The sequence below is a fragment of the Ranitomeya variabilis genome, chromosome 6, assembly GCF_051348905.1.
Source record: "Ranitomeya variabilis isolate aRanVar5 chromosome 6, aRanVar5.hap1, whole genome shotgun sequence".
Taxonomy (NCBI): domain Eukaryota; kingdom Metazoa; phylum Chordata; class Amphibia; order Anura; family Dendrobatidae; genus Ranitomeya; species Ranitomeya variabilis.
Genome location: NC_135237.1, coordinates 471,401,248 through 471,689,605, shown reverse-complemented (window position 1 = coordinate 471,689,605; position 288,358 = coordinate 471,401,248). Strand labels below are relative to the sequence as shown.

Here is a 288,358-nt window from a genome sequence, read left to right as displayed (position 1 = left end):
AATGATTCTATATAATATATGAGTTTCACTTTTTGTATTGAACTGAAAAAATTCACTTTCTGATGATATTCTAATTTTGTGAGAAGCACCTGTAATTCAGGTCAATTTTGGTATGACCACCTTTTGTATTCAAAACGGCATCAGTTCTTCTAAGTACACTTGCACAGAGGTTTTGAAGGATCTCGGTATGGCAATTGTTCCAATCATCTTGGAGAACTAAGCACAGATGTGGATTGATCAAATTCTCCTCTCTCTTTATGTAATCCCAGACAGACTCAATAATTTTGAGACCAGGGCTCGGATTGGGCCATATCATCTCTTCTAGGACTCCATGTTCTTCTTTAAGCTGAAGGTAATTCTTAATGACATTGGCTGTATGTCTGGGGTCATTGTCCTGCTGCAGAATTAATTTGGAGCTAATCAGACACCTCCCTGTTGGCATTGCATTATGGATAAGCACCTGTCTGTTTTTCTTTGATACTTTGATGTTTTGAAGGTGATCGATGGACACACCAAATATTGATTTGATCTCTTTTGTTTACTCACTTTGCATTTTGTTAATTAAGAAAAAACTATTAACACTTCTATTTTTTTAAAGTATTTGTTTCAGCATTTTTCCACACTTGCCTAAAGGTACCTTCACACGAAACGACTTTGTAACGATATCGCTAGCGATCCGTGACGTTGCAGCGTCCTCGCTAGCGATATCGTTTAGTTTGACACGCAGCAGCGATCAGGATCCTGCTGTGATGTCGCTGGTCGCTGAATAAAGTCCAGAACTTTATTTGGTCGTCCGATCGCCGTGTATCGTTGTGTTTGAAAGCAAAAGCAACGATACCAGCGATGTTTTACACTGGTAACCAGGGTAAACATCAGGTTACCAAGCGCAGGGCCGCGCTTAGTAACCCGATGTTTACCCTGGTTACCAGCGTAAAAGTAAAAAAAACAAACAGTACATACTCACCTGCGCGTCCCCCAGCGTCTGCTTCCTGACACTTACTGAGCGCCAGCCCTAAAGTGAAAGTGAAAGCACAGCGGTGACGTCACCGCTCTGCTGTTAGGGCCGGAGCTCAGTCAGTGTCAGGAAGCAGACGCTGGGGGACGTGCAGGTGAGTATGTACTGTTTGCTTTTTTTACTTTTACGCTGGTAACCAGGGTAAACATCGGGTTACTAAGCGCGGCCCTGCGCTTAGCAACCCGATGTTTACCCTGGTTACCCGGGGACCTCGGCATCGTTGGTCGCTGGAGAGCGGTCTGTGTGATAGCTCCCCAGCGATCAAACAGCGACGCTGCAGCGATCGGCATTGTTGTCGCTATCGCTGCAGCGTCGCTTCGTGTGAAGGTACCTTTAGGCTATGTGCCCACGTTGCGGACGGATTCGTGTGTGGATTTTTCCGCACCGTTTTTTAAACATCCGCAGGTAAAATGCACTGCGATTTACCTGGGGATTACCAGCAGATTTACCACAGATTTCCTGCGTTTTTTGTGCGTATTTCACCTGCGGTTTTACCACCTGCAGATTCCTATTGAGGAACAGGTGTAAAACGCTGCAGAATCCACACAAAGAATTGACATGCTGCGGAAAATACAACACAGCATTTCCGCGCGGTATTTTCCGCACCATGGGCACTGCAGATTTGGTTTTCCATAGGTTTACATGGTACTGTAAACCTGATGGAAAACTGCTGCGAATCCGCAGCGGCCAATCCGCTGCGGATCTGCAGGCAAAACCGCAACGTGTGCACATAGCATTAAACATTTGGTAGTGGGGAGACAAGCAAAATGTATTTCATACAGTATACATCTCTCCGTGGAGTTGTCATAATTAAACAGGTCACTACAGTATAACGGAAGAATGGATCTTAATAACATCAGACCTTGCAATTTGCCACATTGGTTCAATTAGTTTTTAATTTAATTAAGTAGCATCAAAAATTGATGTAAAACGTATATCCATGGGACACAATAAAAATACCTGAAATGTAGGAAAATGTACTTTTGGGCCCTATTTTTGGCTATGCTACATCACGTAATCGGACCTCCAAGAATAAAACAAAGTCCCAGATTGATTAATTTCTCTCACGTTAGGTAATATTGCATTTTCTTTTTTTTCTTTTTCTCCTATTCTTTATCACTGGGTAAGTAGTTGATTACCAACACTAGCCCATGGTATTGGTTTTACGTCTACTATTGATCATGATGACCTGGTGCCTTTTTGGTTAAAGTTTACATCTTGACATATTTTAGTCAAGCTAGACTTGTTAGAACCACCTATGGTTGGACATGTCTTATCCCTGTATATACAAGTCCAAAAAGTTAGACTGTAGATCAAAGCAACTCTTCCAGACTGTCCACTGAACAAAAGCTGAGCAAAGCTTGTTAGTTAAAGCTGAGCCAACAGCTGGACAAAATTCCCTGAGGAGCAAAGCAATCAATATTGTACAGTAATGTACATGAATATTCCAGCTCTATTGAGCAGAGGAAGCCCCTGCTTTAATGTAAGTGACCATACAAATTTACAGGAAACCTTTTGGGAGTGTGCCAGATTACAGGTCTAAGGACCCTCGATGCTGCCCAAATAAGCAAAATCCTATTGACTGACAAAGCAAACAGGGCAGCCCTCTGGCTTCAATGGCCCTGATGCATATCCCTTCCAGAATGAACATCTAACAATAGGAAGCTGTGAATGTGGCTTTTGTGCACTTTACAATGCATCCAATGTATGCGAGTGCCAATGTTGTACTTTTAATAGCCCAATATTTGTTTTTACTAGCCAATATGAATAAACTTTAAGACAATGCACTCAAAACCAACATCAGTAGTTTCCATAGAATGCTTTCTTTTCAATAACAGCATTCTAGTATACTGCTATCCCAATCAGAAGCCATTGGCATAGGGACACAGCTAATAATGATTCCTAACATTAATATTACACTATAAAACAAATGAGAAAAATAGAATACAACTATTTTGCTTACATTGCTTCAAAATTGACTAAAATTTGGTAATATTAACTCCTTAAAAACACAGCCAACTTACATTTTTGCATTTTCCCTCTCCTTCTTCCAAGAGCCATAACTTTTTTTTTATTTGTCCTTCGAAATAGCTGTTTGAGAGTTAAATTTTTTTTTGCTGGACAAGTTGTAGTTTTGAGTGACACAATTAATTTTACCATTCAATGTAATGGAAAATAGGAAAAAAAACAAGTTGTATGAAATGTTGAAAAAAAATTCAAATTTCACCTTGGTTTTGGGGCTTTGATTTTACAGTGTATATTGTGTGTGGTAAAGCTGGAATGAAAATACTTCAGGTCAGTACATTTATGACAATACCAAACGTGAATAGATTTTCTTTTGTTGCGGTGAAAAATTTTCAGACGTTAGAAAAAAAATTAGGTTTGTGTCTCCATTTTTCCATTTTTATCTTTCTGTTGATTGTGCTGTGTGATGTAGTTTTATTGACTCCAGATTGGAGTGTATAGAACATTTTAATGCCTTTTTATTGAATTTTTTTAAGGAGTAATGACCAAAAATCTGCAATACTGGAGTTTTGATTTCTTTTTAGTTACTTTCTTTAATGGTATGTGCACACGTATTTTTGAGGATTTACCGTGGTTTTTATGCGGAATTTGTGCGGATTCCACCTGCGGTTTTACACCTGCGGATTCCTATTATGGAGCAGGTGTAAACCGCTGCGGAATCCGCACAAAGAATTGACATGCTGCGGAATGTAAACCACAGCGTTTCCGTGCGTTTTTTTCCACAGCATGGGCACTGCGGATTGTGTTTTCCATAGGTTTACATTGTACTGCAGCAAAATCCGCAACGTGTGCACATACCCTTACCGTTATGTGCAAATTTAAAATTTTAATAAAATAGACTTTTACAGACATAATATCAAACATGTTTACTTTTTATATTTCATAGATTTCAATTAGTTCAAGACCTGGCTAGTTTTCTCCTGTTCCTGACCAGGCACTGTCTTAGATTTTCTTTTTCTACATGAGATTCAGAGCTGTAAACATTTTTGTCGTTCAGATACTCTAATGATTTTTAATCTTATTTCATAATAAGGGAATCATGTTTATGTTATTTCTTTTTTTGTGTATATTGGGCACTATCAGTGGGAAATTAAAGGAAATGTGTATCTGTTTTTCCCATTTTTTATTTTTGTTAACAACCACAATAGACCACTGAAATATAAATTAAAAATCTTTCCCCATTTTATATTTTTACATATTGGACACTTTTTGTTTTCTTTTACAAAGTCTAGGCTAGGAACAGGAATTTGGAATAATCTGCGCTTATTTATTTTCCCTGCTTTTTATATATTTATTTATTAGTAATTTATTTCGCATTTTTTACACCACCTAAAGTCATAGAACACCTTTGCAGCCCATTTTAATATTGAACAGAACACAAATGTTTATTGTCTATTAATACTGATGAGCGAATATACTCGTTACTCAAGATTTCCTGAGCACGCTCGGGTGTCCTCCGAGTAGTTGTAAGTACTCGGAGATTTAGTTTTTATTGCCACAGCTGAATGCTTTACATCTGTTAGCCAGCATAAGTACATGTGGGGGTTGCCTGGTTGCTAGGGAATCCCCACATGTAATCAAGCTGTCTAAGAGATGTAAATCATTCAGCTGTGGCAATAAAAACTAAATCTCCGAGTACTTACAAATACTCGAAGTACCCCCGAGCGTGCTCTGGAAATCTCGAGTAACGAGTATATTCGCTCATCACTATTTATTAACCACTTGGATGTAGTTCATGGAGACAAAGGGGATGATATGAATTTTTGAAAACTTTTTTATTTTTTTGGCATATTTACTTCCCTTAGGGGACTTGAACCTGTGATCGTAAGATTGCTTATATTAAATACTTCAACTTTGGCCTGAAAGTGAAGCTGTCCAAATGCCACCTGTTGAAGCCCAAGGTGCCGTACCTAGGTCGCATAGTAAGCACAGAAGGCATGGCACCAGACCCTGACAAAGTCACCGTTATCCGGGACTGGCAGAGACATACTATTCATGAAGTACGGCAGTTCCTCGGGTTGGTAGGCTACTATCGGAGATTCATCAGTATCACAGTATTGTAGCATATAGTGATAATTGTGGTCTCCTTTAGAGTAGTACCAAGATGGCAGCAATGGAGTCCTTCAGCAAGCTGCTGGCTGCCTTAGTAACTCTTTGGTGGCCCATGACCATATTGCGGAGGCTGATGGAAGCTACAAGTGAAATTGATGCTGTGGGTGCATCCGATGATCAGATTACATGCACCTACATAAGTCTGTGAAACATTGGACTGCACTCGGATGTCATTCGATTGAAGTCCAATTACCGTGGACACAAAGAATGGAGAAGAAATTAAGTTCTCTGTCTTCTTCACGTCTGTGATCGCTGCTATGTAGCAGAGCCGATCAGGTTATGCCAGCTTCTAGCCTCCCATGGAGGCTATTAAAGCATGGCAAAAGTTAAAAGTTTTTTAAAACTCTGAAAAAAATAAAAAATATATAAAAGTTTAAATCACCCCCCTTTTGCCCCATCCAAAATACTGTAAAACAATAAAAAAAATCAAACCTACACATATTTGGTATCGCCGCGTTCAGAATCGCCCGATCTATCAATAAAAAAAAGCATTAACCTGATCACTAAACGGCGTAGCGAGAAAAAAATTTGTTGGTCGCCGCGACATTGCATTAAAATGCAATAACGGGCGATCAAAAGAACGTATCTGCACAAAAGTGGTATCATTAAAAACGTCAGCTTGGCATGCAAAAAATAAGCTCTCACCCGACCCCAGATCACGAAAAATGGAGACGCTACGGGTATCGGAAATAGGCGCTTTTTTTTTAAGCAAAGTTTGAATTTTTTTTCACCACTTAGATAAAAAAATAACCTAACACCTGTTAGGTGTCTATGAACTCATAATGACCTGGAGAATCATAATGGCAGCTCAGTTTTAGCATTTAGTGAAGCTAGCAAAAATCCAATCAAAAAACAAGTGTGGGATTGCACTTTTTTGCAATTTCACCACACTTGGAATTTTTCCCGTTTTCTAGTACAAGACATGGTAAAACCAATGATGTCGTTCAAAAGTACAACTCGTCCCGCAAAAAATAATCCCTCACATGACCATATTGATGGAAAAATAAAAAAGTTATGGCTCTGGGAAGGAGGGGAGCAAAAAATGAAAACACAAAAACTAAAAAGGGCTGCAGCGGGAAGGGGTTAAAGTGCTCAAAGTCCAGCTCAGGGTTTTTTAGAGCCATGATGCGCAGCTGTGTCCTGTGGGTGTTGGACAGGAGTCCCTCAATAAACTGCTCTTTTAGCAATCTATCCTCATCTTGCACGCTGTCGGGGTCAACCTGCTTAATGACCCACAGTGCCTCCTGAAGATTAAGGGCATAGTCCTGTATACTGTCCTGAACCCTAAGAATCTCATTTTTATATCTGCTGCCGTGCGGGTGTCAAAAGTGGCCAAGATTTGCTTAAGGCCGGTTTCACACGTCAGTGGCTCCGATACGTCTGGTGACAGTTTCCTCACGTACCGGAGACACTGACTCACGTACACACATTAAAGTAAATGTGTCTCTGCACATGTCAGAGTGTTTTCATGGACCGTGTGTCCGTGTGCAAAACACGGAGACATGTCCGCTTTTCTCCGGCAGCACGGCCTGCAAAGCGTCCCGCACACGTGCACACAGAGAACAGTGTGCACTCTCCTCCGTGTGCACGTACCACCGCAGGAGAAACAGCGCTACAGTTAAGCGCTGTCCCCTGCTTTTGGTGCTGAAGTCGGCATTCATTCCTTCTCCCCAGCAGCGTTCGCTGGAGAGAAGGAATGAAAAATCAAGGTTTTTTTTATTTTTTTTATTTAAAATAAAGTTTGGGGTCACCTCCCGCCTCCCACCCCCGTGCGCTCACCCGCTTGCAGAGAAATACTTACCCAGCACCCGCGATGCCTCCTCTCAGCGCCGACAGCTTGTCCTGTGTGAGCGGTCACGTTGTACCGCTCATTACAGTGATGAATATGCAGCTCCACCCCTATGGGAGGTGACCCCAAACTTTATTTTAAACAAAAAAAATTAGAAAAAACCTTGATTTTTCATTCCTTCTCTCCAGTGAAAGCTGCTGGGGAGAAGGAATGAATGCTGGCTTCAGCACCAAAAGCAGGGGACAGCGCTTAATTGTAGCGCTGTCTCCTGCATGGTCCGTGTGGTCCTCAGTAGGCACACAGGCGGCACACGGCTGCCGCACGTGTGTCACACTGATGTGCTGTGCCACGTGAGCACACGGACACGGATAACTCCGGTACCGATTTCTCCGGTACCGGAATTATCTGGATGTGTGAGACTGGCCTCACAGTTCTTTTATCAGTGTCTGGGCAGGACTTTACCTCCCTCTGGGCTGCACCAGTTAACTGGCCAGTAAGGATGCTGACATTTTGATTCTCAGACAGGGGGTACACTTCAAACAAACTACATAGTCTCTCTATGAAATCGCTCAGGGTGTGCGACTCCCCTGAGTATTGTGGTAACCAGGCCGCTCCCGGTATGTACGGCATTGATAGTGGCATTATGGGGGCTGCGGCTGCGGCCACCGTGGGATCTCCACCCAGGTTGGACACTTTCCTCCCCCCTAGTGAACCTCAACCAGGCTCTGGGTATCGTTACCGTATTAGGCGGCTGTTCTACAGGCTGGATGGATTGAGTTCTTGAGGGTGTCCAAGTCAGGGCCTCCTGCTTCTCGCCGGCTCATGTCCGATCACGCAGCAGGGCTTCTCTTTGTGCCCTTTCTTTGCCTCCACCCACGACAACACACCCCTTCAGCTTCTCGCTCGCCGTGCGGCATGATAATGTCAGTTACCAAACAGTTCAATTAAGTTTATGCACACAGGACCCGGTGGTACCAGGCTACGAAATCCTGTTTGTGATGCCAGAATATGACGCCTGCTAGGGCCGCAGGGTACTCGGTCCGGGTCGGCAGTTCTTCAGGCAGTTGTCACGGCAGCAGTGACCCGGGCCGTGGCCCTGGGTGTGCAATAAAAATGATGAGGGAAAGTTTGTAGTCGGCTTAACTTGACGCCACCTGAGATGTTCGGCAATGAGTGGCCGACGCTGCTTAAGGAGATTCCTGGGACCGATGTTGACGCAGCTGGGATGGTTCTGCACCCCACAGGTAGAGCAGGGCCCCAGGGCTACCGGTATAGTTTTGTAAGGGATCGTGGACGTTGGGGTGCAGGACTGAGTGTGCAGGAAATGACTAAAGGACACAAGGACTGTAGATTTCTTTACCTTTACTTGGTAGCTGTAGGTGCAGTCCGGGGCATGGGTAACAGGTGATGATGGGGGTCCGGGCAGCCTTGAATCAACTTAGGATCCACCTAGACAGGTGGGATCGGAGGCCTTCCTGCTGCGCTGTCTTAGGTCCTTGCTGCTAAAAGCTCTGCTCAAGTTCCTCTCCTGCATGTTGCTTCTTACCTGTATGGCAGACAGCATGAGCCTATCACAAGTGCTGCCTTCTCACTTTCAGCCCGGGCTCTTGGTCTGCTGTGTTGACTCTGGGAGTTCGGTGTGGCCAGGGAGCTTGCAGTCCCCTGCCCTCGAGATTCGGCTGTTGGGCCGTACAGCACCCACACAGCCAAGGACTCTGGCATCCTCTTTGTCAGAACTCTGTTCTGGGGTGAGCTTGGCTACAGCTCCACTCCCCAGGTTCTCCTCGTCTGCTCTCTTCTCACTCTCAGACTCGACTCAGACTAACTAACTCCGCCTCCAGGCCAGAACTTATAGGGAAGCTCCCCTGAAACCGGATGTTATAGTTCCCCCTTCTGGTCTGGAGTAGGAAAAGTGTTGGATGCTGGTGTTACCTAGTAAGGGAACCCCTCCTTGCTTCCAGGCATGACATCATCCCCTGTGAGGGAGGCAATGCCACTGTGGCAACCGGACTCCTGGGGTGCCACAAACTCCTACTCATTTCAATAGGAAAGGTCATCAGTACATTAGTCCTGGATAACCTCAATATTAGAGGGGATAATACCATTACAAATCATACGATTAAAGCTTTTTTGTTTTTAGTTACATTCAGATTACTTCAGGTGGGGTCACCAAGTTAACTAAATACATAAAGGGACTTAAAAAGTCTTCACTTGATGTTCATTAAACATGTATTTTATTTGTTTTAGAATTACAAAGAAAGCAATGAGATAGTCTAAGAGACTTCAGTAACAGCTGCACAATATGAATACAGCCCAAAAATAAAAAAGGTTTTTAGAATTAAATCTTGATATGAGAAATTAATATATAGATCTCAAAATATTACACGAAAGATCTAATACTTGAAAAATTTAGTAGTTGCTCTATTGCAGTGAGGCATCCACTAACAATTTCAGAAGGTCATCCATAATTAAAAAAAAAAAAAATACAGTCATAAAACGACCCAAGACTATCCAAACATCCTGGGCAGGTCACGTCTTGTCTGCTTTGTTATGTGATATAAATTAACTTTTATGTGCCCTCAATAAAATGCAGAGCAGCATCAAAGTTGAGAGCTGGGTAAGTTGCAGCTACTTGTCCTATCAAGGGCAAGTGATGTTTAAAGACTTGTTGCATCAAGAAAGACATCCTACTATATAATTGTCTAAGGGGTACTTCCGTCTGTCTGTCCCAGATATTCATTGCTCGTGGCATCTGTCTGTCATGGAATCCAAGTCGCTGATTGGTCTCGCCAGCTGCCTGTCATGGCTGCCGCGACCAATCAGCGACGGCCACAGTCCGATTAATCCCGCCCTACTCCCCTGCAGTCAGTGCCCGGCGCCCGCTCCATACTCCCCGCAGTCAGTGCCCGCTCCATACTCCCCGCAGTCACCGCTCACACAGGGTTAATGCCAGCGGTAACGGACCGTGTTATGCAGCGGGTAACTCACTCCGTTACCACCGCTATTAACCCTGTGTGACCACGTTTTTACTATTGATGCTGCCTATGCAGCGTCAATAGTAAAAACATCTAATGTTAAAAATAATAAAAAATAAAAAATCATTATATACTCACCATCCGCCGCCTTTCCCGCTCCTCACGACGCTCCGGTGACCGCTCCATGCAAGCGGCAGGTTCCGGTGGCAAGGATGGTCTGCGAGAAGGACCTGCCATGACGTCACGGTCATGTGACCGCGACATCATCACAGGTCCTGCGCGCCTGCGCGAGAAGGACCTGCCGTGACGTAACGCTCATGTGACCCTGGGGCCGGAAGCTGCCGCCTGCACCGCACACAGCCGACAGAACTACTACAAGGCGCCCTTGGAAGGTGAGTATATGTTTATTTTTTATTTTTAACCTGTGACATACGTGGCTGGGCAATACACTACGTGGCTGAGCAATATACTACGTCACTGGGCAATATACTACATAACTGGGCAATATACTATGTAACTGGGAAATATACTACGTGGCTGGGCAATATACTACGTAACTGGGCAATATACTACGTGGCTGGGCAATATACTACGTGGCTGGGCAATATACTACGTGGGCTTGCAGTGTACTACGTGGGCTGTGCAATATACTACGTGGACATGCATATTCTAGAATACCCGATGCGTTAGAATCGGGCCACCATCTAGTGTACACCATATGTATATATATATACTAGACTGCGGCCCGATTCTAACGCATCGGGTATTCTAGAATATGCATGTCCCCGTAGTATATGGACAATGATGATTCCAGAATTCGCGACAGACTGTGCCCGTCGCTGATTGGTCGAGGCAACCTTTATGACATCATCGTTGCCATGGCAACCATTATGACATCTACGTCGATACTGTGCCCGTCTCTGATTGGTCGAGGCCGCCAGGCCAGGATTTCCAGGACAGACAGACAGACAGACAGAAAGACAGACAGACAGACAGACAGACAGAAAGACAGACAGACAGACGGAAAAACCCTTAGACAATTATATATATATATATATATATATATATATATACTAGACTGTGGCCCGATTCTAACGCATCGGGTATTCTAGAATATGCATGTCCCCGTAGTATATGGACAATGATGATTCCAGAATTTGCGGCAGACTGTGCCCGTCGCTGATTGGTCGAGGCAACCTTTATGACATCATCGTCGCCATGGCAACCATTATGACATCTACGTCGATACTGTGCCCGTTGCTGATTGGTCGAGGCCTGGCTGCCTCGACCAATCAGACGCGGGATTTCCATTATGACATCATCGTCGCCATGCTGTGCCCGTACCTGATTGGTCGAGGCCTGGCGGCCTCGACCAATCAGAGAGGCGGGATTTCCAGGACAGACAGACAGACAGACAGACAGACAGACAGACGGAAAAACCCTTAGACAATTATATATATAGATATATATACAAATTCACCAAACTCACACTGAGCTGTGACATATGAGATGTATCGGATCTGGGGGGGTGCTCTTATGCCTCAGCTCTTCAATCTCATCAATACAATCTGATCTATACAAGAAGGGGGTCCACACAATAATGTACATAATAGGGCATAGACGAGGAGTTTCCTAATGGGACACCACATTGAAATATCTCTTTCAATATTGAAATATGAATTGTTATAATATTAAAATATCTATTGTTGAAATTAACTTACTATTAGGTCCTTAAATTGGGCTCTACTTTACATAACACCCTGGTGATCCCATAAGAAAATCAGTCCTCTGATGCAATGATACTATCATTATTATTTAGAAATGGATTATTTCAATGATAACTTGCAGGTCAGCAGGCAGAGGCTGTGTATGACCCCGTGTCTGTAGACCATTGTTTGCAGCCTACAATTTGCTGATGGAGTCCCAAAATCCTTAGGGAATGTAAAACTTAAGACTTTACATGAGATTTGAAGAGTTAAATAGCCCAAATTGTTGTCCACATCTACTATAAAGGGGCCCGATTTGTAATATACGTTCCATAAGAGAGCCAATGCTATATTTTTACTTGCGGTTTGTTGCATACATCCATAGAATTTTATACAATTATGCTAGGTATTGACCAATTTTGTAATTCTCATATTTGTATTCACAATAGACTTGATATAACACAAGGCAAACTGGAATAACCAAGTTCTCGAAAGGACCCTCTTTTTGCCCTATTTTGGACCTTCACAACTACAAGTATATCTAGTGTCGGACAGGGGTGCCAAGGGCCGACCAGTAACATTGCCTTTGGGGGGCCCACTTTTCACCTGCATACAAATATCACACTACCCTCATTCACAAATTTACGTATTAATAAACTGGGTAGTTTGGTTAATGAATGATGAGATGCTGCGTTTTTTCTGTACAAAGTGAATTATGCCAAGTACTGCCCATACAGTGGGGTTGGCGGACCAGATCGGCACAGGGGCCCACCGGGGGATTCCCCTGTTCCTCTATAGGCCAGTCCGAGCCTGAGTGCATCTCCTGGGCAGGCTTTTGTAGGCACAGACACTTACCGTGGCCCGTTCTCAGTACTGTGGTCTGAAACAATAATAGAATGACAGACATTGTTTTGCATCATGTTGTTAAAGCAACTTAATATTGTCATCAGTAGATAATGGTGAAGCTTTTTATTACAATGAGCTGAAAGGCCGTGCAGTATTACAGCACAGGACACAAGATCAATGAGCGTCAGAGCTCTGATGCTAATAAAAAAAGACAAACTGGGTAAGTTTGATCTCTCAGAAAATAAGTGTCCGGATATAATCACAGAGCTCCCTGATTACTCTTCTCCTGGGATCAGCTGAACATTTACAGTGGAGTTTGCCTGATATTGGACATAAGCCATCTCCTGCATTAGAGGCCATTTGTATATGCCCCTTACCAAGAGACCCATCCCCAAAGAAGCTTCATTTTGTCATTTATGTACACGTGACAGTAGGAAGCGGTTGGCTCTGGTATTAGTGAAGATTAAGAATATAATTATTTTTCCTAATATCTGAGAGCATCTATAGGATCAAACCATCACCTGATCGTGACCAAGTCCATGTAGCACTGCCAATTTGCGAAAAACAAGTCAATTTTTCCATCCCTCTTAACAGCCTGTAGCACAAAAATTGTCAATATTGTTTTCCATTTGGCCAACGTCATTTTTCTTACTAAAGCAATAAAACAGTAGTAAACAATAGTTTATAGGGTGGGAGAGAGCGTGTTAGAGGCCACGGGACAGATCCACGTCAACACAACAAGTGGCTGCTTTGTGAATAATTAAATTTGCATTGTTAATATATGGACATCGCTAACTTATATGCGTTGTACTTTGCAGGTGAAGAATCAGCTCTTAAAGGAGTTGTCCGGGACTTCAGCATTGATGGCCTATCCTTAAGTCGTATCTGATCGGTGGGGGTGGGACACCCATCAGTCCCACCAATCAGCTATATTTCCCGGTGTCAATAGGGGGCTGTTTTGCAGTCGCTGGCCACAAACACCATTCTGTTGACAGAGTAGTGCTGTACAGCTTTGCAACTGAGTAGTTCTAGCAGCCACCGGGAGCAGTGAATGTGTCAGGTGTCACACCCCCACCAATCAGGCATTAATTACCTATCCTAGAGGTAGGCCACAAATGTAAGGCCCCAGACAACCCCATTAAATATATGCTGCTTTCAAAATTTAGGTTCTGTGCAATACAAGATGAAAGACTTACATAAAGGCTATGACTGTATAAAAGACAGTCAAGTTTGAGGTTTTGCCGTTTCGCCTCATCTGGTGTCAGAAGGACCACTTTTAGGGTTACAGGTTGAGCTAAGATGCCTACTGATCTGAGTTTGGCAGCTACATACAGAGTCACTGAACGGTGGCAACATCAGGGCCATATTAATCAGAAATTGAGTCTATCATGGACTTTTTTTTACATATAATTGATTTGAGTGTGGTCAGTCATTAGTTGCAATAATGCAGCCTGTACAACATCTTTAATATCAGCTCATTATACATTTTAGTGGAAAATGACTTACCCAATAACTTTATGGATTGAAACATATAATACTTTAAATGAAAATCAATATAATCTGTATATAGTTATCAAACATAATTATGCACAAGATATTGTCCTCATCAAAATGCATAGGTTAGAGAATAATAAATAAAAGCATCTACTTCTTCAGCCAGACTGGGTCAATGAAAAGTAATGTCAATTACATAGTGTATTATACATCATATACATCTGAATAATCATAAGTTATAATATAAATATTATTATTATTATTATTATTATTATTATTAACCCCTTATGAACCGGGCAACTTCTAATTTATGTCTATTTTTTTTCCTTTCCTTTATTCAAGAGCTATAACTTTGAAATGGTGATTAAAAAAAAAGTAATTACACCTTTGTTTTTTGAGTTTTATTGTTAAAGAGTTCGGTATATATGACCTAGCAACATGATTCTTCAGGTCAGAAAGATTACAGTAAATACAAAAAAACATATACTTTTCAATATTGCAGTAGTTTTAAAAAATACTAATAATTTTTTGGGGAAAAATTGGCTTGTCACCATTTTCTGAGATTTGTCATTTTAATTTTTCCACAAATGGGGCGGTGCAAGGGCTTGTCATATGTTGTGATCACTTTTTAGTGCTAGCTCCGACTGCATCAGTTACTGTTGGGTGCAGGATCCGCTCCATATATTGAAGGTGCACAGCTCCCTTAAAGAAGCGTTCATTAAATGTTCGATGCCCATCATTAAGGGGTTAATCACAATAAGGAAATTAAATAGAATTGGGACAGGCTAAATGATCCGGTGATGAGTGGGAGCAGACGCTCAGAGGGCAGAGTGAACCCGCATGTGATATCGTAACTGCTCCGTCTCCATGAAGTTTTGTCCGCATGTCGTACAGCTGTAGCCTTTCTCCTTTACGTGTGTGCGGCGTACGTGGCTGTCATGTGCAGCATGCGAAGCAAAGGCCTTGCCGCAATGTTTGCACTTAAAGGGCTTTTCTCCAGAATGTTGACGTATGTGGGTGCGGAGGATACTGGAAGCTGTAAATGCCTAATTCAAAGAAAAATTAAAGAGAAGATGTGTTGATCCAAGATATATCAGGAAACAATGTAAAAGCTGTTTTTACAGCAGCTGGAAACTATTTTGAGATATTAATGATGAATAATGCATTACATCACAATATATAGAATTAAAGGGAATTTAAAAAAATAATTAAAAGAAAATATATAACTAAAGGAAATGTCATTATAAATAAATTAATCAATATCTTCCATTAATAAATAACAATTGTTTTATATATGGGAGTAATCACTATATTAAATTAACTTTTTATATTGATTATCTCCATAGAATTTACAAACATATTTCTAATTATACTTCCTTTAGCATTTTTTTTCATTCCCTTAAAACCCTTTAAAAAGGGGGAGTCCAGCTCAAGAAGACATATTTGTACATGTGAAATATTGATAATCATTACTGGTATATATCGATGCCCCAATCTGAAAATATGAGCAATTATCCTTGGTCCCGGCAGTTCCCCGTATGGTTTATAAATACATATAAGTTTTGGTCCCAGTTATCCAGCAGCCCGGCCTTGTTTCCTTCCATAGCAAACTACTGGATCCATTCTCACTCCAGCGCATTCATCCGGCACATCAGTTGTTGCACTGGACCCTCCAAAAGGCTGAATCCTGAAAACACTACACGTTACGGTTTTCTATTGATTCACAAATTTTGGACTAGAAACTGGTGAAAAAGCCTCCTGACGGCCAGTAGTGTTCTGACATCACTTATCATGAGTAGAAGCACAAGAAAGCTGATGGGACAGATAATTGGAAATCTGATCTCAGGCCTTTCTGCTTCAGTTTGTATCAGTTGTGCCAAGTAATGACAACCAATGTCCAAACAGCGTCATTTGTCACCAGTCTAGTGCACTACTGCTGAACCAGATCAAAATATGAAACGTAGCTTGGTTCCTTGAAGGGGCCAGTACAACTGATGAGTGGGATAAATATAAACGATCCCACAGCAAACAATGCAACGCCAGAGGAAAAAAAATGGATGGCTAGATAGGAGGTTACGAGGCCATCTACAAATCGGAAGTTGCTCAGCAATCGGTTGCAGTGCTATCAATGTGATGTCACCACTGCAGCCGATCAAAACCACTGATACAGCGGCATCCATTCAATATCAATTTGTTTTTTTGTTTTTACACATCAATAGGATGAAGTTAATTGAAAAGGGACAACAGAATATAAAAAATGATAGGCCCTACACTCAGCACTACAGTAATAGGGAAGTGCCGTTACCTTGTTGCAGTAGACACACTTGTACGGTCTTTCTCCAGAGTGGACCCTCATGTGCTTGTTAAGACTGGATGACTGGGAGAAGCTCTTCCCACACACCGTGCACTGTAACAGAACAGACAGGCGTCAATCACACAATCACATTTTTACATTGCTGATGTCGCAGGGTTGAGATTGTTGTAGGAAGTAAAGTTCTGAGGGGTTTGCCATTTGGCACAGTTCGTCTTGATACAATCGTGTATTATCTTTCCTTTTACATAGGACTCCAGATAGATTGATGAACTGGCTTAATACACAGTCAGTACGGATAATTTTAAAGGGACACTAACCCTAACGTATCCCAATTTCTTGCACAATTGAATGCAGTTTTGTATTGGGGAGAACAGAGACTATTTGGATTGCAAGTATCTGCATTAATTTCCATATAACTCCAGCTTATAATTAGGATTTAGCGCCCCTTTAATGAATGTAACTCAGATCTCATTTCAATATATTAGAAACATCTTCGATAACTGTCAGTTCGCATCTACCATCCAGGGAGAATGGAGACCCACCACCCCAGTTACATTAGTTGGTCGGCTAGTCTCGACAAAATCAGGGGGTTTACCAAATCTTTTTCTGATGTGTGTAGTCACCTTTATACAACTGGAAAAACATGGACAACAAGGCAGTCATAGATAACTATGCGGGCAGGTATTTAGGACTCATTTATGGGCCTGTTTATAATGTGCACCCAGGTACCAAGGTCTTATGTCAGGGAGGCAAAAACCTTGCAGTGACCCTAGATACATCTCTAATATTACACACAATGCATTAGTTCCAAATATGTGTAAAACACTCAAGAAAATCATCGCAGCCAACTGAACTGTTAAATAATGTAAGCCGGCCCGTGAAATGGAAGTGTGTCTCATTGAGCCAGGCCTGGATCTATTCCAGTTTACAAGCCTTTCAGATCTAAATAAGGGGCCTCCAGCCAAACCCTACTGAGATAATGGCAGCCACCCGTGACTTCACTTAACGCTTCCTCTGCTGGAGAGAAAAGACCATTTATCACTGGATTCTGCTGGATGCAGGCTCAGACTGGCACACCGGGAAACAGGTGAATCCTGGTGGGCCTCTGTTCAGGTGCTGGCCCATCCCTGCTATATTAGCACAATATACATGATTCACTATGTACAGAAAAAAGGCAATATCTCCTCATTAATTTAACACACTACCAAGTATATTCTTATTATATAGAGGTATAGCTAAATGAGTGAACCAGGGTAATATAGTTTCAGAACAGTGTGCCCCCAGGGTCAATGTTACTGGTGGGCCCTTGGCACCTCAGTCCGATACTGGCAGGATGAATATATAAGGCAATGCTTGGACTGTTGATCTGAAGAAAATGAATAACTGTGACTTTTAGATATGTAAAATTAAGCAAAAAGGGCATCCCTCGTGTAAAACCTTGACAGATTAGTATAAAGAGCAGAGGTTTCCAACAGGGGAATGATCATCTCTTTGATGTTGTGTACAAGCGGATCACACCCTGTCACCGGGTAGGAAGTGCTGTAGTGCCTGCTAACACTTGGCATCTCCTGGAGTGCCCTTCTTTCTGTAGAGGTGTTTTGGAGGGTTCACCAAGCAAGAGTAGGAAAGTATAAAAGATACTAAATTGGTGCCGTCATTCCACCACAATGTAGCGTCAGTCCAGAGGTAAGGAAAGTGAGGATATTTGTACATTGTCTTACTAATAAAATAACAGTTCTCTCCACTGGACTGAGGCTACCTTACTTTGGAGTTATAGCTACAAATTATCGTCCTTATTCTACAATATACTCGAATAGTGGGAAAAAAGTGGTTGATCTATGCTGCTGGGTTTGGATCCACAATAAAGACCCTATATGCCGTATGAAAATGTCTATTCGATTTCATTCTCAACATGTTTCGAAGTTCGAAAGCTTCTTCAAGAGAACCAATGTGAGAATACATTGCTGAAATAAAGCATTAATCTAGGTTTATTTGCTGCTAATTAACAAGTAAAGTCTGTGAAATTCCCTGCCATTGCCATAATAAACCATCAGCAGAATACAGACTCTCCCTAGTAAGAGCCCATATTCTGTTCTGGTGAAGCGGACACTGCCTGCCCTCATCGGACTGACATAGTATAGTAATACAAAACACTAGGTTCAGGATATTACAGCCTCTGCTCTGAAATAAATGATCTACTGCCGGACGCACAGATAGAATTCAGAATGATTAGAATTTACATTAAACAGAAAGCAAAAGTAGATAATACCTACTTTAGTGTCCAACTGAGAAATAAAAAAAATAAGAAAATATAGGCAGACATACAGAATTGTCAATCAACTACCATCTTCTAGAACCAATTCTTAACATTCACATTCAGCTGCCATCGGCTACAGAGCCACATGCAATGGGCCCAAGAGATAAATGTGACCCCAAGCTGCTGGTCGGAGAGAACGGTGGAGAAATAATGGCAGCACTTACTTTGTGGGGTCTGTGCTTCTCATGAACATGTAAGATGTGAATCCTCAGTCTGTCCCTCTTCTCAAAAGACCTCTTACACAGATTGCAGGGAAATTTTCTGTCCCCTTGGTCCACACAGCGGGTGTATTTAAGGTGCTTATCCCGGTAATATTTGTAGGCGAAGACTTTACCACATCTGTCACATTTGTAACCCTCTCCAGACTCTATAGGGGTAAGCAACAAATACAGCATGACATTGCAAAAAAGCCAACACAGGAGATTAAAAGAAAGTAAAATGTTCAATAAGTTGAAATCATTCAAGGTACCTGTACTAGTGGGTGTATACACTGTGTTCCAAGTTATTATGCAAATTGGATTTAAGTGTCAAAACGATTTAATTGTTTTGTTTTTCAAATAAACTGATGGATGGTATTGTGTCTCAGGGCTCAATGGATCACTGAAATCAATCTTAAACACATGTGATAGTTAGTTTTCCAGGTGATTCTAATTAAAGGAAAACTACTTAAAAATGATGTTCCACATTATTAAGCAGGCCACAGATTTCAAGTAACATGGGAAAGAAAAAGGATCTCTCTGCTGCCGAAAAGCATCAAATAGTGCAATGCCTTGGTCAAAGGATGAAAACATTAGATATTTCTTGAAAATTTAAGCGTGATCATCTTACTGTTAAGAGATTTGTGGCTGAATCTGAGCGCAGTCGTGTTCGTGCTGATAAAGGCATAATGAGGAAGGTTTCTGCCAGGCAAGTTCTTCGGATAAAGAGAGCAGCTGCTAAAAAGCCATTACAAAACAGCAAACAGATATTTGAAGCCGCTGATGCCTCTGGAGTCCCTCGAACCTCAAGGTGTAGGATCCTTCAAAGGCTTGCTTTGGTTCATAAACCTACTATTCTGCCACCCCTAAACAGTGTTCACAAGCAGAAACGGTTGTAGTGGGCCCAGACATACATGAAGACTAATTTTCAAACAGTCTTGTTTACTGATGAGTGTCGAGCAACCCTGGATGGTCCAGATGGATGGAGTAGTGGATGATTGGTGGATGGTCACCATGTCCCAACAAGGCTGCAACGTCAGCAATGATGTGGAGGAGTCATGTTTTGGGATGGAATCATGGGGAAACAGCTGATAGGGCCCTTTAAGGTTCCTGAAGATGTGAAAATGACCTCTGCAAAATATATGGAGTTTCTGACTAACAACTTTCTTCCACGGTATAAAAAGCAGAAATGTGCCTTGAGGAGCAAAATCATCTTCATGCTGACAATGCACCATCTCATGCTGCAAAGAATACCTCTGAGTCATTGGCTGCTATAGGCATAAAAGGAGATAAACTCATGGTGCGGCCACCATATTACCCTGACCTCAACCCTATAGAGAAGCTTTGGAGTATCATCAAGCAAAAGATCTATGAGGGTGGGAGGCAGATCACATCAAAACAGCAGCTCTGGGAGGCTATTCTGACTTCATGCAAAGAAATACAAGCAGAAACTCTCCAAAAACTCACAAGTTCAATGGATGCAAGAATTGTGAAGGTGATATCAAAGAAGGGTCCTATGTTAACATGCATGTAACTTGGCCTGTTAGGATGTTTTGGAGTTAAATAGCTTTTTTGTTCAGTGAATGTGACCTCCTAATGCTGCAAATTCCACAAATGAGCATTTTCAGTTCTTTAAAACATATCAAATGTCTAGAAATTCTACTGTGCCTAATAATTTGGAACAGTGCATTTTGAGGTTTTATTCATTTTGGAGATTATGCCGTTATCATTGGGAAGTTTCTTCAATAAAATTTGATGTATACTCTAAAGGGTGATGACTTTTATTAGACTGACTGTCATTTGCACCAACCCTTTTGCATAATAATTTGGAACATAGTGTATAGTGGCATGTAAAAGTTTGAGCACCCATGGACAAAATTACTGTTATTGTGAACAGTTAAGCAAGTTGAAGAAGAAATGATCTCTAAAAGGCCTAAAGTTAAAGATTACACATTTCCTTTGTATTTTAGGCAAAAAAAATAAGACACACCAGATGATAAGACACAGCCCAAAGTTTGGGGTTGAAAACAGGAAAAAAAATTTAATAAAATGGTGGTGCATGATAGTTATTTTTTAACGGTAGTTTACATGGGGGGTGGAGGAGGTTGAGTGGGGTCACCTGAGCCAGTATCGTTGCTTCAGGAGGCTGGCGGTGGCAGGTGGTGGACTTTGGAGAAATGGCGGCTGAAGGTGAGTCATGCTCAGATTGAGATCTCAGGAGAAGAGATCTTGACTCCGCAAAATTTCGTCTTTCGAAATCTTAATCTGCTCATGCACGGCTATTTTCCTGAAGTCCGCTGCAGGGAAATCATTGGAAAAGGAGACTCAAAAATATCTTATGAGAGCCCAGGGCCCGCAGCATTGCTCCAAACCTGGCACAGACGCCGGCCTTCAGAGGCAGTGACCCTATCTCCTGTGAACCCACTCCACCACCACCAGTACCCCCCAGTAAACTCACTTCGTATTATAAGACGTACCCCCATTTTCCTCCAAAATTTTAAGGAAACTGGAGGAAAAAAGTGCGTCTTATAATCCGAAAATACTGTAAATTTTCATCTTTTACATTTTAGAAATTACAAAAAGGAAAATGCAGCGACGCAAAAGTTGGGCATTCTGAAATCTAGTAGCACCTCCTTTTGCAAATATACAGCTTGTAAACACTTTTTGTAGCCAGCCAAGAGTCTTTCAATTCTTGTTTGAGGAAGTCTATTGTGAATTTTGACTTGTGTTTAGGATCATTTTCTATTTGTAGAAGCCATCAGTTTTGCAACTTCAACTTTTTTGCAGATGGTGTTATGTTTGCCTCAAGATTTTGTTGAAATTTCATTCATGCTTCACTCTACCCAGCAATATTCCCCGTGCCATTGGCTGCAACACAACTCCAAAGCATGATTGATCCACCCCCATGCTTAATGGTTGGTGAGAAGATCTTTTTTGGAAATTATGTGCCCTGTTTTCTCCACACATACCTTTGATCATTGGTCCACAGGACTTGTTTCCAAAATGCATCAGGTTCGTTTAGATGTTCATTTGCATACTTCTGAAGCTGAATTTAATGGTGAGGATGCAGAAGAGGTTTTCTTCTCATGACTGTTCTTTGAAGACCATATTTGGTATATCTTGACTTCCACTGTTCCTGCTAACTGCCATTTCTTAATTATATTTCAAACTGAGCAAAGGGCAACTTGAAAACATTTTTCTATCTTCTTATAGCCTTCTCCTGTTTTGTGGGCCACCATCATTTTCCTTTTGCTGTGCTAGGCAGTTGCTTAGAAGAACCCATGGCTGCTGTTTTTGGCACAAGGTTAGAGGAGGCTGGGTTTTTATAAAGCTGGGAAAATTTACATCACCTGGCCTTTCCTAACGATGATAGTGAACAAACCATAATGCTAACAGGCTAATTAAGGTTTGTAACCATGGTCAAAGTTAACTGAGCACACAAATCTCGAAGGGTGCCCAAACCTTTGCATAGACCAATTTTCCTTTTTGTATTTTTTAATATGTAAAAAATTAAATTTTTTTTGTCTAAAATACAAAGGAAATGTCTCTTCTTTAACTTTAAGCCTTTTAGAGATCATTTCATCTTCAACTTAACTGTTCACAATAACAGTAATTTTGACCAGGGGTGCCCAAACTATTACATGCCACTGTAAATCGAAGGATAATGCACGTTGTACTTTACAATAGTTGAATCACTAGCAGTTAATGACTGAGCAAATAATCCTGCTCATCAGAATATGCTAATGTCAATACCAATTACTGAGCCGGCTTTATCTGCAAGTCGTCAGCTCAGCACTGGATTCTCCTAGTAAGGATTACAGCACACGTTTATACACACTTATTCACCTGTCAATAACAGATCGCACCCCGTGCACAGTAACAAGCAGGTAATGAATTCTAGTGCTGCACACAATCATATTACACTATATTGTGTGTGATTATTATATGTTACTAATCTGGATTATTCTACTGTTATAGAGGAATTTTGCAGAAAAAAATGTAGTTAAAGTAATAATATTCAATTTTATAATATACATTAGTAATATTAGTAGTAAAAATAATTAACAATATAATGTGCTAATTTCAGCTTGATTTTATGATAATATATTGTTATATGCACATCCTACCAAGGACACCATCTGTATGGAGTTTATACATCCTCCCCGTGATTGTGTGGGTTTCTTCCGGGTTTTCTGGTTTCCTCCCACACTCCAAGGACATGATGATAGAGAATCTAGATTGTGGGCCCCAATGGGAACAGTGCTGATAATGTCTGAAAAGTGCTGTGGAATATGATGGCACTATGTAAGAAACGCATAATAATAAATAATAATATTGCAAATCATAGAATGTTAGAGTTGGAAGGGACCTCCAGGGTCATTTGGGTCCAGCCCCCTGCACGATGCAGGATTCACTAGACCATCTCAGACAGATGTCTGTCCAGCCTCTGTGTGAAGACTTCCATTGAAGGAGAACTCACCACATCTCGTGGCAGCCTGTTCCACTCATTGATCACCCTCACTTTCAAATTTTTTTTTTTCTAATATCTAATTTGTATCTTCTCCCTTTCAGTTTCATTCCATTGCTTCTTGTGTTTACATGTGCAAATGAGAATAAGGATGATCCCTCTACACTGTGACATCCCTTCTGATATTTGTAGACAGCTATTAAGTCTCCTCTTAGTCTTCTTTTTTGTAAGCTAAACATTCCCAGATCCTTTACCTGTTCCTCGAAGGACATACTTTGCAGTCCGCTCACCATCCTGGTAGCTCTTCTCTGAACCTTCTCCAGTTTTTCGATGTTTATTTTAAATGTGGTGCCCAGAAGTGGACAAAGTATTCCAGATGAGAACTGACCAAGAAGGAGTAGAGGGGGATAATTACTTCACGTGATCTAGACTCTATGCTTCTCTTCATACATCCTAGAACTGTGTTTGCCTTTTCTGTTGCTGCATCACACTGTTGACTCATGTGCAGTCTGTCATCTTTTAGTATACCTAAGTCTTTTTCACAAGTGCTGTTGATCAGTTCTGTTCCTCCCATTCTGTAGACGTCATTTTTATTTTTCTTGCCCAGATGTAGAATCTTGCATTTCTCACTGTTAAATATCATTATATAAGTCATTGCCCGTTGTTCAAGCTTATTTAGATCCTTCTGAATCTTTTCTCTGTCTTCTCTATTGTTAGCTGTCCCTCCTAACTTTGCATCATCTGCAAATATGATTAGTTCACCTTCAGATCCCTTATTTAGGTAATTTATAAAAATGTTGAACAACACTGGGACCAGGACAGAGGCTTGTGGTACCCCACTTGAAACACTCTTCCTATGTGCAACCATTTATTGCCACTCCTTGAGTACGATCACTGAGCCAGGTACGAATCCACCTAACCATAGCCTTGTCAATCCCATACTTGGTTGGTCATTATAAGATTTTATGTGCTCATGTATTATAATGCATGTGTCACTATATTTTATTAATAAGATGTATCTGGAATTTATTTCTTTAGTCTGCGAAATAAAGTCTATTGCTTTTTGTGTATCTGTGTATAATAATAATAATATTTTTATATAGCGCTAACATATTTCTCAGCGCTTTACAGTTTGCAGACATTATCATCACTGTCCCGATGGGGCTCACAATCTAAATTCCCTATCAGTATGTCTTTGGAGTGTGGGAGGAAACCGGAGAACCCGGAGGAAACCCACGCAAACACGGGGAAAACATACAAACTCCTTGCAGATGTTGTCCTTAGTGGGGTTTGAACCCAGGATTCCAGAGCTGCAATGCTATCCACTGAGCCACCATGCTGCCCTGTGTCAGATAGATAGATAGATAGATTATATATTCATATATTTGTGTGTATGAGCATAATATACATATATACACAGATATATGTTATATATATTTATTGATTTTGTATATGTGTGTATAAATTAGATAGATAGATAGATAGATAGATAGATAGATAGATAGATATTGTAAAAAAAAAGTGGAACAGCACAATACCTCAGGCCTCCTCAGCAAAGCATCCAATACTTGCACCAATCCAGACAAAAAAAAATTAAAAAATGTGGATATATTCAGACCCACATGGCATGGCCAACTTGAAATTGGGTCTGAATAAAATCCACATTTCTTCAACTTAAAAGTCTATGGAGTGCTGCCTTCCCTTTTACTTTTTTCTTTTTTGTATAGATAGATAGATAGATAGATAGATAGATAGATAGATAGATAGATAGATCGATAGATAGATATGGGATACATAGTTACATAGATAGATAGATAGATAGAAATGAGATAGATAGATAGATAATAGATAAATGGATAGATACATAGATAGATAGATAGATGATAGATATGGGATAGATAGATAGATAGATAGATAGATAGATAGATAGATAGATAGATAGATATTAGATAGATAGATAGATAGATAGATAGATAGATAGATAGATAGAAAGCAGAGACTAAAGAAATAGATTCCAGATACACGTTATCAATACAATATTGTACCATATGCATTATGATACATTTGCACTTCATTTGTAGGTTGTGAGCCCTCGCAGGCAGGGTCCTTTCTCCTCCTGTTCCAGTTATGACTTTTATTGTTCAAGATTATTGTACCTGTTTTTATTATGTATACGCCTCCTCACATGTAAAGCGCCATGGAAAAAATGGCGCTATAATAATAAATAATAATAATAGTATCTTATTTGCAATATTATTATATATAAATATTATCTATATAAAAATAACATTTTATCCATGATATGAACATCGATTGGAATAAATTAGATGTTATAATGTTTCATCACATAGGCAATTGTTATTAGATTTCATTGCATTAATAATAACTGGTATATAATGGCACAGAGAGCCTGCATTAACCCGAGCATTACCTTCCTCCTGCTGACAGGGGGCTTTGCCCTCCTCTGTGCCCCTCAGGGTGACCGGGATGCCCTGGTGCAGCTCGTAGCAGCCTCCGTACCAGACCAGCAGCTCCTGTCTGGGGCCGATCTCCCGGGAGGTCTCATAGTAAATGTCGTTCTCGCACTGAATCGCCACCAGGTTTTGTTCCTGCGGGAATCGGGCACAATTCACCAGCGCCATCCAGTTCCCGCCTGCGCCTTTCCCGTCTATGAAGTGGCTGAGCCTGCCATCCTCAAAGATCTGAGGGACACAGGGGACAGAGTCACATCTCTACATCGTGTGTCACCATTCAGACTGTACCAGGAATAATGCGATCATTATATTATTACCAGCACATCTGCTTCATATATATTTGTAATCGAATAGAATCAGGATTCAAAGCAAAATTATTACTTTTATATCGTTTGATAACTATTTTGGATAAATGATAAAAATGTAATATATTAAGATTTTAATGTAGTTTTGTGTGACGATAATGTAAATATAAATATTGGTATGAAGTTATTAATATCGAACATTTGATTAAATGATAAGAAATTACTGCGACAATACAATCAGAGTAATTAGAAGAATGTTGTATAACAATTATGGTTATATTACACACATCATAATTAGAATTAAAAAAGAATCATGTTAAAGATAACAGAAAAACGAAATAGAGATTATCTACATTGTTGCCATGTATTAAGAATAAGAAGGAAAACGTTCTCTCCCGTGTAGCCAAGAAATGGTAAAAGAAGACAGACAGGGTGAGAAGATGGGAGCAGAGAGGGGTCCTCACCTCCCACATCACTGAGTTGTCATCATAGGTCTTGATCTCACTGGTGTTCACCACTCTCCCCTGGAAGGGACCGTACTTCACTCCTTTGGGGATGACACTTGCACTGAACACCCCAGATTTGGGTAAATCTCCATACTTCATTTTCAATATTGTCAGTCCTGAAATACACATATTCTGATTGGCATCTAATCCTGATCACAGCAGAGAACAATGGAAAGTAATCATAGGAATGGAGAAATGTACCTTCTGGTAACTGCAGGGCTTCTCTGTCCAGAATCTGAGGCTCCAGTCCTAAATTATAAGATTAACAGATGGATAAATAGGAGATCTAAATACATAAAAAATAGATAGATAGATAGATAGATAGATAGATAGATAGATAGATAGATAGATAGATAGATAGATAGATAGAAGATAGATAACAGATAGATAGATAGATAGATAGATAATAGTCAGATAGATAGAAGATAGATAACAGATAGATAGATAGATAGATAGATAGATAGATAGATAGATAGATAGATAGATAGATAATAGATAGATAGATAGATAGAAAGAGAGATAGATAGATAGATAGATAGATAGATAGATAGATAGATAGATAATAGTCAGATAAATAGATAGATAGATAGATAGATAGATAGATAGATAGATAGATAGATAGATAGATAATAGATGATAGATAGACAGATAGATAATAGATAGATATGGGATAGATAGATAGATAGATAGATAGATAGATAGATAGATAGATAGATAGATAGATAGATAGATAATAGACGCTTGTACCTGTGCAGGTGTTGGGGATGCGCAGCCCGGAGATGGCATGTGCGCACTGCTGGGCTCTGTGGTCCCCGTGGCTGCTGTTGTACCCGTACAGGACAGTGTTCAGCTCCTCCTGTGTGAATTGGTACATGGGGCCCGTCCCCTCCAGCCCGGGGGACATTCTGGCAGCCCCTCTGCACCTCCTGGGTTTGGGGCTGGGCGGGGGGCGATGCGGGGCCGCTGAGTGCCCCATAGTGACATTACCGCAGGCCGCCTCCTTCCTGTTCACACCAGTCGGGGGGCTCCCAAACCCGGGGTAGGCAGCGGGGGGCTGGGGGAAGCAGGGCTCCAGCGGCGGAGGGCTGTGTGTCAGCATGGACGCGATGTCCCGAAAATTGATGGGCCCCAGGGGCGAAGATTTGGTGACAAAACTTCCCAGAGACTTCAGAGGATTCAACAAGTAATGCGGGTGATTGGCGAGGACGCCCAGGTACGGGTTACCGGGGGGCAGAAAGGCCGGGAAATAGGAGGCCATGTGTAGGGGCAGGCGGGGAATGTTTGGGGGGGTGAGGCCGCTGCTGGGCACAGACACTGCCATCAGCTCTGCTCTCCGCCTGCAACCAAGCACAAATGATCGTCAGCGGCGGCGGATAGAAACTTCCCACAGTGCAGACAGGAGCCGCCATTCCCCCAAATCCGCGACACACGACGGATGGCGTAAATATAAGATCTGGAGTCCGCTCCGATATTAGGTGACTTTCCAGAGTGTAGCGCTGTAACCACATTATTGGGTACTTTGTTCTTGTTATTATTTTTTCTAGAAATAATCCCGACTGATTCATTAACGAAAGTTATATTGGATTTTCAATTATTTCTGCAAATCCTCTAAATGCAATTATGTTCTTGTTAATTCATGTACTAACGAAATATACAGAATGGTGGTTTGTGTTTAGTTTGTTTTGCTTTTCTTTGTTGCTTTATATATAATTTCAATTATTGGGCAAATAAAAAAAATAGATATATAAATCCGGTTTTTAAGAATCTTGACTGCCCGATCAGTTGTATATTTTTTAATGTTTCACAAACATAGCATAAAACAATGGATGAATCTCAGATTCTGTGATATCAGGATGTTCAGGGCTGTATCAGTGTATTACAATGAAAACATTACATCCAATATACATATATATATATATATATATATATATATATATATATATATATATATATATATATATATATATTGTACATGCCTATTTTTTTCTTGTTTCTGTCTTTATTTTTGCCTATTTTTATGACATCGTCAATACTATTTTTTTCATTCACATTTATCTAAAGTGCCACAACTATACCCTAATAACCCAGCAACAAATGTTAAGGTCAATCATCATACATAATAATCATATGTAGTAAATAGACCATAGGATAAAAAATGATTATATATATATATATATATATATATATATATATATATATATATATATATATATATATATATATATATATATATATATATATATATATATATTCATATATGATATTATATATACATTTCTATAATATTATATAATATATAATAAATTCTAGCCAAAATATAAAAGAGAAAAAAACGACATCGGTGAATGATAAATATAAGTGCCTACAATACAACTCAGCCTACATCATGAGAATAGAAAGATAGATAATCGATAGTTAGATATTTCTATACATTCAGAAATATTCATTCATATCAGTAATTTAAGTGCATTTAAAACATTTGCACCATTAGGTTTGTATCTACATCACTGATCTAAAACATACACTTATATTACAATTAACCTGACAAATTACAATCATACAAGCATTAATAAACCATAATTATGTGCTGCCTCCTGGATCCCAATTTGCCCCAGAAGACAAAAGTATTCTAGGACTGATACTGTTATTGTCTGAGCAGCAGAATGATACTTGCAGCTTTCAGAGCTCAGCTCTCCTCCATCAGGCTGATTACAGGTGAATGACTGAGATGTGACATGATGACACCTGGAGCCTCTGTGCTCTGACAAATAAATGTGTGGCTCTTAGAATACTTCTGTCTTTTGGGGTATAACAGTACTTGCATAGATTTTTCTGGCTGACAGATCCCACAGTATAATTTATTATTATTACTCATTGTCCTTTCCAGGCACAAGTGTGATGTTTCTCCAGCAGATCTCCGCACTGGCTCCTGTAGACACATGGAGGGATCTGTGCTCTGGGGTTAACCAGTCTATTAATAAAACCTCCTGCCAGTGATCGGGGAACAATGCTGAGCACAGGGAGCTTACATCTCCATGATTCTGAGAGATTGGCCAGATCAATGGCAGCCAATGGGTCAGACAAAACAGGGTCGTGACACTCGCATGCAGGAACATGGGGTCAGGGGAAAGGTCACAATAATGAACACATCTCTTCACATTAAGGAGGCAGCAATGACACCCTGAGCCAGCAGCAGCACCTATGGGATGAGCCAGCAGCAGTAGCACCCATGGGATGAGCCAGCAGCAGTAGCACCCATGGGATGAGCCAGCAGCAGCAGCACCCATGGGATGAGCCAGCAGCAGTAGCACCCATGGGATGAGCCAGCAGCAGCAGCACCCATGGGATGAGCCAGCAGCAGGAGCACCCATGGGATGAGCCAGCAGCAGCAGCACCCATGGGATGAGCCAGCAGCAGCAGCAGCACCCATGGGATGAGCCAGCAGCAGTAGCACCCATGGGATGAGCCAGCTCTGGATCCCAGTAGTACTTGAGCCCCATCTACACTGGGGGTATCTCCTAGCAGTTTCTCTTACTTACTGTGATAGCACAGATCCTTAGAACTGCTGAGTACACTTCAGGTCTCCACACTCCAGAGCACAGTGCTGGGTGCTAGTGAGGTGAGGAGGCTCCTGGGCTTCTGTCCATCTCCTTGGAGCCAGGGTCCTTACTTGTATGCAAAGGCAAATGAAGGCAGATGGGTTAAAAAGCAAGAAAGGGAGGGGGATAGAAACCAGAGTGGACCACAAGTCCTTCCTCAACACCAGGCAGCCCCTGCCCCTCCTCCCACCCTCTGACTGTGACCATTGGCTGCTCGTCTCCCCTGACCACCCTACTTACAGGTTGTCAGTACCCAGAGCCCAGCCTCACCCTCAGCCAGACTCATGTCCACCCCCTGCACTTACTGTATACATCCCACGGCCAAATCACCCATCACGGGACACTCTATGGGTAAATCTCTTACTGCCCAAACTGAGCAGCTGTAACACGGCACAACCAGTCAGGTTACATGGAGGCCCCTCAGCCCACTCCACCAGTGTCACCTCTAAGCAGACTGGATGGACAAACCCTGGTGAGCACGAAACAGGCTGCTAGGCAGCAGCAAGGGGGTTAATGCTGATGGATCATCTACACTGCAGACACACAATGATCCGACCATAAAATACACCTATGCGATCACAGACCATCGATCGTGCTGCAAATGAAAGGAGCAGAGCGACATAGATCACATCCCAAATATATACAGTAACACCGCAAACCCTCATATAACAGCATGGGGAGTAACAGGACAGGGCACAGTGAGCGCAGGGGAGCAGGACACACAGGACTCACATCTATATATACACATCTATGGGGCTGATTCATATAATAGAGGGTGCAGAATTCAATCAATTATAGTACAGACAACTGCGCTATAGGAATTATTCGTGCTCCAGGTGATTGTGCTGTGTGGATTAGGAGTTAGATCTGTTACTGACATGTAGCCTGTGTACATATACTATGTGTCATACCTGTTCTTTTTGTAAGAAGTACCTGTGTTATATGTATTATGTTTGATTGAGATATATATATATATATATATATATATATATATATATATATATATATATATATATATATATATTTAATCAAGCATAACTATTTGTGTGCAACATATTCTTTGGATAATATGCAGCAGTAGTATGTGTATTTACTGTATTAACACATATGTGCATTATATTTAGTGATATCATGTCATTGTTAGTTTGCCTTCTGCAAGTGATATCTGTGCAAGTGATATTTGTATGTAACCCCTTCTCATGTACAGCACCATGGAGTCAATGGTGCTATATAAATAATAATAATAATATCATAAATTATACACACATCAGTTATGTATTTCGTTTGTCATTTATTGTGTGTTCTATTCGTTAATTATATAGATTAATAAATACATTGAACACACACACACACACACACACACACACACACACACACACACACACACACACACACACACACACACACACACACACACACACACACACACACACACACACACATATATTGACGGCACACCAGTATGAAAAAAGTAGAAAATTGTTTAATGGCTGATTGTTTTGGTCGATATCAGGTTGTTTTTTTTTTCACTTGAGAAAGTTCCGCATATGAGCCGAAGCGTCCCCATTATGGGCAATTACGCAGTTTTCTATTTCTTCCTATTACTGTGCTGCTTCAATGTTTTTGGATATATTATTAGAGGACTGGTCCTAACTAAGAGGCTTTGCGCCTGATTATTAATATATTACTGGTGCTGCCCCTATGTTTCTACTATACTATGATGTCCAAAGGTATTATAATGCATATTGTACTATATTCTATTAATAAGATGTATTTTAAATTCATGTCTCTAGTCTGTGCTATTAGATAGCTAAATAGATCTATATCTGCAGAGAATATGTATATATATATATATATATATATATATATATATATATATATATATATATATATATATATGGAAGCTCTTTTCCCTTGTGCATCTTTTGTGAGCCGCTCTGCAGTTAGACAATCATAGTGTAAAGCCCAGCCCCCTCAGGCTGTATATGGTGCTGGTGGATGATGGTGTTACTGGTACTGTGGGTGACAGTTCTCACTGGTCGGGGCTGATGTCGGATTCTTGCTGCTGTGATGAGGGGGCTGCAGAATTATTCCTATTACTGCTGACATAGTCGTAGTAAAATAGACAATATTTATTGGATCATGGTCTTATTTCTCCCTTTTTGCATTCACTCCAGAGCTTCCGACCTTTCCCTCCAATCACCACATTATTGTTGAGGTTTTCATAGAGCCCCAGTGTGGATGAGCCCTAGGAGCTTACAAGCCGCTTAGCAGGTTTCTAAGTCCTACAATGGTAGAACAAGCAGTGATGAGCAGAAGTTGTCCTATAAACGGCTCATTAGCATTTGTGGGGGTGGGGTGGGATCTGGACTTTTCTGCTAGTTTTTCTCTTGCTTGGGTTAGCAATGCTGCTGTAATGAAGACAATCTGTACTTATCATCTGCAGAGGGGCACACCCTGCACAGCACACCCCGGAGCAGCAGGGGGCACACTTCACTGGACACAAACCTCAGGTTGCTCTCATCACTGGGCATTAGCACATGCGCAGCAGAGGGCAGCACACTCCTCCTGTACAAAGCTGTACTTGTGATGTCACCTCAGGACACACTACATTCTCATGATGAGCATTTGGTGAGATTTTGATTATGTAGATTTTCTGCACCCATTAAGTAAAATAGGTTATTTACATAAAAAAAAAAACCATGCAGAGTAAAAAAAGCAAAAACACATATACTCATTGTGTGAACATAGCCTTGGGCTATGAGCAGCGTTTTCTATTGTTTTTATTTTAGAGCATCCGCTGAAAAAAAGCCACAAAAACCTCCTGTAATATAAGGTGTAGGAAAGACTCTTCCTATTAAGTTCAATGTTAATCCTCTTTGCTGCACATACGAGGGTTTTTTTTTCTTTAGTATTTGTTTCCATTTGAGGTTTTGAAAAACAACTTGCGTAAAAAAAAAAAAATTTGCTTTACAACTGTCCAAACTAGGCACTGTGGAATCAAAAGGCTGAAAAAAACAACAACAACAACAACAAAAAACAGCTCCAGGGCATAATTAAAAAACATATCTTCCAAAATGCTTCAAAATGGCTTCCAAAAATGGAGAATTTCTACTTTTCAAACTTGTTGTTTTGTGAATGTCTGATTCTAAATCCGAATACCACACGAAAAGCTGTGAAGCCAGCACAGACGTAGAACAAATACATGGGAAATTCACAGCGAGACGCGGAGTTAATCATTTAGAGATGTCATCATTGCGTACATTTTCCGCACATAAATTGCCCTGCGGTGCCAATTTTATTTTCTTAAACCTATAAAAAAAAGACTACACATAGCATAAATAGTTTAGAAGCATACAGCCTTACTATTATTATTATTATTATTATATGTCTAAAAATATACATGTATTGTATGTGCAATGTGGATGGAGACACGATCTTACAAATATCAACCAATAAAGTCTGCTTAGCTTGTCATTATTCCTATGAATCAAAATATATCTAAAAAAAAAATGGCTCCAAAATACAGCAACTAATGTGGAGTTGCAGGAAGAAAAAAATAATATTAGAATTGGGAGAGGATTGAATTTCCTAAAACTAAAGCGGATGTTCCTGATATGTAGATTCTATTCTACAGCGCTAGATATGTCAGGAATAAAGTGCTGAGAGCATAAAAATATGTAATAAAAAGTAAAACACTATATACAGATATCAAATAAACCGGCGGATGTTGGCAGCTTATTGGATGAATAGTGTTATATTCTTTTATTATAAATGTTATGCATTAAACACTTTACTCCTTACATATCTATCACTGTCATTGCATTATTGCATGTAAAAAGTGACTGCAAAGTTCTATATATTATATGCTGCATACTAAGCCATAAGTGACTGTCTCCCCATAAGTATATAGTCCTGATTTGTGCACATAAGGAACCACACTGACCAGAGACAAATAAATGGGATTCCTTGCTGTACCCCTTTGGCTAGCACTGGTATTATGACTTCCTATGTAATGCTACTTTTCTGACACTGTATACTTGATAATCATATATTAAATATACTTCATTTGCCCGATGCATTTATCATGGAGTGATTATGCCCAGCACCGTGTGACTGGCTATGTAGCTGTTCACATTTCACTTTTGGACTTTGTATAAATAAAGGGCACGTGCGTAGGTTAACAAACCGCACTTTAGGAATACTGAGCTACCTCTCTATCTATTAAGTATTTATACAGTAGCATAAAGGAGCTTGATCTGATGTGATATGAGTGGATTGTATAACTGTGAACATTTATTCTCATTTATTTATGATTGTACAAGTCCCCTCTAAAATGTTAAGTTCTGAGGAATATGTTGGCGCTATAGAAATAAAATTATTATTATTGATTGTTGTACTCATTTTAGTTGTACTATAGGATGTAACTATTCTTTCCTACAACACTTACCTGGTGTATTGTAAAGCTCTTTTATCATGTTGGTTTTCTGATACAATAAAGATGATACCAAATTTTAAATAGTATCCCTTTATTATAGGATTACAGTAAAAATAAACTGGATCAAACAAACCACTGCACCTCATGAGTTTGCATCACACGCACGTTTCGCCATTGCTTCATCATGGGACACATACAGATTCGGTAAGATATTGCAACTTATCTGCAGTTTAGCTGACTTTTAAAGCAAAACTGCAGTTGTAAAATAGTCAGCAAGTCACTAGCAAATTGCATACATTTTTTGGGTGACATATGACTTGTCTTGAACATATGTCGCTGTGTAGCCCAGGTCTTAAAAGATGCAACGAACAACAAAATTGTGAATTATCATCTGCCGTTCAGTCGCTTGGCATGTTCACATTGCGCAATGAATATGAAGATCTGATGGGCTCGTGCACATGACTGTATTTTTTGGCCCGAGTATTATCTGAAAAATATACGCATCGTACTCGGACCAAAGATATTCAATGGGACAGTGCAGATGAACGATTTTGCTCACTGACTGTATCTGCATGTGGGAAAAAAGCAAAAATAAAAATCTCCCCACTTTTCAGATGAAAATTGGACGGATTTTTTATACTGTCATGTGACCTATAGTCTATGGCCCATGATTCAGATCATGATCTCCCAGTGTAAAAGGCATTTTTAAGCAAAGTTCCTACAGTGAGTATTTGGTGCATTTTTTGTGCTGTGAATTTTCATGCAGAAAAAAAATCATTTACACTTCCAGGAAAGTGAATGGGTTTTATATAAATCTCATGCCCACTGTGCTTTTTTTTTCTGCTGCTGCAAAAACTGACCCATGATGCAATTTTGAAACCCTGCAACATGTCAGTTTCTCTTGTGGCAATGCATGTCATTTTTGGATTTTTATCATAGACTTGAATGAGATGAGAAAAATCTGCAGATACAAAAAACAAACTCATGCCTTGTTATTGCATTTCAATCGAAAACATGTAATCCACATATGATTTTATCAAATAAGTTTTATCAAAGCCAAATACCAGCAGTATCCAAAACAAAGCAGTCTTATTTATAACCGGAAATACCAAAAAGACGAAAACTGCGGCTCAAAAAAGGTGATGTGAGAAAACGAAAAGAAGCTAATTTACCGAACTGGTGCGGAAATGCGGCAGAAAATCTGCACAAAATTCTTATTGTTAGAATTTAGCTTCAATATCCTGTAAGAAGGGGAAAGAGGCATCGCATGTCCCAAAGATCTGCAGCCATTTTCCAAATTTTAGCAATAGCCGAGAAACATCCTGCATCTGTAGGATATAAAAATAATTACTAGAACTTTTTAATTTTTTTAAATAAAACGGTCGTTCTTAGATCTACAACATGGTCACAAATGAACCCACAATCCGCCGCACCTCAATCTTTGCCATGTAAAGGACGACTGCAGTCATTACATCACCTTGCACTGATAAAACCTCCACAAGTTACTGTGATAAGGGTAGATGAGCGCAGAATGGCAAATGATACATTCACTTTTGGTTATTTTCCTCAGATCACATGATCCCAGTGTGAAGTGTGCATGTTATTACAATCTTTTTTTTTCTAAGAGCCACATTGTCAAACTAAACCAATCCAGGGACCACACTAAAAATTAAAGGTTTATTATCTTCTGTGACATTTATTGCATATTAAAAGTATATACAATAAATATCTGATAGGTACAGATTCTACTTACAGGACTCTTACCTCCAAAAATCAGCACTCTAATGGCGGGTGTCCATGATCCGGAACTAGCAGCGCTTTTACGCAGTGTATTTTTGCCACGTCCAAAGTGCTGCCGTCTATTGAACGCAGGTAGATCTGCTTGTGTTCACTGAACCGTGTGGATTTACCGCATCCAATATTGGTGAAATGTTTGTTGCAGAGATGCTAGATAAATTCACATGCTGCGGTCTGGAGAGATGTGATGCATGTCAGTGTCCACGGGTGATCCGCACCGCAGGCGTCTATGGACGCATAGTGGACATGGGGGAGCTACAATGCCTCTCTTAATCACTCTTACTAGGGGTGTTTGCATACTAGGTCTATTCATTGCTTCTCATACTTGCTTTTTTTCTTTAGCAGGCTGCTATTTAAAATTTCTACAGCCGGAGTCTAATTTCCTTGCAATTATTACATTCTTTGTCTCTAGGTAAATATGTATATTGCTGCACTACTTTCTGCATCCTTTTGTACAGGTGTGTGTACCTGACTTGTGTCCTCCATTTCCGTTTTGCTTTGTTTATTATTTTTTCTTAGTTATTGTTTGTCAGGCTGTGTCTAATATTCATGTATAAAATTCTTGTTCTTTCAGGCTATATGTGAAAGGTCGATTAGACCGAAATCTCAAACTGTTATACACTATTTCATGATTTGCTGTTGACAGCAGCTTCTTCTCTTCTGCTCTGTTGACAGGGCGTGACTTCTGATGTCATGCTGATTGACAGTCAACTCCCTGCTGCATAACTGTGGAGAGCAAGCTGTCAATCCGCATGACATTGGCAGTGACACCTGTCCACAAAGCAGACCGGAAGAGGAAGAGCTGCTACCTTTATGTGAAGCAGCAGAATCACCAGCAGGAGCGGTCAGTGATCATTCTGAGTTGGCGTCAGGCAGAACAGGCAGGTAGTGAGCAACTATGGCCGGTGTCCCACTTGCAACTGCAATGCAAGTCTTTTGCCTCAATACCCGGCAGCACTGGGTCTCTTGCCTCAATACCCAGCAGCACTGGGTCTCTTGCCTCAATACCCGGCAGCACTGGGTCTCTTGCCTCAATACCGGGCAGCACTGTGTTATGATCCGGTGACCTTGGAGCCGCATGAGAGACTTTCTCAGGAGTAGGTGGTACCTGTACTAACCGCAAACCCTAAACTAACACCGCAACTAGAAGTAGCTGTGGGATGTACCTAACACGTCCTAGACACCTCGACACAGCCGGAGGATTAAATACCCCTATAGATGGAAATGGAATTCTATCTTGCCTCAGAGCAGAGCCCCAAAGGATAGGCAGCCCCCCACAAATATTGACTGTGAGTATAAGAGGAAAGACACACGCAGGCAGAAAAACAGGATTTAGCAAAAGAGGCACTTCTAGCTAAATAGAAAAGGATAGGACAGAATTCTAAGCGGTCAGTATTAAAATCCTAAAAATATCCACAGCAGATGATACAAATATTCTACATCTAACTAAAGACATAGAAAGTATATTATTATTATTATTATTTATTGTTATAGCGCCATTTATTCCATGGCGCTTTACAAGTGAGATCTGCATCTCTGGAGAATCCAGCATGACTGAAAAATCCAAACAAAGTCTAAGCTGGACAAAAACACAATGAATTGCACTGAATTGCAAAGCACACTGCATGTGTGCACAGAGACAAAAAAACAGACATTTATCTTAGCTGAATTGGCAGCAGGGCATGAGGAACCAGAGAGAGATGCAATCCCTCCATGAACCATGGACAACTGGCAAGGACTAATGGATCCTGCACACCTAAATACCTAATAGAGCTGCAATCAGCAGAAACACCTGCCCTGGATTACAACCCCAAGACAACTGCACTACCACCAACAACCACCGGAGGGAGCCCAAGAGCAGAATTCACAACAGCACTGGGTCTCTTGCCTTAATACCCGGCAGCACTGGGTCTCTTGCCTCAATACCCGGCAGCACTGGGTCTCTTGCCTCAATACCCGGCAGCACTGGGTCTCTTGCCTCAATACCCTGCACTGCCGCCGGCGGTTTGAACTGGAGCGTTCAGCTACATAGAAATATATGCAGCCGCACACTCCGGTCCCGAGTAGTGCCGGGTATTGATGTGAGACACTTGCGCGAGTTTCTCGCAATGCAGTTGCAAGTGGGACACCGGCCTAATTCTTAGTTCCAAGAAAAAAAATAAAATAGTCCCAGAAAACCCCTTTAAGGAGATGGATCAGAAAATGCTTCATTTTTTTAGCAGTAGAAGCTGTTATAAAAGAAAAAGCTGTCACATCGAATGCATTTGTGACAGCAGTTGTCATCAACTGAGGCAAAAGAAAACCAAAGAAAGCTTTTCCTGAAGAATTGGATAATTGGAAACCTAGCCTTACCCATTTTTGCATTGAATCCATAGTATGCTCCTGCACATGGGCCATATTTTTGGTCTGTGTGTGATCCAACAAAACATGGTATAGCGCTTGGACCAATGTTATTCTATGGGGCAGTGCACAAAATAAACATCAAAAATAAAATTTAAAAAAGTCAATGAGTCCATGGAGAATATCAGACTGCACTCGGATGATATCTGAGTGCCATCTGATTTCCAAGGACTGACAGAATGGAGAAGGTGTTGACTTTTTTTCTCCTGGAGAGAATCAGATCACACTACTCTATCTGTGGCCCCAGGCGTGGGACTGTTCCTTTCAGCACATGGAGTAGTAAGTGCAATGTGCCATCCTACCACAGCACACACTTTCATGATTAGCTTGGCACTGAGGCTTTGTACCTGGGACACATTGTAATTAGGGACAAAGGGGCACACAAGTGATAAGAGATAATCTGACAATTAAGAGCCTAAAAAGAGAAATAGGAAGGTGTTAATCTCCGACTACTTATCAGACGGAGATCTTATCACTCCTTAAATAGGACCTGTCAGTCTTTTGGGTCTGTATTTTATGACTGGGGGGCAATAAGAAGAATGCTATTCTTTTAGGCTAAATTTACACATCCAGTAATCATCCTTTAGTACTGATACAGCAGCAATTCACTGGTCAAAAAGGTATGTAGACACAAATTTTATTGTCCGCCTGCTAAAAACTGATTTCAACTGGATCCATTTTTTTTTTTTAACACTGAAGTCTATGGAAAATGGATCAGTTAAATAGTCACCTGTTTTTCTCCTATTTGAAAAGGATCCGTTTTTTGCTTACTAGAGGTGGAAAACTAAATATTTCACATACATCCCTAGATATGGGAACTTTCAAGTGATCATCTATTTGAAACTGATCCAGTAAGCAAAAAACGGATTCTTTTAAAGGAAAAATGGATGGCTATTTAATAGATCCGTTTCCATAGACTTCAGTGTTAAAAAAATGGATCCAGTTGAAATCAGTTTTTTTCAGGCAGACAAAAAAAGTTTGTCAACGGATTGCTACACTGGAACAGATGATTACTGGATGTGTGAACATAGCCTTAGGGTACCGTCTCACATAACGATTTACCAACGATCACGACCAGCGATACGACCTGGCCGTGATCGTTGGTAAGTGGTTGTGTGGTCGCTGGGGAGCTGTCACACAGTCAGCTCTCCAGCGACCAACGATGCCGAAGTCCCCGAGTAACCAGGGTAAACATCGGGTTACTAAGCGCAGGGCCGCGCTTAGTAACCCGATGTTTACCCTGGTTACCATTGTAAAAGTTAAAAAAAAAACCACATACTCACATTCCGGTGTCTGTCCCCCGGCGTTCTGCTTCTCTCCACTGTGTCTGTGCCAGCCGGAAAGCAGAGCGGTGACGTCACCGCTGTGCTCGCTTTCCGGCTGGCCGGCGCTCACAGTGCAGAGAAGCAGAACGCCGGGGGACAGACACCGGAATGTGAGTATGTACTGTTTGTTTTTTTTTACTTTTACGCTGGTAACCACGGTAAACATCGGGTTACTAAGCGCGGCCCTGCTCTTAGTAACCCGATGTTTACCCTGGTTACAAGCGAACGCATCGCTGGATCGCTGTCACACACAACGATCCAGCGATGACAGCGGGAGATCCAGCGACGAAAGAAAGTTCCAAACGATCTGCTACGACGTACGATTCTCAGCGGGGTCCCTGATCGCTGCTGCGTGTCAGACACAGCGATATCGTATGGATATCGCTGGAACGTCACGGATCGTACCGTCGTAGCGACCAAAGTGCCACTGTGAGACGGTACCCTTACTTACCTGTTTACATCATCCTGCTACAAAAAAAGTTAATATTTATTTTCAAATTCAATGTTACAAGTATTGCGAACATCCCGGTCACTAGATTATTGGTGTGGATTGCAATAGGTTCTAAAAATATTACAAATATGTCTAGAATTGATTGTACATAAATATATCCAAAATGTTTATTGTACTAATTTAAAAATATGCAAAGTAAAATAAATAAATAAATATAAAAATAAAGTTGAAAAAGAAAATAATCAAGTTATGATGAAGGTGAAACTAATAGGGTCAGAGTTAAGCAGTTCACATATGTTAAGAATAGCTCTTGTTCATAAAGAACCAATCCTGCAGAGTTGCCTATATTGTTACTGCTTCCCCATATTGTAGAATAGAGACCACCAAAGCCACATTGATGCGTGTTTTGAAAGAAATCCTTTCTCAAGGAGCATACACTCTGTAAGGCCAGTTTCACACGTCAGTGGCTCCGGTACGTGTAGTGATTGTTTTCTCACGTACCGGAGACACTGACACACGTAGAATGGGTCTATGCGGATGTCAGCGTGTTTTGACAGACTGTGTGTCCGTGTGCAAAACAAGCAGACATGTCCATTTTTATCCAGACACACGGCCCGTCAAACGTCCCGCACATGTGCACACGGAGAACAGTGTACATTGTCCTCCGAGCGCACGGACGGCCGTGAGGGAAGCAGCGATACTGTAAGCCGCTGTTCCCCTGTGTGTGGTGCTGAAGCTGGCTTTCATCCATTGTTCCCTGCTCTGGCGGCAGCAGCGCGAGTAGGGGACAATGAATGAAAGAAAAAACCGATGTGGGGTCCCCCCTATATTTTACAACCAACTCGGCAAAACTCACAGGTGTGGGCTGCTATTCTCAGGCTGGTAAGGGGCCATGGATCTGGCTCCCCCAGCCTAAAAAAAGCAGCCCGCAGCTACCCAGAAAAGGCACATCTATTAGATACGCCAATTTTGGAGATTTGCCCGGTTGGTCCCACTGCCCTGTAGTGGTGGCATATGGGGTAATGAGGGGTTAATGTCACCTTCCTATTGTAAGGTGACATTAAGCCGGCTTAGTGATGGAGAGGTGTCAATAAGACACCTCTCCATTACTAATCCTACAGTTGTTAAAGGGTTAATAAAGCACACACAGTAAGAAAAAAGTCTTTTAATGAAATAAAACAATATACACATTTTTTCTATCTTTATTACTCTGCCATTCCAAGCAAAGCCCTCGATCTCCTGTAATAAATCATAACATAAAAAAACAACAATATATCATACTGTCCGCTGTACAGTCAAGTCCCGTGCCGTAATCCATATCTAGGGGAATTTACAGTTTACAACCGGGAGCGCTGCTAATGGGACCGCTCCCGGCTGTAAATGACTGAGGGATGAATGAAATGCTGGGAGCGGAGCTTCGGTGAATAGTGGTGACGTAGCTTAATTTATGAGCTAAGTAAATGTTATAGCTATAGTCTAACGGCCCGATTCATCTAAACTTTTATGACAGTATTGTGGCAAAAAAAAGGCTTTGAAAAGTTGTAACATTTTGGCACAACTTGAAGCTGTGCTAAAATTTTGTGACTTTTGGTGTTCTTATGCAAGTATTGCCCAGCTCCAACAAAATGGATGGAGGTGGGACGGGGGCATGGCAGCCGCCACTCGTCAAATGCATGGAGTAAGATTTGTGGCGAGAAGCACCTCTCAATGAATCAGGAGCCTTGCACAATACCCTGCCCCCTCATCGAGAATGGCGTGATGATCACCGGTCTTGATGAATCAAGGCCTATATGTCAGTAATGCAGTATAACATTCATATATTCAGTGTTTGCATGTACTGTAGCTTGACACATGCGGTGTGGGGCTGCAATCTTTGCTATGGACACATTGCAGTTACTGCTGCCCACACCTGGCCACATTTCCTTCATTTTGTAAGGATTCGGCATGAGAAAACAATTGCACAAGTCTATGGGTGTGTGTGAAACATTGGACTGTACTCGCATGTCACCCGAATGCAGTCCGATTACCCAGTACACAGAGAATGGAGAAGATAGCGAAACTAATTCTCAGTCTTCTCCGCACTTGTGCTGCGATTCCCTCAGGCAAGAGAATCGGATCATGGTAAGATGACACTCGGCTCAATCGCTGACAAAGTTAGATCCAAGTGACATTAGCATGATAGGCCCGATCTCACACATGAGAGAATCGACAGCCGCGTCACCCCGGCTTTAAGGTTGGGTCCTGCTGTGATAACCACCTGAAAAAGCGCTCAAAAGAATGAAAATGAAATGCCCTGTAAAAACAGCTTGCTGTTCATATGTTCAGTCTTTGAGGGCTACATCCCCACAATGAGCTTTGGGTGAATTTTTGATGTTGCAGATTTTCTGCATGTATTAAGTAATTTAGGTCACTTGCATTTTTTCATCACTTTTTTGTGTGAATTTTTTTTACATGTGTTTTTATCACATTTTTGACCCTGAGCTTTTGTCTCTTGTTAGTACGTCATGTTATAAATAAAGCTGCTGTGTGTTTGACACTTCCTGGTATTTGGCTATGACAAAACTTTATTGATACAGTCATGTATGAATTACATGTGTTTTTGATGCATTTCCCGCTGTGGAAACATACTAAAAATGCAGGTGTGTTTTTTTACCTGTGGATTTTAATGCAAATCTATGTAGAAACATCTGCACATAAAACTCAGCAAACCTGCAAAAGAAGTGCTGCGAATTTGAAACCCGGACCGCAGGTAAGTTTACACTGCTTTAAAAAGAAGCACAGCGGGCAGGAGATCTCTATAAATCCCATCCACTTTGCTGGAACGGTAAGATGCTGCGGACACTTGGACCGGAGCATGCGGCTCCATAGAAATACATTCAGCCGCACGCTCCGCTCCGAGTGCCGGCGGCAGTGTCGGGTATTGACATTCGCAAGTGTGACCCCGGCCTAAGACGAGCCCTACTACGTGTCATACAACACTGAAATCGCAGGTCGCACTGCGTCTTGTTCTGTATGGTGTCACGTTGCGACCTCCTGCGGATCAGAGTCACAAATGTTTCCAGATTTGGATTTTTTGCCGCCGGTTGCAGGTTGTAGCGGCACAGTTGTCATAGACTTCAGTGCAAGTTGCAGGTGACATGCAACCCCTCTGTAACTTGGCGGTCACAGCCAAGTTGCACAAATGTTTTGCCCCAGCTTTAGATATAGCAGCATCATGTCGTCTATTCAGATTTGTTATTTTCTTTTTAATCTTTGATCATCTACTCAATGCTAAAAAAAGAAAGCCTTTATCTGGTCAATGAAAATGACTTAAACTAATTTCCCTCGTAATTGCCAAAGAAATCCTAATACCGTCAGTAATTAGGCTCTGCTCTTTCACATGCTCTCCTCTCAGCATTTGTAGACACCAGAGACACACTGGACAGTAACTTTACAAGCACTTAATGGTCTGCAGGGAGTGTGCCCCATATAAACAGATCCATAGTGGACCTGATGTCACTCTGCCGTCACTCACCAAGGATCCTCCAGGCAATGAGCTCAGTTACTGAATATTCAGAGGACGACTGGATGCAGACGATGGCTTTGTAGAACGTTAGAGGAAAAATTCCACCGGAGAACTACAAAAAAGTGCAAAATATTCTTAATTATTGGGCCTTTTTATTGTGAATGCACATATAGGAGGAGGTTTGTTAAGGCAAATGTGCCAGAATTCTGAAAAAAAACGGTCTTTCATGACTCCCCCCTTATTTACTACGTGAGTTAGACACTTTGTGATAATTCTGGTGTGAAACTGCTTTATATGTTCCAAATTAGTTGGGCAAAAATTTAGCAACTTTTAGGGTCATTATGGCAACTCCACCTACATACAGGGACATAACTGAGCGCCCCCAGCAAATTCATCATAATTAACATAGCAAAAGTGGTGTAAATGACAGAAATGGACGCCTGTGTCTGACAGCTCTTGTCCTGCACTGGACACGGCAGCTGATGTGTCGGACATGGACAGCTGCGTTTCTGCTGTGGAGACTATGTGCATTTTTTTTTACCTAGGGATTCTCTGCGCCTAATGTAAGTCTATGGGGACAATCCGCACAGAAAACTCAGCGTACCCGCAAAGTACAAGTAAATTGACATGTTGCAAATTTGAAACACAGACCACAGGTCGTTTTACCCTGAGTAAAAGTAAAGCCCAGTGGGCAGGAGGTATTTATAAATCCCATCCACTTTGCTGGAACTGGAAGATGCTGTGAAAATACGCAACCTCAAAAACCCACCAAAAGCTCATTGTGGGGGCACAGGGTCAAGACCAATTAAAATGTAAGATGTTGTGATTGTAGGATGTTCCCGACCTCAAGAACTTTCATTACAGAACATTTCTTTTGTCTTCAACTGTGGAAACTTTATATTATTTTGCTTAGACCCCTGAAATTTCAGGTTACTGTAGCCTGAAATGAAGTTTGGGATTATTGCTGGAGCAGGAGGTCTTCTACTACTTACCAGGATGGCAAAGAAGACACTACACAATATAGATTGCATGATAAATTAGATTTAATAATCAGAATAAAGATCAAATTGCAAATAGGATAAAAGGATATAATTAGTGATTTAAGAGAGGTTTCCATTTTTTAACTTTTACTAATGTTTTACAATAATTTTGCACAGAATAACAAACAGTACAGTGAAACTTTATTGTTTGTTTTTTTTAACCTAAAATGAGAATAGAGTGTTTACTTAGTAAATAAGAAGTAAAGTAAAAATGTATTTTACTAAGGCTGGTTTCACACTTGCGTTTTTATCTGCATGCGTTTTTTTAAAAAAACGCATGTGTGAAAAACGCATGTAAACGCGGTAAAACGCATGCGTTTTTTAGACGCATGCGTTTTTATAGAAAAACACAAGAAAACACAAGAAAACACAAGAAAAAACAAGAAAACCCTATCCCTAACCCTACCCCTAACCCTAACCCTAAACGTGACTGAAATACGTGGCACTGAAATACGTGCAACTGAAATACGTGGTACTTAAATACGTGGCACTTAAATACGTGGCACGTGGCACTTAAATACGTGGCACGTGGCACTTAAATACGTGGCACGTGGCACTTAAATATGTGGTACTTAAATACGTGGCACTTAAATACGTGGCACGTGGCACTTTAATACATGGCACGTGGCACTTAAATATGTGGCACGTGGCACTTAAATACGTGGCACGTGGCACTTAAATACGTGGCACGTGGCACTTAAATATGTGGCAATATGACTGTCAGAAAATGTTCATTAAACGGTTAGGGGTGAGGTTAGGGGTAGATTAGGGTTAGGGTTTGGATCCCTTTATCACCTTGATGGTGGTGGGTGGCTTTTCAGTGTGTTTTCTGTTTTTTTTCTATAAAAACGCATGCGTTTTTAGCGCAAACAAACGCATGTGCTTAAAAACGCATGCGTTTACATAGACAGCAATGCATTTTTTTGCCGCGAAAAAACGCATGCGTTTTTTCGCGGCAAAAAAACGCGCAAGAAAATACTGCAGGTAGCATTTTTGAAAATGAACGCATGCAGACAAAAAACGCATGCGTTTGAAAACGTGACCAAACGCATGTGCAAAAAAACGCATGCGTTTTCAATGTTAAATATAGGGGAAAAAACGCATGCGTTTTTTGTGCAAAAAACGCTGCAGACAAAAACGCAAGTGTGAAACCAGCCTTAGTCCTCATGCAGACGTCAGTGCTTGTTCTATGCCACATCACTAATCCACAGTGATTTTTCAGCCACCCATAGACTTGAAAGGGTCATTTTGGTAGTTGTCTCAGACAATTCTCCGTGAGTGTATTAAGATATTTCACCATCATTTCTCAAGCATAAAAATGGGATGAAAGGAAAATCAAAAGCCAAAAAGAAAGAAGTGGTCACACGAGTCCATGTAGTATATCGGTAGTCCAAGTATATTTCTGTTATGATAGTCCTATATGTCACATAATAATCCTGGTTACGGTAGTTATCTTTTTGCTTCTCTGTGACATGTTTCCTCCTAGAAAAAAAATGTGTTTTGGGGAATTATTTTGCTTAAGTGTCTAATTTCTTAATGACTGATAATGGTTGCATATGATATGACAATCAGCAATAAATGCAGGAAAACCAATAAAAATAGACGAACTTGATAGTATATTTTGAGTTTCTCTAGCAGAGCAGTTCCAACAGATGTCCACCAGGTGGCACTTTTTATGACAATCACATGAATGGTTTGATTAATAACGCGCAGCAATGTGGATCTATGTGAAGGTCAATTTTCTGACTTTTAATACAATAAAATATCTATTCAGCGCCATAATTATTCTTACAATAAATATCATTCTCGCAAAAGAAAATATTCATATTGCAGTATAAGAGCACAATATAGAAAATAATAAATCTGCAATTACATAAGAGAGTAATATAGAATAAAAAAAAAATCTGGAGATCTGAGTTTTGCCATTAGAGGCCAGCATTGGCCGGCTGTATTTCTATTCTGCAATCACTTTTATGGGACTGCGGACCACAATTATCCAAATTGCATACTAGCGATCCTGTGACCACCTGCTCGGGCAGACAGCAGAGCAGAATCTGGTCAGTGTGTACATTGCACACTGTCAGGACTCAGCAATCTGCCATCCCATAGAGTGACTGTAGAAATGTAACTTAAAGAGTAACTGTCATTTCAGTTTTTATTTCTTAAATCAATAGTGCACATGAAAATAGGCAACTTTGTAATATATATTATCAGAGAGATTTACTTCTTTCTCGGCCAGAATTGATCAGTTATTATCAATAGTCTCAATTCTGAGGTAAAATCTGTATTCAGTGAAGACTTTCCCATTACTGAGATAGGAGACGGCAGATTCTATATAGGAAGGAGAGGTGGGGCGGAGCTCTGTCTCTAGCTCCTCCTCCCATCTACATAGAAGTTTATCAGTAGCAGCCACCGTCTCCTATCTCAGTGATAGAGATATAATATAGTCTTCACTGAATACAGATTTTACCTCAGAATTGAGACTATTGATAATAACTGATCAATTCTGATAGAGAAAAAGTAAATCTCTCTGATAAGATATATTACAAAGTTACCTATTTTCATGTGTACCATCGATTTATGCTATAAAAATTAAAATGGAGGCTACTCTGTAAGCCTTTTTTTCAACTTGGAACTCCTAGACTTCAATACAAATTCTGTAATAGGGAAAGTAATATATAAATATTGGCAGATATGCAACAGATACAGACTTATTTGTGTGCAGGAGGAGTTTACACTTTTCTGACAGTAGATGTTGTTACTGTTATATGCTTACTTGAATGTAATGCATATACTTGTTGTACTTTGGTTTCACTTTCTCTCTGGTAAAAGGTCTTTTAGACTTCCTGTTATTCTGTATTAAGAAGCTGATGCATGTACCTCATGTTCTGTGTAGATAAAAGTTGAATTACCACATATAATCTACTTTCACAAGTCTCTTCTGCGACCAAACTGTGCAACAGGTTAAGGGCCCAGCATAGAAGAGAAAAAGAATACAAAAGAATACTTCAGAGCAATTCTCTCCAAATACGTAAGACAAATAACTTAACCCCTTCACCCCCAAGGGTGGTTTGCACGTTAATGACCGGGCCAATTTTTACAATTCTGACCACTGTCCCTTTATGAAGTTATAACTCTGGAACGCTTCAACGGATCCCAGTGATTCTGACATTGTTTTCTCGTGACATATTGTACTTCATGATAGTGGTAACATTTCTTTGATATTACCTGTGTTTATTTGTGAAAAAAATGGAAATTTGGTGAAACTTTTTAAAATTTCACAATTTTCCAACTTTGTATTTTTATGCAATTAAATCACAGAGATATGTCACACAAAATACTTACTAAGTAACATTTCCCACATGTCTACTTTACATCAGCACAATTTTGGAACCAACATTTTTTTTTTTAGGGAGTTATAAGGGTTAAAAGTTGACCAGCAATTTCTCATTTTTACAACACCATTTTTTTTTAGGGACCACATCTCATTTGAAGTCATTTTGAGGGGTCTATATAATAGAAAATACCCAAGTGTGACACCATTCTAAAAACTGCACCCTTCAAGGTGCTCAAAACCACATTCAAGAAGTTTATTAACCCTTCAGGTGTTTCACAGGAATTTTTGGAATGTTTAAATAAAAATGAACATTTAACTTTTTTTCACAAAAAATTTACTTCAGTTCCAATTTGTTTTATTTTACCAAGGGTAACAGGAGAAAATGGACCCCAAAACTTGTTGTACAATTTGTCCTGAGTACGCCGATACCCCATATGTGGGGGTAAACCACTGTTTGGGTGCATAACAGAGCTCGGAAGCGAAGGAGCGCCATTTGACTTTTCCATGCAAAATTGACTGGAATTCAGATGGGACGCCATGTTGCGTTTGGAGAGCCACTGATGTGCCTAAACATTGAAACCCCCCACAAGTGACACCATTTTGGAAAGTAGACCCCCTAAGGAACTTATCTAGGTGTGTGGTGAGCTCTTTGACCCACCAAGTGCTTCACAGAAGTTTATAATGCAGAACCGTAAAAATAAAAAATCATATTTTTTCACAAAAATTATCTTTTCGCCCCCAATTTTTTATTTTCCCAAGGGTAAGAGAAGAAATTGGACCCCAAAAGATGTTGTACAATTTGTCCTGAGTACGCTGATACCCCATATGTGGGGGTAAACCACTGTTTGTGCGCATGGGAGAGCTCGGAAGGGAAGGAGCGCCGTTTGACTTTTCAATGCAAAATTTACAGGAATTGAGATGGGACGCCATGTTGCGTTTGGAGAGCCCCTGATGTGCCTAAACATTGAAACCCCCCACAAGTGACACCATTTTGGAAAGTAGACCCCCTAAGGAACTTATCTAGAGGTGTGGTGAGCACTTTGACCCACCAAGTACTTCACAGAAGTTTATAATGCAGAACCGTAAAAATAAAAAATCATATTTTTTCACAAAAATTATCTTTTCGCCAGCAATTTTTTATTTTCCCAAGGGTAAGAGAAGAAATTGGACCCCAAAAGTTGTTGTACAATTTGTCCTGAGTACGCTGATACCACATATGTGGGGGTAAACCACTGTTTGGGCGCATGGGAGAGCTCGGAAGGGAAGGAGCGCCGTTTGGCTTTTCAATGCAAAATTTACAGGAATTGAGATGGGACGCCATGTTGCGTTTGGAGAGCCACTGATGTGCCTAAACATTGAAACCCCCCACAAGTGACACCATTTTGGAAAGTAGACCCCCTAGGGAACTTATCTAGAGGTGTGGTGAGCACTTTGACCCACCAAGGGCTTCACAGAAGTTTATAATGCAGAGCCGTAAAAATAAAACAAAAATTTTTTCCCACAAAAATTATTTTTTAGCCCCCAGTTTTGTATTTTCCCGAGGGTAACAGGAGAAATTGGACCCCAAAAGTTGTTGTCCAATTTGTCCTGAGTACTTTGATACCCCATATGTGGGGGGGGGAACCACCGTTTGGGTGCCTGGGAGGGCTCGGAAGGGAAGGAGCGCCATTTGTAATGCAGACTTAGATGGAATGGTCTGCAGGAGTCACACTGCGTTTGCAGAGCCCCTGATATACCTAAACAGTAGAAACCCCCCACAAGTGACACCATTTTGGAAAGTAAACTCCCTAAGGAACTCATCTAGATGTGCTGTGAGAGCTTTGAACCCCCAAGTGTTTCACTACAGTTTATAACGCAGAGCCATAAAAATAAAAAATCCTTTTTTTTCCCACAAAAATTATATTTTTGCCCCCAGTTTTGTATTTTCCCAAGGGTAACAGGAGAAATTGGACCCCAAAAGTTGTTGTCCAATTTGTCCTGAGTACGCTGATACCCCATATGTTGGGGAAAACCCCTGTTTGGGCACACGAGAGAGCTCGGAAAGGAGGGAGCACTGTTTTTCTTTTTCAACGCAGAATTGGCTGGAATTGAGATCGGACGCCATGTCGCGTTTGGAGAGCCCCTGATGTGCCTAAACAGTGGAAACCCCCCAATTATAACTGAAACCCTAATCCAAACACATCCCTAACCCTAATCCCAACGGTAACCCTAACCACACCTCTATCCCAGACACACCCCTAACGCTAATCCCAACCTTATTCCCAACTGTAAATGTAATCCAAACCCTGACTTTAGCCCCAACCCTAACTTTAGCCCCAACCCTAACTGTAGCCTTAACCCTAGCCCCAACCCTAACCCTAGCCCTAACCCTAGCCCTAACCCTAGCCCTAACCCTAACCCTAGCCCTAACCCTAGCCCTAACCCTAGCCCTAACCCTAGCCCTAACCCTAATGGGAAAATGGAAATAAATACATTTTTTTTAATTTTTTTATTTTTCCCTAACTAAGGGGGTGATGAAGGGGGGTTTGATTTACTTTTATAGCGGGTTTTTTTTAGCAGATTTTTATGATTGGCAGCCGTCACACACTGAAAGAAGCTTTTTATTGCAAAAAATATTTTTTGCGTTACCACAATTTTGAGAGCTATCATTTTTCCATATTTGAGTCCACAGAGTCATGTGAGGTCTTGTTTTTTGCAGGACGAGTTGACGTTTTTATTGGTAACGTTTTTGGGCACGCGAAATTTTTTGATCGCTTTTTATTCCGATTTTTGTGAGGCAGAATGACCAAAAACCAGCTATTCATGAATTTCTTTTGGGGGAGGCATTTATACCGTTCCGCGTTTGGTAAAATTTATAAAGCAGTTTTATTCTTTGGGTCAGTACGATTACAGCGATACCTCATTTGTATAATTTTTTTATGTTTTGGCGCTTTTATACGATAAAAACTATTTTATAGAAAAAATAATTATTTTTGCATCGCTTTATTCTGAGGACTATAACTTTTTTATTTTTTTGCTGATGATGCTGTGTGGCGGCTCGTTTTTTGCGGCACATGACGTTTTCAGCGGTACCATGGTTATTTATATTTGTCTTTTTGATCGCGTGTTATTCCACTTTTTGTTTGGCGGTATGAGAATAAAGCGTTTTTTTGCTCGTTTTTTTTTTTTTTTTTTTACGGTGTTCACTGAAGGGGTTAACTAGTGATATAGTTTTATAGGTGGGGTCGTTACGGACGCGGCGATACTAAATATGTGTACTTTTATTGTTTGATTTTTTTTATTTAGATAAAGAAATGTATTTATAGGAACAATATATTTTTTTTTTTTTGGGGGGGGAATTTTTTTAAAATGTTTTTTACACATTGGAATATATTTTTTTTTACACTATAACATTGGGGGGGGGGCATCATGTTATAGTGTAAGATCGGTGATCTGACACTTTGCTGTGCACGGTGTCAGATCACCAATCTGACGTGCACTTTTTCTATGCTTCTCGGCGCCTTCTCTGAGCAGGCGCAGTGAAGCCACCTCCCTGCAGGACCCGGATGCCGCGGCCATCTTGGATCCGGGCCTGCAAGGAGGAGGAGGAGGTAAGAGACCCTCGCAGCAACGCGATCACATCGCGTTGCTCCGGGGGTCTCAGGGAAGCCTGCAGGGAGCCCCCTCCCTGCGCGATGCTTCCCTATACCGCCGGCACATCGCGATCATGTTTGATCGCGGTGTGCCAGGGGTTAATGTGCCGGGGGCGGTCCGTGACCGCTCCTGGCACATAGTGCCGGATGTCAGCTACGATAGGCAGCTGACACCCGGCTGCGATCGGCCGCGCTCCCCCTGTGAGAGCGGCCGATCGCGCTGGACGTACTATCCCGTCGGTGGTCATACGGGCCCACCCCACCTCGACGGGATAGTACGTCGAATGTCAGAAAGGGGTTAAAGAAGTTGTCCACTACAATAAACTTTTGTTTTGTTTAATAAATCTTGCTATTATGTGCCCCTGAAAACATCTACTGTGCTTATTTTAGCAATATTACCTTTTATCATGCTGTAGCAGCACATCTTCAGTGCTGGATCCAGCTCTCATGGGGTTAATCGACAACTTCCTTTCTCCTGAGTTATTGTGCTCTAATACTACAAGTTCCATGATGCATTGCACTCGCCTGTAACTCTGCACCTGGCACACCCACTCCAAAACACACCCCAACCCCTCCCTCCTCTCCCCCCTCTATCTTCAAAAAGATTTGTGATGTCATTTCTGTCCAACCTCCTCTTTTACATTTGTCCAACCCACACTCCATTACACACAGATAGATGGATGGATGGATGGATGGATAGATAGATAGATAGATAGATAGATAGATAGATAGATAGATAGATAGATAGATAGATAGATAGATAGATAGATAGATAGATAGATAGATACAGATATATCTATGTCTATTTCCATAGATATGTTCATATCCATGTTTCTAAACCCCTTCACCCCTGGAGCTTTTTTTCGTTTATCGCTCCCCTTCTTTCCAGAGCCATAATTTTTCCGTCAATATGGCCATGTGGGGGCTTATCTTTTGCGGGACAAGTTCTACTTTTGAACGACACCATTGGTTTTACCATGTCGTGTAACAGAAAATGTGAAAAAAATTCAAAGTGCGATGAAATTGAAAAAAAGTGCAATCCCACACTTGTTTTTTGCTTGGCTTTTTTGCTAGGTTCACTAAATGCTAAGGCTGTGCACACGTTGCGGATTTGATTGCAGATCCGCAGCATTTTTTGCTGCACAGAATTGCATCAAATCCGCAGTGTAGTGCACAACCAATGTAAGTCTATGGGAGCCGCAGACTTGTTGTGCACATGCTGCGGAAAAAGCCGCACCGAAACGCAGCTTTTTTTTCCGCAGCATGTCACTTGTTTTGTGCCGAACTGCAGCATTTATGCACCAATAGATTTGCATTGAGTCGGGCACATCCGCAGCAAAACCGCAGATGTAAAAAAGATCTGCAGTTTAGATGCGGATGTGGGTCCGAGAAACACTGCAGTTCGGGAGGAGGGAAGTGTGTGGGCGGTGACGGTGTGCGTGTATGTGTGTGCGGACGGGGTCTGCGGGCTGTTCGGATGTGTGCGGCGCTGTGCGGGACTGTTCAGGTGTGTGCGGGGTCTGCGGGCTGTTCAGATGTGTGCGGGACTGTTTGGATGTGCGCGGCGCTGTGAGGGACTGTTCGGGTGTGTGCGGGACTGTTCAGGTGTGTGCGGGGCTGTGCAGGGGGTCTTTTGGGGTGTGTGTGCAGGCATCATCCGATGGGACTACAAGTACGCAGCATCCAATTTGCAGCTAATTCGGATGTAATCCGGACAGTGGACACACACCCTACACTATCCATACATCTATCAATAGATATATCTATCCAGACACATCTACAGATAGATATATGAATAGATAGATGTATGCATCTATAGATCTATCTATATGTAGATCTGTATATCCATTTCATCTATCATCTATATGTCTATCTCTCTGTGTGTAATTGAGTGTGGGTTGGACAATAATGACATCCCAAATCTTTTTTTTTATTCAATAATACATCTTTATTTAGCTTTCAAAAACGCATACAAAAACGCCCAAAAAACATGCAAAAACCGCACCAAAAACCGCACCAAGAACTGCATCAAAACCACACAAAAAACCCGCATCAAAACCACGCAAAAAAATGAAAAAAATGTGAAAAAAATGCATCCAAAACGCAGCGGCGTTTTCTGCAAGGAGATGCAGATTTTGTGCAGAAAATTCTGCACCCAAATCTGCAATGTGTGCACACAGCATAAAACTGACCTGCCATTATGATTCTCCAGGTCATTACGAGTTCGTAGACACCAAACACATCTAGGTTATTTTTTATCTAAGTGGTGAAAAAAAATTCCAAACTTTGCTAAAAAGAAATAAAATAATTGCGCCATTTTCTGATACCTGTAGCGTCTATATTTTCTGAGATATCGTGTCGGGTGACGGCTAATTTTTTGCGCGCCGAGCTGACGTTTTTAATGATACCACTTTTGTGCAGATAAGTTTTTTTCATCGCCCGTTATTGCATTTTAATGCAGTGTCGCGGCGACCAAAAAAACATAATTTTGGCTTTTGTTTTTTTTTTTCTCGCTACGCCGTTTAGCGATCATGTACATTTTTTTTTGTTGTATTGAAAACAGCTGACATGTTGCGGCTTTGAAGTGGGCTCACCGCTGAAGCCCACCTCAAAGAGGGGGATACTGCCAGCTGACGTACTATTCCGTCAGCTGGCAGAAAGGGGTTAATGAACAATATGTTTCAGTTAAAAAAAAATAAAATAAAAAAAATGGCGAAATTTTCTGCGCCAGAGGGGGAAAACCGACGGCCGGGGGCCAATATTTGTAGCCTGCTATGAATATCAGTCCGCAGCTGTCTGCGTAGCCTTTACTGGCTATTAAAATAGGGGGACCCCACAAAAAAAAATGAAGTGGGGTCCCCCTATATTTTATAGCCAGAAAGGCTACGCAGACAGCTGCGGGCTGATATTCATAGCCTAGAGAGGGGCCATGGATATTGGTCCCCCCCCCGGCTACAAATACCAGTCGGCAGCCGCCCCAGAAATGGCCCAATTCCGGCACTTAGCCCCTCTCTTCGCACTCCCGTGTAGCGGTGGGATATGGGGTAATGCCGCATGCTGCATGTCGTCGCATGCTGCATGTCGTCGCATGTTGTCACATGTAGCGTGCTGCATGTGGCATGTCGCATGATGTCGCATGGCGCATGTCGTCACACGGCGCATGTCATCGCATGCTGCATGTCGTCGCATGTTCTGTATGTGTGTTCTATGTATGTATGTACTGTATGTATATGTGTGGGTTTTTTTTTACATTCAACACATTAGCCAGATGATGGGACTACTACTGTCCCATCATTTGCTAATGTGTCACTCACTGTCACTGTAGCAGGCAGGGCCCGATGGGACTTGTAGTCCCATCGGACCATGCCTGCACACAGAGACAACGCCGCTGCCGCCACCACCACCGCACAGCCATGCTCCAGCACCTTGGGTTTCACCCTCGCCGTCGCACCGACCGCCACGGGACCGGCCGCCGCACCGGCCGCCGCCACGGCACCGACCGCCGCCACGGGACCGGTCGCCGCCGCGGCACCGGCGGCACCGGCCGCCGCCACGGCACCGGCCGCCGCCACGGCACTGGCTGCCGACGCACATCTCGGCCAGCAGATCCCAGCACAGATACCTGGCCTGCACACACAGCCCCGCCCCCCCAGCAAAGTCCCACCCGCCCCCAGCACAGCGCCGCAGGCAGCCCCCAGCCCCGCCCACAGCCCAGTCACTCTTGAGTGACTGCTGACTGTGCGGCTTGGACACGCCTGTTACTGACGTCACGTCAATTTCCAGAGTCTGGAAATTGACGTGACGTCGGCGGAAATTAGCGGTGGCTGCAGCCTGGGGGTCACGTGACCCGGACTCAGCCGCCACCATAGCGCCGCTCACAGGCGAAAATTCATTAGGGGCCTCGGGGGGATACATTGGGGGGTTAACTGAAAGTAGTGGACACCCCTTTAAGACAACACCTTAAAACAGTTCCTGTGAGGTTTGGTTTAAAGGGACTCGGTCAGTACAGAATGACTGTTCAAACCAGGTACAGACGCTTGGTGGTTCATGGTGGGGCCAATCATTTATATACACTGTCCCACCTGCTTGGTCTCCATCTCCTCCCTTCTCTGACTTTATGAAGCCAGAGTGGTCAATCAAATTAGGGGAAGGGAGGAGATAGAGGGAAAACAAGCAGGTGGGAAGCTATGTATAAATGATTGGCACTGCCATGAAGCACCGATCAGAGGGATTTAGTTTGAAAAGTTGTTCTGTGCTGAGTCCATTTAATCTCATTATCGTGTTCCTCCAACCATTCTAGGTCCGTTATCAGTTATTGCAGCAGGGTGAATTATTCTGCTAAAAGTGGCCAACTGCCGTTATGGAACATAATTGCCAGGAAGAGGTGTACTTTGTATGCAACAATGTTTAGATTGGCAGTATGTATCAAAATGACATCAACGTGACTGCCAAGACTGTAAATGTCCCTGCAGAACCTTGTGCAGAGCACCGTAGTGCCACCACTGGTGCACATTTTTTTCAAAGTGTGTCCTGATGCCAAACACACACACACCTGGCCACATAATGTAAAAGCGTGTTTTGTTTTTTTAAAATCAGACCTGTCTGCATTTTACCCATTGCTCCATGATCTCTATCTGATGCTCATGTGCCCATTGTTGTTGCTTCAGGCAGTAGAAAGTATAGACAAGGCACCATAAGCACAGCTGCAGGGTGCTGCTTAGCTGAGCAGGAACCCGCCGCAAACAGCAATTGGGACCAAAGAAATGGGAACTCGGGGAGCCAAGGCACAGGGAAAATGTAACACCCCAGGTAACCGGTTGTTACAGTGATGTTGCCTTCCTTTCGGGGAGGGCAATATCACGCTTGGAGGCAAGGAGGATTCTCTTTACCAGGTAATGCACCCACATTCAACACATTCCGAATCCAGGCCAGAAGGGGGAGCTCAGGACCCAGATTCAGGGGAGCTTCTCCAGCTTTAAGTGTTCTGGTCTGGAGGAGTTAGATCAGTCTGGAGCAGACAGTGAGAGGGAAAAGAGAGGAGAGCAGACAGCGGAGACGTGAAGCCAGGACTGAGCTGCAGCTCCAGGAAAGGAAGTGAACCCAAGGGGTTGAAAGTGGTGGAGCTACTGAGGAAAAGAGCACAGTGGAGAAGGAAAGGGGCTCAGAGGGGAACTGTGACCGGGCACCCTCAGAGCCGAAGCACTGGAACCGGACACCGGGAGCCCGAGGCTGTGGCGTACTCCAGGACACACGGCAGATCCAGAAAGAATAGAACTGTATGTGATTTGCCCACACCACACCTGAAGGTGAAGCACCTGAAGAGCCCAGGTCATGATAGAGACCCTATAAAACGGCTCAAGTTGCCCACCATAAAGGTAAATGTCCCACGACAGGAGAGGACTTTGCCAGCAGCTACAGGCAGCAGGGACCTCGCACACTAGCGCAAGTAGGAAGGCTTACAGACCTCACCTGGGAGAGGGATTCACTATTGCCTCCAAGCCAGCAGGGCCATACCATCACCTGTTCCTGGTACCCTGGACTATGGACTGCTACTGTCATTAAACCAGGTAAAGACTTTACAACTTTGTGTCCTCCACTTATTTGCCGGCATACACCATCCTTGCCCATACACATTGGGAGCCCTGGGGACCCCGCTTCACCTGTGGGAAGCGTCACCATTTTGCTGCAAAAACATCATCCCAGAGGACCCCTTTAAGTAGCGTCGCTCCCTACTGGCTGAGAACCACAGGTGGCGTCATGAATACAAACTTTAATATAAATCCCTTTAAAAGACCTTTCCCCTATTAATTGGACGCCCAGGGCCACAGACCGGGTCACAGCCACAGTGACATCCCCTTTAAGTGCGACCAGACCTGGTACCAAGTACCCCACTGCCCAGGCGGGCAACTTAAAAACAGTGAGGTGATTTTTACCAGATTTTGGGCCATTATTAAGACATTTTTATTCACTGGACAACCCCAATAATGGATTTAAAGACCAACAAAAATGATAATTTCTGAAATACTTAAAGGGGTTTTCCCACAAACAAAGCGCATTTGAATTAATAGTTCTTGGAATAATAATATTATTATTATTAGTAAAGGGCCACTGTCACCCCCTCCAGCCGTTATAAACTAAAAGAGCCACCTTGTGCAGCAGTAATGCTGCAGTCTAACAAGGTGGCTCTTTTAGTTTTTGATTCAGTTATTCCCTCAATAAAGCGTTTTAAAATTTGTACAAAATAACCTGTCCTTAGACCTGGAGGCGGTCCGAAGCTTCCTCGGTGAATCTCCCAACTGCCGTCACTCTTCTCTTCAGGGGCGATGGTCGCCGCCCCCTGAGCGCTGTTTCTTCTTAAATCCGGCGCCTGCGCTGTGCGTGCCTGCCTGGGGCAGGCGCAGTCTTCATTGTCCGTCATAGGTCAGATGCAGGGTGCCTGACTGCGCCTGTGCGGGCAGTGCGGCCACCCTGTTGCTGAATCCCCGCCCCGCACTGTGTTATTCATTATGCACAGTGCGGGGCTGGGGTTCCTGGGCATGCGCTCCCCCATCTCGGATGCTCCCCCAGCTCCCCCGCCTTCCAGCGTTGTTATTTGCGGCTGCTTCATTCCAAACGCTGGCAAGGAAACCTGTATATTACGGCAACGCTGGAAGGCGGGGGACCGGGGGAGCATCTGAACAGCGTGCCCAGGAACCCCAGCCCCGCACTGTGCATAATGAATAACACAGTGCGGGGCGGGGATTCAGCAACAGGGTGGCCGCACTGCCCGCACAGGCGCAGTCAGGCACCCTGCATCTGACCTATGACGGACAATGAAGACTGCGCCTGTCCCAGGCAGGCACGCACAGCGCAGGCGCCGGATTTAAGAAGAAACAGCGCTCAGGGGGCGGCGACCACATCCCCAGAAGAGAAGAGTGACGGCCGTTGGGAGATTCACAGAGGAGGCTTCGGACCGCCTCCAGGTCTAAGGACAGGTTATTTTGTACAAATTTTAAAACGCTTTATTGAGGGAATAACTGAATCAAAAACTAAAAGAGCCACCTTGTTAGACTGCAGCATTACTGCTGCACAAGGTGGCTCTTTTAGTTTATAACGGCTGGAGGGGGTGACAGTGGCCCTTTAATAAGTTTCATAATTTGATGTGTTGAAAATGTTTTTCTTGTGCTGAAATAATCTTATAAATGTGTCCCTGCTGTATACTTTTTAAACAGACAGGGAAATGTTTTACCTCACAGAAACCAGCAGTTGTGATCCTGTGCTGTAATGTCTATATACTCTCTCTTTCTTCGTCCTCTGACCAGGAGATGTGGTATGACCAGACCATGCTCCTGTACGGTCAGACACGGCCATTACACAGTGCACAGCAGGGGCACATGTATAAGATTATCTCAGCACAGGAACATTTTATTTAAACCCATCCAATTGTGGAAATTATTATTATTCCAAGATCTATTGGTTAAAATGAACTTTAAAATACCCCCTTAACTAGTCAAGGAGTATGATCACATTTCGTCTACATTGTATTCTTTGCATTGGAACTTTTAGACCACTGCCATGTTTTCTTCTTCCAATTACGGTGACATAATTGACTTCTGACATTATTATGTTCCATGTCACAAAATGGTCATATCCTCCTAAAATGTAGCCAAAATAAAGTTTTTATCTTTAAGGGTAATCTCCTTAACCCTAACAAAATAATAATGTAATAATTCTGCCCCCTTGAGCTCCTAGGACAGATGGAAACTCTGCATCCAGCTAATTGTGATTCACAAAGGGATGATGCGACTTCCAAATAAATGGATTACAAATTTAGTTAATACAAAGTACTGATCAAAAGTTTTTGGCAAGTGTGGAAAACAATGCTGCAAAGTTAGAATGCTTTTAAAAAATAGAAGTGTTAATTGCATTTTGTTCATGGATTACAATAAGTCAAATTAATGAACAAAAGATAAATCTAAATCAAATCAATATTCGGGGTGATTAACCTTTGCAAAATAAAAGCCAATATTCTTCTAGGTACTCTTGCAAACAGTTTTTGAAGGCACTCTGTAGGGAGGTTGTTCCAATCATCTTAGACTACTAAGCACAGAGATTCTGTGGATGTCGCTTGCCCAAATTCTTCTGTCTCTTCATCTAATCCCACACGGACTCAATGTGAGATCAGGGCTCTGTGGGGCCATATCACTACTTCCAAGACTCCTTGTTCTTCTTTACCCTGAAGATTGTTCTTAATGACATTGACTTTATGTTTGGGGTCGTTGTCCTACTGCAGAATAAATTTGGAGACACCTGCCTGATGGTATTGCATGCTGGATAATTATCTGCCTGTATTTCACAGCAATGAGGACACCATTAATTTTGATCAAATCCACAACTCCATTGGTTGAAATGTAGCCCAAAACTTGCAAGAACATCCACCCTTTTCACCTTTGCTTGCAGACACTCATTGCACCGCTCTCCAGTCCTTCTGCGAACAAGCTGTTACAGCCAAATATTTCACATTTTGCCTCATCAGAAGAGAGCATGAGCTGCCATTTTTCAAAATTCCATTTCCTATGTTGTTGCCGCTTTGTTTCTATGCCGAAGGCATGGCTTTTTAGCTGCAATTCTTCCATGAAGACCATTTTTAGTCAGACTTGTAGAATGGTGTAGCTCGGTTTCACTGGTTGCTGCAATTTCTGAGGTGACAGCATTGCTGGACATCTTCCCATTTAGAAGACGAGTAAGCATGATGTGTCTCTTACCTACTGCACAAAGTTACCATATACTGAATCCCCCATCCTCAATGTTACCCATTTCTTGGGACTTCTTTAAAAGAGCTTGAAAAGCACATCTTGAAATAACATTTTACTTTGAAATATTTGCCTAGGAGAGATCTCGCTCTTTTTTTTTTGTCATACAAAATGTAAAACTGGCTTAGCCTGCAGGACCAAGTAAGTCCAATGACTGTAATGGACTCCAGGATGGCAGATCTCATTCTGGTTTGTCTTTCAATAATCTCTTTATAAGAGGATCCCGAGGAAAAGCAAGATGGTCGCCATCTTTACTCAGGAAAACATTAACAAAACAGTTAGATTATAGATTATATTTTAAGGTTCTGTAGGGGGTTAGCCCTTGCTAAGCACTGAATGACACTGTGACTTTAAGAGAGCATGCTCCCCTATGATTTGTGTGCACTTGGACCAGTCCTTTCACTCCTGCAGTTTGCTGTGTGTTGCTTTTGGACAAGAAGCAGGAAAAGAAAAACAGCCTGGTGTCTGAGGGAGTGTGGCAGGACTGTTTTCTGTGTTCTAACATTGAAAGACTGACAAATGAATTAATGGCTTCAAAGGAGAAGATAGTGACCGGCTACTGTAGGATTGATCACCAGGACCATATCCAAAAGAAGAGTCACATCGTACAGTCAGGATAGTTCTCCCCGAACACCTCTAACTTGAGAAAGAAAATAACATTGTGGTACCAGTCATCTCTCAACATTGAAAGTGAGAAAGACACCATGCCTGGTGTCATGGTTAATGTTGTTGGCCTCCATTTCAAGATGGGAGGGGTATTTATACTCACTCCTAGCTGGGTTTCTCTGTTAGCTATACGTTCTGCTTTAGTCTGTGTGCTTGACCCCTGGAGTGTGTGCCCGGTTTGCATTGTTTATCTTGCTCTTTGTGCGTTACTCTGCTTGTTCTTCTGGAATACTGATCTCTGGCTTTGCTTCTGACTATCCCGTCTCTCCCTTTTGGTACCCCGTGATCTCCTGGCTCTGATCTTTGCTTGTTTGATAACTCTCTAGTGTTTATTCCTTCTCTGCACCCTGGTGTCTGGCTCCGACCCCCTGACCTCCTCCCACTCTGTCACATGTCTAAGGTCCTGTTGGTTAACAGGTTAGTAACCCGGCGTTTAGCTCAGCTCCTTTGCTGCTGTGTGCAGCTCTCCCGGCAGCATTAATACCCGGGAACAGTGACATTATAGCTTTTTCCCTGGTGGGGGGTGTTGGTATGCCATGGATCCAGTACAGGCTCTCACAGGGCAGATTAATGAGCTCTCCCAGCTTTTGCAGGTGTCCATGGAGCAGCAAGCCCTGGTCCACTCTCACCAACAGTTGCAGAGAGATGTGGCAGGTGCTTTACAGATGTCTGCTCTATTGGGTTTTGGGAGGGCGCCCCACTGATGTATCCCTAGCGGACTCCGAACCACCAGTAAAGTTACCCGATACTTTTATCTGGAGATAAAAAATTGTTCAGGGTCTTTAAGGAGGGATGCAAGTTGTTTTTTGAGTTGCGTCCCCAGGCTTCTGGAAATGAAAGGGAGAGGGTGTGGGTAGTAATGTCCTTGTTAAGGGGGGGCTCCACAGGCATGGGCTTTCTCTTTCCCTTCCTCTGCTCCTGAACGCATCTCTGTGAACCTGTTCTTTGAGGCTCTGGGGCACATTTGTGATGAGTCTGATAGAGTACATCTGGCGGAGGATATGGTGATGAGTGTGACACAGGGGAGGCACTCCGCTGAATGGTTCTACTCAGAGTTTAGGCATTGGGCAGCCAAAGTTTCTTGGAAAGACGCAGCCCTGAGCGGGTTGTTCTGAAAGGGTCTGTGACCATCTGAAGGACGCTCTGGCACTTCATCCTCCTCCTGATACCCTGGAGGACGCCATGACAGGTGGTCCAAATGGACCGGTGACTCCGTGCTAGAGTGAAGCAACAAGAGACTTCCTTGTTCTCCAAATTGTATGATGAAGTAACCTGTATCTGAGCCCATGGAGATTGGGTCAGTCTCAATTATGGAGAAAGAGAGAAGGCACCGCAGAGACAACCAACTGTGCTTTTACTGTGAAGCCTCTGGACATTGGAAAAGGAACTGCCCCTCCTGCCCTTCTTCTGGGAAACCGTCTGAGAAACGACTGAGTCTGGGCAACAATCGAGGAGGTTGTCCAGACTCCCAGGTACATTTTTTCTCGCTTGCAAAAATTGTGCTCCAAGTGGAATTGGAACTTGCTGGCGGTCCTGTGGTGACCACCACCTTTGTTGACTGCGGTTCTTCCATTAATTTGATTGATGCCCAAGTTGTGACTCGTAGTAAGATAGGGACAGTCAGGCTGAAAGACCCTATTAAAATTGTGGCTGTTGATTCGTCCCCTCTTACCCGGGATGGAATTTGTTTCAGGACTGATGTATTTTCTCTGAAAGTGGGTTCCACTCACGTGGAAAAATTAAGTTGTTTTGTGATGAATAATCTGCCTGCAGGACTGGTACTGGGAATGCCCTGGCTGCAATGCCACAACCCTGTCATTGATTGGGTGGTGGGGGGAGATCACTCAATGGGGATGTATGGGTAATGGTCCGTGTTGTAACCTGGGACCTTTTGTTAACCCGGTAAAGTCTGTATCTGTGTCATCTGTTGGTCTGGAGGGTATTCCGGAGTACCTGAAAGACTTCGAAGATGTGTTTTCCGAAAGCGACACTTCCACCACATCGACCCGGTGATTGTGCTATTAATTTAGTCCCAGGAGCCAAATTACCCAAGACTCGTCTGCACAATTTTTCTGAGCCTGAGCGCCAAGCCATGAAAGAATACATCACAGAGAGTCTCTGCAAGGGGCATATTCGGCCTTCTATCTCACCCGTGGCAGCGGGGTTTTTCTTTGTGAAGAAGAAAGATGGTTTGCGACCGTGCCTCGACTTTTAGGAACTGAATAAGATTACTGTAAAAAAACATGTATCCTCTTCCTCTGATTCCTGATTTATGTAATCAACTCACTGGGGCCAAGTGGTTTTCTAAACTTGACTTACGAGGGGCTTATAACCTTATAAGGATCCGTGAGGGGGATGAATGGAAAACAGCGTTACTGACGACCAAGGGTTTATTTGAAAATTTGGTTATGCCCTTCGGTCTCACTAACGCCCTTGCTGTTTTCCAGAATTTCATTAATGTTGTTTTTTCTGACCTGATTGGGCGCTATGTTGTCATTTACCTGGATGACATCTTGATATACTCAGAGGACAGTCAGTCACACTTACACCATCTATATACGGTTCTTGTCAGACTCAGGGAGAACCATTTATACTCTAAGCTGGATAAGTGTTCATTCTTTATGCAAGAACTGTCTTTTCTGGGTTTAATTTTATCTGGGGAGGGATTCCACATGGATCCGGGGAAGGTTCAGGCCATTTCTGATTGGGCGCAACCTTATGACCTGAAGGGGTTGCAAGGATTTCTTGGCTTCGCTAATTATTATAGGAAGTTCATTAAAGGGTTTTCGCAGGTGGTGAAACCCTTAACGGACCTCACACTCAAAGGGGCAGATGTAAAAAAAATTGGTCCGTGGCTGCAAAAAAATTCCTTCCAGACACTGAAGAAATGTTTCACCTCAGCCCCCGTGTTGATACAACCCAATCCGTCGAGACTTTTTATCGTTGAGGTCAACGCTTTGGAGGTAGGGGTGGGAGCAGTGTTGTCTCAGGGCCCGTCCACCCTTACTAACCTTAAACCCTGTGCCTTTTTCTCTAAAAAAAATTATCTTCGGCCGAGAGAAATTATGATGTCGGCAACAGGGAATTGCTGGCAATTAAATTGGCCTTTGAAGAATGGAGGCATTTTCTGGAGGGGGATATTCATCCCGTTACGGTCATCACTGATCATAAAAATTTGGCCTATATTGAGTCCGCTAAGAGATTGACCCCCCAGACAGGCTCGGTGGGCACTTTTTTTTCTCAGTTTCATTTTACCATTACGTTCCGACCAGGGTCTAAACATGTAAAGGCGGATGCCTTATCCCGAAGTTTTGAATCTATGTCGCCTCCAGAACCTCCATTCTTCAACCGGGAGTGGTTGTAGCAGAAGTCTCATCTGAGTTACAGAGAGAGATTTTGGAAACACGAAAGCATGAACTCCCAGGAATAAACCCTCAGGCAAATTGTTTGTACCCGATCATTTCCATCTCACACTTCTACAAGAATTTCATGATTTTGTGTTGAGTGCACACCCTGGGATTGCAGCTACCTGGGGGCAGTAGCTAGGAGTTTTTGGTAGCCCTCTATGGGTACTGATATCAAAAAGTTTTTGAATACTTGTTGGGTGTGTGCTTGTTCTGAGTGTTCTCTGGTCTGGCCAGGGAACTGGTACCTTTTGCCAATTCCAGATAAACCTTGGACACACCTGTCCATGGATTTTATCACTATTCTTCCGTCTTCCAAGGGCAACTCAGTAGTTTGGGTAGTGGTTGATAGGTTTTTGAAGCAAGCCCATTTTGTGCCGTTACCTGAGTTACCTTCTGAAACCTTAGCTCGCTTGTTTATTAAGCATATAGTTCAGTTGCATGGGGTCCCTGTGAATGTGGTGTCTGACGGGTGTGCAATTTGTGTCCAGGTTTTGCAGGGCTTTTGTAAGAAGTTGGGGGCTACGTTGTCATTCTCCTCTGCTTATCACCCGGAATCTAACGGACAGACTGAACGCACCAACCAGTCGTTGGAACAAATTTTGAGGTGTCTGGCCTCTTCCAGACAGGACGACTGGTGTGAGGTATTACCCATGACAGAATTTGCGTTCAAATGTCGTATTAATCAGTCTACTGGCAAATCTTTCTTTCAGGTCAATTATGGGTTTGTTGCGCAATTTGGAGAATTTTCCCGCATGGATTCTGGTTGCCCTGGCACCGAGGGTTTGGTGCAACAGTTAAGCACCCTTTGGAGGGAGGTTCAGGGGAAAATCTCCAAAGCCCAGAAGAGGTACAAACATTTTGCGGACAGGAGGAGGGGGTCAGCTCCTATACTGACTGTGGGGGAGGTGTGGTTGTCTACCCGTAACATCAAGCTTAAGATACCCTCTATGAAGTTAGGCCCCAGGTTTATAGGTCCATACGATTATAGAGGTGATCAACCCGGTGGCCTATAGATTAGTTGCCCACCTCCTTCAAAATATCTAATGTCTTCCGCAGGTCCCTATTAAAACCTGTGGGGACGGTTAGAGAAGATTCCTCATCCAATGTTCCGCCGGTATTGGTAGATGGTCAGTGTTAAATATTAATTATTAATTGAATTATTCTTATTCTCAATTCTGAACTGAGCACATTGTCTTTCGCTGACATTACAAAAGCTATTCCTGTATATATAGCTCAGAGTATAAGTTAACATCATATCGAGAGAACACGTGCTCTATGGGACATACAGGTCCTTCTCAAAAAATTAGCATATAGTGTTAAATTTCATTATTTACCATAATGTAATGGTTACAATTAAACTTTCATATATTATAGATTCATTATCCACCAACTGAAATTTGTCAGGTCTTTTATTGTTTTAATACTGATGATTTTGGCATACAACTCCTGATAACCCAAAAAACCTGTCTCAATAAATTAGCATATCAAGAAAAGGTTCTCTAAACGACCTATTACCCTAATCTTCTGAATCAACTAATTAACTCTAAACACATGCAAAAGATACCTGAGGCTTTTAAAAACTCCCTGCCTGGTTCATTACTCAAAACCCCCATCATGGGTAAGACTAGCGACCTGACAGATGTCAAGAAGGCCATCATTGACACCCTCAAGCAAGAGGGTAAGACCCAGAAAGAAATTTCTCAACAAATAGGCTGTTCCCAGAGTGCTGTATCAAGGCACCTCAATGGTAAGTCTGTTGGAAGGAAACAATGTGGCAGAAAACGCTGTACAACGAGAAGAGGTGACCGGACCCTGAGGAAGATTGTGGAGAAGGACCGATTCCAGACCTTGGGGAACCTGAGGAAGCAGTGGACTGAGTCTGGTGTGGAAACATCCAGAGCCACCGTGCACAGGCGTGTGCAGGAAATGGGCTACAGGTGCCGCATTCCCCAGGTAAAGCCACTTTTGAACCATAAACAGCGGCAGAAGCGCCTGACCTGGGCTACAGAGAAGCAGCACTGGACTGTTGCTAAGTGGTCCCAAGTACTTTTTTCTGATGAAAGCAAATTTTGCATGTCATTCGGAAATCAAGGTGCCAGAGTCTGGAGGAAGACTGGGGAGAAGGAAATGCCAAAATGCCTGAAGTCCAGTGTCAAGTACCCAGTCAGTGATGGTGTGGGGTGCCATGTCAGCTGCTGGTGTTGGTCCACTGTGTTTCATCAAGGGCAGGGTCAATGCAGCTAGCTATCAGGAGATTTTGGAGCACTTCATGCTTCCTGGCACCTGCTCACAGTGCCAAAACCACTGGTAAATGGTTTACTGACCATGGTATTACTGTGCTCAATTGGCCTGCCAACTCTCCTGACCTGAACCCCATAGAGAATCTGTGGGATATTGTGAAGAGAAAGTTGAGAGACGCAAGACCCAACACTCTGGATGAGCTTAAGGCCGCTATTGAAGCATCCTGGGCCTCCATAACATCTCAGCAGTGTCACAGGCTGATTGCCTCCATGCCACGCCGCATTGAAGCAGTCATTTCTGCCAAAGGATTCCCGACCAAGTATTGAGTGCATAACTGAACATTATTATTTGATGGGTTTTTTGTTTGTTATTAAAAAACACTTTTATTTGATTGGACGGTTGAAATATGCTAATTTATTGTGACAGGTTTTTTGGGTTATCAGGAGTTGTAGGCCAAAATCATCAGTATTAAAACAATAAAAGACCTGACAAATTTCAGTTGGTGGATAATGAATCTATAATATATGAAAGTTTAATTGTAATCATTACATTATGGTAAATAATGAAATTTAACACTATATGCTAATTTTTTGAGAAGGACCTGTATAACCAAAATTCACAGATGGGTGGGGGCTGTCACCTTCTGCCTTCTCCTTCATTCTCCATGGACTTCAGACTACTCACAGAAGGAATGAACAACTGGTAGCCATGATGAATTCAACTCCATGACAGACGCTTTTTACCATCTCAGGAAAGATGAGGAACAAATGGACAATCTGTTCGTAACTATTACACCTATTTTATGTTTTGCTGCAATGTGGTTTTTCTGTGGACAATCCAATAAACCACTACAATTTTTATGAAAATATCATGACATTTTTTTTTTAAGAGTATCGCATCTGGTAAAGAATCCTGATTAAATAAATGTGCGAAATAAGCATATTTAACAGTCAGCTGGAGTACGAGGTAGGGTGCATCATTGAAAATAGAAAAAACTGGAGTCCGGCTGAACAGGACAGGATTTTCCTTTTCGAAAGAAATTATAGTGCATACAAAGGAAAATTTACATGGTCGACATGACCCAGTCGACGCGTTTCGACTGCACTAGGCAGTCTTACTCATGAATCATGGTAGGGCGCATCATTGATTCACGGTGGGTGCGTCTAAGGCTTCAGTACTTAATACATTGGAAGGGATATTCTATTGAGGATAGGTCATGGGGTCCGGCCAGTTCTGTGCATGCTGAACGACTGGTGCAGGCTTTTCATGCCAGATACCCTGAGAAGCCTGGGGGCCCAGTGGCCCCCCGTTAAGGGGGGGGGGGGGGGGAGGTACGGTTATGGTTAATGCCCTGTTCTCTCAGGGTTAATGTTGTTGGCCTCTCTTTCAAGATGGGAAGGGTATTTATACTCACACCTAGCTGGGTTTCTCTGTCAGCTATACGTTCTGCTTTAGTCTGTATGCTTGACCCCTGGAGTGTGTGCCCGGTTTGCATTGTGTTTATCTTACCGTGCGTTACTCTGTTTGTTCTTCTGGATTACTTAACTCTGGCTTTGCTTCTGACTATCCCGTCTCTCCCTTTTGGTACCTCATGATCTCCTGGCTCCGATCTTTGCTTGTTTGATAACTCTCTAGTGTTTATTCCTTCTCTGTACCCCGGCGTCTGGCTCCGCACCCTGACCTCCTCCCACTCTGTCACATGTCTAAGGTCCTGTTGGTTACCAGGTTAGTAGCATTAATACCCAGGAGCCTTGACACCCGGATCTGGAAGAAGAGAGATCAGTTAATCTGAAGGAAGAGCTCAGCACAACAAACTCTGCTCTGCTATAACAGGACCAAGCAGCAGCTACCAGACTTTTCTCATGCGCAGAACTGTGAATCACCAGTGTTTAACTGTGTTAGGCCTGTCCCACACATCCAGATAATTCCGGTACCGGAAAAATCGGTACCGGAGTTATCCGTGTCCGTGAGCTCACGTGGCACATCAGTGTGGCACACGTGCGGCAGCCGTGTGCCGCTCGTATGCCGACTGGGACCAAAAGTAATTGGACAATTGACTCCAAGGCTATTTCATGGACAGGTATGGGCAATCCCTTTGTTATGTCATACTCAATTAAGCAGATAAAAGGCCTGGAGTTGATTTGAGATGTGGTGCTTGCATTTCGAAGGTTTTGCTGTGAAGTAAACATGCGGTAAAAGGAGCTCTCCATGCAGATGAAACAAGCCATCCTTAAGCTGCGAAAACAGAAAAAACCCATCCGAGAAATTGCTACAATATTTGGAGTGGCAAAATCTACAGTTTGGTACATCCTGAGAAAGAAAGAAAGCACTGTTGAACTCATCAATGCAAAAAGACCTGAGCGCCCACAGAAGACAACAGTGGTGGATGGTCGCAGAATAATCTCCATGGTGAAGAGAAACCCCTTCACAACAGCCAACCAAGTGACCAACACTCTCCAGGAGGTCGGCGTATCAATATACAAATATATCATAAAGAGAAGACTGCATGAAAGTAAATACAGAGGGTTCACTGCACGGTGCAAGCCACTCATAAGCATCAAGAATATAAAGGCTAGACTGGATTTTGCTAAAAAACATCTAATAAAGCCAGCACAGTTCTGGAAGAACATTCTTTGGACAGATGAAACCAAGATCAACCTCTACCAGAATGATGGAAAGAGAAAAGTATGGCAAAGGCGAGGTACAGCTCATGATCCAAAGCATACCACATCTGTAAAACACGGTGGAGGTAGTGTGATGGCTTGGGCATGCATGGCTGCCAGTGGCACTGGGTCACTAGTGTTTATTGATGATGTGACACAGGACAGAAGCAGCCGAATGAATTCTGAGGTATTCAGAGCCATACTGTGTGCTCAGATCCAGCCAAACGCAGCCAAACTTATTGGTCGTCGTTTCATACTACAGATGGACAATGACCCAAAACATAAAGCCAAAGCAACCCAGGAGTTTATTAAAGCAAAGAAGTGGAATATTCTTGAATGGCCAAGTCAGTCACCTGATCTCAACCCAATTGAGCAGCATTTCACTTGTTAAAGACTAAACTTCAGACAGAAAGGCCCACAAACAAACAGCAACTGAAAACCACCACAGTGAAGGCCTGGCAGAGCATCAAAAAGGAGGAAACACAGAGTCTGGTGATGTCCATGAGTTCAAGACTTCAGGCAGTCATTGCCAACAAAGGGTTTTCAACCAAGTACTAAAAATGAACATTTTATTTAAAATTATGGAGTCTGGCCAATTACTTTTGGTCCCTTTAAAAACAGGGTGGCACATGTTAAGGAGCTGAAACTCCTAAACCCTTCATCCAATTGTAATGTGGATACCCTCAAATGAAAGCTGAAAGTCTGAACTTCAACTGCATCTGAATTGTTTTGTTTAAAATTCATTATGGTAATGTCTATAACCAAAATTAGAAAAATTTTGTCTCTGTCCAAATATATATGGACTTAACTGTATATTCTGTTAAAAGTGTTCCCTTTATTTTTTTGAGCAGTGTATATATTTTGTCTATATATTTTGCCTAAAATACAAAAGGAAATGTGTCATCTTTAACTTTAGGCCTTTTAGAGCTCATTTCATCCTCAACTTGCTTAACCGTTCACAACAACAGTAATTTTGACCAGGGGTGCACAAACTTTTACATGCCACTGTAGGTGTCCCACTCGTTTTCTCCATATAGTTTATGTTCACATGAGCCAAACATGCACAATAGTGGTGGAATTTAATAAGTTTAGTTGACGAAGGTTTGATACAAAAAGAGGCCACGTACTATATAAACCCAAAAGGCATTAAAATTTATTAATTGATGCAGTAACAATTCTTTATTTACAGTAGCATTATTTGACATCAAATACGCCAATAAGCATCAGCAAAGCAATATTAACTTGCATAAGTGTATTTAAAATCTCTCTAAATAGATCTACCTTTGCATAAACTGCTCACACTATAGAAATAGACATCAATGCAGGTGAGACAAAGAGCGATTAAGAGGAAACTCAACTATCCAAAGGAAGCGAAGAAAGAGTCAAGACCTGCAATACTGTAAGCTTTCTCCTGAAGAACCATATTTTATATATTGCTTTATTTTTACCCTTGTATACGTCTTGTAAATGCACACACGCACACACACTATTTTTGTAGAGGACTTCAGCTGTACAAATAAAATTCACAACCAACAGGAAAATAGGTAGATGGCGAAGAATACAATTAAAAGGATTTTGGAAAGAGGTCCATCTTGACCGATTAAAACAAAAATCCCAGATGGAGTCGCTGTTCCAAAATGTACACTATATACTATACAAATATTATACATCAAACAGCTATGAAGGAATATACAATACTTATAAACAGATCTAAGGCATTATGCTATTTTATTAGCATTTTGAGGTTCTTGCACGTAGCTTTCTTTTTAGTTTTACTTTTTATTCACCTGTAGTAAACTTAAATAAATCAGTTTTAGTTTCTAAACAAATAACTGGCGGAAAAGAAGACACATAACAATTGTGGTACACTTTGTGAGTGCTGGGCAGCCTCGACCAGACTGATGGTTTAGAAAGTAGAAATTTATCGAAGATGTTTCAGCCCTGACAAAGTGTCGTAAAAAGGAGCAGGCAGCGCAAGGAAGGCCGGTCACACCAGAGATTGTGCAGGCCGAGTATGCTCTGTATATAGGCAGCAATCCACATTACAAAGGCTACAAAAACATCCAAATATTACTTACATTTCATGGATTCTGTTTAGTATCAGAACGGATTATGAATCTTTGGGATCTATAAAGTGGAGTTAAGCCACTGGTTTTAATTATAGAAAAATTAAAAAAAGCCATGTCCACACCCAAAACTGTATATTATACAAACTTACAAGTAATAAATTAAAATCTCCAAAATATTGGGGTCAATGAAGGGTGGCAAGGCTGTGTGTGTTCAAGAATGGAGAAAGTTAAAGGAGCCATTTCAGACTTCAGGAGGGAAGTACCAGAGCTCGACATGAGAGCGTCATTAGATCTGATTGAATGATGGGTGGTCTACTGCAAGAAGATTAATTACTGATTTTGTCTGAATTTCTGTATCACTCTTCCATAATGCAATGAGCAGCTGTGGGCAGAGTCAGCTAACAAATAGTAGTAGTCTTCAATATGATGAGTTCATAATGAGCAGGACAATAAAAAAGAATGGAGGTGATTAGTGATGAGCGGATGTGATCGGATAAGGTGTTATCTGCGCATGCTCGGGTGCTGAGTGACTGCGGCGTGCTCGAATACTATATTCGATTCTCCGCGGCTGTTAGACAGCCACAACACATGCAGGCCAACACCTTATCCAAGCACGTTCGCTCATCACTAGAGGTGATCTTTACGATAACACATAGATAACATTACTAGATTTTACAGTCATGGTTCCTTATATAAGGAACGGTGACCACAGAACAGCAGTATCCGGCAGTGGCCATTACAGGAGCTTAGAACAGCTGATCGGTACGGTGCTGGGTGTCGGACCCCACAGATCTCATACTGATGACCTAGCCTAGAAATGAGCTCATCAATATTATTGTATTGGATCAAGCTTTTACTTTTGTGTTGTGGTAAAAGCAGCATATAATACTGGGGACACAAGTTCTCGGAGCCGATACTTTTGTTGTGTGGGTTTGCCTTTCACTAGTAAATTAAAAAAAAGAAAAAAAAAGAACAATACCTATAAAGGGCTGCAAGCCGTGAATTTAGGGAGCAGTATCAGATATTGTCATTTTATAACTTTCTCTGAATGGGTAACAACTGATCAATTTGCAAAGGATAAACAGAATGTCACCTGAGCGCCACCCGCTCTGCATCTGTGATGGGCAATTATTTCTCTACATATAAAGGACCAATTCTAATACAAGGGATCCTCCCTGATTATATCAGCAAGGTAGTATTAGAATTCCAACCCAGACCACTATGTCTCATGCGGAGCCCCCTCCCTCAATGTCGCTGGTAGGTGTAATGCCGAGGCACCGCCAGCTTTATGTGAATGGGACAATGTTCGGGCCCGTTAGATAGGCTGGGTGTTTTGCTTGTTTGCCTGGTGTTTGCCAGGCTGCTCAGAGAGGTAAACAGTCAGGAATAGAACAATCGTTCTTTGATCAATCACTCGTCTAAATGGGCCCCAAGCAATATTAAAAATCATTATATATGGCCCAAAACGGTAAAGAGATTTCACATTATTTGCTTTTCACATTCATTGGTTAGCATCATATAAAAACAAAAGAAAAAGTCTCTATGCCTGGTGGACGCACATTATAGGTAGGAAGAAGAACTAAAGCACTGACTCATCAAGAGCGCCATTTTGTCTTAATGAAGACTCTGCTGGAGAAAGTTGCTCCAAATTAATTCATGATCAATTTTAGCTGCTGTGAGCCAGCGTAAAATATGGTGGAATAAAATACATTTTATTTCTGTGGTATAAATTATTCTGAACTAGTCTGGCTGAGCTCACGCCCGCCACCTTCCAGCCACTTTAGTAAAATTTAATGGTGCTTGCGGGAGCAAAAAAAAATCCTAAATATTTGTATAACTTATACAAAAACATTTGCAAAATTTCAAACAGTTTTTACAACCGATTCTGGCACAAATTGATGAATTAGGGCCACGGTCTCAATGCATGGTGGATGAAAAACAAATGTTGGGGGGGAAGAACCAAGAGTCACACTTCAGCCGGAATACACATTGAATGAAGACCACAAAATTCCAGAAAGATTTTAATTGAGTAACAAATGAATTCATTTGCATAATGGGAAAAGAACAGGCCTGTACAATAAACCTTTTGGATGTGGATTTACAGCTCTCCTTAAAATAGTATCATGGTGTGACACGTGATCTGCCGAGATCTGGCTAATAAGGGGAAATGTAAAAATGTATAATTTACGTTATATCTATGTCCAAAGTGCAATTCTTGCAGTTCCACGCGCCTGGACACACTGCGTTATCCAACTTCAGTACTCGGTGGTTCAGAACAGGAGCATGGTTCTCTTTGTGAATTAGCCAAGTGAGGTATACATGTGTGAAAGCATATGAACATGAGCAGGACTGGGAGATGCACAGCACCGTCAAACGGGGGGCAAGGGATGGCGGCCATGGGTACGGGACACAGTCATACACTGAGAGCAATGACAATTCTACCACAACACTGGAACTCAAGGGTATGGGGGGCAATTAACTTAAGATTGTGGGGTCATTTCTCTTTTCTGCCATTTTGCTTTTAGGTCCAAAATTCAGAGCGGAGAACATGTTAATCTATCATAGGAGTCTGATCTGCTGCAGAGCTACTAAGCCCCTTCTTGAGGAAGCTGCAAACCGCTGAAATGCAAGGATATAGATTTACGCATTTTCAGGAAATCTGAGAGTCTGCGCTAGAAAAACGACCTCTATGATATTATAAAACTTGAATCCACATAGAATATTGAACCAATGAGAGAAAATGGTTTTCAAGAATAGAAAGCCACCAACTAAAAAATGAAATATAAAACTTTTAAAACTATAGAATAGTCACTGGTTCCTAAGTCCATGAATTACCTTCCTTCTGGGTAGCAGGAACATTTGATACAAATTGAACAAGTCTGAAAACCACTGATCAATCCAGGATGTAAGAAATCTTATAGAATAAGTAAAAAATGACATCTAGGTAATATACTTTAACATTTGACTGTTCGGATATTGAGCAGAGGGGAATTCGGTCACGTTACAAGATGTCTATACATTTCATATAACATTAAAACCAGCATGTTGACCTACAAGTTCTGAAAGGTGTCTTCAGAGATGTAGGTTTTTATGGTGATGTGCTGCCCATTGATCAGAAGGTATCAGGTATTCGTGTTATTAGGCCGGCTGCCGACATTCGTGGTCTGAATACGGGTCGCGATGTTCAGATCGGCCGCAGGTCTCCTGACCTGAACTCCCCTGCTTTATTTTACGCCTAGGAGGCTGTTGAGTCAGGAGATCGGTGTCCAGTGTGGACATCACAGTCAGTACTCAGATGTGAACGCGGGAAGTGTAAAACTGGCCTTAGCCCCGTGTGAAACTGGCCTTAGTCCCAAAAGTCTAACACTGAAAATGAATCTCATGAATAGCACCTATCCTTGATACAATGGAGCAAATCCAGACAGTTCATTATTACGGACAATCCCAAATTAATTTTTAGTAGTTTTGGGCACAAACGTTAATTTTCATCAGTTTTCACTACCACTCCCAGAGTCTAGTCGCGGCAATCCAAATACCAATGCCACTGTGTGCAGGAGCCGAAGGGGTTTCTCATTAATGGTGTGCAAGTAAATGACAAGGTGATCTCCTCTAAAAACAGTTTTCCTTTTCTAGAGTTAAAAAAAACAAAACATTTTACAAAATTGTCTTGACGCTCTTTAAACTAGTACACCTCGGATTATACAGAAGTTCAAGCAAGACGTTGACTTTAGAAAGGGTTCTGCCTACAAACTAGTTCTATCAAAAGCGTTGTGATCCTGTAAGCCACGCGGCGGCCACAGTTCAGAAATTACCTATTTAATACTGAAGTACCTTTTTATTTTTTTATTATTTTTTTTCAAATCGACAACACAATTTTTTCTTGTCTTTTTTTTTTTTTTTCTACAAAACAAAAACGTTTACAAATAAAAACCTCTTTTTCAACTTAAATTATTGCTCGGTTACACAGAAGCTATTATTTATGTACCATAATAAAAATCCACCCTGTTCTAAGAAAATTAAACCTGAAGAGTTTGGGGAGGAGGGGAAATAAAAAGTCGGCTTTCATAAGGAATTCTTTGCAAGTTAATATTTCAGTAACGGAGGGGGGGAGTGAAGAATTACACAAGAGATGAGGAGGCTATCTGCAGATTAACCCCTTCTTGGCTGTAAAAAATTGATTAAAAACAACTAGTGTGTGTGGAAGTGGCGTCAATGAATGCAACCGTGACATGCTTATTTTCTGATGAATGGGGAAAAAAAGGAGGATTTGCAAACAAGTGTAAAAAGTATTTGCACCCCACAGTTTCAATTTAAGGAAATTCACATTCAGCTATACGCAATTATGATGCAAAGCAGAGCACTGATAGAAACAGCAGATGGCCGTCCCACAAATTACTCATAATCTAAATATTTTCCTTAATTGTACACTCTCTGTTACAATTGACTAGCCTCAGAAAAATAAACACCTAAAAGAGTAGTCGAAAATAAATCCTGCCTACTAAAACCATTCTCTTCTAGGAAATACCCAGTTTAGGTAGGTGCAGAACGTGACTCCACAGTGCCTTTGCGTTAGTCATGCTTTGCCGGGGTGCGTTTTACTAATAACCTGGCTTTCCCCCTTAAATTTATACCTTCCCACCCACAAATAAAAAACATACATTCCCAAAAACAAGGGTAAAGAGGGGAAAAAGCCTTCATCTGGTAGCAAAAAGTATCTTAATGGGCTAAAAGTCCAAGAAAAAGAAGGGTAGAAACCAGTGTCAAAAACTTGTGAAAAGAGGAAAATGAAAAACAAAAAAAAAAAAGCAGAGTTTTCCTTAAATACATACAATTAAATACATTCATTTCAAATAGTCCAATGAAATTTGCCTGTCCATAATGACTCCACAGCAGGTATCTAAGTCGCACTAAGGTGAATGCAGTGAACAGACGGCCACCTGTCTGCATTGTAGCTCCACACTGCCTGGTGAAGAGGCTGCATCACGGAAAACACAACTTCAGGTTTGTATCTGGAGACGGGTCCGGTCACCTCAACAAGGGCCTGCGAGCTGGCGTCCCCCACCAGTCTATAGGAACACAACCAAGGTGACAAGACTCTTCCAGTTCAGAGAAAGTTCCAGCTGGTCAGCAGAAAGACAACACATCCCTGCCATCTTCAGGGTCAGCAGTATTTCTGGAGCAAAAAGATAAAAATAAAAATTAGTAAAAAATATTGTAATCAAAGCAAACTGCCCTTACATTGCTACTGCCTTTATAGGATGCCTTTAGGCTTGGTTTCCAACACTCTACATGCCACAAATGGCGCCTATAGCTTGCCTCCCTTCTCAATATCTGACCAGTGTATTTAAGGGATTTGCAGGTTGCGCGTGACAGGTCAATGAAGTGCCAATCATTGGATTCACAGGTTGCGCGTGACAGGTCAATGAAGTGCCAATCATTGGATTCACAGGTTGCGTGTGATAGGGCAATGAAGTGCCAATCATTGGATTCACAGGTTGCGTGTGATAGGGCAATGAAGTGCCAATCATTGGATTCACAGGTTGCGTGTGATAGGGCAATGAAGTGCCAATCATTGGATTCACAGGTTGCGTGTGATAGGGCAATTCATAGGAGCTGAGCTGTAATATCAGACACAGCCCGTGGACAGGTGTGGTGCTATTCCTACAAGACAGCAGCCATGTTTATGTAGTCCTGGACAGCGCCTTTCATTTAGAACAGTTTGAAGATCTGAAAACTCTGCCTAACTCGCGGCACCTAAAGAAAAAACATTTGGAAAAAAACATTAATAAACAGAGGGAAAAGCTTAAAGGGTGGTCCATTGAAAACAAGTTATCATGTATTCCAGGATGGCCGATAACTTGTTCACGGGGGTCGGGGACCTGCACAGAAAGGCAGAACGGGTGCATTTAATCCTGGCGGCAGTGCGCATGCCCAACCTATACTTTCTTCATTCCCTATGGGGTTGGGAAGCACTACGCTCAACTTTTTTCCCGGCAGCCCCATAAAGATTGTGTTGTCCGACCTGCTGCGCAGTTTTGCAACAGGTGTAAAAGTTCTCCATCTGAAATATATATTCCCCGATCTACCAATCAGTGCAGGTCCAGGTAACATCTACCAATCAGCAAGTTATCACCTATGCTTTATCTTAGGATAGGTGACAATTTGTTTTAACCAGACAATATATCTCATCCCCTCCTGTGAAAATAAAAGCACTGTGTAAACAATCCGCAAGGTGGCGCTGGCAGCGGTGACATGTATGCACCATGTGACTGTAGCGGAAACCTGCAGCGTTTGTGCAGCTCCATGCAGCATCTCCAGCATCTGTGCAGGCGCTGGGTGCATTTTAGATCTCCTCTGTGCCCATTCAAATAGATGACGGCGTTATGTAATGACCGGTCAGTTACAGCAAAAGGGGAGAAGAACTTCGATCTGTTCAGGTGCGAGCCTTTATAGCTTCAATATGCCCCAACAGTGCACACAGAAAAGGGTCTTCGCTACACTATTGGCTTCACCAGTCAAAGGCCATAAGGTAAAGTGACAGACAACTGTATGTAATGACTGAATGTCTCATTACACCATGGCGGGAAGACAAAGCTATATAACCCACCGAATGTTACCAGCTCTTAAGAGGCGAACTCACGTTTAATGGGAACGAATATCGTTACGTATCAGAGAATGACTAATAGGGACAAGTTATACATTTTTAATTCGGCTCATTAAAGAGACAGGTTAGCACAATAAATCAGACCCAAAGTCTAATAAACTCTCTGTATAGGGTGATGGGTTAGAGAAATTAAACTATTACTTAAATAAAAAAATTAAATGTTTACTACAGACGTAATAAAAGTTAAGATCAGAATAGAGAAGGCAAACCCGAAAAGCCTGGTGGCCTTAAGAGGTTGTCCACTTTTGGGGGCAATATTTTTCTTACTTAAAATGGTTTGATTATTACTTTCCTTATGGGCTATCCTCAGGACAGGCCATCGATATGACTGATGGGGGTGCGACACTCTGCATTCCCACCGGCCGGAAGTTGTCAGATGCAGCAGGAACACAGCAGCGCCATCATTTCTATTGTGGTCACAGTTGCAGAATGACCCCTACTCACACCGCCACCAATCAGTCACCACCGCAGACACCCGATACAACTGATGGATAGCCCCTAACGGGACTCCTGCACCTTTCCAGGGATTTTTGCCCTCCTTTCAGCCTCTACTGCTATAAGTAAGGTTTGAGAAAGACCCAGTGGGTCGAAACGTTACCTTGCAACACTGCGGTGATATATCTATTTGGGTGATTTTTCAAAATAAAAAAAACACGTGTTTGGCTAACAATACTCTGAAGATTTATTTGAGTGCGACTGTTGATGTTCGTGACCAATCAGTTATTGACGGCATATGCAGAAGAAAGTTCATCTACAAAAGTAGTGCCAACCTCTTTAAAGGGAATCTGTCAGAGGAGCAGCAAGAAGTAGGGTCAGAGAGCCTGATGGCAGGGATGTATCACTAAGTGGACGGCCTGGCACAGTTTTCATAGAATCACTGTTTTCTCTGCTGTAGATGTAGCAGTGGTCAGAATGCAGAGCCGTGAATAACCCCATCCACACCAATGACTGATTCTTCCCCTTGAAAAAGCTAAAATGCGCGCCGAGGCAGCGTGGTGGGCTCATCCTATCCTCCCTCATTATTTGTAAGCAACTCTATATTAGTTACATATTTCACCTGTTCACCTGGAGTTTTCTGCCTGCTGAGTGTTGCCATTTATACTTTGGATTTTCTGATGCCCTGCCTCTAGGCTACGTGATAACGATCAGTAATAGCAATGTTTTGGAAGCAGCCCGTTTGTGCTGTGTCCTAGATGCTGCGTTCTACATTCCAAGTACAGTGGATGGGATTTACAGAAATCCCTTACCCACTGGGCTTCTATTTAACACTGCGTAAACTCACCCGTGGTGTGGGTTTACAAGCCGCAGAAGGTCAATTTCTTTAGCGGAGACGCTAGTCGCCGCTGTGTATTTTAAATAATAGAATGCCATTATATGCGTTAAATCTGTGAGTACCTAATATTTTTGCAGCAAAAAATGAAGTATTTTACTGTCCCAGCAAAGTGAATGAAATCTCGTGCACATTCTCCTTATTTTTTTCTTGAAGATTTGAAGCAGTTTGGCAAAAAAATGTATTATTTATTTCTTTGTTTTGCCAACACATCAGTATTTGCAGATTTTTCTGCGGCAAATACTGAACGTGTGCCCATACCCAAACACATCAGAACTTAGATGACTCTTTGTAAACTTGGGGTTGCAGCAGTAAGCAATGCATGATAGAGCTAGCAAATATACAACCTTACTATGGAGTCCAGGCATGCAGCCAAATCTTATAGTGAGAACCCTTTCAGAAACACAATTACTACTTAGTCCAGGTAGTAAATGACCTGTGTAAAGAACTTTATGAGTTATTAAGGTCCTGAGGTCTGAATTTCTTGCATTTAAATTAAAAGGTTATTCTGAATTCTTTGTTTCTGCTTACAAGGGTCAGTGAGCTCCCGATGACAGTTCGGTCCATTGTTACATTACAGACCCAAACTGTGCGCTCTCCGATGCTGAAAACAGAGGCAGCTTTGCCTGTGCAGCAATCCGGCCCAGCTTCGGAGCAGCGCTTGCTAGCTTTGTAGCACAGAGCTTGCATACATGTGCTCCTTACCTTAGAAACCAGCCACCACTGACAAACTGCAGCGGTGGCCAGTAACCTAGGCAACGAGTCGTAAATAGACTTGAAAAGTCACTTAATTTTTGAGAACAGTGAGGATTTTTAATAAGAGGTATACTGCAAAGTTGCTTCTTGTTTTTTTACGGGATTTTTGAAATTTTACCCACTTATAAATATTAAAAAAAAAAAAGGTAAGAGTCTGGCATCATGCAGCAGTGAAGCTGGCAGCCATAGGATTGGTGGTCTCTCCAGATGTAATGATGCATGTAGGTACGGCCTGGGGCTGGAATTCAGCCCTGGCATTTCAAACCACACAGGCCCATGTTGTCCCCGTCCCCAAGCACCAGATGGGATATATTAGTAATATTACCCTGGATGGAGAAAAGCAAGATTTACTACATGACCAATATTTCTAATGATACCTCCGTCACAACTCTTAACAGTATGCGTATCTTAAGAACACAGATTCTGTTAATAACAAAGTGGCCAATGACCAGACAGGCCCTTCTGGCGTTTGCCAGAATTGTCTGATGGCCAGTCTGGCCCTGGATGCATGGCACCTCAGTATAGTATGGCGGAGTTACTGCCGCAGACAAGAATGGTTTATTTTACATCTAGACGAGTAAGAGGAACACATGGTTTGCGCCCTGAAGGTTCTGTTCTTCGGGCCGCTGTCATACAAAGTGCACAATTCTGTATATGGCAACAAACATTGCCGTTTACCAGTATTCTGTTCCTATGAAATGCAGTTATTGCAGAAAGTGTGCTGTTAGGTGACGCCCAGGCTGACATCATAGAGTCTGAACCCCAGCAAACATGGCATTGCTTTTAGTACTAAGCCCAAGAGGAGAAAGCTACACAGACCAGCCATATACTTAAGGTTAATTGGTTGTAGTACAAGTGTAAAGCTTGTGAAGTCATCTCATGACTATTACTCTTTCCAGCAAAATATTCAATTATTCATAGGAGTCCTGCCATTCATTATATGGGCGCGTGGAGGACAAGGGTCCCTTTTTGCAGTTACAGGTTGAGGACACATGAATCAAGCACTCTGCACTGCCAAGAAGCAACATTACAGTCCCAAAGCAATTTACAACATGGCTGTCCCATAAAGTAAATGTATGAGCCAAGAACCTATGTAAGCAGCGATTGTACATTCATCTTATCACTTCTACGTGCCAATAATTCTGAACAGACATGAACTTGTCAAACAAACTGAACAATGCTTTGAAGGGTTAACAACAATCTTTTCTTGTGCCACTAAAGAGGGAATTATTAAAAAGGTGCAAAATCACTTTTCAACAGGTATGAATCGAAGTGATCACCCATCATCCCATCTCCATTACCGACATATGGCCATTCATTTGTCAGAGACTTTCAGAACTTTAATTCTTTCACAAAAACAATAAAGTGAACCTGTCACACTGAACATCCCATCCCATTTGTGGCTGGCATGTTTAGGAGCTTAGCGGACAGATAAACAGAGTACTGTGTAAACAATTTAGGCAAATGTGGAAAAATGGTGAAAAGTAAGGATGCTTTCAAAAACAGAAGTGTTAATAACTTATTTTTATCAATTAATACAATGACAAGTGAATGAATAAAAGAAAAATTTAATCAATTAATGTGACCGCCCTTTAATAAGAATAATAAATAATAATACATTTATTTATATAGCGCCAACATATTCCGCAGCGCTTTACAACTTATAGAGGGGACTTGTACAGACAATAGACATTACAGCATAACAGAAATCACAGTTCAAAACAGATACCAAGAGGAATGAGGGCCCTGCTCGCAAGCTTACAAACTTGCCTTCAAAACAACATAAATTCTTCTAGGAGCACTTACCCAAAGTTCAGGATTTTGTTGCAATTGGTAAAATGCTTTTGAAGAAGCACCAAGAACTGGGCGACAATGAGAACTGTAGATGCAGTGGTTAGCCACATTTCTTAATTTCTTCACGACATATGACGTATATTTACGTCATATGTCATGTCCTTGTATTAGATACGGGCACACATGCTGAGCCCGCATCTTCACCAGCACTTGGTGGCTGATTTCATGAGCCATCATGTGCCTTTAACAGCCACAGGTGGAGCAGTGCTCCGCCGCGGCTGTTAACCTGTTAAATCATGCTGTCAATCTCCGACAGCGGTATTTATCATGTGCCAACAGGGGCGTGCATCATTATACACACCCGTGACGTGATCGGAGGAGGGGATGGCGCAAATGTGCTGTCATGACAGCTAAGGGTCTGTTGATGACACTTGTGCCTGTCATTCTGATCCTCCTGTGAACGATAGCTTGGGGCCGGTGTTCATAGGAGATCATGACAACTGCTATGTTTAGCACAGGCGATTGGATGATTGCAGCTTCATTCCCTCTAAGAGAAGTATTAAATACAGTGAAAGGAAGTATTGAAAAATTTGAAATCTCGAAAATGAAAACGCTACAGGTTTCGGAAAATGGCAACAAATGGAACAACTCTTCTTATTGCACAATTCAAACACATTTTTAACTACTTAAAAAAAACAAAACTACCGTATATGCTCGAGTATAAGCCGAGAATTTCAGCCCATTTTTTAAGGCTGAAATTGCCCCTCTCGGCTTATTCTGGAGTCATACCCAGGGGTCGGCAGGGGAGGGGGAGCGGCAGCTGTGTAATAATACTCACCTGCTCCTGGCGCGGTGTCCCTGGTTCTCCGGCGCCGGCAGCTTCTTCCTGTAGTGAGCGGTCACATGGTACCGCTCATTACAGTAATGAATATGGACCCGATTCCACTTCCATAGGGGTGGAGCCGCATATTCATTACTGTAATGAGCGGTACCATGTGACCGCTCAATACAGGAAGCTGCCGGCGCCAGGGAACCAGGGACCGCGCCAAGAGCAGGTGAGTATAACAAGGGCAGTGCGCTATATTCACCTGCTCCACGTTCCACCGTCGGCGCCGCTCCGTCTTCTGCGTCCTCTACAGTGACGCTCAAGTAAGAGGGCGCGATGACGCGATTAGTGTGCGCGCCACCCTCTGTCTGAACAGTCAGTGCAGAGGACGGGGAAGACACAGCAGCGCTCAGCGGTGGAACACGGAGCAGGTGAATATAGCAAGTGCCAGGGACCTGAGAGACGAGAGGTGAGTATGTAATTTTTTGTTTTAAATAGCAGCAACAGCATATGGGGCAAATGTCTGTATGGAGCATTTTATGGGGCCATGTGCAGCGTTATATGGGGGCAAATATCTGTATGGAGCATCTTATGTGGCCATGTGCAGCATTATATGGGGCAAATATCTGTATGGGGCCATGTGCAGCATTATATGGGGCAAATATCTGTATGGAGCATCTTATGGGACCATGTGCAGCATTATATGGGGCAAATATCTGTATGGAGCATCTTATGGGGCCATGTGCAGCATTCTATGGGGCAAATTTCTGTATGGAGCATCCTATGGGGCCATGTGCAGCATTATATGGGGCAAATATCTGTATGGGGCCATGTGCAGCATTATATGGGGCAAATATCTGTATGGAGCATCTTATGGGGCCATGTGCAGCATTATATGGGGCAAATATGTGTATGGGCCATGTGCAGCATTATATGAGGCAAATGTGTCTATGGAGCATCTTATGGGGCAATAATCAGCATTTGTGCAGCATTATATGGTGCATATTTTTATATGGAGCATCTTATGGGGCCATCATGAACTATGGGGCTCCTGATTCAATATGAAAATTCATAAACACAACCTACTGATGTATCAATTAATTTTACTTTTATTGGTATCTATTTTTATTTTTAAAATTTACCAGTAGCTGCTGCATTTCCCACCCTAGGCTTATACTTGAGTCATTAACTTTTCCCAGTTTTTTGTGGCAAAATTAGGGGTCTCGGCTTATACTTGGGTCGGCTTATACTCGAGTATATACGGTATATGTTTGGTAGCTGTTTTCTCGTAATGACCTGGGGAATCATAATGGCAGGCTAGTTTCACGCTATAGTGAACGTGGTAAAAAAATAACCTCACAAAACAATTGTGGAATTGCAATTTTTTTTGCAATTTCACCACTCTTGGATTTTTTTCCTGTTTTCCAGTACACTATATGGTAAAATAAATGATGGCATTTAATAGTACAACTCGTCCTGCAAAAACAAGACCTTATATGGCCATACTGATGGAAAAAGTTATGACTCTTGGAAGAAGAAAAAGGAAACTGGCCTTGCTGGTGAAGTGGTTAATGTCCTGACTGCTGAAAAATACAGGCACATACTTATCCTTCATAGAATACTATCAGGGAGGCGGCTGAGCCCAAACATACAGCCAATCTCATTAAGAACTATCTACATTGTAAAGGATAAAGAAGTCATCTAAGTGATGACATGGCCCCACCGTGTCCTGATCTCACATCCAGTCTGTGTGGGAGTACATGAAGGGACAGAAGGATCTGTGGTTAGTTCTCTAAGATGTTTGGAATAACATCTCTGCTATATTCCTTCCAAAACAGTGTACAAGTGTACTGAGGAGAATCGATGATATTTTGAAGGAAAGGGCGGGCAGCTCATGCCAAATATTGATTTGATTTTGTTAATTCACTTTGCTAAATTGCTAAATATAAACTATTAATACCTACTGTATTTTTTTTTTACATTCTTACTTTTGCAGCATTTTTTTTTTCACACATCACTAAAGCTTTTGCACAGTACAGTATATTTATATGAATAAAGATTTAGTTGTGATATTTTGTTTTTGCTTTGATTTCTGCCCATTCTGGTCTTAGGAATCTAGGAACAAATGGTGTTTAGAGGTGGATCTATAAGAATAGGCGATCCCAACATGCTTTTCCTGTAAAAAATGAATGTATTGCGCTTACCTGCTCTGGACCCATAGAGGATAGGCCTGATGTAGGCACAGAGGTCACTGAAGTCATATTGATCTGTCCAGCCATCTGATTCATGCTATTCATGACATTGCCATTGGATGCCATGGACACGTTGATGTTCATATTGGTATTATACATGCCAGCACCAGCTTGTTGACTGAAGTGTGGTGGAGATGGTTGTGAAAACATACTAAAAGATAAAATAGCAATATGAAGCTACTAAAACTCTACAGTGTCACAGCCAATATCAAATCTAGATATCAGAATTAGCGATGAGCGAATGTGCTGGGATAAGGTGTTATCTGAGCATGCTCGGGTGCTAATAGAGCATCTGCGGTGTGCTCAAATAATATATTTGAGTCCACACCGCTATATGTCTCGCTGCTGTTCGACAGCCGAAACACATGCAGGGATTGCCTAACAAACAGGAAATCCCTGCATGTGTTGCAGCTGTCAAACAGCCACGGGGACTCGAACATATTTTTTGTGCACGCCGAAGACACTCTGTTTGCACCCGATCATGCCCAGATAATCAGAGCACTTTCACTCATCACTAATCAGAATCGGATAACACTACGATAGGAACACCTGGAAAGTAAATCTGAATCAAGTGTGCAAGTATCCCGACATCATACCTGTTTCCTCCATTATTTGTCTGTGCCCATCCATTCAGGTCAGAGGACTGGTACGCGGGGTTGGCTTGTGACTGCTGCATCATGGGACTCTGGCTATGGGCCATTCTGGGTGACATAATTGGGCTTTGAGGTGTAGTTGCCCCAGTGAATCCAGGGTCTGACTGCTGGCTCATTCCTAAAGAACACAGTCAGTTAGACTTCAGCGAGTTTCCACATGGCAGGCAACACGACAAACAGAAAGACAAGCACTGTACAGCACCCGCTAATGCAAACCACAGACACGCCAGACCCAAAGCGCAGCAGGGGAGATACTGCGAGAGATGGAGGAATGCATAGCCATAGTGAGCGGGAGAGGAGTAATGTCACCCTCAGGTCCTTCTGTAAACTAGAATAACTGACAGGGAGAGATTCAGATCCCACCAAACACAGAGCAGAGTCCTGTCAAGTATACCTAAAGAGAAATTGTCACCGAATACACACTGCTTACATTCTTGAATACATTACTTAGACCTGATGAGACTGGTGTACTTACTGAATTGTCAGAAAGACTGGACAATGCATGAATAAGATGGGCATTGCTATCACAGTACTGTATGCAGAGGTGTAATCCTTAGGTTATGTTCACATATTGTGTTTTTGCAGCTTACATAAAGCAGGTTTTGCTGCGCATTTATCAGGTACATATATCTCTTGTGCATGCCGATTAAGATTTGTGCATGACAAAAAAAACCATGATGCAACTTCCTGAGGATTTGTACTAAAACCAGCAAAACCTGATACCTGTGTTTTTTGCTGCGTTTTTCACTTACTCATTGCTTTCTATGGGTGAAAAAAAACACTGAATACAGTGACATTGTGAGGTTTTCAAAATCAGTCAGGAAAACCAAAAAAAAAATGTGCACATGAGATTTCTGAAATCTCACAGCTTTTGCTGATACTGTAAAATGAAGCTTTTAATTTGCATAAAAAGTACCAAAACACAACATGTGGACATAGCCTAATGGGGTATTCTCGAGCTTCAACCTTATACCCTATCCATGGAATAGAGGGGATAGCTTCCTGATCACTGGGGGTCTGACGGCTGGGACCCCCACTTATCTTGAACACTGGGACTCTGAAGAGTCCTGTATGAATGGAGCAGCGCTCGATCATGTGAACTGCAGCTTATTATAGGAGTGCCGAAGACCACCCAAACGCATCCTCTAACTTTGGTGGTCCTATTAGGAGTTATTGGAGCAGAGATGTGCATAATCGACAGCTCCATTCACACGGAGATTTTCAGAGCACTGGTTCTCGGGATCAGTGGAGTCCCAGGGGTTGGATCCCCAGCAATTGGGATGTAAACCCATATCCCATCGATACAGGATAACAAGAATACCTCTAAGTTCCTAGGCCCTAATCTCAAGTAGTTTCACTCCCTACAACCATCACATGTCCCTGGCATTGAATCCACCGATGAGGCAGAGGGGGCAATGTGCCGTGCACAGGTCACAGCCTGGCTACAATGGCAACCTATAGTTACATTGCCAGCTGTATGTAGCCCCCTCACAGTTACGTTGCCTGCAGTATGTAGCCCCCTCACAGTAACGTTGCCTGCAGTATGTAGCCCCCTCACAGTTACGTTGCCTGCAGTATGTAGCCTCCGCACAGTTGTTGCCTGCAGTATGTAGCCCCCTCAGTTACGTTGCCTGCAGTATGTAGCCCCCGCACAGTTACGTTGCCTGCAGTATGTAGCCCCCACACAGTTACGCTGCCTGCAGTATGTAGCCCCCGCAGTTACGTTGCCTGCAGTATGTAGCCCCCGCACAGTTACGTTGCCTGCAGTATGTAGTCCCCTCAGTTATGTTGCCTGCAGTATGTAGCCCCCTCAGTTATGTAGCCTGCAGTATGTAGCCCCCTCAGTTACGTTGCCTGCAGTGTGTAGCCCCCTCATAGTTACGTTGCCTGCAGTATGTAGTCTCCTCACAGTTATGTTGCCTGCAGTTTGTAGCCCCCTCACAGTACATTGCCAGCTGTATGCAGCCCCCTCAGTTGCGTTGCCTGCAGTGTGTAGCCCCCTCACAGTTACGTTGCCTGCAGTATGTAGCCCCCTCACAGTACATTGCCAGCTGTATGCAGCCCCCTCAGTTACGTTGCCTGCAGTGTGTAGCCCCCTCACAGTTACGTTGCCTGCAGTATGTAGCCCCCTGAGCTGTGGTGCTCCAGAATTATAAGCCATAAGCCAGATAGTCCTAATATGATAGGTGGTGACGGTATATCCCATAAAAACAACATGAAACATTCAGAATGGAAAATGAAGCCATAAAAAGACACGGAGGTAAAGTGTAAAAAGATGTAGACATGATCTAAGCACAGGACAGGCCAACACCAGAAACATTGCAGAGAAGCTTCATACAAGCACAGGAATGACAAAGCTACTTGATGTTTATAGGCTTGGCAAATTCGGTGTACTGGCCTAGAATTCACAGGTTAAAATAAATCTACGAGATGTATTAGATCGGCCAATGGATGTTAATGACATGTTAGTAATCACATGCAGATAAATAATTCAACATCTCAGATATTGGAACCGAACTTTAGCTGCAGGGATCAAGAAAATAATAAATGTTAAAAATAAAACTTTCACTCTTGTAAATGCTGAAAGTAAATCCACCGCCTACAAGTGGCTTATTCTGTAGGATAAAGTAATATAGCAGCAGATGGGACTCATCTACTGGGATCCAGAGGTATCGGAGCTTATAAAGCAGGTTTCCATCTGCAAGGACCAAAACCGATTCTAGCACATAGAAGAGTGAAAAGACGATTGAGCAAAGACTGGTTCTTTTGTTTGCCACCCAGTCACTTCCAAGAACTCGTCAAGCCTATGAAGACTGCAGATACTTGAACCCCCATGATAAGTAAGGGGCTGGACTGCAATGTACTGCTTTGCAATAGGTTGCAGGCCTAGCGACACTAAAGAGGTTAAGCAAAACCTGCACTTAAAAGTGGAAGGTGGTACCTGAGCTGGCAAACTGGAAGGCATTGTGCTGAATTGGGGGATTCAAGACAGGGCCATACTGTCCTCCCATACTCCCCATGATCCCTTGGTTAGCCAGATTCATCTGGGAGCCATGCAAAGAGCTGTGAGAGAGCGACTGTGACCCAGGGCTGGGGGGCACTGGGGAGAAAGGACTGGTGAAAGGTGGTGGGGATGGAATTCCAGTACCGTAGTTTGTAGGAAAAGGAAACTGTTGTGCATTGGCTTGTGGTATCCGAGGACTGCTTATTGATCCTGACATGGCTGCTGAGGCCACCATGTTTGGTGGCATAGACAGTCCTTGTCCTCTCATCATCATGGCCCTGTGCTGCACTTGCTGCTGCTGTTGCTGTTGTTGAAGTTGCCTTTGCCGTAGGTGTTGACTCAAGATCTCTCTTTGCCTTTGAGCCATCATTTGTGCATTGATGGGCCCCTGCAAATACATTAGGCAGAAATTACAAAACTGGATATTGTTAATGCACAAAAATTTTAATATTTACACTATTTAATATGAAAATATTAACAATAACATTGACATGCAAATACGTTATATTTACTCCATGTAACAAGTATAAAACTACGCTCCAAACAAGCCAAGAATATGAATCCTTTACAAGACTTACAACCCTCTCCTAATTAAGTACCATAAGAGATCGCCCATAGGGTGACACAGCGCACTGTAGGGTGTCATGAGTAACATTACAGCCTCACAACAGGCAGGAGATAAGGCTGTGAGCCTACAATGTGCCCCGCGCGTTACCTGCTCCCTCATCTGTGCTGGTACTCCTGGCCTCATAGACATGCTCATGGTGGACACATTATTCATAGGATTCATTAGTGGTTGCCGATTCTACGAGACAAAGAAATACTCACGTCAGGAACAATATCATGCACTTTACACAACACTTCTTTATGCATTGTCAGCTGATTCTACCATTATAGGGGATGTGCAGGGATTACCTTTCCAAACTGTAGAAAATACTTAAATATAACAAATTAACTACTCATCTAGTAAGTCACCTACTGATGAGGCTTTGGTGGTCCACGCTGGTCTAAGTCTACTTTGCTGCAGTGATCACGTGCCATACATCCATGCGATCTCTATAGCGTGGCCTTCAGTCATACATAAGGCATTATCACTGCGGCTAACGTGATAACTTCTGCCAGGTAAACATCAAGCCAAAGGGAACCACCAGAGCAGCAGGGAAGAACGGTGGGGGGTTTTGCTCTTTATTACGTCTAGGACAACCCCCTTAAAAGGAATCTGTCAGAAGGATCAAAATTGATGAGCTGTCTATATGGGCATGTAGGTTATATTAACGTGAATAAAATTATACTTTGATACCTGAAATATGATGTCTTATTCCAGAGTAATACATGTTTTCTTTAATATGTAAATGAGCTGTTAAGATCTATGGGCTGGACATAGATCTGCATGAGAATCTGTATCCAGAGTCTACTGTAAATGAAAGGTGGCATACCAGTGTGAGAAATGTAATGACTGACAGTCTGCTCTCCTGATCTACACGTCTCACACTGGTTACCCCACTTTCATTGAAAATAAGCCAAGGAGGCAGATTTTCAGGGAGATATGTGTCCCGCCCATAGATCTTAACAGCACATTTGCATATTTACAAGACAAACGTGGCTTTTTTGGGTAAAATGCCATCAGATCCCAGTTATCCAGATATCTTTTTATTCAGTTTCCTGTGGCCTACATGCCCACATAGACGGCTTAGGAGTGTTGATCCTACTGACAAGTTCCCATTACACTTACTGGCACACAAGACAAAAGAAAGTACAACATGTATTCCTAGTAAAATGTGAGCTAACAGGTACCTGCTGTGCCTGTTGGAGCCGATGCTGCAGCTGGAGCCTTAGCTGGTTTGGCTGGTTCTGTACCATTCCTGTGGGCCTCAGACCAGGCCGGGTTTGCATGCGCAGCATTCCATAGTTTGGACGCTGCCCCATAGGATGGAAGTTTGGATCCGGCATTTGACCATAGCTAGTCTGAGCCATCTGTCCTTGAGCAGTGTAAGCGTGGTTAAAGAGAGGCGCTTTTTGATCCATGATCAAATGTGAGTCTTGACTAACGAACGCCGATTCTGGATCAACGCTCTGACTCTGGAAACAAAAACACACGGTCTGTTAAACTACAATTAGCACTTAGACATATATATTGCATACATATAAGTAAATGATTGAAAAAATATGACATTGGTAACGAGGAAGGTACCTGACTGACTAATTCTGGTATTCCAAGTGCTCGGTCAATCTCCTCCAGACCATCGAAATTTCGCAAAGCCATATAAAGCTGATCCAGGAGGTTCCCCTCTTCGTTTGGAGACTCTGATGGAGGTGGTCGGCAAAGTAAGTCTTCCGATGAGCTGAACTGCTGCCTGGAAATGACAATACTGAAGGCATCACACGCCAAGTAGGAAAACAATGCCATGAGGATCTCACATTATGGCCACATATCAGACCGGACTTGTTAGAGGCTTTACCTGCTCTGATTGTTAAAACTTTGATCAATAGGCAAAATACTATCAGGCCATGGAGCGGTTTGGTTCGGAGGCGCCTGCTGCTGGGTATATGGTGCTCCAGTCAGGTTCATGTCCAGATCAGAAGTTCCTGAAGAGAATACATACATTTGTGTGGCGTTGTAACCGTGTGTTTTTGATAAATGTTGGATTTGCTATACAACATCAGCATGCAGTCTACCCCTACCAAACAATACAGTGTGTGGCTAAAGGACCTGGAATAATCAGTCTTTTTATCAAAAATATTAAAATACATGAATACTGCAACACAGCAGTGAGACTTACCCATACTCATAACCGGGGACTGCATCATGGGCCTGGGACATGCCTGGCTGGTGGGCCTCATTGGAATATTTGAGGTCGGACTGCGAATCATGCCCTGCATTGGCCTGCTCATGGCATTGCCACTTGGTGGACATGTTGCCCTCACAGCATTTGCTGTCTGTGAACCCCACTCAGGTGACTGTAAGGCCGGCCTGGAGCCATTTCCACCCATCATGCCTGAAAAATGTCCAAAACTTTTAGTAATGCTTACTTGTTATGTCTATCACAGAAATGTACACCATATTATAAGGCCCAAAAGTGGATAGTGTGACAATCATAGCTGCATGGTCACTATGGCCAGTGTTAGAGGGGCATTATCCTACGGAAACCCCAAATATCACACATGCTTTGTCCACTTAACACATTTCTGTCTGTCTTTACACACAGCAATAATTTGCTGGAGGGAACAACGTATAACTTGGTTACCATCTTTACCAATAAAAAGACACTTAGGTCAGAAGAGACATGCGGACTGTCAGCATGATGACCCGTGAATAGTGATCAGCGAGGATAAACTGCTATCCGAGCACGCTCCTGTCTTAATCGTGTATTTGACCTGCTCGAAAAAAAATGTCCCTGTGGCAGCAAGTTTTGTGCCTGTTCAACAGCCCCAAAACTTGCAGGGATTGCCTAAAACAGGTCGCTCATCACTACTGGTGGCTACTGCAAAATCAGCCAGCAATTACCCTCCATGCAGCCCCGACTGCTGCTGGTGAGGGGTGTAGTTCATGTATGGACAATAATGCATTCATATACTTTCTTATTTTCGGCATAAAGTTCACACATGCCCCGTTTTAAAGGTTTTTTTTTTTCTTGCTTCGATATGGATTACTTTTTAGGTCATCAATTTCAGACTGTTGGGGGTCCAAAATCACGAACCATGTTGTCCTTCATTTCAGCAGCGGCCACTAAGCAGTGTGATGGTTCGGTGGCGGTAGACTCCATACACTGCTTACATCCGGCCACTACTCATAACCCCCAATTAGTACTAGTGCCAAGTGTCAGACCCCCACCTGTGCAATGGTGACATATATTCCATGACATGGATTCCATGATAAACCATCATTAACATTGCAATAGAAACCCCCCAATACAAGCATACGAATAAGAAGCATATATATTACAGTCACAAAACAATGCAAATCTTTCTATTAAAAGAAGTAAAAAACTGAACCAAAAAAACAAAACAGCAAGTAGTAGGCACTTAACCAGCTGCCACACAGAGAAAGGATAGAGCCCCCTAGTGGAAGTTACTGACATTTACTAAATAAATTACATTTTTATTATTATCTTATTATTACATTTTAAACATTTCCTCACAAATAAAGTCATAGCGCAGTTTTATTTATTTTTTTATGTATTTTTGTTTTTGCACTTTGGATAAAGAATAGAGGTGGTCCGCTGATATCCTTCAATTTCATTTTGCAGGATTCACCTGGTTGTCATTAGAAACTCGTTATTGGGAAATATTTTATACAATATTTTAATGTCCGTTTTACTTTCTTTCTGCAGATCTGGCACTAAACGTGCCAACCATAGCCATCCCCGCCAATGCAGTGACTTTATATCATGTAATATCACGCACAATGGATTAAAGACATATATAGCTGCGGAGAGAACCAAAAGTGCCCCCCTAGGAATAAAAAGATGTAATGCACATAGATGCACCTACCAGGACTACTGGTGCCAACGCCACCCTGCCCTCCCATCATTCCCTGACTGCTGATCATTCCAGAAGGTGGCATGGCAGAGAAGGGGCTGGTATTCCTCATCGGCTGGAAGGATCCAGTGGGCGTCTGGTTTTGTAAACTGATATCCATTGGTACATTCTGGTTTGGTAAAAGTCTTCCAAGCTGAAGCTGTGCCGGATGGGGATTATTGAACACTGCGTGGATATAATGTGAAAAGAACGCTAGCACACATTTCATAGGAAGTCAATTGGGAACAACTACAATGGGTGCAAATATGCGTTTTTATTAACAAAACGTTTCCAATGGGAAAGAGATGTGAGAACAGCAACTCAAGACTTTTTTTTTTTACCATCACTAATTTTAGGCAGGATGGTGTTTCGTTCAGCCAACCATCGTCTCGTGTAAATGGGCCGTGCATTATGACACATGCAAGAAAAAGTGCACATTTCTTAGGTCCAGACTAGTGTTGAGCATTCCGGTACCGCAAGTATCGGGTATCGGCCGATACTTGCGGGTATCGGAATTCCGATACCGAGATCCGATACTTTTGTGGTATCGGTATCGAAACAACATATAATGTAAAAATGTGTAAAAGAGAGAATTAAAATAAAAAATATTGCTATACTCACCTCTCCGACGCAGCCTGCACCTTACCGAGGGAAGCGGCAGCGTTCTTTGTTTAAAATTCGCGCTTTTCTTTCCTTTACGTGAAGTCCCGGCTTGTGATTGGTTGCGTCGCAGTCACATGGGCGACGCAACCAATCACAGCAAGCCGTGACGTAATTTCAGGTCCTTAAGGATTTTAAAATTACGTCCCGGCTTTGTGATTGGTTGCGTCGCAGTCACATGGGCGACGCAACCAATCACAGCAAGCCGTGACGTAATTTCAGGCCCTTAAGGATTTTAAAATTACGTCCCGGCTTTGTGATTGGTTGCGTCGCAGTCACATGGGCGACGCAACCAATCACAAGCCGTGACGTCACGGGAGGCTGGACACGCGCGCATTTTAAAATGCGCGCTTGTCCAGCCTCCCGTGACGTCCCGGCTTGTGATTGGTTGCGTCGCGGTCAACCAATCACAAGCCGGGAGGCTGGACAAGCGCGCATTTTAAAATGCGCGCGTGTCCAGCCTCCCGTGACGTCACGGCTTGTGATTGGTTGCGTCGCCCATGTGACTGCGACGCAACCAATCACAAAGCCGGGACGTAATTTTAAAATCCTTAAGGACCTGAAATTACGTCACGGCTTGCTGTGATTGGTTGCGTCGCCCATGTGACTGCGACGCAACCAATCACAAAGCCGGGACTTCACGTAAGGAAAGAAAAGCGCGAATTTTAAGCAAACAACGCTGCCGGTTCCCTCGGAGAGGTGAGTATAGCAATATTTTTTATTTTAATTCTTTCTTTTACACATTAATATGGTTCCCAGGGCCTGAAGGAGAGTTTCCTCTCCTTCAGACCCTGGGAACCATCAGGAATACCGTCCGATACTTGAGTCCCATTGACTTGTATTGGTATCGGGTATCGGTATCGGATTGGATCCGATACTTTGCCGGTATCGGCCGATACTTTCCGATACCGATACTTTCAAGTATCGGACGGTATCGCTCAACACTAGTCCAGACATTATAGAGCTCACTGCTTAAATTTCCGGTAGTCAGCAGCAGGGGGCGCTGCTTGTTTACAAACACTATTTCTAAGGCAAAACAAAGAAAACAAGTGGCTGCTGCTCCCAGACAGAGGGGAACAGGAAATCCTAGGTCAGGGTGGGAGCCTTACTGTTCTGCTGCATCTGGAGGACCCTCTGCCGGTGCACGCTGGGAGGTAGGGCCGAGCTGTTATCACCGGCGATCTGCATCAGGTCATTGATGATCGCCTGTTTATCCACAGAGTTCCCATCAGCCCGAGAGTCCGTGTAAAGCTGGCTTTTCTGTAAATCGTCCAGGATTTCATCCAGGTTATCCAAATCAGAGCTGGTCGGTAAAAGCTTTGGATACGATAAGAAAAAAAGCAACAATTTGTTTAACATCACAGCAAGGGTTAATGCATCATGCAAGTTGAGTCCTTTGATCAGACATCCAATAGTGCAGAATTCTGGTAATCCAGAATACGGGATTTCATCAAACCACTGAGCAGAGAGATGACAGAGTCTGTGGTGTCTCCCGGGTGGCTACCTACATTTACAGCATTTTCTATGATTATGTGACAATTCAGAATCTGACAATCTGGTTCTTGACTCTACTAAAAAAAAATGCAGTTTTTTTTTTAAATTCAATTATGCCAAATAAAATTGAATAGAAGGCTAATCAACAAATCATAAGTGCCCCAAAATGATGGCATAGAAAACAGAACCAGTAGTGCAGGAAGAGCAGGCTGAATAGTAAGATGTCCACAATTCAATGTCTATGAAGGTCATGAAAATTAGTGTACTCGCACTTACAGAACCTGTCGGCACAATTTTGCAACGTATATTAACAAGTCTGTAATGGCGCTGTACTACTGATAGAATCAATACCTTTGGTGAATAAATCTGCTATTTTGTTCTGCTAATGAGATTTAGGTGCACAGGGGCCGGACTGTGCACGGGTCTTCCGCCCCATCTCCTCTGCCTGACTCCTGGTTGACATCTGGCACCATCACTGCTGTGGACGGCCTTCCTGGCTGGTCTATAATAAAGTGGCACAGAGTTCGGCACATGTACACCTTGGGATCTCGATTTGGTGATGTTTTAGAAAAGAGCGCACATGTGACACCCCCAACACCATTTTATTGGAGACCAGCCGGGAAACCGACCTGTGCATGTACAGTCTTCAGCAATGACAGACAAAAGTAGAAAAACCAGCTCACCTGTTAGGTATGTGTTATGGGGAAGCACGGATATCGTGTAGTCATCACGTGGAACAAATGTAGCAAGAAAAGGAAAAATCCAGCTTCCAAAAAATTCCAAATTTATTGTGAATAAAACAGAGTCCAGTTGGATGAATTCACATGATAACGAGAAGCTCTGAGAAAGAACAAGCTATTGCTCGAAGCGCGTTATCTGGTACTCATTGTCATGTGAATTCATCCGACTGTTTTATTCACAATAAATTTGGAATTTTTTGGAAGCTGGATTTTTCCTTTTCTTGCTACAATCAGCAATGACAGCACTGGCAGAAAATTTCAAAAGGGAGGTAGGTCATCAGGAAAAATAAAATAAAAAAAATGGTGACCTGTCATTCAAACACGGGAGGCAGACGGAGGGCTCGGGGCAGAAGGAGAATCCCTAGTGCACAGTCCAGCACCAGTGCACTAAAAATATCATTAGAAGAGAACGTCCCCAAATCAGCGCCATTACAGCCGGGTCTTTACATAACACAATCGCACAGACAGGTTCTCTGTAGAAGCAGACAAGAACTTCTACATCCAGGATAAAGTTCCTACCGATGTGGATGAGCGGGGACATGGCCGCTGTGGGGCAGAGATCAGCATTGTCTGCTCATTATGCCACACACTACAGTGCCAGGGCCGTCACTGACACTGTACATGGACTGGGCACAGTGACATCTTTTGTGTGCTACTACCAGCCCAGACCAAAGCTCATTCTCCTGGCTGTGATGTTTCCCCCATCAATCTGCAGACTAAGAAATGTCAAAAATGTCTCCCAGCTGTAACGTGCCAAGGAAATGGCAGCGAACACAGGCACGGACGTCATACACAGCTCCTCGTGAGAACACGCTCAGCATCTGTAGGACGGCAGAGCCGGGATGTGCGGCATCTGGGTCATCTAGGGACAGGTAACCAACCACCGGGTACAATGAATGAGCCGAGACATTCATAATGGAGAGGAATGTGAGCGCGCAGGCACCCGGCTGAAACGTAGCAGCACAGGAAGTGTTAACAGTGGCAATCTGCCTCCGTGTCAGCTTTTCTTGGCTCTGCCCTTGTACAAACACTGAACCTGCTACCCAGCAAGAAGCCTTTCTAAAGCATAAGCAGCTGTAATCTGGGCCGCCCCGTCCAAGTAATGGCTCTCAATTAAACAACAGACGCGCAAGTCCCAGAATACTTCACGAAAAGCCGAGAAACAGCCAAGCGGTCCAGATGGCATTGCTACCCCCGGATCACCCAAATAGTATTTTTGTCACATAAGGAGAGAGAATCATTACAGCTTAATCACACAAAACATCTTAAAATAACCACCATGCTCATAGCTAAAGGGGAGAAAATAAGAATGGATGATGCAAAGAACGGGGGCAAGGATCCCGGTGGAGAGAGACCATCCAGGATAATGCCAAATGCAAACCCGCCAAAAATTACTATTAGCTGCAAAAGGAAATTCTAGGATTGTCAATCTAGAATTGTGCAGCAAAAAAAAAAAAAAAAAATCCACAATTCTGTGTTGATAACAAAATCAGAGAGAGAAACAGAAATACAAACAAAAATATCAGAAGTGGGGGAAATTAAACCACACAGAAAGAAAGAGAGGTTTTCAAGGCTCGAGACCACAGGTTACTGAGGTGGCCCTGGACATCGATATCCAGCTCTACAATATCTGCATGGCAATCCCCGGACATGGAGCACATCAGCAGCACCTTTTCTGCCTGCTATGGTATGGGGCACACGTTGGGCTGTTTTCACTGATCACTAAGAAATGAGCACATGTGAGATATGTGAGCAAGGCCTGGAGGAATCGCCACTGCTCCATCACAAGAACGTTGGCAGATTGCTGGCGCCCGGGCCTGCACTGCTTAGGTTTTACTTCTATTTTCTAGGTGAAGTGCTGCCTAACTGTGGCAGGAAATTGTCACATCTGCAGGCGCAGGCTGGGCTGCATACATGCAGAGGCTTAGATTTGTCTGCACACTTATGTACCATAGTTGTCACACTACTTAGCTGGAATTTATTGGTATCTAGCATCTGAAGCCTCCATTTTCCCAGTTACCGGCAACTACCAAGACGTGCTCACTCCATAATTAGAGGGGAAGCAGAAGAGTCATTTAGCCTCATTAGAGAAATGTCAGCCATCCAGAAAGAAAAACACAGACACGCCGCTTCCTTCTTTTCTTTTGCATAAAAAGCCGAACAATTTGTATGCAGGTGACATGTACAAATTCTGGAGAAAGTCCTAAGTAATAAGTAAGTATTCAATGCCCCAAAATGGCACAAAATACATAAAGAAATGTGGCGCCAAGGTGGAGAAGTCCTCAGTTCTCTCTCATGTTGTAGAACTACATGTACCAGCTCTGCAGGACTGAAGGACTACATAAGGAGACTGGGCATAGAAAGCCTGATCTAACACGTCAACAGGAATAAGCTCAGCATGGAGATACGGTAGGGGCTCGTGCACCTCTATAACGGCCCCATTACAGCCATACACTGACATGATGTGACTGTGCCATACACTGACATGATGTGACGCTGCCATACACCGACATGATGTGACTGTGCCATACACCGACATGATGTAACGCTGCCATACACCGACATGATGTAACGCTGCCATACACAGACATGATGCAACGCTGCCATACACCGACATGATGCAACGCTGCCATACACCGACATGATGTAACGCTGCCATACACCGACATGATGTAACGCTGCCATACACCGACATGATGTAACGCTGCCATACACAGACATGATGTGACGGTGCCATACACCGACATGATGTAACGCTGCCATACACCGACATGATGTAACGCTGCCATACACAGACATGATGCAACGCTGCCATACACCGACATGATGTAACGCTGCCATACACCGACATGATGTAACGCTGCCATACACAGACATGATGCAACGCTGCCATACACCGACATGATGTAACGCTGCCATACACCGACATGATGTAACGCTGCCATACACAGACATGATGTGACGGTGCCATACACCGACATGATGTAACGCTGCCATACACAGACATGATGTAACGCTGCCATACGCAGACATGATGCAACGCTGCCATACGCAGACATGATGTAACGCTGCCATAAGCAGACATGATGCAACGCTGCCATACACAGACATGATGTAAACGCTGCCATAAGCAGACATGATGTAACGGTGCCATACACAGACATGATGTAACGGTGCCATACACAGACATGATGTGACGGTGCCATACACAGACATGATGTAACGGTGCCATACACAGACATGATGTGACGGTGCCATACACAGACATGATGTAACGGTGCCATACACAGACATGTTGTGACGGTGCCATACACAGACATGATGTGACGGTGCCATACACTGACACGATGCCATACACAGATATGATGCAACGCTGCCATACACAGACATGATGCATCGCTGCCATACACAGACATGATGTAACGCTGCCATAAGCAGACATGATGTAACGGTGCCATACACAGACATGATGTGATGGTGCCATACACAGACATGATGTGACGGTGCCATACACTGACACGATGCCATACACAGATATGATGCAACGCTGCCATACGCAGACATGATGCAACGCTGCCATACACAGACATGATGTAACGCTGCCATAAGCAGACATGATGTAACGGTGCCATACACAGACATGATGTGACGGTGCCATACACAGACATGATGTAACGGTGCCATACACAGACATGATGTAACAGTGCCATACACAGACATGATGTAACGGTGCCATACACAGACATGTTGTGACGGTGCCATACACAGACATGATGTGACGGTGCCATACACTGACACGATGCCATACACAGATATGATGCAACGCTGCCATACACAGACATGATGCAACGCTGCCATACACAGACATGATGTAACGCTGCCATAAGCAGTCATGATGTAACGGTGCCATACACAGACATGATGTGACGGTGCCATACACAGACATGATGTGACGGTGCCATACACTGACACGATGCCATACACAGATATGATGCAACGCTGCCATACGCAGACATGATGCAACGATGCCATACACAGACATGATGTAACGCTGCCATAAGCAGACATGATGTAACGGTGCCATACACAGACATGATGTGACGGTGCCATACACAGACATGATGTAACGGTGCCATACACAGATATGATGCAACGCTGCCATACACAGACATGATGCAACGCTGCCATACACAGACATGATGTAACGCCGCCATACACCGACACGATGTAACGCCGCCATACACCGACACGATGTAACGCCGCCATACACCGACACGATGTAACACCGCCATACACCGACACGATGTAACGCTGCCATACACAGACATGATGCGACGCTGCCATACACCGACATGATGCGACCGTGCCATACACAGACATGATGTGACGGTGCCATACACCGACATGATGTAACGCTGCCATACACTGACACGATGCAACGCTGCCATACACAGACATGATGCAACGCTGCCATACAGACATGATGTAACGCTGCCATACACCGACACGATGTAACGCTGCCATACACCGACACGATGTAACGCTGCTATACACCGACACGATGTAACGCTGCCATACACCTACACGATGTAACGCCGCCATACACCGACACGATGTAACGCTGCCATACACAGACATGATGCGACGCTGCCATACACCGACATGATGCGACCGTGCCATACACAGACATGATGTGATGGTGCCATACACAGACATGATGTGACTGTGCCATACACCGACATGATGCAACGCTGCCATACACAGATATGATGTAACGCTGCCATACACTGACACGATGCGACGCTGCCATACACAGATATGATGCAACGCTGCCATAGACAGACATGATGTAACGCTGCCATACACCGACACGATGTAACGCTGCCATACACCGACACGATGTAACGCTGTCATACACTGACACGATGTAATGCCGCCATACACCGACACGATGTGACGCTGCCATACACAGACATGATGTGACGGTACCATACACAGACATGATGTGACGGTACCATACACAGACATGATGTGACGGTGCCATACACTGACATGATTTAACAGTGCCATACACTGACGAACAAGGTGTGGGCAATGGCAAAAGTAAATATGTTTTTTATGCTCTGTCCATCATCAGGACTATTCCCTGATTTATACACCATGTGTTTCTACAGTGGTCGACTATAGAAAAGCACTACACTTATCATACAGTACAAACAATACCAGCTTATACCACAGCGATGGATGCAGAAAGGGCGCTCTGTGGGCTTTGACAGGTGAATGGGAGCTCACTGATACACTCAGGGTATGTGCCAGGAGTGTGAACATAGCCTTAATAGTGTAGACATTTCCCATTGTATCCTAGGTCAGCTAACTTTCTGTAGATCATGTACAGAAATGTCGGGAGCTCGGATTAACCTTGAGGAAGGACGAGACTCTAATGGTGAGAGACCGGCCTGGATCTGATTGTGCTGCTGTTATGTCTCTGGCCGCGCTGTTGAGTCTTGTCGGACTGTGGCGGAGAATGACACATATCAGCCGGCAGTATACAGACAATCTGTATACCTTGTGTACCAAGGAAGCGACAGTCTACTAACGTCACTAATCAAACATCCTACAAAAAATGAGTTCTAATCCAGGACCTGGCATAGGTAAGAAATGCTGCCGGTGACTGGGAGAAATAACAGAGATTGGTTGTTACTGTCCGAGAGGCTAAAGACCAGGGCAGATCCTGAACCAGCAGGGAGAGATGGGAGCTCTGCAGAAGTGTGGATACAATGGGCTATAATTACACCGTTCTCACCTCTTCTATAGAGTCACTCTATATTTAGCCTGGAATATGACAGGTGAACATACACCCATGGAGTACCGCTTACATCACCTAGAGTTCCTGCCTAAATTGCAGACCTTCCCACGTTAACCCTCTGAGGACTTCTCATACAGCAGAACAAGCATCCTCTGACAATGCTCCATGCCACGGGCCTTGTCAATTGAGAAAAATATTCAGGGGCGTCAGGTTTATAGCCAGGCCACAAATACAATCTTCTCTCCACACACAGCCAAATTTTATGCTACTGAAGTAACTGGAGAAAGGAAGAGGTTCGTGATCTTGAGTACAAATATTGCTCCATAAAGCACAGGGTCACCCCTAATCTTTGGCCCCACTCCTGGGAGACCCCCAATGCCATTACTGCCTCACAGACGCTCGGTGTACGGCTGACAGTATGATAAAGCTCTTGTTCAGCACAAGACAGGCGACAGGTTTAGTTTTTATTCCTGAGAAGCCTGGTGTATTGTTTTCTTACTGATCAGACAAAGTACATTCACTACATCAGAAAATGCGCAGTATTAACGATCCAAAGCCCTATGGGGCAGCTGGGCCTATACCAGTTATGGTGGTCTCACCAAGAGTTTGATGACAACCCACAGAGCACAAGATACATACTAGGATCATGTGGATGGGTTGCAGGGCACTAAAGAGCCGGCGCTATGGATGAGGGCAGGAAAGGGCATGAGAAGTGATCTGGTACTGAGCCGACAACACACAGGGTGGGGTAACACCCGCTGCTCGGCCGAAAGAGAAACTGCCAGGATGAGTAATAACAAGGTGATAACATGCCATAACCAAGGCACAAACAAAATGCACATCGTACATGTCACCCACTGAAAACGGACATTTAACCCTTGGCTGCTCATGGCGCTGAATCCAGGTATATAACGGCAGTAAGGGGGTTCTGTCTGCACTACGGTAATGACGCATCGCACACCGGACGCTTTCCACTCTGCTTACTCCATGGTGAGGATTTCTTCTCTTTGATTCATGACTGCAAACAGTTCACCAAACTGTATATGGATGACTACAAAGTAATCAAAGTTCTATATGGAAGAAATGTGTGAGAAAAAGAAGAAGCAAACTGTGCTAGCCCTTCACCAGTGAGACTGACATCAGCAGCTCGTCCACCTGACCCCACCAGAGCGGAGAGTGGCTTAAGGCTGCCTGTATACAATGGTCCAGAACGGGCAGAGGGTCTCCTGACCCAATCTCAATAGTCTCAGACATATATGAGGCCAGTGGGTTGGGTCAGGACCCTCAGTCAGTCGTGAAGTTGCAGTCCCTACTCAGACCGCGACATACAGACATCTGAATGTGGCCGTGGCTACTGCGCAGCTAATGCAGAACCTGACACCAAGGACCACGTGCTGATGTGAATAATGCACAGTGGCGCACCAGTGAAGATGACGGGACAGCTCATGGCCCTACTCTTCGCGTACAGTGAGGTTTAGACTAATTAATAATTCACTGACATTTCATTTGTTCTTACCTGATCAGATGGAAATCCGGGCTCCTCTTTTTCAACCTTTATAGATGTTAACTTGGTGCAATTTGAAGAGTCCATCTTGTTATCCAAGCGCTCCAGTTTGGGCGTGATGTCCGCTAGATTATCCTTACTATCGTCCTTATCTAACAAGTAACGAAGTAGTGCATTTTCTTTCTTTTTGGGGCTCACTGGTTCCTGCTTTATGGTAACATCAGAGCCGGGGCCTGTGCTATTGGACTCCTGATTCAGTTCTTTGCCAGTGGCCTCTGCTGTAAGCTTGGCCAGGTCAACCGGTGAGCTGCTGTCCTGAAGAAGTCTGTGCAAAATTTTATGCTTCTCTTTCAGTGAGGTTCCATGTGCTGAGGCAGACAAACTGTTGGCTGCAAAATGTCCCAAGGAGTCTTTGCTGTTTGTATCTCCTAAAGAGTTAAGTGGTGAGGGCTCCATCTGATCAGATTTGGTGGTAAGTAACTGCAATAGTTTAGTCTGGCCTTGCCTGTCCATCAGTCTGTTCTGACCATCTAGCTTGTCACCAGCAGGAGCCATACTATCAGTACAATCCTTCTGGTCCGATGAGCGGCAGTTAGTCTCTGCTGGCCCGCTCCCACCCTCAGACTGCTCCCCATAAAGCCCAAATGAATCTTTAGCATCCAAACTCCCCATTTTTCTCAGCTGGGGTGGGTTCATGCTACCAGGCGAATTTTGTACATTCCCACTTTTTAGGTCAGGTGATGCCATGGGTGGGGCAAGAGGGACCCCATGGCCCTCACTAAGAGCCTGAAGTGCATTCAGAGAGCTATTGGCAAAACTATGGCTATTTCCTGTGCTACTACAAACGGGAGAATGCAAGCTCCCTGCAGGGGAGAACTGACTGGGTGCAATACGAGGACTTCCCGCCACTCCGGGGCTTACACGATGCCTTGGAGAAAGCATAGAGTTAGGTGGACCCTGGACCATGCCAGGACTGCCCTGTGAAGGGCTATTCATTTTGAGTGCATAGTTATTACCCTGAGGAGTGGTAGCTTGCATGCTGGAGACATGGTTCATCCCTCCCGAGCCAACATATCTGCCAGCTGACAAGCCCATTTGTTCCTTTGGGCCATTTATGGCATAATTCATATTGCTACTTATGGTCATGTCCTGACCAGGGTTCCCGCCGCACACTGCTTGATGAGCCGGGCTGCTGGAAACTACTGGGTCTATCGTCTTGCCCATGTTTTGTCCAGTCATGTCCTGACTGTTTAATCCACATAGATTCTGCTCTCTGGAAGACAAAGGAAACCGTGTTAGCATAACAGTGAAAATAAATGAAGAGCACAAGTCTCTCTGATAGTTTGTTACAATGTGTCAGCATAGCCAAGCATTACGTAGACTGGACACAATTACAGTGCAGGACCAGCTGTGAAGTGTCTGCAATCACTTGGAGCAAAACATTACCTTGATGGTAAAATATTAAAGTAATCACACACAAAAGCGTGATTCATAAAAATTCTGGCGTTAAAGAGTTGTAAAATGTTGGCACAACTTTTAGATTTTGCGACTTCTGGTGTTCCCACATCATTTTTCCCCGAGCGCTGACAAAGTGGGAGGGACGGGTGCGTGGCATCCCTAGCTTGTCAAATTCATGTCAAGCTGCGGTGTTCTTCATGCCACCAATCTTACTCCAGTCCTAGACTAGAACAAAACTTGCGGTGAGGTGCACACAGAGGCAAAACGCGCCGGATGCCCTGGATCAGGAGTGTCAGACTCCAGCATGCCACCTCACCAAGGCTGGTGTGAAAGATGCCGGTCTGGAGGAATCAGGGCAAAAGTATCGTATATTGGAAAGTTGTAAAACGTGTCTATTTATATGGTAATTAAGCTTAGTGTACACAAAACTGGAGACTCAAATATTATATGTGCTGCATTTAGTGTGCATGTATGCCAAGGAGAAATCAGAAAATAACATAAAGGTGTTTTAACATCCATTTGGCCACAGAAAAACAAGTCACAGTGTAGAACAATAAGCCCACTAAAAAGTGTAATGGTCACGATGACAATGTGAGGCCGCCGGCTAACTATAGATTCTCAGCTACAACTTTGCACCTGTTTTGCAACTGCTGTAACTTAAGACCTCTGCGTAGTAATTCTTCACAGCCTCTCGAGCCCTAACAGCTTACATACATACATACACAGGGTGCTGTGGGCTGTACAACCCTACCCCATCTGTAACTCATGGCACACACAGTATCAGTAATAAGGGGCCGTTAGTATTCCTGCCACGCTGGTCATATGCCACAGCAATACGAGTGGTTGCCGGCTTCTGAGATCCCCATGACATGGGTCCTTACCTTTGAAGCATGTGTATGGATATTACAAGCTGAGGTTCATTTGTATTCTGAGAGCGGATGAGCTTGCTCCTCGTTTGGGCAGCAACAACTGTGCCATCAGACAATGAAAATCGGTATATAGGACTTAATGAAAGTCCTACCCTGAGAACTGCAGGAAGAAGAGATGAGGGCGATATTAACAGTCATTAAACCAAGCTAATGAGATGGATTAATTGGCATATTGCATATACATTTTCTCACGCTATTCAGTAATACAAAGGTAAAGCCAACGTGCTCTGGAAGGACTTAATTTGCACCATCAATGCTATAATTTGCTAAACAGTTATTAAAATTACAATAAGTGTAAAAATATTAAAACAAAACAGCAGAGACATGAAAAATAGATAAATCGCTGTGATAGTGGTTAATAAGTCAGAATGTACATCTAAAAGGGGGTTAACCACGTAATAAAAATGGGAGCTTCCTCTGCATTATCAGTGCTGGGTGTAAAGAATGCTGGGCTGGCTGAATGGTTCATTTTAATAGCCAAGCCAGCCCCCTTCTCTGTTACAGCATACAAAGACGAGGGTTGGATTAGCTACTGAAACGAGACGGCCAGCCCCCTGCACACACCGCTATAAAAATGTGACTACATAGGAAATACTCCCGTGTCGATCTGCCGGCACCCCCAGGACAGTTGTGGTTATCTGAAGATTGGGTCATGTTTGTAAATATAAGATTTCTAACACAGCAACACTTTTTTTTTTATGCGGATAACCCCTTCTAGGCCACCTGCATTTGTGTTTGTTGCTGGTGAAATTGAGAAGAGGGGATGAATACTCTAAGTATTTAACATGGGACAACAGCTAAAAATGTATCTCCATTTTCAGAAAACAATTGACTTGTCATAGTGATATATATCAGTTTTGGACGGTGAGCGTCTGGGTGCCAAGACACCCATCAATCATATCAGAAGCACTCATCTTTGCCAGTTTTCAGCTCTCCCTGGCTTCTGCACAGAGACGTAAGTGGAGCAGTACAGACTCCTGAATCTGAACACTTCTTACCATCTTTCCAAGAGCCAGCAGAGCAGAGCCCAACACAGTTAAAGGGGCTCAGTGCTCAGCGGACCACTTGTCACATCATTTCAGCAATCAGTCGGCATTCTCAGTATGCAGGCCCCACTCATGAAGATGCCAGACATGCCAACTTACCATAACAAAAGTTTTAGTAAACTGGAGGCACACTAAGGAAACAAGACTGAAATGTCCCATCATTTTCTAAGCTTTCATAATCACAGTGTTACCTTCTTGGTGATGTCTTTTGCTGAGAGATAATTCGCCATCATGTGAATGAAATTTCTGAATACACCGTCGCACTAAATCCTCCCAGCCTGGCCTCATCAGCGCCCTCATGGTGCTCGTGTCCAGAGAGGTGATTTTACCTGAAAGGACAGCATAAACATATGGCGTCGGTTAACACATTAAAACCTGAGGGAATATACTTTTGGGACTGCTATCAACTAGTTCAAGTATACATGAATGTATAGAATTGACTTGAAATGTACCATATGAGTGAATAGATCATATATCTCGCCCTTCGGTGTCTCAAGGATACCGAACTATAGTATGTATGAAATAACATGTTTTATAAACTCTTTAGAATGTGAAAATTCATTACATATGTATATATAACACACACAATATGACTGATAGCAATCTGGATCCACAATACATAACCTTATTGCAGTCCACATTGCTCCTTAACACTCCCCATGGAGGAAATACTTCTAGGGATATGTAATGTATGTAGTTTGCTGTATTACGTCGGGAGTGAGTGAGTGGGGACATAGGATATCATGGGCTGCGTGTTCGGGATCCATACAACGTACCCAGAATAGGTTGTGTGGATCAGCAATAATGCCGCTTTGTGTAAACCATGAACTCAACTACTCAAAGTGCTTGAACTTCTGCAGACTATCCAACAGGATCCGGTCCATTACTGATCATCTGTGGCACCTCTGCAGATAATTTCCTAAAACTCAGCACCATGCTTACTCTTCTGGGTGATAGACAGGCGATGACAGCATGGGGGACGATTACCTTGCAAGTCCTGACGAGTTGAGAATGTTTCGGATGAGGGAGGAGGAGGTCTTTCTTTCATTGGAACTCTTCTGGCCACACATATCAAGCAAGACTGTAAATCTTCAAAGGAGGGAAACAATTATTTCATACAAGAATGAAGCGTTCACACCGAACAATCAAATAAAAGGGATGATGGCTTTGTTTACAGGTGATCTACCCACTACAATGAGAAGGCGAACAATCCTAGTGAAGGTGAAGTCATAAGGACAGGTTTATGCACAGTACACCGAGAGGAGAACCTGCCAGCCCCTTATCTGGTTCTGCAATAATTGTACCTTCTCCTTCTTCCTTAATGGACTTTGGTTGGGATACGGCAAAGCACTGCATAGTTTCATATTTCTGGTGCGTTTCCCGGCTGTCATGAGTTTCCTCTTCACACTCTGCTGTTGGCTTCACCAGCATGCGGCAATTAAACGTATGGCTATTTCGTCTAGGTCCCCCATTTACTGTGGAGAAAACATATATAAAAAAAGACTATATAAGCCAGGTTCTAACAAGCAGTAAGTGAGAATTAGAACAAGATGGTGGATTTTACCTAAAGACTTTGGCAGCAGGTTTTTGATGAACTCTGTGTGATCTCCGACATGTAATATGTTATATACACTTGTATTCATGAGCTCTTCCTGGTTGTACCGGAGATACTGAGTCACATTCTCAGAGACAAACACTACATTCCCTTCACGGTTCACCACGAAAAAGAACCCATCCAAGGCCTACAGAAAGAAAGTAATGTTACTTGTATCAGCATGCAGCATTTATAGGCCTGGCTGTAATCAGTGTATATATAGAAGGGGCTGACACTTGCATCCCCCTGGACAAAGTGTGGTACATAGAAGTGAAGGTGCAGTAGACATTGATGTTCTCCCAGTACATTCAGCAGCTACTGCCATATACAATGCTCAGAGCGTGCACCACAATCACAACTGCTAATCGCTGGACCCTCACTGATCAGGACAGGCCCCTGATTGCATGGCGCGGCGGTCGAGCATGCATTGCCACTGCATTCAAAGTCAGCGACACATGAAGCACAATACACATTAAATAGACGCTCTACTGATCGCTGGGTGCTCAATGGTGGCAAGCCTAAGGATTCTGAGGATAGGTGAGAAGATGTACACCCCCATACAGCAGTTTACTTATACCCCCATACAGCAACTTGTACCCCCGCACGGCAGTTTACTTGTACCCCCACACGGCAGTTTACTTGTACCCCCACACGGCAGTTTACTTGTACCCCCATACGGCAGTTTACTTGTACCCCCATACGGCAGTTTACTTGTACCCCCATACGGCAGTTTACTTGTACCCCCGTACGGCAGTTTACTTGTACCCCCGTACGGCAGTTTACTTGTACCCCCGTACGGCAGTTTACTTGTACCCCCATACGGCAGTTTACTTGTACCCCCATACGGCAGTTTACTTGTACCCCCGTACGGCAGTTTACTTGTACCCCCATACGGCAGTTTACTTGTACCCCCATACGGCAGTTTACTTGTACCCCCATACGGCAGTTTACTTGTACCCCCATACAGCAGTTTACTTATACCCCATACGGCAGTTTACTTATACCCACATACAGCAACTTGTACCCCCGTACGGTAGTTTACTTGTACCCCCGTACGGCAGTTTGCTTATACCCCCATACGGCAGTTTACTTATATGCAGGTTTAGCTTCCGTTCATGGTAGTGTACCTTCTCGCAGTGTCTGAAATGTACTTTGGGATCATTGCCTGCTGTATACCTCCAATAATAGTCTCGGACTTTCTCCATTCTGTAGGCATACATCACCCATACGCTGCCAGGTAAAACTACACATACTCATCTAACGAAGACTAAAAGGACACTCCTGGACAGTATGGACATGTTTCATGTATGCACTGAACATACAAAATGATCACCCCTTTGGGCCATGATACACAGACATCTGAATCCGGCCTGAGTACACCGTGCAATGCACAGATCTATAGTCGTCAGTCTCAAACATATAGGAGCCTGTTGAGATCAGGTCAGGAGACCCGTGGTCAGTCTGAGATTTGTGGTCTGTACTCTGATCCCGATACATGGATATCAGAATTTGGCCCTACCGAGGCTCACCTGTCGCTATGTGCAGCTTTTCAGTCGCAGTGCACATATTTTTACCAATTAAAGGGACATTGGCTTTAAGTTAAGCAGCCATCTTTCTTTAGCTCCCAACTTTAGAAAACGAGCAATTAGTCATGAAAACAACTGCAGGCCAAACATAATACATGCATTACTTGCCAGGATGCACAAGTGGGTTTAGTTTCATGATTCATCTGTTTACTGATGTACACTGGCTTCATACACCGAGAGAAGGCATGAGACAGAGCGCACACCTACATAGGGTGAGTAACGCCGGGGGCCAGAGCGCCCGAGGGAGGCAAACATACAGCCGCACAAGCAGCAGGGTAATGCTGGGATTGTGAGGGGCCGACAGTCACGTAGAGAGCGTTAAACGTCATTTTCTAGTGTCATCCAACAGGGCAGACTTGATTTTGTGTCTTTTAGTCATACCCACGTTTACAGCAGCTTTGTGCCAACTAACATGCCCACAAGCACAGCTCTACAGCGCTTAGTCATCTTTCCTGGGACCAAGTCTTCCTTTATAATCAAGATGTGAGCAGGAGGCGTTCTTCCTTAGCTCTTCTCCACAGCAGACATATCCCGACATGTGATATTACTGAGTAACTAAGCAGAAGCCAGCGTGCCCTGCACAAGGCCGCCGAGGAGCGGGCATCTCGGCACCGTCACGTGATGTTTACTCCTCTGGAGGAAACTGCAATTCCTGCTCGGTTGCTTAGTGACGGCCATATACTTATGACATGCAAATACAGACATTTCAAGAAACAATAAGAAACAGATGCTTCCTTACTGAGAGTGCTCCTGACGTGCAGAAGAGGCGCATACAACGGCAGCAGCACAATACCGCAGACATGCTCACATGTAACGCTATGCCAGGCGCCTACAGAACCAGGAGAACATCTGTCTGCACAACCAGCCCATTCACCGCACAAGAAAAAACAATCAGGCGAGGGGGCACGGACATGAGAAATTCTAACGGGGATCTAGCAGGAAGGTGACCTGGTTATTACACAGAATCTCACAATAGAGCGGTGGACATAATGCAGGAAGCAGAAACTGCAGTCAGCTGCTACTGCGGGGCCGACAGCGGGCAGGAGGAAGAGCCATCACTGGGAAACTGCGGCTACCAGCACACGGCAAGCACCAGCACCAGCCACCAGCACCAGCCACCGAGCGTCTGCTACAGCCCTCACATAGCACCTAGGCCCAGCGGAGGGGTTCACACGAGGAGGTCACAATGAATATCTGACATAGGAGAGGCAATCATTGCCCACATGCTGAGACTATGTACACTCACCGGCCACTTTATTAGGTACACCATGCTAGTAACGGGTTGGACCCCCTTTTGCCTTCAGAACTGCCTCAATTCTTCATGGCATAGATTCAACAAGGTGCTGGAAGCATTCCTCAGAGATTTTGGTCCATATTGACATGATGGCATCACACAGTTGCCGCAGATTTGTCGGCTGCACATCCCAAAGATGCTCCATACAAGGCAGGATGGATCCATGCTTTCATGTTGTTTACGCCAAATTCTGACCCTACCATCCGAATGTCGCAGCAGAAATCGAGACTCATCAGACCAAGCAACATTTTTCCAATCTTCTACTGTCCAATTTCGATGAGCTTGTACAAATTGTAGCCTCAGTTTCCTGTTCTTAGCTGAAAGGAGTGGTACCCGGTGTGGTCTTCTGCTGCTGTAGCCCATCTGCCTCAAAGTTCAACGCACTGTGCGTTCAGAGATGCTCTTAGGCCTACCTTGGTTGTAACGGGTGGCGATTTGAGTCACTGTTGCCTTTCTATCAGCTCGAACCAGTCTGCCCATTCTCCTCTGACCTCTGGCATCAACAAGGCATTTCCGCCCACAGAACTGCCGCTCACTGGATTTTTTTTCTTTTTCGGACCATTCTCTGTAAACCCTAGAGATGGTTGTGCGTGAAAATCCCAGTAGATCAGCAGTTTCTGAAATACTCAGACCAGCCCTTCTGGCACCAACAACCATGCCACGTTCAAAGGCACTCAAATCACCTTTCTTCCCCATACTGATGCTCGGTTTGAACTGCAGGAGATTGTCTTGACCATGTCTACATGCCTAAATGCACTGAGTTGCCGCCATGTGATTGGCTGATTAGAAATTAAGTGTTAACAAGAAGTTGGACAGGTGTACCTAATAAAGTGGCCGGTGAGTGTATATACATAATAATAAATTATATATATATTTTTACACACACACTTATAAATATATACACATACACAAATATATACACATACACACACCCGCGCACTTCCTTAACAGACTTACCTATTCACACGTAAACATAAGCTATAATATATTTGACATGTAAAAATAATTTTTAATAATTGAGCCACTGAACAGTAATTGAGCCAGGCGAGGCTGCGGGTGTGACGTGTACCTCGAGCATCATCGGTCCGAGCGCATCCTTGTCTATGACACTTTGGCCTGTTGAGGATACATCCGCTTTCTGAACTTCATCCTCATTTGAAGCTGCTGCTTTTTCTGCATGAAAGAGAATGTTTAGGATCTCATAACTAAAATACACTGAATAGTTAACAGTGCACATAAATACAAATAACAATAGCGGTTTCCTTAGGCTGATCATACACAGTAGGGGGCAGACAGATGGCGTTATTTCTTGTGCGAGGATCGCATTGGACTCCTTGGACTGACTGGAGCACGACAGCTGCATAGAAATACATCACGCAGTCATGCTCAGGAGAGGTGCCGGCCCGTCTGTGCAGTGCAATGAGATCCCCACACAAGAATACGGCCGTCTATCTGCTCCTTAGATGGCTTATGTCGATGCTTCCGACTTTGCCAGTCTTTCGGCCTGGGGCTCCTGCGTTCTCTATGAGAAAGCTGCTGACCTACACGTCAGTCGGGTGCTGATCTCAGGGGAAATTATGCTATCAGCAGTCTAAAACTGGACACAAAGAAGCAACATCTCCCCTGACCATCAGTCGGCCAGTGCCCCACACACATTAGACCACATTAGGCAGAAGCCGCAGGACATTCTAGTGTGGTCTTAAAGAGATGATCTACTTTTAGACAAATTATGACATTTCAGTTCATCAAAAAAAACAAAAATGATGACAAAACTTACGATAACACTTAGGCTATGTGCACACTTTGTGTGTGACCTCTGCGGGTTCTCCCGCAGCGGATTTGATAAATCTGCAGGGCAAACCCGCTGCGGTTATCCCTGCAGATTTATCGCGGTTTGTTCCGCGGTTTCCGCTGCGGGTTTCCGCCTATACTATTGATGCTGCATATGCAGCATCAATAGTAATGTTAAAAATAATAAAAATTGGCTATACTCACCCTCTGACGTCGCGATCTCCTCGGCGCTGCACTCGGCGGTCTGGTTCCAAAGATGCTGTGCCGAGAAGGACCTTCGTGACGTCACGGTCATGTGACCGCGGCGTCATCACGGTCATGTGACCGTGACGTCACCGCAGGTCCTGTTCGCACAGCAACTGAGACCGAGGACGGCCGCGGGCAGCGCTGAGAGGTGAGTATAGTATCATTTTTTATTTTAATTCTTTTTTTTTTACACTATTTATGCTTCCCAGGGCCTGGAGGAGAGTCTCCTCTCCTCCACCCCGGGTAGCAACCGCGCATTATCCGCTTACTTCCCGCAACGTGGGCACAGCCCCATGCGGGAAGTAAGCGGATCAATGCATTCCTATGGGTGCAGAATCAAAGCGATTCTGCACAAAGAAGTGACATGCTGCGGGTTGTAAACCGCTGCGTTTCTGCGCGGTTTTTCCCGCAGCATGTGCACTGCGGTTTGCATAGGGTTTACATGTTAATGTAAACGCTATGGAAACTGCTGCGGACCCGCAGCATCAAAATCGCGAAGTGTGAACATGGCCTTAGGCTGCATTGTAGCAAAAACTATTTTTTTAACCAATGCCACCGAAATGTGTGAACACAGCCTTACTCTTAAAACATCAATTTGCATAATGAAGTCATGCAAGTAAATGCCCAGCAGGCAGTACATGTAAGCGTTCACCAAAAATCCCAGAGCAAGCGATATACAAAGCAAAACAATCTTCAAATTCACAGTACAACCCATGTGGAACGTGAGACCGTTTCTCGGCAGATATTTGAAGTTGAATTTCTGTCCCTTATAGACATACCCTAATACTGTGAAAAATCATCAATACTTTAGTTTGAGGGACGCCAGTTGTACATTTAGACTGATCTCCATATGCGAGGAATCCTTACACCATACTGAGCAAATAGACACAGTAGCCTCAGCTAAATTGGAAAGATCTCCAAATGGAGAGGTCCTGCCCATCTGCATTCCACAAAGCTCTTATTCCCCCCATCAATAGGAACTTTTTCTGGAAGGTAGAGGGAAGACCGACGCTCAGCTGGGTTCACAGCTCGCACATGAAAAATTCACTTTAATCTGGCAAATGTAGAAGCAAACAGATCTTTCCTCCCGCTCTCTAGTAAAATCGGCATCAGGGGATTTCTGGGGTTTAATTTGAATCTTGTCCCAGATTTAAAAATGAATCCGACCTTTTATAAAGAGAAGCGGCGGCGCTAACATAGTCATGGAGAGACGCACGTTTACATTGGGGCTTTGTAGCACCCTTCAGAAAGCCAAAGCAAATAGAGTAACTTCCAGGATGTGGCAAATCCATTTCAACTGGGCTTTCTTCACTGATCGTGATATGACGAAACAGTGGTGAGGTCCTTCTAGACGGGAACCTTTCACTCTCTTCCAACCAGTGTGAAGTGTTGGTACATTTATGGTTAATTCACCCCTACGATGGGTAGATATTAATTTCTCAATAATGCAAGAGGCCACTGGCCTAACTACTATTACCGGCTGTCCTTACAAATATCTTACGCCTCAGCGTTCCCACTAGAAGACTCAAAGGAAGAAATCACAAGTAGGCGACAAAAGCTGCAGCAGCACTCTGTTTTTCACAGCTTCTAAAAAATGCTATGAATTTCAAGTGCTACATCTTAAAGAATTTTTTTTTTTGTTGTACATTGGAAATTTTGCTCATTCATTTATTCTGACGCTTTTTTACGACCTATAGAATAGACTATGGGAGAAAAAGAAAAAAAAGTCATACCCATAGCAAGATGTACATGATACACACAAAGATCATGAAAAACATGGGTGTAAAAAAAAAAAAAGAAAAAAAAAAATGTGCACTTCACTACCTACTACCTGATTTCATGGTACAGAACGTGTGAACGTTTCCTATACTGTGACTATAATGAGATAATCTGGTCACAGCATTGTAATCTTGTAAAGGTGGGGTACCAAGCAGGGCTGTGGAGTCAGAGTCGGAGACTTGGAAATTGAGGAGTCAGAGGTTTGGCTTACCGACTCCACAGCCCTGGTACCAAGTTTGGACACAATCCTCTATCCATAGGGAAGGTGATAATTTCCCAATTGCTGGGAGCCCAAACGCTGGGAGCCCCACTGTATCCTGAGAGCCCCGTGTGCACGACGTTGTGTTTGATCATGTGCTCCGTGCCAGTCATTCTTTATAGGACCACTTAAGAACAGCGATCGGCAGCTCCTCGCCACTGCCATTAAGCATGAATGGAGCGGAGGTGCACATGATTGACCACGACTCCATTCAAGAGCCTCGGTTCGAGGAGGAGATTTGGATCCCAGCGATTGGACCCCCAGCGATCAGGAAGTTATCCCTTATAATTTGGAATAACTTTTAAATTTGTCAAATTCCTTTTAACACCAGACATATTTAGCTCCAGAGATGGAAAGGCTGGGCAGCAGTGAATCAGAACATGACTCCGATGTAGTAAAATGCACCGATCGGGGTTAGGACGGCAATAATGAAACATGTTGTTGTTTTGAATACATCTCATTGTGTTATGGAGGAAACACAGATCTTACTACTAAGCTCCAAACACCGGAGTCCTGTGTGTTACAGAACAGACTGACGGGGGAGTAAAGAAATTCATCCCAGGACAACAGATCTCTGCTGGGTCAGTAAAGCTATGTGCACACACTGCGGAAAGGGGTGCGGATTTTTCCGCACTGATTTTGGTAAATCCGCAGTTTTTTGTGCGGATTCCACCTGCGGATTCCTATTGAGGAGCAGGTGTAAACCGCTGCGGAATCCGCAAAGAATTGACATGCTGCGGAATATAAACCGCTGCGTTTCCCCGCGGCTTTTTCTGCAGCATGTGCACTGCGGATTTTGTTTTCCATAGGTTTACATGGTACTGTAAACGCATGGAAAACTGCTGCAAATGCGCAGCGACCAATCCGCAGCAAAATCCGCAGCGTGTGCACATTCCCTTATACAATTTCCAGATTATTAGACTGCTGAGTAAGAAGCTTGGGGAGACCACCAGCACCTATGAATGGGAGACCATTCGGAGATACAGCCAGCGATCATATGTCAGGGCTTTTCCCTTAGTACACACATGTAAGACAATGTAGGCCTCTCGGGAATTAAGGACATGTTGCTACTCAGGAAAGCTTTAGGAGGTAAGCAAGTGAGACAATTATACATCTGCACAATACTAAAATTAGAAAAGCTGCCATATGGCTTGGTGAAGCCGGCATCACATTCGTATTCATTAGGAAGCGTTCTGCCAGCAGAAAAACACAAGGCCCTTCCTGCGCTCTAGAATCTGTTTATCTTTTCACCAATAATGCCTCATGTATCATCCGGCTGCTGAAAACTCCCACAGTGACCGGAGGAAAAAATGCAATGGGCGCAGCTGCACGCGTTCTCACCAGGAGCAGCCTGCCGCAGACCAGACACTTCCCCTTTATCACAGATATACTTCACCCTCATTAGCACAATCACAGCTTCCCCAGAGAAGATATCACCGATACAGGCGCAATTCCGTTTTTCCCTTCTTAGCCGAGAAAGTGAGACTTTGAAGCGATGCCAGGAATTGTTTCGTGACGCGCGTGACAAGATGACTAAGCATACAGGGGACGACCACAGAGCCGACAACACTTTTGGTTTAAGTATTGTAAAGTTAACCCATACAATGACATTTCACCGGAGCTGTCACACACCTGCAAAACATACACTAGACCCCTCATGAAGAGTACACCGTGTACTGCTCAGTGACGCAGGAAGATCACGCACATAATGTGACTGGGCTTTCCCCAGGCTTACCCTTTTTGAAGCCTAAGGCCTTAGTATATGTGAATGTATATTAAAAGCGCCTTCTGCACCTCTCTGCGCGGGGTCTTTGGTGATAAGGCTGCAGATGTGCCAACATCAAACCAATAGACTCAAAAATGTGAAGATGGGAAACCCCACTAACATCATTATTATATAACACTAGTAGGAGGGAAAACGTCGTCTTACAGAAGCTCCATACTGCAGCTCCGCAAAACTAGAATTCTTGCTCCAAAACCAAGGAACTCTGCAAATATCACGGATGATACATTTTCTACTGTTTTCTGATAATGGCTCTTATGCAGACCGCAAATAATCCGATTCTATGGTCATAAATAATCCCTTTTATCTGTCCCTACTTCTTGTGAGGGGTAGCAAGTCATAGAGAACGGATGAAAGACCAGATTGCACAGAGTTCTGCATCTATTCTGTAATTATACATCGCAGACATACAACATGAAGGAAAGGTAGGTGAAGTTAACAATAATAAGTTATCATAATTAAAAAAAGAAGGCAAATTAAAGTAGAAGGTGCAATTAGAAGGCTATGGCACCACGATCAGGAATAGTAGCGCTTTGGATGCAACGTATTTTCGCTGTGTTCTAATTGCCGCACTTATTTCTTAGCACATGTGGAGTTACGGCATCTAATGACTGCAGATTGGTCAGAATCCACAGCAGAGACTAGCATCTCCGCTACAGCAATTGCCATGCTGAGAATTGTAAGGCTATGTGCACACGTTGCGGATTTGCCTGTGGAATTTTCCGTGCAAATTCTGCAACTCTTGGCAGAAAACGCAGGTCAAAATCTGCGCAATTTTATGTGGAATTTGTGCGTTTTTCCTGGGGATTTCATGCGTTTTTACCCCTGTGTTTTCCTATAATGGAATGGGTGCAGAAACGCACAAAGAATTGTCATGGTTTTTCTATGAATCTGCTGCGGTTTCAGTGCGGAATTTTCCGCACCATTAACACAGCATTTTTATTTTCCCTTTGATTTACATTGTACTGTAAATCACATGAGGTTCTGCAGCGTTTCTGGGAGGAAAAAAAAAGCTGCGTATCCGCAGTAAATCCGCAATGTGTGCACACAGCCTAAACCCGCACTGCGGATGGGTTTACATAGTGGTAAATAGATCCACAGTGGGCACAGGTTTTCTACAAATCCCATCCATTGTGCTTGTATTGTAGAACGCAGCGTCTTAGACGCAGTGCAAAAGTGCTGGATCCAAAACGATGCTATTCCTGAACGTGGGCACGCAGCCTAAGAGCCGGTATGCGTGTTACAATGTATTCACACAACCATGTATTGTGCCACATTTCAATAAAACGCACAAAAGTCTTAGGGACTGAATCAAAAAGAATGACGTTGTGCAGTGTGTGAAGTAAGGCGGGCCAAATTCATTAGGGAGCGTGTATCTCTGAATGGATTTAGTGTACCTCTTACCTGCCGTGTGCCCTCACAGGAGGCTGACTCCATTCTTACGGTGTAAATTATGATCAATTTGTTGTCTGGCCGTTTCCCCTTTCGACTAAACTCTGCCTATTTCTTAAAAAGTCACTGTCTTTTTTTTTAGCAACTACAAGCAGCGCAAAATATCTAGTTATTTTTACTAAAAAATTCCAGCAAAAATGTCTGCTGAATCGATTGCCAGTTGGCACAGTTTTTACAGGTGGAACACATGGTCGCTGTGAGCACACATAGCTTCACCATGTATCCCTTCAATCAAAACAGCAAACCACCCGCCGGTGTGATTACAGCTGAATGTCTAATTCAGAAGGCAATACCTCCCTCCAAACCAGATCTGTAATACAGGAACATCTCATGCAAGTTTCTGCCCTTTACGTGGCAGGGACGGTGCATTTTGTACACCGCGGTTCCTATGTAGGAGCTCATCCTAGGGCTGCGTTCACACATCTGTGTGCCACGCTTCACGCATCTCCTGATCCTCCATGTCCACAGCATCTCGGCATATATGAGGCTGGCGAGTGCGAGTCCGGAGACCTGTGGCCGCTCCATGCATCGTGGTCCGACACACGGATTTATGAATCCAGACTTTGTGACTCAGACAGTTCCTTGCAAAAACAATTCGGACTCATTTGATCATTACTGACTTGAGCTGTTCAGGGATTTTACTCAAAAATGAGTAAGATTTAAAAAATCTATATTTATTAAAAAACATGCTTGCTGATGGTTTCCATTATTTTCCCAGTCCTAAAATGCTGACTGAAGATAAAAAAAACATAGCTACTTTGTGGTTTACTTGAATGTCCGCTTTTTACACTGTCCTAAAAGCAAACTTATCTGCCATCATGCATTCAGTGCACAGTCTATTATAAATCATACATTTCTTTCAGTGAACGTTCACTAACCACAGCTAATGTATCTGAGCCCCGTTCACTTCAGTGTGGAAGAGCTGAATGCCAGAGGCAACCCAAAATTTTCAAAACCCGGACTACCCCTCTCAAATGTCATGTTCTGAGAAGCAGATTGTGGTCAATATGTAGCAAAAAAAGGTCCAGTGTGAGTGTATAATGGGCAGATTTGTGTGGTCACATTATGGATGCAAGTCCTGAGCAAGGACCCAAGCTGACTGTTTCATAGATCCGTAATACAGGCACACTCATGCACCCATAATACCCGCCTCTGAAACTGCTCCAATTCTACATTTCCGAGGACGTTATTGAATAATTGAATAAAGACTGTTTACGGGAAAGACTCCAGCGGTGAATATAAAAGTGAAACCAAAAATGCAGAAGTGAAATACATGAGAGAAATAAGGGGGATAAGGCTCACAAGCAATGCAAGCGAAACCACCGACAAAGACAAGGAGGCAGAAAGGAATGGATGACAAAATGATCAGAAACTTTCTATGTAATAGCAAAGGTCACCGTGTAAAGCATCCAGCTGTGCCATTACCCTGAGCAGCTCCAGGAGGCTGCAGCGTGGTTACATTTTAGCTGAAAAACCCACAGACTAGCCAAAGGGGGCGTCTCACGGTAAACTTGGCAAATTGTACAATTAAGAGATTTGATCATCATAGGGTGGTGTTCCCCACAAGGACCCCTGTATGTACTGATGTGCACCCGCTGCAAAGGTCTCAAACACTCCATACATTGGCGGCCATGCTTTTAGCTAAAGCTTTCCCCCCTTCCAGCAAAATCAGCTGTTTGATGACCTCTGACAAGACAACCCTAGAAGTGCCACCAGATTTTGCATTAAACTGCATCCATTGTTAATAATAATAAAATCTTTATTTTTATATAGCGCTAACATATTCCGCAGTGCTTTACAGTTTGCACACATTATCACCTGATGAGACTGATGTACTTACTTTAAAAATCCCTGCCAGAAACGATGTAATAGGCATTTTAATATCAGGCAGTAAAGTGGATTATACTGCCATTTTGACCTGCACTTTCTAATTAAGTACACCAGCCTCATCAGGTCTAAGATTATTTAAGAATTTACGTGGATTGTATTGGAAATTCTGGTCATAGACCGCCTTTAATGTTACAGAATATATTCTGAATTAGAGAAGTCCACACTTATTTTCATTTTTCCTGCACTTAGCTAATTAAAAAAAACAGTCATTCTGTATAGATGAACATGAACTTCTGACAGCCGACATGCCATGCAGAGCAAATGTCCAGGGACCAAGTGGGAAGATCCCGGACACCTCTGCATGGAGTTAATCATCCTCACAATTTTTACATGTGAGATACCTGCAAAAACTGTGAAGGCAACTACTGCGTCACAAATCACAAAAGCAGCAAATTGGTGTAAAAACCCAAGCACTTCCTCCGATGTGGATCTGATGAAATGTTAACAGCTAAGTATGATTACAATCCTACTAGAGAACATCTGCACCAATGTAGAAAGGGGCAGAAATGTAGAAACTCCAAATACACCTACAAAGCAAGTACCAGGACCCTGCAAGACAAACACATGCCTGTCAGATGAAGTGCCGAGTGATGTACGGCGTCTGTACAACACTGGTGGCTAACAGAATTCGTTATGACAGCCTAACAAGTGCCAGTAATTAATAAGATGGTGACATCATGGCGCCATCATACATCACTACAATCAGCGTCAGATTGCACATGCCCAGGTGCTATGAGAATGTGGCCCACAGATGCTACCTTCCCACAGCCCAGGAAATTTCTTGTGCGTAAGCGCCAGTCCTGACATTATACGATATCATCAAGTGTTGTCCTTTAAGTGATTACTTCGGATAGATTACTCACAGGATAGAGAGGCAGAGATGCTCCTGACAGGGACCTTGGGTGCCCACATACAAGTCATGTCAGACTGCACATGAAAAAGAATTGTGGCTTCAACGTATAAGATATGGCAACTAAAATTATTAAGGGGACAGATGATCTCCAGAACCCCATGTTATCAACCATAGGGTTACACGGTTTGGGAAAAAGATGGCTTCAAGAGGAACTGTCATCAGATTAAAGACCGCTTTTTTTCTCCCCACTGCTAAGTACTGATCTTGTTTTTTGGGGGAAGGGGAGGAAATTAGCTCTATGGTTCCTCAGATATGAGACTTTAGTTACTGTTAATTTTCAGGAGCCCCGATAAGTTTCTATATACACGCACACAGCAAGGCCTGTCAGTCTAGCAGACCATGACAGGACAGAAGCTGCTGGGGATCCTTCAACTTCAGTTTTTTTATTTGTCTTCTTATATCAAGTTGTTAAATGTTCTATTCAATTTATTTCAAATAATATTTATTGGGTTTTCCAGGATAAAATTTGTACTTCCCTCCTGCCATGCCAGCACTGCCCTCTCACTGCTGCGGCCAAGCATATGGCTCATCGATCGTGTGCCGGCTACATCACCAGATAGTGATGACCAATGAACCACCCATACAGCTCCTATATAGATCACCCCTAGCATCTCCAGACTTCAGGATGCTGGAAAAGCTGGATAGAAACCAGTTTAGAAGCTGGAAACTGTTTACAGATTTTGCCCTTTAATTGTACGCTTGCGGCACCTGAAAGGCCAAGAGATATTTTTTTCCTCATTCTGACAGATACTATTGTGGCTTAGCAAGCACTATGTTAAGTTTCATCCTAATAAGATGCTTGCTGAATAAAAACCTTGCATAATGTTATTCACGTCATACTAAATGGAGAAAATATTGTAATAAGACTGGGAAAGCTGGTTATACTGGAATGGTTTGCACAGAGCTAATGCTCCAATTGGCAGCGCATCTTTAAAGAATCCGGCTTCAGACAACACCTCCAACAGGACAGGTGCTCCTTCCCCATTGCTTCACGCTCTTCTCAAGTGTCTTACCTTGCTCTTTGATCTGCCGAATCTGCTTCACAGTTTCCTTCAAAATTGCACATTTATCGGGTTTAAAGTTGAAGTTGTCAATATCATTGAAATTAGCGAAAATCAGCTCTGCCAGCTCCTCGATGTATCTGTTCTCCTGCTCTCGGTTACGCTTCTCAGTGCTCCTCTTGGGGCTGCAAAACACATTGATAGAATGAATGGACAGCACAGGTAATTGGGACATTCCTCAGCTACACACCGTACAATACGTATCACGCAGGATCCAGTGTGTAGCACATAACAGCTTATTATTTTTTCTTTGTAAAGGACACTATGTTCCTTACACTACAGCGATGGGTGTGACAAGCTCACCGGTCTTATGCCGCTGGGCAATGTGTATTTGTACAGTACCCATCGGCTCTCCGATTTATTTCATACATATATAATTCTGGGACCCTTCGTCTTAGAACCTTGTGCCATTCCTCTATTACTCCCCCTGGAAATATAGGACTACACAGACAGCTGTGTGTTCCCATTACTCTTGTAAAAGAAGCCTCTGACAACATATACTCTGACGTTGTCTAATCAGTGCTGACAGTGTCAGATTGCAAAGACATGTCGTGCAGTGGCAGTAAACGTTACATTGGCTAGACACAATGCACAGCGTTCTTCCAAGACCTCCTGAACCACTGTACAGCCAAAAGCAATCCCCCCAGAGACCCTCAGGAGCACTTGGCCGAACGCTGCGGTCTCTTCTAGGAGTCAGGAGGCCCCGGACATACAATCTGTCGGACGATCCTGCTGATATCGGTGGGTGCAGCAGATTTAGTCTAATGTGTATAGGGGGCCATTATCTGTTAATAAACTGAAGATGTAAATGTAGACAAGTGTATCAAGAACAATTATCCAGATGCAGAAAACTGGGACCAACTATAAACTAAAGGAGACAAATTCTATATGTATCTATTAGAAAGGCTTAAAAATACAACACACAATGTTTATGTCATGTAAGAATCATTTTCAGTACTTTTATAGCATGCAAGGGATAAATCAGCCTTTTCATGATCAGACTCCAGGTGTCAGATAGGGACAGGCTCTGCTTCCAGTCCATTATCAGAACCGTACAACTTCCGGGAAGAGGGGCACAAAATGACAAAAACCTATCAACACAAAAGCTTCTGGAAACCATGCTACTGGACAGGCAATACAGATCTTCTGGGTGATCTACTGCACTCCACTACTACAGCTTAGTAGAAATGGAGACGTTTGCCATATAGAATCTGTTAGCCTAAAAATGGTAATGAAGAAACAGGCTGTTTAATGGCGCGTTTACTCTGAAAGATTAGCATGCAGGAGCGTTCTTAAGGGTACTGTCACACAGTGGCACTTTGATCGCTCCGACGGCACGATCCGTGACGTTGCAGCGTCGCTTGATTATCGCTCCAGCGTCGTAGACTGAGGTCACACTTTGCAATGCACGGCGCTGGAGCGATAATTTCATGACGTAGTTGCGATGTAGAAGTCATACGGGACATTGGGAATATCGTGCACACCTTTGTTACACGCTGCGATCATGCCGCCACAGCGGGACACTTGACGACGAAATAAAGTTTCAAACGATCTGCTACGACGTACGATTCTCAGCAGGGTCCCTGATCGCAGTAGCGTGTCAGACACTGCGATATCGTAACTATATCGCTGGAACGTCACGGATCTGTGTGACAGTACCCTAAGAATGCATTCTTCACCATAATCTTTCCGTGTAAACAGGCTGCTGATCACCCAATGAACAAACAAAACGCTCGCCCATCGGGTGAAAGGATCATCGTTCTCAACGACGCACCGTCCTGGGTAAGCCAGACTCACACTGTCGGGAGCAATGGAGGCCGAAGTGCACGGAGCGACCAATTAAGCTGCCGTCACACTATCAGTATTTGGTCAGTATTTTACATCCATATTTGTAAGCCAAAACCAGGAGTGGGTGATAAATACAGAAGTGGTGCATATGTTTCTGTTATACTTTTCCTCTATTTGTTCCACTCCTGGTTTTGGCTTACAAATATGGATGTAAAATACTGACAAAATACTGCTATAGTGACGGCAGCCTCATATATCGATAAGTGCACATCATTTACTGCGGCCTGCCAGTATAAAGAAGCTATTAAATGACTGTCCATCAGTAAAAGTTTACTGATCAGTGGCCGTTTAGAGCACCCCGTTGGTCCGTGCAAAACAACTTTTAGGGCTTGTTCACACTATCCTTTTTTTGCTGCGGATTATGCTGCGAATTTTTTGGAAAAACCGCAGTTCAAAACCGCGGTGATTTTCACTGCGGTTTTTTGTGCGTTTTCTACTGCGGATTCCACTGCGGGTTTCCAACTGCAGTTTCCTATTGGTGCAGGTGGAAACCCGCTGCGGAATCCGCAGAAAGAATTGACATGCTACTTCTTTTTTTCCGCAGAAAATCCGCGCTGATTTTCAAGCGGAAAAACGCAAAGTGGGCACAGCGGTTTTTGTTTTCCATAGGGTAACATTGTACTGTACCCTGCATGGAAAACGGCTGCGGATCCGCAGCTGCAAATCCGCTGCGGATCCGCAGCAAAAACCGCAGCGTGTGAACATAGCCTTACTGTCTAACCACACAGACACTGTTGTCATTATGGGGCTGATCGTGGTATATAAGGTGGTAAATATCTGGGATGGGAGTGCGTAAACCAACCCAGTGGTGCAAATTTATGGGGCCAACGACACAGCACCTGGTCTGAAAATATACAAGTGGCGCCAAAGGGTTAAAGTGGAACAAAAATGTCAACCACAAAGTAAATGCAAAGCAGTTTCAATCCTAAAAAGCCATTGTTAGCATTTCCCATACATATGATGAGCATAATAACATTTAATGGAAGTTATTGGGATATTCTAAAAATTACCAAAAGACTGGAAACACCTATCACAGGAACCTCTGTATCAACATATCCTATAGCCTCCTGCTATCAGTCACCACTGAGAAGGGTCTACAATAGGAGGCAGAAGTGGGGACACATCATCATTCTGTGCACCACAAAGTACCCGTAAAGTAAGGACTACGGCATGGAAATGATTAGCACTGCCGCCTTCCTTAGGGTCATGTGAGCAATTTGCCTTATTTGTGCCGGCTTAATAGGAATGTGAAAAATAATGAGACTCTGTGAGGGAATTAACAGTGTAACACCACATGCTGGATCTCAGCGAGAAAACAATAATTCTAGTCTTCAGTCCAGAGCAAAACATGGATCTCAATCACACAAGACAGTCACAAGAATCTATTAGTCACAGGGCTTGTCCCTGCTCCACCCCCATACGATGCAGCGCACATACGTGTGCATGTCTGTGTGCATGAACAACATGGGAGAATGTGTGTGCATGAACAACATGGAGAGCATGTCTGTGTGCATGAACAACATGGAGAGCATGTCTGTGTGCATGAACAACATGGAGAGCATGTCTGTGTGCATGAACAACATGGAGAGCATGTCTGTGTGCATGAACAACATGGAGAGCATGTCTGTGTGCATGAACAACATGGAGAGCATGTCTGTGTGCATGAACAACATGGAGAGCATGTCTGTGTGCATGAACAACATGGAGAGCATGTCTGTGTGCATGAACAACATGGAGAGCATGTCTGTGTGCATGAACAACATGGAGAGCATGTCTGTGTGCATGAACAACATGGAGAGCATGTCTGTGTGCATGAACAACATGGAGAGCATGTCTGTGTGCATGAACAACATGGAGAGCATGTCTGTGTGCATGAACAACATGGAGAGCATGTCTGTGTGCATGAACAACATGGAGAGCATGTCTGTGTGCATGAACAACATGGAGAGCATGTCTGTGTGCATGAACAACATGGAGAGCATGTCTGTGTGCATGAACAACATGGAGAGCATGTCTGTGTGCATGAACAACATGGAGAGCATGTCTGTGTGCATGAACAACATGGAGAGCATGTCTGTGTGCATGAACAACATGGAGAGCATGTCTGTGTGCATGAACAACATGGAGAGCATGTCTGTGTGCATGAACAACATGGAGAGCATGTCTGTGTGCATGAACAGCATGGAGAGCATGTCTGTGTGCATGAACAACATGGAGTATGTGTGTGCATGAACAACATGGAGTATGTGTGTGCATGAACAACATGGAGAGCATGTCTGTGTGCATGAACAACATGGAGAGCATGTGTGTGTGCATGAACAACATGGAGTATGTGTGTGCATGTACAACATGGAGAGCATGTCTGTGTGCATGAACAACATGGAGAGCATGTCTGTGTGCATGAACAACATGGAGAGCATGTCTGTGTGCATGAACAGCATGGAGAGCATGTCTGTGTGCATGAACAACATGGAGTATGTGTGTGCATGAACAACATGGAGTATGTGTGTGCATGAACAACATGGAGAGCATGTCTGTGTGCATGAACAACATGGAGAGCATGTCTGTGTGCATGAACAACATGGAGAGCATGTCTGTGTGCATGAACAGCATGGAGAGCATGTCTGTGTGCATGAACAACATGGAGTATGTGTGTGCATGAACAACAGAGTATGTGTGTGCATGAACAACATGGAGTGTGTGTGTGCATGAACAACATGGAGAGCATGTCTGTGCATGAATATGGAGTATGTCTGTGTGCATGAACAACATGGAGAGCATGTCTGTGTGCATGTACAACATGGAGAGCATGTGTGTGTACATGTACAAAATGGAGAGTATGTCTGTGTGCATGAACAACATGGAGTATGTGTGTGCATGAATATGGAGTATATCTGTGTGCGCATGTACAACACAGAGTATGTCTGTGTGCATGAACAACATGGAGAATGTCTGTGCATGAACAATATGGAGCATGTCTGTGTGCATGAACAACATGGAGAGCATGTCTGTGTGCAAGTACAACATGGAGAGCATGTCTGTGTGCATGTACAACATGGAGAGCATGTGTGTGTACATGTACAAAATGGAGAGTATGTCTGTGTGCATGAACAACATGGAGTATGTGTGTGCATGAATATGGAGTATATCTGTGTGCGCATGTACAACACAGAGTATGTCTGTGTGCATGAACAACATGGAGAATGTCTGTGCATGAACAACATGGAGAATGTCTGTGCATGAACAACATGGAGAATGTCTGTGCATGAACAACATGGAGAGCATGTCTGTGTGCATGAACAACATGGAGAGCATGTCTGTGTGCATGAACAACATGGAGAGCATGTGTGTGTGCATGAACAACATGGAGTATGTGTGTGTGCATGAATATGGAGTATGTCTGTGTGCGCATGTACAACACAGTATGCCTGTGTGCATGAACAACATGGAGAATGTCTGTGTGCATGAACAATATGGAGCATGTCTGTGTGCATGTACAACATGGAGAGCATGTGTGTGTGCATGAACAACATGGAGTATGTGTGTGCATGTACAACATGGAGAGCATGTCTGTGTGCATGAACAACATGGAGAGCATGTCTGTGTGCATGAACAACATGGAGAGCATGTCTGTGTGCATGAACAGCATGGAGAGCATGTCTGTGTGCATGAACAACATGGAGTATGTGTGTGCATGAACAACATGGAGTATGTGTGCATGAACAACATGGAGAGCATGTCTGTGTGCATGAACAACATGGAGAGCATGTGTGTGTGCATGAACAACATGGAGTATGTGTGTGCATGAACAACATGGAGTATGTGTGTGCATGAACAACATGGAGAGCATGTCTGTGTGCATGAACAACATGGAGAGCATGTGTGTGTGCATGAACAACATGGAGTGTGTGTGTGCATGAACAACATGGAGAGCATGTCTGTGCATGAATATGGAGTATGTCTGTGTGCATGAACAACATGGAGAGCATGTCTGTGTGCATGTACAACATGGAGAGCATGTGTGTGTACATGTACAAAATGGAGAGTATGTCTGTGTGCATGACCAACATGGATTATGTGTGTGCATGAATATGGAGTATATCTGTGTGCGCATGTACAACACAGAGTATGTCTGTGTGCATGAACAACATGGAGAATGTCTGTGCATGAACAATATGGAGCATGTCTGTGTGCATGAACAACATGGAGAGCATGTCTGTGTGCAAGTACAACATGGAGAGCATGTCTGTGTGCATGTACAACATGGAGAGCATGTGTGTGTACATGTACAAAATGGAGAGTATGTCTGTGTGCATGACCAACATGGATTATGTGTGTGCATGAATATGGAGTATATCTGTGTGCGCATGTACAACACAGAGTATGTCTGTGTGCATGAACAACATGGAGAATGTCTGTGCATGAACAACATGGAGAGCATGTCTGTGTGCATGAACAACATGGAGAGCATGTCTGTGTGCATGAACAACATGGAGAGCATGTGTGTGTGCATGAACAACATGGAGTATGTGTGTGTGCATGAATATGGAGTATGTCTGTGTGCGCATGTACAACACAGTATGCCTGTGTGCATGAACAACATGGAGAATGTCTGTGTGCATGAACAATATGGAGCATGTCTGTGTGCATGAACAACATGGAGAGCATGTCTGTGTGCATGTACAACATGGAGAGCATGTCTGTGTGCATGAACAACATGGAGAGCATGTCTGTGTGCATGTACAACATGGAGAGCATGTCTGTGTGCATGTACAACATGGACAGGTTTACATCACACCGACACAATTTCATCACAAAAACTTTCAACAGAATCTCATCATAAATGCCTGAGAATCATGGCCGCCATCTATAGGCATCAAGAACTGGAGGACGCCATCACATTTCCCACCCATACACATCAGATTATCAGGGGGACCAGATACCAAAAATCTAATGTGTGAGTCATGTACAATTACAAGCTGTACATTAGGAGGCCATCTCACCTTATTAATTGGGTACAATTGCAAAGTGCTCGTAAAAACACTCCGCTTTGCCATTTAACCCTTATTAAAATTTCTGTTCTCAATGAAGTAGGAATTATTATTTCTATAGTTTAGGATTCGTTCCCAGAGTTACCAGCCACCTCAGAGGTGGCCAGTTTCCTAGGCGAGGAGTACGATACGTGCCCGCAGAGTGTTTTCTAAACTGATCGCTGGTCAGACCCAGCCATCTTTAGAGCCCATGTGCTTCTCCGATGACCCTGCTAGCAGCATGGGAGAGGGCACATTTCTGGCCAGCGGCTGATCCATGCTGCTAGCCCAGCTGTCAATCTTTGCCCCCTGGAAAGCAGGAAACAGAGGCTGGGGATGGGTGCGCTCCTGCTGATAGGAACTTGAAATAGGCCCTTTAATCAGTTTTCATAGTTTGCTTGCAGTCAGTGAATGTAAGCTGAAAACCTGTCCTGTCCAAGGCATTTGTCCTCAAAGGCACATTGCTCCCAAAAAAATGTGTACAGTCCAGAATCCATTCTTTTTAGGCAACCATTTGTATAGGAAAGCTCAGCTTACTCTGTTATATACAGTTAAATCAAAAGTATAGCCGGCAGATGGAGACCAAAAGAACATGCATGTGGTGCAGTGCGGCATATGGGAACGTTAAATATATGTCAGGAGCTTTTTCTAGAGGATACTTTGAGCTATGTGCACATGGAATACGTACATTACAACTCTCCCTTAAAGGGATGTTGTCAGCACAGAACGATTGTTCGAACCAAGTCCAGGCGCTCAGTGCACCATGGTGGGGTCAATCATTTACATACACCTTCCCGCCTGCTTGGATTTCATCTATCTCTACCCTTCTCTGAGTGTATATAAATGTTTGGCCCCGCCGTGAAGCACCGAGCGGAGGGACTTGGTTTGAACAATCGCTCTGTGCGGACAGTCCCTTTAATAGGAGTCTTGAACCGCTTTAAGAGTATGTTCACACAAAGGGTTTTTTAAGTGTCAGAAAAAAAAACCCAAAACAAATCCTATTTGTAGAAGAGTCTACAGAAGAAATCCTTTTCTGACACAGATTTGCAGTTCAAACTGTCCTGGGTGATTTTCGAGCAGGATCTGCCTCAATGGGTAACAACATCTCACTTATTGTGGGAGTTTTCAAAACCTAAGAAGAGAAATGTGCGACCGTATGAATGGCACCTGGATTTCCAACTGTGCTATTTGTGAGAGCGCAACTTTGTGCGCACATACCCTTATAGTATAAAAACTCTGTATTCCAAAGAAACTTTCTGCACACTGCACCCCATTTGGCAGGACAGAAGGTTTTGTAAGATTTCTCGGCTCCTGGACTTCGCTGGTCTGTGAACTGAAGCAAAATCCTTTAGCTGCCCTATGATAACACAGCACAATTACCTTGGGCCAAGCTGATCGGGACTTTCTTTCCTCTTCCGCTGCTCCACCCTGGAAGGGTCTGAGGGATTATCTCCTATTCCACTCATCTTGTACACATATCAGCAACTAAAGAAAGGGGAAAAAAAGGAATGATGATCAGCAGAGATCCACATGTGATGCCAAGTGATAAAACACTGCTCAGTTTCCTCCTTATACTGTGTACACAAAGGTGAAATGTGCATACAGAAAATAGGGAATGGCAGAAATAACATTATGTTATCAGAAATGTTTCCTGTACTGGTGAAGTGACTACAGGAGAATTGATACAGGAAAGATATATATCTTGGTACCGTGTTAGCCAGTAGATAGAATATTTAGAATTGATTTTTTTTCTGTGCTATGTTGTGCATAAATATGTTCTTCAGAATTTCTTTTAGTCTTTGCCTGTTGAAGAGACCTGTGTAGTCTCGAAAGCTTGCAATTTGTTACCATCTTTTCAGTTAGCAATTAAAAGGTCTCAATTCTAAATATTTTACAGGAGTATTGGTGAGTGCAGACCTCCCCCACCTGCACACCTATCAGCGAGCTGCTGTTTTTGGCAGTCTGTGATCTGTCAGTGTGCAGCATAGCAGGCTGTCATTGAACAATCTGACTGCTGACAGGTCCACAGAGGCAACAGTGGGCTTGTGAGATTCCTAGAAGCCTGGCTGTTCATAATTTGTCCGCTCCTGTGGCCAAAGGAAGCTTCTGATTACATCATATTAGGGAATAGGGATGCTCTGCTGTTTTGCATCATGTTTCTAAAAGTGTCTGTAAAAGTGACGCTATAAAACATTAGAAGAATGGAAAGCTCATGACTGCTCGTATACAGCACGATCCGATATGCCAGTCATGAGAAATCCAGTGTAGAAGCCATAGGCAAATCAGTAGGAAAGTCCTGCTACCAACTACACTGATATGCCCCCAGTGAACGGCCAACCTGATTTTCATACGGCTTCTATGCTAGATTTCACACTGGATCACTGCTAAAAACGTATCAAGGTTTTAAAGGGAACAAGCACCTTTAAAAGAGGTTGTCAGGTGTAAGAGGCAAAGTCGTGACTGCAGACTGCCACACTGACAGTGCGCAATGTGCACACGGTCACTACTCCCTAGTATTCCCAGTGCAGGAGAGCGTTCATGTGATTTGCGCACTTGTCACGTGCAGAGTAGACTCTACTCCCCAATGTAATGTTTTATGTCATTTGGGCATGTCTGGTTTCGGACTGCAGATCGCATTGTTCTCCCGGAGATAAGCCACCGTCTTTCTTCTAGAGAACATGGGAGCGCTCGGCCAAACGAGTGCCCCTCTGTAGGGGAGATTTGGCTGAAATGACTGTCGGCCAAATGATTGGCAGAAGCATCGTTCAGCTGACAGCCACTTATCGTTTATGTCAGGCTTCAGATATCTGTCACCACAATGATGTGAAGCAGATAAGTGTTCAGCGTGTACGGACCCCAGCACATTGATATCTAAGGCAGCTGTCACTTCACAAGGGGTGATGAATGCATTTTACTCATGGTAATTGATAGAAAAAATGAAGGAAGAAAAAGTGGTTTTCTACCATAAAACATAAAAGACACGGCTCATTGTTATCTAGGTTATTGTACTTCCCTACCACTTGGTTCCTTTTTTATTTTTTTAAACACGTAGACAATTTACTAGTAAAATAAGATGGGCCTTCTGCTAGGTCCAGCAATATTCAGTAATCTTAGGGGAAATGAGGATGGACATTAGCCTGCCGGTAACACACCATAACCAACCTGCCCCAGGTCAGCTTCTAGAATGGGGGTGAGGGAATTATAAGGCTGTGTGCACACATTGCTGATTTTTTGTGTTTTTTCGCGTTTTTCCCCGGTAAAAACGCTATAAAACCGCAAAAAAAAGCATACAATATGCATCCCATCATTTAGAATGAATTCTGCATGTTTTGTGCACATGATGGGTTTTTTTCCGCGAAAAAAAACGCATCGCGGTAAAAAACGCAGCATGTTCATTAATTTTGTGGGTTTTTTTGCGGATTTCCCACTATAAAATGCATTGGGAAATGTCTGGAAAAAAACGCATCAAAAATGCACCAAAAACGCGGCAAAAAACTAATGCAGATTACTTGCAGAAAATTTCAGGTTTTTCTCAGGAATTTTCTGCAAGAATTCCTGAACGTGTGCACATAGCCTTACACCTCCATCATAAATGTTTAACAAATATGTGAGCAACAATTATACAACTCATTCACGGGATCTCAAAGTTGTGAATCACTGCTGCAGCCCATGATCCTCATCATCCAATGCATCCATATCAGTAGGCGCTACCCTCATATTCCTCTTACTCCATGCTGATGTTAATTAGTATAGAGTAATAAGAGAAAAAGACAGAAAGAGAAGTAAAGTGGAGGTTGCATAGAGGTCAGTGCTTCCTCAGCACAGTCTCTGCTGCTCACTGGGGGAAGCACAGGAGATAACCTCGCACTACGGCGGCGTTACCTCCCTGCAGGAGGCATACAGCACTTACACTTTCTTAACGCAATCGGTTTATTTTATTTTTTACAATGAACATTTATCTTGAAAATTTTATCAGTTCACATAAAGGCAATTAATCTGACGGCTCACGATCAGATGTGATCTGTTACCACTTAAGACCCCCCCATACATGTTACATAAAAGTTGGACAAACCGACCACCTAATGTACATGGGGGTCTCCCAACTATCCCCCCACAGGTTGGGTTGAGGGAAATGGAGATTGTGTGGTTGGATTTCAAATTCCCAATGCTTTTGTTCAGGTGGGAGATCTGCTCTCACAGACCACCCCGAGACACCAGGCTGAATTACAACACATGAATTGGACGCCAGAATCCCTTTACAGGGTCCTTCCCTATAGAGACCACCAAGTGAGGCCTTACAGGCTTGTGTATGTTTCACAAATGGACAGTACATAGATGTGGCCGCCTGAAACGAGGGTTCATTAGAATAGCCGCATTTTGACAAACGTAGGAAACAAATCCATTTTTGTGGACCTTAAGGTGATGATGTCTGTATAAGGCTTCATTCAGACGTCTATGTTTTTTCATGTACGCAAGAAAACAATACACGAGTCATCGGTATTTTGGATCCTAGTGTCAGAGTTTGGGCAGTGTGTTATGGATAAATGGATTACAGAGCTTCTCCTATCCCTCGGAGTTAACCTCGGGCTGTACACTGATGCCATCTGTGAGACGTCTGTGATTTGCTTGGATCCATAGACTTGCACTGGCATCTTATATCCATGACTCCAATAAAAAAAAATTAACAAGTCGCCATGATTTCTGCATGGACAGTGCCCACAAAGGACCATAGACATGTGAACAGCCCACCATAGACTTTAACGGGTGCGTGGCGTGTTCTATATGTGAAAACTGAATGTCTGAACGAGGCCTAAAATACAGATAACATGCCAGAGAATAATGTACAGGCAGATTAGGTCTATTAAAAGGAATCTGACACCGGGATTTTGCTACCCCATCTGAGAGCAGCATGATGTTGGGGCATAGACCCTGATTCCAGCAATGTGTCACTTACTGGGCTGCTCGGTGCAGTTTTGATAAAAATTACAGTTGTGTCTGCTGCAGATCTAGAAGCTCTCTAAATGCTGATCTCTGTATAACCCGACTGCACCTCTGACAGCTTGCTGTGTACACTGTGCATAGGCAGAAATCTACCAATCAGTGGTGAGGGGCGGGGTTATACAGAGATCATGAATATGGAGGACTACATTGCAGCAGGGTTAATAGTCCTCCTGTGATAATCTCCTGCTGATAAAACACTGATCTATGAAAACTACCCTAAGATCGATCAGTAAGTGACACATCGCTGCTATCAGAGTCTCGGTATGTAAATTATGCTACTCTGAAATTAAAGTTGCAAAATCCTGATGACAGATTCCATTTAACTAAAGATGATCACAATTTTTCCCTTGCTGGATCCCCCAGCGTAAAGTTACAATCCGCAGGGTGATTCGGCAGTAAATATTCAACTTTCCATTAGCAACACAGGGAAAATGAATCAATAGCCATTCGCATCAATAGGAAAGAAAAGATGAGAGCCACACTTGCAGAGGGACAGACTCTTACCGCTATCAACTTTGAATATAAGATGAGGATCCTGAATTGAGGCAGAATATGCCAACAACGTAACAATGGGTTTTCAACTACAATGCCTAAAGATGCTTTATATAATGTAATACACATTCTTTATCTATGGAACTTCAGGTTGGCCAATAGATTCCAGCATCTCACCACCCACTTGGCTAAGAACCCCCAGTAGGTGCAGCCGGGACTCATGTCACACCTCCGTCATGGCAGCAGAGCTGCAGTGCTCCTCGTCCAGTGGTCATTTGGTGCACACGTCTGACCGGAGGTCCCAGACCCCGTCATACAGTGATGTCAGAATGTCTTTCCAAGGTCATGAATGGAAAGTTAGTCCTGGTGATTTTTTGTTCCTGGTAGAAATGGCTCCTTCATTCACAGTCACTAATTTTACCGATTTCTTATTTAGTTGTTTCTTTGGTGTTCTCCAAAACGACAATGGTAAATGGTATCCATAACAGCTTCTAAAGGGGGTTGTTATTTTCTGTCCCGGGCTCCTGAATGGCAAATCTGAAGAGCAGGATTGCTAAGTTTTAGAAATGTCAGCAGCTCATTAATAGTTTAATTCATTTCACTGGAGTTCTATCAGAAGAATGGGACATTTTTTTACTTTTCTGCAACAGAACCAGCAGTCTGTGTTTTCAACCTTATTCACACGTTATAATAGCACATAGCTAGAAATAAGTGATCACTTTATGATTGGTGGGGGTGTGACCTCTGGGATCTCCTACAAATGCTGAGAATGAAGGGTCTGCAGAGCCAATTTGGCCCTTCCCCCAATATACAGGGAGATCCTCATTCTTAGGGCCACAGAAGTCGCAACCTCGCTGATTATACACTGATTATATATTTAAGTGACATGTCATTAAATACACCAACACCATGACAGGTATGAAACATCCATCCCAATGATTGCCGGCAAACCCTGCCAGCAGCCCCCTACAGCCACTATAGGGTCAGCCACGGTCCCAGACTCTGACCAGCGATACCAGTGCTGCACACTGCACTGATCTTTCTATCAAAAAAAAAAAAAAATAAATTTGTTAAAGGCCAAAATAAATCCTCAACAAAACAAAAGAAAGGCGAGAAAAGAAGAAAATAATCTAAACGTTACTCCAGGGACTGGTTTCCAATACAAGACCGCAAAATACGGTAATCTGGAGGCTCGCAGATCCAAAAATGGAAGGATGTGATTGTCGTCAAGTACCGGAGTGACGCTGTGCGGGGTTACAAGGCTGCACGTGTCTATGAACTCTTCATCACCTAGGAAGTGATCAGGCCGAGCAACGCCCCGTACACAGTATATACAACTGCACACACCACACACACTGTGCGCACACACTGTACACACCACACTCACACAGTATATACACACTGAACACACACTGTACACACCACACACACTGTAAACACACACACTGCACACACACACTGCACACACACATTGTACACACACTGTAATCACACACTGTAATCACACACTGTAATCACACACTGTAATCACACACTGTAATCACACACACACTGCACACACTACACATACACACACACTGTACACACACACGCTGTACACACACGCTGTACACACAGCGCTCACCTGACAGCGCAGCAGTCACATGTCGCTCACACTGCGCCCGGCCATCACTAATGACAGGTGCCTGATGCCCCAGCAGCTCCTGCATTCCTGTCCTGGAATCACTATGGAAGGTCAGAGGATGATAATCATTAAACTATGCCATTATTAATGGAGGAGGAGGGGAACTGGTTCTGCTGCTTTTACAAAGGGAAACCAGCTGAGTATCTGCCGGAGTGAACTCCACCTCAATAGTGAGGAATGCAGCAGCCAGCACAGGAGTAGCGCCATGTACACACCGCCATGGAGGGGCCGCAGCCAGGCCCCGTCACCACGGTAACAGGCGCAGGGTGGTCGGCTGATGGAGGCAGAGGGGAAAGTTGGAGCTCTCCTAGAGATGCTGCTGGTCACAAGGAGCAGATCAGCATCTCCACGGAATCCTCCTACTCACATGCAAAACAAGTGCACGGCCTGTGCCCACTGCGACTCCTAACAGCCCCAGCACACACCTGTGCCCATCAGCGACCCCCAAGGGTCAGGGGGCATGTGGGGACCAAGGTCAGAGGAGCCCCCACACTCGCAGCTCTCTGGCCTCCATGTTGTAGATCTGCTTACTCAGCAGCCAGCAAAAAAGTTTCCAAGTTACCTGCAGTCACATCCAGGGCAGCAGATCGCTGTCAGCCGAAGTCTGTGGTGGGGATCATCTCCCTGCGAGCAACATCCAGCGCCAGGCGGCACAACAACCCCCAGCGGGAGAGGAAGCGAGAAAACGTGATCAGCTGCTGCCGCCGGGGTGACAGCACACAGCACACAGCCCGCAGCTCCACCTCCCCCCTGCCCGGAGTGACAGCCCGCAGCTCCACCTCCCCCCTGCCCGGAGTGACAGCACACAGCTCCACCTCCCCCCTGCCCGGAGTGACAGCACACAGCCCGCAGCTCCACCTCCCCCCTGCCCGGAGTGACAGCACACAGCTCCACCTCCCCCCTGCCCGGAGTGACAGCACACAGCCCGCAGCTCCACCTCCCCCCTGCCCGGAGTGACAGCCCGCAGCTCCACCTCCCCCCTGCCCGGAGTGACAGCACACAGCTCCACCTCCCCCCTGCCCGGAGTGACAGCACACAGCCCGCAGCTCCACCTCCCCCCTGCCCGGAGTGACAGCCCGCAGCTCCACCTCCCCCCTGCCCGGAGTGACAGCACACAGCTCCACCTCCCCCCTGCCCGGAGTGACAGCACACAGCCCGCAGCTCCACCTCCCCCCTGCCCGGAGTGACAGCACACAGCTCCACCTCCCCCCTGCCCGGAGTGACAGCACACAGCCCGCAGCTCCACCTCCCCCCTGCCCGGAGTGACAGCCCGCAGCTCCACCTCCCCCCTGCCCGGAGTGACAGCCCGCAGCTCCACCTCCCCCCTGCCCGGAGTGACAGCCCGCAGCTCCACCTCCCCCCTGCCCGGAGTGACAGCACACAGTCCGCAGCTCCACCTCCCCCCTGCCCGGAGTGACAGCACACAGCTCCACCTCCCCCCTGCCCGGAGTGACAGCACACAGCCCGCAGCTCCACCTCCCCCCTGCCCGGAGTGACAGCCCGCAGCTCCACCTCCCCCCTGCCCGGAGTGACAGCCCGCAGCTCCACCTCCCCCCTGCCCGGAGTGACAGCCCGCAGCTCCACCTCCCCCCTGCCCGGAGTGACAGCACACAGCTCCACCTCCCCCCTGCCCGGAGTGACAGCACACAGCCCGCAGCTCCACCTCCCCCCTGCCCGGAGTGACAGCCCGCAGCTCCACCTCCCCCCTGCCCGGAGTGACAGCCCGCAGCTCCACCTCCCCCCTGCCTGGAGTGACAGCACACAGCCCGGCAGCTCCACCTCCCCCCTGCCCGGAGTGACAGCACACAGCCCGCAGCTCCACCTCCCCCCTGCCCGGAGTGACAGCCCGCAGCTCCACCTCCCCCCTGCCCGGAGTGACAGCCCGCAGCTCCACCTCCCCCCTGCCCGGAGTGACAGCACACAGCCCGGCAGCTCCACCTCCCCCCTGCCCGGAGTGACAGCACACAGCCCGCAGCTCCACCTCCCCCCTGCCCGGAGTGACAGCACACAGCCCGCAGCTCCACCTCCCCCCTGCCCGGAGTGACAGCACACAGCCCGGAGTGACAGCACACAGCCCGGAGCTCCACCTCCCCCCTGCCCGGAGTGACAGCCCGCAGCTCCACCTCCCCCCTGCCCGGAGTGACAGCACACAGCCCGGCAGCTCCACCTCCCCCCTGCCCGGAGTGACAGCACACAGCTCCACCTCCCCCCTGCCCGGAGTGACAGCACACAGCCCGCAGCTCCACCTCCCCCCTGCCCGGAGTGACAGCACACAGCCCGGAGCTCCACCTCCCCCCTGCCCGGAGTGACAGCACACAGCCCGGCAGCTCCACCTCCCCCCTGCCCGGAGTGACAGCACACAGCCCGGCAGCTCCACCTCCCCCCTGCCCGGAGTGACAGCACACAGCCCGGCAGCTCCACCTCCCCCCTGCCCGGAGTGACAGCCCGCAGCTCCACCTCCCCCCTGCCCAGAGTGACAGCACACAGCCCGGCAGCTCCACCTCCCCCCCTGCCCGGAGTGACAGCACACAGCTCCACCTCCCCCCTGCCCGGAGTGACAGCACACAGCCCGCAACTCCACCTCCCCCTGCCCGGAGTGACAGCACACAGCCCGGCAGCTCCACCTCCCCCTGCCCGGAGTGACAGCACACAGCCCGGCAGCTCCACCTCCCCCCTGCCCGGAGTGACAGCACACAGCCCGGCAGCTCCACCTCCCCCTGCCCGGAGTGACAGCACACAGCCCGGCAGCTCCACCTCCCCCCTGCCCGGAGTGACAGCCTGCAGCTCCACCTCCCCCTGCCCGGAGTGACAGCACACAGCCCGGCAGCTCCACCTCCCCCCTGCCCGGAGTGACAGCCTGCAGCTCCACCTCCCCCTGCCCGGAGTGACAGCACACAGCCCGGCAGCTCCACCTCCCCCCTGCCCGGAGTGACAGCCCGCAGCTCCACCTCCCCCCTGCCCGGAGTGACAGCCCGCAGCTCCACCTCCCCCCTGCCCGGAGTGACAGCACACAGCCCGGCAGCTCCACCTCCCCCCTGCCCGGAGTGACAGCACACAGCCCGCAGCTCCACCTCCCCCTGCCCGGAGTGACAGCCCGCAACTCCACCTCCCCCTGCCCGGAGTGACAGCACACAGCCCGGAAGCTCCACCTCCCCCCTGCCCGGAGTGACAGCACACAGCCCGGCAGCTCCACCTCCCCCCTGCCCGGAGTGACAGCCTGCAGCTCCACCTCCCCCTGCCCGGAGTGACAGCCTGCAGCTCCACCTCCCCCTGCCCGGAGTGACAGCACACAGCCCGGCAGCTCCACCTCCCCCCTGCCCGGAGTGACAGCCTGCAGCTCCACCTCCCCCCTGCCCGGAGTGACAGCCTGCAGCTCCACCTCCCCCCTGCCCGGAGTGACAGCACACAGCTCTACCTCCCCCCAGCCCAGTGCCCGGAGTGACAGCATAGCCAGGCAGGGCTGTGCAGGCAGTGTCCATTTTGGTGGAGTTCGGTATAAAATGGACCGACTACTACAATATATAATAAATTGAGTACAGTGCAGGATGTGCTGTAATTATTTTCATAAGAATTTGGAAAAATTCCGAAACGTCCTATAAATATCTGTTCTGTTCCTGATCTAAGGATCTGGACTTTTAGCTGAGATGAATCTGTGCTGCACTTTATGCACATGCTCAGTAGTGAGGCCGTGCTGTGGGGGTCGGAGTTGAAATTGAAAAGTCTGACAGAGGGCACAGGGCAGTGCAACTCTGGAGTGAGGGGGCGCAGGGCAGCTCTGGAGTGAGGGGGCGCAGGGCGGCTCTGGAGTGAGGGGGCGCAGGGCGGCTCTGGAGTGAGGGGGCGCAGGGGGCTCTGGAGTGAGGGGGCGCAGGGAGGCTCTGGAGTGAGGGGGCGCAGGGAGGCTCTGGAGTGAGGGGGCGCAGGGCGGCTCTGGAGTGAGGGGGCGCAGGGCGGCTCTGGAGTGAGAGGGGGTGCATGGAGGCTCTGGAGTGAGGGGGGGCGCAGGGAGGCTCTGGAGTGAGGGGGGGCGCAGGGAGGCTCTGGAGTGAGGGGGCGCAGGGCGGCTCTGGAGTGAGGGGGCGCAGGGGGCTCTGGAGTGAGGGGGAGCGGGGCGGCTCTGGAGTGAGGGGGAGCGGGGCGGCTCTGGCGTGAGGAGGCGCGGGGCGGCTCTGGCGTGAGGGGGCGCGGGGCGGCTCTGGCGTGAGGGGGCGCGGGGCGGCTCTGGCGTGAGGGGGCGCGGGGCGGCTCTGGCGTGAGGGGGCGCGGGGCGGCTCTGGCGTGAGGGGGCGCGGGGCGGCTCTGGCGTGAGGGGGCGCGGGGCGGCTCTGGCGTGAGGGGGCGCGGGGCGGCTCTGGCGTGAGGGGGCGCGGGGCGGCTCTGGCGTGAGGGGGCGCGGGGCGGCTCTGGCGTGAGGGGGCGCGGGGCGGCTCTGGCGTGAGGCGGCTCTGGCGTGAGGGGGCGCGGGGGGCTCTGGCGTGAGGGGGCGCGGGGGGCTCTGGCGTGAGGGGGCGCGGGGGGCTCTGGCGTGAGGGGGCGCGGGGGGCTCTGGCGTGAGGGGGCGCGGGGGGCTCTGGCGTGAGGGGGCGCAGGGCGGCTCTGGAGTGAGGGGGCGCAGGGCGGCTCTGGAGTGAGGGGGCGCAGGGCGGCTCTGGAGTGAGGGGGCGCAGGGCGGCTCTGGAGTGAGGGGGCGCAGGGCGGCTCTGGAGTGAGGGGGCGCAGGGCGGCTCTGGAGTGAGGGGGCGCAGGGCGGCTCTGGAGTGAGGGGGCGCAGGGCGGCTCTGGAGTGAGGGGGCGCAGGGCGGCTCTGGAGTGAGGGGGCGCAGGGCGGCTCTGGAGTGAGGGGGCGCAGGGCGGCTCTGGAGTGAGGGGGCGCAGGGCGGCTCTGGAGTGAGGGGGCGCAGGGCGGCTCTGGAGTGAGGGGGCGCAGGGCGGCTCTGGAGTGAGGGGGCGCAGGGCGGCTCTGGAGTGAGGGGGCGCAGGGCGGCTCTGGAGTGAGGGGGCGCAGGGCGGCTCTGGAGTGAGGGGGCGCAGGGCGGCTCTGGAGTGAGGGGGCGCAGGGCGGCTCTGGAGTGAGGGGGCGCAGGGCGGCTCTGGAGTGAGGGGGCGCAGGGCGGCTCTGGAGTGAGGGGGCGCAGGGCGGCTCTGGAGTGAGGGGGCGCAGGGCGGCTCTGGAGTGAGGGGGCGCAGGGCGGCTCTGGAGTGAGGGGGCGCAGGGCGGCTCTGGAGTGAGGGGGCGCAGGGCGGCTCTGGAGTGAGGGGGCGCAGGGCGGCTCTGGAGTGAGGGGGCGCAGGGCGGCTCTGGAGTGAGGGGGCGCAGGGCGGCTCTGGAGTGAGGGGGCGCAGGGCGGCTCTGGAGTGAGGGGGCGCAGGGCGGCTCTGGAGTGAGGGGGCGCAGGGCGGCTCTGGAGTGAGGGGGCGCAGGGCGGCTCTGGAGTGAGGGGGCGCAGGGCGGCTCTGGAGTGAGGGGGCGCAGGGAGGCTCTGGAGTGAGGGGGCGCAGGGCGGCTCTGGAGTGAGGGGGCGCAGGGAGGCTCTGGAGTGAGGAGGCGCAGGGGGCTCTGGAGTGAGGAGGCGCAGGGGGCTCTGGAGTGAGGAGGCGCAGGGGGCTCTGGAGTGAGGAGGCGCAGGGGGCTCTGGAGTGAGGAGGCGCAGGGGGCTCTGGAGTGAGGGGGCGCAGGGCGGCTCTGGCGTGAGGGGGCGCGGGGCGGCTCTGGAGTGAGGGGGCGCAGGGGGCTCTGGAGTGAGGGGGCGCAGGGGGCTCTGGAGTGAGGGGGCGCAGGGCGGCTCTGGAGTGAGGGGGCGCGGGGCGGCTCTGGAGTGAGGGGGCGCAGGGGGCTCTGGAGTGAGGGGGCGCAGGGGGCTCTGGAGTGAGGGGGCGCACGGCGGCTCTGGCGTGAGGGGGCGCGGGGGGCTCTGGCGTGAGGGGGCGCGGGGGGCTCTGGCGTGAGGGGGCGCGGGGGGCTCTGGCGTGAGGGGGCGCGGGGGGCTCTGGCGTGAGGGGGCGCGGGGGGCTCTGGCGTGAGGGGGCGCGGGGGGCTCTGGCGTGAGGGGGCGCGGGGGGCTCTGGCGTGAGGGGGCGCGGGCGGCTCTGGCGTGAGGGGGCGCGGGCGGCTCTGGAGTGAGGGGGCGCAGGGCGGCTCTGGAGTGAGGGGGCGCAGGGCGGCTCTGGAGTGAGGGGGCGCAGGGCGGCTCTGGAGTGAGGGGGCGCAGGGCGGCTCTGGAGTGAGGGGGCGCAGGGCGGCTCTGGAGTGAGGGGGCGCAGGGCGGCTCTAGAGTGAGGGGGCGCAGGGCGGCTCTGGAGTGAGGGGGCGCAGGGCGGCTCTGGAGTGAGGGGGAGCAGGGCGGCTCTGGAGTGAGGGGGCGCAGGGCGGCTCTGGAGTGAGGGGGCGCAGGGCGGCTCTGGAGTGAGGGGGCGCACGGCGGCTCTGGAGTGAGGGGGCGCAGGGCGGCTCTGGAGTGAGGGGGCGCACGGCGGCTCTGGAGTGAGGGGACGCAGGGAGGCTCTGGAGTGAGGGGGCGCAGGGAGGCTCTGGAGTGAGGGGGCGCAGGGAGGCTCTGGAGTGAGGGGGCGCAGGGCGGCTCTGGAGTGAGGGGGCGCAGGGCGGCTCTGGAGTGAGGGGGCGCAGGGGGCTCTGGAGTGAGGGGGCGCAGGGGGCTCTGGAGTGAGGGGGCGCACGGCGGCTCTGGAGTGAGGGGGCGCAGGGAGGCTCTGGAGTGAGGGGGCGCAGGGAGGCTCTGGAGTGAGGGGGCGCAGGGAGGCTCTGGAGTGAGGGGGCGCAGGGAGGCTCTGGAGTGAGGGGGCGCAGGGCGGCTCTGGAGTGAGGGGGCGCAGGGGGTTCTGGAGTGAGGGGGCGCAGGGGGTTCTGGAGTGAGGGGGAGCAGGGCGGCTCTGGAGTGAGGGGGCGCAGGGCGGCTCTGGAGTGAGGGGGCGCAGGGCGGCTCTGGAGTGAGGGGGCGCAGGGCGGCTCTGGAGTGAGGGGGCGCAGGGAGGCTCTGGAGTGAGGGGGCGCAGGGAGGCTCTGGAGTGAGGGGGCGCAGGGAGGCTCTGGAGTGAGGGGGCGCAGGGCGGCTCTGGAGTGAGGGGGCGCAGGGGGTTCTGGAGTGAGGGGGAGCAGGGCGGCTCTGGAGTGAGGGGGAGCAGGGCGGCTCTGGAGTGAGGGGGAGCAGGGCGGCTCTGGAGTGAGGGGGCGCGGGGCGGCTCTGGAGTGAGGGGGCGCGGGGCGGCTCTGGAGTGAGGGGGCGCACGGCGGCTCTGGAGTGAGGGGGCGCAGGGCGGCTCTGGAGTGAGGGGGCGCACGGCGGCTCTGGAGTGAGGGGGCGCAGGGAGGCTCTGGAGTGAGGGGGCGCAGGGAGGCTCTGGAGTGAGGGGGCGCAGGGAGGCTCTGGAGTGAGGGGGCGCAGGGCGGCTCTGGAGTGAGGGGGCGCAGGGCGGCTCTGGAGTGAGGGGGCGCAGGGCGGCTCTGGAGTGAGGGGGCGCAGGGGGCTCTGGAGTGAGGGGGCGCACGGCGGCTCTGGAGTGAGGGGGCGCAGGGAGGCTCTGGAGTGAGGGGGCGCAGGGAGGCTCTGGAGTGAGGGGGCGCAGGGAGGCTCTGGAGTGAGGGGGCGCAGGGAGGCTCTGGAGTGAGGGGGCGCAGGGCGGCTCTGGAGTGAGGGGGCGCAGGGGGTTCTGGAGTGAGGGGGCGCAGGGGGTTCTGGAGTGAGGGGGAGCAGGGCGGCTCTGGAGTGAGGGGGCGCAGGGCGGCTCTGGAGTGAGGGGGCGCAGGGCGGCTCTGGAGTGAGGGGGCGCACGGCGGCTCTGGAGTGAGGGGGCGCAGGGAGGCTCTGGAGTGAGGGGGCGCAGGGAGGCTCTGGAGTGAGGGGGCGCAGGGAGGCTCTGGAGTGAGGGGGCGCAGGGCGGCTCTGGAGTGAGGGGGCGCAGGGGGTTCTGGAGTGAGGGGGAGCAGGGCGGCTCTGGAGTGAGGGGGCGCGGGGCGGCTCTGGAGTGAGGGGACGCAGGGCGGCTCTGGAGTGAGGGGGCGCGGGGCGGCTCTGGAGTGAGGGGGCGCAGGGCGGCTCTGGAGTGAGGGGGCGCAGGGCGGCTCTGGAGTGACAGCTCCGCCTCCTCACATTGCTCACACTGTTTACTATGCGGCTCTGTGACTGGAGTTCGGTCCCGGCGGCCGCCACCAGTTTCTGTCAGTTTCCTCTCGCGCAGGGAGGAGCCAGTCCAATGGCTTCCTGCTACGCTTCACCCCGTCATAGCCTCCGTGCCTGCCACACGACTGGCGGCCCCTGGGGATGAGCCCGGCCCCGTCACGCTGCTCGCACCGCGCCTCACTGACACAGCGGGATGACCGCAATCATTTATTATCGCCTCCTAATAATATAGTCCGGGAAAGAAACAGCCCAATCAGCAGAGCTTTTATTCCATAGTGGACGCCGGGAAAGTGAACGCTGATTGGTTGCTATGGGTAACGGAGCCACTGGCCTATCTGTACACACAAGGCCTACAGCACTAGACCTGGTCCAGACATGGGGGCTGTTGTCCATAGCAACTAAGCTGCAGCCAGCAGAGACCATCTCTGAGCCATCTCTTGGCCTCCAACTAAAACACATCAACAAATAATAATAATAATAATAATAAATGCAGAATAGAGAACAGGGTCCCATGTCAGTAACCGCAATGGACCTGGGAGAACATCGCTTTTAACACATCCCTGTGTAATTGGCACGTTTGATCCGAGAAATGGTGGAGAGTAAGCGCACTGCGATATTTTACACAGGGACGCTCAGTACCCCAATGACCTGCAGGAGCCGGACGTAACATATGCTGGTCTGAACAAGCCCCGACTGATAGGGTCCAGTGTCCGGAAGAAGGGGGTCCAGTGTCCGGAAGAAGGGGGTCATGACGGCAGTAGCCACAGTCACACCAGTGATGGAGACCGGCGAAACCCCAGCACAGCGCAGCTGATGGCAGATCTCAGTGCGGGCCCTGCTGGGCACAGGGGAGACTTCATCCAACTTAATTTAAAAAAATCCCAAATAATCACAATCTTCCATTAAAAAAACTAAAAAAAAAAATCCAAGAATATTTTGTTTGCTATAAAACCTGTGTCTGAATCTTCACTAGATGGGTTTTCTGAGGACAGACCTTGATAAATATCAGTATTATAAGCCCCCTGCATTCAGGGGTCCCCGGCTGTGACCTCCCTTTATATACCATTAGTCAGCGCTGTATACCTGCGCTGGGGGACAGCAACTCTGTGGCTTAGCCGTACCCAAAAGCAGCGGCAATGGGCCTCTATACAGGCTGCCACTGAAGAGTTAACTGAGGAAAAGTCCAAAGAGCAGCCATATTGATAACCTGTGACCTGGAAACCTGAAGAAACACCACAACTAAGGATCTGTGCACACAGTGATGTATTCCCCAACATATAGCGCCCACACGACCCCCACAGACACCAGCACAAAATCTTCATTGTCATCCAGGTTCATCCCCTCCAACCAAAGGCCCCAAATCCCCAGAACAGTTGGTTTTCTTTATCAATGAGAAATGATATCTTTATTTTTATTTTACTCATTTATATAGCGCTATTAATTCTGCAGCGCTTTACAGACATTATTGGCACTGTCCCACATGGGGCTCAGTATCTACATTCCCCATACAGAAGAAAAAAAAAACACCAGCTAAAAAAGATGCTATAAAACCACTGTAAAAGAAAAAGCTGCTAGCAAAAAAATGCAAGGTGTGAACACAGCCTAATAGGAGCAAAACAAAACCAAAAACCACACTCCTGGCTGCTATGGGGCGACTGACCCCCAATGGACACTATGCTCTCCGTATACATCACCGAGCCCTCCCAGTGTACATGGAGGAGCGCTCACACAATACCGCTACGCTGCGTTCACATCTGTGCTGTGGTTTCTGTTATGAGCGGAAACCACAGGGCAGAGACTTGTCATAATGGACACAAGCAGCGCTGGCAAACCTGCCCGATTTATACAGGGCCTCACAGAAGAAGACATGGCATCATACTGTGTCACCATCACATGGAGGAGACCCGCTACATAGGAGAGCTCTTCTAACATCCAATGGATGGCGCCGCACTCCATTACTGAGAGCCAGAACCAGACAATAATGCCAACTATAAGCCATGCTCTAAAGTCCAGAGACACAAAGACCTGCTGCCGTGAACCGCTGGACATGTTGCAGACAATATTTTACGTGTAAAAACACAGCAAAGTGCAACATGACAAATAAAGGCACGGGCCACCGATGCAGCCACAGTATTCGGCACATATTTCCTTTAGGTTAGGAAGTTCTGAAAGGTCAAGGTTTTGCTTCATATTAAGGTTTGAGTCATTCTTACCATCTCTTACACTTCCTGCCTTCAGTAAGACCCCACGCTGACATGTAATATGACATTATGGGCTTGTAAAAGGTCATTCTGTTACACAGGAAAAGGGAAGTAAACAGAAAGTGAATTCTACCATGCACCATCAAGCTGGGTGTATTTCCCCACCGGCAGGACCTTCATGTGGAGTCTGTCACCAGCACATGGCCCCTTCAATAACAAGCAACTCTGCAATTTATCTTTTATCCATTCTCAAGAACAGAGGGGATTTTTAAATTTTATAGCTTACTGCTCGCTGCCTGGGTTACCAGCCACCTCTGCAATCTATCAGAGGTAGTCAGTTTCCTAGGCAAGGAGCGGAAGCAAGCACGGCTGTGATCTGGCTGGATCCGGCCAGCTTCTATACCCTCTCTTATGCTCCTCCATGCTGCTGGTCTGGACCGTCAATCATCAGGAGAGCACTGTCTCCTGGCAAGCAGTAAGTCTGGAGGCTGAGGAGACATATGCTCCTGAAGATAGAAGATGCAACAACCTCATTCATTTAGGAATCTGCTACATAGCCTAAAATTAAAAAAAACAAACCCATGTGACTAGGCCCATAGAATATAACAGGTACATGTTCTTTTATTGAACAAGATGGATAGAGCACGCACGACAAAAATAATCCAAGCAAATATTCCTAGAGAGCTGCAGCAGTATAAACCAGTGTGTATTATGTTACAAGCCATACAAGTAAAAGACTATGGAAAGAAACCCGTACGCTGCCCGAACATGATCTCCGCAGCCTACTCACCATGGAGCCAGCTTTACACCGGCAGCCACATCAGATAAGGGCTGCGGTGTACCCATCCTCATTATTGACCTCACCATGGGCCCTACACAAGGCCTGCGCCACGTAGCACGGCAGCTCGCTGCTCCCACTTAGCTTTCATAATGAGTAAGACATTAGAATATCACCAGCACAAGGCATCCTAATCTGATGATCGCATGTATTTCATCCCTTATCTCTGCAGGCCATCTTCCAAACAGCTTGTCATAGCAGGCTGTCCATTGTGAGTTTAACTAAAGCCTTAAAGAACAAATTAGCTGGCCTTCTTCTCACATCTTAATCATGCTCGCTGAGCCACCAGGTCAAGTTTAAGGAAATTAATATCTACTTCTCATCCATCAGAGTTAGTTGTTATGCGTTGTGGTAGATTTTCTTGCCCAGTGGGGTAGAAGTGACAGGTCTCACACCAGTGGGAGTAATTATAGGTTCTGACCCTGATGTCCACTACAAAGAATACAGCCATATTAGGCGTGACTAATATCCTCATAAATCACAGTGCGGAAGAACCAGAGCGGGGCAATGCTTTAGGCTAGGGCGACATAGTGCCATTCGACATGAAGACCTCACTAGCGCATATATGGAGTGTCAATAAAGTGGCATGGAGGACCACCGGTGTTTCACCTGTGTATGGATTGTAAGGGCCAGATTGACCACCGATCTCCTGATCTGCACAATCTTCATAGGACTGATGAGGTCGGGCCAGGAGACCCACAGCCATTACGGACATCGTAGTCCGAGTTCTGCCCATGAAACGTGTAAAACGGGCATGTAATCTTTATTTTTTTATATATAGCGCTACCAAATTCCGCAGCGCTTTACAGACATTATCATCGCTGTCCCCAATGGGGCTCACAATCTAGATTCCCTATCAGTATGTCTTTGGAATGTGGGAAGAAACCGGAGAACCTGGAGGAAACCACGGTAATAAGGGGAGAACATACAAACTCCTTGCAGATGTTGTCCTTGGTGGGATTTGAACACAGGGCTGCAAGGCTGCAGTGCTAACCACTGAGCCACCATGCTACATAATCATAATAGCACCATACTATATAATTGTCTAAGGGTCACTTCTGTCTTTCTGTCTTGTCTGTCTTTCTTTCTGTCACGGATATTCATTGGTCACGGCCTCTGTCTGTCATGGAACCCAAGTCGCTGATTGGTCTCGCTAGCTGCCTGTCATGGCTGCCGCGACCAATCGGCGACGGCCACAGTCCGATTAGTCCCTCCCTACTCCCCTGCAGTCAGTGCCCGGCGCCCGCTCCATACTCCCCGCAGTCACGGCTCACACAGGGTTAATGCCAGCGGTAACGGACCACGTTATGCCGCGGGTAACTCACTCCGTTACCGCCGCTATTAACCCTGTGTGACCAAGTTTTTACTATTGAGGCTGCCTATGCAGCCTCAATAGTAAAAACATGTAATGTTAAAAATAATAAAAAAAACAAAACAAATCATTATATACTCACCTTCCGCCGCCTTTCCCGCTCCTCGAGACGCTCCGGTGACCGGTCCATGCAAGCGGCAGGTTCCGGTGCTAAGGTTGGTTTGCGACAAGGACCTGCCATGACGTCACGGTCATGTGACCGCACACCCTGGGACCGGAAGCTGCCGCCTGAACCGAACACAGGCGACAGAACTACAAGGGGCCCCGCGGAAGGTGAGTATATGTTTATTTTTTAACCTGTGACATACGTGGCTGGGCAATATACTACGTGGCTGGGCAAATTACTACGTGGCTGGGCAATATACTACGTGGCTGGGCAATATACTACGTGGCTGGGCAATATACTACGTGGCTGGGCAATATACTACGTGGCTGGGCAATATACTACGTGGCTGGGCAATATACTACGTGGCTGGGCAATATACTACGTCGCTGTGCAATATACTACGTGGCTCTGTGCTGTATACTACGTCACTGGGCAATATACTACGTCGCTGGGCAATATACTACGTGGCTGGGAAATATACTACGTAACTGGGCAATATACTACGTAACTGGGCAATATACTACGTAACTGGGCAATATACTACGTAACTGGGCAATATACTACGTGGCTCTGTGCTGTATACTACGTAAATGGGCAATATACTACGTCGCTGGGCAATATACTACGTGGCTGGGCAATATTCTAAGTAACTGGGCAATATACTACGTGGCTGGGCAATATACTACGTAACTGGGCAATATACTACGTAACTGGGCAATATACTACGTAACTGGGCAATATACTACGTAACTGGGCAATATACTACGTAACTGGGCAATATACTACGTAACTGGGCAATATACTACGTAACTGGGCAATATACTACGTAACTGGGCAATATACTACGTAACTGGGCAATATACTACGTAACTGGGCAATATACTACGTGGCTCTGTGCTGTATACTACGTAAATGGGCAATTTACTACGTCACTGGGCAATATACTACGTCACTGGGCAATATACTACATCACTGGGCAATATACTACATCACTGGGCAATATACTACGTGGACATGCATATTCTAGAATACCCGATGCGTTAGAATCGGGCCACCATCTAGTAGATTATAATGAGTACATGCTGCATTGGTAAATAAAAACAGATACAACACAGATATCTGAATGAGGCCTAACAAAACGTACATCATTATCTCTCCAAAGGGTTTTTGTTCCCCCATATTCCCCTCTTATAAGCAGCTAATACACTACTCCCATCTGTTTTACTAATTTTTACAGAGGGAAGAAATGTTTAGTAGCTTATAATAAAAGGTACGGTATATTTACAGTGTGCAGTCTAAGGGGAAAATTACAGTACAGCCATGTTAATTAAAGAAGAATGATGACAAACGTAAAAGTACTTCATTTACCAGCCATTATGTTAACAAACCTAGCAATGAATCACTGCAAGGAAACTGGCCCCAGAAACCAATTACTATGTTACTAAAACCATCTTGGTGCCAACAGAAGTAATGCGGTGTTTGCGGGCACTGGAATGTTTCTGAAGCATGGCGGCGCTGGCCGCAGATCAGACAGGCCGCCATTACCTTAGTGACAGGCATGTTACACACAATAACGCCACAACATAACATTAGCTTTAGATTTTTGGCTATGCTTTAATATTAAAGAGGTTATGTCATTCACAAATGGAAAACAGCTGGAGCGATTGGGAACAAGGCTGTGTATTTCTATGTAGGTCCATAAAACCATGGTAACTGCTGAGCGCGGATATATAATGTTCTGTAGATCGCGTGGCACATACTATTATAGAAAGCAGGTGCTTTTATCTTTCATGGCCATGATAACAGCAGGTTCAGATCACATACAGCTTTTTTTTTTTCTAGCAACAGATTCCCTGGCAATAACACGGACTGGTAGGAGATATAGCAGATACATGGGAGTAGTAATGGGAGTAGTAGTAGTTTGCTCTATAAACAGGAAGCGTTGATGACAAACCCAGATCATCCACAATGCAAAGTCTATGGACAGCACGAACACTAATGTGACTGATGACAGAGTATGAAAGAGGAAGTAGCAGGGCTTCCTGACAAAGGCCGATAGAAGTGAAACGTGAAGGGCCATGTTGTGGAAGGTAACCTACAGAACCATACATTATAGAGACGCACGCTCACATAACGGATAGGCAAAACACAAAATGGGGAGAGTACACATTCAGAAGTCTGTCCGCAGAGTGCAGACATCTATACAAAGCCTGGATTATGTGAATGGTGACACGGTTGTCACAATTCTTCAGCATGTTACACAAGACCGACTGTGATAGTGAATATTTTGTCAGCAATTGCTTCTAGTGTGAATTTTCTACATCCTAGTCATGTGTAATGCCAAGGGTCAGAAGCACTGTTGGGCAAGTAGTCAGTCGTCTATTTCATGGCAGTCTACCCAGTGTCCATGGCCCACTTTAGGCCACGTACACACACGACCGGAGAGCCACGTCACCATGCCACTCGTGCACTTGTCCACATCACAGGTGGCTGCAAGAGCTGCGCGTCATTATATGCACTTTTCTCACTTGTAAAGAACACACGCTGTGGGGGTGGTTTCCCCTGTATGGAGAAGTTGGTATTATAGACAAGCGCAGGTTCTGCCAGTGCCCAACAAACAGCGCACGGACCTCTAGTAAATGTAATTAAAAAAAAAGAAGAAAAAACTTCAAAGCATAAACTTTTGTTGACCATGTTAAGGATGAGAGCAGTGTAAGGAATGGCAGAAGCTCCTGCAGCCATCAGCAACTCTGGGAAGATCCCCGAGCTCGGGACGTGACCGGCACAACAGCAAATAATCATCAGGACCTGTTCTTAGGTCTGTGAGAAAAATCACTCACGTTCACGTCACAGTGACAAACAATGGTCAATATGTTGTCCACGTGCAGGCCATCGTGCACACGGAAAGCACAAGGACTGAATATTGGTCTAATCCCAGTCCTTGGATTCAGGTAGTAATGTGACACGGACATAAAACGCAAAAAAACTCAAAGCAGATAAAAACAAGCTGTGTCAGTGACCAGAAATTCGATGAATGTGCTGCACATAACTTCACGATTGTTGATTGTGTGTCAGGAAGGCCGTGCAATGCTGAGGTGATTCACAACAGTTCAAACATGGCCGGCCCACCTCTCAAACTCAATGGAGACACTTCACTATGCAAATATTTAATCACCTTGTGGGTAACCAAGAATATACAGGTCTGTTAATGAGTCATTTATTTCACTACACATAGCTGCCAACATCACAAAAAAGTAGAATAATTCACTACTGGAGAGGAGCATCGTGGACCACGGCTAATACACTGCAGTGCGGAGCCATTCACTGACACAATGGATCCCGGACACACACCATTCACAACATATGATATAACTGTCCCATGAACAACCTGGCAATGTCACTATTTCTGCCAAACAAAGCTGTCATAGCTTATGAGAAGCAAAGAAAACAAAATATGTGCATCTAGTAAGAGCTGTCACCTGCACTGACATTTTCCTGATGTTGTGGACAATCATCGAGCTAAAGTCACTGCCATTCAGGTAGATGTTTGGCTCACCAAGAACACCCACAATAAGTATGCACAGCGAAGAGGGGAAGAAAATGCACGGGTGCAATATGTAATAAAGACCAGGTCCATCACCAATGGCAGTAACCTGTGGCTGCTGGACTGTAGCTGCAAGAACTGCATTCTACATCCTAGCATCGGAGACTTTTCTTTTAATTAGCATGATGTCACCAGGGCTGTGAGGTCGGTAAGCCAAACCTCCGACTCCTCAATTTCCCTGCCTCACTACGGAGCATGTACATAAAGTGCAGCACAGACTCAGCTCAACTAAAAGCCGAGATTCTTAGATCAGGAACAGGACATTTCATAACTTTCCCAAATTCTTATGAAGACATTTCCAGCACATCCTGCATTGTACTACTGTACTCAATTTATTATATATTTTAGGAGTCGTGATTTGTATACTGACTCAATCAAAATAGACACAGACTCTGTCTCCATGACTCAGATTCCACAGCCCTGGATGTCACGCCACAACAATGACGCTAATCTAAAGAAAAGCTGGAGAAGCTGTCAGTAACGGGTGGTTCTCAGGACTCCCGTCCAGCAACCGCAGGTTGAGGGCAAGATCAATGCACTGGGTCCTGTAAGTCGATTAGAATCATAGGATGTTAGAGTTGGGAAGGACCTCAAGGGTCATCGTGTCCAACCTGATTTGCACCAACTCTACGTCCAAACAGAGAAGAATAACATTAGCTGGTATTTCTAACTGAATAAGAACATATATGCCTTGATCACTCAAACTTTTTGCCAGAATTCAGGAGTCAAACTCCTTTTCTTTGCGCAACTCGTAGCTGGGCAGAGGAACATAACTGGCAGCCCCCTTGTACAACCATTGTAGATGTCGGCTTCCTTGAGACAAATGTAATTTTTCCCTCATACAGATGAAGGGGGAACGAACGATCCACTTATTTAGATGGTCAGAGAAAAGCTCATAAATGTTTTAGCGCAGACTCCTCAATGTGCAACTGAGAAGATGGTTTAATAAACACACATTACCCTGGAATTAATGGTAAATTACTACTTCCTCAGAGCATTAGAGACCTACTTTACTACGCTGATGCAATGCCTAATTTGCACTCCTCATGATTTACAAAAATCAGGAGTGGGGATGTCGACTTTTTCCTTCACAGTTAAACGTGCTCCCCAGACACTGAATACAGAAGTGGCCTTCATATTTAGAGACATGTCATTGCATGTTTACCCCACATCATTAAGAAAATCTAATAATAGTTGGAAATTACATGGGTCTCAACCATAGGCGCAGATTTTCTTTGGAGCCCAGAAATACACTTCTGAGTCTCCTCAAAAGTGTCAGACTGGAGAACATTGGGACCACTGGAGGATTAGATTCTGATGGCCCACATTTCTCCCCCTCTGAAGAGCCCCATAGCAACTGCAAGGCTTGCACTATGAACTCTTCTGAAGAAGCCAGGGCCCACCTGAGGATTCTCCAGTTCTCTGGTGGGCCAGTCCAACCTTGCTCCTCAACAGTGAGATATAAGGTGTTGACCAGGTTTTTGGGGTCATATGATGGTTGGCTGATAAATCAGCATAGCGATCAGTAGTTGAGTATGGATTCTGTATGGGAAGACAAGAGTAAGCTATGGCCACCTTTAAGAAGAAAAGGGCCAGGCATGTTGAAATCCAACAACATCCTTTCCTATCCCCAATATCTGCCACTGGAGGAAAGTTGGGAAACCTCACACATTACATGGATGGCCAGTCCCGTAAAAATTGGCATGCAAGGTGCCAAGACATCAGATATTACTTATTTTGCCTTGCTCCTATAAGTGTTAAACAGCTTTTCGACTGATACAGCCAACATACATGTGCTGAATACCATGCCAAAATTCCCTCCTTTCTACTAATCCCTGACATCAGACAACACCTGGAACTTTTCTTTCTCAAGTCCAGAATATCGAGCCTTTTATTATGAAACATGCATGATAAAATATTAATTTTCCTGAAACTAATAACTAAGATTAGTGCAAAAATTACCATTGTATAGGAGTTTAAGCCACATATACATATTACGGTAGGTTCTATGGAAATCAAAGTGCAAACTAGGCTAGGACATTCCTTTATAGGAGCTTATCTTGTGTCCTCTACTCCTAGTGACAGCTGGCAAACTAGCTATACAAATCCGCTGGTAAGTGCTGAGCTGAGAGATGTGACCCTACCCCTTTACCAACAGGGAGGGGCGCTCAAAATTTTCTCCTGCTTTCCTGCTGAGGCTGCTGCAGCAAGCAAAAAGTGAAAGGGACAAAGTTGTTGCTTTTTGCTTGGACAAAAGAATATTTTTGTTGACGTTCGAGAATTCACAAGCTCTCTGGTTAGGCTTCCCCCCATCTCAAGCCCTCTGGTTAGGCTTCCCCCCATCTCAAGCCGGGTGCAGACAGATCAAGATCTGATGGGATACCACACAACCTGATAATAAAGTCGTAGCCCTGCAGAATGCGAAAGCTGATTGTGCACAAACACTGAGTGTACAAAGCTCAGGATAACACTGTGGGCACCTCCAAGGATCTGGGTTCTAGGTTCATTCACAGTGGGCCACCATCCCAATTAACGTATCAATAAAAGTGTACTAAATTTACTCCTTGGAGGTATGTGCACATAACATAATTTTCAGGTGGATTCAGCCTCAAACAGTGCACTAAAAATGCTAAAAAGAATTAACATGTAAACTGCAATGTCAAAACGATTTGCTGTGCATATATTTAGGCTTTTTTTAAGCTTCTTCTAACCACTTCAGGCTTTGACTGTTGTTACGCAGCTAAAAGCAACCTGACCATTCTTCACCCGGCTTCCCCTCACTAGTTTATGTACGGTATGTAGTTTTAGAAGAAAAAAAAAATACAGTGACGGCACAGATGCAGTCAAAATGACCAAATACAAAAGCCAGAGAAGACGCTTCAGGAAAATGCTGGCGTTTTTCCTAAAGCACCTGCTGCTTAAAAAACATTGTGTGCACGTCCTTTAGAGTCATCTTTTTTTAAATGTGTAATGCAGCAGCAGTGCCCTGAAATGATACACCACCTCAGGACCATACGCCACCTCAGGGACCATACGCCACCTCAGGGACCATACGCCACCTCAGGGACAGTCGCCACCTCAGTGACCATACCACACCTCAGTGACCATACCACACCTCAGGACCATATGCCACCTCAGTACCAGTCACCACCTCAGGGCCATACAACACCTCAGAACCTGTCAGCAGAATAAGTGGTGCTGTAAAATAAAGGCACATTTCAAGGACTTTTTACAGAGACCAACGTAAATCACAAAGATTCCATATGGTCTCTTTTCACAAAGGAACGTGCTGCTGACAACATTTACGTGATCATTGGCTGAAGGCTGCCATAACATTTTTTTTTTAAAAACCCCACAAAATGTTTGTTCTTTGACACTTAATAGATTTATTATTTCAGATATGATAATGTACACAATTCGTTAGCGGTTGCATTTATTGGCTGCAATGTCTTTTTTCCGTTATTGAGATCGCTTGTGTGAATGAGTTTTCCTCCTCTCCTGCTATTTCTAATAAGTAGCAGATGCCCACTTTATAGAAGTAGATGTACAATAAAAAAACCATAATAAAAGACGCCATCAACAACAAGCAAGCAAATTCTTGCAGATTGTTCAAGCGCTGTACATGTTTACCCTCGACAATCACTGGCCATGTTTCCTGTGTAAAAGGCCCTTTACCATCCATGTCAATTTACGGCGGCTGTCACGCATCACCACTACAGCCGTATCAATAATGACTGGCAGCCACACAGGAGCAGTGTGAGGTAAGGAACGCTCATTTTGTTATTCTTATGCAGAAGATGCCTATAGACTACAACAATGTAAGTGCTGCCATTTCCAGCCTATGGGGCTGCTCATTCGACAGCTTTAAACCTAGGTCCCATGTTATCCGGTTACTCATAAATGCCCTTTAAAGCCGCCCACACAAATACATTGTCTCCGCCTGATCATGATATACTGCGTCTGTACTTCTTCAGGTTACCATCGCCATTACGTTCAGCTATGTTTTGGTGCTAAACAAGGTAATATAGAAATCCCCCTGAAGAAGGAAGGAACTTGTTGATTCACCACAACACAAGTACATTCTGTGGTGATTTACGTCTCTGGCCTTCCTGAGCGGACTCCATAACCAGAAGTACAAGCGAATGGCAGAAGATACTGTATATTCTGATAACAATAAAGACTTCTGGGTGAAATCTCAGCAGGACATGGACGATAACCACACGAGGCTTAGGACTCTGTGTGCCAGGCTTGCTGACATGAACAGGAAGATGGCAGATTGTAGAAACACTGCACCTTCATTTACATCTATGAACTTGTGTGATCATTACTGAAATTACCACACATCAAAGTGGAGAGAAATGACATCTTTATCTGTGAGGACATATGTGCTTACCACCTTAGTAATATATCACTTTTTTTTTATTAATCGCATTATCGGTATTGATGCCATGTAACACCCAGACTGCGCCAGCCCTCCTGGAGTTTCTGACCAACCAAGATGGCTCACGGTGGCCCAAGAAATTACGATTTGTTTAAATTTTGCACTTCAATGAGCAATTGAAAGGATGCATCATCTAACGTAGTTTTACAATTAGAGATTTTTTTTTCTTGGTGTAAAAACAGAAAATCTTTCAAGATGTCCGTTTCTTCTGCAAGTCACTGTCAAAAGTATCCGGCAGCAATTTTTCATTCTCGGTAGGATCCACTTTGGGATAAACGTAAAATTACAGTTTTCTTACAAATGATTGTGGAAACTCGCAATACAGTAGGACAGTCCTTGAGAATAAAGGCTTATACAGAAAAATAGAATTAGTCTTACCGGTAATTCGGTTTCTCGGAACCTTCCACAACAGCAGGATCGGAGGAGGTCTCCCCGCCCTAATAGGGGACAGGAAATCAGAGAGGTTAAATACCCTCCCCTTCCTGCAACCACCAGTGTTTTTTCTGGACACAGTAGCATGTATAGTTACCACTTAAGTGCAGGAATCATCCAATAAGAATATCAGATAGGGAGGGAAATTAGTGCTGTCGTGGAAGGTTCCTAGAAACCGAATTACCGGTAAGACTAATTTTATTTTCTCTAGTCACCTTCCACGACAGCAGGATCGAAGTGATACCAACAGCTAATTTCTTTAGGGAGGGACAACAGCCTGCAGAGCACGTCTGCCAAACGATAGATCCCTATTCAAATTTAGTCTGTAATGCCTGGTGAATGTATGGATTGACGACCAGGTGGCAGCTCTGCATATCTGCTCCGATGATGCGTTGCCTCTCTCTGCCCAGGATGTTGAGACTGAATGGGTGGAGTGAGCTTTCAGTGATGCCGGGGGAGCAATTTCCCGGGTTGAGTATGCAAGACAGATGGCCTGCTTGATCCAGTTAGCGATTGTACTTTTAGCCGCTTTTTTGCCTTTATTCCGTCCTGACCACTGGACGAAAAGGTTTTGGTCTATCCTCCAACCCTCCGTTTGTTGGAGGTAGAAGAGGACCACCCTGCGGACATCCAGGGTGTGAAAGGTCTCTTCCTTCGGATTAGAGGGATTTGGACAGAATGAAGGTAAGACAATATCTTGACTTCTGTGGAAGTCAGACTACTTTCGGCATAAAGGCAGGGTCCAGCTTAAAGATTATGCTATCCATGGTTATTGTTAGGTATGGCTCCTGTACTGACAAGGCCTGCAGCTCTCCTATACGCCTAGCGGTAGTGATTGCTACTAGGAAGACAGTCTTGAGGGTCAGGATTTTTAGACTAAAGGCTGATAAGGGCTCAAAGGGGTCCCTGGTCAAACTATTTAGTACGAAGTTCAGATCCCAAGGAGGGGTCTGGATCTGGAGCCTGGGACGAGTTCTAGCTGCGGATACCATGAAACGTTTAACCCATCGGTGGCCTGCTAAATCCTGATTAAAGAAGGAACTTCGTGCCGACACCTGAACTTTTATGGTGCTAGGTGAGAGACCTAGCTCCAGACCCTTCTGGAGAAATTCTAATATCTGAGCGATATTGGGATGGAATGGATCAGGTTTGTTTGGGGCACACCAAGAAGAAAATTTTTTCCAGACCTTGCCATAAATGGCATTAGTTATAGGTTTCCTACTTCTTTGTAGGGTTTTAATGACGTCATCTGAGAGACCTCTAGCTCTCAGAATCTCGGCCTCAGTAACCAGGCTGCAAGTTTCAGCCTGTGTAAGTCTGGGTGTAGCAGTGGTCCCTGTTGAAGAAGGTCTACTATCTGAGGTAGAGGTATCGGGCCTTCCAGAGCCATGTCTGTTAGTGTGCCGTACCAGCTTCTTCCTGGCCACATTGGTGCTACCAGAATTGTTGTGACTTGATCCGTCCGGATCTTCTGTAACGTCCTTGGCAACATGGGAATTGGTGGGAAGGCGTATGCCAGGGCAAACTTCCAAGGATGAGAGAAGGCGTCCAATCCCTGAGCCCCGTCTGAGGGGTTGAGGGAGAAGAAAATGCTCGACTTCGTGTTCTAGCTGTTGGCAAACAGATCCACGTTGGGATTTCCCCATCTCCGGACTAGGGATAGAAACACCTCCTGGTTCAGGGACCATTCTCCAGGATGGAAATTTTTCCGGCTTAGGAAGTCCGCCTGGGCATTGTCTGACCCCTTTATGTGTACTGCCGAGATGGACAGGAGATGTCTTTCTCCCCAGGAAAAAATCCTTGCAGCGGTTGATTTTAGGCTGGTGTATTTCGTGCCTCCCTGGTGACGGAGGTAGGCCACCGTAGTTGTGTTGTCGGACATAATTCGTACATGATGACCCTGGATGAGGGCAGATGCGGCTTTTAGCGCCTCCTCCACCGTTTTCAGTTCTTTCAGATTCAAGGATCTTGATCTGATGCTTGGGGGCCACAACCCCTGGAAGTGGGAACCCTCGATTATGGCACCCCAACCTCTCCGTCTCGCATCTGTTGTGAGTACCTTCAGAGGCCTTTGATCCCAGCTGACTCCTCTTTGAAGGTTCTGGGAGGTTCAGCCACCATGAAAGGGAGGATTTCTTGTGATTGGGAAGGGAAATCCTCCTGTTTAGAGCATTCTGGGGTCCTTCTGAATGTCTCAGGATGTGGGTTTGAAGGACTCGTGTGAGCCTGGGCCCAGGAGACTGCCTGGATGCAGGACGTCAACGAACCCAGGATTGACATTAAGTCCTTTAGAGTCGGGAAATTCTGGCTCCTGAACCTGGAGATCCTGTGTACGAGATCGTCCTGACGGTCCCTGGGTAAGAAGGACATTCTTTCCCTTGAGTCCAGAAGAACTCCTAGAAATTTGTTCCTTGGTGATGGATGGAGGTCCGACTTCTCCAAGTTCGGAATCCTTCCCAGTGACTTCAGGATATCCAGGACTTTCGTCACATCCTGATTTAAACGAGGGACAGATGGAGCGGTAAAAAGAAAGTCGTCCAGGTACGGGATGATACAGATCCCTTGATGCCGGATGAAGATCACTGCTTCTGACATGATCTTGGTAAAAACCCATGGAGCTGACGAGACCCTGAATGGGAGGACGTTGAACTGATAATGGCTGGTTCGATGGTTCTGGGTGACCGCGAATCTGAGGAACTTTCTGTGGTCGGGATGTATCGGCACATGATAGTAAGCGTCCCTCAGATCCTACGTAGCCATTACCCAGTCCTGGCCAATCAGCGGGATTGCTGATTTGATCGATTCCATTTTGAATCTGTGGTATTTGATTACTTGATTCAGGGGTTTCAGGTTTATGATAACTCGGTGTTTCCCAGAGGGTTTTTTCACCAAAAATAGGTGAGAATAGTGGCCTTCTCCTACTTCCTGAGGAGGTACCCGGGAGATTGCCCCTATCTGAAGCAGATCGAGAATGTCTGCATTGAGGCATCCCCGAAGGTGTGGAGATTGTAGGGATGTAATTGTTGGACGGTGAGGACAACGACTCTCGAATTCTAACCTTAATCCTTCCCGAATGGTACGCAGGACCCACTGATTTGTGGTGATGGTCTGCCATTGGGGAAGAAAACCTGAGAGTCGGCCTCCGACCGGAGAGCAGTCATTGTTTCTCAGGGGTCTGGCTGGGGTTGAGGAACAAGGATGTTCCTAGCTTTACCCCCTTTGGGGTAACTCCACCGACCCGTTTTACCTTTACCCCTGTAATCCCTCTGGGGGACCTGTTCACGGGGGTTGGGGCGAAAAAAGCGTTTCGAGCTTTTTTGCTCCGGAAGAGCTTTCTTTTTATCCGTAGCTTTGTCTAGGATGTCATCGAGAGCTGGCCCGAACATATAATGTCCTTGGAAGGGAAGACCACATAACTTGGATTTAGAAGTTAAATCACCTCCCCAGGACTTAAGCCATAGAGCTCTCCTAGCAGAGTTGGAGGGAACTGCGGACCTAGCAGCTACCCGTACAGACTCAGCGGAAGCATCCGCCAGGAACCCCGTTGCCTTCTGAAGTAATGGTAGGGAATTTAAAATTTCCTCCCTAGATGTCCCCTTAGAAAGGTGATTTTCTAAGGTACGTAACCAGAGAAATAGAGATCTGGCAACACATGTGGAGGCCATGTTTGTCTTCAGCAGATTAGTAGATGTGTCCCAGGATGACATGTTTGGAGGGTTAATACCTAGGACCCCGAAAGGTTTCCCCATCCACGAGAATATTGAGTACCCACTGTATCTGACCTCGGGTTCAGAGGACATTTGGGAGATTGAGTGTTCTACTTCCAACCCCAGAACGGACAATAAAAAATATCTCTTCCGAGGATATGAAAGAGCTGATCTCCATGGTGAGGGGCACTATGGGGGTGGAAGAGGAGGTAGCAAGTCATTCCGTTCAGGATTACATGTTTGGAGGGTTAAAACCTAGGACCCCGAAAGGTTTCCCCATCCACGTGACTATTGAGAACCTTATCCTTCATGAGTGGGGCCTACCTGAGAAAGCTTTGAGTGTCCCATCAGAATTGAAGAATCGTTTCCCTCTTGAGGGGGACTGTTCTTTATGGGAGTTGCCTAAGGTAGATGTACAGGTGTCCAGGGTGACCAAAAAAAACGGCTCTACCCTTCGAGGATTCCTCACAGCTCAAAGATCCTATGGATCGGAAAACTGAGAGCTTACTGAGGAAATCCTGAACGGAATGACTTGCTACCTCCTCTTCCACCCCCATAGTGCCCCTCACCATGGAGATCAGCTCTTCCATATCCTCGGGAGAGAAGAGATATTTTTTATTGTCCGTTCTGGGGTTGGAAGTAGAACCCTCAATCTCCCAAATGTCCTCTGAACCCGAGGTATGAATCAGATACAGTAGGAGCCATCTTCCTTTTCTTAGGAGGAGGAGGCTGTGGAGTTGGGGCCTGGGACAGGGCCGCCATAGAGGACTGAACCTCTTGTTTAATGAGGGTTCTGATGCTGTCCAGGAGGGAGGGCTGTTCACTACGCAGCACTTCATCCGTGCATGGTTGGCAAAGCTTTTTCTTATAAGCCAAGGGAAGCTTGGTCGCACATGTACCACACTTGCGGCTGGATTTTTTAGGGTCAGAGCCTTGTCTCCCTAGAAGAGAGAGAGAGGCTGACTAAGTCTTTTAATAACAAACAACTGGACAGCAAGGGACCTCATCCTCTACTTACAGTAGGAGGGGGAACGCTGGGCTCTGCAGAAGCAGAGTTCAGGGGTCTGTCGCCGTCCATAGGGTCAGTCAGTCACCGGTCAGCAGGGACACAGACAGAGGCCTTACCTGGAGGCTTCCCCCGACCAGGAATATATACTCATCGAGGTCGCCAGCTAATTTCATGCTCCTCCTCCTCCCAGGGTCCGTAGGGGGTGCGGTGATTGAACCGCCTGTCATGGCTGCCGCAGGCTTGGGACGCAGGCCGGCACGCGCGCGGGCTCGGGAGTATGGAGGCTTAAACCGGAAGTTCGGAAGCGTCACTTCCGGTGCGCGGCCTCCAGCAGCAGCGAGGAGGGAGGAGGAGAGCCGGGGAGCTACAGGAGGACCCCGGAGAGCTTCACCGCCCTGTTTTGCCCCACGAGGGAGGCGCAGGAAGGGCGGGATGGAGGGTCCCAAGTCACGCAGAGGCTGCAGAGATGGGAGCAGTCACCGAGGAGGAAAGCGGAGCCCCCCGACCTCAACTGCCCAGCTATTCAGGTAATAGTGCTCCGATCACCTGCCACGGCAGCACCATCTGAGAACCTCTTCATGCCCCATAGGGGACAGGAAAAACACTGGTGGTTGCAGGAAGGGTAGGGTATTTAACCTCTCTGATTTCCTGTCCCCTATTAGGGCAGGGAGACATCCTCCGATCCTGCGGTCATGGAAGGTGACTAGAGAAAAGGTCCCGAGTACCAGATTCTCCTAATAACACCTACTTACCCCAATAGGACATACGGACAAGGGTTGTGGTGAGAAAGCAAATCTCTACAAAGAGGTGCTCAAATGTAAAACTGTTTGCGCCCCCTCTGCTTCTCTCCATCTACGCCTCTCTCCCAAAGGGCTTTGTGACCTACACTATCCCATTTGCCCCTACCTACCTACTACCTTCACTGTTCTCTTAAGACCACCTGCCAGGTTTGGGGCTCTTCGCTGCCTCTACTCTCCAGTCTGATACCCCCTCATTCTTGGTAATAAAGAAGCTTGAAATTATGGCAAACAATTATGGCACCAAGTAAGCCAACCAAAAGCTGATGTAAACTTAGACTTGTGTCTAAAGATACCCAAAAATATCATCCAAGAAGAGCCACAGATAAATGTGGTGAGTTTTCCAGTCTTAAAGGGGGTTGTGCAGCGCCGCTGTTCTCGGAGTGTGACATGACTTGATGTGTCGTGTGCAAGGTGCAGTCAATGATCAGTCGCTCGTCAGCTGCAGCTCATCTCTACTTTGTCAGGTCAAACATCAGTTCTGACAAAATAGTAAAAGGCTGCAGCTGACGAGTGACCGCTCATTGGCTGCAGTGTGAGCACAACAAGTCACGTCACTCTTTGGGAACAGGAGCACCAACATCACTGGAGTTCTTATTCTCTGGAGTCCTGAATTGATTAAGCTGAGGCTGTCCTGTGGTGGAGAATATCTTTAAGGATGTATAATGGGTCTTAAGATTACACTGCAGAGGATTAGTAACTTGCCCCTGTGGTATATACATGCAGCAGTGGATTGCAGAAATTCCTATGCATCCTCCCAAGTGGCTTGTGACGGCGCTATTCCACAGTCATTGCCTGTACAGACTTCAGCACGGGTGTAGGGCGAGTAACGCCGCACGCCCCGTGGACCGGAGAGCGTCCGGAAGCCCCGCTGCCTCTCTCAGAGAGCACTGCAAGTTTCGATGGGAACCCGGTGCGAAATCATCAGTGGGAACATTTCCAGAAACAATTTAGGCCTCCAGATGAGGCCAGTTAAACCAGCTTGTGGAGTATCGTTTAACTATCCTAAAGGTGAATTTTTCCGTTTTTGCCCACAGATGCTATTGCCCACTAAACTTTACATGAATAACGCTAATTGTGATGAGACTTTATTTTATTATTTTAAATGTCCTTTACTTTTTTTTTTTAACTGTAAATTAAGGAATAGAAAGGAAGTGACAAAACAAAGAAGAGGGGAATACAATTAGGGGAAAAAAAAAAGATCTCTCTGCCGACAACAACAAGTAGCACATGTTTAGATAATACTATTCTTTCTCCAAAACATCATCCAAGATTCTGATCAACGTAAACAATAAATACTCTACTATACATGGCCACATGTATATGCAGTCACATATTATTTCTCATTATTAAATCAGATGTAGTTTTGTCCTTTTGCAAAGTGTACATGGCAAGAAACCAAAGCAATCAAGATGGAAAATCCTTGCTTACATTTTTACTCTTATTCCATCATGTAATACCTTAATTTCATTACGTAAAAAAGCTTAGATATGTGTTAAGATTTTAGATCAGGAATGTTCTCTTCTGCATTTTGTAGGACAAGATTCACTTCCACTAAATATCCTAAATGAAGAAAATGGGTTTTAATTTTTTGGGCTTGTTTGGGTGGGTTCCACTCAAACTAAGAATATATCATTACAGTACATTTGCTGCAAACATTTCTGCAATTGTCCCATTCATGTGAATGGACTTGCAGAAAAGAAAAAATGCACATGCTGGGTAAACAACACTGTTCAGATGTATGGAAATAATTTTTAATCACAGAAATGACTACAACAAATTGACCATGTGTGAGATTTACCTCCTAGCTGACTTAGTGGTGGATCGCTTCACAACAAAAGATAACCTGTGCCACTCCACAAGTCTCTCCAGCACCCTGCTTTTTGACTATTTCACATAGCATACTAATATTCCTGCAAGAGAATTAAAGGGGTCATCTAGATCCTCTCATTTTGGGAGCAAAGTGGTACTGCTGACATTGGAACAAGAGGTGCTTGCCAGGTCTGGCGCATGGTCAGCAGGTATAGTGGTGGTGGCCACTGCTGCCAGGTCAACAGTGCCTCCCCCATCCAAATGCGGACCTGACAGGTGATGGATAGCCCCTTTAAATGCCCATAGTCATATCAAGAGTAGGCACTGCCAGGCAGGATGGCTCAACTTTGTTGGTCTACACTGTACCTGCTTTCTATGGTTAGAATTTGATCTATGACCATCACAGACTCATCTTTTAAGAAAACAGGAGTTCCTGAATTGCTTGCAATGCAATATCATAAGAAGGGGATATAATAATAAGCAATGGTGGCTTCTGTGTTTCCAATTCCAAACAGATTATCAAAAGATGCTGCAAGTCTGACAAAGGCGAGAAGTAGATCTGCATAAGGACAAATAACCCACATAGCGTTCTGCATTTGCATCCTCTTGATGTATCGGAGCGTATATTCCTGTAGCGGACAGCCATTTACATTTCACGTACCTTTAGTTAGACTGGAACCATCTCCTGAAATGCGGGTCTAAAATCGTAGAAACTGCTAAATCTGGACATTATTTCCTAGAAAGAAAGAAAAAAAAAGTTAATGAAATACAATGTTGTAAACTTGTGACAATCTAGTAGTAAATGTAGTATGCATGGCCTCATTCAGGAGCCTATTTTTCACATATGTGCTAGATGTGTGGTCTTCACAGGTAGAACATGTATCCATTATATTCTATGGAACTGCTCACATGTCCATGTGTTTGGGGAATTTGAGTCAGAAAAAAATCCTGAAGTTTGCTATGAGATCAGTTCTGTGTCCAATGAGATGTAACGATAGAAGTCTCCTTGAGCAGGATGAAAAAAACATTACAACTTTTTACAGGACAATGAACCAGTACACAAAGTGCAAAATTCTGTAGCTAAGTATTAAAAGATAACCAGGTTTTTACCACCAGATTTGAGAGCAGCATAATGTAAACATGCTGCCATATAGTCCTCCATATTCATGATTTGTGTATAATCCCGCCCCCACTACTAATTGCTGGCTTTCTGCCTATGCACAGTGTACACCTCCAATCAGTGGTGGGGGTGGGTTTATAAAGAGCTCAGCATTCAGAGGACTGGTTAGCTCTTCAGTAGATAAAAGCTTAAGTCAAAACTGCAGCAAGCAGCCCAGTAAGGGTATGTGCACACGTATAATGGTCCACTGCGGATTTTTCCGCAGCGATCCGCAGGCCAAAAACACTGCGGTTTTCCTGCGGATTTACCAAGGTTTTTGTGCGGATTCCACTGCGGTTTTACCCCTGCGGTTTTCTATTATGGAGCAGGTGTAAAACCGCTGCGGATTCCGCACAAAGAATTGACATGCTGCGGAATGTAAACCGCTGCGTTTCCGCACGTTTTTTTTCCGCAGCATGGGCAGTGCGGATTGCGTTTCCCATAGGTTTACACTGTACTGTAAACGCATTGGAAACTGCTGCGGATCCGCAGCAAAATCCGCAGCATGTGCACATACCCTAAGTGTCCCTGCATCTACATTATGCTGCTCTCAGATGGGGCAGCAGAACCTGGCTTTTCATGAATTCAGCTTTTAACCTTCAGTTTGCTGTAAATAATAACATTAGCTATACTCCCCCACCACTACAATGATGCCTCTCTGCTGCTTCCTAGTTTTTATTGACAGGCTGCAGCGGTGACATCATGATCTCAACAAACATGACTGCTGCAGCCAATCACTATAAGTTCAACTGATGCCAAAGTAGTCAGCCAAGTGATATGCTGCAGCGGTCACATTCACTGCCATCAAAGAACCAGAATGGCGGCAGAGAGGCATTGCTGGAGCAATGGAGTGCAAGTAAAGCGGAATCAATTAGTTTTACCTAGAGAAAACCAATGGGGTTAAATACCATATTAATAGAAAACCTCTATATACCACTGGTTGGACACATACACGGCTAAATGTGAACCAAGCCTTAGAGACCTCAACTGATTGCCATACTATTCAGTAGTCTCCTGTAATTTGGACATCTACCATGTGCCTTATTTTATGTCTCATTAAAGGGGTATTCCCATCTTACCTGTTTATGGCAGAACGTCACGTATTAATATAACGAGTGCCCAGTGACGGCCATTTGCCAATTCTGGGCTAAGATAAACCCTATGCTCTAGATTTGTACAGGCCGCTGTACAGCAATGTGGGAATCTAGCTTTTTTTGGAAAATCTATTTGCGAAGTTCATTTTCACAAAACATAATGCAAAACGTAAGGCTGGATTCACACATAGCGGTGACATGGCTGCAGACTTTCACAATAGATTTGATTGTAATCAAATGTGCTAGCAAGTCTGGACCAAAATCCACAATTAAAATTCGCAAGTAAAATACAAAGATTTAGGCAGATTCCACCCTGTTATATTTTAAGGCCGTATAAATTGGAGCATGATCGTGACACAGTGCACGGACTGTCCGGCAGCCCTCCAGACCGGAGTGTGACCGCTTCATGTACTTCTATGTCACTGTCACACTCCGGTAGTAAGAGGCGACAGCCAGTCCGTGCCCTGTGTACCGATCTCGCTCCGATTTATACGGCTTCTGAGTGCGCCATTACTGCATGTAAATTTAGCCCAATCACTGGTCTTCTTTCGCCAAATGCTGAAAATCAATTCATTCATTCCTTGTGTCAGTCAATATAGCCTCCTCTATGGCTGAAATAATTTTTCCCATGCCGCCTGTCGAGAGTCCTGAGCGCCAAATCTTCTCTAGTTATCATTCTAGGACCACTCCATAGTCTAATCCCCGACAGGTCTGGAGAATTTATCTGCACTCTGATCGTCGAGTGCGCGGCGCTTGTCAATTATTCCACTGTAGTGTGGAGATAATAGACAAGTACATTAGGAGGGCAGGAAAAACAATCACTTCCCCGGAGAAGAAACGCACACTTTTTTCTTTATTCGGCAAACAGATGAAAATAAATATATTCAGCCGGCTGGAGGACAGAAATAGAACACAAACACTACACGAAAGCTCGGCATCCAGCAGAAGACGGCGAGCGCCACACTCCACTCACTCCCTGCATAGAAAAAGCAGGAGGATAAACAGAAAGTCAATATTGAAAGAAAAACATTTATGTGTAGATCCCCAGATAGCGATAATCGACGGGACAATGTACATAGGTTCACTTTATATGTATGTATTCTGCAGAGATAAAAATACTCGTAAATTATGTGCCAGGAGACGTTTCCCAGCGGCCAGGTTGTGAGAAAGAGGCAGCAGATCGGCATAGTCCATAATGGGGTTCTTCTCTCGTCACATCCTCCGGCACCTAGCCATGGCTTGTTTGGCACTGGCCACCATCTTGGTCAGATTAATTAGGTAAAAGATATTACTTAAAATATTCAGTCACTGCCCACATACTTGTGAGCCCACCTGTAGATAGAATTCCTGTATTCTTATCATCGCTGATTGTCAGTGGTGACAGTGATACCACAAGGATGGGACCATCATGTTTGTGCACACTAGTAGTGCCATCGTTTATGGCACATGTACAAGTTTATGTCTTCTTACAGACCTGTGTAAGGCTCTGTTCACACACAGTGCTTCCACTGAGTAATACCCTGGGGTTTCTGAAAAAACTGGATTACAATAGAAAACTCAGCCGACAAAGCCACTCACTATTCTGAGGCACAAGGAGTCAGTTTGGACACCGTCTGACAATGTCCGCCTTATTCAGACATGCAGAAAGAAAAAAAATCCTCCATGTTTTTCTGCACGTCTGAAAAAGATGAACAGTGCCAGGATGGAGGCCAGTGTCCGAAGTGGTTCCATCCCCCTCATAATAGTGACTGGCTCTATCGGGGGTCTCAATCGGAATTTCGTGGATTCTGATAAATCTTACATCGGAATCCATGAAAAAAAAAAAAAGGACTCTGACAAACCCCAAAGTAGCACTCAGTTTTTGCAGGGAAAAAAAAACAAAACAGCATGTTACTGTACCAGCAAAGTGACTGAGATTTCTAAACCTCAGGCATAGGCTGCAGATTTTTTTCTTTGCAGATGAGCAGCCATTCAAATGAATGAAAAACATGCATAAAAAAATGCACGTATTTTAAGCAGCATTTTTCCTGCCAAGAGAGGTTTTTTGCTTTTTTTTCCCCCCCCAGAAAAGTCTGCTACAAATTCTTACTGTGTGCAGGTACTCCAAGTGAAGGAGCCTAGCGTAAGGGTGACAATATACCTAACAAATGTGTGTAATAATGCACACTGCGCACGTGAGTTCATGTTCACACCCGCGAGTAGACATTCTGTTTGTCTGCAACTAAAAGAATTCATGTAAATAATAGATCCGTTACATAACTGAAGGAAGCAAAAGCAGAGGGGCCCCCGCTGATTATTATGGGGCCCATCATTGACCCCTTGCTTCCGTCTGCATCAGTTAAACAACTAATTTGCTCTTATAACAATACTCATGTCTATTCTTAAAAACAAGATGGCAGAGCGGCCCTAGGGCAAAACCAGACGCCGATTTCCTTTCACATACAAGGAAAACGGTTCTAGTTTTATCAGTGGATTTGGTTCACGTTTCAGGAGTTTTTTCGGATGAGGAAAAAAAAAAAAAAAAAAAAAAAGTTTCTCTACTTTCTCCAACCTAAAAGTAAAAAGTAGGGGGGAAACGTTCAGCACAAGGAGGGCACTCGGGTGTAGTCATTTTTTTTTTATTATTTTTTTTTTTTTTGGGGCCCATAGCCTTGAATTGCACTGCTCCATCCACAAAAAAAATATATCAATACATAATCGGTCAGGCAAAAAGCCCCAGAGCACACGAGTATAATCTGGTATAGTCTGTCTGTGAAAAACACGGATAGAAGTCGTACGTGAAAAAAAAGAATTGTGAATGAGCCCTTAGGCCAAGTTCACACAAACGGATTTTCAGGCGCTGTGATAAAAGGAGCGCCCCCGGACTAATAACTACAGTACGACATTTCCAGGCATTTTCTTCCCAGCCCTTAGGTTTGCACAGCTGATGGTGGAGTATATATGTTCTGGTGTTACACAGCAGATACATACAATGTATATGGTCAGGTCAGTGAGCGACAGCCATGCTTTACCAGCCGACATACAGACACAGAACAGGTAGCCAAGGTAACAGAATAAGAGCCGCGAGATAAACACTAGAACATTACGTAAGAGCCAGGATCCAAGTCGTGAGCGACGAGGACACAGGAAGAACCTTCACAACACAAGCCACAGCCATGCCTATAACGTGGCAACCAGACTAACAGGATTTACTCTGACAGATGAAGGGGGGAAACGACCATATGGCAGGAGGAGACTTCATTAAGCGTTTGTTAATTTTGCTCCCAAAGAAGCAATATCTAATTCCCTAGCTCCGGCATGAGAAGGCCACTTTACGTAATCATGTATCAATTGTGCTGGAAGCAAAAAATGAGATCATTGGTGGCTTTTAATATATGGCCAATTATCAGCTTCATGGCAGCCAAAAGATCGGATAAGGGATTGGTCACTCATTTTCACAACCAGAAAATACAAAAAAGTAGCATGTTTCTTCCTGAGGATTTTGATTGTGATACATATTTTTTTAAAAATGAAAATAAATGCACTATGTCAATTTCAACATTTTTACTGTAGTTTTTCCCTAGTGATCTAAAAGGTTTAGCATTAAGAAACACACGTAAAAGAAAACCTTAAAAATGCAACCAAAACGTGCCGCAATTTCTGGCCACAGCCTGCATGTACCGTGCATTAAAAAAAGCAACAAAAGTAGTATGTGAACAGGCTCTAAGCAAATGTAAATATATATATGTTATTCTGGGATTTATTCCCGGGACCACTGATCTGCGGTCCGGGGACTTGCACCCTCCTGCACATGGGACTAGTGCCGCTATATTTCCATTAATACATAGAAGTAACGTTCATCCCTTTATATACATATAGTACATCAAAAGTTGGGAAACAAAGTAGGCAAAATGTGACTAGGGCCTGATTCCCAGCTGTGGTGCCCACTGGGAGCACATTTCTCCCCTTTCTTGCCATACACTGCCCACATCCCTGCACTAGCATCTTCTCTCCAGTCTCCGGACCCCAAGCAAACATTTCTCTGGGTGAAATCCCCATAATAACACTTTCACGGTCGGCTTCCGTGCAGAGGCAGCAGCCGGGCCAGGATGATGCTTTCCCCAGCAGACCAGTCATTATACAGCCTGCAGGCCAGCACCAGCCTCATGGCTCCATCATATGCTGATGGGACGACAACCTACCTTTTATGACTGTTTGTCAGCCGGGGTCCACTTATGCCTTGCATGGGAGAAACGCTCCATCTTCATGGCTAGCATCTTTATTACAGACCCTGGCAGGGAGACTGAGCTAAGAAGCAGATTGAGGGGGAGAAGCTAAGAGGATTGGAGCAGAGTTGGGCTGAATGCAGCCACACACCGGTTACAGCCCCATAGGGATGTATTCACACACCACCCTGCTGCTGGCATGTTACATGGCGCAGCAGTGCTTCTGCCTCCCAGTGCACACATATATGCCTGCTCACTCTGGACACTGATTAATTAATGATACATAAAATAAAAGAAATGCTCTTTCCGCTCTGAGCTAATGTGCCAGTGTGCCTGAGCTGATTGGGAGGCATGGGCCCCACCTCCGACATCTGCCTCCAGATTCCCATTACAGGGTGCAGGCACTGGAGGAAGGGCTGGGGGTGGGGAGGAGGCACCACAGAGCTGCTGCTGTCTTATGTAATCAGGCCAGCCCCACAGCAAACAAGTTGGTAAACGCAGCTCACACACACCAAGGGGCTGGGAACACTTTACACCGTTTTCCGCCCATTAAATATGTTACAAAGGCTGGACTACAGAGCGGATGCCATGTACTGCAATCTTCTGCCAGGCGAAAGTGAAAATGTATCTATCGGTAGAATACTCTATGGGAAAAGAAGAAACAAATATATTATTTAGCAGAACATGTTCACACAGGGCAGAAATCTCCATCACCGTAAACGCACTGCTTACATTTGGAGGAGGCCGTATCGCCAGCAGGTGCACTGATTTCTGAGATATGAGTGAATCCACAAGCGGCGAATAAATTAACCCCAAGGTTACGTTCCCACGATGAGGTGTATGGTCGCTGCACAAGAACGCAGCATTTTACCATTCCAGCAACGTAGATGGGATTAATAGACTCGTGCCCACTATAGCAGAAACGGACCCGCAGTGCAATTCAGAAATACGCAGCAGAGACGGACCCGAAGTGCAATATAGAAATCCGCAGCAGAGACGGACCCGCAGTGCAATTCAGAAATCCGCAGCAGAAACGGACCCGAAGTGCAATATAGAAATCCGCAGCATAGACGGACCTGCAGTGCAATTCAGAAATCCGCAGCAGAAACGGACCCGAAGTGCAATATAGAAATCCGCAGCAGAGACGGACCCGCAGTGCAATTCAGAAATCCACAGCAGAGATGGACACACAGTGCAATTCAGAAATCCGCAGCAGAGACGGACCCGCAGTGCAATTCAGAAATCCACAGCAGAAAAGGACCCGCAGTGCAATTCAGAAATCCACAGCAGAAACTGACCAGCAGTGCAACTCAGAAATCCACAGCAGAGACGGACACCCAGTGCAATTCAGAAATCCACAGCAGAAACGGACCCGCAGTGCAATTCAGAAATCCACAGCAGAAACGGACCCGCAGTGCAATTCAGAAATCCGCAGCAGAGACGGACCCGCAGTGCAATTCAGAAATCTGCAGCAGAGACGGACCTGCAGTGCAATTCAGAAATCCACAGCAGAGACGGGCCCGCAGTGCAATTCAGAAATCCGCAGCAGAAACGGACCCACAGTGCAATTCAGATATCCGCAGCAGAGATGGACCCACAGTGCAATTCAGAAATCCGCAGCAGAGACGGACCCGCAGTGCAATTCAGAAATCCGCAGCAGAGACGGACCCGCAGTGCAATTCAGAAATCTGCAGCAGAGACGGACCTGCAGTGCAATTCAGAAATCCACAGCAGAGACGGACCCGCAGTGCAATTCAGAAATCTGCAGCAGAAACAGACCCGCAGTGCAATTCAGATATCCGCAGCAGAGATGGACCCACAGTGCAATTCAGAAATCCGCAGCAGAGACGGACCCGCAGTGCAATTCAGAAATCCGCAGCAGAGACGGACCCGCAGTGCAATTCAGAAATCTGCAGCAGAGACGGACCTGCAGTGCAATTCAGAAATCCGCAGCAGAGACGGACCCGCAGTGCAATTCAGAAATCTGCAGCAGAGACGGACCTGCAGTGCAATTGAGAAATCCACAGCAGAGACGGACCCGCAGTGCAATTCAGATATCCGCAGCAGAGATGGACCCACAGTGCAATTCAGAAATCCGCAGTGGAAACAAAAGCTGGCAAAAACCCACCAGCGAAACTGTCAGGAAAACAACCGCTGGCAAAGCTGCATCATGAAAACAACCGCTGGCGAAGCTGCATCATGAAAACAACCGCTGGCGAAGCTGTATCAGGAAAACAACCGCTGGCGAAGCTGCATCATGAAAACAACCGCTGGCGAAGCTGCGTCAGGAAAACAACCGCTGGCGAAGCTGCGTCAGGAAAACATGGCATTTTCCTTAAAGCGATAACGCCTGGGAAAACTTAGAGGCTGCATCGGCATCTAAAAGATGCCATGTGTTCAAAACCTACCCATGTATAAACACGGAGGATTCTGAAGATCCTCCTTGCAAACTATCAATGAACAGCAGTGAACAGAGCGTTTCAGGGGCTTTCATTAGTAAGTATCTTTTTTTCTTGCAAACTCTTGGTTTGCAAAAACACACATACGTGTGAACAGGTCCATAGTCGTATGATGAGTACATGTTTTATCCATGAAAACTACGAGCAAAAAACATGCGTTAAATATGGTGGTCTGAATCAGGTACATTTCTATGTTGAATTTTCACTGTGGACCAAATGTGGAAATCCTATACACACCACTACAATATCATTGCATGGTGGCTCAGTGGTTAGCACCGCTGTTATGCAGCATTGGAGTCCTGGGTTCAGATGGCTGCAAGGACAATATCTGCGTGGAGTTTGTATGTTCTCCCCACATTTGGTGGGTTTCCTCTGGATTCACTGGTTTCCTCCCACATTTCAAAGATATCCTGATAGGGAATTTAGATTGTGAGCCCCATTGGGAACAGTAACAATGTCCGTAAAGCGCTGAAGAATATGATGGCGCTAAATAAGCACAGCATAATATTAAATTGTAAAAATGACACTAGAAAACTGTACAGATAATCTGCAAATATTAAAAGGCTGACTGTCACTTCCAAACAGAAATCAGGTGTGAACAGGTGCTTACTAAGAGTAGCCATCTCTATATATATCCAACAAATAAAGTAGCACTCTGTAGCGCTATAGCATGTAAACATGAAAAATATGAAATCTGAATTGCATTACTGCTCTGGAAAATTAGAAAAATTGAGAATACTTCGTGCATAAATTGGCCAATTGATATGTACCCAGCAGCCACGATAAGGCTACTTTCACTAGCGTCGGGCTCGGCCTGTCGCGGTGCGTCGGGCCGAGGTTACCGGCGCTAGCGTTCTCTGCGCCACACAACGGGGGCAGCGGATGCATTTTTCCAGCGCATCCGCTGCCCCATTGTGAGGTGCGGGGAAGTGGGGGCGGAGTTCCGGCCGCGCATGCGCGGTCGGAAAAAGCGGACCGTCGGCGGCAAAAAAACATTACATGTAGCGTTTTTTGTGCCGACGGTCCGCCACAACACGGCGCAACCGTTGCACGACGGTTGCGACGTGTGTCAATCCGTCGCAATACGTCGCTTAATGTTAGTCTATGGGGGAAAAACACATCCTGCAAGCACTTTTGCAGGATGCGTTTTTTCTGCAAAACGACGCATTGTGACGGATTGCAGTTAACACTAGTGTGAAAGTAGCCTAAGGCGATTCTCGTTGTTGGGAACCTGCCTATGGGAATTCTCTCTTGGGCTAGAGCCTTCATTTATATGGGAACGTAGGATCAAATTTCATATACAGTATATCACGTTTGCATGCTATAGCGCTGCCGCATACTATTTTATTTGAGGATTTCAAATTAGTGACAGAACTTCCTCCATCCTACATTACACTAAATTCCATTTTTTTGCCCGTTGTATGCAGTAGTTGTGCTTAGCAAAACAATAGTTACCCATCTTTATCTGACGACCTAATCCAACACCCCCAAAGTGTCAAATTCATTGGATAGAAAGTGCAACGAGTGGTAATCCTTATCTGAAGGACACATAGTAACATAGTAACATAGTTAGTAAGGCCGAAAAAAGACATTTGTCCATCCAGTTCAGCCTATATTCCTATATTCCATCATAATAAATCCCCAGATCTACATCCTTCTACAGAACCTAATAATTGTATGATACAATATTGTTCTGCTCCAGGAAGACATCCAGGCCTCTCTTGAACCCCTCGACTGAGTTCGCCATCACCACCTCCTCAGGCAAGCAATTCCAGATTCTCACTGCCCTAACAGTAAAGAATCCTCTTCTATGTTGGTGGAAAAACCTTCTCTCCTCCAGACGCAAAGAATGCCCCCTTGTGCCCGTCACCTTCCTTGGTATAAACAGATCCTCAGCGAGATATTTGTATTGTCCCCTTATATACTTATACATGGTTATTAGATCGCCCCTCAGTCGTCTTTTTTCTAGACTAAATAATCCTAATTTCGCTAATCTATCTGGGTATTGTAGTTCTCCCATCCCCTTTATTAACTTTGTTGCCCTCCTTTGTACTCTCTCTAGTTCCATTATATCCTTCCTGAGCACCGGTGCCCAAAACTGGACACAGTACTCCATGTGCGGTCTAACTAGGGATTTGTACAGAGGCAGTATAATGCTCTCATCATGTGTATCCAGACCTCTTTTAATGCACCCCATGATCCTGTTTGCCTTGGCAGCTGCTGCCTGGCACTGGCTGCTCCAGGTAAGTTTATCATTAACTAGGATCCCCACGTGATAAAGCTTCAGAAAGAATGTAAAAAAGTTTTTCCAAAATGTAAAAACATGAAGATGGCAGTGGATAAGCCGTACGGATCCTGTGCACATAATGCAATTAATTCACACAGACTTGTTACTTTCATCATCCAGCTCATCATGGATAATTTCTTCCTCCTCCAAATTATGGCCGAGTGTGATCTAGTGAGACTGGTGCGAGTGACACTGCAGCCACGATGTGCTCTCGGCACCATTTATTCCCACTGACCTGTTACGTCATAAAGGTAAACACCCTGTATAATAATAATATGCATCAATTAGAAATTGGGTCATGACATCCTAAACGTAGACAAAAATATAGAAAATGTCCTTTACTATAATAAATAAAAAAATACTTGGGAATAAGATTGTTTTCGTGTGCGATTCCTTTATTTTATTGAACCATAATTTTTGTGGGTCGCAAACAAGGTGTGCAAGAAACTGCAGCCAGGAGAGTAATGTCTGCCAAAGTGCGCACTTGAGGGGAGTCCGCTGACGATTTAACAGTAAATCTTCTGGCCCAAATTTTCCACTAACTTATTTTTTTGCCTCATTTTCATATATTTTACTGTAAGTCTGTCAATGCACAAATGGCCATCCTTCCCATCATTACACAGGCCGTGCGACCATCTTGGGTGCGGATCACGGATGTGATCGCTCTGTCCCCTACAGTATCAGGTGATCGGCAGCACATTCTCTGTGTACACAATGCAATGTGCTGCCAATAGAGCAGGGTCTTTTCTTTATGCACCGTAAAGATCCGAATCACCAGCGTTTTTCTCGTTCTTCAGCTCATCACCGGCCGATTACCTACTTGTCTAAATGCACCGGAGGGGTCAATGGTCAGGGTGCATCCACACATCCGCATGAATGTCGATGTGCTGACCCATTTTTTTATCAGACAGCACAAGGACTCACTGAGAGCCTCCAATTCTAGTCCTAAAAATTGTGTCAGAGTAGAACATGCTCCACGTTTCATTCTCAGATTCACGGGTGTGTGGATAGATCTGTGCGGCTCTATGGGTCTGAGAAAACATTGTGTGTGAACGCACCCCAATGTGCTCCAGGGCAGTAACGCTATGGTAGCCGCTGGAGTCGTCAGTCAGTACACACTAAATCTCATCAGAACCTTAAAAAGAACCCGTCGGACCATTTGTTGGCATGAAGTAGTGACACACGCCCGATCACAGCGCTGTCACTCGTGTGTGAAGAGGTATCATTCGGTAAACCTTTAGATTATCCGTAGAGGAGCAGATCCAGGAGTCCAGCGTACCCATGAGAGGCAGGCTGACCCCGGCCCCACCACCGCTGATCGACAGCTTTCTTCCCATTCCTCTGTAGCCAGGCGACAGGAGCCAGCACCTCACAATACTCGGACTTCTAGGTCACAGGCCCGACATGGCGGAGAAACCTGTCAGTTTGACAAAACTAAAACATATATGCAGATCAGTGACAGAGTGCTGAAATCGTCTGTCACTACTTCACGCGGTCAGGGTTGTCAGACAGGGTCCCTTTAAGAGGATGCTGAGAATATATTTACTAGCTACAACAAACGACATCAAGAAATGACACACAAACACACCGGTCTACTTACCAGGAGAAAACAATGACTTTCTATCAACTCCGCAACCTCTCCCTGCTCCTTAACAAACAAATCAGAGGGTGTGAGCGTGGTATTCACACCCAAGGGATGCTACATTAAAACGGCCAGGTTATTACAAAGGTATCCAAATTGGAGGGTGTGCTCAGCGCCATGAATGTCTCACCCAATCCTCATATTAGTATCATAGAGAGTCACTCAGAAACCAGTCTAATTCACGGCTGACCACAGGAAGTCTGCTGAGCCTAGGGCAAGAAGAGGGAGAAGCCTGGAGCTGGGCCAAAACGGATAGCTTGTAATAAGCACATTAACCCATTGTGAAATAATGAAATATATAGCCAATATCTCCCGACCACAGGGATAAACAACGTATTACATGGCAGCCCTTCAGGTGATATGGACAGCCCAACACTGCCCTACAGCATCCCAACAAGGACCACCACGTGTCCTCCAGACGTGACCACCTTCCCAAGTCCTCTACTTATCTTCATAAACCACAACCCCAGTCAGATGGTGCAACAGATCTTCCGTTGCCACCACCGTGCGGAGTGCGAATACCCTGAGGGTATGTTCACCAACATCCAGCATCAACCTACTATATCACATAGGTACAATCGCCCGTAAGAACCCTTTTCACATGTTAAGGATTCTGTGCAGAGTTCTCGGTAGGAAATATCTGTGAATAGGGCATCTTCTATCATCCCACCCAAGCACACACTCCGGATGGCATCCGCGTGGAATAAAGAAGAGTTTAATCCCACTTATATTTGATGGTTTTTATAATACGAGACATAAAAAGTTTCCATCGATGCATAACTAATGCTCAATCATCATTTACCGACGACCACAAATGGAATTAGTGCTGCGGATTATGAGGTGTATGACGGCACCCAGGAGTGAAATGCTCTAGAACCGGCCCTGACAACCTACAGACCAATGGATGCCGCAGTAAAACGCTACGCAAAAAAGTCATAGAACTTATTAACGGCTCTTAAGTCACCAACTTCACTCACTGTCATGTACAAAAAATGTTTTAATTCACATCATAAAATCTGTGAGCCGGTTATTTTGCGCATTTTAAATCTTGTTAATATCAGGGCTAAACGGTAGCTCTGGTCACACGACAATCAGATCACAAGCTCATAGTATCAGTAATGCAGATATGGCCACATTACCGCACGGAACATGATGAGACATGACCGACACAAAACAATATGCAAATCTGCTGAATTGCTGGTTTTAAAACTGCAAGATACAAGGAACTACTACAGCGTGAAGTCAGGGATTTGTGGTAGCGTCTCATTTTGCAAGTCAGCAATTTTTTTTTTTCTATCAGTGTGTTGGGTGCTGTAAATGTTAAATTGCACGTGACTCACAAAAAAAAAAAAGCTGTGCAACATTAGGGCATGTGCACACGTTGCAGATTTGGTGCATTTTTGCCATGCAGATTTGCTAGCAAAACCTGTAGCAATCCTGATGCCAGCAAAGTGAATGAGAAATCTGATGTGTCATGCAGAGTGCACACGCAGAGTATTTTTGACTTGCAGAAGAATGAAGGCAGTGGAAGTACTACAGAAGGCAAGTAAGGTTGATTTATGTATTTATTTACAGGACAAACCTATGGAATAACCTATGGAAGGAAAAAAAAAAAAGAAAACTTTTAAAACATAGAATGTAAGAAAGTAAATCTTTGCTGGTGGAGAAGGAAAGCCTAGCAACCACCCTGGTTGGTGGTAAGTTCCATTAACTGTTTCTGTAAGGCCTCATTCAGACGCACACGTTTTTTCACGTACACAAAAATAATCAATGGGCTTTTCAGGGACCCATAGACTTGTATGGTCCTTTTCATTCATCGGGCCAATAAACAGACACGTCTCTGTGATTTTTTCACGGAATATACAATTCGCAATAAAAACACGAATAAGTGAACAGCCCCACGACGATAACGGGTACATGTTCTATCCGTGAAAATCACACATAAAACGTGTGCATGAAAACGGGCGTCTGAATGAGCCCAAGAACAAATGACATCAATAAAAAGTGAAGATTGTTTTGTGATGTTGCAAATGCCTCCTAAACCTACAGAACCATCACATGTAGAATACCGGATAATGTTATTTTAAATATACGATACTATCAAAGAAAAATAAAATCTCTGCATATTCCTCCGCACAGTGCCACTCGCTGAATCTGGCTGATAACACTGCCCTTTCACCCAGTGATCCATGGCACAAGTAGCCTAGAAAAGACAAGTTTCGTAATATCTGCCCAAAAAATACAGAGGAAGCAGAGATCCCTCGTCATGGTATTCCAGCAAGCTCCGCACAAGTGGGTGAAAGTATTCAGCGAGGTTACAGCAGCTGTACAGGCGGATCCACAACACGTCGGCCAATATAGTAATAGCCAAATATTAAGATCACTCACATCATCAAAAAACACACACTAAACATAAAAGAACTCTAAAGCTGTGCAACTATTTTATTTATAATAATAAAAAAGGAAGTACATTTGTAATAGATCACCAAAATGTTTTGTATGTGTAATAACAAACATTAGGCTATGTTCCCACAATGAGGTTTTGATGTTGTAGATTTTCAGCACCTATTAGGCCATGTTCACATGTTCAGTATTTGGTCAGTATTTTACATTAGTATTTGTAAGCCAAAACCAGGAGTGGGTGATAAATGCAGAAGTGGTGACGTGTTTCTATTATATTTTTCCTCCAATTGATCCTCTCGTGATTTTGGCTTGCAAATACTGATGTAACATACTGACAATATACTGAACGTGTGAATGTGGCCGTAAGTAAATTATGGTAAGTTACTTTTCACTGCATTTTTTGATGTGTTCTGTTACATGCATTCTATTGTTACATGTGTTTTTCGGAGAGGGAGAGGGAGAGAGATTAAGTAAATGTAAAAAATAATCCACATTGACCTGCATTGGGTTTCGTGTTCCGGTCCGGAAACCGACTTTACAGTAGAATCGACCGATTTCACGCAATCCGACTTTCGAGAAGGTCGGGTTTCACAAAACCCAACTCGATCCTAAAAAAGCAAAAGTCGCTCAACCCTACTCACGGCCTTAAGGGTGAGTTTTTTGTGAGTTGCTGACACTGTGTATTTTCACTGCATCAAAAACGCAGCATCTTACAGTTCCAGCAAACTGGATGGGATTTATAGAAATCTCCTGCCTGCTGTGTTTTTTTTTTTTTTTACTCAACATAAGCTGACCTGCCGTGCGTGTTTCCAATCCCCAACATGCCAATTTCTCTTCCAGGTGTGCTGAGATTTAATTGCAGATTTTTCCCATAGACTTACACTAGACGTGGAAAATCTGCAGGTAACCCAATTTACTGAATAGGTGCAGAAAATCTGCAACATCAAAATCTCATTGTGGGAACATAGCCCAAGTCCGTTCCTTCTTGAGTGAAGGCAGAATATAGGACTTCAGGATCAGACTATACAGGGTTAATTCACCTGTCACTATGGTGACACATAGGCTTGCATAAGAGCTGCAGAAAAAAAAGAAAAAATAGGACATTTTTATTAATAATTAAATTAATTTTTGATTCTTCAGCATGTCCCACCCATGTGTATGTATTGGGAAAAGAAATACGTAATTACCGTACTCATCAATAGAACATTAAAAAGATTTTTGAAAACAAAAATGCTCAGTAAAAAAACAAAACAAAAAAAAAGAAACAGACTTTTGAAGGGAGTGGCAAAAGTAAATTCCTTTATAGTGCACTATGCAATAAATACACAAGCTGGGATTCTAGGTGTCATATGTCAAATAGAAAATACTGGGAATTTAAGAGATAAGTGTCTAGATTATGAAGCCTCTTTCACACAAGTATCAGTCATAAAAAATTCCAGAAACATGATTATTAAATACCCTGCAGTAAATAAACTGCATAGTGCATGAAAACAATATTGGGTACTTGGTTAACATGTTTTTACCAGTGGTTAGTGTGAACGTGCGCTTGCACCAGTTTATATCCCAGTTCATTCCTTTGGGGTTGTTTTTTAGCACCAGTTATGCCATTCTCTAATAGTGAAATTGTGATTTGACCGTGGAGTGAACAAATGGACGGGCAGAGAGCTTTAGTGGAAGAAGCTTGACTATCATTTTAAAAACGCTTTAAAACCAGTAACACAGGCTCACAATATTCTACGCAGCCATTCCCAGTTTGGAGGACAGCGTATAAATCTGCAACGGCCCTTTCCCTGCCGCTGGGGACAATCCGGCCTCATGTCAGGGACACACTGGCCTCCATCTACAGGTGACCAAACAGAGGATTTGTTTTGAGGTCTGGAGTTTATTCCCCTTAGCTGGGTGCACTTGAGCCTATAACAAAATAGTCTTCCGCCTTTTACCTTGAAAACTCAGCAATTTTTCCCCCACTGGTCATCTGTGCACAATCTGCTTTTATATAACTTCAGCTATTAATAATGTATAAGACTAAATACAGTTTCCTAGGTTAATAATGACAATGTGTCTGTTAGAATCGGGTGCTGCGCTGTGGCGCCATATGGAACCGGATTTACTTTGCGCACCCATAGACTTGAATGGGAGAGTCTCATCCTTCACCCAGAAGAAACTAACACTGCTGCAATTTATTTCAAGTGCAGATTCGGTCTGTGAAAAAAATAAATAAATAAAAACTGCTCATGTGAACAGCCCTACTGAGTAGTGCGGTCCCTTTTTTCTCCTCGGACGGCAGATATGGTCGTGTGAACGAGCCCTTATAGTAGAGGATAGCTTGCCATAGTTTAGACAGAGTCAATAAATATTTCATTAAAATTCAGCAACAGCATGCGGACCACCAGCCTTGTCCCCAAGTCCCATGATGGGGGCAGCAAGAGTCACTAGGACTTGTCTCACAGCGCTCATTTTCAGATCAGGCAGGAAAGCTTTAAAAGGGGTATTCCCAGAACCAAGTTATCCCCTATTCACAGCATACACCACAACGTAAGGATTGCTGGGGGTTCGATCACTGGGACCCTCAGTGACCCCAAATCCTAAGAATGGGGCTCTATAGAGCTGGTGTGGAATGGAGCACAAGCTGGAACCCGGCTCCATACCTTGTCTATGTGACTGCCGGGAGAAAGCAGAGTCCAGTCCTCCACAGTACAGCCACAAGGACAATGGCGGTGGAGCACGCGCTCCATTCCAGACTGGGGGCTCCCGCAGTAGGACCCTTGTTATCAGTACTCATTGGCATATATGGCTGCTGTAAAGCACATCTCTAAATATGTTAAATAAAAACATTTAAAAAAACCCCGAAAAGCTAAGATAGTTGCTCCATAATTACCGTATATACAAATCATAGCATACATCCATCATAAAACAAAATACGAAAAGAAAAATTGATCAATATTATATTTTACTTCAAAAGTAAAAGGTGATACATTACCATTAGGGTGCCCAAACAAACAAGGGGAAAGTCTTCCGAACCAGCCAATATCCAGTATATGGGGGGTCCCAATGCCCCTTCATGACAGATGTTGGATGAAAGATTTGGTAATGGTCGATTTCCACATATCAGATCCACTGTATTGGGCAGGAGACTATTCCTCTCTACACACTGAATGGACTGGGCTGGGTGGGCTCATAGCACAGCTATCAGAGGACGAGCAGTGGGTGGGCTGCACTATAGAAGTCAACCAATGGCCAGGCTTCAAACAACAAAATACTGATTACATTACAAAGTGTTAATTATTCCAATAGTCCAGGATGCAGGAGCACTATCAATACAAAGGAGGGGAAACAATGCAAACAAACAAGCCTTACACAATGGCGCTATCTGTAGTTGGGGCACTGGTGTATTACTTCATAAGGGGATTAGAGACACAAGTACTGAACAGCTAAAACACCCCATTCCTGCAGGGCAGGAGGATTTCCAGAATTATTCTGATAGCTCAATCAAGTACACAGGTTACATGAATTTTGACATGTCGGGAAAACATTCCTGATCTTCAGGAGTCTGATTAGTTATGTTGTATCATCACCACACTACATCTCAAATACGCAGACAATCCCACCTAACTAATCATGGCCAATCAAAGCCCTGTTAAAAATTGCAGACATTTTAGGACACTATTTTTGAGGTTTTTAACCTCTTGTGAATCCAGACCCCGTTCCATAATCTCACGAGACACGCTTCACACTGCGCCGTTACAAATGTGGCCTGTGTCGGAAAGTACAGCAAATCTTTAGGAACAGCATGCTTTTCAGTGCGCACAATGAATTTTACACTTCTACAGCAAAGCTCGGCAAATTGCAGGAAGATTGGATAATGCCATCTCTTTGGGAATTTTTACTGTTGGGGATAATGTGTTCTTCCCAGGCAGCCTCATTGAAATAATACACGAGTCGTGATGACGGCTGCATAGTGCCAATATTGCATTTAATGTAAAGCGTATGCATTTATCTTCTCCTGCTGTCAACCTGATTACTTCACAATGCAAAAAGGCTCTTCTTTAAGATAAGGTGTTAAAGTAGAAAAAAACACAGCTTTGTGAATAACAAAGGCTGGGGAGGCTGGCATCCATCACTTAAAGGGACATTATACTTACTGAGAGGAAGGGGGGAATGAAGAAGATGGTGGCCTGGCAGCGTGGTGCCGGCGTTCCAGCATGTGTGCTCATTTACAGTCGTCTAGTTAAGGCTGGCACAGAAATGCAAGGAAGGTGCTAAACGTTCAGGATAAAACAATGTTCACTCCTGTTATTGGTGACTGCATGTTATCAAGGACATGTATTCTGAAAACTACTGGCTTCATATACTCCAAATTGTATGAATGGCAAAGGATCAAAATATGTAGATTACAGGATTCTTTCTAGCTGACAGCAGGTAAAGATGAGCACAACGATTGTCAATAGCCGGTTCCCACCTCTAGACTGGTCTGCCGTAGCGCTGGTCTTCATTGTAGCGGCTGGTCTTTCCTAGGTTCTGAGATGTCATCAGATGCGTTGTGCCACGGGCCCATGAGCCCAAGAAACAACAGCGATAGCCAGGCGGGGCTGAGGCAAGGAAGCCCACAGAGGTGAAGTCTGGCTGCAACAGAGGACCGAACTGGGTTCTGCAAATCATTCTGTCCACCTTTATCAAGAAGCATGCAATCAATGCTGGTCCCATGTCTGGTACTAGCACCCATCTCCAAAATGGAATCCTGTTCACCCATAAATACGGTCACTGTGAATGGAGGTGCACGCGTGCTCCACTACTTGTGGACCTTCCACAAAATGTGGACTGTGGCCTCACTGATACTATTCTTAGTCAGAATAGGGTCATACTAAGCCATCACTTCGGAAGGAATTATTCAGTCACGTAAAAAAAAAAAAAATAGTGCGGGAGTATAAAATGAGGGAATAATGGAGTGTGTGTAATGTGCTCACTGCTAGGATTCTGCCGTTTCACACTCCCCTCGCTCATATGCTATTTGCATACACAAGCCGACTGCCATCGCTTTCAATTCTCTCCTTGGTCTCAACTGTGAGAAGCGCAAGAGAATGTGTGTCAAAAATCGCTTCCATAGTAATAATTCAATATAGGACTATGAAGGACATGCACCTCCATAACCATTTTGTTGTATCAAAAACGTAAGGAGCCAAATAGTTGGTGCCAAAGACCAAATCAGATCCTGACACTGGAGAAGAAATGCCTTTTCCAACGCTCATCTACCCATCCTTTAACTAGTAAAAAAAAAAAATCCCACTAAAAAATTCTTAATGAGTAATATTAACACCCCACCCGAAATGTGATTAGGAGCAAGATGATCTCAAGGCAGCAATAAATATATGACGTCTGCGGGCGCAGTAATGCAGTTGTAAACACGAGCCCGTAGAGAAAATATTCCTACACATTAATATTACACCAACCATACAGAACAATTCATAGGAAAAAAAAATGACTACGAAAAAGGATTATTTGTGAAACATAAATGGAAAAGAATCGCAGTTCTTCCCATGGAAGAGCGGACTGAAGTAAAGAACTGGTCCCTGCTCTGCAAGGATGAAGCGGACACTTCTTTCTCTTACTCCATGTGCTTGATGATTGATGCAGCGTTACTAACCCCGCAGCAGCTGGATTGCAGGAATGCCGATGAAGAACGCTTATGGTGGAAGATTTAGGTCACACTCAGGCAATTTACATGGCAGTGAATGCAGGATACACCTAGATGTTAATAGACGCTTTCCTACATGATACATTGTGAGGTTCAGACCAGACTCTCCGGATGTAAAGGATGAGCAACTTGTGGCCCCAGAATATTACACCACACCTGCTGCAGCTGCAAGAGAGCGCGCAGCCATAGGCAACGGTTCATCCTTTGCATTCAAGCCATTTTTTGCTTTGTATTTTTGTGCTGGTGAATTTTGTGCCAAAGTCATAAAAATGGAGCACAAGGTTTTGAATTTGACACAAATGTAAAACATTTTTGGGCCCATTGTGCTTTTTTTTTTTTTAAAAAAAAAAAAAAGTCAATAATATTTAAAATGTCACAGTTTTCATCGATGCAAAAAAAAAGAAAACTACACAGATTTTGTACTTCACAACGATACTTGAAAAACTGCAAAATTTTGCAACATCAGGATTAGAGATGGGTGGACCCCTGGATGTTCGAGTCCGGTGGGTTCAGCAGAACAGAATAGTACCCGGACCCATTCACTTGAATAGGGGGGCCTGAACATTCAGTGCTTGCCATGCTGTCATGTGCATGACAGAGCGGCAAACACTGCTTCTGGACGGTGGCAAAATCATTACCGCCGGTCAGACAGCTGCAGTTCCCATTGGCGTCGGCTGATGGAACTACTATTCCCTGCCTGCTGCCGCTAATAACAGCAAGAGCAGGTGGCGGCTGATGGGAGTATTTATTAGACAGCACCTGCGCTCTAAATAAATAATTTAAAAAAACAATGTGGGTTCCCCTGTATTTCTGATAAACAGCCAGGCAAACTATAGGATTAGTAAAATCCATGGCCCCTTACCAGCCTGAGAATACCAGCCCCCAGTTGACTGCTTTAGTTTGGCTGGGACCCCAAACCGATTTTTTAAATTATTTATTTAAATAATAAAAAAAACCAGCATGTGGACCCTCTAATCTTGATAACCAACCATGCTAAAGCTGACAGCTGAGGGTTGCAGCCCCCAGCTGTCAGTTTTGCCTGGCTGGTTATCAAAAATACAGGGGAACCGACGCATTTTTTTTATTATTTATTTAGAGCACAGGCGCAGTTAGGAGCACTACTCCCATCAGCCAGTGCCTCCTCTTACCGTTATTAGAGGCAGCAGGAATAGGCTGATGGGAGCAGTAATCCCATTTATATCTCTGATCACAGCTGCTGGCTCAGGGTACTGACGGTAATGATTTTACAGCCGATCAGAAGCAGTGTTTGCCATGCTGTCACGCACATGACAACTCGAGAAATCCCCGCTGTTCGGAGAGGAGGGACGAACTCAAACAGTAACATAGACTTCCTGGTGAAGTCTGTGCCCAACAGTAGGTGTTCGGTACGGACGCCAAAGTTTACTGTTAGGGTTCACCCATCTCTAATCAGGATGATTTAGCTGAAAACATCTGGATAATGAAAACCGTACCTATATGGAGACTGGAAAAAAAAAAGCACAAAAGCCATAATGCCTAAAAAACACTTACTCTACACTAAGTGTAGAAAAACACTTTACTCTAAAACACTTTACTCTAAAAAAAAAAAAGGCACAAAGAATGATGAATCGAGGACATAGTTCCTAAATAAAAGGCCATGGAGAAGAATCCACTATGCTGTATTTTTGGTCTCTCCTTAACGTACTGTGGGAAAAACATCCAACATGTAGATGAAAAGGAGCAATGCTGTAAAGTTGCTTTCATCAGCCACAGACTCCAATATTAAAGATAATCTGTCATGACTCATGAGGTCTTTACAGCACCATCTGAGGACAGCAATAAGAAAAACATTATCAAAACTATACAAAATGTCCACTGGAATCGGAGCAGGATCTCTGTCCCTACTTTATGTTGCATCAGATTGGGATGCAAAAACCTGATGACAGATTCATATTAAATAAATTCCATGTGTTTTTAGTTTTTTTTTTAATGGACTGAAATATTGAATGATGATTTTTTACTACGCCTTTCCATAGTTTTTTCAGTAAACTGCCGCAAACTGCCTAGCTGGGGGTTATACACAAGAACTCTTTTTTAACCTGTTTCACAATAGATCCCTTTAGTGAGTGGATCAGGATCTTTTCTAGCATAGATCTGCCAAATCTGCATATTATGCAGCAATGTATCTAGTTTTATATATGAAGGGGGTTGGCTGGCTGATTTTAAAAGCTAAGCCAGTCCCCTTCCCAGTCTCTGAATCATCCATAACTAAAAACAAAGACGGCTTTGCTACTGAACTGAGCGCTGGTTAGTAGAACATTTTCACCTGTGTTGAAGCAAATACAAAAGTAGAACAGCTAGGAAGGGAGATGACAGCGGGATCTGTAAAGGGAATGTGTCATCAGAAAATTATCTATTGTTTAGTCTTTTTAAAATGTTTTGGCATGGCAGGTTTTTTTTTTTTTTTTTAAAGACTTTAATTTTCTATTGTTTCAGGTAGTAAACATATAAGTTAGCCACAATGGTCAGATCCAGGCCCCTTTCTATTGTATTGAAATGCCAAAAGACCCTGTGCACAGGGAGGGGAGCTGTGACATCACCTGCTGTGATTGGTGGATCCTGTGTCATCAGCTGTGTATAGGGGTGTTAGCTGTCCGTGTAATCCTGCCCCTGATGATTATGAGCGTGCTGAAAACTCTTCCTGAAAGCATGAGTCTAAAAAAAAAAAAAAAAAAAAAATACAGGTGCCAATATAAAATTGCAGGATTACTATTCTTTTTCTTTAAAAAGATCATAATATAAAACTGTTCACATGTAACACAAAAAAAAACAGATATAAACAATAAGCTATTTTCTGATGCATTCCCTCTAAAAATTAAAATAGGATGGCAAGTTGTATTAATTTTAAACACACGTAATGCGCTTTTTATCTAGTCGGACAGCTCCTTTATACCGGTAGCTCTTTTTACAGACTACTTCTGCTATGAATTTAGTAGACCTTTAACTAGAAGTCGGCCATAATTCCAAAGAGCATTGTGTACATTTCCCCACTACTAGTAATGTGAAGTACATGATGATTCTGAGACGGAAGAACAGATAACAGCTATTTACTTTATTGAGCGAGGGGACATTACATTGCATCTCTCGCTCTGCGTGTAACCTGACTTTACCTTTCGCTATGGTGCTGTGGGCACATTGCACAAGGCTGTAACAGTGACTGATTAGTACGCAGGGACACAGCTTGTGAAAGTGAACAATGGCAACCTCGGCTCCAGAGGATTTAACAACTCTCGCCGTGATATAACAGTACAACGCAACATGAATCATTATTTCACTTTAACAAGCTCTGGGTACCACATGCCCGATCCTGGATTCCTGTGTACACCTTGTGCCAAGTCATGTGCGGGGCACGAGAATCCGCAGCAGCCTTTCATCTGCATAATGACACATACAGACGCTTTCTAATTAGTACATCGGAGCCAGGAGAGAGGGTTTAAATAGACATACTGAAGAATAACAGTCGTCAGCTGATATTAAGGGGCTTCACATATTCAGGGGTGTACGCTTTTATGGAGGTGTACTGGGCAGGGCTTCAGGCCCGCAAAAACTTTAAATACAGAAAAACACCTTTGGGCCATGTGCACATGGTGAGATTTTTATTTTGATGTTGGTCAGCCAAAACCAGGAGTGGGTGATAAATACAGAAGTGGTGACATGTTTCTATTATACCATTTGTATGCGGACGACACTCAGATCTACCTCTCTGGCCCAGATGTCATCTCTCTGCTGTCCAGAATCCCGGAGTGTCTGTCAGCCATATCCTCCTTCACCTCTCGCTTTCCAAAACTCAATGTAGACAAAACCGAACTCATCATCTTTCCCCCATCTCGCGTATCCCCCCTACCTGATCTATCTATTATGGTAAATGGCATCACGCTCTCTCCAGCACCTGTATTCCGCTGCCTCGGGGTAACTCTCAACACTGCCCTGTCCTTCAAACCGCACATCCAAACTCTTGCCACCTCCTGTCGCCTCAAACTCAAAAATATTGCCAGAATCTGTCCCTTCCCCAGCCCTCAATCTACTAAAACTCTTGTGCATGCCCTCATCATCTCCTGCCTCGATTACTGCAACACCCTCCTCTGTGGCCTCCCCGCCAACTCTCTTGCATCGCTCCAGTCTGTCCTCAACTCTGCTGCTCAGCTAATCCACCTCTTTCCCCGCTACTCCCCTGCTTCTCCCCTCTGCAAATCCCTCCACTGACTCCCAATTCCCCAACGAATCCAGTTCAAACTACTAACACTGACCTACAAAGCCATCCACATTCTGTCCCCTCCCTATATCTCTGAACTAATCACCCAATATCTTCCCTCATGTAATCTTTGATCCTCCCAAGATCTCCTGCTCTCCTCCACACTTATTCGTTCCTCACACAACTGTCTTCAAAATTTCTCCTGAATATCCCCATCCTCTGGAATTCCATGCCTCTACATGTCCGATTATCCACCACCCTCGGATCCTTCAGACGGAACCTGAAAACCCATCTCTTCAGGAAAGCTTACAGCCTGCAATAACCATTCTGCCGCCTCACCACCACCCGAGCTGCCGCCTCACCACTACCCAAGCTGCTGCCTCACCACCACCCGAGCTGCTGCCTCACCACCACCAGAGCTGCTGCACCCCTGACCTTCTGTCTCTTCCCCAATATCCCGTAGAATGTAAGTCCGCAAGGACAGGGTCCTCTCCCCTCTGTACCAGTCTGTCATTGTAAATTCGTTTACTGTAAACGATATCTATAACTCTGTATGTAACCCCTTCTCATGTACAGCACCATGGAATTAATGGTGTTATATAAATAAGAATAATAATTTAATACCTTTCCTCTGATTGTTCCACTCTGGATTTTGGCTTCCAAATACTGATGTAAAAAACTCACCAAATACTCAACGTGGGCACGTGGCCTTAGTCTCCTGTCCAACGGGGAACAACAGGTAATATTATTATCATTATTAATAATAATAATGTATTGTGGGGGTTATTTTTTACTATGGATGTTTCATGTGACAAAAAAATATATATATATATTCTGGCTGATGAATTGCAAACAGTAGGCTGACTCTCCCTATTTTCAGCTAGTGCTGGGTATAATGGGGTAGGGTGGGCCGTGAGCGCATTAGCATTAGATTGGGGGGTTACAGTGACAGGTTGACAGCTCTGTTGTACTGCTAAACACTTAGATAATGCAGGACAACAATGCTGCGAATATCGACCGGGAAGACGAAGAAGTGATGGCACAAGCGCAGTACTATGGATGCAGAAACACTTTGTTTAAAAAAAATAAATCATAGTAAAAACAAATATGTTTTTCTCTTGCATTCCTCAGGTGCTATACCTTTTTTTTAGTCCAAGAAGACAAATTGGTGGCCATAATATAACTTAGACCCTATAATAGATATTAACTATTACCTGTGCACAGGATGAGTAATTAATTTCTGATCAATGAGGTTCTGACCGCTGAGTCTACCGCTGCTCTACAGAACCGGGTTTGGCTTTTTTGTATGAGTTACAGCTAAATTATTTCATTTTTAATAGTACAAACCTTATTAAACACCCTTGCAGAAGCTAAGAATAACCAAGTGACGACTTTCACGGAGATTTCAAGTATAAACAATATATATATATTTGATTTATACACTTCAAAAAGATGCTGGTTCTGGTGAAATGCACTATGAATATAGAAACCTTATTTCCCATAGTGTGAAGATTCCATTTATTCAGCAACGCAGCCAGTTTAATGCGATCTGTTTAGATCCAAGGAAAAAAAAAAAGTCTTATGTGTAGTCTAGGAAGATTTTTATAAAGTCAAGATATAAAAAAAGAATCATCATGACAGTGTGTTTTACCATAAGGACTTACGCATATGTGCGTATTTTCTGTCCAAACCTCCGACCCCACAGCACTGGTCACTACTGACATGTACATAAAGTGCAGCACAGATTCATCTCAGCTAAAAGCCGAGATCCTTAGATCAGGAGCAGAACAGACATTTATAGGACATTTCATAACTTTCCCAAATTCTTACGAGAATATTTACAGCACATCCTGCATTGTACTACTGTACAAATTTATTATATCTTTTAAGAGTTGGTATATTTCATATCGACTCCACCAAAACAGACACAGACACCAACTTCAACTCTGACTCTACAGCCCTGGCACTTGGGCCAATGTTGGTCTTTGAGGCTGTGCACATGTCTGATTTTTCCCTTGGACAGAGCCAGTCCAAAAAAAGAATTGTAGCAAGTTGATGTTGGATCCGATTATCGAATCGCATTCAGCAGAGCAAGTTAATGAGTCTATGGAAAACCTTCGGACTGCACTCAGATGACATCTGAGTGCAGCCCGATTTTCGCAGACTTACCGAATGGAGAAGACGGACACTTTTTTTTGCTTATTCTCCTCATCTGAGAAAATCGGCACATGCTTTCATCACACTCTGATCAGAGTGATTAGCATACTCAGCCGGATTCTCTTGAATGAGAGAATATGATCTTGTGTGACCCTAGCCTTAGATTGAGAATATTGTTTTACACTGATAGCCCAGGAGTACTAACCATCCTCCCCATTACCAATACTGAAATGTTCCGACACTCCAAGGCTTTAGGAAAGCCAATGAACCTTGGGCATAAGGACGCATTAACATTACCCTCAGTGTTGGGTTGCCATGTATAGTAGAATTCCTAGACACTTCGTAAAAATACACATTTCTTATTTCATTGTCTGCTAGAAAGAAAAAAGGTGCCTATCTGCGAGAAAAAAAATGTCAGTGATATTTCAGAAACCGAAGAGGACTGTGCATGTTCTTGCAGTTACTATTTTCACTTTTCAGTAGAATGCTGACTGTCATTGTCTGTGGAACAGGTGATCACTGGCAGATAGGCGTCCGTCTCCCGTCAGCCATTTGCTCTAGTGGCGGCTGGATGTAATCAATGTGAACAGCGTTGCTCTACGCAATGTGTAGCGGCGGCTGCCGGGTACTGCAGAGCAGCTCCAACAGGGTTATTTCTGTTATGCTGCCCAGAAAAAAATAATAAAAAATCAGATTGATTCATCTTTAAGTATGGGATGACGAACCATGGCCAGGTAAGGAGGGGTAATCTCCTGCCATCATAACTCACATGCACAAACACTGGATGAGCAGGGATGTAAAATCACACTGGGCATCTACATACCTGCCGTACACCGGCATCCCAATAATCTCCGCTTCCTGTGTGAGGGAAAACAAGTGGAGACTGACTCACTACAGGGAGCGGTTTAACATTCCTCTGACATAACACGTTGACAGACAGCCATTTTGCTGGAGAGCAGGCACACCGCCTGACACTATAAATAATGTGCAGGTCTTTTATTACATTGCGGAAGGAATGACTGGATGCTGCAGCACATCATCCGACAGCAGAAACGCACAGGTTAGCGCCCGGCACAGTCACCATCTCATGCTAAATATTTCTAAAATCAAACTTTTCTGTTAAAGTGTAACCGCAGCTATAGGGGGATTGTGTTACCCGGTGTATGGGTAGATCCGCTGCGGACCACCACGCTACTTTATACAACTCCCACCTCCTCCATTCAGGAAAAGTTATCCAAATCTTCATCATCCTCTCCGGATGAAGCAGACGTGAAGAGTTATGGCGCACTGCAAAATATCCGTAAGGGTCTCCGTGTCCAAATTCGGACCATAGACAAATATGACCCTATGGAGCACACATTAAGCTGGATTACAGGCTCCCTTATTACCAAAACATACTGCGGTATATGCGGATATTTCTTGATGATACTCCTCTTTTTCACAAGTCATTTGTAGTTTAGAATGATTCCAATTTTGAAATATTAAAATCTGTTTTGTGCGCAGATTTCATGGTGAACGTTTGCATCACACATCAGGAACACGAGCTGCAGTGTAAAGCATGGAGGAGGGGCACCGCCGTACTAGGAGGGGCACCGCCGCACTAGGAGGGGCACCGCCGCACTAGGAGGGGCACCGCCGCACTAGGAGGGACACCGCCGCACTAGGAGGGACACCGCCGCACTAGGAGGGACACCGCCGCACTAGGAGGGACACCGCCGCACTAGGAGGGACACCGCCGCACTAGGAGGGACACCGCCGCACTAGGAGGGACACCGCCGCACTAGGAGGGACACCGCCGCACTAGGAGGGACACCGCCGCACTAGGAGGGACACCGCCGCACTAGGAGGGACACCGCCGCACTAGGAGGGACACCGCCGCACTAGGAGGGACACCGCCGCACTAGGAGGGACACCGCCGCACTAGGAGGGACACCGCCGCACTAGGAGGGACACCGCCGCACTAGGAGGGACACCGCCGCACTAGGAGGGACACCGCCGCACTAGGAGGGACACCGCCGCACTAGGAGGGACACCGCCGCACTAGGAGGGACACCGCCGCACTAGGAGGGACACCGCCGCACTAGGAGGGACACCGCCGCACTAGGAGGGACACCGCCGCACTAGGAGGGACACCGCCGCACTAGGAGGGACACCGCCGCACTAGGAGGGACACCGCCGCACTAGGAGGGACACCGCCGCACTAGGAGGGACACCGCCGCACTAGGAGGGACACCGCCGCACTAGGAGGGACACCGCCGCACTAGGAGGGACACCGCCGCACTAGGAGGGACACCGCCGCACTAGGAGGGACACCGCCGCACTAGGAGGGACACCGCCGCACTAGGAGGGACACCGCCGCACTAGGAGGGACACCGCCGCACTAGGAGGGACACCGCCGCACTAGGAGGGACACCGCCGCACTAGGAGGGACACCGCCGCACTAGGAGGGACACCGCCGCACTAGGAGGGACACAGCCGCACTAGGAGGGACACAGCCGCACTAGGAGGGACACCGCCGCACTAGGAGGGACACCGCCGCACTAGGAGGGACACCGCCGCACTAGGAGGGACACCGCCGCACTAGGAGGGACACCGCCGCACTAGGAGGGACACCGCCGCACTAGGAGGGACACCGCCGCACTAGGAGGGACACCGCCGCACTAGGAGGGACACCGCCGCACTAGGAGGGACACCGCCGCACTAGGAGGGACACCGCCGCACTAGGAGGGACACCGCCGCACTAGGAGGGACACCGCCGCACTAGGAGGGACACCGCCGCACTAGGAGGGACACCGCCGCACTAGGAGGGACACCGCCGCACTAGGAGGGACACCGCCGCACTAGGAGGGACACAGCCGTACTAGGAGGGACACAGCCGTACTAGGAGGGACACAGCCGTACTAGGAGGGACACAGCAGTATTAGGAGCCACAGATGTGGCTGGCGATAAAACGGAGACTTGCTGATTAGTGATGAGCGAGTATACTCGTTGCTCGGGTTTTCCAGAGCATGCTCAGGTGGTCTCCGAGTATTTGTTAGTGTTTGGAGATTAAGTTTTCATCGCCACAGCTGAATGATTTACAGCTGCTAGCCAGCCTGAGTACATGTGGGGGTTGCCTGGTTGCTAGAAAATCCCCACATGTAATCAAGCAGGCTAATAGCTGTAAATCATTCAGCTGCGGTGATAAAAACTAAATCTCCAAAAACTAACAAATACTCAGAGACCACCTGAGCAACGAGTATACTCGCTCACCTCTATTGCTAATATTTCCATTAGAGCAAATTAGGACGTCTGTTTATCACGGTCCGGGCACAGACGTACCGCAGGACTCATGACCCAAACTTGACAGCCTCATAGGCATATGTGGGTGGTCTGGGACGGGAGACCTGCGGCCGTCCGTGCACTCACACTTAGACAGTAGAGCTAAATTACAGGCATGGATCATCTCTGTGTCCTGAGAAACACACCTAGAAAAGCAGCCAAAACGGAAGAAAATGGCAAATACCACAATAATGAAAACAAATATTTACAGAAATCAGTAATATGAACGTATCCATTATATCACTGAAAGCACTGACCGGGGAGGGGATAGCATGGATTATGAGGTGGGCTTTACTCCTCGGAGGGAGGCTGGGGTCCATAATCGTCTGCTCATTCACCTTTTATCCAGGCAGCTTTTTCCTTGTACTCTTTACCATACACTATGGGATGTGGCAGGTTTCCCCTTTATTACCCCCATACATTATGGGATGTGGCAGGTTTGTCCTTTACTACCCCCATACACTATGGGATGTGGCAGGTTTGTCCTTTACTACCCCCATACACTATGGGATGTGGCAGGTTTGCCCTTTATTACCCCCATACACTATGGGATGTGGCAGTTTGCCCTTTATTACCCCCATACATTATGGGATGTGGCAGGTTTGCCCTTTATTACCTCCATACACTATGGGATGTGGCAGGTTTCCCCTTTATTACCTCCATACACTATGGGATGTGGCAGGTTTGCCCTTTATTACCCCCATACACTATGGGATGTGGCAGGTTTCCCCTTTATTACCCCCATACACTATGGGATGTGGCAGGTTTCCCCTTTATTACCCCCATACACTATGGGATGTGGCAGGTTTGCCCTTTATTACCCCCAGACACTATGGGATGTGGCAGGTTTCCCCTTTATTACCCCCATACACTATGGGATGTGGCAGGTTTGCCCTTTATTACCCCCATACACTACGGGATGTGGAAAGTTTGCCCTTTATTACCCCCATACACTATGGGATGTGGCAGGTTTCCCCTTTATTACCTCCATACACTATGGGATGTAGCAGGTTTGCCCTTTATTACCCCCATACATTATGGGATGTGGCAGGTTTGCCCTTTATTACCCCCAGACACTATGGGATGTGGCAGGTTTGCCCTTTATTACCCCCATACATTATGGGATGTGGCAGGTTTGCCCTTTATTACCCCCATACACTATGGGATGTGGCAGGTTTGCCCTTTATTACCCCCATACACTATGGGGTGTGGCAGGTTTGCCCTTTATTACCCCCATACACTATGGAATGTGGCAGGTTTGCCCTTTATTACCCCCATACACTATGGGATGTGGCAGGTTTGACCTTTATTACCCCCATACACTATGGGATGTGGCAGGTTTGCCCTTTATTACCCCCATACACTATGGGATGTGGCAGGTTTGCCCTTTATTACCCCCATACACTTTGGGATGTGGCAGGTTTGCCCTTTATTACCCCCATACACTATGGGATGTGGCAGGTTTGTCCTTTATTACCCCCATACACTATGGGATGTGGCAGGTTTGCCCTTTATTACCCCCATACACTATGGGATGTGGCAGGTTTGCCCTTTATTACCCCCATACACTATGGGATGTGGCAGGTTTGCCCTTTATTACCCCCATACACTATGGGATGTGGCAGGTTTGCCCTTTATTACCCCCATACACTATGGGATGTGGCAGGTTTGCCCTTTACTACCCCCATACACTATGGGATGTGGCAGGTTTGCCCTTTATTACCCCCATACACTATGGGATGTGGCAGGTTTGCCCTTTATTACCCCCATACACTATGGGATGTGGCAGGTTTGCCCTTTATTACCCCCATACACTATGGGATGTGGCAGGTTTGCCCTTTATTACCCCCATACACTATGGGATGTGGCAGGTTTGCCCTTTATTACCTCCATACATTATGGGATGTGGCAGGTTTGACCTTTATTACCTCCATACATTATGGGATGTGGCAGGTTTGACCTTTATTACCCCTTCCTCATATTGTGTATTGAACCACTGGCCTATCATATACGCGCAAATTGCAAAATTAGTAGTGTTTTCGCTAGGGTGAAACAAGTAAAGATTTCTCCATTCATGGATGATATTCTGCTTTTCCCCCCTAATCATCACTCTTTATAGAGTCGACATTGGGCTCCCCCTCGGGTAATACAGATTAACACCGCAAAAACAAAGACTTTCCCATTAGATGTCCTCCCATTTTCAATGTGATTTCTTATGGATCCATTCCCTTTGACATGGACGTCGGTTAACAATAGTTATGTAGAACAAATAAATGGTTCTCCAGCAATGATGGAAAAACAGGTAAGTAATAAACTTCACATTTAAGCATATTAAAAGTTTAACATATTGACATAACAATGCAGCACTGCAGAAAAACCAACACGTTTCAGCTAGCGGGCCTTCGTCATGGTCATTAATTAATTAAACGCCCATTTATCGCAACCTTTTTAATTTATTTCTAAAAACAATTATTCCCTGGTATTTAACAAAACCTACCTGTATGCTCACCATTTGGGGAACTCTACCCCTTTACCTGCTTATGCACTTGACTACTACAATGACCGCCCTGACATAACTCCTTTTTCTTTTGGAAACCCTCCTTTTCCTAGTTCCACTAAGGGTGATGGAACATGTGTACAGATTATTATTCAAAGTTACACGCGGCGCCGTATTCCCAAATCTACTCTATTTGCGCATATTTCTCCAAGCGGCCGATCTGCACCCAACATAACTAAACACCAACACGTGGCGCTCGGAAGTATCCCGTGAAATAGAAAGGCTCTGGATTGCCCCCCCATTCACCCCCACTCCCTTCTGTGGTGGTCTCTGGTTCCCTATGGAGAGTACAAATCCCAATGTGGACACACTGCCAGGCCGGGTACTCCATGGCCTGCCCCAAGTCCAAGCTAGTAGTATTTTTCTTTTTTCCTTTAATGCCCTCTCCAACCATGACCAGCCCCCGGTTTAACGCATCGTTACTTAGATTATCTGATATTACTGAATCATTCTTTCACAGTTACTTTTAAAACCTTTGCGATCTTATTACAACCTTTAATTTCAGCGCAGGGAGGTCACTTACAAATTTCTGAAATGGTTTCCCCACTATTCAATCCACTACACTCTTCCTCCCTGCCCATTCTAGAGGCCTTTCTACAGGTATATGTAGACCTGGTGTCATTTCACAGCTACAAAATGTTTAAAAAAAGTCTTGATATGTTATACTTATATGCTCAAGTGGGGAAAGGACTTGGGAACCCCAATATCCACCACCCAAATCACCCATCGAGAGAACCAACTGGAGACTCTGATGCACTGGTATATCACACCCCGGAGGTTTCCTACAGGCTGATGCCTCTGTATCTAATATTTGATGGTGATCTGGAGCTTCTGATGCCTCGAATATTTGATCGAGATGTGGAGCTTCTGATGCCTCTGCAACTAGTATTTGATGGCGATTTGGAGCTTCTGATGCCTCTGTATCTAATATTTGACGGTGATCTGGAGCTTCTGATGCCTCTGTAATATTTGATCAAGATCTGGAGCTTCTGATGCATAACTAATATTGGATGGTGATCTGGAGCTTCTGATGCCTCTGTATCTAATGTTTGATGGTGATCTGGAGCTTCTGATGCCTCTGTATCTAATGTTTGATGGTGATCTGCAGCTTCTGATGCCTCTGTATCTAATGTTTGATGGTGATCTGGAGCTTCTGATGCCTTTGTATCTAATGTTTGATGGTGATCTGGAGCTTCTGATGCCTCTGTATCTAATGTTTGATGGTGATCTGGAGCTTCTGATGCCTCTGTATCTAATATTTGATGGTGATCTGGAGCTTCTGATGCCTCTATCTAATGTTTGATGGTGATCTGGAGCTTCTGATGCCTCTGTATCTAATGTTTGATGGTGATCTGGAGCTTCTGATGCCTCTGTATCTAATGTTTGATGGTGATCTGGAGCTTCTGATGCCTCTGTATCTAATGTTTGATGGTGATCTGGAGCTTCTGATGCCTCTGTATCTAATGTTTGATGGTGATCTGGAGCTTCTGATGCCTTTGTATCTAATGTTTGATGGTGATCTGGAGCTTCTGATGCCTCTGTATCTAATGTTTGATGGTGATTTGGAGCTTCTGATGCCTCTGTATCTAATGTTTGATGGTGATCTGGAGCTTCTGATGCCTCTGAATCTAATATTTGATGGTGATCTGGAGCTTCTGATGCCTCTATCTAATGTTTGATGGTGATCTGGAGCTTCTGATGCCTCTATCTAATGTTTGATGGTGATCTGGAGCTTCTGATGCCTCTGTATCTAATGTTTGATGGTGATCTGGAGCTTCTGATGCCTCTGTATCTAATATTTGATGGTGATCTGGAGCTTCTGATGCCTCTGTATCTAATGTTTGATGGTGATTTGGAGCTTCTGATGCCTCTGTATCTAATGTTTGATGGTGATCTGGAGCTTCTGATGCCTCTGTATCTAATATTTGGTGGTGATCTGGAGCTTCTGATGCCACTGTATCTAATATTTGATGGTGATCTGGAGCTTCTGATGCCTCTGTATCTAATATTTGGTGGTGATCTGGAGCTTCTGATGCCTCTGTATCTAATATTTGATGGTGATTTGGAGCTTCTGATGGCTCTAGATCGCATAGATTAAGGCCCTACAATTTGAGGAAACCTTATTGGTTGATGATCCAAGGCTGACTCCATCATATCTTAGTGGTCTTGCTCTCTCCCCTAAATGATTTCTTGCTCCTACACCTCCCCACTTACCAAAATGCTTGGTCTCTCTATACTGAAAACACACTTTCTCAAATAGATGTTCGATTTAAAGAATATCAGACTGCTAAAATCTACACTTGCGGCTTGTTCCACTTCATTTGGTCTCCATGGGATAAGCATTTTGATTAAACCCATTTGTAAAATATTGCCTTTTTAGCTTTATGTTTTTCTCTGATAGCCTTCAGTTGATTACCTTTTCTCTATTTGTCTTTCCTTCTTTTTTTTTTTTTTTTTTTTTTACATTTTTTGGCTCCAACTGAAAACCTTTTATCACACAAATGAATTAGTCTATGACCGGACCTTTTAAGCTCTAAACAATTTATTATCTTACTACAGATTTATTCTATACTAGATGGTGGCCCGATTCTAACACATCGGGTATTCTAGAATATGTATGCATGTATGTATGTATGTATGTATGTATGTATGTATGTATGTATGTATGTATGTATATATATATAGCAGCCACATAGTATATAGCACAGGCCACATAGTATATAGCAAATATTACGTGGCCTGTGCTATATACTATGTGGCTGCTATATACATACATATATTTTGTAGAATACCCGATGTGTTAATACAGGCCACGCAGTATATAACAGTGGCCACGCAGTATATAACACAGCCCAAACAGTATATAACACAGGCCACGCGGTATATAGCAGCCACAGTATATAACACAGGTCACGTAGTATATAACACAGGCCACGCAGTATATCACACAGCCCACGGAGTATATCACACAGCCCACGGAGTATATAACACAGCCCACGTACTATATAACACAGCCCACGTACTATATAACACAGGCCACGCACTATATAGCAGCCGCACAGTATATAACACAGGCCACGCAGTATATCACACAGCCCATGGAGTATATAACAGCCCATGTACTATATAACACAGCCCACGCAGTATATAGCAGCCACGCAGTATATAACACAGCCCATGCAGTATATAACACAGCCCATGTAGTATATAACACAGCCCACGCAGTATATAACACAGCCCACGTACTATATAACACAGCCCACGTACTATATAACACAGGCCACGCATTATATAACACAGGGCACGTAGTATATAACACTGCCCACGCAGTATATAACACTGCCCATGTAGTATATAGCAGCCACGCGGTGTATAACACAGCCCACGCAGTATTTAGCTGTGTGGGCACCATATCCCTGTTAAAAAAAAAAAATAATTAAAATAACAAATAGTTAGATACTCACCCCCTGAGATCCAGCGAAGCTGTGCCGATTAGTGCGGCTGCCGCTATCTTCCGTTCCCAGGATGCATTACAAAATTACCCAGATGACTTAGCGGTCTCGCAATGCATCTCTGGGAACGGCAGATGGCGGCCGGCGGGAGCGCATCGTCGGACTACGGAAGGTGAGAATAGCAGGTTTTGTTTTTTAATTATGTTTAACATTACATCTGTTTACTATTGAGGCTGCATAGGCAGCCTCAATAGTAAAAAGTCTTGCGGCAATGTCGCTGGTTGGTGGCGCCCAGCTGGCGCGACCAATCAGCGAAGCGGGATTTAAATCCCGCGCCAATGTCGCTGATTGGGCGCGCCGGCTGGGCGCTACAAATCAGCGAAGCGGGATTTAAATCCCGCGCCAATATCAGCTGGGCGCAACCAATCAGCTTAGCGGGATTTAAATCCCGCGCCAATATCAGCTGGGCGCGACCAATCAGCGAAGCAGGATTTAAATCCCACGCCAATGTCGCTGATTGGGCGCGCCGGCTGGGTGCTAGAAATCAGCGAAGCGGGATTTAAATCCCGCGCCAATGTCAGCTGGGCGCGACCAATCAGCGAAGCAGGATTTAAATCCCGCAGCAATGTCTCTGATTGGGCGCGCGGTGTATTGCGGTCTCGCGAGACCGCTACGTCATCATCTCGCGAGACCGCAATGCATGGACCGGTCACCGGAGCGTCGCAAGGAGCGGTAAAGGCCGGTTCTGGATGCGGGGGCCGACAGACGGTGAGTATAACACGATATTTTTTTTAAATTATTATTTTTAACATTAGATCTTTTTACTATTGAGGCTGCATAGGCAGCCTCAATAGTAAAAAGTTGGTCACACAGGGTTAATAGCAGCATTAAGGGAGTGTGTTACACCGCGGCATAACGCGGGCCGTTACCGCTGCAATTAACCCTGTGTGAGCGCTGACTGGAGGGGAGTATGGAGCGGGCACTGACTGCGGGGAGGAAGGAGCGACCGTTTTTCCGCCGGACTGTGTCCGTCGCTGATTGGTCGTGGCTGTTTTGCCGCGACCAATCAGCGACTTGGATTTCTGTGACAGACAGAGGCCACGACCAATGAATATCCGTGACAGACAGAAAGACGGAAGTGGCCTTTAGACAATTATATAGTAGATTCTCCACCTTCGTAGCAGAAATATTTCTATTTTAAAATTCCAATTGTACTAGGAAGTAATGTGAATTTTGCATTTATACGTTTATTAAAACGCTAATAAAAGTTACTATAAAAAAGTTGATGTTTTGGAAGCAAAAAAAAAAAAAAGAGCATGAATAAGTATCAGAGCAGCTTTCATGAGGACGGCTTGGCCACAGCATCTGCAAAACTGTAATAAAATTATGGAGCTATAGGCATTTTCCAAAAATGACTGGAAAGAACAGCAGCTAAAGAAATACTGCGTTTACAATGGGTTAAGAAAGACTAGAGAAACTAGTGTACAAAGTTGTCACAAAGTAAACCCAAGTGTGGACCTTGCCTGTTAGCACATAAAGAGCAATGAAACATTTACCTGTTAACGCATCTGGAGGAGCAGGAAAATGGTGTTTCTCTAACCTGTTGTTCAGCAATCTGTTATCTACCTGTAAAGGGAAAAAAAGTCATTAAATAAAAAGATTGTAAAATTATGTTATTGATACATAGAGTTAGGCAAGCTATCAATAACAAAAGTCATACAAACAGCCAACAGATCCCATGATTTCAGGGATTACTTTGTGCCAGTAACCACTTACAGCCGTGTATGGGAATAAGTCAAAAGATCTCTAAATATTTATGGTGTTTTCTACTTATCGAATAACTGAACTAGCAAGATACAAGAAATAACCAGTATCCATATTAAAAGGAATCTGTCAACAGGTTTTTGTTATGTAATACGGTAGGAGAGCAGCATGGTGTAAGGGCAGAGAGCCTGATTCCAGTGATGTGTCACTTACTAGGCTGGGTGTTCTTGCTTCAATATCAGCAGGAAATGGTCACTACAGGACTAGGTGTCTGGTGCTTAATAGTCCTCCTGCCCTGTGTGACCCTGCCCCCACCACCGATTAGCAGTTTCTGCCTATGCACAGTGCACATAAATCTGTAAATAAGTGGCATCAGTCGGGTTATTTAGGGCTTCACATCCAGAAAACTGGTAAATCTGAAGAAGGGAAAACAATGATTGCATCAAAATAACAGCATGCAGCCCAGTGATACATCACTGGAATCTGGGTCTCTGCCCCTACATCATGCTGCTCTCATTGCAAAAAGCTGATGACAGATTCCCTGTTTTACATCCATCTGCACCACCCTTGATTGACATTTTAGGAGCCAGAGAAAGGTGGAGATAAGTGAAAAATAAATAGATGGGAAGATGCACTGAACTGTTTGACTAAGCCATTGGTGAACCGTGCGCCAGTGCTTGGTTTGAAAAGTCGTTTTGTGCTGACTTATTACTCCCTTTAACATGGTCATAAACACTGGTGTATCCGTTACACGTTGTATAATAATGTAGACATGATGTTTGCTCAAAGGAAAGCTGGTGTTAGAGAATAACAGAAAAGTAAAGATCCTTCAGCCTCCCCCAAAATCGGCAGAACAAAGAATAAGACCATGTAAACATGATAACTAGTGGGAAAACACAGGTTTGCTGATTGTTTTTAGGCTGACCTACATATGCCACAATCATTAAAACACTACATAGACTTAAAGTTACAAATTAAAAGAATAAGGCGCAAATGAAAAATGTGAAAAAAACTCCAAAAACAGACTGAAACAATGACATAAATGCAATAATGAATCATACCTATAGCCTGAAATAAATGGCAGCCTGTATTCTGCTGCTGGTATCTGGGAGATAAAGGCAGAGAATCCAACTTTTTATCCCATTAATGCCTCAATAATGAGACTCCACAATTAAAAGAGATTAACCCTTCCCTCCCTGAAGATTCAGGCGCTCCCTACAACTGGACATTAAAGACATATCCTACTCATATTCCAAAAGGGTAAGACCATAATGCAAGACAGACCGCCAAGCCAAAGCGATGCCCTCCCACGGAGGAAAGCGCGGCACAATTCCATGTCATCAGTGTGCAGCTACTGCTGCTGGCAGAGGGTCGACCACGCCTTGTGCTCGCACCTAAGTGTCTTCAGCGGGAGAACCCTTTTAGCCTTTAAGGTGATGATTGCTTAATGTTCTTTCCATTATAATTACTCAGTATAACCAACAAGTGAATCCAGTCCAAAGGCGGTCAGTAAATTATATTATCATCACGGACCCATAATGAAGCGCTATATATAGCTCCAACTGCTAATTGTTTGTTGCCGGCAAAGGGTTAATTGTGTCACTTGGCCGCACAATCTATTCTTACAATCTGCAATATTCCCGTAATATATTGACCTTGGAACTAGATTCACTGAAACTCTCAAAAGTTGAATTATTTGCCTTGCTCTGATTAATGATTAATTAATGTCTTCAGCTCTTACTGGCTAATGCGAGCTCTAAGGCTTTGGGAGAGATAAAACCTCTTTCACTAATTAGCCCTGAAACCCAATTAAAAGATCCATTGTAGAGACGACTTGGAGCAATTTCAGAATCTGTTTCGTTCACTGTACAAGGTACTTAAGGGTTTCGTGTCCATATCGAGCCCCATCGTTCCTCCGTCCATGGGACAGTTCAGCATTTGGGACTGAAGCAGCCGTCTGCTTAGCAGTAAGTCCGGGTCACACACACAGAAGACAGCGGCAAGCCTCAACCTCCGACTCTCAGGAACGGTCTTCTAACAAATCCATTACTGTGTCTCTAAGCCAGAAGCATTTGGCTCCGAGCCTCTACAATTAGTCACTAGCAATTACCAGCGCTCTCTTCTCCGGCACAATCTTCATTTAATTTACATTAAAAGCGACTTCTCATCAACATATAAATAACCTTCATTTTATTCCCCATTTTCCTCTGAAATCTTTACCATATGTTTAGGGCGCTCAGAAATCTGCTCTCCTGATTTTCACTCCAGTTATTGCAGTTTTGCGCTAATGTCTGCTCATAATTTGATGAAAAGAACGAAAAACTTGATCTGGGAAACAACAGGGAACCTGCCAGTACGATTTTACTACTGAAATCAGCAGCATGGCCGTCTCGGTCCTGGTACAAGAACATAAAGGATACCGGTTTTGTAGTAATCTGATGTGTCACCATTGAGAAGTGTATTGTGGCATGCTGATGCACTCACAGCACAATGACACCCACCCAATGCACTTCCATTTGTATTCGGCTTTACAGAGGACATTTCACCAGTTTGAGCATGACTAGTCACATCATGGAACAGTGGCCGCAGAGCTGAGTAAATCTTTGTTTATCTTATACATTTCTTCTCTCTGTTGCAGGGATATAAAGTTAAGGTTATAATTGAGCGTTACCAGAGATTTGTCTCTGGGGGCGTGTACTGATTCACCTGTAAGAGGTTGACCAATCATAAGCAGGCAGCAACAAACAAGGCAAAAAAATGAACACGCCCCCAGAGAAGAATTTCTGTTAACACGTCGTTAGTCTCATTATAGAATATAACCTAAATTTTACAAGTTAATATCTCCACAATGGAGAGGAGAAATTAAAAGATACAAACTAGTTTTGATTCAGCTCTGCAGCCACTAGTCCATGATGTGGCCAGTTTAACATGTTAGAACTGGTGAACGGTCCTCTTTAAAACTTGATTTCTCAGCACTGACACAATGGATTACTACATGCCAGGTATCATTTTCATTGCTGTACCACAACCTATAAAGCCATACCACCACTAGTTTCAGTTGTGAAACTGTCCTGACGGATTACCTTTAAGAATAAAAATGGTGGAACAGAACATCAAGTCTTGAGAGGGGATGGCTGAACTCCTGAGACATACAGTATATAGAATATTTATTTATGCATTTCTTGCTCTTTTTTTAATGCCAGTTAGTTAGACTGATAGGAAAAGCAAAAACATTGGATTAGTTTGTGGCAGCAATGTAGTCTATGCTGACACAGAGCTCCGTACCATAGAGTTGTCAGTGGAGCCAATGTTTCTCATAGGAAGTACACGCTTCCATAAGATGTTTTCCAGAGATGCCAGGTATGTGGTTGTACAAAAGCCGCTCCTAACACTGCCTAGATTTGGCAATAATTGATATAGAATATGTAACCATCTGCATCAGAGGAGCTGTCAAGACCCAAAAGATTCTGTCACATTTGCCAGGAAAACAGTGAAGCAACGTTCTTCTCACCAACAAAGCGAAGGACGCCGCCACAGCAGGCACCATTATACTTCAGTGTCCGTCATATCTCCGTTTATGATGGAAACCATTAGACAGATCGAAACAAAGCAAAAAAGGATATTGTGCTGGGATACTGAAGTCCATTCTATATATGAGAATATCTGGCGGGAGAGTAAATTTGCAGGTGAGATGGTGGGTAATAAGCCACGTTCACACGTTCAGTATTTCACATAGGGTCATCTCATACACTAGTGTTCAAGATAATAGCAGGCGTTCAAAAACAGGAGTTCATCACAAAATCTTTATACTAGTTTTTATTTCCAGCATTGGGAACATTGCACGCTGTTTTCTAATTCAAAACATGAAGAGAAATGTAGATAATTTAACTACGGTACTTTACAAAAAAAATAACATTCAGCTGTTCTAAACAATAGCCGTGTCTGCATTTGTCTTTACTATTTTTTATGACGATTTATCATTCCTGTGAATCACTAACCTGATATTTAGTTGTACACCCACAGTTTCTTAGAACTGCTTCACATCAATGTTGCATAGAGCAGAGGTCCCCAACCGCCGGTCCGTGGACCAGGACCGGGCCGTTGGGGTTTTTCAGCCGGTCCGCGGCGCCGCTGACAGCTAGCTTCATTTCTCTAATCAGCGGTGCCGGTGACCGCTGACAGAGGAAGAGGCTGCGGCACCGAAGACCAGCTGTCCGGGGGAAGGAGCGGGACGCCGGGAGCAGGTAAGTATTACATATTCACCTGTCCTCGTTCCACACGCCGGGCGTCGCGCCATCTTCCCGGCGTCTCTCCGCACTGACTGTGCAGGTCAGAGGGCGCGATGACGCATATAGTGTGCGCGCCGCCCTCTGCCTGATCAGTCAGTGCGGAGAGACGCCGGGACGGGACACTGAGGAGACAGGTGAGTATGTGTTGTTTTTTTTTTTTATTGCAGCAGCAATGGCACAGATTTATGTGGAGTATCTATGGGGCAACGGTGCAGAGCACTATATGGCACAGCTATGGGGCAACGGTGCAGAGCACTATATATAAGGCACAGCTTTATGTGGAGCATCTATGGGGCAACGGTGCAGAGCATTATATATAAGGCACAGCTTTATGTGGAGCATCTATGGGGCAACAGTGCAGAGCACTATATATAAGGCACAGCTTTATAGGTTTGAATCACATTGAATCAGTTTGAATCACATTCTCATTATAAATGTCATAATTATATGATAAGTATGCACTAAGCTCCATCCCTCCATAACCCCACCCCCATATGACCAAAGCCCCGCCTCTGCCCCACCCCCACCGGGCCATGGAAAACTGGTCTTGCTTAAAGCCGGTCCCTGGTGCAAAAAAAGTTGGGGACCTCTGGCATAGAGTCACCAACTGCTGGTCCCCGTCACCTGTGATTCCAGCCCAGGATGCTTGGACTACATCCCACAATTTTTTGGCATTGGTTGGCTTTGCCTCAATCGGCATTTTTAATGTCACCCCACAAGAGTCTATCAGATTAATGTCCAGGAATTGGGCTGGCCACTCCATAACCTCAATTTTGTTGGACTGGAATCAAGATTTTGCTTGTTTACTGGTGTGTTTAGGGTCGTTGTCTTGTTGAAACCCCCATTTCAAGGGTACATCCTCTTCAGTGTCAGGCAACATGACCTCTTGAAGTATTTTAATGTATGAAAACTGGTCCATTATCCCTGGTATACGATAAATAGGTCCGACATCAATGTCCATATCATGAGAAATATGCCCAGATCATGATGCTTGCTCCACCATGCTTCACGGTCTTCAGAGTGTACTGTGGCTTGTATGCAGAGTTTGTGGGTTGTCTGCGGCCCTTGGATCCAAAGAAGAACAATTTTACTTTCGTCAGTCCACAAAATGTTTCTCCATTTCTCTTTAGGCCAGTTGATGTGTTCTTTGGCAAATTGTATTCGCTTCAGGTTTGTTTTGGGGTTTTTTTTGTTTTTTTTTTTTTAACAGTGGGACTTTGCAAGGACTTCTTGCTAAAAGATTAGCTTCACACAGGCATCTTCTACCTGTCACAGTATTCACAGGTAACTTGAGACTGTCTTTGATAATCCTCTGATCAATGGCTGAGCCTTTGCCATTCTGGCAATTCTTCCATCCATTTGAATGTTAGTCTTCCATTTTCTTCCTCGTCTCTCTGGTTTGGCTTCCATTATAAAGCATTGGTGATCATTTTAGCTAAACAGCCTATCATTGTCTGCACTTCTTTACCCTCTCTAATCAACTTTTTAATCAAAGTACGCTGTTCTTCTGTCATGAACGACCTATATTTCTCAGGCTTCCAAGGAGAAATGTATGTCCAACATGTCCTGACTTCACCCTTACATAAGGGGCATCTGATTCCCACCGGTTTCTTCATAGAAAGATTGACGTCATTAATTGATCTCCTCACTGATATTATTCTGATCACTCATTTCAATTAATTATTCTAATACACAAACCCAAAAACATGCAGATGATGAAAGCGGAGTATGAAGGTTTTCTTAGAATGTGGTAATAGAATTTATACCAAAAACAGTGATTAATCTGGTTATATTGGACTGCTAGTATTATGAACACTACAGTAAGTGGGAAAACCTGAGCCCGGCTCATACAGCCGTGTTATTATGGGACACACACACATCGGACCATACTAGTGCTTGCTGCAGTTTTCTCCACATGGCCCACCTTTACCAGAATTACACTTCTGTAATACACCACCTTAACCAACATTGTAAACGCCTTCACTGGAAAGTGCCGCAGAATGAACACGAGCGTCTGTCAAACAAGTTTCCTGTTAGATCACGTTCACTTGGAATTCCGTGGTTCCAACACGAGTGGAGAAAACGCTCTTCACAACTACACAAAAAGTAACGTCCGCAGCCATTTCATATGGTCACCATTTAACAAAGTCATCTGAACTTGTAACCTCGTCATGCTTCCTTATAGGATGCCCAATGAAACAATGTGCTTCCTATCCAACGTGACATCATTCACTACAGAGTAATTAATGGGAAAGTCTCAGGCCTAGCGGGCAGGAAGCACTACAAGTATAAAGCGGTACCAGGACGCAGGCACAGATCACCTGGGTCGCTCAGCAGTGAGGTACACCGGGCACAAAAGCTACAGCCAACAGCATAATGCAGGAAAGGTGCCCAAAAATCTAGGTTGTATGGAGAAGGATCGGATGACATTCACTGGGAAGTGTCTGGCCAAGGAAAAAGGGATCAGGCATGTTGTATTTCAACCCAATCCTTTATCCCCAAACATGATAAACCACTTGTAGCGCACACAATTCTACCCACTGCCCCGGCTAATACAGAAGGATTTTTTCCAAGTCCAATGCCTTAATGGTCAGCAATCATTACACCCACTTCCATCTCCGGTGAGTTTTTACATTCTCAAACCAAATAATTGTATTTTCTTGAAAATAGCAGAGCCTTATGAGAGCCATCCAGTAACAGAAAGCCGGTAACGGCCATGGCTAGTGGGAAATAATAAGCAACAGAGAAGGACACAGTGCATGGCTAAAGAGGATTTACACAACTAATATTTTTACCCAAGGCATTTATTAGCCTGGTAAAGCAGACGCCTGACATGACCCCATGTTCATCTTCTGTCCCTGCTCTCTTACCTTCTACTACTTATTACTTTTCACGTTTCAGTAAGAGGAACACTAGGAGGTCGCTCAATCTCCACCACAAACATTTTATATCTTCAAGTACAAGTAATACTTGGCCCATCCACAAAAAGTAAAGTATTAAAACACTCAGTGGATAACTGTGCCTGCACATGCGGATGACAGGAGCTGTAGTGCATTACAGGAGTAGTGACGTCAGAGCTCCAAGTATAATTATGCTGAAACAACATAAGTATGTTGTTTCAGCATAGGCCAAATATCGGGAACAGTATATTAACCTTATAATTAAACAACAATGTATGAGAACTACAAGCAGGCCAATAAGCAGAAAAAAGGACATTTGTCTTAAATTGCAAGAAATGGCCATAAAACAGCTAAGTGCACTGCACAAAACCGCAAAATGTACATTGACCAGACAATATATACTGCTAAACATAAAATAAGCAAACACCCTGTAGTAAGTAAATCAATAGTACATGTACAGAACAGTTCCTTAACCCCTCAGTGACCGAGACAATTTTTACAATTCTGATCAGAGTCCCTTTATATGGTAATAACTCTGGAACGCTTCAACGGATCCCACAGATTCTGAGAATGTTTTTCCATGACATATTGTACTTTCATGATAGTGATAACATTTCTTCAATATGACTTGCATTTATTTATTTATGAAAAACAATTTTGGGCAAAAAAGTTTTCAAGCTTTTAATTTTTGTGCCCCTAAATCTGAAAATCATGCCACACAAGATAACATATTTATAAATAACATTTCCCACATGTCTACTTTACATCAGCACAATTTTGGAAACATGATTTTTTGTTAGGAAGTTATAAGGGTTACAAGTTGACCAGCGACTTCTCATTTTTCCCCCCAAAATTTACTTTTTTTTTTTTTTTTTTTTTTAGGTACCACATTACATTTGTAGTGACTGAGGGGTCTATATCCTAGAAAGTACTCAAAAGTGACACCATTATAAAACCTGCACCCCTCAACGTGCTCTAAACCACATTCATGAAGTTTATTAACCCTTCAGATGCTTCACAGGAACCAAAGGATTGTGGAAGGAAAAAAAAATGAACTTTCAACTTTTTTCACAAAAAATGTGATTTAGACCCAAACTTTTTTTTTTTATTTTCACAAGTTTAACAAAAGAAAATGGACTCCAAATGTTGTTGTGCGATTTCTTCTGACTACGCCGATACCTCGTATGTGGGGGAAATACACTGTTTGCTTTACTATTTTTTTTTTTATTTTGATCACCGTGATAGGGTCTATCACAGTGATCAAAAAGAACCAATAGGAAAAATTCCCTATTAATGCCGGGTACCAGCTGGCAGATCTTGGCAGGCGCATTGTGAATGTGTCTGCCTTTTCCAAGAAATGACGCGGAGGGCCAAGGGACAAATCAGGAGGGCACGGGGATGGCGGAGGTATTGGGGGACCCAATTTCTCTTTTCTCTGATACGCTAGATCATATTAGAACAGAGAGAAATGAATTGTAAATCAGACTTTTTTTTTTCTTATTGACCGACGTTATTCGGTCACGTGACAGAGGACGATTAAAACCAGCCCAGATCATGTTCTCCAGGGTCTCAGCTATCCCCAGTAGCCTAGACCCCAGAGATTTTGTGATGCTAGGGGGGTGCTATAACCTTATTTCTTAGCTACGTTAAAAAGCGGCGCTGAGGTACCTTACCTGCTGCTGTTAAAAGGTGTATCGGCAATCATTAAGGGGCTAACATTGTTTTGATAAAAATAAAACAGTAAAAAACATCCCACCACGACAATGTGTACTACAATTCACCTGTGTCAGCAGGAGTAAAAAAAGATAAGGGCAGAGAAGCACCTAGGTCCCGACTGTTCAGACACCCGTGGAAAGCTGTGTAGGCAAAATGAACAGCCGAAGTAAAGGGGAGCCTTGTCCCAGTTTGTACAAAAGGGCAAAAAGCTAAACAAAAAAAATTGAGCCAGAATATATGTTAGTATAAGTGCAATGTGGGTGTAAAAGCCACCTCATAAAAGTTTCTTTTGTACTTTGTACAAATTGAGGCACAGCTCTCCTTTTCTGGGGTGTTTACATTTTGTTTACACAGGTCCTGCTCTATCAATTTTTGCGTCTGCTGACACTTAGTGAGGTGAACTACAAGAGCTAGGTACCATCCCGGTTGGGATACACCTTGTCGTGGTGAGATGGTCTGTTGATAAAAAAATATATATGTAAACAGTAAACTACGGTAAGCGCCCCATGTTATGTAAATGTACTATGACTATTTATATACTCACTACAGGGTATTTGCTCATTTTATTTTTTTAGATATATTTGATTCTGCTTGTTAAATGGTCGCAGTGTGAATGCACAACTAGGCACTGCACTTGTACCAACATGTGCTCTGGCTCAGTGTTTTTGGTTTTAGTATATACTGCTAGCTGCCACTAGTACATGCAGCGCTGGGGTCCTGGGTTCAAATCCCACCAAGGACAACATCTGCAAGGAGCTTGTATGTTCTCCCCGTGTTTGTGTGGGTTTCCTCCGGGTTCTCCGGTTTCCTCCTACATTCTAAAGACATACTGATAGGGAATTTAGATTGTGAGCCCCATCGGGGACAGCGATGATAATGTGTGCAAACTGTAAAGCGCTGCGGAATATGTTGGTGCTATATATAAAAATAAAGATTATTATTATTTATACAGTGTAAAGTGGGATATCTGCAATGGAAATAGCAGACCAATGAACACCAATTCCCCACGGTTTCGGATATGGGTTCTTAACATTTTTTAAATAAATATTTGTGTCATATAGATGTTTGCACACAACTCAATGTCTAAACATGAACAATATGGTTGAGACACGACCTGATATTTCCAGTATCGGAAAAACCGGTACTGGAGATATCCGTGTCCATGTGTGTAATATGTCCGGAACACGTATGGCAACTTTGTGCCACATCAGTACCTCACGGACGGCCGCCGGGGAAGAAGCACTACAGTAAGCGCTGTTCCCTGGCAGCAGGTGCTGAAGCCGGCTTTCTTCATTCTCCCCTGCTCTGCTGGCGATGGGCGTGAGCATAGGAGAATGATGAGCGTCATAACAACCCCCGGAGCTTTTCCGGTTTTGCATTTTCGTTTTTCACTCCCCTCCTTCCCAGAGCCATAACTTTTTTTTAATTTTTCTGTCAATATGGCCATGTGAGGGCTTATTTTTTGTGGGACGAGTTGTACTTTTGAACAACAGCATTGGCTTCACCATGTTTTGTACTAGAAAATGGGAAACAAAATTCCAAGCCCGGTAAAATTGCAAAATAAAGTGCAATCCCACACTTGTTTTTTGTTTGGCTTTTTTGCTAGATTCACTAAATGCTAACACTGACCTGTCATTATGAGCTCATAGACACCAAACATGTCTATGTTTTTTTTTATTTAAGTGGTGAAAAAAAATTCCAAACTTTGCTATGAAAAAAAAAAATTGTGCAATAATTACCCGTGGCGTCTCCATTTTTCTTGATCTAGGGTTGAGTGAGGGCTTATTTTCTGCATGCTGAGCTGACGTTTTTAATGATACCACGTTTGTGCAGATACAATCTTTTGATCGCCCGTTATTGCATTTTAATTCAATGTCACGGCGACAAAAAAAAATGTAATTCTGGTGGTTTGCCTTTTTTTTTTCTCGCTACGCCGTTTAGCGATCAGGTTAATCCTTTTTTTTATTGATAGATCGGGCAATTCTGAACGCGGCAATACCAAATATGTGTAGGTTTAATTTTTTGTTTGTTTGTTTTATTATGAATGGGGCGAAAAGGGGGTGATTTAAACTTGTATATATTTTTTTTTACTTTTTTCATATTTTTAAAAACTTTTTTTTTTTTTTTTTGCATGCTTCAATAGCCTTTATGGGAGGATAGAAGATGCCATAACTCAATTGGTTCTGCTATAGAGGAGATGCTCAGATCGCCTCTATGTAGTAGGATTACAGCAATGCTATGAGCACCAACCACAGGGTGGCGCTCATAGCAATCTGGCATCAACAACCATAGAGGTCTCAAAGAGACCTCTGGTTGTCATGGCGATGCACTGATAACCCCCAATCACATGACGGGGTCACCGGTGCGCGAATGTCCGGACGGATGGCCAGAAGCGCTTGTTAAATGCCGCTGTCAGAATTTGACAGCAGCATTTATCTAGTTAATAGGCGCAGGCAGATTGCGATTCCGCCTGCGCCTATTGCGGGCACATGTCAGCTGTTCAAAATAGCTGACATGTCCCAGCTTTGATGCGGGCTCCCCGCCGGAGTCCACATCAAAGCGGGGGTTCTGCCACCGGACATACTATTTCTTCCGATGGCATAAAGGGGATAAAGTCCAAACGATGACAGCAGGTGCGGACTTTTGGGACTCTTACTCCCATCATACAACACCTGCTGCCGCTAATAACAGTGACAGAAGGAGCAGATGATCGGGGTATTCCTCTGCCGCCGCCGAGAAAAATTCCGATCTGTTGTGAAGACACGGAGCTTGAACTGCGGTGACCTCATCACTGACTTTTTCCCACGGTCTTAAAGGTCACCGCAGTTCAGGCTGGCTGGGAACGCAGCCTCAGTGACTCACTGAGGCTGCACTCGCAGCATCTCATTCCCCAGTTGTTTTCAGCCTGAACGGTCGCATCTTGGCACCGTCCAGGTTGAAAACTAATTATCCCCCATAAATGGATTACGGCGTGGGACAGAAAGATGGACAGGTATGGTATATTGTTTTCTATTTTATTTTTATTACAGTAGATCAAGGACTTCAGTGGAATTAGGCGAGGTCCTAAGTATGGCTTCATTGAGAATATAAAAGGAGTCTGTCATTTTTTCAATTAAAGATTTTATTCTGGCTGTGCATTTATTTAACATACAACTAAAGGATTGGTAATGGAGAGGTGTCTTATAGACACCTCTCCATTACTAAGCTGTGGGCTTGACGTCACCTGACAATACAAAGGTGACATCAACCCCACAAATATTAACCCCACTTGCCACCGCTACAGGGCAAGTGGGAAGAGCTGGGCAAAGCACCAGAATTGGCCCATCTAAGGCTAGGTTCACATTGCGTTAATGTGTGCACGCTAACGGACAGCGTTGCACGGAGAAAATGTCGCAATTAACGCCGTGCAACGGGTCCGTTAGCGCACCCATTGACAGCAATGTGAAGTTTCCCTCTAGCGCATCGCAAGCGCGTGCCTTTTTCGGCTCGCGCTAGCGATGTGCCGTTCTTCTGTGGCGCGCCCGAGGTCTGTTCCCCGCTCTCGCAGATCGGGGATCTGCGAGAGCGGGGACGTTAACGCGACCCCTAGCGCGGCCCCTAAATAAACATTGCGTTAGAACAATCCGCTAGCGCTAAACGGATTGCCCTAACGCAATGTGAACCTAGCCTAATAGATGTGCCTTTTCTGGGCAGCTGTGGGCTGCTGTTTTTAGGCTGGGGTGCCTATATCAATGGCCCCTTACCAGCCTGAGAATACCAGCCCGAGAATACCAGCCCCCAGCTGTGAGCTTTAGCAATGCTTGTAGGCAAAAATGGGGGGGGGACACCATGCCGTTTTTTTAAAATATTTATTTAAAGGGAACCTGTCACCCCCAAAATGGAAGATGAGCTAAGCCCACCGGCATCAGTGCTTATCTACCTCATTCTGGAATGCTGTAAATAAGCCCCCGATGTATCCCGAAAGATAAGAAAAAGAGTTTAGATTATACTCACCTGGTGGGGCGGTCCGATGGGCGTCGTGGTCCGGGGCCTCCCATCTTCATAGGATGACGTCGTCTTCTTGTCTTCACACTGCAGCTCCGGCACACTTTGTCTAGAAAGGTCAGAGAGGCCCGGCGCCTGCGCACTGCAGTACTTTGCTCTGCCCTTAACAGGCCAGACAAAGTACGGCTGTGCCGGAGCCGCAGCATGAAGACAAGAGGACATCATCCTCTGAAGATGGGAGCCCCCGGACCGCGACGCCCATCGGACCGGACCGGACCCCCCCCCACCTGGGTGAGTATAATATAACCTCTTTTTCTCATCTTTCAGGATACATTGGGAGCTTATCTACAGAATTCCAGAATGCTGCAGATAAGCCCTTGATGCCGGTGGGCTTAGCTTATCTTCCATTTTGGGGGTGACCGGTTCCCTTTAAATAATTTAAAAAAACAGAGTGGGGACCCCTCTATTATTGATAACCAATCTTCCTGAAGGTGATAGCTGAGGGTTGCAGCCCCCAGCTGTGAGTTTAGCCTGGTTAGTTCAAGGAAATAGGGGGAAAACCCAAGCCCAGTTTTTCATTAATTTATTTTGATATATCGCAGACGGCGGCTGAGGAATACCCGGATCATCCGCTCCTGCTGTCACTGTTATTAGCAGCAGCAGGTGTCAGATGATGGGAGTAAGAGTCCCAAAAGCCACCACCCGCTGTCATCGTTCAGAATTTAATATAACGCTCATTATTCCCCTCTGCTCGCGCGGATCACAGATATGTGCACAGACACATTCATTTTAATGGGTCTACGTGTGTCAGTGTCTTCGGTACGCGTGAGAACGGTCACCACACGTACTGGAGACACTGACGTGTGAAAGTGGCCTTAGGCTATGTGCACACGTTGCGGATTTGCCTCTGGAATTTTTTGTGCGGATTCTGCATCTCTTGGCAGAAAACGCAGGTGCAGATTTGATGCGTTTATGCGGATTTTGTGCGGATGTCTTGCGTTTTTACCCCTGCGGATTTCTATAATGGAATGGGTACAAAAACACTGCAGATCCGCACAAAAGAAGTGACATGCTACTTCTTTGTTTCCGCGCGGAGTTTTCCACACCATTAGCACAGCATTTTGTTCATTGATTTACATTGTACTGTAAATCACTTGCAAATCTGCAGCGTTTCTGCGCAGAAAAAAACGCTGCGGATCCGCAGGAAATCCGCAACGTGTGCACATAGCCTTAGGCTGTGCAAATCCGGCATTAAACCACCACTGATCAGATCAGTTCACCGGACAAACGAGCTTTTTCTAGGAAAGCTTGTTCACAATAATCCTGCAGTATAAGTGGCAGTCAAAAACTAGGAATTTTCTAGTGAAAACTGCATCAGAAAGCTCTCCTCCTGAAGAATTCCCAGCAGTGGTTTTGAAGAGGTTTTTCAAGCTTTGTATCAGTTTTTTCAGAAGCATTTTTTGCCACCTTTATATGGAACAGTGCCTAGTTTAGAGCATTTTCCAAGAGGAGCCATTTCAAAGAAGTGACAAGCATTTACCTTTCTCCAAGTCAGGCATTTTTGAAAGACTAATGGTATGGTCACACTGGGCGTTTTTGCTGCTTTTTATTTCTTGTCAAATGACAAATACACTAGCAGGGTGCAGAAGGCCCCCACTGATAAAGGCTGGAGCAGCACAGGTGCAAGCTACCGATGAGAACAACCACCCACTCACTTAAATAATGGAGGGGTGGCTGCCTAGTAGCAAAAATGCACACAAACAGGGCTTGCATAGGACGCTAGTCACACAGGCAAGTGTGATGCAAAGTGTCTGGATAACAGCCTATTCATCACGCCCATTGTCAAGATGGGGTGCAGGGTGTAAATTATTGAGAAAAAAATTAACTGTTTTGAATTTACCAAATGGCTGCAATAAAACAAAGAGTGAAAATTTTAAAACAAAGTGAAAATTTTAAAGGGGTCTGAATACTTTCCATACACACTGTATACAATTTATGTGTTTATATTACACACAATATATATATATATTAGATACTTGATAGAAGAAATGCTGGCAATTCAGCAGCCAAGTACAGTGAAATAACAACAGGAGCTGACAGTATAGAAGAGATGGATTACAAACAGTAGATAACACGTGGAATCTGGATATATAGAGGTCAGTGACATACAATTAGTGCAGTGTGTGCAGCTTACTGTACTCTTATTAAAAGATAATTTTTCTGAAAAAAAAATAAGGTGGGCTCCCACGTAATTTTCTTAACCGGCAGAGGGAAAGCCAATGCTGGGGGCAGATGTTTATAGCCTGGGAAGGGGTAATACTCATGGAGCTTCCCAGACTATTAATATCAGCTCACAGCTGTATACTTAGCCTTTAAATGGCTATTAAAATGGGGGTCCCTAAAAAAAAATAAAAATGATGTAGGGTCCCCTATAATTAATAACTAGCAAAGGCTATGCAGACAGCTGCAGCTGATATTAATAGCCTAGGAAGGAGCCATAGATACTGCCCCCAACCCCCAGGCTAAAAAAAAAAAATGAGCTCAGTCGCCCCAGAAAAGGCATATCTCTAAGGCTGCCGTCACATTAGCGAGTTTTACGGCCTTAAGAGCGCATAAAATACTGTACTTACATCGAGTTGTGGTGAGGCGCCCTCTGGTGGATGTTCTCATGAACTGCAGCCTTGGAAAAGTTCCCATGCTCGAGTTCATATGAGTTCATCCACCAGAGGGCGCCTCACCGCGACTCAATGTAAGTACAGATCACCCAGCTTTCCTTTCAGCACCCGGGGTTTTTACAGCCACGAGCAGTGCTTTAGCGCAGCTCCTGGCTGTAAAATGATTTAACCCCTTCAGATGGATTTACTTCGTGGGACCTGACAGTTCATCCGAAGGTATGTATATTGTTGGTTTATTATTTTGCCAAGCGAGGGTCTTCAGGTGGATTGAGCAATAAAATACTAAAACAACCTGTTTGTTTATTTCATTAAAATACTTTTTAATAATGTGTGTGTGTGTTTTTTAACCCTTTCAGACAATTGGATTAATAATGGATAGGTGGCATAATTGACGCCTCTCCATTATTAATCTGGCTTAATGTCACCTTACAATAGCAAGGTGACATTAACCCTTCATTACCCCATATCCCACCGCTACACGGGAGTGGGAAGAGAGTGGCCAAGTGCCAGAATAGGCGCATCTATATATATATACACACACACACACACACTGTATATATGTTTTACCGAACATTTGAGCACATAAATCCATTAGATGTCGGTTTTGCAAGCCTGCGAGAAAATATTGCAGTACGGATGCCATACGGATTATATACGGAGGATGCCATGCGCAAAATACGCTGACACACCCTGCCTATGGATGACATACGGACCACTATTTTGGGAACATTTCTCCGTATTACGGCCGTAAAAAACGGACCGTATTGTCTTACGCTGAGTGTGACGCTGGCCTAAGATGTGCTAATTCTAGCACTTAGCCTCGCTCTTCCCACTTGCCCTGTAGCGGTGGCAAGAAGGGTAATAGTTGGGGGGGTTGATGTCACCTTTGTATTGTCAGGTGACACCAAGCCCAGAGGGTAGTAATGGAGAGGAGTCTATAAGATGCCCCCATTACTAACCCCATAGTCATATTGTATAAAAACACATACACCAAGAATAAAAGTCCTTTAATTGAAAGAAACAGACTTCTTTAATAAATCTTAATTATACCATACTTACAACCTCGAAACATTCCACCAATGCCATTGTCTCCTGCAAGAGAATTGAAATAAAAAAAAAACATATCCCCCTCACTTCTCCGTCGTTTTGTCCCACGCCATAATCCATGTCTGGGGGATAAAGAGTTTTCAACCTGGACGGTGCCAAGATGCGACCGTCCAGGCTGAGAACCACTGATGAATGAGCTGCTGTGAGCGCAGAGTCAGTGACTGGAGGTGACGTCACGGAGGCTGCGTTCCCAGCCAGGCTGAACTGCGGTGACATCGGTGAGATCCCCACTAGCACCGTGAGACGGTCGCACGGTGCAGAGGCGAGTGGAAATTCACAGCAGTGAAATTCTCCCGGTGAACTGCAGTGAAGACTGTGCCGCCTAACAGATGAAAAACACAAGTGTGAACCTAGCTTTACACCAAGTGATCTCATTGTGCTATACTTTTCCCATTCATGACATGTAACAATAACTCCCCACAGTACAGCGATTGTTACATGGGACTGCCACCTAGTATGCACCCAAACACAAATTCATTACAGGGCTTTTAAGGGGCTTGGAGCCACCAGCTTGTCACATTGTTCCCCACCTTCCCTTCACCTCTGCTGCCCCACTGTAGAGATTTGGGAAAGGAAGGAATCTAAATCAGCTGGTTGCAAATAACAAAATGCAATGTCTATGTATCCCTGCTCCATGCATTCCAACCTCAGCATGGGCTGGAGATATGATGGGGGAAGGAGGTCTCAACTTTTTACACTGAGCTATAAAAGTTATTTTTAAAAAGAAATAAAGTATGATTTATTGATTGAGATTATTTCTTTGCTAAGAAAATTCTCATCCAGGACCAAGAGAGGCACAAAACTTTCAACAGATTTCCCCAATTCATCTGGAAGAACTGTCCAATGTAATAGTCTGTGTATAACGATCCTTCCTGACAAACCTGCAAACAATTAATCCTAATAGGATAATATCTCACCTGTCACTTCAAGATTACAAACTTCCGGTACCAATACTGGGAGCCAATTATTCTGAAAGGAGAAAAATAAGCAAAAAAGTGGCACTACAAAGCCCAGCCTCCCCGGGGCCCACACTGCATATTACATGTCTCAAAAATATTTAACAGCTGCAAATAAAGTGCTAATCTACATAGAGAGCAATTCACAGAAGGAACTTTCCTTAGTAACGTTATTTTCCAGGTCGATAGCAAATAAAAAACGAGATCAGGAATCATCAACCCCGGACATGAAAACACAGGACTGACCAAACAAACCCTTTGTAGCAGTCAAGTAGAGGGATAAAAGCAAGGAAAGATAAAAGGTAGTGAAGAGCGAATATACTCGGTACTCGGGATTTCCCGAGCACGCTCGGGTGTCCTCCGAGAGAGAATTAGTTTTCAGCGCCGCAGCTGAATGATTTAAGGCCCCGTCTCACACAGCGACGCTGCAGCGATACAGACAACGATGCTGATCGCTGCAGCGTCGCTGTTTTGTCGCTGTGTGGTCGCTGGGGAGCTGTCACACAGACAGCTCTCTCCAGCGACCAACGATCAGGGGAACGACTTCGGCATCGTTGAAACTGTCTTCAACGATGCCGAAGTCCCCCTGCAGCACCCGGGTAACCAGGGTAAACATCGGGTTACTAAGCGCAGGGCCGCGCTTAGTAACCCGATGTTTACCCTGGTTACCAAAAAAAACAAACAGTACATACTCACCATCTGTTGCCCGTCAGGTCCCTTGCCGTCTGCTTCCTGCTCTGACTGAGTGCCGCCGTACAGTGAGAGCAGAGCGCAGCGGTGACGTCACTGCTGCGCTCTCACTGTACGGCGGCACTCAGTCAGAGCAGGAAGCAGACGGCAAGGGACCTGACGGGCAACAGATGGTGAGTATGTACTGTTTTTTTTTTTTTACATTTACACTGGTAACCAGGGTAAACATCGGGTTACTAAGCGCGGCCCTGCGCTTAGTAACCCGATGTTTACGCTGGTTACCAGTGAAGACATCGCAGGATCGGTGTCACACACACCGATTCAGCGATGTCAGCGGGGCCTCAACGATCAAAAAACGGCCCAGGCCATTCCGACACGACCAGCGATCTCACAGCAGGGGCCTGATCGCTGGTACGTGTCACACATAGCGAGATCGCTACTGAGGTCGCTGTTGCGTCACAAAACTTGTGACTCAGCAGCGATCTCGCTATGTGAGACGGGGCCTTTACAGCTACTAGCCACCATAAGTACATGTGGGGATTCCCTAGCAACCAGGCAACCCCCACATGTACTTATGGTGGCTAATAGCTGTAAATCATTCAGCTGCGGCACTGAAAACTAATTCTCCGAGTACTTACAACTACTCGGAGGACACCCGAGCATGCTCGGGAATTCTCGAGTATATTCGCTCATCACTAATAAAGAGGTTTCTGGTTCTTTAAAATCATTAGACAGTAGGTGTCGGACTCTCCGCACCCCCGACCATGGAGCAGAGAAGGGGTTGTGGTGAAGAGCCGTGTGCTCCTGGCTGACCAGACAACCCTGTACTGGTGCTTGTGACTGACGGCTATTACCACTTTGTCCCATCATTAAAAAGTTAATTTATTTTAGTTCTTCAATACAAAAAGCATATATTATATAGAGTCGTTACAAACAGAGTGATCTATTTCAAGTGTTTATTTCTGTTAATGTTGATGATTATGGCTTACAGCCAATGAAACCCAAAAGTCATTATCACAGTAAATCAGAATACTTTATAACACCAGATTGAAAAAAATGATTTTAAAATCCGAGATGCTGGCCTACTGAAATGTATGTTCAGTAAATGCACTCAATACTTGGTCGGGGCTCTTTTTGCATCAATTACTGCATCAATACGGCATGGCATGGAGGCGATCAGCCTGTGGCACTGCTGAGGTGTTATGGAAGCCCAGGTTGCTTTGATATCAGCCTTCAGCTCGTCTGCATTCTTGGGTCTGGTGTCTCATCTTCCTCTTGACAATACCCCATAGATTCTCTATGTGGTTAAAGGGAACCTGTCACCTGAATTTGGCGGGTCCTTTTTTGGGTCATATGGGTGGTGTTTTCGGGTCTTTTATTAACCCCTTGCGCACGCGCAGTATGCTTTGCCCAACTGCGGGCAAAGCCGAAAACCATTAGTGCGCACTATGTCCCGGAAGTATTTCGCTGTGCTCCGGGACATAGTGCGCCGGCGCATGCGCACTAACGGTTTTCGGCTTTGCTCTCAGTTGGGCAAAGCATACTGCACGTGCGCATGGCAAGATTGCTTTGCGCACGCGTTAACTAGGGAGGAAAGCGAATCAACGGCAAGTCAATTTCGCGACCTGCGTGCGGCCAGCGGGAAAAAAAGGGGTTAATAACACCCGAAAACACCGCCCATATGACCCAAAAAAGGACCCGCCAAATTCAGGTGATAGGTTCCCTTTAAGGTCAGGTGAGTTTGCTGGCCAATCAAGCACAGTGATACTGTTGTTTGTAAACCAGGTATTGGTACTTCTGGCAGTGTGGACAGGTGCCAAGTCCTGCTGGGGAATGAAATTTCCATCTCCATAAATCTTGTCGGCAGAGTGAAGCATGAAGTGCTCTAAAATTTCCTGGTAGATGGCTGCGCTGACTTTGGCCTTGATAAAACACAGTGGACCTACACCAGCAGATGACATGGCTCCCCAAACCATCACTGATTGTGGAAACGTCACACTAGACCTCACGCAGCTTGGATTGTGGCCTCTCCACTCTTCCTCCAGACTCTGGGACCTTTATTTCCAAATGAAAGGCAAAATTTACTTTCATCTTTAAACAACACCTTGGACGACTGAGCAACAGTCCAGTTCTTTTTCTCCTTGGCCCAGGTAAGAAGCTTCTGGCGTTGTCTATTGGTCATGAGTGGCTTGACACAAGGAATGTGACACTTGTAGCCCATGTCCTGGATACGTCTGTGTGTGGTGGCTCTTGAAGCAATGACTCCAGCAGCAGTCCACTTCTTGTGAATCTCCCCCAAATTTATTAATGGCCTTTTCTTAATTTTTTCAAGGCTGCGGTTATCCCAGTTGCTTGTGCACCTTTTTATTCCACACTTTTTCCTTCCACTTAAATTTCCATTAATATGCTTGGATACAGCACTCTGTGAACAGCCAGCATCTTTAGCCATGACCTTTTGTGGCTTACCCTCCTTGTGGATTGTGTCAATGACTACCTTCTGGACATCTGCCAAGTCAGCAGTCTTCCCCATGATTGTGGAGCCTACTTAAACAAACTAAGGGACCTTTTTAAATGCTTAGGAAGCCTTTGCAGGAGTATTTTGTTAATTATTCAAATTTACTGAGATAATGACTTTTGGGTTTTCATTGGCTATAAGCCATAATCATCAACATTAACAGAAATAAACACTTGAAATAGATAAGTTTCACTTTTTGTGTTGAAGAACTGAAAGAAACTAACTTTTTGATGATATTCTAATTTTGTGAGAAGCACATGGGCTGATCTAGGCCCATTATTGAGCAGCTGACAGGTACAAATGCTGACATGTCACCTGCAGCACATCATCTGCTTACACAGGGGATGTGGTACCTATAAAGACTATCACCAAGGAACGAGCTGTTTACTTGTTAGTCGGGTGATGGCTGGAATATTTCCACAGGCCATAGTCGTTCACTTGTTCACAAAATACAAGACGGTCTAAATGCACCTTACGCTTATACCACCTACGGTGGGCTGAAGAACAGAAAATAGAGGAAAACCCCCTAGTATCAGACGGATATCCGCTGCTGACCCCTGTGCAGACTATGAAGAGATCACTTGGTGAGATAAGCAGTTGAAGGAAACAGTCAATTTGGTGGAAAAATCCCGTTCTGGTAGGCCATCAGTCAGTGACGAAAGAAACGTCTGTTTTACGGGGTACAAATTGCGGTTGTTGCACGCTATCAAACCGGCAGACAGACCCAAATGATGCGAGTTTGCTACAGATATGTTTCACGAGATCGACAATGATGCCAGATTTTTGCAGAAGATTGTGTTTAGCGATGAGGCGACCATCCATATCTGTGGACGTGTTCATCGCCATAACGTCCGAATATGGGCTGCTGAACATCCTCATGCCTAAGTGGAGTACGAACGTAACACCCCTAAAGTGAACGTGTGGTGTGGCCTGATGCATGATGAGGTGACAGGCCCATTTTTTTCGTGGTGCGGTCTGTGATGGCAAATACATATCTTCACATTTTGGAATTGTATGCAGTGCCACAATTTCCAGAAGGTGTCATGTTTCAACAGGACGGCGCTCCTCCACACTACGCCACCATTGTTCGTGAGTTTCTGGATAGAACATTCCCCCGACGGTTGAAAGGCAGGGGTTCTGTCAAGCCATGGCCACCACGACCCCCAGATCTGAAGCCCTTAGACTTTTACTTTTGGGGTTATGTGAAGCAACATGTGTACATTGAACGTATCAACGACATTAATCACTTAAAACAGAGAATCACACACGTTATTCACTCTGTCACACCAGACGTCCTTACCCGTGTGTGGCAAGAACTTCACTATCGTTTGGATGTATATAGGGCAACAAATGGAGCCCACATCGAACTGCACTGAATAGGTGTGAAACTGGGAGAGTTTTTATTTTATTTGGAGCAGATTTCACATTTCTATAGTTTTTTGTTGCTTTCCAGTGATTGGTCAAAGGTTCACCATGACTTTACGGACACACTGTATTAGTAATGTCCTGTCTCACAGAAGAAACCCACATTACTGTAGAAATTCCTAATAAAACCATTTCCCAGCGTCAAGCTCGTAGTCAGCCTCACAGTAAAGATACAATACATTTACCAAGAACCGAGTCATAATCATAGAACATCAATTCACCGGCATGTCCTGCAGTTAATGGAAATCACAAAGATCACTATTAGAAAACTTCTGGGTGTTATCACTGAAGGGATCACAAGTGTTACAAAAGCAGAAAAAGTATGATAATCAGATGGAAATTAAAGGTGAAATTGACTGCTGTTCCTGAAAACCTGGTGAAAAGAACCCAACTACAGTGTAGGACAAAGCATATATGATTTTCTGTACATGTGGCAGTACATGTGCAAGTCATCACAGACTTCCTTTTAAAAGTCCATCATACACTAATTGATCAGGATCAGGCACAGGAAGCAAGTGATTACCAGGCACAAAGCGTCATTCACGGATCCAGAATCAGGTGAGAACAGGAGTGTGTACATCCTCAGTGTTAGTGGCATGGATGAATAAACAACAATAAATAATAATATAGATGGCGCTGGAAAAATAGTTTTGAGATGGAATTCACAAAAAGACTATTACAATAATGATTTACCAAGACAGATGTCAGATTAAGGCTACACATGACCAGATTAAGGCTATGTTAACACAGAGTTTTTTTTAATGGGATTTTGAAGCATATCCACTCCAAAATCCACATGAATTGGTGCGGCTTGTCAATCAGATCTGCTTCAAGATCCACATAAAAACTTCCCTAAGGGTAGGAGCACTTCATGTTTCTTTCAGGCGAGTCTATTCCAAAATCCACATTAAAAAGTGCCCAAAAAACATTCAAAAGTATGAGCATATGAATTCCTATGTAGAAACCACTCATTCACAAGTTCTCACTTTTAACCCTAGAATATGTAACCTGGGCCAGCTTACTTTTTGCTAAGAATTATAATTACAATGTTGTACATTTTTCATATCTTTCTTTGCAATTCTGTAATAAACTTTTATAAGTTTCAGTTCCCCCACATGATTTGCACAAGGTTATGTGATAGTGTGTATTTCAGACGTCATGCATTATTTACCACTTTACATTTCCAAAGATGCCAAGTGGCTACAAGAAGCGACCCGACTATTCCTCAGGCGCCATCTGTACTGTGCAATAGGCCATGAGAAGGCTCAAAAGAAAACACTGCGTCTTTTTAAGCATTTTTCCTTGAAAAATCACTACCAGTTTCTTCAATGTTAAATTGAGTTTAAAAAAAAAAAAAAAAGTTCACTAATCTTTTAAAAAAATGCTGGTCCTCAAAAACGTTACAAAATGCTCAGCTGATGGCAAACAAAAAAAATTCATGAAGAAGCTCCAGGAAACAGACTATTTCACATGAAGTGTATTTTTTATGGGTTTTCCTCTTTAAAGACTCTGCAAGTTCGTCTTCCTGGAAAATTGTGCGTGCCAAGCCCAAGAGGGTTTTCTAGGATTTCATTTCTTTACTCTTATACGCTTGCACTAGGTAAAAAGCGCAATACTCCCCCACAACGGAACCAGCGTCACCTGTCGAGCGCTGCCTCTGGTTTTTGTTGACAGGCTGCAGCAGTCACGTCACAAAATTACAACGCACATGGCCACTGCAGTCAATCACTGTGTTCGGGTCAGTGACTGGTTGCAGAGGTCACATGTCCAGTAATTTGCGATGTCACCGCTGCATTTGGTCAATGAAGACTAAGGGTAGTGACAGAAAAGCGGCGCTGGAGCAGTGGTGGTGAACACGCAAGGCTGCAGTTTACATACAATGACAGAAGCGCTGACCATGTCTGAACGATGTTCCTAGTTTAACTAAAGTCCATGGATATTGGTGCCTTCCCAGCCTAAAAAGACTAGCCCGCAGGCGCCCCCCGAAGTGACGCATCACACGAGATGCTCCAATCCTGCCGCTTCGCCTTGACTCTCCCAGACGGCCCTGGTGTGTTGGCATTAGTAACGTCCCTGCTCTTCAGATGTTCCTGGTCCTTGGTGAATGGGGGATAGTGTGGTAAGGTGTTTATTCAATAAAGTATTTTTGTGTGTGTTTAATTTGTTCTTATTACTGAGCTAGTAAGTTGGGTGGGGACTAGTATAGTACAGGCTGCACACAAAGAACAAATGAGAAAAAAAAAATCCTATCACTTTTCTGGATGAAACGCTGAACTTTTTTTTTTTTTTTTTTTTACATATACCGTTGTGTGAATCTACACTTATAATGAGATTATCGCAAAAAAAAAAAAAATGATCGGTACAGAACAGAAGTATCAGCCTACTAAGAGGCTCAGTGGTTAGTGTAAGAAAGGCACATTTTATGTATACAAAAATATTAATTTAAACAATAGGCACATTCATTCCCTTTAATGCAATCCTTTCCACAACCAGTCAGCAATATACTGTGAATAAATAAAAGTATGATAATTAATTTTTGAGGAATTCTATGATCTCATGGAGGCACAATGACAGCCAGCACGGTATAGATCAGGCTGTAACATCTGCGTTCCGTAGATACCAACGAGTCCACCGAGAAGTACTGCTATCATGTTACTTACACAGCTACAGGCCCAAGTCCTGCAGTTATGTAACCCGCATGGAGTAGGCCTTGGCCTAGGACAGCCAACGTATGAGGACACTGACCCTAAATGTAATAAGGAGAGCACGTAGTGCCACCCCGGCATGGCGGATGATGCAGCACTGAGCCGCTGTCCCTTCGCTGACCCTTGATCTATTCTTCAATAATGTCCTTATGTCCACACATCAATTCAATTTAGCCAATAAAGGTTTGGCTTATTGGAGTACAAATCGGCTTCATATGAGCTGGCATGGTTTTGCACATCAGCGGGAGAGGACATGCCGTCATCTCTCTTAAAGCTGAAATACAGTAGAAAGCGGTATTATATCATCTATCAAACAAAGATTTATTTTGCTGTGAAATAAATATAAAAACTAAAATTTAAGCAAAAAAAAAAAAAAAAGGAAGGGGGCCACAGCCGTTACTCCTGCATGCCCTCTGACTTTAGGAAAGCCACCAAGGCGGTTTTCCACAGTGACAGCTATATACTCTACGTGATCAAGATTTTAGGTAACATTGCTTTCATTTAATGGCAGCTATGGTTCGGTGGTGTGGAAAGGTTGGGTGTTAATATACATAGGCCGAATGCAGATATAACAAACTCGGGGCTACATACAGAGGAGTCATGGCTGAGGACAGAATGTGATAAGAGCAAAGAGCAACATTCAAGAAGAGAGAGGAAAAAAAAAGGAAAAGTGAGAGCGATACATATATGCTGTAAATGTTTAACATAAAACAAAAATGCCACTTGCATGAAACCTGAGAACACGCTGGCCTGAGGAGGGAATGTTCCCGGCCCGTCGTGTAGTAAACAGTCAGTGCGCGGCATTATTTCGCCGATCACACCAAGCACGCTGATCACGGCTCCGCTTCAACAAAACTGTATCCTCACAAAAATCAACAGCATAAAAGACATCTACACACCAGAAAGGCAGAAATGATTGATCACTGAAGCCTCGGTCACGTGTGGTGTCATATGGCTAGGGCTTGTTCACACCGAGGTTTTACAGGCGCTTTCGTGCAGAAATTAATGCTGCACTTTCAAGTAACAACAAAATTAATGACAATGAAAATCTACAATAATTCACAAGGCAAGTTTTTTTTCACCTGTGGCTAATTTTTTCAGCTTTTTTATGCAGTTTTTTTTTTTCACACTTTCAGATCTAAAATTGCTTAGTACCAAAGATAAAAAATTTTAAAAAAGCATCAAAACGTGCACAATATACGGTACATGTCGGCTTTCTGGACAAAGCCAGTGGTTTTAATGATATGTGAACACATTTTTTATTTGCATCTATACATTATGCACCTTATCTATATCCACCTCTAAGTGGAGAATGGGGGTCACCCGTCCTGCCTATAGACATGCCCACTGCCACCAGGTGGCTCCCCCATTCAGCATGGAACGTGTACTACAAGGAGTTTTCCCTCTGCATTGTACGACAAATGGCTTGGATACATAACACAAGTCTGATTATTACGGTATTATTATTTATATAGCACCATTAATTCCATGGTGCTGTACATGAGAAAGGGGTTACATACAGAGTTATAGATATCATTTACAGTAAACAGGTTTACAGTGACACACTGGTACAGAGGGGAGAGGACCCTGTCCTTGCGGACTTACATTCTATGGGATAGTAGGGAAGAGACAGAAGGTAGGGGTGAGGCGGCGGCAGCTCGGGTGGTTGGTGAGGTGGCAGAATGGTTATTGCAGGCTGTAGGCTTTCCTGAAGAGATGGGTTTTCAGGTTCCGTCTGAAGGATCCGAGGGTGGTGGATAATCGGACGTGTAGAGGCATGGAATTCCAGAGGATGGGGATATTCGGGAGAAATCTTGAAAACAGTTGTGTGAGGAACGAATAAGTGTGGAGGAGAGTAGGAGGTCTTGGGATGAACGAAGATTACGTGAGGGAAGATAGTGGGAGATTAGTTCAGAGATATAGGGAGGGGACAGAATGTGGATGGCTTTGTAGATCAGTGTTAGTAGTTTGAACTGGATTCGTTGGGGGATTGGGAGCCAGTGGAGGGATTTGCAGAGGGGAGAAGCAGGGGAGTAGCGAGGAGAGAGGCGGATTAGCCGGGCAGCAGAGCTGAGGACAGACTGGAGTCGTGCAAGAGCGATAGCTGGGAGGCCACAGAGGAGGGTGTTGCAGTAATCAAGGCAGGAGATGATGAGAGCATGCACAAGAGTTTTGGTAGATTGTGGGCTGAGGAAGGAACGGATTCTGGCAATATTTTTGAGTTGGAGGCGACAGGAGGTGGCAAGAAGTCTGATCCGACCATTCACCGCTCTCCATAGAGTGAAGGCCAATCATCGTATGGTCACAAGGATTTTTAGGTGAAAAAATCCAACATGATTTTCAAGAGAAATTCAGACCAAAAAAACATGCATTTAAAAAAAAAAAATTTTCAGATCCAACGCAGTTTTTGCTGTTTTCAGCATGGTTCTGACTTCGTTTTCGAAGTGTTTTTTTTTTTTTTCATTAAAGGGAACCTGTCACCACCCCCAAAATCGAAGGCGAGCTAAGCCCACCGGCATCAGCATTCTGGAATGCTGTAGATAAGCCCCCGATGTATCCTGAAAGATGAGAAAAAGAGGTTATATTATACTCCCCTGGGTGGGCGGTCCGATCCGATGGGCAGAGCAAAGTACTGCAGTGCGCAGGCAGCGGGAAAGGTCAGAGAGGCACGGCGCCTGCGCACTGCAGTACTTTGCTCTGCCCATCGGATCGGACCGCCCGCCCGCCCAGGTGACTATAATCTAACCTCTTTTTCTCATCTTTCAGGATACATCGGGGGGCTTATCTACAGCATTACAGAATGCTGTAGATAAGCCCCCGATGCTGGTGGGTTTAGCTCACCTTCGATTTTGGGGGTGACAGGTTCCCTTTAATGGTTTTTTTGAAGTCTTCACTTGTCAAGTTTTTAAAGTATTCTATGAGGAAGTCACTTCTTTATGGCACATTGTTTTATACTGGTTTTGTATGCTTCTGTATGACAACCAGCACAGGCCGACATACAAGTCCTGGATTTACACAAGGCAGCGTGCAGCCAGTCTCGGGCAGTAGGGCTGGCATGGTTCTCACATGGATAATTCAAAAGGTTGCAAAATTCACAAAAAGGCACGTACGAGAACCAAGGTCTCTAAAAGCACAGATTTCAGAGGCTGTAGGGGGAAACGGGGAAACTGACCAGTATGTATGTGAATGAGGCCTTGCACGATACCACGCGCCGTTCTGACAACAGCTCAAATCGAAGAGCAGTAGGACAAGTAGCAGCAGAGGAAGCCGTGTATGAGACCCTTATCTGTATGCAGGGCTGGAGCCGTCGGGATCTCGTCTGCTTCCCTGTGTACGCTGCTCTCAGAACCAAGCCTGATCTCATGGGAAGCTCAAGTGTCACCAGAGCCCGCCGCTGTAGCCTCTCCGGAATGGTTTGTCATGAATGGTCAGTGCCAGAGTGTGACGTGTATGCCCCAATCACAATCAACACAGACACTGCCCAGTTGTCAATTTATTCACTCATTAGCATGTTGCTCACATGACTAGCAGGCAAAGAAAATCGGGAAATCACAGAAGAAACAGAACAATGGGATTTTAGTTCAGACTGGCCAGATATTGGATAATACCAGTTGCAATGAATGCTGGGAAGTGAGGAAAATGACGTTACAGCTCAGATAGTGCTGGCAGAATATTGAAGATGAAGTACTAACTCAAAATAATTAGATATTACAGAGTATAAAAATTGATAAAATAGAATAGCAAGTCCCTCAAGAGCAGTTTTAACTTGTTGTTGGGGATGAGGACAGTATTTATTTTTTATTATGGCCTGGCTGACAGGTAAGGTATTGGGGTACAGGGTTCAAGTAATCTTTCCTTCAGGAGAGCATCATTCTCTGCCCCAGGCTTCCTGCTTTGTAAGGGGCCATTATGCCTCTGTAGCCTGACATTTGGGCAGGTGGCATGGTCGCACTGTTGGTCGGACCTAAGAGTCCCCCCCCCCCCCATGCATTCAGCAGACAGATTTTCCTCTCTAGCATGGGAGAAAAATTGAAGATCTGAGGCTGGTCAGATCCACACTCCATCCAGCTGCATAGCAGGCTCCGACGCCGAGAGAGAAGTGGTGCAAGCTCCCGACTTAGGCAGGCCCCGCAGCAAGCTCCCGACCTAGGCAGGCCCCGCAGCAAGCTCCAGACCTAGGCAGGCCCCGCAGCAAGCTCCAGACCTACGCAGGCCCCGCAGCAAGCTCCAGACGTAGGCAGGCCCCGCAGCAAGCTCCAGACCTAGGCAGGCCCCGCAGCAAGCTCCAGACCTAGGCAGGCCCCGCAGCAAGCTCCAGACCTAGGCAGGCCCCGCAGCAAGCTCCAGACCTAGGCAGGCCCCGCAGCAAGCTCCAGACCTAGGCAGGCCCCGCAGCAAGCTCCAGACCTAGGCAGGCCCCGCAGCAAGCTCCAGACCTAGGCAGGCCCCGCAGCAAGCTCCAGACCTAGGCAGGCCCCGCAGCAAGCTCCAGACCTAGGCAGGCCCCGCAGCAAGCTCCAGCCCTAGGCAGGCCCCGCAGCAAGCTCCAGCCCTAGGCAGGCCCCGCAGCAAGCTCCAGCCCTAGGCAGGCCCCGCAGCAAGCTCCAGCCCTAGGCAGGCTCCGCAGCAAGCTCCAGACCTAGGCAGGCCCCGCAGCAAGCTCCAGACCTAGGCAGGCCCCGCAGCAAGCTCCAGACCTAGGCAGGCCCCGCAGCAAGCTCCTGACCTAGGCAGGCCCCGCAGCAAGCTCCAGACCTAGGCAGGCCCCGCAGCAAGCTCCAGACCTAGGCAGGCCCCGCAGCAAGCTCCAGACCTAGGCAGGCCCCGCAGCAAGCTCCCGACCTAGGCAGGCCCCGCAGCAAGCTCCCGACCTAGGCAGGCCCCGCAGCAAGCTCCTGACCTAGGCAGGCCCCGCAGCAAGCTCCCGAGCCAGGCAGGCCCTGCAACAAGCTCCCGACCTAGGCAGGCCCCCCGCAGCAAGCTCCCGACCTAGGCAGGCCCTGCAGCAAGCTCCCGACCTAGGCAGGCCCTGCAGCAAGCTCCCGACCTAGGCAGGCCCTGCAACAAGCTCCTGACCTAGGCAGGCCCCCCGCAGCAAGCTCCCGACCTAGGCAGGCCCTGCAGCAAGCTCCCGACCTAGGCAGGCCCTGCAGCAAGCTCCAGACCTAGGCAGGCCCTGCAGCAAGCTCCTGACCTAGGCAGGCCCCGTAGCAAGCTCCTGAGCCAGGCAGGCCCCGCAACAAGCTCCCGACCTAGGCAGGCCCCGCAGCAAGCTCCCGACCTAGGCAGGCCCTGCAGCAAGCCCCCGACCTAGGCAGGCCCTGCAGCAAGCTCCTGATCTAGGCAGGCTCTGCAGCAAGCTCCTGACCTAGGCAGGCCCTGCAGGAAGCTCCTGATCTAGGCAGGCTCTGCAGCAAGCTCCTGACCTAGGCAGGCCCTGCAGGAAGCTCCTGACCTAGGCAGGCTCCGCAGCAAGCTCCTGATCTAGGCAGGCCCTGCATCAAGCTCCCGACCTAGGCAGGCCCTGCAGCAAGCTCCTGATCTAGGCAGGCCCTGCAGCAAGCTCCCGACCAAGGTAGCCTTGCAGTCTCAGCGTGGCCGGCAACCACGGCAATGAGCTTTACACTATAAGATTAAAAATCCCTCTGCTTCTGAGAATGGAGAAGAGGATTCTTAATAAGAGGTAAATTGTAAAGTTGCTTATTTTTACAAGCAGTTTGCAATTTTAACCATTTAAGAACTTTAGTCCACTCCTCTTCAACAAAATAAGCAACATTAATCCCCCACAGCTGTGTGCAGTACTCAGAATAAGTTTTATTCATCTGGAAGGAAATACATTTTTCACAGTGGTGACAAAATGTAAATAATGATATCAAAATTACAGCCGAAAGTTAAACAACTTAATTTTAAGAAAAGGAAAAACCCCTTTTGCGCAGAAAAAAAAATGCATTATTATTGAAAGACTTCACAAAAAATGACTATTCTCTTTAGTAAATCACCCAAGTAATTCCCCATTTCCTCCTATTTACTTTTAGTCCAGGAAAGCAGCTGTCTTTTCCTTCCCGATAAATAATGAATAACGTATAGTCGGATCCGAGCAGAGGTCTCCCCCATGTGCCCGGTGGGGGCGTGCAGTGGGGTCTGGCTGGGACACTGCAGTCGTTGCCGCTGCTTTCTCTAATGGATAATGCATTATCTATAAATATTGCAGAGTGTCAATGGAAAACGGTCTCAGGTGGGTCGTACAGAACAAGATGTGAGTGGTGAAACCTCACACCCACAATGTACAGCATTCGTGCGTCACAGTATATGGTCTGACCAGGACCGCAGCCTGAGCCTCTGTGCAGAGAGATGGGCATTCCGGCCAGATTTCCAGACTCCCATAGATAAGCTGGGTGAGACATATGAAGCAGCATTACTGAAATTACTTAAATGTCACTTTTTAGTGCAAAAAATGCAACAATACCTACTTTTTAGGCAGCTTCATTACGGTCAAGAGAGCAGGTATTGCCTGCAGGAAAAAAAAAGCTGCAAAAACACAACGTGTGAACATGGCCTAAGGCTACGTTCCCATGACCAGAATGCAGCAGCGTTATTTCGCTGCGTTCTAATCACGCAGGTAAATCCGCACGTGTTCACTAAATTCTGCAGCATCAAAAATGCACTTGGGGAACAGAGGCCTAAGAGAAAAAAGTAGAAAAAAAAAAGATCAGAGTTTCATCTCCCCCAAAAAAGTGAGAATTTTTTTTCTGCACCCATAGACTTGGATGGGTGAGTCTCACCTGATTTATGGAGGAAATTAGCAACTTGTACATGCTGCCATTTTTTTCCATATGCAGATTTGCTCAGTGGGGGGAGGGAAACCCTCATCTGCATCGCGCCAGGACATCATTGGTCTGTTTTATTCATAGACAACGCTCGGAACAAAAATACGATCGTGTGAACGAGCTCTGAAAAAATTTCCACAGCAGATTAGTAAAACTACTCCGGGTAATTCAGCACGACAAATCCACACCAAATTTTGTCACCGATTCTAAAAGCTCCTAATGTAAAATAATCGCCCACCCATCTTACATCCACTGCTGGTAACGGGTCACAGAGGCAGTACCGACAGCAGGGGAGCAGCAGATACCCGGGATGGGGGGTACCATTGGGAGTTTTGCTTCATTTTACACTATTTTCTGCACCCACCGCCGAGTTTAGCAGATTTTATGGCAGATTTTTACGCCCCTATTATAGTTAAATGGAAAAAATCTTCATGAAATGCTTGCAAAAATAAAAAAATATACATTCACAGTATATAATGTACATATAGTGCACATACACACATTTTATATATGTTACATACTGCAAATGTAAAAATCAGTGTCTGACGGGAACAATTCTGCAGCAAGTGGAATTATTATTAATTTGCTAAATCCTATGTAAGTTATGGCAGCATTTTCATGCAATGTAAACTTACAATTAATTCTACCATTAAAGTTTTTTTTTTTTTTGAGGGGTGCTATTTCAGGACGCCTATTTTCCGCTTAGTGTGCAAATAAACGATGGGCCCCTGGTAGGGGGATTCATCCCAATATTCAGCAGGTGAATGGCTCGCTCACTTGCATTCAAATCTTCGAGCACGCCACATTTCTAAAGGCAGAGAACAAAGTGTGTGGTGAGAAAGTGCAGGGGCGAGTGAATGTGCCTCTCTCCCGCTCAGGGGAATGGGCGCTGTCAATCACATCCCGCCAACAAGGGCAACACGCGATTTTCACACGAGCCCTGGGACAGCGAGCACAATGCTGAAATGCACACGCGTCCCAGGCATTAGATGTGTGCGCTTCATGTATCCGCACTTATATATCGCTCCAGTCCTGCGGCACAAATACGGGTCACAGCGGGCAAGTGTCACCAGAGCCGAACAGAGGAGACTGCAGGGAGCCCCGATGTATGAGAGCCATCATCTAAATACCACTACAAACAGACAGGATTTTGTTTCGTAGCCATGCAATGGTTATTTACCGCCATTTTCATAAACGGTTATGGGTTTTTCACTCAAGGAAAAAAAAAAAAGTCGTTAGAAGCTGCAGCGATGGTGGCCAAATTGTGAGGATGCAAAGCACCAGAAGATGTTATGTCAGCAGTCTTCAGAGCAGAATTGAGGAAACTGCGTCCTCATGTTTCAGCGAAGCCACTACCCCCGGCTGTAGGGACATGCTCACTGGCGATTCCTATACGGACTCGTGACTCTCGGCCAGTACCTTTAGCTGGTGTGGGTGTCACCCGCTTCCTGACGGCTGACATGGGGCAGTGCGGGGGAACACAGGAGTCACGGAGGAGCTGGGGAAATCAGCGGCAAGCTGTGCCCACTATTACAGCTGGGGATAAAGGACTGCACTACTATTCGCCACACATCATGTATATAACCGTCTCCTAGCTTATATAATATCCCCTAAAAGTAGATTGCATAATAAAAAAAGTTTGGCAGCAGCAACAATAATTGAATTACAGGGGTATTCCCATTCCCCAATAAGTAGTAGATATAATAATAATATTAGCAAATACCTCCAGAAGTGTAGTATAGTTCTTCTGATTCGCTATGTCACTTACCCCATGTGCAGGGCATTGCAGTGGCTTAGCTTGCCATCGCTATGACCGCTAACTAAGGCTATCATCACACAATGCATTTTTTTCTGTAGGCAAAACCTGCTGTCTGGGCAGTAAAGAAGCCGCTTACAAAAAGCAGGTTTATCTGCCTTTTATTGCTTCTTGTGAATTCTGATGATGTTCGGTGTCCCCAAAGGATAATGATGAAACTTCCTTAGGTTTTTGCATAAAAAAAACGCAGCAAAACTTGATAACTGTTTTTGCTGCATTTTTACACTGACTTAATGACATGCTGCAGTATGCAAAAACGCGGCAGTTTTCCAATTCCGTAAGTAACAAAAAAAAGTGTGTGTGCATGAGATTTCTGACATCTCACAGCTTTAGCTGGCACTGTAAAACACAGCTAAAAATTTCCATTAAAAAATGCAGCAAAAACACAACATTTGAACATAGTCTAACTGTCACTACGAGAGTGGTCCTAACCATGGATATCTAAGCTACTGCAATGCCCTGCACATGGGGTAAGTGACAAAGTGAATCAGAAGAACTATACCACATGTCTAATTGGAATTATTTACTAATATTTTAAGCACAAAGTCCTTTGTTATCATACACAGGTTCTCCTTCTATCCTCTACTATTTTCAGCAAATAAAAACGCAGTATGTAGACATTAGTGATCTTAAACATTAAAGAAATTAAACCACAAAGTATACGATGACTGAAATGATGTGAACATGCAGATCCACATGATAATTTTCTCCCATGTAGCCTCAAACTTGCAATTGAAGGGGAGAAAATATTCCAGCTTCTGTCAAAAGTGGCCAAACAGCCTCAGCCGCAAGAGGCAAAAAGCTCACAAGTGTCGCACTTCCTGTGAAGAACCAGCAGAACACCAGAAACCCCTTCAAAAAGGTCAAAATATGTGAGGGGGAAAGCACAGCACACAATGTCACACTGTACGCTACATGCTCGGCTTAGGCTACTTTCACACTAGCGTCGTGCGCTGCACGTCGCCATGCCACGTGGCGGCGCACCGACGCTAGCTGTGGAAGCGCCGCACAACGGGGGCAGCGGATGCTGTTTTTCAACGCATCCGCTGCCCCATTGTGATGTGCGGGGAGGCGGGGGCAGAGTTCCGGCCGCGCATACGCGGTCGGAAAAGACGGGAACGACACACCAAAAAACGTTACAAGCAACGTTTTTTGGTGACGACGGTCCGACGCAACCGTCGCACGACGGTTGCGACGTGTGGCAATGCGTCGCACTGCGTCGCTAATGCAAGTCAATGGAGAAAAAACGCATTCTGCAAGCACTTTTGCAGGATGCGGTTTTTCTCCAAAACGACGCATAGCGACGTGCAGTGCACGACGCTAGTGTGAAAGTAGCCTTACACACACTAAACCCATAAAAAAGGTTATAGAAGCCAATGACGGCAAAGCAAACAATAGACTTGTGCTACGTACAGAAAAATCAAACAAACAATCACGACTGCTTCCACAATTTCTACTAAAACTGGAGAAACTTTATAAAATGGTGATAACGCCTCAAGGTGCCTTCCAAAGAGGGGAATACACAGCAGATCTGTTCCTCAGCAGATTGACATGTGGAAAACCCAATCTAAAAATTCACATTCACACGAGAAAACGCATAGTGTAAAGCGAGCAGCGCTGCGGATGTGAGATCCACCGCGTGTTCCACAGAAGTCAACTATGGGTGAAATGTGCAGGGAATCTGCGCACAAAGTGCATCTTTCCGGCATATGCAGTAGCATATGTACATCTCCGCATGCCTACACAACGGCATACGTCAGAGCCTTCTTTCAGCATTAGGCCATGTTCACACACAGCGTTTTGTGTATTTTGGGCAGTGTATATGGTGTGTTGTATATGGTGTGTTTTACATACCAGCATAAAGCAATGAGATTTTCAGAAATATCATGCACTTTGTTTTTTTACCGAGAAGCGGCGTGTCCATTCTTTCAGCCGTTTTGCAGAAATTTTCACCAGTTCAAAACACCATTAAAACATGTGAAAACGCACATAAAAATGCAACATTGTGGACTGTACAGTGTTTTTCCTGACACTACTCACGTTTTTGCTGCAGAAAAAATACTGCAAACATGCGAGCATACCCCAAGACCACGCTCCCACAATGAGCTTTTGGCGAGTTTTTGACGCTACAGAATTTCTGCATCTAATGAAAATCTATGGAGATAACTGCACAGAAAACTCAGCGTATGGTACCCGCAAGAGAAATTGATATGCTGCGGATTTGAAGGTCATTTTACCCCCCCCAAAAAAAGAAGAACAGTGGGCATGGGATCTCTACAAATCCCATCCACTCTGCTGGAACTGTAAGATGCTGCACAGCACCAAAAACTCACCAAAATCTCATGGTGGGAACTTAGCCTTACACACTGGGGAATCCATAATGTGAACAGGGGGTGCCCCAGAATCGCAACTTATCACCTAACCACAGTAAAGGTAATGGGGTCCCCATTTTGGAGATGCCCACCAATTACGAAAACCAATTGAATTAAGTGTTTTATTAAAACTGGATAACACGGCCAGAGATGGCTCATCTTCTGCAGTGCAATATGGGGCACCAAGCGCATGTGCCCACCACTTTACGCAAGCACAGGACCCCATTCTCAATCTATGGATCGGTGATAAACTGCGATTGTAGGAGATTACGACATGTAACCTGAAGCACAATCCTTGTGAGAACGCTGGAAAGGGCAGGATAATGAGGCATACACGGCAGCAGATGTTACTATAATGGAGAGCAGACAGGTGTGAATTGTGCTGCACATGGGAATAGAGAAAACAAATGCATAAATAAGACCCCGCACCAGCCTTATGTCTACAGCACAATGTGTGCAAAACTGTACTAGATGGCGTATGTATTACTATCATTTATATGTTACCCGCTAAGCAATTGTTGGGGTAAGAAGACACGAGGTGACATTATTGCATGCGTCAGGAGATGTAGATTATTGTGTGTTTCATGTAGAAGAGGTAGTTGCAAACGGGGTATTGCCACCATAGACAACCATGGCAAGTCCTGTCCCACCTCTATACAAATAACCAGGATGCTGTTAAAGGGGTATATTCCAGCTTTACTACTGTATGAGGAGGTGAGCTAGGCTGGTGACGTCACATCTACTATCTGACGCCGGTGTCCTGCACCTGTCCTAACGCTGGGACACATCATTTATTTAATGGATTTCTCTTTTCTCTTTTAGTACTTGCACCAAATCCTACAAAATGGCGCACACTGGTTGATTAATTTTGTGGAAAATCAAATACTCTTTTTCTCATAACTTTTTAGCGCCTGTTAAGATTAAAAAACAAAACAAAAAAAACGCCTGCATGAGCCTTTCAAATCTGGCACGTTAATCTTTAGCTACACAGACATAGAATTAGACAGATTTTGTACTCCAGTATGGGAATGAAGTACAACTGCACCAAAATGTTTGCCACAGCTTGAAAAGACGCAAATTACAGCACGATTGCCTGCCAGCTCTGAAGCATGACCGTGCACGCAGAGGCTGAAGGGAGAATAGAACTGCATTTCTCCCTGTAGCTGCTGCGCCAGTAAGACATGATTTAAGTGCTTTTTACCTGCAGATTAACACTATAGGTACGCAGGGTCAAACTTCGGATCATGGGCACGTAACATAAAAGGTCTGTTCCCCTGGAATACCAGTTGTGTAGCATCTGTGCTTACAGCTCTGCGCTGATCCCAGCTCCCCAGTCGTTCCTCCTGGCAATGTAATGTCAGTATGTACAGAGCCTGGCACTGTGAGCACTGATTGGACAGTGTCAGTGACTTGCACCCAGCCGTCCATTTATCCCTACACTTCTAGGAAGAATAACGGCGTAGACTTCTAAAGAATAGATGTGACAAAAGTGATTTTTTTTTTCATGAGAAATAAAAGTACTTATGAAGACAGACATGTCAGGTTATTTGACTGATCCCCTTTAAATGTGATTTTTTTGTGTGTCATTTTTTAGTCCAATTGAAAGAAAACGTGTTAATAGCCGTAACAGAACGGCACCAATATTCTACTAATAAAGTCTTTGCTGGGACATCTATGAGGCCATGTTCTGGCTCTGCCACCAGTTTCACTAAAGTAATGAAAGATTGATTGTGAGCGCGGCAGTGATGGGGCGCGCAGTATCTCACAGCATCACTGGCCGCACTCACACTTAGGCTAGGTGCACACGTTGCAGATTTCCTGCGGATCCGCAGCGTTTTTTTCCAAGCAGAAACGCTGCAGATCCGCCAAGTGATTTACAGTACAATGTGAATCAATGGCAAAAAAAAAAAATGCTGTGCTAATGGTGCAGAAAATTCCACACGGAAAACGCAGCAGAATGAAAGAAGGAGCATGTCACTTCTTTTGTGCAGATCTGCAGCCCATTCCATTATAGAAATCTGGCAGGGCTAAAAACACATGAAATCCGCACTGAATCCGCAGTAAATACGCACAAAATCTGCAAGAAAAACGCATCAAATCTGCACCTGCGGTTTCGGCCAGGAGATGCAGAATCCGCACAGAAAATTCCAGAGGTAAATCCGCAACGTGTGCACATAGCCTTCCTGACGCAGCTTCCGTCTCTGGCAGGAATGAGATCACAGTGTGCAGCGGGATGGCAGAGAATCCCAGGCCGCTATCCCGGCAGTGTAAACCCTAGGCCCAGCTACAGGATCACGCTGGTATACACAGTGATTGTGCGTGTAACCTGATCTCCCGCACGCTCAGCCAGGCCACACTACAACCGTACTGTCAGATGGGAGAGGAGTCCCTGCCCTGCCGAATCATTACACCGCACCTGGGGCCAGCAGCTTCCTGCGGACCCCCCCAATATAGCAACACACACAAGATATTAAAGGGTTATTGCTCCTCCAGAGCCCAGGTTAGACTCAGGGTAATTACATTTGAGCATTTTTTTTTTTTTTTTTCCCTTAGAAAAATAAAATACAAAAATTCTAACAGAAAAGTCTCTCATAAATATGCCCTAAAGGTGGGGCTAAATGGCGATACTAGCCACGACGCAATTTGTGCAGAATAAGAGCAGAATATGCCACGGCTAGATCGCAGAGTAATGGCAACCTAGAAGCTGCAGCGATTACGACAAGTAAATTGCAAAAAAAATAAATTCTACTGGCTCCGACTTTGAAAGTAGCACGTCGCGGCATTACACAATTACACAATGTGACCCCGATTTACATACCTTAACCTGCAATGTAGCTGTGCCATGGCCAAAATAACCGAGTAGCTCACAAGCCATCTTTACTTGATACCCGCCCGTCCGGCATCCTGACACCTTTCTCCCGAGCAGCCAATGATTCCCCGGTCACAGTCTATTCATTACACAAGGCAGGAGATCTACCAAGCTACAGATGAAAGAATTCTGCCTACATTTTCACCAAAACACCAGCATACATGCCTGGCACCAAATTCAGTATGAGTGTTTAACATTTGATCCACCTCACTAGACACTTCTGAAAAGTGTCTAGAAAAAAAAAGCGGTGACATAAGGCTATGGGCACACGTTGTGGATTTCCTGTGGATCCGCAGCGTTTTTTTCCGCACAGAAATGCTGCAGATCCGCAAGTGATTTACAGTACAATGTAAATCAATGGCAAAAAAAAAAAATGCTGTGCTAATGGTACGCAAAATTCCATACGGAAAACGCAGCAGATTCAAATGAAGACCATGTCAATTCTTTTTGCGGATCTGCTGCGTTTCTGCACCCATTCCATAACAGAAAACCGCATGGGTAAAAAGAGGAAGAAATATGCACAAAATCTGAAAAAAAAAAAAAGCACAAAAACCGAACAAAAAGGTCAGATTCTGACCTGCATTTTCTGCCAAGAAATGCAGAATCGGCACAGAACATTCCACAGTCAAATCTGCAACGTGTGCACATAGCCTAAAAGGCTTAAAAAAAATTGCAAAAATTGCACCAAAACCTGGGTGTAAAATATTAAAATATTACAACCGAGGCGGCATAAGAAGAAGGTCTAACATCTAATAAACTGAGCACTAATATTGACTTTAAAATAAGAGGTTAATCTGCAGCACATGACCTGCATACACCCGACGATGTGCTGCCGATATCGATGATTTTTAGTCCTGATTAAAGGGACTCTGAGCACAGAATGTCTGTTCAAATCAAGTCTAGGAGCTTGGGGCGTCAAGGCGGGGACAGAAAGTTTATATACAGCGTCCTACCTATCTCTGTCCTTCTCTGGCTCTATAAAATCAGAGCTGTCAAGCAAAGAAGGAGGGAAACAAGCAGGAGGTCAGGTGCACTGTAATGTTTGGCCCTGCCACGGTGCACCGAGCGCCGGTACTTGGTGTGAGCAGTCATTCTGTCCTGACAGTCCTTATCACACTCCAGGAGGTCTGGGAAACACTGATCTGGTGTTCACTGGTTTAGGTGGGCTGATAACAATAGTTGGTAAAAATGCTTGTTCCCTGATTATTAGCTTGTCTAAAGGTACCTTCACACTAAGCGACTTTGCAGCGAGAACGATGACGATCCGTGACGTTGCAGCGTCCTGGATAGCGATCTCGTTGTGTTTGACACGCAGCAGCGATCTGGATCCCGCTGTGATATCGCTGGTCGGAGCTAGAAGTCCAGAACTTTATTTCGTCGCTGATCACCCGCTGTCATCGCTGGATCGGTGTGTGTGACACCGATCCAGCGATGTGTTCACTTGTAACCAGGGTAAACATTGGGTTACTAAGTGCAGGGCCACGCTTAGTAACCCGATATTTACCCTGGTTACCATTGTAAAAGTAAAAAAAAAAAAAAACAGTACATACTCACCTTCAGATGTCTGTCACGTCCCCCGGCGTCCACAGGGTTACGCGCTGCTGCCGAGAACTTCCTGCACTGAATGTGTCAGCGCCGGCAGTAGCACAGCGGTGACGTCACCGCTGTGCTCTACTTTACTGCCGGCGCTGACACATTCAGTGCAGGAAGCTCTGAGCAGCAGCGCGTAACCCTGTGGACGCTGGGGGACGTGACAGACATCAAAAGGTGAGTATGTACTGTTTTTTTTTTTACTTTTACAATGGTAACCAGGGTAAATATCGGGTTACTAAGCGCGGCCCTTATTAGAATGCAGCATTACTGCTGCACAAGGTGGCTCTTTTAGTTTATAACGGCTGGAGGGGGTGACAGTGGCCCTTTAACATGGGGGCGCATGGACATGAGTTGTCTAGCGTTTTGTGACGCATGCGTCATTTTTGGCGCAAGCGTCAGGGCGCAGAGGATGCTGCATGATGCAGTTTTTTGCACCAAAAATCATGCCAAAAATGGACGCATGCGTCACAAAACGCTGCGTTGTGCATGCGTTTTGTCGCCGACGCTGCGCCGCAAAACGCAAATGTGAACGTAGCCTTACCGGCCATTGGACTCCTGCAAGAGAGTCACATTGTTTAGTATCCTGCCAAGAACTGGACAAAAGCATGAATGCAGCAGCGTGATTTATGTGCATTGGCTACCTGGCCTCCTACAAAACTAACATTTTCTTTAGCCACCATAAGTTTCCCTTATGCCATCCTAGAAGAATTATTAAAGTCCCCAGTTTCCGTATGAAGCCCATCAGGGGTCGCCAATGACGGCCGGTATATGCGGGTGCCCTGCTACTGCTGGCTTATGTTATGTAAGGGAGGAACTAGAGAACACAAGCGCTATAAAAAGGTACAAACTGTTTTCAGCTGTAAAATAAATGCTGGGATCCACGTACCGGAGAGATGACTGACAGACACAAAGGGAAACAACTTCCAAATACCTACAGCCATTTCCTCTAAGAACGTTTGACATGTAAGGTATGGATTATTTGGCACAGATTTTTCTAATTCCCTAACTAAACTGAACATCCACAGACATCAAAGATTGCTAGAAGAATATGTTCATGTAGAGTTTCTGCACAGGAGGCTTCGGTCCCGAAAACCAAAAGGGATGGCAGGAAAAAGAGGGGTTTTTTTTGGCAGCATTTTACTTACTGTAAATTTTTCACCCATTCTTTTTAGGGTCTGTGCACACATTGCGGATTTGGCCCTGTGGATCCGCAGTGGATTAGGCCGTGTGGATCCGCAGCAGTTTTCCATGCGTTGTACAGTACCATGTAAACCTATGGAAAACCAAATCCGCAGTGCACATGCTGCGGAAAATACGGAGCAGAAACGCAGAAGTTTATTTTCTGCAGCATGTCAATTTTTTGTGCGGAATCCGCAGCGATTTACACCTATTCCATCATAGGAATCCGCAGGTGTAAAGACCCAGGCGAAAACCGCACAAAACCCGCAGGTCATTTTACCTGCGGATCCTGCAGAATCCACGCGGAAAAATCCGCAATGGAATCTGCAATGTGTGCCCATACCCTTAATGTGTGAAAAAGGCTGCTAAAGCGCTGAAATAGACATCCTGAATGCAGTGTGTACGAGATTGCAGAAAAGCCTAATAAACACATCCACATAGGCCTTATCCAATGGAGACTGTCTGCAGCAGCAAAATTGCACCAAATCCTGTAGACAGACTACTCTCATTGTAAAAATACATGGTGAAGACTCAGAGCATAAGCCAACACGCTGGGAATGACAAATCTGCCATGTCCATCAATTGCGGCAACATTCTTGTACTGTTAGGGTATGTGTCCACGTTCAGGAAACGCTGCGTTTTTGACGCAGCGTTGAGCCACAGCGTCAAAAACGCAGCGTCCAGATGTTACAGCATAGTGGAGGGGATTTCATGAAATCCCGTCTCCACTGTGCATTAAAAAACGCATGTGTTTTACCCGCAAAACGCACATGCGTTGCGTTTTTTCAGAACACAGCATGTTGCTACAATGAGCAAAACACGCAGGAACACCGCAGGTGACCTGCCAGTGACCTCAGGTGCATTTTTGGTCAGGATTTTACCTGCATAAAATCGTGACCAAAGCCTGAAGCAAAACTGACCATGGACACATACCCTTAGGGTATGTTTCCACGTTCAGGAAACGCTGCTTTTTTGACGCTGCGCAGAGCTGCAGCGTCAAAAAAGCAGCGTCCAGATGTTCCAGCAGCGTGGAAACCCGCACGCGGCGGCCCTGCGACTCCGGACATGCTGCGCGTCTTTTCAGATCGCAGCATGTCCGTACACCTTGCGGGGACGCAGCGTCCCCGCAAGGCATATCACAGGGCCCTATGGCGAGGGGTGCGATGATCCCGGATGTGTACTGTACACATCCGGCACCATCGCGTCCCAGAAAGGGGGCGGGGCTTAGCGCCGAGCGGCTTCGCCGCTGCGGCGATACCGCCGACCCTCCGGACCGTGGAGCCATACCCTAATACTCAACTGATACCTGGTACATTCACACAAATGTTTCAGTGCGGATTTTGCTCCGGTTTGGTGGCGCATCATAATGCACAACAAAATAGGCTTGTAAGGGTATGTGTCCACGTTCGGGATTGCTTCAGGATTTGGTCAGGATTTTATGCAGGTAAAATCCTGACCAAATCTGCACCTGAGGTCACTGGCAGGTCACCTGCGTTGTCCTTGAGTTTTTTCTGCAATGTAAGGACATGCTGCATTCTTAAAAGACGCGCCGCATGTGAGTTTTCTCGGGTGTGCCGCATGCGTCTATTACTGCATAGTGGAGACAGGATTTCATGAAATCCCCTCCACTATGCTGGATCATCTGGACGCTGCGTTTTTAATGCATGCTGCTCAATGCTGCGTCAAAAAAGCAGCGTTTCCTGAACGTGGACACATACCCTTACATATTCCATCCTACGCATTGCAAAAGGTGAAAACATGCAGTAAAAACCACACAGTGGTAATTAACATAGTAAAATCGGCACAAGTGAATTTCCTCTGCAGATTATTCCCACAACATATGGATGAGAGAGTTCTGCTCTGAGGGACGGCTGCAGTGCTCTCCTTAGTGCACAGAGCCCAGGACACATGAAGGGGTCTCCTCCTAGACACTAGTAATCGTGGCACAAGGGCTTTGCAAGGTGGAGTTCTCGGACACGCATCCTAAATGACCGTTACCCCAGGTATGTTTACACAGCTCTCCCCGTCCTCTATATTTGCTATGTCAGCCTATTTATGGGTCAAAACTGCTGACAGACTCCCTTATGCTGCACTCACATCTGAATGTTCATGTTTGGAGTAGAGATAACATTAGGACATAGCACGTCCTATAGTCAGGAGGGAGTAGCAGCAACTTCTTTTTTCTTTTTTTGGGTTAATTGAGCTGTTGAGCTGAAATCCCTCTCAGATAAAGTTTAACAAGTTGTGCTGCAGCATAATTGGAAAATAAACACCTTTTCCAGTCCTGTCCCTTAAAACCTAGTCCAAAAATTGTCTGCATCAGTTATGTCATGCAACCAAAATATGGCATCGAGGCTTAGCATTCTTGCCTTGAAAGCTTTTGGGGGGTGTCAAGTCCAACATGGAGCCCGTATTTACTTTCAGCCACTGAGTCAGTTTCCTCCGGGTACTCCACTTGCTTACACCCTACAAAAAAAACATACTGATAGGTTTGTTGGCTTCCTATGAAAATTGCCTGTAGGGGGCGGTATCTGAGTATATGAGGGGGTCAGGGATTGAGGTTAGTGGTGACAGTTTGCGTACAGTGCCGCAGAATATGTTGGCGCTATCTAAGGCTTCTTTCACACTAGCGTCGGGCTCGGCCCATCGTAGTGCGTCGGGCCGAGGTTGCCGACGCTAGCAGTGAATGCGCCGCACAACGGGGGCAGCGGATGCATTTTTCCAGCGCATCCGCTGCCCCATTGTGAGGTGCGGGGAAGTGCGGGGAGGTGGGGGCAGAGCGGACCGTCGGCAGCAAAAAACGTTACATGCAGGGTGGATAAAAATCAATGTTTTTTTAAAAAAATCAAAAAAATCGGATTTTTTTGATTTAAATCGGATTTTTTTGATTTAAATCGGATTTTTTTCAATAAACTGCTTTTTGAGGAAAATATTTTACCATCCAAAGGTTCTTCCATCATGAGATAAAGCTGAGTTGTTTAACTCAGTAGAATAAAGGCTGTATATGTGTAACATTCACAATGCCATGCTCTTCCAGAGGTTTCTGTAGGATGCTGACTATCCAACAAGTTTGGGCATGTCAACTGAATGGAAAAAGAAACTAAACCAAAAGTGAAACCAAGCTAGAAGTGTGGAATTAAAGGGGCAGTATGAACAAAATGTGGAGGCTATTAATAGTTTATACAATTAAGACATGCTGCTTTTAAACACCTACCTATTGCCATATAGTAAAACAAAAAAGATTTTTACTTACTTTGGGGTCCCCCCCTCACCCTGGCGTTAGATCGTTGCCCCTAGTTTCGTCCGTGTAACTATGGGCGCACATGCGCACTGCTCTCACTTCTCATTTTAATCGTGATTTATATTAAAAAAAACCTTTTGATTAAAATCATGATTTAAATCGATCCGATTTAAATAGAAAAAAATCTTTTGATTTAAATCGTGATTTAAATCATGATTTAAATCGGCGTGATTTAAATCAATCCACCCTGGTTACATGTAACGTTTTTTGCAGCCGACGGTCCGCCACAACACGGCGCAACCGTCGCACGACGGTTGCGATGTGTGTCAATTCGTCGCAATGCGTTGTTAATGTTAGTCTATGGACAAAAAACGCATCCTGCAAGCACTTTTGCAGGATGCGTTTTTTGACCAAAACGACGCATTGCAACGGAGGACAAAAAATGCCAGTGTGAAAGTAGCCTTAGCAACATCGATAAATAAAATGTCAACATCATTCAACAACTGAGGAAGTAGATATTGAAAAATAGAAAACTGTAACCAGCACTGCCTCCGTCACTGCTCACCGGCAGCAAAACCTTTGCTATCAAAATATTTCATACTCAGAAATAGAGAACGACCACAAACAGCAGGGGTCTCAGAATTCCAAAAACTGGCATTAAAGGGATTACAAAATGGCACAAATAGACAAAAACAAAACTGCAGGATGTGCTGGGTGAGAGGTCGGACTGCTGGAATATCTGTAAGAACGAACATTATACTGGATGCGGCTGACCACTTACGTTGTATCTGATCGCCGACGTCGCAGGCGATACACAAAATGCGATAAAACAATCAAGAAAGTGATCCTTGTACGACGCTACAGGCCATGATACTGCTATACAACGCACACATCACACATAGATCCCACCACAGAACACAAGCCTGTCTGCTGCGTAGGGAACGGCCGCTGGCTCAGACTGCGCACTGTCACTGTGCGCTGACAGCACCCAGGCCTGGCTTATTACACACATACACGGTTATGTTCTGCCGGAGAGGACACTATCAGAACTCGGTACCCGTACAGCATCCCCTGCAAAAAGTTGTCCCTCCCCCAAACACATCCTATATGCTCTGCCACTGGGCAGGGGGCACGCAGGTACCAGCGCCAGGGAATCGGCCATAGCAGGGAAATGGAGAAAACGCAAGATCAAAGGAAAACAGAGCGATACAAGTCACAGTACGAGGATCCAGGAGCGCCACATGACGCAGTCACTACAGCAATACAAGAGCCCCACATGACGCCGTCACTACAACGATCCAGGAGCGCCACATGACGCCGTCACTACAGCAATACAGGAGCGCCACATGACGCCGTCACTACAGCAATACAGGAGCACCACATGACGCCGTCGCTACAGCAATACAGGAGCACCACATGACGCCGTCGCTACAGCAATACAGGAGCGCCACATCGTCATTACAGCAATACAGGAGGGCCACATGACGCCGTCACTACAACGATCCAGGAGCGCCACATGACGCCGTCACTACAGCAATACAGGAGCACCACATGACGCCGTCACTACAGCAATACAGGAGCACCACATGACGCCGTCACTACAGCAATACAGGAGCGCCACATGACGCCGTCACTACAGCAATACAGGAGCGCCACATGGCGCCGTCGCTACAGCAATACAGGAGCGCCACATCGTCATTACAGCAATACAGGAGGGCCACATGACGCCGTCACTACAGCAATACAGGAGCGCCACATGACGCCATCATTACAACAATCCAGGAGCGCCACATGGCGCCGTCGCTACAGCAATACAGGAGCGCCACATCGTCACTACAGCAATACAGGAGGGCCACATGACGCCGTCACTACAGCAATACAGGAGCGCCACATAACGCCGTCACTACAGCAATACTGGAGCGCCACATGACGGCGTCACTACAGCAATACAGGAGCGCCACATGACGCCATCACTACAACGATCCAGGAGCGCCACATGACGCCGTCACTACAGCAATACAGGAGCACCACATGACGCCGTCACTACAGCAATACTGGAGCCCCACATGACGCCGTCACTACAGCAATACAGGAGCGCCACATGACGCCGTCACTACAGCAATACAGGAGCGCCACATGACGCCGTCACTACAGCAATACAGGAGCGCCACATGACGCCGTCACTACAGCAATACAGGAGCACCACATGACGCCGTCACTACAGCAATACTGGAGCCCCACATGACGCCGTCACTACAGCAATACAGGAGCGCCACATCGTCACTACAGCAATACAGGAGGGCCACATGACGCCGTCACTACAGCAATACAGGAGCGCCACATGACGCCATCACTACAAGGATCCAGGAGCGCAACATGACGCCGTCACTACAGCAATACAGTAGCGCCACATGACGCCGTCACTACAGCAATACAGGAGCGCCACATGACGCCATCACTACAGCAATACAGGAGCGCCACATGACGCCGTCACTACAGCAATACAGGAACGCCACATGACGCCGTCACTACAGCAATACAGGAGCGCCACATGACCCCGTCACTACAGCAATACAGGAGCACCACATGACGCCGTCACTACAGCAATACTGGAGCCCCACATGACGCCGTCACTACAGCAATACAGGAGCGCCACATGACGCCGTCACTACAGCAATACAGGAGCGCCACATGACGCCGTCACTACAGCAATACAGGAGCGCCACATCGTCACTACAGCAATACAGGAGGGCCACATGACGCCGTCACTACAGCAATACAGGAGCGCCACATGACGCCATCACTACAAGGATCCAGGAGCGCCACATGACGCCGTCACTACAGCAATACAGGAGCGCCACATGACGCCGTCACTACAGCAATACAGGAGCGCCACATGACGCCGTCACTACAGCAATACAGGAGCGCCACCTCGTCACTACAGCAATACAGGAGCGCCACATGGCGCCATCACTACAGCAAGACAGGAGCGCCACATCGTCACTACAGCAATACAGGAGCCCCACATGGCGCAGTCACACATCAGAGCTGGCCACTTAGCTGGTCGCACCGTCACATCACAATAAATGGGAACATGGTCGCATTGTAATACACAATGTCATGTAACCAGGTCACGACAGCTGAGGAGAATCGGAACCTGCTGGACTTGTGGTACCAGACGGTACGCCACATTTCCAGCACAGCGATCAATGGCAGACGATGGTGACTGCGATTCATTAGCAACACGGCAGGAAAATCGCACAAGACTCGCAGCCACATCGCACCACAGAATAGTGACGACAGCACGTCACTGAGAAACTTCTGCAACTGAGGTAGATGAGCAAGATGACTTCACGCAAATTCTGCAATCTCTCAAGATGATGTGACCGTCATAGAAAAGTGCAGCCAAAACGTCAGGTCCCTGCACTAGTGACATCACAGGAGCACTGGCACACTGAACACAAGCACTGCATGTCACCAGAGAGTCCTGCACTGTCACACAGAGGTCCACAGACTGCGGGCTCAGCCACAGGCATCAGCACATCTATGGGGGAGTACAGAGGAGAATCGCATCCAAAGCAGTCACAGCCACCATCAGCACTGCACCGCCAGTGAGACACACAACTCTGCACAGCCTGCACCGCCAGTGACACACACAACTCTGCACAGCCTGCACCGCCAGTGACACACACAACTCTGCACAGCCTGCACCGCCAGTGACACACACAACTCTGCACAGCCTGCACCGCCAGTGAGACACACAACTCTGCACAGCCTGCACCGCCAGTGAGACACACAACTCTGCACAGCCTGCACCGCCAGTGAGACACACAACTCTGCACAGCCTGCACCGCCAGTGAGACACACAACTCTACACAGCCTGCACCGCCAGTGACACACACAACTCTGCACAGCCTGCACCGCCAATGGCACACACAACTCTGCACAGCCTGCACCACCAGTAACACACCCAACTCTGCACAGCCTGCACCGCCAGTGACACACACAACTCTGCACAGCCTGTGACACACAATTCTGCACAACCTGCACCGCCAGTGACACACACAACTCTGCACAACCTGCACTGCCACACACAACTCTGCACAACCTGCACCGCCAGTGACACACACAACTCTGCACAACCTGCACCGCCAGTGACAAACACAACTCTGCACAGCCTGCACCGCCAGTGGCACACACAACTCTGCACAGCCTGTGACACACAATTCTGCACAACCTGCACTGCCAGTGACACACACAACTCTGCACAACCTGCACCGCCAGTGACAAACACAACTCTGCACAGCCTGCACCGCCAGTGACACACACAACTCTGCACAGCCTGTGACACACAACTCTGCACAACCTGCACCGCCAGTGACACACACAACTCTGCACAACCTGCACCGCCAGTGACACACACAACTCTGCACAACCTGCACCGCCAGTGACACACACAACTCTGCACAACCTGCACCGCCAGTGACACACACAACTCTGCACAACCTGCACCGCCAGTGACAAACACAACTCTGCACAACCTGCACTGCCAGTGACACACAACTCTGCACAACCTGCACCGCCAGTGACACACACAACTCTGCACAGCCTGTGACACACAATTCTGCACAACCTGCACTGCCACACACAACTCTGCACAACCTGCACCGCCAGTGACACACACAACTCTGCACAACCTGCACCGCCAGTGACAAACACAACTCTGCACAGCCTGCACCGCCAGTGGCACACACAACTCTGCACAGCCTGTGACACACAATTCTGCACAACCTGCACTGCCAGTGACACACACAACTCTGCACAACCTGCACCGCCAGTGACACACACAACTCTGCACAACCTGCACCGCCAGTGACACACACAACTCTGCACAACCTGCACCGCCAGTGACACACACAACTCTGCACAACCTGCACCGCCAGTGACAAACACAACTCTGCACAACCTGCACTGCCAGTGACACACAACTCTGCACAACCTGCACCGCCAGTGACACACACAACTCTGCACAACCTGCACCGCCAGTGACACACACAACTCTGCACAACCTGCACCGCCAGTGACACACACAACTCTGCACAACCTGCACCGCCAGTGACACACACAACTCTGCACAACCTGCACCGCCAGTGACACACACAACTCTGCAAAGCCTGTACGGCCAGTAACACACACAACTCTGCACAGCCTGCACGCTCTCCAGTGACACACACAACTCTGCACAGCCAGCACTGCACGCTCTCCAGTGACACACACAACTCTGCACAGCCAGCACTGCACGCTCTCCAGTGACACACAATCCTGCACTGCACACTCCCCAGTGACACACACAACTCTACACAGCCAGCACTGCACGCTCCCCAGTGACACACACAACTCTGCACAGCCTGCACCGCCAGTGACACACACAACTCTGCACAGCCTGCACGCTCTCCAGTGACACACACAACTCTGCACAGCCTGCACGCTCTCCAGTCACACACACAACTCTGCACAGCCTGCACGCTCTCCAGTCACACACAACTCTGCACAGCCAGCACTGCACACTCCCCAGTGACACACACAACTCTGCACAGCCAGCACTGCACGCTCTCCAGTGACACACAATCCTGCACTGCACACTCCCCAGTGACACACACAACTCTGCACAGCCAGCACTGCACGCTCCCCAGTGACACACACAACTCTGCACAGCCAGCACTGCACGCTCCCCAGTGACACACACAACTCTGCACAGCCTGCACCGCCAGTGACACACACAACTCTGCACAGCCAGCACTGCACGCTCCCCAGTGACACACACAACTCTGCACAGCCTGCACCGCCAGTGACACACACAACTCTGCACAGCCTGCACGCTCTCCAGTGACACACACAACTCTGCACAGCCTGCACGCTCTCCAGTCACACACACAACTCTGCACAGCCTGCACGCTCTCCAGTCACACACAACTCTGCACAGCCAGCACTGCACACTCCCCAGTGACACACACAACTCTGCACAGCCAGCACTGCACGCTCTCCAGTGACACACAATCCTGCACTGCACACTCCCCAGTGACACACACAACTCTGCACAGCCAGCACTGCACGCTCCCCAGTGACACACACAACTCTGCACAGCCAGCACTGCACGCTCCCCAGTGACACACACAACTCTGCACAGCCTGCACCGCCAGTGACACACACAACTCTGCACAGCCAGCACTGCACGCTCTCCAGTGACACACAATCCTGCACTGCACACTCCCCAGTGACACACACAACTCTGCACAGCCAGCACTGCACGCTCCCCAGTGACACACACAACTCTCTGCACAGCCAGCACTGCACGCTCCCCAGTGACACACACAACTCTCTGCACAGCCAGCACTGCACTCCCCAGTGACACACACAACTCTGCACAGCCAGCACTGCACGCTCCCCAGTGACACACACAACTCTGCACAACCTGCACGCTCTCCAGTGACACACACAACTCTGCACAGCCAGCACGCTCTCCAGTGACACACAATCCTGCACTGCACACTCCCCAGTGACACACACAACTCTGCACAGCCAGCACTGCACGCTCCCCAGTGACACACACAACTCTGCACAGCCTGCACCGCCAGTGACACACACAACTCTGCACAGCCTGCACGCTCTCCAGTGACACACACAACTCTGCACAGCCTGCACGCTCTCCAGTCACACACACAACTCTGCACAGCCTGCACGCTCTCCAGTCACACACAACTCTGCACAGCCAGCACTGCACACTCCCCAGTGACACACACAACTCTGCACAGCCAGCACTGCACGCTCTCCAGTGACACACAATCCTGCACTGCACACTCCCCAGTGACACACACAACTCTGCACAGCCAGCACTGCACGCTCCCCAGTGACACACACAACTCTGCACAGCCAGCACTGCACGCTCCCCAGTGACACACACAACTCTGCACAGCCTGCACCGCCAGTGACACACACAACTCTGCACAGCCAGCACTGCACGCTCCCCAGTGACACACACAACTCTGCACAGCCTGCACCGCCAGTGACACACACAACTCTGCACAGCCTGCACGCTCTCCAGTGACACACACAACTCTGCACAGCCTGCACGCTCTCCAGTCACACACACAACTCTGCACAGCCTGCACGCTCTCCAGTCACACACAACTCTGCACAGCCAGCACTGCACACTCCCCAGTGACACACACAACTCTGCACAGCCAGCACTGCACGCTCTCCAGTGACACACAATCCTGCACTGCACACTCCCCAGTGACACACACAACTCTGCACAGCCAGCACTGCACGCTCCCCAGTGACACACACAACTCTGCACAGCCAGCACTGCACGCTCTCCAGTGACACACAATCCTGCACTGCACACTCCCCAGTGACACACACAACTCTGCACAGCCAGCACTGCACGCTCCCCAGTGACACACAACTCTGCACAGCCAGCACTGCACGCTCCCCAGTGACACACACAACTCTGCACAGCCTGCACCGCCAGTGACACACACAACTCTGCACAGCCAGCACTGCACGCTCTCCAGTGACACACAATCCTGCACTGCACACTCCCCAGTGACACACACAACTCTGCACAGCCAGCACTGCACGCTCCCCAGTGACACACACAACTCTCTGCACAGCCAGCACTGCACGCTCCCCAGTGACACACACAACTCTCTGCACAGCCAGCACTGCACTCCCCAGTGACACACACAACTCTGCACAGCCAGCACTGCACGCTCCCCAGTGACACACACAACTCTCTGCACAGCCAGCACTGCACGCTCCCCAGTGACACACACAACTCTGCACAACCTGCACGCTCTCCAGTGACACACACAACTCTGCACAGCCAGCACGCTCTCCAGTGACACACACAACTCTGCACAGCCAGCACTGCACGCTCCCCAGTGACACAAACAACTATGCACAGCCTGCACCGCCAGTGACACACACAACTCTGCACAGCCAGCACTGCACACTCCCCAGTGACACAAACAACTATGCACAGCCTGCACCGCCAGTGACACACACAACTCTGCACAGCCAGCACTGCACACTCCCCAGTGACACAAACAACTATGCACAGCCTGCACCGCCAGTGACACACACAACTCTGCACAGCCAGCACTGCACACTCCCCAGTGACACAAACAACTATGCACAGCCTGCACCGCCAGTGACACACACAACTCTGCACAGCCAGCACTGCACACTCCCCAGTGACACACACAACTCTGCACAACCTGCACGCTCTCCAGTGACACACACAACTCTGCACAGCCAGCACGCTCTCCAGTGACACACACAACTCTGCACAGCCAGCACGCTCTCCAGTGACACACACAACTCTGCACAGCCAGCACTGCACGCTCCCCAGTGACACAAACAACTATGCACAGCCTGCACCGCCAGTGACACACACAACTCTGCACAGCCAGCACTGCACGCTCCCCAGTGACACACACAACTCTGCACAGCCAGCACTGCACGCTCCCCAGTGACACACACAACTCTGCACAGCCAGCACTGCACGCTCCCCAGTGACACACACAACTCTCTGCACAGCCAGCACTGCACGCTCCCCAGTGACACACACAACTCTGCACAGCCAGCACTGCACGCTCCCCAGTGACACACACAACTCTGCACAGCCAGCACTGCACGCTCCCCAGTGACACCCACAACTCTGCACAGCCGCCGCCCCTCCATGTGCCGTGTGGCCGGGAAGGAGCTGCCGCTGCCCCGTCCCCTCACCCTCGGGCCGCTGCTTCCTCACTTGCCGCCTTCTTACCGCTTACTGCTCAGTGCGCAGTGCCGGCCGCCAAGGTTCCCGGGGACAGAGCAGATCCACAGCCGCCATGTTCCCTCATCCAGCAGGGTAGTCAGGCTTGTTTATCCCGGGATCCTCCTCCTACCAACCGAGCCACCCTCCGAGCGCCGGATCCCCTCCTCCCCCTCCTGGGAGGGCGGCGCCTCCTCCTGGCAGCAGCACAGCCATGTCCTCCGCCTCTAGCAGCGCCACTGCTCCGTCCTATCAGCATGGGGACCTGGGGCAAAGCTGTGCTGCAGCAGGTGCAGCACTGCATCTACAACGTGCTCCATATCTGCTGACTCTGCAGCATAAAGTCCATGATAGGTAAAGGCTTGTGCCCTGAGGCGGCACTGGTGGCAATGCAGGGTGGCCCGGGGCAATATTGGGGCCCCTTACTTCTGAGCCCAGTTCTGTTCCTCAGGGCGAGTTTTCCTCTAGAATCGCTGACTCTGCTGCAACTATGGGAAAGCGTAGTCCCATATAGGATGGAGTATAGCGCTACCTGTGGTGTGGCGGTCAGCGCCCAGCTCGTGTATGGCGGCCCCTCAACCACTAAAGATGTCACTGCACAATATCAAACACAGAAAGCTATCAAAGCACCTAGTCAGAACTCTAGCGGATTAACACTGTTGTCCAGCAAGGAATGGGAGGCAGGTGCTGGGTAATAAAGGGTGACCTGACCCAAGACAAACCAGCACCAGCGGAAAAAGACCAGCAGCCAGAACTCCACAAGATGGCGGATGGTCAAAAAATAAAACAGATTCTAACAGTACCTCCCCTTTTACGAGGATCCTCCGGATCCTCTTGGCCAAGCCTTATTCGGAAATCTCCTGTGAAAAGCGTTAATCAGTCTTGAGGCCGAGACTTCCTCAGCTTTCACCCTGGAATTATCCTCGGGACCGAAACCCTTCCAGGACACGAGATACTGCAACCTTCCTCTGTGCCACCTGGAATCTAAAATGTGTGAAATCTCAAATTCGCCATCCTCACCAACTAGAGGAACAGTCGGCATTGCCTTCTTATCTGGTGTGTCAACTTTCTTCAGTAAAGATACACGAAAAACTGAATTAATTCTCCAGGACGAGGGGATGTCTATTCTCACCGCTGCCAAGTTGACAACCTGAACCACTTTGAAGGGTCCTACAAACTTAGGCCCCAGTTTTTTAGAAGGGATCTTCAAACGCAGATTCCTAGAGAACAACCAGACCATGTCCCCAACTACAAACAACGCCTCCCTTTTTTTCTTGTCAAAATATTTCTTTGACCTCCTATTTGCCTCTTTCAGATTATGGCGTACATTGGCCCAAACCCTGTCCAAATTTCCAGAAAAACTATCCTCCTCAGGCACCGCTGCCCCAATCTTTGAAAATGGACCAAAAGATGGATACCTCCCTGTACAGCAAAAAAAAGGAGAACACCCAGCCGAGGAAGACGTATGTTTATTAAAGGGAACCTGTCACCCCCCCCAGGCATTTTTAACTAAAAGAGCCACCTTGTGCAGCAGTAATGCTGCATTCTGACAAGGTGGCTCTTTTAGTTCTGGGTGCTGTAACTGCTGAAATAATCAGTTTTGTAATTTGTCCTAAATACCTTTTCTTCAGTCAAGGAGGCAGGCCTTTCCCCCCTGCTGCAGACGCCACACAGCCGTCACTCAAATCTTCTTGGCGCCGGGCGCCGCCTCCTCGCCGCTGTGCATAAATCAGAAGACACTGCGGGGCTGGGATTCACAGGCAGGGCGGCCGCACAGGCGCAGTCAGCTAGACTGCATATGAGGACAGACGGGCAGCGCTCACTGCGCCTGCCCAAGACAGGAGAAAAGAGCGCAGGCGCCGGCTCATTTCAAAACAGGAGGAGGCGGCGCCAAGAAGATTTGAGTGACAGCTGTGTGGCGTCTGCAGCAGGGGAGAAAGGCCGGCCTCCAGGACTGAAGAAAGGTATTTAGGGCAAATTACAAAACTGATTATTTCGGCAGTTACAGCACCCAGAACTAAAAGAGCCACCTTGTCAGAATGCTGCATTACTGCTGCACAAGGTGGCTCTTTTAGTTAAAAACGCCTGGGGGGGGGTGACAGGTTCCCTTTAAGAGCAAACTCAGCTAGTGGTAGATATTCCGACCACATCTCCTGATTGTCTACTACAAAACATCTCAGAAACTGCTCGACGTCCTGGTTCTTCCTTTCGGTTTGTACATTGGACTCCGGATGGTAACCTGACAAAAATGATAAATGGACCTTTAATCTGTCACAAAAAAAGCATGCCAAAAGCGAGCCACAAACTGTGGTCCTCTATCGGAGACAATGTGCATGGGAACCCCATGGAGCCTGACAATCTCTTTCACAAATGCCTTAGCTAAAGTCTTGGCGCAGGGTAATTTATTGAACGGGACTAGATGACACATCTTACTAAACTGGTCCACAACAACCCATATGACAGAAAAACCCTCAGAGACCGGCTGATCGGTGATAAAATCCATAGCAAGATGTGACCATGGCGAACTAGGAACCTCCAAAGGGCACAGCAACCCTGCAGCCGGGGCATGTGAGGCCTTCGACCTAGCGCACACAGTACACTGATGCACCCACTTGATGATTTCTCTTTGCCACCATGGCCACCAGAAACTTCGACCGATCGACTTTCTAGTTTCCGAAATCCCTGGATGACCCACCAACCGACTCATGACATTCAGCAAACAAAGCTCTCCGCAAGGCTCTAGGCACAAATAATTTACCATACGGAGTGTTATTTAGTGCAGCATTCTTGGATGCTACTCTCCAACTCAGAACCCAATGCTGCCACCACCACCCCCTCTGCAAAATACATTCCTCCTTCTCGGTATTGACTGCTGGAGAGAAACTATGAGACAAAGCATCCGCTTTAACATTCTTCGTCTCAGGGATATATGTTATGGAGAAATTAAACCGGGCAAAAAACAGTGCCCACCTAGCTTGATGGGCATTCAAACGTTTAGCAGCATCCAGATATATCAGATTCTTATGATCAGTAAACACCTGTATCGGATGTCTAACCCCCTCCAAAAAATGGCGCCAATGCTCAAACGCAAGTTTAATAGCCAGCAACTCTCTGTTCCCGACATCATAGTTGAGCTGTCTCCGAAATTTTTTTAGAAAAGAAAGCACAGGGATTCACCCCATCCTCTCCCTCTTGGGACAGAACTGCCCCCACCCCTACTGAAGAGGCATCATCCTCTACCAGAAATGGCTTGGTCTCATCTGTCTGGATCAAAACACGAGCAGAGCTTAACCTCTCCTTGAGATGCTCAAAAGCCTTAACAGACTCAGAGGACCATTGGACAGTATTGGAACCCTTCTTGGTGAGATCAGTTATAGGTTTAGAGATCAGAAAAATTCTTTATGAATATTCTGTAATAATTAGCAAACGCTAAAAATCTCTGAACCGACTTCAAACATTCAGGCCTAGGCCACTCCAGCACTGCCGGAACCTTCAGGCTATGTGCACACGTTGCGGATTAGGCTTAGGAATTTCTGGTGCGGATTCTGTCTCTCCTGGCAGAAAACTCACCTGCGTTTTTTTGTGCGTTTTTGCTGCGGTTTTCTTGCGGATTTGCTGCGTTTTTTACCCCTGCGGTTTTCTATAATGGAATGGGTAGAAAAACGCTGCAGATTCACAAAAAAGAAGTGACATGCTACTTCTTTTAAACCGCAGCGTTTTCACAGCGGATTTTCCGCAAAGTGTGCACAGCATTTTTTTTTCTCATTGATTTACATTGTACTGTAAATCAATTGCGGATCTGCAGCGTTTCTGCACTGCAAAAAACGCTGCGGATCCGCAGAGAATCCGCAACGTGTGCACATACCCTCACCGGGTCCATTTCAAACCCATCACTGGAGACAAGGTACCCCAAAAAACTCATTTTCTGTACTGCAAACTCACACTTCTCCAATTTGGCAAAGAGCGAGTTTTCACTCAAAATCTGTAGAACTTCGTGGACTCTCTGCCAATGCGACTCCAGATCAGGTGAATAGATCAAAATATCTGTCACGATCCAATTTTGGATTTGTGGCAGATCTGGTTTGCCTCAGTTCAAGACCTTTTTTCTTTCTGGTCATCGGGGGTTCATGCAGTTTCCCCCCCCCCCCCGGTGGCCGCTGGTGTTATTGCATTGCTGCTGGGTCAGCTGATGTTTGTGGTGACCACTCCCTCCATCATTTAAGAGGTCACCTGGTTCATCAGCTGACTGTCGGTGTTAGTTCATTCTTCAGTGACCAAGCTGGGAGTAGGAGCTTGCTGGGAACTGTTGTTCTACTGCTGTGTCCAGTGAATCTGGTGTTTCTTCCTGCTGTTCTGTGCCTTGCAGCATTAAGCTAAGTGTTGTTTTCCTTTACCTTGTCTGTATTTCCTTACCCCGTGTTGTATTAGTGCAGCGGTGGGACCAGTGCTCTCACCAGTTCCCTAATTAGGGATAGGTGCAGGGCAAGTGAGGGACTAGGTATCCTGGTCGGCGACAGGTTGAAAGAACCCGTATAGGGACGGTAGCCAGATCAGGGCACATCTGCAGGCCAGTGCAGGAGGTGCCCATTCCCCCAGTCCCTACCGACAGGGCCCACCGTTGTAATTGTGTCCCCGGTGTTCCCTTGTGTGTTGTGCTGTTCGTGATAGACCTACGGTTGGGTCGTTTTATACTGGGTCAGTCACTCCGTGACAATATCATCCAAATAAATAACACTCCTACCGATCAACGACCTCAGAATGTCATTAATGAAATTTTGAAAAAACGCAGGCGCATTGGTAAGGCCAAAAAGCATCACCAGACACTCAAAATTACCTTCCGGGGTATTAAAGGCTGTCTTCCATTTATCGCCCTCCTTAACCCGCAGCAAATTATATGCCCCACGAAAGTCAATCTTAGAGAACCACTTCACTCCGGTTAGTTGGTTAAACAAATCCGGAATCAGCGGCAATGGGTAAGGATTGCACACAGTGATCTTATTAATCTCCCAAAAATCCAGACACTGCCTAAAGCCCCCATCCTTCTTTATGACAAAAAAGAATCCTACAGCCACAGGGGACTTAGAGGGTCTTATATGACCTTCAGCTAAACTAGTCTGTAGGTATTCCTTTAAGGCCTCCCTCTCGGGAATCGTCAGATTAAATAAACGACTCTTAGGAAGTGTAGCACCTTGGACAAACTCAATAGCGCAGTCGTAATCTCTATGGGGTGGTAGAGCTTGCGACTCAACCTCCGAAACTACCTTTCAGAAATCCTGAATGGCTTCAGGTAGCTCCTTCTTCACAACAGCAGCAATGTGAACATTACAACAATTACCATTAACACCCCTGACCCCAGGACCTTATAGTACTGGACGACCAGTCCAGCAAAGGATTTTGCATTTTTAACCAGGGTAAACCCAGGACGACTGGGCAATGTAATTTAGCAAGGACAAACAAGTCTATACGCTCCTGATGTTCCATATCCATAATAAGTGGGAACGCGGTAACCTTTCGAGAAATACACCCATGTTCCAGAGGAGTGTTATCAATAGCCACAACAGGAATAGGAGATGACAATGGTTCAGAATCAAACTTATATTTGTCTAGGAATTGTTGATCAATCAAATTAAGCGCAGAACCACAATCCACCATTACCTGAAAATCAATGGACTGACCACGATATGTGGTATTACCAGAAAAAAAACCTCCTGCGGACCATAAAAACGCAATACGAACTGGAATGTTACTCCTACTGACTTTTTTTTTTTTCTTTCCTTATGCGAACCTCACATTGCTTAATAAAATAGTCAGCCTTACCACAATTCAAGCATAGCCCTTCAGAAAACCTCTTCTCCTTCTCCTGGGAACGAGAAGACATCGCCCCAAGTTGCATCAGTTTCCCGCAGTCGACGGGGCTATCCTGAGAGACTGGGTTTAGCATTATAAGAGCCTTCTCTTCATTCTGTCTGCCTCTCAATCTTCTATCCACACAGATAGCTAACTGCATAGCAGTTTCCAAAGTATCAGGTGCAGGATATGCAATGAGCAAATCTTTAACTCTTTCACTCAAACCTGCTAAAAACTGACTCTTGAGCGCTGGGTCATTCCACCTGACCTCTGCGGACCATCGTCTGAACTGGGTGCAATACCTCTCAGCATCAACAGAACCCTGTTGAAGCCGTCTGAGCTCTTCCTCAGCTGATGTGACCCAATCAGGATCATCATATAACAACCCAATAGCAGAAAAAAATGCTTCTACTGATGTCAAACAAGGATCATCAGGATGTAATGAAAATGCCCAGATTTGGGGTTCATTTCGCAATAAAGACATAATAATCACCACACGCTGTAATTCACTCCCTGAGGATCTGGGTCTAAGCCGAAAACATAGTAAACATGCATTTTTAAATGTAAAAAATTCATGCCGTTTACCAGAAAAAACTCAGGTAATCCTACCTTAGGTTCTTCAGAGCTTGCTCCAGAGTAATTACTCACGTGCTGTTGCAGGTCGGCTACTTCCAAAGTTAACCCTTGCAAGCATTGAGCAAGTTTTTGGACGCTGCACATATTGAAGGAATCCGGGAGAGAATTTATTTTTTTTGTATGTGTGGCTGGACAAACTGTTACGGAACTGCAACACAGAACTAGGAAAGAAGGGAAAACTGACCCTGCACTGAGACTAGGCTGATACCCTACGATGGAGTGGGCGACCCATTCCTTGCGAATAGACCCACCGACGATCCTAGGTTAAACTCCAGCGAAGACCTATAGACAGGAGAAAGGAGGTCCCTGAAAGATCTAAGGACTGGGTATAAAAACAGGTAACCTCCTAATAGAAAATACAGAGAAGGCTGCAGAAACCAACAGAAACTAAAGATAGCAGAACCAGAGATCCCAGAACTGCACAATATCAAACACAGAAAGCTATCAAAGCACCTAGCCAGAACTCTAGCGGATTAACACTGTTGTCCAGCAAGGAATGGGAGGCAGGTGCTGGGTAATAAAGGGTGATACAATCATCTGACTTAAGACAACCCAGCACCAGGGGAAAAAGAACAGCAGCTAGAAAACCACAACAAGATGGCGGATGGTCAAAACAGATTCTAACACTCGCAGCAGAAAGTTATTCCGAACACATGTATATTACACTGCAGGTCTCCTCATAGTAGGAAATTCATCACTGCTCACATAACATTTATAGAAATCAAGCAGTGGGAGGGAGACACAGAGGCTGCTGTATTCATCACATTGGAGACACCAAGACTGCTGTATATACATCACATAAGAGACACCGAGACTGGTGTATATACATCACATGGATACACCGAGACTGCTGAATATACATCACAGACATTGACACTGCTGTATATACATCACATGATGACTAGTGATGAGCGAATATACTCGTTACTCGAGATTTCTCGAGCACGCTCGGGGGTCCTCCGAGTTTTTTTTAGTGCTCGGAGATTGTTTTTCTTGCCGCAGCTGAATGATTTACATCTGTTAGCCAGCATAAGTACATGTGGGGATTCCCTAGCAACCAGGCAACCCCCACATGAACTTATGCTGGCTAACAGATGTAAATCATTCAGCTGCGGCAAGAAAAACTAAATCTTCGAGCGCCAAAAAAAATACTCGGAGGACCCCCGAGCATGCTTGAGAAATCTCGAGTAACGAGTATATTCGCTCATCACTAATGACGACACCAAGAGTGCAGTATATGCATCACATGGATACACCGAGACTGGTGTATATACATCACATGAGACCCCAACACTGATGCATATATCACAGGAGACACTGAGACTGCTGTATATACATCACATAAGAGACACCAAGACTGCTATATATACATCACATTGGAGACACAGAGGCCACTGTATATACATCACATGGAGACACCAAGACTGCTGTATATACATCACATAGGACATACCAAGACTGCTGTATATACATCACATAGGAGACACCAAGACTGCTGTATATACATCACATGGAGACACCAAGACTGATGTATATATATCACATAGGAGAAACAGAGGGTGCTGTATATACATTGCATAGGAGACACCAAGCCTGCAGTATATACATCACAGAGACTCCAAGACTGATGTATAAACATCACATAAGAGACACTGAGGCTGCAGTATATACATCACATAGGAGACACCAAAACTGCTGTATATACATCACATAGGAGACACCAAGACTGCTGTATATACATCATAGGCATAGGAGACACCAAGACTGCTGTATAATCATCACATAGGAGACACCAAGACTGCTGTATAAACATCACATAGGAGACACCGAGACTGCTGTATATACATCACATAGGAGACGCCGAAGCTGTTGTATATACATCACATAGGAGACACCGAAGCTGTTGTATATACATCACATAGGAGACACCGAAGCTGTTGTATATACATCACATAGGAAACAGAGACTGCTATATATACAGTTGCGTGAAAAAGTGTTTGCCCATTTCCAGATTTCCTATTTTTTTGCATGTTTGTCACACTTAAATGTTTCAGATCAGTAAACAAATAGAAATATTAGACAAAGTACACAAGTAAATACAAAATGCAGTTTTTAAATAGACGTCTTTATTAAGGGAATAATAAATCTAAACCGACAGGGCCTTGTGTGAAAAAATGATTGCCCCTTAAACCTAATAACTGGTTGGGCCACCCTCAGCAGCAACAATTGCAATCAAACATTTGTGATAACTGGCAATGAGTCTTTTACATCACTCTGGAGGAATTTTGGCCCTCTCATCCTTGCAAAATTGTTGAAATTCAGCCACATTGGAGTGTTTCCAAGCATGAACTGCCTTTTTTAAGGTCAGGACTTTGACTAGGCCACTCCAAAGTCTTAATTTTGTTTTCCTTAAGCCATTAAGAGGTGGACTTGCTGTTGTGTTTTGGATTATTGTCATGCTGCATAACCCAAGTGTGATTCAGCTTGAGGTCACAAACAGATGGCCAGACATTCTCCTTCTGGATTTTTTGGTAGAGAGCAGAATTCATGGTACCATTTACCTCAGCAAGTCTTCCAGGTCCTGAAGCAGCAAAACAGCCACAGACCATCACCAACATATTTTACTGTTGATATATTCCTTTTCTAAAATGCTGTGTTACTTCTATGCCAGATGTAATGGGACATACACCTTCCAAACAGTACAAACTTTTGTCTCGTCATTCCACAGAGTATTCTCCCAGAAGTCTTGGGGATTATCAAGATGTTTTCTGGAAAGAATGAGATGAGCCTTTATGTTCTTATTGCTCAGCAGTGGTTTTCGTCTTGGAATTCTGCCATGCAGGTCATTTTTACTCAGTCTTTTTCTTTTGGTAGAGTCATGATCACTGACCTTAACTGAGACAAGTGAGGCCTGCAGTTCTTTGGATGTTGTTGTGGGGTCTTTTGTGACCACTTGGATGAGTCGTCGCTGCACTCCTGGGGTAATTTTATTTGGCCGGCCACTCCTGGGAAGGTTTACCACTGTTCCAGGTTAATGGATAATGGCTCTCACTGTGGTTCGATGGAGTCCCAAAGCTTTAGAAATGGATTTATAACATTTTCCAGACTGATAGATCTCAAATACTTTATTCTCATTTGTTCCAGAATTTCTTTGTATCGCGGCATGATACCTAGCTTTCAAGGACCTTTTGGTCTACTTCACATTGTCAGGCGGGTCCTATTTAAGTGATTTCTTGATTAAGAAGAGGTGTGGCAGTAATCAGGCCTGGGTGTGGCTAGGGAATTTGAAAGCTTGCCAAAGATGTGATGTGAGATGTAATGTTTTAAGGGGGGGGTGCAACCACTTTTTTTGCACAGGGCCCTGTAGGTTTGTGTTTCTTTTCCCTTGATATTAAAGACCTTCATTTAAAAACTGCATTTTGTGTTTAATTGTGTTATCTTTGTCTAATATTTGAAGACCGCTGATATGCCTTTTAACAGCATCGGTTAAGGGTACTTATGTTTACTATGCGGCGCTTAACACATTAAGTGACACTGGTCAGAATTTTAAAATTTGGCCTGGTCATTAACCCCTTCCCGACCTGTGACACAGCGTATGCGTCATGAAAGTCGGTGCCAATCCGACCTGTGATGCATATGCTGTGTCACAGAATGATCGTATTGCTGCTAGTCGGGTGAAAGGGTTAACTGTAATTTCACCCGACCTACAGGGACAGGGGGAGTGGTACTTCTTCCACCCACCCACCCCCCCGTGGCTACGATCGCTCTGATTGGCTGTTTAAAGTGAAACAGTCAATCAGAGCAATTGTTATATTTCACCAATAAAAATTGGTGAAATATTACAATCCAGCCATGGCCACTGCTGCAATATCATTGGCCATGGCTGGGAACCCTGATCTGCCCCCGCCACCGATCTCCTTCCCAGCCCTCCGTCCTGTCCTGTATTGTGCGCCGCTCCCCTCAGTCCTCCTGCTTGCTCCCCCCGTGCTCCGATCCCACGCCACCGTGCTCCGATCCCACCCCCCATACTTACCGAGCTCTGTTGTCCCTCCTGATGTCCGTCTTCTCCATGGGTGTCGCCATCTTCCGGCCGGCAGATTCATTCCAGGTACATTTTAATCACTGTGATAAAACCTATCTAACTAGGGTTAGGGTTAGAACTAGGGTTAGGGTTAGAACTAGGGTTAGGGTTAGAACTAGGGTTAGGGTTAGAACTAGGGTTAGGGTTGCAATTAGGGTTGAAATTAGGGTTAGAATTAGGCTATGTGCACATGGTGTGGATTTGGCTGCGGATCCGCAGCGGATTGGCCGCTGCGGATTCGTAGCAGTTTTCCATCACATTTACAGTATCATGTAAACCTATGGAAAATCAAATCCGCTGTGCCCATAGTGCGGAAAATACCGCGCGGAAACATGGCGTTGTATTTTCCGCAGCATGTCAATTCTTTGTGCGGATTCCACAGCGTTTTACACCTGTTCCTCAATAGGAATCCGCAGGTGAAATCCGCACAAAAAACACTGGAAATCCTCGGTAAATCCGCAGGTAAAACGCAGTGCCTTTTACCTGCGGATTTTTCAAAAACGGTGCAGGAAAATCCTCACACGAATCCGCAACGTGGGCACATAGCCTTAGGGTTGGAATTAGAGTTAGGGTTGGAATTAGGGTTAGGGTTGGAAATAGGGTTAAGATTAGGCTTGTGGTTAGGGTTATGGTTGGGATTAGGGTTAGGGGTATGTTGGGGTTAGGGTTGTGGTTAGGGTTGGGATTAGGGGTGTGTTGGGGTTAGGGCTAGAGTTAGGATTAGGGGTGTGTTGGGGTTAGTGTTGGAGTTAGAATTGAGGGATTTCCACTGTTTAGGTACATCAGGGATCTCCAAACGCGACATGGCGCCACCATTGATTCCAGCCAAACTTGCGTTCAAAAAGTCAAATGGTGCTCCCTCCCTTCCAAGCCCCGACGTGCGCTCAAACAGTGGTTTACCCAAACATATGGGGCGTAAGCGTACTCAGGAAAAATTGCACAACAACTTTGGGGGTCTAAATTCTCCTGTTACCCTTGAGAAAATAAAAAATGGGGGCTAAAATGTATTTTTGTGGGAAAGATTTTTTATTTTATTTTCACGGCTCTGCGTTATAAAATTCTGTGAAGTACTTGGGGGTTCAAAGTGCTCACCACACATCTAGATAAGTTCCTTGGGGGGTCTAGTTTCCAAAATGGGGTCACTTGTGGGGGGTTTCCACTGTTTAGGCACATCAGGGGCTCTGCAAACGCAACGTGACACCCGCAGACCATTCCATCAAAGTCTGCATTTCAAAACATCACTACTTCCCTTCCGAGCCCTGACGTGTGCCCAAACAGTGGTTTACCCCCACATATGGGGTATTAACGTACTCAGGACAAACTGGGGAACAATTATTGGGGTCCAGTTTCTCCTGTTACCCTTGTGAAAATAAACAATTGGGGGCTAAAAAATTATTTTTGACGAAAGAAAAATGATTTATTTTCACGGCTCTGCGTTATAAACTTCTGTGAAGCACTTGGGGGTTTAAAGTGGTCACCGCACATCTAGATTAGTTCCTTGGGAGGTCTAGTTTCCAAAATGGGGTCACTTGTGGGGGAGCTCCAATGCTTAGGCACATCAGGAGCTCTCCAAACGCGACATGGTATACGATTGGAGCTAATTTTTCATTCAAAAAGTCAAATCGTGCTCCTTCCCTTCCGAGCCCTGCCGTGTGCCCAAACAGTGGTTTACCCCCACATGTGAGGTATCGGTGTACTCAGGAGAAATTGCCCAATAAATTTTAGGATCCATTTTATCCTGTTGCCCTTGTGGAAATGAACAAATTGAGGCTAAAAAAAATGTTGTGAAAAAAAAAAGTACTTTTTTATTTTTACGGATCAATTTGTGAAGCATCTGGGGGCTCAAAGTGCTCACTATGCATCTAGATAAGTTCCTTGGGGGGTCTAGTTTCCAAAATGGGGTCACTTGTGGGGGAGCTCCAATGTTTAGGCACACAGGGGCTCTCCAAACGCGACATGGTGTCCGCTAAAGATTGGAGCCAATTTTTCATTGAATAAGTCAAATAGCTCTCCTTCCCTTCCGAGCCCTGTCGTGCGCCCAAACAGTGGTTCCCCCCCACATATGGGGCATCGGCGTACTGAGGAAAAATTGTACAATAACTTTTGGTGTCCAGGTTCTCCTTTTACCCTTGGGAAATAATAAAAATTGTTGCTAAAAGATCATTTTTGTAACTAAAAAGTTAAATGTTCATTTTTTCCTTCCACGATGCTTCTGCTGCTGTGAAGCACCTGAAGGGTTACTAAGCTTCTTGAATGTGGTTTTGAGCACCATGAGGGGTGCAGTTTTTAGAATGGTGTCACTTTTGGGTATTTTCAGCCATATAGACCCCTCAAACTGACTTAAAATGTGAGGTGGTCCCTAAAAAAAAATGGTTTTGTAAATTTTGTTGTAAAAATTAGAAATCGCTGGTCAAATTTTAACCCTTATAACTTCCTAGCAAAAAAAAAAATTGTTTCCAAAAATGTGCTGATGTAAAGTAGACATGTGGGAAATGTTATTTATTAACTATTTTGTGTCACCTAACTCTCTGGTTTAACAGAATAAAAATTCAAAATTTGAAAATTGCGAAATTTTAAAAATTTTCATTTTTTTCCACAAATAAACTCAAAAATTATCTACCTAAATTTACCGCTAACATGAAGCCCAATATGTCACGAAAAAACAATCTCAGAACCACTAGGATCCGTTGAAGCGTTCTTGAGTTATTACCTCATAAAGAGACACTGGTCAGAATTGCAAAAAATGGCCAGGTCATTAAGGTCAAAATAGGCTGGGTCATGAAGGGGTTAAGGTCAAAATTGGCTCTGTCACTAAGGGGTTACATTTGTTTGGTGATCTGAAACATTTAAGTGTGACAAACATGCAAAAGAATAAGACATCAGAAAGGGGGCAAACACTTTCACAAAAGTATATCACATAAGAGACACAGAGGCTGCTGTATTCATCACATTGGAGACACCAAGACTGCTGTATGCATCACATAGGAGACAGAGACTGCTGTATACATCACATAGGAGACAGACTGCTGTATATACATCACATAGGAGACACAGATCAGCCATACCTAGCTTAGATCATGAAGCCAGTGTATGATAAATGCTGCCAGTGGATCGGGCAGCATGTGTCAGCTGTCCAGTTCCCTTTAACCCCTTCGTGCCATGCATTAGTGCCAGCCGCAGTACTAGTACGGCGCATCGATCACCGCGGTCTCACGCTGAGCGCCGCGGTGATCGGGTGCAGGTGTCAGCTGTATATGACAGCTGACACCCCGCAGCAATGCCCACGATCGGCGCTATCGCCGATCGCGGGCATTTAACCCCTCTGATGCCGCTGTCAATAGTGACAGCGGCATAGAGGGGGATCGCGCAGGGACGGGGGCTCCCTGCGCTCTCCCACCGGAGCAGCGTGATGAGATCGCGCTGCTCCGGTGACCTGGAAGGAGTCCCCGGATCCAAGATGGCCGCGGGACTCCTTCCGGGTCATGAGATGACCCTGCTTGCCGGCGCCTGCTGAGAATTCCTCATAGCAGGCGCCGGCAAGCCTCTGCAATGTGCCTGTCACATCGGTGATCTGACAGAGTGCTGTGCACACTGTCAGATCACCGATCTGTGATGTCCCCCCCTGGGACAAAGTAAAAAAGTGAAGAAAAAAAATGTCCACATGTGTAAAAAAAAAAAAAAAAATTCCTAAATAAAGAAAAAAAAAAAAAAAAATTCCCATAAATACATTTATCTAAATAAAAAAAAAAATCACTATATCACTAGTTAACCCCTTCAGTGAACATCGCAAAAAAAAAAAAAAAAAAAAAAACGAGGCAAGAAACAACGCTTTATTCTCATACCGCCAAACAAAAAGTGGAATAACACGCGATCAAAAAGACGGATATAAATAACCATGGTACCGCTGAAAACGTCATCTTGTCCCGCCAAAAAAAAGCCGCCATACAGCATCAAAATAAAAAAGTTATAGCTCTCAGAATAAAGCGATGCAAAAACAATTATTGTTTTATATAAAATAGTTTTTATTGTGTAAAAGCGCCAAAACATAAAAAAATTACATAAATGAGGTATCGCTGTAATCGTACTGACCTGAAGAATAAAACTGCTTTATCAATTTTACCACACGTGGAACGCTATAAACGCTCACCCTAAAAGAATTTCAGGAATTGCTGGTTTTTGTTCATTCCGCCTCCCAAAAATCGGAATAAAAAGCAATCAAAAAATGTCATGTGCCCGAATATGGTACCCATAAAAACGTCAACTCGTCCCGCAAAAAACAAGATCTCACATGACTCTGTGGGCCAAAATATGGATAAATTATAGCTCTCAAAATGTGGTGATGCAAAAACTATTTTTTGCAATAAAAAGCGTCTTTTAGTGTGTGATGGCTGCCAACCATAAAAATCCGCCCAAAAACCGCTATAAAAGTAAATCAAATCCCCCTTCATCACCCCCTTAGTTAGGGAAAAATAATAAAATTTTTAAAAATATATTTATTTCCATTTTCCCGTTAGGCTACTTTCACACTAGCGTCGGTACGGGGCCGTCGCGCTGCGTCGGCCCGACGTACCGACGCATACTGTGCAAGTGCCGCACAACGGGGGCAGCGGATGCTGTTTTTCCACGCATCCGCTGCCCCATTGTGAGGTGCGGGGAGGTGGGGGCGGAGCTCCAGCCGCGCATGCGCGGTCGGAAATGGTGGACTGTCGGCACAAAAAAAGTTACATGTAACGTTTTTTGCTGCCGGCGGTCCGCCACAACACGACGCAACCGTCGCACGACGGTTGCAACGTGTGTCAATACGTCGCAATGCGTCGCTAATGTTAGTCTATGGGGAAAAAAATGCATCCTGCAGATGACTTTGCAGGATGCGTTTTTTCGCCAAAACTACGCATTGCAACGTATGCAAAAAAACGCTAGTGTGAAAGTAGCGCTAGGGTTAGGACTAGGGTTAGGGCTAGGGTTGGGGTTAGGGCTAGGGTTAGGGCTGGGGTTAGGGTTGGGGTTAGGGTTTCAGTTAGAATTGGGGAGTTTCCACTGTTTAGGCACATCAGGGGCTCTCCAAACGCGACATGGCATCCGATCTCAATTCCAGCCAATTCTGCTTTGAAAAACTAAAACAGTGCTCCTTCCCTTCCGAGTTCTCCTGTGCGCCCAAACAGTGGTTTCCCCCAACAAATGGGGTATCAGCGTTCTCAGGACAATTTGGACAACAACTTTTGCGGTCCAATTTGTCCTGTTACCCTTGGGAAAATAAAAACGTGGGGGCTAAAATATCAGTTTCGTGGAAAAAAAAATATTTTTTATTTTCACGGCTCTGCGTTATAAACTGTAGTGAAACACTTGTTGGTTCAAAGTTCTCACAACACATCTAGATAAGTTCCCTGGGGGGTCTAGTTTCCAATATGGGGTCACTTGTGGGGGGTTTCTACTGTTTAGGTACATCAAGGGCTCTGCAAATGCAACATGACACCTGCAGACCAATTCATCTAAGTCTGCAATTCAAACGGCGCTCCTTCCCTTCCGAGCTCTGCCGTGCGCCCAAACAGTGGTTCCCCCCCATATATGGGGTATCAGCGTACTCAGGACAAATTGGACAACAACTTTTGTTGTCTAATTTCTCCTGTTACCCTTGGGAAAATAAAAACGTGGGGGCTAAAATATCATTTTCATGGAAAAAAATATATTTTTTATTTTCGCGGCTCTGCGTTATAAACTGTAGTGAAACACTTGTTGGTTCAAAGTTCTCACAACACATCTAGATAAGTTCCTTGGGGGGTCTAGTTTCCAATATGGGGTCACTTGTGGGGGGTTTCTACTGTTTAGGTACATCAGGGGCTCTGCAAATGCAACATGACGCCTGCAGACCAATCCATCTAAGTCTGCATTTCAAACAGCGCTCCTTCCCTTCCGAGCTCCGCCGTGCGCCCAAACAGTGGTTTCCCCCCAATGTATGGGGTATCAGCGTACTCAGGACAAATTGGACAATAACTTTTGTGGTCCAATTTCTCTTGTTACCCTTGGGGAAAAAAAATTGCGGGCTAAAACATCATTTTGTGGAAAGAAAAAATGATTTTTTAATTTTCACAGCGCTACATTCCAAACTTTAGTGAAACAATTGGGGGTTAAAAGTGCTCACCACACATCTAGATAAGTTCCTTAGGTGGTCTTCTTTCCAAAATGGTGTCACTTGTGGGGGTTTCCACTGTTTAGGCACGTCAGGGGCTCTCCAAACACGACATGGGTTCCGATCTCAATTCCAGCCAATTTTGCATTGAAAAGTCAAATGGCGCTCCTTCCCTTCCGCACTCTGCCATGCGCTCAAACAGTGGTTTATCCCCATATATGAAGTATCAGCGTACTCAGGACAAATTGCACAACAACTTTTGGGGTCCAATTTATCCTGTTACCCTTGGGAAAATAAAAAATTTGGGGCAAAAAGATTTTTGTGAAAATTAATATGAATTTTTTTTTTACGGCTCTACATTATAAACTTCTGTGAAGCACTTGGAGGTTCAAAGTGCTCACCACACATCTAGATTAGTTCCTTAGAGGGTCTACTTTCCAAAATAATGTCACTTGTGGGGGTTTCCACTGTTTAGGCACATCAGGGGCTCTCCAATCGCAACATGGGTTCCGATCTCAATTCCAGCAAATCTTGCATTGAAAAGTCAAATGGCGCTCCTTCCCTTCCGAGCTCTGCCATGTGCCCAATCAATGGTTTACCCCAACATGTGGGGTATCGGCGTACTCAGGACAAATTGTACAACAACTTTTTTGGTCCAATTTCTCCTGTTACCCTTGGTAAAATAAAACAAATTGGATCTGAAGTAAAAATTTTGTGAAAAAAAAAGTTAAATGTTCAATTTTTTTTAAACATTCCAAAAATTCCTGTGCAGCATCTGAAGGGTTAATAAACTTTTTGAATGTGGTTTTGAGTACCTTGAGGGGTGCAGTTTTTAGAATGGTGTCACTTTTGGGCATTTTCTGTCATATAGACCCCTCAAAGTCACTTCAAGAGTGAGGTGGTCCGTAAAAAAAATGGTTTTGCAAATTTTGTTGCAAAAATGAGAAATCGCTGGTCAACTTTTAACCCTTATAACTCCCTAACAAAAATAAATTATGTTTCCAAAATTGTGCTGATGTAAAGCAGACATGTGGGAAATGTTGTTTATTAACTATATTATGAGATATAACTCTCTAATTTAAGGGCATAAAAACTAAAAGTTTGAAAATTGCTAAATTTTCATAATTTTTGACAAATTTTAGTTTTTTTCACAAATAAATGCAAGTCATATCGAAGAAGTTTTACCACTATCATGAAGTACAATATGTCACGAGAAAACAACGAGGATCCATTGAAGCGTTTTAGAGTTATGACCTCATAAAGTGACAGTGGTCAGAATTCTAAAAATTGGCCCTGTCACTTAGGTGAAAACAGGCTTCGGGGTGAAGGGGTTAAAGAAAACAAGTAATTGAATGCAAGTATATAGTCAGCAGAGAGCCATTTCTTATTAAATAGTGTCCTCCTTTGTTATGTATAGGGCCATCCCTAGTTCCAAAGTATCCTCCATTATTACATAGAGTTCCTCCACTAATATGTATAAATTCATTTGTTATCATATAGTGTCCTCACTTATGTAAAGTGCCATCCATTATTATTTTCAGCCTGGCGGAACATTCCTCACACAACCATTAGTAAGTGCAGGGATTTCTACAAATGGTGCTCATACTCTATACTGAAAAAAATCAAGATGTTAACAAAATGTTATTTTCATTTTTTCTCCATTTACATATACCATAATTAAAATGTCTATCCATCCTAAATATAATTTGTGTTCCGTACCAACCCCGATATGCTGCGCTACACCACACAAAGAGTAACTGTTTTAATTTTAATTTCATACATCAATAGTACACATCAAAAGAAGAAGCTCTAATATATCTTATCCGAGAAATCTGGTTCCTTCTTCTTTTGGTTTGATCTTTCATTCTCAATTATGGGTAAAATCTGTTTTCAGTAAAAAGAGATGTACCATTACTAAGATAGGAGAAGACAGTTGGTGCTCATAAGATTCTATGGAGAGAGTTGGAGGAGCTAGAAGCAGACACACGTTGTGCTGCAAGGTCCCCTGAAACAACAGTTACAGTTCTCCATAGAACTTTATGAGCACCAACTATCATCTCCTATCCCAGAAACAGGAAAATAAGTAGTCAGTGAAGACAGATTTTTATTTTCACATTAATTGGAGAATTTTGAGAATGATTGATCAGTTCAGGGGGAGAAAGAAGCAGATTTCTCTGATAAGATATATTACAAAGTTTCTCATTTTGACATGTACAACTGATTTATATAAAAAAAAAAACTGCAGATACTCTAGTATACTTTCTCACCTACAGTTACATCCATATATATTTGGACAGAGACAACATTTTTCTAATTTTGGTTACAGACATTACCACAATGAATTTTAAACAAAAACAATTCACATGCAGTTGAAGTTCAGACTTTCAGCTTTCATTTGAGGGTATCCACATTAAAATTGGATGAAGGGTTTAGGAGTTTCAGCTCCTTAACATGTGCCACCCTGTTTTTAAAGGGACCGAAAGTAATTGGACAATTGACTCCAAGGCTATTTCATGGACAGGTGTGGGCAATCCCTTCGTTATGTCATTATCAATTAAGCAGATAAAAGGCCTGGAGTTGATTTGAGGTGTGGTGTTTGCATTTGGAAGGTTTTGCTGTGAAGTAAACATGCGGTCAAAAGAGCTCTCCATGCAGGTGAAATAAGCCATCCTTAAGCTGCAAAAACAGAAAAAACTCATCCGAGAAATTGCTACAATGTTAGGAGTGGCAAAATCTACAGTTTGGTACATCCTGAGAAAGAAAGAAAGCACTGGTGAACTCATCAATGCAAAAAGACCTGGGCGCCCACGGAAGACAACAGTGGTGGATGATCGCAGAATAATCTCCATGGTGAAGAGAAACCCCTTCACAACAGCCAACCAAGTGACCAACACTCTCCCGGAGGTCGGCGTATCAATATCCAAATCTACCATAAAGAGAAGACTGCATGAAAGTAAATACAGAGGGTTCACTGCACGGTGCAAGCCACTCATAAGCATCAAGAATAAAAAGGCTAGACTGGACTTTGCTATAAAACATCTAAAAAAGCCAGCACAGTTCTGGAAGAACATTCTTTGGACAGATGAAACCAAGATCAACCTCTAGCAGAATGATGGAAAGAGAAAAGTATGGCGAAGGCTTGGTGCAGCTCATGATCCAAAGCATACCACATCATCTGTAAAACACGGCGGAGGCAGTGTGATGGCTTGGGCATGCATGGCTGCCAGTGGCACTGGGTCACTAGTGTTTATTGATGATGTGACACAGGACAGAAGCAGCCGAATGAATTCTGAGGTATTCAGAGCCGCCATACTGTGTGCTCAGATCCAGCCAAATGCCGCCAAACTGATTGGTCGTCGTTTCATAATACAGATGGACAATGACCCAAAACATAAAGCCAAAGCAACTCAGGAGTTTATTAAAGCAAAGAAGTGGAATATTCTTGAATGGCCAAGTCAGTCACCTGATCTCAACCCAATTGAGCATGCATTTCACTTGTTAAAGACTAAACTTCAGACAGAAAGGCCCACAAACAAGCAGCAACTGAAAACCACCACAGTGAAGGCCTGGCAGAGCATCAAAAAGGTGGAAACACAGCGTCTGGTGATGTCCATGAGTTCAAGACTTCAGGCAGTCATTGCCAACAAAGGGTTTTCAACCAAGTACTAGAAATGAACATTTTATTTAAAATTATTGAATCTGTCCAATTAGTTTTGGTCCCTTTAAAAACAGGGTGGCACATGTTAAGGAGCTGAAACTCCTAAACCTTTCATTCAATTTTAATGTGGATACCCTCAAATGAAAGCTGAAAGTCTGAACTTCAACTGCATCTGAATTATTTTGTTTAAAATTCATTATGGTAATGTCTATAACCAAAGTTAGAAAAATGTTGTCTCTGTCCAAGTATATATGGATGTAACTGTATATAAGTCAGATGGAGGTCCCTTTACACAAGGAATTTTTTCCTCCATACTTTTGACTTACTGCACAAATGCAGGCTGCGTAACCAGGATAGATTTACTGCTAGAGGAGACAACTAACATTCTCACGTGGATTATAGAAACATTTCTAAAAACCATGTATGTATTATTTGTTAATTGGAAATAAAAACAAGATTCAACATAAAAATGTAAAATTAACAGACTTTTAACAAACGAATTAAGAAAAGCAATGTTCCTATTCTATTTCTAATCTAACATCAGTATGTGCTTCACCCACACTGACAGCAGCTCTGCTCCGACACATTTATCAGATAATGGAGAAATGTACAATATCAGTGATTTTCCATTTGCATTGTTGTCTTTTTATCACAAATAGAAGTCAGTGGAAGATTCAAGGACCCTGCAGACTTTAAAGTAACCAAAAGTACTAAAAATATCCCCTGGAGTTGTATATTAGCAAAGTAACTTCTGTAAAATGTTCATTTTTGAAACCACATAATTCATTATTTGTATCCTTATGTTGAAACAGCTTTTAGACCCGCGCGTTCATACAAGTCTTTGCATTTAATATACTGGACCTCTGCATTTTTGTGGCTCCTGGGCCAGGTCCCTAATACTGGCGCCTGTCTGTGGATTGGTACAAATCACTTTCCATATAATACCAATACATGGAAAAGTTATTGATCGGGACCAAAAAAAATAACACGCAATGTTTAAGGTACCGATCTGTGGTTGATGTATGTCGTGGACTTTTGTGTCAACACTGATGAGCATCAGGGGTCAAAATCTATTAAATTGTAAATGTGTGGCCATCCTACAATTCCTACCAGAGACAAACACACTGGAGTTAATTTCAGAAGAAGCCAATTAATAAAATTGTAGATAATTATTTAACCCAAATTGAGTTCACATGCAAAATGAAAACTTGTTTGTTACATGTGAATTTGCAGTGAATTTTTATACCACGGTGCAAAATCTACATAGGATTGTTTTCATTATGTGTTGATATGTTTTTTTTTTTTTTTAAAGCATTGAATTGTTTTACGTCATCATTAGCCACAAGCAAATCCGGCCAAAATATAAATTCAACCGTATCAATTTTGTGTGTGTGTGTGTCCTGTCGGATCAAAAGCATTGATGACACCAGGAACGCTATCTGCATACATGTAAAATCACGGACGTGTGAATTCACTTATCAAGTGCCTCTTCTGTGAATTCAATGTTCAGCTCTGACTTCAGTATAGACAGGTTTTCAGGTCACTTAGGGATCAGATTACAGTTGCCAACTATTGAAGACAGGGGCAGAGAGAGAAAGACGAAATGCCCAAAAATGCATGCATACACGACAGATTAACCTGAAAAATTATCTGAAAAAAGAGTTTACACTAATCATCAGCATGTCAGTTTATGCTGTAAATTACTCATTAAGTTCAATAGGGAGGTCAAAATCTTCAATATACCCAATTTGTTACAGATTTTGCTATAGATAACTGCAATATCACAAGAAAATCTGCAAGTTATGAAAGAAAAACAAACTTTTGTGTTTTAAAATAAATAAAGACCCATCCCTCACATCCCATTGTGCCTACTTGTTTTCCCCTTGCCTGATCTTCCAGGTTAAACATATACATAGGCACAGGAGGCCAGATAATGGAGGGGTGTATATATATTTATGCCCTAACCTTGTTTCAATGCAGTATCAATTCTGCCCCTTGTGAGCATAGCCTAAGGCAGGAAATACATACAGTTTTTAGAGTAGATTTTTTGAGCCAAAGCTTGAAGTAGATTCAAGAAATATAAAGGAAAGACTTATCTCCTTGCTGCTGACTCGACATACAAGTCTGGCTCAAAAAGTTACTGGTGTAGCTACAGTCCTATATAGAATATTGTTTTGCAATTAAAGAAAATCCACTGTCTCCCAGAGACCCATATGATAATGAAAAAAATATTGAAAAAAATCCTAAATGTCAGGACTTGCCACAAACCTATAGGTTCTTCTGAAAACTCTGATGTGTATCCCCGACAGGCAGCTTATTTTCTTTACCCCATTAACATCAATAGGAACTGTGTATTTGGCTGGTGGCAGTCATGTGGTTAGTGACATAATAATTATTATTATTATTATGTTTTCAAGAACCTTGCATGGGAATGTGATTCATCAACCGTGTTTCCCCAAATTAGCGCTACGTCTTTGCGGAAGCGTATTAATTTGCCTGACCGTTTCTGTTTCATTTGTGGGGAATATATATATATATATATATATATATATATATATATATATATATATATATATATAGTGTTGAATCAACAGCTGAATATTACAGACTTTGTGAAAAATGTACACTTCGCATACTTCGGACTAAAACTTGAGATCAAGATAAAGTTTGGGCGCCTCATAAAGTGTGCAGTGTGTGGAGGACCTCCGAAATTGGTTCAAGGGTAAGAAAAAAGCTTTCCGTTATGGGATTCCTATGGTATGGCGAGAGCAAAAGAACCATAGTGACAACTGTTACTTTTGTCCATGCAATGTGAAAGGATATAATTCCAAATGGAAGCATTCCATTTCATACCCCAATATTCACTCAGCAATTCGTCCCATCCCCCATGGCACAGATATACCAGTACACATGGCCCTTGCTACCTTGGAAGAGATACCTATCTCTGATGAAGGTAGAATCATTCCTAAGCAGATGACAAATCAAGTTCTGACTTTGGAGATGATACAAGACCAATTTTTTTTCCAAGAGGAGATGAAAGATTTAGTAAAAGACTTGAATCTTCCCAAAGATGGCCCTGAGTTACTTGGATCAAGGATCAAAAGCAGGAATTTAATGTTACCAGGAGTGTCTTTTTCATGGTTCAGAAATCGTGAAAAGGAGTTTGTTCCTTACTTTGCCCAGGAAGACAAGTTGGTTTATTGCATTTATGTCAAAGGTTTGATGGGTCAATTCAAAATCCAATATGGTTCAGCGCAATGGTATATTTTTATAGATTCTTCAAAAAGAAGTCTCAAAGCAGTTTTACTCCACAATGGCGATTTTTACACTTCCATCCCTGTAGGTCATTCTGTACACTTGAAGGAAACCTATGATAACTAGGAATTGGTTCTTCATAAACTTAAATATGAAGACCACAGTGGGCAAGTGCGTGGGGATTTGAAGGTCTTGTGCATGCTGCTAAAAGACGGGGAATGCTTCAAATACTTGGTCCAAAAGGTTCCAAGCCCCTGGGAGGCAAACTTGAAGGAAAGTGTGTTCGTCGGACCAGACAATAGAAGGCTTATAGTTGTTCAAGAGTTTGTCAATACCATGACGGATCCTCAAAAAGAAGGGTGAATTGCATTTAAAGAGGTCGTAGAGAAATATTTAGGTGATAAATTAGATCCTGACTACAAAAACATAATCGAACGACTGCTGAAAGCATTTCAAGCCTTAGGTTGCCTGATGAGTTTGAAAGTCCATTTCCTCCATTCCCACCTTGTCTACTTCCCTGAAAATTTGGGAGCTGTGAGTGAAGAGCAAGGTGAACGATTCCACCAGGACATTAAAGATATGGAAAGAAGATACCAGGGAAAATGGAGCATTACAATGATGGCAGACTACTGTTGGATGCGTCAGAGACATTCCAGATGCTACTCACAAGTGTAAATGTACCAAGAGGAGCCTCACAGGAAAAAAAAATAGATTTTAGTGAGTGTTAGTGAACTCATTTCAGTAAAAAATTATTTTCATGAAAAATTTGTAATAAAAAATTAATTTTATAAGTATTTTCATTTATTTTGCATATTTAACAGTTACCTAAATTGTCATGAAACGTGATGTCCTATGACAACGGAGGTAATTTTCGGACTCTGCACACCAACAAACATCAAGATTATGTGGAATAACCAAAACAGCTGTTGAAATTTTATTTTTTGCTGACCTGTGTAATAATTGTGATATATTGATAATTGTGGAACACTGACGAGCAAAAGGATAATAATGTTTCGAACTTTTGATTTTCAGGCTCCATATCTCACCATCCAATACTGCTTCGAACTTGAGACTGCCATCATTTTATAGACAATCATCTTGGCTATATCATACATAAATTTGACCTCCAACTATTTTACATATGATTAGTTATGCAGATTATTGTCAAGTTACTGCGCTGTTACTGTTTTGCTCCTAAAAATCTAAATTTATATTTTTTTATTTTGTTAGCATTCTGTAATTCCACCTTTTGGCTTTCAGGACTGCCTGGATCCTTGTGGACATGCTCGCGATCAGATTCAAACATGTGTTGACAGAAATCTAGTCCAAGGTCTCTTCTACACTTTCCCAAAGTTGGTGCTTACGGGTCGCCTCACTTGGGTATATATAGTTTTTTCTTCAACTCTACGCACAAGTGTTCGATTGGGTTGAGGTCTGGGGACTGTGGGGACCATTCCTGCACCTTTACTTCATGGTCTTTTAACCATTTCTTCACCAATCTTGGTGTATGCTTCAGTTGTTGTCCTGCTGGAACACTATGTCGTTCTTTTCTTACACATGGTACTCGAGTGTACGAAGTAACTCGTCTTGTAGGATACTCGCATATAGCTCAGCATTGAGACAACCATCAATCCTGGTCAAGTATCCAACATCTTTGGCTGTGAAACAACCCCATATAATAAGGCTTCCTCCACCAAACTTGACAGTTCCGTCAATTTCTTGATCCATTAGCCCCTTTCCCTTTGTTTTTTTCCAGACCCATTTGCACCCATCATAGCCTAGTCTAATGACTCATCTCTTTGCTCCAAATCACCCATTTCCAATCTTCTACTGTTTACTTTTTGTACATTTTTGCAAATGTGAGCCAATGCGTCTTATGACAATATTGAAGTTGAAGCTTCTTCACCTTTTTCAGACCACCATTCCAGACTTGTGTAATGTGCGTTGCACGGTGCTTTCATGGACGTCTGTGATCTCACTCTTATGAAGCATACAAGCCGCCTCCACTGGCGTATTTGTCGCGCCTGAACTGATAGACCTGGTGATGAGCCGACTTGTTGACTCTGATATTTTGCCTGGACGTCCATCTCTTGGCTTCTGAAAGGATTCATTTCATATTCTTCCAACTGCCATGGCACTCACATGATGCAGTTTGGCAATTTTCTTGATCGAGAGACCGTTATTCATGGAGCTGAATGATGCTGTCTCTTTTCTTGAAAAATCTTCTTCATGGCTGCTCCTCAATTCGAAACAGTGATCTTTCGCTTGGGAATCAACCTAATAACACACTGAGCTATTGGAGAATGTGAGGACAGGTTGTATTTTGTAGTATACAAGAAGAAAAAGATGTTTCCACCACCAGGAGCAAAACAGTAACAATGCAGTGACATGACAAGAATCTGCACAACTAATCATATGCTAAATAGTTGCAAGTAAAATTTATGGATTAGATAGCAAAGATAAATGTCTACAAAATGATGATGGTCTCACGTTCAAAGCAGTAGTGGATGGTGAGATATGGAGACTGAAAGTTCAAAACATTGTTACCCTTTCGCTTGTCACTGTATATTGAGTCTAATTAATTAAAAAGATGAACCAGTCTGGCTGCTTAGCAACCAAAAAGAGCTTAGCCTGTCTCAAGGATGGGTTCACATCTTATGTTCTCCCAATACCCGAGGAGTTCTGGGGGCTCCATGTGAATAGTAGAAAACAGTATTTGGACATGACTCACTCTGACGTATCCATTTACTTACATGAGCCAAAAGTCGAAATACAGCTCTAGACTCAAGTGGTAAACGTAAAGATATCTCAAATTTAGAAAACATTACACAACACTGATAATTTTTATGCAAATTTAGGAAATGCAGCGAAAAACATAAAAAATGTTCCTAATGTAAAGGTACCGTTACACTAAACGACTTACCAACGATCACGACCAGCGATACGACCTGGCCGTGATCATTGGTAAGTCGTTGTGTGGTCGCTGGGGAGCTGTCACACAGACAGCTCTCTCCAGCGACCAACGATCAGGGGAACGACTTCGGCATCGTTGAAACTGTCTTCAACGATGCCGAAGTCCCCCTGCAGCACCCGGGTAACCAGGGTAAACATCGGGCTGACGTCACCGCTGTGCTCTGCTTTACGGCAGACACTGACAGTCAGTGCAGGGAAGCTGACGGCGGGGGACGTGACAGACATCGGAATGTGAGTACGTAGTGTTTTTTTTTTTTTTTTTTTTTTACTTTTACAATGGTAACCAGGGTAAATATCGGGTTACTAAGCGTGGCCCTGCACTTAGTAACCCGATATTTACCCTGGTTACAAGTGAACACATCGCTGGATCGGTGTCACACACGCCGATCCAGCGATAACAGCGGGTGATCAGCGACCAAATAAAGGTCCTGATCATTCCCTACGACCAACGATCTCCCAGCAGGGGCCTGATCGTTAGTCACTGTCACATATAATGAGATCGTTAGCAGGATCGTTGCTACGTCACAAAAAAGCGTGACGTTGCAACGATATCGTTAACGAAATCGTTATGTGTGAATGTACCTTTACTCTACCCCGATAGACACAGAAGTTTCTAAAACAAATCTGGTGCATGGGAACATATCCTAAAGCAAAGATTGATGCCCTTTCACTGACAGTATAAAACATTACATTGTAAGCAGGTCTGATTGAAAAGCGTCCTTGGCACACCCACTTGAATCAGCAATTAGTAAGTATTATCCTTGGCCACCCTCTGCTGGTTGACAACGTAAATCTAATTTTTCAGGAGTTTCAACTTCATTCCCCAAAAATGCTATAATATTCTCTACAATTGTGATAACATAATTGTGTGGATTTTCAAGGGTCTATTGACATATTATAGTGAGCTGAAAATGATTGGTGGGGAGGTGCCCATTTACAAACTCTATTTTTTTGGTGGGAGCAAGTGACAGGTCCTCTTTACATGTGTATTCCAGGTTCCAAAACTCATCATCTAATAGCTGGACAGGTGTGAGTCTCATTGGCTGAATGGGGAACAGACGGTCCTGTTCTCCTCTGGTTTTACCCTGGCTATGGTTTGGCATATGCCTTGCTGCTTTATTTAACATCTATGGCACTGATGAAGACAATGGATGAAGACAATGGATGGAGTAGTAAGGTGCACAATTAGCCTCTCCATTCAATCGCAGCCAGGAGACTGAGACAAAAGTCCCCTGTTATTACGATAGGTGGGTATCCTGTGGATCAAGGGAAAAAACGTTATTCTGACAAACAAAAATTAGACGTGAGTCCGCTAAACCAAGGAGCTGATAAAAAAAATATATATATAATCTTAAAATGTTTGTCTACGACTAAACTATTGATGATTTATCCCATGGATAGGTCATCAATATGAGATAAGTAGAGGTCCAACCAGTAGCGTAGCTCCCGGGGGCAGAGGGTGCGGGTGCCCCGGGCCCGGAGGGGGCCCACCTGGAGCGACGTAATGTAAAGTTACCTTCTGCGGCAGAGCAGGGAGAATCGATCTCCCTGCTTTGCCGCCGGCCGCTATGGGGCCTGTCATGGTTCCCAATGGCAAGGGAACGTAAAAAACACATAAGTAACGAACGAGCTCTCGGGTGATGGAAACTCGAGTTGACCGTGAGCTAAATCTACCACACAACTAGCAGTAGCCAGGGAGCATACCTACGGCTTCCTATATGCCACGCGCCAGCCGGAGGACTAACTACGCCTGGTAGAGGAAGAAACAGACCTGGCTTACCTCTAGGGAAATACCCCAAAAGATGATAGCAGCCCCCCACATGTAATAACGGTGAATTAAGAGGAAAAGACATACACAGTATGAAAGTAGATTTAGCAAAGAGAGGTCCACTTACTAGATAGCAGAAGGATACAAAAGAGGACTTCACGGTCAACTGAAAACCCTTTCAAAAACCATCCTGAAATTACTTTAAGACTCCTGTGTCAACTCATGACACAGGAGTGGCAATTTCAGCCCGCAAGAGCTTCCAGCTACAGAGAATTACAAAAACTGCAAACTGGACAAAAGGTACAAAACAAAAGGACAAAGTCCACTTAGCTGATCAGCAGACTAGTAGCAGGAACATGCAACCGAAGGCTCTGGTTACAATGATGACCGGCAAGGAAATGACTGGAGAGCAAGGCTAAATAGGAAACTCCCAAACACTGATGGAAGCAGGTGAACAGAAGAAGCAAAGTGCAAACAAGTCACCAGTACCACCAGCAACCACCAGGGGAGCCCAAAAAGCGGATACACAACAGGGGCCCCTGAGCAGGCGGGGGGTGGGGGCCCGGTGCCAGCAGTGGCCATCATCGCAAGGTCAGCTGTACCGGCATTTAGCCGATACAGCAAATCGCAATGATGGGAGGAGCGCTGCGCTCCTTCCCCCATCATTCCCCTGTCAGCGGGCGCGATGAGTCACTGCCCGGCACCGAGACAAGCGGGAGCTCAGAGCAGCACAGGAACCAGGAAGAGAGGTATTTATTTTTATAAGGGGTGCCGCCTTATACTACAGAATCAGCCTATGGGGGGTGCTGTCTTATACTGCAGGGTCTGCCTATGGGGGGGTCTGCCTAATACTACAGGGTCTGCCTATGGGGGGTCTGCCTAATACTACAGGGTCTGCCTATGGGGGTGCATTATACACCCCCATAGGCAGAAGTGAAATGTGTCTGTTGTTTTCTCTGCAGACGAGTCGTTGCTGGAAGAAGTTGTCATGTCGGTCTGGGCCAGATGGAAAAGACAGGAAAAGTGAACGATTCCATCAGAAAGAACGTCAGCAGTAAGTCATTATCTGTAACTGTGCTGTGATCTCTTATATGTTCTGTAGGGCTGGTATCTACCACTGACCATATGGGGGTAATATCCATGTTGGTCGTTATATAGAGATTATTTTCAGTAACAGCGCGATCATCTGCTGAGGTTCTCCTCCAGTATTAGGGCGTCACCAAATTGTAATCAAGGTTACCTGGTTAGGGGCCCACTCAGAATCTTCGCCCCCCCCTGAACCAAAACCCTAGCTATGCCTCTGGTTCCAACACAAGCTCCCCCACCAATCAGCTATTACCTACTCCGGCAGATGTAGTCAATGTATGGAGAGGAACATCGTAACTCGATAGCAGCGGCCAGTTAACAATTTAAGGAGCTGTGATGTACAGCTGATTGATGGGTGTGGCAGACCCCCAGTGATATTGAAAGGTGAACAATAGTTGAGCCCGTAGGCCAGTTTCACACATACGAGTTTCATGGTCTACGGATATGTACGGATGTTTTTTCCTGGGACAGACAAAAGTCTACTGACCTGAACTGAAACACTCATATGTTCCTCTGAGGCTACTGAGTTCGGGTCAGGAGACCCACGAACAGTCCACATTGCAGTCAGTACATGAACCGTGAATCTCAGACACGTGAATCCGTTCTTAGGTTACATGGTTGGCTTTAGAAATACACCAAACTGACCATTGTGAACCTGATGGTAGCGATTTTATCAACATCCTAAGGCTACATTCCCACGATGAGTATTTGGTGAGGTTTTAATGTTGCAGATTTTCTGCACCCAATATTAAAATTGGATTACTTACTTAAGCAGCTTGGATTGTCTGTCTCTTCACTCTTCCTCCAAACACTGGGGCCTTGATTTCCAAGGTCTAGTGTGAAGCTTCCACAATCAGTGATGGTTTCGGGAGCCATGTCATCTGCTGGTGTAGGTCCACTGTGTTTTATCAAGACCAAAGGCAGCGCAGCCATCTACCAAGAAATTTTAGAGCAAGTCATGCTTCCCTTTGCCGAAAAGCTTATTGGAGATGGAAATTTCATTCTCCAGCTGGACGTGGCACCTGTCCACACTGCCAAAAGTACCAATACCTGGTTTATAAGCAACAGTATCACTGTGCTAGATTGGCCAGTAAACTCGCCTGACCTTAACCTAATAGATTCTCTTATTTTCGTACTTTCAAGAGGAAGATGAGAGACACCAGACCCAACAATGCAGGTGAGCTAAAGGCTGCTATCAAAGCAACCTGGGCTTCCATAACACCTCAGCAGTGCCACAGGCTGATCACCTCCATGCCACACCGCATTGACGCAGTAATTGATGCAAAAGGAGCCCCGACCAAGTATTGAGTGCATTTACTGAACATACATTT

General features: G+C 45.0%; 2 protein-coding genes across 6 annotated transcripts; both read right to left on the bottom strand.

The window, feature by feature from the left end:
• Positions 1–14,780: 14,780 nt before the first annotated feature.
• PRDM14 (PR/SET domain 14) lies at positions 14,781–27,801 on the bottom strand. Its single transcript, XM_077271716.1, has 7 exons — positions 27,291–27,801; positions 26,745–26,792; positions 26,502–26,659; positions 25,690–25,960; positions 18,758–18,960; positions 16,268–16,369; positions 14,781–15,008 (listed from the first exon to the last, which is right to left on the bottom strand). The coding sequence occupies exons 1-7, from the start codon at positions 27,799–27,801 to the stop codon at positions 14,781–14,783; spliced, it is 1,521 nt and encodes a 506-aa protein (XP_077127831.1).
• Positions 27,802–76,083: 48,282 nt separating this feature from the next.
• On the bottom strand, positions 76,084–257,821 carry NCOA2 (nuclear receptor coactivator 2). 5 transcript variants are annotated; one of them, XM_077270627.1, is made up of 24 exons: positions 257,606–257,737; positions 203,712–203,781; positions 189,017–189,131; positions 166,158–166,232; positions 131,246–131,350; positions 122,940–123,112; positions 112,883–112,986; positions 108,904–109,081; positions 108,644–108,814; positions 108,327–108,428; positions 107,531–107,668; positions 106,246–106,393; positions 103,919–105,179; positions 95,472–95,679; positions 93,676–93,888; positions 91,965–92,180; positions 91,644–91,770; positions 91,376–91,538; positions 90,979–91,263; positions 89,900–89,989; positions 89,122–89,572; positions 86,124–86,298; positions 85,480–85,678; positions 76,084–77,078 (listed from the first exon to the last, which is right to left on the bottom strand). In XM_077270627.1, exons 5-24 carry the CDS (start codon positions 131,329–131,331, stop codon positions 77,067–77,069), a joined length of 4,500 nt encoding a protein of 1,499 aa, XP_077126742.1. In that variant the 5' UTR covers positions 131,332–131,350; positions 166,158–166,232; positions 189,017–189,131; positions 203,712–203,781; positions 257,606–257,737; the 3' UTR covers positions 76,084–77,066. The 5 variants fall into 5 exon arrangements, with proteins under 5 accessions (XP_077126742.1, XP_077126741.1, XP_077126745.1 ...); XM_077270626.1 differs by lacking the exon at positions 189,017–189,131 and having other exon boundaries at positions 257,606–257,821; XM_077270630.1 differs by lacking the exon at positions 189,017–189,131 and having other exon boundaries at positions 89,329–89,572; positions 257,606–257,821.
• Between the last annotated feature and the right edge of the window lie 30,537 nt (positions 257,822–288,358).

Coding starts and splice junctions, on each gene's coding strand:
- PRDM14 (XM_077271716.1), bottom strand. CDS start 27,801: ATGGCCTCCTATTTCCCGGCCTTTCTGCCCCCCGGTAACCCGTACCTG. Junction 26,793..27,290: donor CATCCCCAACACCTGCACAG/GTACAAGCGTCT, acceptor CTTATAATTTAG/GACTGGAGCCTCAGATTCTG. Junction 16,370..18,757: donor AGAAGCACAGACCCCACAAA/GTAAGTGCTGCC, acceptor GTTCTGTTACAG/TGCACGGTGTGTGGGAAGAG.
- NCOA2 (XM_077270626.1), bottom strand. CDS start 131,331: ATGAGTGGAATAGGAGATAATCCCTCAGACCCTTCCAGGGTGGAGCAG. Junction 91,539..91,643: donor AGTTTTAACAATCAGAGCAG/GTAAAGCCTCTA, acceptor TGTCATTTCCAG/GCAGCAGTTCAGCTCATCGG. Junction 89,990..90,978: donor GGCTCCAACAGGCACAGCAG/GTACCTGTTAGC, acceptor TTTGTCTCGTAG/AATCGGCAACCACTAATGAA.